At 46.1% G+C, this 226,888-nt stretch overlaps 4 protein-coding genes, 1 non-coding gene and 1 pseudogene across 25 annotated transcripts; 5 read left to right on the forward strand and 1 right to left on the reverse strand.

The window, feature by feature from the left end:
• The first annotated feature begins 6,169 nt into the window (after positions 1-6,169).
• On the forward strand, positions 6,170-6,241 carry TRNAR-CCU (transfer RNA arginine (anticodon CCU)). Its single transcript has one exon. It is a non-coding gene; the product is annotated as a tRNA-Arg (tRNA).
• A 5,845-nt stretch (positions 6,242-12,086) lies between these two features.
• Positions 12,087-12,795, reverse strand: LOC131752712 (large ribosomal subunit protein uL23-like; annotated as a pseudogene).
• A 6,555-nt stretch (positions 12,796-19,350) lies between these two features.
• ZNF592 (zinc finger protein 592) lies at positions 19,351-74,663 on the forward strand. 17 transcript variants are annotated; one of them, XM_067029973.1, is made up of 13 exons: positions 19,361-19,444; positions 37,112-37,195; positions 37,655-37,776; positions 43,634-43,744; positions 46,232-46,350; positions 46,423-48,497; positions 63,965-64,143; positions 69,897-70,073; positions 70,354-70,513; positions 70,627-70,914; positions 71,143-71,255; positions 71,927-72,062; positions 73,283-74,663. In XM_067029973.1, exons 5-13 carry the CDS (start codon positions 46,251-46,253, stop codon positions 73,781-73,783), a joined length of 3,729 nt encoding a protein of 1,242 aa, XP_066886074.1. In that variant the 5' UTR covers positions 19,361-19,444; positions 37,112-37,195; positions 37,655-37,776; positions 43,634-43,744; positions 46,232-46,250; the 3' UTR covers positions 73,784-74,663. The 17 variants fall into 17 exon arrangements, with proteins under 17 accessions (XP_066886068.1, XP_058913257.1, XP_058913253.1 ...); XM_067029968.1 differs by adding an exon at positions 45,289-45,322 and having other exon boundaries at positions 19,378-19,444; positions 37,655-37,818; positions 46,232-48,497; XM_067029974.1 differs by lacking the exon at positions 46,232-46,350 and having other exon boundaries at positions 19,365-19,444; positions 37,655-37,818.
• Positions 74,664-86,913: 12,250 nt separating this feature from the next.
• On the forward strand, positions 86,914-136,990 carry ALPK3 (alpha kinase 3). Of its 5 annotated transcripts, XM_059057252.2 has the most exons (14): positions 86,950-87,141; positions 92,269-92,307; positions 95,850-95,971; positions 106,352-106,469; positions 107,054-108,287; positions 124,663-126,754; positions 127,405-127,552; positions 127,931-128,058; positions 128,209-128,244; positions 130,471-130,751; positions 131,310-131,398; positions 132,202-132,425; positions 134,763-134,811; positions 135,419-136,990. In XM_059057252.2, exons 1-14 carry the CDS (start codon positions 86,999-87,001, stop codon positions 135,687-135,689), a joined length of 4,974 nt encoding a protein of 1,657 aa, XP_058913235.1. In that variant the 5' UTR covers positions 86,950-86,998; the 3' UTR covers positions 135,690-136,990. The 5 variants fall into 5 exon arrangements, with proteins under 5 accessions (XP_058913236.1, XP_066886078.1, XP_066886076.1 ...); XM_059057253.2 differs by lacking the exon at positions 92,269-92,307 and having other exon boundaries at positions 86,914-87,141; XM_067029977.1 differs by lacking the exons at positions 92,269-92,307; positions 106,352-106,469 and having other exon boundaries at positions 86,914-87,141.
• An 8,856-nt stretch (positions 136,991-145,846) lies between these two features.
• Positions 145,847-202,153, forward strand: LOC131752718 (sodium/nucleoside cotransporter 1-like). The gene is given in 17 exon segments (XM_067029981.1): positions 145,847-146,278; positions 146,852-147,018; positions 149,623-149,738; positions 150,632-150,722; positions 152,892-152,983; positions 157,023-157,198; positions 157,722-157,727; positions 172,125-172,268; positions 172,936-173,049; positions 174,812-174,880; positions 184,969-185,049; positions 186,931-187,011; positions 189,622-189,747; positions 196,524-196,645; positions 197,709-197,882; positions 198,002-198,153; positions 202,073-202,153. Coding segments are annotated over 15 exon segments (1,605 nt in total). The 5' UTR covers positions 145,847-146,278; positions 146,852-146,923; the 3' UTR covers positions 198,120-198,153; positions 202,073-202,153.
• Positions 202,154-202,348: 195 nt separating this feature from the next.
• Positions 202,349-220,413, forward strand: LOC131752072 (sodium/nucleoside cotransporter 1-like). Its single transcript, XM_067029980.1, has 5 exons — positions 202,349-202,422; positions 202,585-202,696; positions 218,595-218,645; positions 218,814-218,970; positions 219,729-220,413. Exons 1-4 carry the CDS (start codon positions 202,365-202,367, stop codon positions 218,824-218,826), a joined length of 234 nt encoding a protein of 77 aa, XP_066886081.1. The 5' UTR covers positions 202,349-202,364; the 3' UTR covers positions 218,827-218,970; positions 219,729-220,413.
• Positions 220,414-226,888: the final 6,475 nt, after the last annotated feature.

A 226,888-nucleotide genomic window follows, 5' to 3' on the forward strand; every position in this document is an offset into this window, starting at 1 on the left:
TAATGACAGAGGTTGGCTCTTCTTGATAGCTTAGGGATCCTGTGGGAATCTGTTGAGGCAATGAATCACCACTCGAAATGTGGTTTGTGTAAATCTGGATTTGAATATAATGTTCTCTTAATGTAACTACATTCAAAGATATCATAATTAGCAATCATTTATACATGCACTGAAGTAATAAAAAACATTAACCTAAAGGCTACTCTGAGCCTGTCTTCAAGGTGCTTGTGCTGAAACTCTGCATGGTTTGGCCACTGCCTCTCTCATCAGTCTGATCTCTGATTCTTTGTCAATGCTTCGCCACGCAATCCAGGCATATGCAAACACCTGCAGCTCCAGGATGTGACAGAGGGGTTAATGAAGAGTTCTGGACCAAACTGCTTTACCCTCTACAAACTGTGTGACTCTAGACAAGTTATTTTACTTCTTTGTACCTCAGTTTCTTTATCTGTAAGCAGGGATTGTGGTATCTAAAGTTTTTATGAAGATAAAGTGAGCTAAGAATGTAAACCACTAGAACGCTACCTGATACATAGTAAATAATGGCTATTATCATTATCAGAATGTCCTTCCACACGGAGGCCTGAGAAACTTCTGCTTCTTCCAAACCTTGTTCAAGTGTCATCTGCTGTGTGAGACCTGCTCAGACACCCCCTGGGCAGGATTAACACTGCTTCATTAGTTCCACTCCTGAATTTTATATGTACTTTTATTTGTCCTTTGGTACATGGAACTTCAATCATGTTCAATTTTCTGAATCAGAAATACAGTATCAAGGCCTGACATAATCTGAAAAGAGAATAATCACTGTAGGAGAAATTCTTGCTTTTATAAAGAAGAGCTAGTTAACCCACTTGAGTCTGTACCTAGTAAAGTTGAACTAAACTGGTGAAGGAATACTTTTGGGGTGGAGTACTTCCTGTGCTGGGCCTGCCTATTCCAGATTTGTCAACATCCTGCCTTCCAGCTCCCACTGTTAAATAGGCTGACCAGAGAAAAATGCATGATACCAGCCTTACCTCTCACCCTGGGGGCCCCAATAGCACCAAGCTTCTTTCAGTTCCACAAAAAGCTTCTGGGCCTTCCCTACCTCTGCTCTTTCTGCCTTGAGCATTTTCTAGCCCTCCCTTCTCCCTTTTCTTAGCTCCTCTTTAGGCAATCTTCATTCCCTCCTCCACTCCAAAGGCCTTCTCTTATCTCTCCAAGATGGGTTAAATTATTCTCCTAAGTAGCCACTCAGCCCCTCATATCTCCTCTATCCCAACACTTACTACATTTTATTTTACTTATTTGCCTGGCTTTTCTGCTAAATTGTAGTTTTCACAAGCCAGGGAATATGCCTGTAAAACTAGCCCTAGGTGCAACTGACCCATGGCTGGTGTTTAGTAACTGTTGTTAAGAGGAAAAAAATAAACGAACAAGTGAACAGAAGGAATGAACATTTGGTAGCAGGCACCTGCATCACATTCCCTGCCTTTTTAGCTTCCCAAGTGATTCTGTGCACCATGGAGCTAAAAACAAACAAACAAACAAAAAGCCATTTCTCAGGGATAGAAAGAAAATCGACTGGGAGAGCTGTACCTGAAACAGTTAAAATTTCAAACTGGAGACTCTTAGAATATGAGTTTTCATCCACTTCTTCATAATTCAGTCCTACCCAATTCAACATGTTTTGAAAGAAAGAAAGAAAAAAAGAAAGAAGAGAAAAATATTTAGACAAAATAATTCAATTTATTTTGAGAGTCCACCTGCCGATACAGGGGACACGGGTTCATGCCCTGGTCCGGGAAGATCCCACATGTGGCAGAGCAGCTGGGCCCGTGAGCCATGGCCGCTGAGCCTGCATGTCCGGAGCCTGTGCTCTGCAATGGGAGAGGCCACAACAGTGGGAGGCCCGCATACCAAAAAAAAAAAAAAAAATCCTAGATCTGGAAGATGTAGGATGAAAAAAGAAATGTAAACTATTGGCAATATTGGTTAGAAGTTGTAATGATAATACTTTTGATATATTGAGTTAAATAAAATACATTAAATTTAATTTCACCTATTTCTTTTCACTCTTTTTAATATGGCTATTAGATAATTTAAAATTGCATTTGTGGGCATGTAGAGGTTACTTTGCAAGCTGGGTCAGGTGGCTACCTCTTTTCTGTTCAGATCTGCTTTTTCAGTCCTTTCCTGGTCTACTAAATGCCCATGAACCCTGGCATTTTCTCCCTTGCCTTTGTTGTGACCTCTGGGGCTAGGACTTTGGTGTGGCAACAGGGTCTGCCCTCTGTGTCCTGACCTTAGGTCCTAGTTGCCCAGTTTGCTCATCAAAGCTCTGTTTCTATCCCTGGCCAGAGCCTATGACCTGACCATAACACTACACAGTTCCCTTTGGACTATGGTTTGGTTTTGGTTTACTCTGTGTTCATTGCACATGGAAGTTTAGCAAAAAGAAATGAGATCTGTTCTTTAGGCAGATATTTTGAAGCCACCTATCAGAAAACATTCATAGATGAGAATATACCACAAAAGGTCTCAGGTTGATAATTGTAATAAACAATTTGTCAATATGTGCAAACTGTTTTCACCTCCATTCCCTTGAACTAGGAGATTGATGCTCCCATGAAGCAACCATTTGGGTAGAGGGTTGGGTGAATCAATTGACCCCGCAATTGTCCTGAGTCTTCAGCTGTAACTTTTTGGACCATGCCAACAAATCCTCTTACTACAGCAAGGTCACCTCAGTTCTCTGGCTTGAATTTTCTCCTATGTAAAGCAAGCCTTTCTCAATAATGCCAACTTCAATAGTCCATACATTTACATATGTGAGTGGGAAGGAGAGTAATTCTAAATAAACACAAATCATTAGTACACACGTCTCTCCCAACTCTTTCCTCCTTCCCTCAGTCCCTCCTGAGAAGTGCCAGCTTTTCTGCTTATCTGTGGTATGAATAGACAAGCATTGGTGTGTTAGAGCCATAAGACCTGGGTTCACATCCTGACTCTGCCCCATACTAGCAGTGTGATTTGGGACAAGTGACTTCACTTTCTAAGCCTCAGTTTCTTCCTCTATAAATTCGTGATAACGTCATCTTATGGAAAACATCTGGCTCAGAGGAGCTGTTTATTACCATGTTATGCTTGTGTCATACCCCTGCTGACTTTGGGAAGCCCTATTCCTGCCAGCATGTGCAATTGCTGCCTTTGTCTTATTAAAAAATAATAATAATTAGGGAATTCCCCTGCGGTCCAGTGGCTAGGATTCCACGCTTCTACTGCAGGGGGCCCGGGTTCAGTCCCTGGTTGGGGAACTAAGATTCCTGCAAGCTGGGCGGCATGGCGAATACATACATACATAAGTAAATAAATAAAATAATTATGTATACAAAGCTTTCCCGACCTTTAGAAAGAAAAATACACATCACTGACTTAGTTACTTTCTTTGGTTAATGTCTTACTTTGCCCTTTCATTTCACAGTCAGTATTCTTGGAGTGCATGTGCTTTACTGCCCTGCCGTTCTTTCTCTCCCTTCTTCTCTGCTATGAGTCATCTGCTTTGACACTACAGTGACCCCCCCAGACCCTACTTCAGTAATGATCAGTCAGCTGGCAAATCCAGCGGTCCCCTATCCGTCCCCATTCTCCCCAACTTCACCACCGTGACATTTGACACTCACCACCCCTTCTTTGGATGCTTCCCTCGTCCTGGAGTTTCCAGGACCACCGGAACTTACCCAACCAGGCAGATCAGTACACTTACAAATTTACCAGCTCCTGGCAGTCTAGTCTGCTTCCTCGAGCTTCTGACCATCCCATTTTTAAATGGTATGGCACAAATTTTTCTCCTCTCACCTCAGACCTCCCACCAGCCGCCGCTCCTCGCCCCTCCCCCACTGGTGACATTCCTTCTCGCTTGCCTGTGGTTACTTCGGAGCCGGCACCTGCAGCCAGGCAACGCTCGGCGCCGCTCCTCCAGCTCGCAAGCGGAAGTGGCTTCCTAGCTAAAGCCGGGCCTTTCACCTTTGCCAGAAAGCCCTCCCCTCCTGCCATGTGGGTACCCTTAGCGGGAAGGAACAGATCATCAGTGATGTGTCTTTAGCCTCTCCCATTCTACTACATCCTCCCTGTGAGCATTTAGGATATCTCTCATCTTAAAAAACAACACAAACAAACAAAAAAATCTTCCTTGCCCTCACTTCCCCTTCTAGTCTTCTCTCTCTATTTTAACAAAAGTTCTTGAAATCAAGCCCATGCCCTCTGCTTCCTCCTCTTGCTCTCCACTCTGGTTTCTGCTTTACAGCTCTGCGGAGGGCTCCCTGCATGTTGTGAATTCTAAGTGCTTTATACAGATGTTAAGATCCCCTTAATCACGAGGGTGGTGATAGTACTGTCTCTGTAAAACACCTGTGGGGTGTAGATGACTTCAGTAAATTAGCCAAGATCCCAAACCTCTGGTGGGGGTTTGAAATCAGACCGTTGGGCTCAGAGTCTATGCTCTTGGCCACAATGCCATACCATGCCCCACGCCTCAAGCTCTTCTCAGCACTCAGCCAGTGCCTTGCGTGTAGCAGGAGATGGATAAACATGTCTGAATGAATGAACACATCCTGGCCCCATAGTTCAGGTTCTTATTCTCTCACTCTTAGAATAACCAACCCAAGAGCAAAGGGTTCTTAAAAAGTGCATCGGCTTGGGTTTATGCCTATTTTTTCTGACAGAAACATAGTTCTTATGTTTTTCATGGGTGCCTATGTCCCCCCAGAAGTTAATAACTTCTTGATTCATTCATTTTTCTGTCTTCAGTTTCATTTTCCCCAACCTCCTCCGCTTTACATCCTGTACATTGCCATTAGATGACTGGATTGTCAATGTTTTGTTCTAATTCTGTTGCTGGTAAAAACATAAGAACAAATAACCTCCCTCCACCTGAAAAGTCTTGAATGCCTCCCTGGCTGACTGCCTCCAAGATAAAAATCATACACTTTGGCCTAACGGCCAAGACTTTTGGTAATCAAGCCCTAACACATTTTACCAGTGCTATCTCCCACTTTTACTTGAATCCTCTGTTCCAAACTGAAGTCTTCCTGTAACTTCAAACTTTCTGTTCTAACCCAGCTTTCAGCAATTCATTCAACAATAATGTATTGCGTTCCAGGTCTAAACCAGGCACTATGCCTGGGCCTGAGGATACAAAGATGAATACAACACAGTCCTTACCCTTGGGAAATTATCAGTCTAATCTGGGAGAGAGATGTGACAACAAAATCCTCAAAATATGGGATGGCAAACAATTCATGGGAATTATTCCTGCTTGGAGGTGGGCTGGAGCTGACAGCAAGGAAACTTTCTAAGTTAAACATGTCTGTACTCTTTACATGTTTCTTTTACAACAAGCATGCATTAATTTTGTAACCAAGAAAAAGGTAATATTCAGTGAAGATTATGGTTAATTTGATTTTGAGCTTCTGAGTTTCAAAGGAGAATAACCATAACTGTAAGAGAATTCAAAAATTAATGAGGAAAAGACAGTCAAGCAATGGAAAAATGGGCAAAAGCTTTGAAGAGACATTTCCCAAAAGATGAAACATTTATGGTCAATAAATATATGAATACATGTTCAACCTCATTAATCATCAAGAAGTACAAATTGAGACCACAATGAGATTCTATTCAATATCTATTTGAGAGGTGAAAATTAAGAAATCTGACAAAACCAAGTGTTGAAGAGGATTTGGATCAATAAGATCTTGCATACAATGTTGTTGAAACTGTAAATTGGTAAAAACCACTTTGGTTAGCAGTTTGGAATTATCTTGTAAAGCTGAAAGTTCATTTAGTCTTTGACCCAACAAGTCTACTCCTGTATAAATATGCAAGAGAAATTCTTGCACTTGTGCATCAGTGGGTTTTATACGAATATTCTCAGTAGCACTTTTGCAATAGTAAAAACCTGCAACAATCCAAATGCTCATTATCAGGAAACTGGTTGTATTAGTTTGAAGTCCCCAAAAGCAGAGACTGGGACAAGGACTTGGGTGCAAGTTGTTCATTTGGGAAGTGATCTCAGGCAGCAGGGGTGAATAGGAGGTTGAGATTGAGGCAAAGTAGCAGGAAACACCAACATAAGGAGTGTGGTTCCATGGAGACCTCTGAGAAATATACAAAATGCCTCCCAGGGACGTCCCTGGTGGTCCAGTGGCTAAGACTCTGTGCTCCTAATGCAGGGGGCCTGGTTCGATCCCTGGTCAGGGAACTAGATCCCACATGCTGCAACTAAGAATTCACATGCCACAACTAAAGGTCCTGTGTGCCATAACTGAAGATCCTGCATGCCACAACTAAAAGCCTTCATGCAACAACTAAGAGCCCGCATGCAGCAACTAAGATCCCACACACAGCAACAAAGATCCTGCATGCTGCAACTAAGACCTAGCACAGTCAAATAAATAAATATTTTTTAAAATCCCGTATTAAAAAAAAAGTGCCTCCCAGAATTGTCCATCTGAAGAAAGGGAACTTGGGGCATTTATCCCTTGGCTCACACTCCCCACTGGTTGAGGGTTAATGTTCTTTACTTTCAGTCTGTGTTTGGGAGAGGGCTGAGAAGGCTCTTGTGGCTTTTGAGAAGGCCTTAAAGCAGAAATTGGAAAGGCCCATGCCCTAGCACTTGTGGTGGGCATTGTCAGTAAATGGGAGGCCCCACAAAACTGGCTACTACATATTTGGCTAAAACCAGTTGTGGGCCAAAGGGAAGAACACAGGGCACCAAGAGCCTTTGCTGCCAGCAACAAAGTAATATTAGCATATTTACACATTGAAATAGTTGACAGCAGCAACCATAAATAAACTCAGCTCCAGGCAACAAACCTGAGATGGATCTTAGCAATAAAACATAAAAAGTGAAAAAGAAGTCCCAAGACACATCTATGTATAAAATATCAATACATAAAGAACAAGGATTTACTGTATAGCACAGGGAACTATATTCAATATCTTGTAATAACCTATAATGGAAAAGAATCTGAAGCTATACACCTGAAACTAACACAATATTGTAAATCAACTGTAGTTAAATTTAAAAAAAAGGTCCCAGGTTATTATGTAGGGAATGATACTACTTTAATACACAAAACTAAAATTAATAATATATGTTTTGGAAATATTTATGCATGTTCACACACACAAATATATACTTATGTATGTATGTAAATACATAGACATATACAAAATTTTAAAAAATTTATCTTTGGCTGCGTTGGATCTTCATTGCTGCATGTGGGCTTTCTCTAGTTGCGGTGAGCAGGGGCTACTCTTTGTTGTGGTGCCCAGACTTCTCATTGTGGTGGCTTCTCTTGTTGCAGAGCACGGGCTCTAGGCGCACGGGCTTCGGCAGTTGCGGAAAGTGAGCTCAGTAGTTGTGGCTCACGGGCTCTAGAGCGCAGGCTCAGTAGTTGTGGTGCATGGGCTTAGTTGCTCCGCAGCATGTGGGATCTTCCCTGACCAGGGATCGATCCTGTGTCCCCTGTATTGGCAGGTGGATTCTTAACCACTGTGCCGCCAGGGAAGTCCCTCCATTCTTTTTTAGATTCTATTCCCATGTAGGTCATTATAGAGTATTGAGTTCCCTGTGCTATACAGTAGGTTCTTATTAGTTATATATTTTATATATAGTGTTATATATATGTCAATCCCAATCTCCCATTTTATCCCTCCCACCTCCCCCCCTTTACCCCTTGGTAACCATAAGTTTGTTTTCTACATCTATGACTCTATTTCTCTTTTGTAAATAGGTTCATTTGTGCCATTTTTTTAGAATCCACACACAAGTGATATCATATGATATTTGTCTTTCTCTGTCTGACTTACGTCACTCAGTATGACCATCTCTAGGTCCATCCACGTCGCTGCAAATGGCATTATTTCATTCTTTTTAATGACTGAGTAATATTCCATTGTTTATATGTACCACATCTTCCTTATCCATTCCTCTGTCGATAGACATTTAGGTTGCTTCCATGTCCTGGCTATTGTAAATAACACTGCAGTGAGTATTAGGGTACACGTATCTTTTCGAATTATGGTTTTCTCCAGATATATGCCCAGGAGTGGGACTGCTGGATCATACGGTAGCTCTATTTTTAGTTTTTTAAGGAACCTCAATACTGTTCTCCAAAGTGGCTGTACCAGTTTATATTCCCACCAACAGTGTAGGAGGGTTCCCTAAAGAAGCAAGACTTTTTAACTTTAAATTTTATAAAGCTAGGACAATTTTTAAAAATAATTTTTTTGGAATTCCCTGGTGGTCCAGTGGTCAAGACTCTGCAGCTATCACTGCTGAGGGCATGGCTCCAATCCCTGGTTGGGGAACTAAGGTCCTGCAAGCAGCATGGTGCAGCAAAAAAAAATATTATTTTTAATAAAATGTTTTTTGTTTAAAAAAATTTTTTAAATTTATTTTATTTTTATTTTATTTTATTTTTGGCTGCGTTGGGTCTTCATTGCTGTGTGCGGGCTTTCTCTGGTTGTGGCAAGTGGGGGCTACTCTTCGTTGCGGTGTGCAGGCTTCTCATTGTGGCTTCTCTTGTTGCGGAGCACGGGCTCTAGGTGCATGGGCTTCAGTAGTTGTGGCACGCGGGCTCAGTAGTTTTGGCTCGCGGGCTCTACAGTGCAGGCTCGGTAGTTGTGGGCTTAGTTGCTCCATGGCATGTGGGATCTTCCTGGACCAGGGCTCGAACCCTTGTCCCCTGCATTGGCAGGTGGATTCGTAACCACTGTGCCACCAGGGAAGCCCTAAAATGTTTATTTTTTACCTAAAAATATTTTTAAGAGCAAGAAAATGATAAACACAAGATTAAGCAATGGGGTGGTGATCATTCTGTAATGTATAAAAATATCAAATCACTGTGTTGAACACCAGGAACTAACATAGTGCTGTAGGTCAGTTATACTTCAAAAAAACCCCAAAGAAACAAGCAAACAAAGTCTAAGAAAATGAGATCAGATTTATGATTGCCAGAGGCAAGGGTATGGGGTGGGGGATGGGGAGGGGAAGGGGAATTGGACGAAGGTGGTCAAAAGTTACAAACTTCCAGTTACAAGTACTAGGGATGTAATGTACAACATAAGTAATATAATGAACACTGCTGTATGTTATATATGAAAGTTGTTAAGAGAGTAATCCGAAGAATTTTCATCACAAGGAAAACAATTGTTTTCTTTTTCTTTTATTATATATCTATAAGAGATGACAGATGTTCACTAATCTTATTGTGGTAATCACTTCATAATGTATGAAATTCAAATCATTATGCTATATGCCTAAACTTACACAGTGCTCTATATCAGTTATATCTCAATAACACTGAATGAAAAAAAGAGTAAGCACTGGATGGGGGGATATATGTCAGTTGTCAATTCTAGTTTTTAGGTTGAATAAGTAACAAAAGATGGTCACACATGAACAAAAGAATATAGGGTCCCTGACCCATGGAACATATTTAACCCCATCATGTACACCTGAGCTCCAAGAAATAGAATTATATGGTATGATAAGTACATTTAGAGGTACCTATACATTAAGATGTACTGATAACACAAAGGTGGGAACTGGAAGATACTCCCTAACACCAGGGAAGGTCAGGGAAGCTTGACCAAAAAGGTGGCAGTTAATGGGCTTAAAAGAATAAGATTGCCAACTTTGGGAGGAGGTGGGGAGGTTCTGGAGAATGTTCCAAATGGAAAGAGCAGTATGGACAATGGTACAGAAATGAGAAACTGCAGTATTCAATAGACTACAGACAATTAGGGTTGATAAAAAAGAAGAATGAAAGAGGTACATGCAAGTGATGGATCCATAAGATAAGGTCCATGATAAGGAGGTTAGGCCTTATTCCACATGGTAAGCAAATAAGAGCATTGGAGAGTACTTTTTATTTATTATTTAAACAATCTTTTTAAAAATAAATTTATTTATTTATTTTTGGCTACATTGGGTCTTTGTTGCTGCATGCTGGCTTTCTCTAGTTGTGGCGAGCAGGGGCTACTCTTGGTTGCGGTGCATGGGCTTCTCATTGTGGTGGCTTCTCTTGTTGCGGAGCACAGGCTCTAGGCGCGCGGACTTCAGTAGTTGTGGCACGCAGGCTCAGTAGTTGTGGCTAGCAGGATCTAGAGTGCAGGCTCAGTATAAACAATTTTTTAACATTAACATTATTTTAATTTAATTTAATTAATTTATTTTATTTTTGGCTGTGTCTAGTCTTAGTTGCAGAGTGCAGGCTTCTCTCTCCAGTTGTGGAGCTCAGGCTTCTCTCTAGTTGTGGTGCACAGGCTCCAGAGTGGGCTCTAAAGCTGAGGTGCGTGGGCTTGGGCTAGTTGCCCCGCAGCATGTGGGATCTTTGTTCCCCGACCAAGGATCGAACCTGTGTCCCCTGCCTTGGAAGGCAATTCTTAACCACTGGACCACTAGGGAGGTTCCTGGAGGGTACTTTTTAAAGCAGGGTACTGACAGGATTTGTTTCAGAAAGATCCTCACAGCAGAGTGGAGGACTGGTTGGAGTGTGCTGCAGGCAGGAAGATCAGTTAGGATAGTCTGATCTTAGGCCAGGTGAGAGATATCAAAGATTTACTCAGGAGCTCTGCTGTGTGTAGGCATGTATGGGCTTTTTTTTAAGAGGTAGAATGGGCAGAATTTTATTTCCATTCTCTCCTGTGCTTTTCTTTATAGCACCTATCACCCTTGACTTATATTTACTTATCTATTGTCTCTTTCCCCCCACCTGGATGTAAACTCCAGGAGAGTGAGGATGTTAAGTTAATTTTGTTCCTTCCTCAATCCCCAGGGCCTAACAGTTCCTGGCACATAATAGGTACTAAACAATTACTTGTTGAATGCATGAAGTTTAGCTGGGAAGGAGACATACAGGGTAATAGCCAATAGGGGAAGAATGTCTAACGCTACATTCTGATTTAGCTCTGTATCTCCTATTAATCTCTTCCAGAGCTCAGACTCTAGCTCAGTATTTTACCAAACAATAAATCATTCCCATGTCTGGCTCTCATCCTTGTCTCAGCCCGAGTTAAATCTTTCCTGCCCCCTCTACCCATCCTACCCGTTCTCTAACTACATCCACTTTTTATCCCTACAAACCCTGATTTTCCAGGTTCCCTTAAGGTCCTCAGCCATATGTTTAGATTGTCCTCACATTGCTATATGATCACATACCTGCTAGATAATCTGCTTCCAGATCCACTCCTCTCCATCCTTCTCTAGAGGCTGACCTTGAAGGGCAGTGTCATCTGGGGTCACTTGCCCTTAGGCTTCCTCTTGGGTTCAGCCAGTGGGAGGTACCACAGGAAGAGAGAGAGAGCGAGAGCGCTGTATTCCTCAAAGTTCCTATTGGCCCTCAGTCTCCTTCAGCTGTTGCTCTAACTGAGCACTGGTTCCATCTCTTTGCCCCTTCAGGCCTATGGTTGATAATGGCTTCTCAGCATTAGCCCTGGGGTATTTCATTATCCCTTGTTGGTTTCCCTCAACCCTGCTAGCATCTTTATACACTGTGCCTTCATTAACTTTCTTCAGTTACACACATTGAGCAGGCCATCTGTTGTCTGCTGATCTTGGCTGACACAAAAGTAAAAATGGAGAATTTTATTTTTTTAAAAGAAATTGATATGATTCACAAAGTTCACCTTTTTATTTTTTAATATCTTTTTGGCCACACGGGGATCCGACCAGGGATTGAACTCAGACCCTGGCAGTGAAAGCACAGAGTCCTAACCACTGGACCACCAGGGAATTCCCAAAAGTTCACCCTTTAAAAGTATATAATTCAGTGGTTCTCAGTATAGTTGAGCAAATTATATCTTTTTTCATTTAATATGTAATCAAATGTTTTCTGTTACATACTCAGTGGTAAGTTATACAATGTTGCATGCCATAAGTTACTTATTCATATGTTTCAAACTTTCACTATCACAAATAAGGTTGTAGTAAATATTAGGCATGTGGCCATTCTCTTTTGGGTAGAACTAACTTTCTTTCTTTCTCTCTTCTTTTTTTTTTTTTTTTTTTTTTTTAGTGAAAAATTTTATAATTAGAATTAGCCAGCTGGACTCAGTTTAGGTGATCCCAATTTTGTTGGCAACATCCAAAGCATCATAGTCAGGAGCTTGGCGAACATATGCCTTCATTTTTCCATCAGGCCTGGTCAAGTTGTTGACCTTGGTAACGTCAATGTCATAGAGCTTCTTCAAAGCCTGTTTAATTTTTTTTTTTTTTTTGCAGTACGCGGGCCTCTCACTGTTGCGGCCTCTCCCGTTGCGGAGCACAGGCTCCGGATGCGCAGGCTCAGCGGCCATGGCTCACGGGCCCAGCCGCTCCGCAGCATGTGGGATTGTCCCGGACCGGGCACGAACCTGTGTCCCCTGAATCGGCAGGCGGACTCTCAACCACTGCGCCACCAGGGAAGCCCTAGCCTGTTTAATATGATGCTTATTGGCCTTGCCATCCACAAGGAACACAAGTATGTTGTCTTCTGTCTTCTTCATGGCTGACTTGGTGGTGAGAGGGAACTTGATGATGGCATAGAGGTCAAGCTTATTTATACTAGGGGTGCTCTTTGCAGGGTATTTGGGCTGCCTCCTGAGCCTCAGTGCTTTCGGCTATGGCAAGGTGGGTGACAGCCGAATCTTTTTTTTTTCTTTCTGGCCGTGGACACATTTCAACTCTGCTTTCTTGGTCTTCAAAGCCTTTGCTTTGGCTTCGGCTTTGGGAAGGGCAGGGGCTTCCTTCTTTGCCTTCGGTGTCATCTTTGTGAAAAGGAGGGAGGACTTTTTCTTAAGGAAAAGTTTCTAGGAGTGGTACTGATGAGTCAAAAGAGAGTCACATCTCTATTAAGGTTCTTTGGAAGTACTGTCAAATTGCTTTTTAAGAGAATTATACCAATTCCTATTGCCACAGCTTTCTCTGAATGGACCAATTGAATCATCTCATTAGCACTGGAAAGTACATAAGGTGTGTGTGTATATATGTATATACTGTTAAGGTTGTAGGTGGTATTACCATGGGGATTTCTGTGATAGCCATGCCAATCCTAAGATATTTAAAGCCATTTTTTAGGTAAGTGGGAATGGAGGGACAGTGATTTTGAGGGGATGGAGTAGAGAAAGGTAAAGGGATTTGCTCCTTAACATTCCTCCTTCTCCATCCTGCCTCTTCATCCTGTTTACATACCAGTTTCTTCCTTTTCAGTGAGCTGTGCTTCTTCAGGGCCTAGAATAGTGCCTGGCACTGTCCTGAATATCAATAAACATTTATAAAGTGGATACATAATGGAAGAAGAATGTTAAGATATATGCACCCAGAGTTGGTAATACTAGTATATGAGCATTAACCAGTTTTGTTTTAATGAACTCTCTGGAATCAATACTTTACATTCCCTCCAAATAAACATATTGACTAATGCCCATGCCTGCTAAATGCTTTGGATTAGTGAGTCCACCTCTGAAATATCTACATACTTCTTCCTACCAGTTTTATTAGATGCCTAATAAGAATCTGTTGTGTTTGATCCCAAAATTGCTTATGACAGCTGTTTGCCAGAATATAATTAATTTAATTAAAATTACATAAACTCATGACACATAAGCATGAAAAAGAAAGAGTTGTTTCTATGAAATGTCAGTTGAATGCTTTGGAAATATTAGATAGAGACCAGTTGAAAATTACTGTCAAACCAGATGTGAGTGAGAGAATTAAGAAGGATTTTTTTTTTTTTAAGAGGGAGCCTCTAGTTATATTGCTTTGCAAGAAGCTCTAAGTCCTCAGTCAACTTTATTTTTTTTATTTTTTATTTTTGGCCATGCTGTGGGGCATGCGGGATCTTAGTTCCTGGACCAGGGATCAAACCTGTGGCCCCTGCAGTGGAAGTGCAGAGTCTTAACCATTGGACCACCAGGGAAGTCCCCCTCAGTCAACTTTAAAAAAAATGAATTGGAAAGCATAGAAAATATATCATGGATATGAATTATGTAAGAAAAACAACTCAAGAATTCTAATCACCACTGTTGCTCACATAAAAGGTTTGACCTCACATCAAAAGATTCGCAAGTGGGTATTCGTTATAGGTTTGAAATGAAAATGAAATATTAAGGTTTGTATTTGTCACTTTTTATAATTCACTGCTTTAATATACTTTTCCAACTAACTGACCAACTACTGGGCTAGGTCCAATTTGTTTGGGCAGGGGTAAATCCTTATTCCCCATTCTTTTTTTTTTTTTTCCCCATAGGAGGTCAGGTAGGAGAATTTGTCCTTGTTCTTCCAGGTGACCTACCTAATTCGTGAATTTGGATCTGCCTGCCCTTATAGAGAGGGCAATCTTCTCTAATTATACATAGTTAAAGTTGCTAGACCTCTGCAAGTTGTAGGTTGGAGTTTTGGGGGAGAATATTTTAATTCAAAGAATAGTAAAACGCCTATTGGTCATCAACCAGAACATTCTTCAGCTCAGCTTTATTGGTAATAAAGTTGATGGTTTCAGCTTTTCACTGGTTCCAAACTTTTAAGTAAGGGATAAAATTTACTGTCCCTATAGTACTCCAACAGCGTTGGATCAGATGGCTTCTATGTATTTTCACAATCCAGACATATTATTTCCCTTTTATTTTAGTCCATGATTCTGTTCATTCAAATAAATAGTTGTCTCTGGTAGTCTGCAGGCAGCAGTCTAATCTTGTTTGAAGTTCAGTCTGTATCTCAAGCTAGACAAAGGAGAAAACATTTATGCCTCCTGAGAAATATTGATATCAGGAAACATTTACTGAGAAGGGAAGAGAAACTCAAACATGGCTCCTGCCAGTCCTTCTATTCTCTCCCCCACCACATCCTGAGAGAGTCTTGCCTGTCCTGAGGCTTTCTGGGACATGTAAACATGGCAAACTTAAGGTCACTGCCTGTATGGATATTTAAATGAGAACTGCAAACATAAGGAATAATAGTCTAGCCTTTTTTCAATGTCCTTTAAGGCATTTTGGAGCCCTATAATGGGTCATAAGATCAATGACAAGTATTTAAAAAGAAATAAAAATAATAAAGTTGAAAATATCAGAATGCATTGCATAAAATGGTAATATTTCATGAAATGTTTTGTTTCAGAGGTGTGTGTGTCTGTGTGCACATGTGTATATATTCTGGGTTGAAATGTGGAATATATTTCTTATGGAGGTTCACAGTCAGAAAAGAGTGCAAAGAATATTATTCATCCATAAAAAAGAAGGAAATCATGCCATTTTTTGAAAACATGGATGGATCTTGAGAACATTATGCTAAGTGAAATAAATCAGAGAAAGACAAATACTGTGTGATTTCACTTATATATGGAATCTAAGAAAAAGCTGACCTCATAGAAAGTTGTAAAAAAACAAAAAAGTTTTTGCAAAGCATTGGTTTAAAATGCACATTTCTTCTTCCTTTCATTTTCACTCTTTGCTAATTTGCTCTCTGAAACTTCTGCCTTGTGAATAAAAATTGTAGTAATGAATAATCAGAGAAGCAAGGGCCAGTTCTCACTCTGTGAACAGGGAATGCAAAAACTGTTGCCCCTACCGCTTCACTCTGAGTTAATCAGATGCCCAGATATAATTAGGGTAGAAGGGCTAAGATCTAGAATCTCATTAAGCAAGAGGATACAGGAACATTTATTTTTAAATTTATCACCTGGGGCTTCCCTGGTGGCACAGTTGTTGAGAGTCCGCCTGCCGATGCAGGGGACACGGGTTCGTTCCCCGGTCCGGGAAGATCCCACATGCCACGGAGTGGTTAGGCCCATGAGCCATGGCCACTGAGCGTGCGCGTCCGGAGCCTGTGCTTCGCAATGGGAGAGGCCACAACAGTGAGAGGCCGCGTACCGAAAAAAAAAAAAAAATCTATGTGTGATATTATTTTATATTATGTAGCTCAAAAGTACTATGGCCTCCATTTTACTGAAGAGGAAAGGGATGATCAGAGAGATGAGGTGACCAGTCCAGGGCAGCACAGAGGGTTGGTAATAGAGGCTGGACTTGAAGCCAAATCTCCTGATTCCCTCTGTGATGCTCTTTGATGGACACCATGCAGCCTCTGGGCACGGGAGGTGACTTTGGAAATAGCTAGGTCTGGGACTTCCCTGGTGGTGCAGTGGTTAAGAATCCACCTGCCAATGCAGGGGACACGGGTTCAAGCCCTGGTCTGGGAAGATCCCACATGCCTGGTCCGGGAAGATCCCACACACCACGACTACTGAGCCTGTGCTCTAGAGCTCGTGAGCCACAACTACTGAGCCTGCATGCCACAACTACTGAAACCCGCGTGCTCTAGGGCCTGTGCTCCACGGCAAAGAGAAGCCACTGCAAAGAGAAGCCTGTGCACCGCAACAAAGAGTAGCCCCTGCTCGTCACAACTAGAGAAAGCCCGCATGCAGCAACAAAGACCCAACGCAGCCCAAAATAAATAATTTTTAAAATTAAAATTAAAAAAAAGAAGAAATAGCTAGGTCTGCTGTCCAGAGCCCTGTTTTATTTTCCTGTTTATACCTGGTGATCCAGAACACTACTAAAAAAATTAAATTGCATTTATTTGTTATTTATTGGTAAAGCACATGGTATAAAATTCAAAGGGCACAAAAGGGCATACGGTGATAAAACGTCTCCCTCATGCTCCTCTCCCCCAGCCATCTAGTTTCCCTCCCCAATCTCATTTGTGTCCATCAGATATGTGCTATGCCTGGATAAGCAAATATATATGTGTGTAAATATTAATTATATATATAATTTTTATAAAAAATGGAATTATATTCTACTCTGCTCTCCACCTTGCATTTTAAAAAATTTGAAGGGGAGGGGCAATATGGGGGTAGGGAGTAATAGGTACAAACTATTAGGTATAAAATAAGTGACAAGGATATATTGTACAGTATGGGGAATATAGCCAATATTTTATAATAACTATAAATGGATTATAACCTTTAAAAATTGTGAATCACTATATTGTACACCTGTAACTTGTATAATATTGTACAGCAACTAAATTTCAATTTAAAAAAGAATAAGTAGATTCTGGGATTAAAGATATTCAATACAGTATTATCCAATAAACCCAATGCAAATAAATGTAAAAAACTACGTGTGATACACATTTATGTATATTTATTTATTACAAGCTGGTATCATATCTTTAAAAAAAATATTTATTATTTATTTATTTTTGGCTGCGGCATGTGGACTCTTGGTTGTGGCATGCATGTGGGATCTAGTTCCCCGACCAGGGATTGAACCCGTACCTCCTGCATTGGGAGCACAGTCTTACCCACTGGGCCATCAGGGAAGTCCCAGTATCACATCATCTTATGATGTGCTTTTTAATTACAAGTATATACCATGTCATTAATCTTTTTCTTCAACATGATTTAAAAATTTTTTAAATTTTATATCGGAGTATAGTTGATTTACAATGTTGTGTTCAACATGATTTTTAATGGTTACAAATGAACTATAATTTAAAAATCATATAACACTGGGCATTTTGCTTGTTTTCACAAACATGGTACTGTGTTTTGGGGGAATATACATGGACTGGTATCCAGGGAATAGTGACAAATTTCCTAAAAGAGCACAATCGAGTATATTTTCATAAATAAGAAATTGGGGCCAGTGATAATTTGAAGAAATGTAAGTTCTCCCGTGAATCTTTGGAAATGTTGGCAGGTATGCTGGGTTTCCCACTCTAAGTGGAATAGGGGTTTGAGCCAATTGCACTTAAATTGTAAAGGGCAGTGACCCCCCCAGCAGAATTATGGTTGACTTTGGGGGTCATCCAGGCAGCTGACCCATGGAAACATGCAGGGCTGAGTATGCATGCCTCCCCACCTCAAAATATTTCTATCTTTGTGCATCCTTTAAATCTAGCAGGAAGAGGTGTGCCTCTTCTCTGAATTCTTCCTCCCCCTTCCCCAGCCCTATTTCCTTTTTCTTTTCTGAGATCATGCATCACTAATTATCCTATCTCTTATCTTTTATTCTCTCCTCTCAGCTCCTTTGAGAGCTCTTCTTCAAATAGGAAAAAATAAAAATAAAAAATCACCTCTCTCCTTTACTCTTACTACCCCTGGAGCTATAGGTTTACTCTTTCCCCCCTCTTCCTGCCAAACTTCTGGAATCATCAGCCTTTACTGCCTTCATTGCTTCACTACCACACACCCCCTACCCAAGTGGTCAACTCAGCTTAGAGCCTGGCCCACAGCAGGCCCCGGCTGTAAATCAGTTGCACCCCTCGAGCAAATTGGCGTCTCTTTCCCGGTTCTTCAGAGGGCATTTCTCCGTGGTTAGCAGTGGGTGCTCACTGCCAGACACCAGGGCCTCATCTCCGTGCTCTCACACCCTCAACCTAGTTGCCACCTTAACGCCGCCAGTTTCCAGGTACTCTGGGTTCTTGGAAGGTCCTGCCCTGGCCATCTGCCCGCCTCTCCGAGTTCTCACCTCGCACAGTCATAGCTTCCCCTGTAACTCAGAGATGTTGCAGTCTACCCCTGGGAGGCACCCGTTGCCAGGCCTCCAACACTGTTCGCCGCGGGTCTCACGGTCACCCCAGAGACAACATGTCAGAGCGCCCCGCACCTCCAGGCCTGCTTGCAAGTCCCTAGATCCAGCGATGACCGAACATTTAGGGCGCACCTACTAAGTGCCAGGCCCACGCCACCTCTGCTACCTTTCACTTAACAGCCTACTAGGCCCCACTAGGTGCCAGATCTGAGGGAAGAGGACGCCGTGCCGGCTCCAGAGGCGCTCGCTGTCCGCTGGGGCGAGACAGCCGCGTAGGCAGATCGTGGCCCTCTAGTGGGGGACCTCGGCCCTGACCGAAGGCCCCTGCCCGGGAGGCCGGTCAGAGAACGAGAGGCCCAGGTTGCAGGGAGCGGCCGCCGGGCCGGAATCGCGCCGGGTGCTCGGCGGGGCAACCGGGTCAGGCGAGGGCGGGGGCCGGGCCTGGGTCTGCGAGGTCTAGGGTCCAGCTCTGCCCGGCACCGCCTCCGCCCCGCCCCGCCCAGCACAGCCCAGCCCAGCCCAGCCCAGCCCAGCCCGCCGCTGTCGCCACCGCCGGGTCGGTGCCGCGCAGCTTGCCTGGGGCGGGAGGCGGTAGGCGAGAGGCGAGAGGCGAGAGGCGAGAAGCCGGGCCCAGACCGGGGCAGCCCCTCAGCCGCACCGCCCTGGGCGGGTGCCCAGGTCCAAGCCGCCTTCCGCCTGCCCCCCCCTCCAACCCCCGCTCGCGGCCCCAGCCAGGTCCCGCCGCCAGGCCGGCTCCCGCCCCCGCTCCGCCCCCGGAGCCGCAGCCCCGCCCGCCACCGCCGTCGCCATGTTGTGGCTCCCGCAGCCGGCGCTGCGGACGCGCGCGGCCGAGCCCGGGGCCTGCAGCCGCCGCCGCCGCCAGGTAAGCGCCCCCCGCGGGCCGGGCCGGGCGGGGCTTGTGGGCCGGGGCCGCCGCCGAGGCCGCTCCAGCCCGAGCTGGGGCTGAGCGGAGCCAGGGCCGAGGCCGAGCCCGCGCCCGCACCGCGGCCCGGCCCTGCAGCCAGGCGGACCCTGCTCGCCGCCTGAGGCGGCAGCCACTTCCCCTGACCGCCGCCTGGCGGGCCCCGGCCGCCACCCCACCCCGCCCCCGGCGGACGGGCAGCCTGCCCCTTCCGCCACCCCGACCCGCCGCTATCCCGCCGGGCGGGCGCGCTGCTGTCCTCCCGGCACGGGACGGGCGGCCGCCCTCGGCGTCGGCCTGCGGCCCCCCGCCCAGGCACGGATAACGGTGCCAGTTTCCCCCGTTGGGGCGCCCTGTCAGCCGGACCGTCCCGGTCGCCCGAAGAGCTGGCGTCGTCACGGGACAGACACTTGGGGGATCGACCTTTTTTGGCGCCCCTCAGTCCTTCTCCCCACCTCCGCCCAAGTTCTGACCCTGGGGGAGGTTTCTTCGGGAGTAGACGGGTATTCCTGCTCCAGAGTTGGGGGCCCAGGGGGTGACCAGGCCTGTTGATCAGGGTGGAGATTGTCTTTCTGCAGGGGCTCTTCCTGCCAACCCGGGGGGGAAAGGCTCAATGTGACCCGAGGGAGGACGGGGAGTGTCTGCTGGACAGATGGCCTCCTGGCCTTGGATCAGCGCATGTGAGGGGGAGGGGTCCGTACGACCTTAGGTATGTCTGCTTCTGAGAACCCCAGGATTATTCGAGCTGCTCAGGGATTTTTAACTTTTTTTTTTCTTTTTTGAGTAGGCCAGAGGTGGCATTAAAAATCCTGGATTGGAATAAATCCATGGGCCCACCCAGGACAGCATGTCTGGCACCCAGGGCTAGCCTAGAATAGGACTGGCAGTCAGAGGATGGGACTTGGGGGTAAGATGGTATTTGGCTTAGGGTTGGCCCACTTGCCTTCAGCTCTGTGTTCTGGAGGGCCTGTACAGTGCATCTGTTGGTGTGTACAGTGTGGCTGAGGATACAGGATGTGGACAGATAGATGTCTGGCAGGTGCTTGGTGGGATTTCAGGGGTCTGTTTCCTCAAACTCACAGGTACATTATACAGTGAAAGAGAAGAGGAAGCAAGGTGCTAACACATATTTTGACCATTTTCCAATTTTTCCACTGGTCATGGCTTTGATTCATTTAGTAAAATTTTACTGAGCACTTATTATGTGCTAGGGACTGGACTAGGTGTTGGGAGTACAGTGGGAAACCAGAAAGACGTGTTTTAGCTTGAGCTCATAGACCAGTGAGAAGGCCGGATAATAAATAATCTTGAAATTTCATTCAGCCACAGATATTTGTCAACCAGTATGTGCCAGCCATTGTTAGATGTTGTGAAGAAAGCAAGCAAAAATAACTGCCCTTGTGGAGCTTTCATTCTAAGGGGCCAGACAATAAAATATATAATAAAAATATAGTCTGTTAATAAGTGCTAATGAGGAAAAGAAGATAGGGAAGGAGGATATGAATTATTGGGTAGGGACTGAATTTATATTTGAGTGGTCTGGAAAGGCCTCCTGAGAAGGTGTCTTTTGAATAAAACTTTGAAGGAAGTGGTAAACTAATCATTTCAAACTGTGATGAGTACAAGGAAAGAAAGGTGAAGAGAGTGGTAAGAGATATGGGCCTTGATTTGGGTTGGGGGCTCAGGGAAGGCTTCCCTTGAGGAAGTGACATTTAGGCTGAGACCTGAAGGAGGGTGAAGCATTAACCATGTGTGGAGCAGCAGAGAGCTTGGCAAGTTGGAGGAAGTGAAAGAGGCCTGTATGGCTGGAGGGGGGAAAGGAGAGGGGAGATCAGTTTATAGAGAGGTGTGTCAGATCACTGGGGGCCTTAGGGACTGAATGCCTTCCCTCCTTAGTTTGGATTGTATCCCTGTTGTAATTAGGAACCTTTGAAAGGTTTTAAGTGAGTGACATGATGATATTTACATTTTAAAAGGACTCTGGTATGGACAGAGATGAATAGGTGAGGCAAGGCTTTCTGTGTTGTGAGGCCACACTACTTGATCTGCTTCTAAAAGCCTCACGGAGTCTGGGGGAGGATCCTTTTCCTCAGAGACTATTTTGCCCAGCTTTTATGAAGGGAAAGGAAAATAAATGAACATTTATGGAGTGCCTGTTAGGTGGGAGAATCCATTTTAGAGACTTTTGCAAACATTATCATATTTAACTTAATCCTCCCTGCACTCTAAGAGAAAGGGATTGTCCTGCCACCTTTACATATACAAGCTCGGAGGAGTTAGATGACTTATCCAAAGCCATATTTGTAACATAATCTGTATTAAAACCTGGATCTTCCTGATTCCAGAGCGCACTGGCTCTGGAGCCAGACTACCGAGTTTGTGTCTTGGTTTTGCCACTTACTAACTGAATGATTTTGAGTTATTTAACCCCTCTCGTGCCTCAGTTTCCTGTTTGGAAAAGCCTCAAGCTTTTCTCAGCTTAAATGCAGAAAAATGTACCTACCTGCTAGGGTTGTTGTGCTGATCAAATTAACTTAGTACAAATATTAGCTGCTATTATTACTTAAAATTTTAAAAACACCCATGCTGCCTCCGTGCCCTGTTGTCATTTTGGATGAGATTAAGTATATAGATAATTTAATTCTTGAATATTGTGAGACTCTTTTCCTCTAAATAACTTAATGCCAATGTTCCATGTGATCAGTCCTTCAACGTTGATCTCTTATTTCAGTCTTGACACTGTGCTAGGGCTTATGGATACAATGTGAGTTCCTTGCCTCAAGAAGCTCAGGGTATCCAAGGGAGGTCAGATAATTAAAAGAATGAGCTACAATGTATTTAACAATTTCTCTAAAGCCTTTGTAGTTAGAGGGCTACAGTTGGGGGCAGTAAGAACTAAATGCCTGGGGAAGTAGGGAAGGCTTTAGGGTGAGGTGACTTCTGAACTGGGCTTTAGAGGAAGAACAGAAGTTTTGCAGGCAAGCAAGACTGGGCAAAGGGCAGTCTATGAAGAGAGAGTCCGGTGTGAAGGCATGGAGTCATGAGAGACTTGGTTTGTCCAGGGATGAGGCTGGGAAGCTGAGTTGGGCTTGTGAAAGGCAGGTCAAGTTTGGATTTAATTTTGTAAGTCACAGGGATATATCAGAGACTATTGGATACATCATATACATATCACGTGATGGGTGTTGCTGTTAGAGAGTGGAGACAGATGTCATCCTGGGAGGTGACTTTAGTTTGGTGGGATCTCTGTGCTTCAGGATCTTGTTCTCAGTTTCATAAACCTGAAATTCAGTTTGTAGGGCACACAGAGCTGATTGGATCCAGGGAGACTGATTAACCAAACTTGGAAGAGACTGATGCATAAACTTAGGGTATTAACTAGCCTTGAGAAATGGAACTGCAGAATGACAGATGTTTCTCTCCTCTGGCCATGGCCCTCCCCACCCCCACTCCCTGACTTCTGGCCAGGGCTGGGACAGACTAACAAACTTTTGCTCCTCAATTCCTGTTTGTTTTTCTCAGGCTCCATGAAGACTAACCCATTTTATTAACATAATCTTTCCTCAAGCTCTATACAGTGTAGTTAACAATGATTATTTAATTGTTAGAATGAATGATTCTGTACCGTTTGGGTGGGATCCTGTGTTTGTGAAACTTAAGGAAAAGGAGGAATAACTTTTTTAGAGATAAAGTATTGGAAAAGGGGATTACTGGAGAAGGTATGCAGATACCAAGTGGTGTGGGTAATTTTGTGGCCAAGGGTTGGTTGTGGACAGATGCACTGGAAATTGTTCGGGGAGCAGAGGTCGGTGAACTCTTGGAAGAGGTGGGGCAGGGGTGGTTTCTTTTGGTTGCACTTGAAGGAGAGATTGGTTTAGGATTTTCATCTTCCCTACACATTGGAGACAGAAAAGAAGGTAATAATTCTTGCCCTCTACTCAGCCTGGTCATGGTGAGCTTTCCTGTTGGATTGCAGTCTTCATGTGGTTTGAGCTTCATCTTAACACTTCCTTCTGCCTCCACAAAACTGGGAGGAGTGGTGGACCCTCTAGAGTTTTGAACCTGTATTTTTCTACAGCAAAAAATAAAATCCAAATAGACCAACCTAGATTATGGATTATTTTTCTTTTAAAACTCTAAAGAGCATTCATGTAGAAAATTTAGGCAATTCAGATAGGTATACAAATGAAATAAAACTGATAAATCCTATAACCTAGAGCTACTGTTTTAATATTTCGTATTTTTATTAGACGTTTATCTCCAGCGCTATCTTTATATGTGTTTGTTTTAACTTTTTCTTTTCCTACAAAAATAGGAGCATCCTGAATAGGAGAGAGTTCCTAGTGTTGATGCCTGTGAGGTGGAGCAGTTGCATGTACCCACAGTCTATGTATGTTTCCATTTGTGGGCATCTGGTCCATTGTTCTCCCCCTTCATGCTTTAGGAGTGTAGGATGGGATATCCATTAGCTTATTAATTTTGGGAAATGTTTTTAGGGATAAAAGTGCTACTTCAACCAACCATTCATTTTTATTTGACAGTGGGAAGTGTTTATGTATGTGTTGAAATGGCACATTGGATCCTTTTTATGACTGAAAGAAAAGTTAATGAACACCTTTTGAGTTTGGTGGCACCACAAAGTCATTCCTCAAATCCATCAGCAGAGAATAGGTGTCCTCTGTTCGCTGTGTGACTTTGGGTAAAGTCACATTTACCCAAACACTCCATTTCAGATTCTAAAGGTATTGTATCAAGAGGTAATGGTGTCCCCCTTCCTCTTATTTACATGCTCCAGGAGATGAAAAGGATGATGATGTCTATTTATGTGATTGATTATAGAAAGACTTCTGCTATGTTGAGTGAAAAAAAGGGGTATGTCTGCTGAACAGATGAACTCCTGGCCTCAAGTCAGTATGTGTGTGGGGCAGGGAGTCTGTATGACTTGATTAATGTCCATTTGTGAGCTCCAGAAATATTGGAGACCCCTGAAATTTTTTAGAGTAGTTCAGGGGTGGCATTAAGGGTCTTCTGAAAACTAAATCCACAGACTTATCCAGAAAAGCAAGAGCAACACCCTAGGTTTAACTCAGAATAGGTTCACTTCTTCTGCAGAACAGAGTTGACTGTCAGATCTTACCTCTGAGTGGTGGGATTAGAGTGGTTTTTACTTTTTTCTTTATATTTTTGCCTGTCATTTGAATTTTTTATAAGCTTCTATGTCATCATTACAGAAACAATGGGTAAATCTGTTTTTAATTTTAGAGACAAACGTTGAATACCCTAAACCAAAAACTCAAACTGCCCAGAAATATGTCCCTCTAGAAGAGGTATGATGTTGGAACTGGCTGTCCCTCCTTGGTAGGCAAGGAGGCTTGCCTTTGGTAGATGTGCAGTAAAGACAGCTCTCCCCAGCAGGTGAATTAGGCTAGAAACTCTGATGGGGATAGTTCCTGAATTCAGGAACCCATCTGGGAGGAGCTGATGAGCAAAATGAATTGGCTTCTAGCTTCATTTGTTGGGTGTTTTTGGGGGGCATGCTTCTAAAGAAGTCACTTCCTTTGGGCATGGCCCTGGGCCCTCTCCCATGGACCACAGGGCTCTTAGTCTCCTACACATTGACATGGGGGATGCTAAAGAGAGGGGTTCCTATATATAAACCTCACATACATTCCTGGAATTTCCCTCCTACTGGAGGTTCAGCCCATCCTGGGAGTGAGGCAGGGAGCTAGCTACTTCATCCTTATATCCATCCAGTCATTGGGCATAGGCACGTTTACCCACACTGCCCTTGGCAAGCTGGAGCTGAATGTGAACCAGTGGAGTGGGTTCTGGCTCCACTTTTATTCCCCTGGTTTGCTGCAGTTCACAACATTCTACTCCTATCTGCCAGTTCAGTTCTGAAGTTAAAGTTGTTCTTTAGCAAGCCAAGGGCAGAGTGAGACCAGAAAGAGAGGTCTTGAAGGTAGGTGACCTTCAAGGTGACCATTATAATTGTAAGCCTCTCAAGGCTATTCCAGGGCCCGAAAACACCTCTGAGGCAGAGCTTTGGCATTTTTGGAGGAGAAGGGAGTCCAGGGGTGGGCAGCAAGCAGCTGTTCAGATTCTTCTGGGGCGTGGCCCAGCTGAGGCTCGGGTGTGTGTGGACAAGGGCTGCTCTCTGCCTTTGCCTTGTTAGACAGACTCTCCAGACCTGAACTGAACTGGCTGAGGTTGTAAAAACTGCTTCACTGTCTGAGACTTCATTAAGGCTATAAATCTTCAGGCTCTTAAAAATATTAGGTATATGATTAATACTACTGTTGTTCTTAGTTAGAATGCTTATGTGTGTTTAAAATCCTTTGAAAAAAAATCCTTTGGAGCCTTTTTACAACTGGGCCATCAATGATCAATTATCTACAGTTGTTTATGAAAGGCCCACCTTGGGCCCAACACAGAGCTGGATGCTCTGTGGAGCATAAAAGAATCATGTGAGATGAACTTTGCCCTCAAGGAGTTCCCTCACTGAAAGCACTTGGAGAACAATTTGCTTCCAGACCAGAAGTGTCTTAAGGGGGCTTGTCTTTCTGAGGGTGGTGGTTACTTTCACACAAGTCACCCCTCTGAGATGGCTGGGGTTACCTCTGGGGAACATTCTCTGGTACCCAAAATGGATTGAATGGCCATTTGGGAGGAGAGAGGTGGTAGCAATGATGTAATCTCATCTTTCATTACTTCACTTGTCTCCCTTTGACCTTGCTTTTCTAAGCACCTGTACCCTTTAGGAGAAGGTAGCCACCTACTCACAAACTAGGCACCCCAGTGCCTATCGTTCCAACATTGTAGCTGCATTCCTCGGAGTCTTAAGACGTTTGCGTTTCCACTTAGTGTCCCCTTTTAAAATATTTACACCCGGGACTTCCTTGGTGGCGCAGTGGTTAAGAATCCGCCTGCCAATGCGGGGGACATGGGTTAGAGCCCTGGCCCAGGAAGATCCCACATCCTGCGGAGCAACTAAATCTGTGCACCACAACTACTGACCCTGTGCTCTAGAGCCCGTGAGCCACAAATACTGATCCCGAATGCCACAACTACTGAAGCCCGTGTGCCTAGAGCCTGTGCTCTGCAACAAGAGAAGCCACCGCAACGAGAAGCCTGTGCACCGCAACGGAGAGCAGGCCCCCGCTTGCCGCAACTAGAGAGAGCCTGCGCACGGCAACGAAGACCCAGTGCAGCAATAAATAAATAAAATTTATTTTCAAAAACTGTATAAAGAATTTAAAAAACTGTATAAAGAATAAAAAAATATTTACACCTCTTGAGAGGTCAGTCTTTTAGCAGTTCATCACTAAACTGTAACTTTAATTACCAGGAATTAATTAAGTTAATGGAGAGAAAGACTGGGACCCAGGCAGGCACTTGGGGCAGGAGTGTCCGAAGGGACATGTTCCTGCATGACAGGAGAGAAGTAAGGGCAGCAGAAGAAACTTTCATGAACATTAGTTGCTGTAGGCAGGTACTGCTAACACTGGGGCCACCCCAGTGGTCCTGATGGCCAGGGTCTAGGGTACAGCATGGTCTAGCACTGGTACAGGGGGCTTTGAGTGGAGGTGGAATTTCGGCTCAGTCTTAAAGGATTAGGAAGATTGTTCTTCCTTCATTTAAAAATATGGTATGGCTACCAGGAGGTGAGGGGGTGGGGGGGAGGGATAAACTGGGAGACTGAGATTGACATATACACACTGTTATATATAAAATAGATGACTAATAAGGACCTACTATAGCACAGGGAACTCTACTCAGTACTCTGTAATGGCCTATATGGGAAAATAATGTAAAAAAGAATGGCTATACGTATATGTATAACTCATTCACTTTGCTGTACACCTGAAACTAATGCAACATTGTAAATCAGCTATATTCCAATAAAAATTTTTTTAAAAATTGGGGAATTCCCTTGTGGTCCAGTGGTTAGGACTCCAAGCTTCCACTGCCGGGGGCGCAGGTTCGATCCCTGGTTGGGGACCTAAGATCCCACAAGCCGTGTGGTGTGGCCTTAAAAAAAAAAAAAAAGAAAAGAAAAATATATTCAGTTTAGAAAATTTTGGAACATTCAAGAAGAAAATAAGTCCCTCATAATTTTACTACCTGATGATAGACGGCAGAGAGGAGTGATCCTTTTACAATGAAAGTCAGAGCATGTCGCTCCTTTACCCCAGGTCCTCCTATAGCCTTCAATCTAAGAGTGAAAGTCAGTCCTCACAGTGACTCTCCATTATTTGCTTCCCACCCCCATCTCCTGTGACTGCCTCTGCTCTGGTTTGGGTTCCTTGAATGCATCAAGCATTTCCCTGCTTCAGGGCTTTTCTACTTGCTCTTCTGCCTAAAACCTCTTCTCTCCTGTATTCACATGGCTGGTACTCTCACTTGCTTCAGAATTGAGAATGTAGTTGTTCCATTTTATGATTTCCTACTGAACTCCTATTGAGACAATAGGACAGTTGAACTCCTATTGAGAAAGGCTATATGACTACCTGACATATCATGAATTTGCTTGTTTGTGTCCATTTTTCTCCTAGTGGAATGTCAGCACTGCATGGGGAGGGACTTAGTCTGTTCTGTTCACTGTGGTATCCACAGTGACTAGGATAAGGCCTGGCACCTAGGAGGTGCTCAACTAATATTATCAGTTGAATGAATGAGCGTGCATGTATGTGTGTAGTGTGTGTGTGTGTGTGTGTGTGTGTTGTGGAAGTCGAGTGGGAAAGGACATTGTGGCTAGAAGCTGTTGTGGTGGGATGGGTATGGATGGTGTGGAGAGTGAGGATGCTTTGGGCAGGAATGGAGGTTGGAGATGTGGTCCAGTCTGTTCCAGGCTCTACAGTCTCATCTCTTACTGATGCTGTTGAAGGTAAAGGCAGTGATTTGGTGCTTTGAGGTGGGTGAAGAAGCAAATGCTGAAATTTAAAGTCTAGGCCTAGACGACATAGGTTCTCCAAAGTCTGGCCTGAGGGTTGGCGCTGATGTGATTGGCTATAGGAAATTATTGTAAGTTTTTGAGCAGAGTGAACGACCCATGAAAATGGTGAAGGGGAAGATTGGTCTTAGACATATAGGATGACTGTGGGGAGAGACCAGAGGTGGTGAGGAAAGTGGTGACAAGGACAAGGATGGAGACATGGAGCAGAACAGATGACATCTGTGAGACTTAGTAATGGCAGAATTCTCCCCAGCTGCTGTGTGGCCTTGACAAAAGCTTCTAGTGCTCCCGACTTGGTAGAGCTTAAAGTACTGTCCATGGTTTCAAATGAGTTTTGGAAGCGGGTGGGAATAAGCGGGCACAAGGGAAAGAGGAAGGGTCCTCTCCAGGTTCATTAGGTTGATGGATCTTGTGGAAAGCGGGCCGTCGTATCCTGCACTGGGCCTGCATCCCACCGACTGTAACCCTGGATGGGAGCCTGTCCTTTCTGGTCCACTGGAAACTTTCCTGTCCAAGATTAGCTGTAAGTGCTCTAAGGTTTTCTTCTGAACCTACACATATACCAGGACAGTATCTGAAATCCATTTGTTCGATTACCTTCTTTCAACTCCATTTTCTGTCTCCATAGTTTTATCTATTCCTCAGAACAAATTGTCTTTGACTCGCAAACCCATTTGGATTGGATTAATTGATGGGAAATACTTATTTCTAAATGGTTTCTGTTTCATTAGGCCTCTAGCCTGTTTTTTAAAAAAGCTTCTGCCAAGATGAGATCAGTGGAGAAGTGATTTTGGTATAATCAGCTTCTTTATGATCTTTTGGTACAAGTTATGTTTTGAGATTGGTGTTCCTGGTGTATTAATTCCTAGAATAAATATTTCAGTGCCTGCTCTGTGCCAGGCACTATGGGCACTGGGACTATAACAGGGAACAAAATAAACAAAAATCTTACTTTCATGGAGCTTGTAATCCAGTGTGTGAGGTCTTATAGATAATAAACAAGTAAAACATAAAGTATGAGAGATGGTGAAAAGTATTACAGAGATAAACAACAAAGCTGGGATAGAAGATAGACAGGTTTGGTGGGGAGGCAGATTTTCTGCTTTAAATAAGGAAGTCTCACAGATAATGGACATTTGAACAGAGTTCTGAAGGACTAAGAGAGGGAGCCATGCATTTATCTGAGGGAAGAGCAGTCAGGGTAGAGAGAAAAACTGGAGTGAGGAGGAGGAAGGTATGGGAGAAGAGGCCAGGATGGTCCCACTGGGCTTGTAAATCCTAGTGGGGGCCTGAGCCGAAGCTCTGAGATGGGAAGCCCCAGGTGGCTGTGTAGAACCACGATGGACTCTAGCTCTCTATTTGAAAGGTTTGCCACAGCTGCTGGTGATTAAAGCAGTGGGGCTTCTGCAGGGGCTCTTAGCTTAGAGTGGGCACCAGAGTCTGAATCATCTGGGAACCTTTCCCAGGCCAGCTGCTGGGGTCATCCAGGACTCCAGGGTCAGCTGGAGCACAGGTATGACTTCTAAGACTCAGTCAGTGCCAGTGCTGTTTGTTGTTCTCTAACCACTGGGTGACTGTCACAACTTCAGATTCCTGAGACCCACTTTCTTTCTTTCTTTTTTTTTTTTAAATTTATTAAATTTATTTATTTTTGCTGCATTGGGTCTTCGTTGCTGCACATGAGCTTTCTCTAGTTGCGGCAAGTGGGGGCTACTCTTTGTTGCAGCACGTGTGCTTCTCATTGCCGTGGCTTCTCTTGTTGCAGAGCACGGGCTCTAGGCACGCAGGCTTCAGTAGTTGTGGCACGAGGGCTCAGTAGTTGTGGCTTGTGGGCTTAGTTGCTCCGTGGCATGCGGGATCTTCCCGGACCCAGGGCTCAATTCCCTGTCCCCTGCATTGGCAGGCAGATTCTTAACCACTGCGCCACCAGGGAAGTCCCGAGATCCACTTTATTTCTGTTGAGTCAGTCTGCAGGTGGACTTAGAAGTCTGCATCATTAACAAGATTTTAGGGTGATTTTTGAGTCCAGTGGTCCCTGGACTATACTTTGGTCTAAAGACCATGGTTCCCAGCCCCAGACAACATTAATCCTCTGGGTTGTTTTCTAAAAAATGCTCGGCCCCACCCCTAAAGATTCTGATTTAATTGGCCTGAGGTGGGGTTAGGTATTAGCACTGCTCCCCAGGTGTTTCTAATGTGACTCCAGGGCTAGAATCACTAGTCTGAGGGTTAATAAGCCTTATGCTGGGTGTTTGATGGAGAGATTTGAATGGGTAACTGTGAGTAGGAGACTTCAGGCCCTCTGGGAAGCTAAGGCAGGGCCAGTCTGCCAGGAATAACAGGAATCTTTCACAGTAATAAAAACTCTTCAGTTTATGTACTTTATCTCATTTGATTACCTCACCTCTCTGGGCCTTCATTTCCTTGCTTGTAGAGTTAGCAGCTTAAATTTAATTGTTTCCTAGAATCTCTTGGGCTCTTGATCTTTCTGGTGTTGGAAGAACCTCTAATCTACAACAGTGTTCTAGTACGTTGTTTTCTAATCTCTGTCTTACAACACCCTAAGGTGTGTCATAATTGTGGCAAGGGCTGTAGTGAATGTCTCAATACCAGTTGAAGGAAAATGTGTGCCATACATAGTAGCACCTTGGGAAGGTGAGGATGTTGGGAGACTGAAATGTGAAGTCAGACCTCCTGGTTCAGAGTTCCTGAGTGGAAGGGCAGTCTGGTTGTTGGAGGCAAGCAGGAGCCTCAGCATTAGTCTTGGTTCTGGCGAGTTCCCTGTGAAGTGGCAATAGTGTTATATAAACTGTAAAGCTCCTATAAATCTACGTGTGTGTATGTGGTAGGGTGGCCTGAGAGAAGCAGTCAGCCTGGGTCAATGGAGCCTGATTCTCAGGTTTGGCAGCCCCTCTCTGCAACCAAACTGTGTTATTGGGCACCAGAGATGGTTTGAATAACCCTAAAGAATCCAGTGTCTGCAGGAACTGAGGTTACCCTGGAGTAAATAATCAGGCACACTCATTGGAGCACCTCAGAACTAACTTATTTTGGACATCAGATCTAAGACACTCCCTACCCCATCCCCTGGTTTCTGACTTTATCCTCATCTGGACAGCACAGTGTCTGCTTGTTAGTTTATGTTTTGAAATGTGAAGATCCAAAGAAGAAAAGGAAAAAAAGTTTTCTGTATTTCCCTTCTATAGAATTGGAATAATGAGTTTCCTTCCATTCCCTTGTAAGTTTTTCCATTAATATTGTCTATATCTCTATTTAGAATCCAAACTAAATGCTGGTCTGTCAAAGTTAAGACAAATGAAGTCAAGCGAGGGAATACAGAATTAGAGTGAGAGTGAGTGGAATTAGAAAAGAGACTTTTTATTCTGTCATTTGTGGGTACATGCACCTGATGGACTGTTAACTAGTTTCTCCACATGGGCCTATAAAATTGGAATCTTGGGAGATTGTGGCCAAGCATTAGTAGTTTCCGAAGTTCCCAAGGTGATTCTGATGTACAGTTACAATTGAGGACCACTTAGATTAAAAAAAAAAAAAAAAAGGGTCTGCCAGCTTTCCCCATGTCTTCTCTTATCCTCATCCCCTGCTTGGTGCTTGTCCCTTCCCTGCCTCTCCCCAACCTGTGACTTTCCCCCAGCCTACCTGCCCCCTGGTCCCCTTGCTCACTCCTTGATCCTCTGCTTCCTCAGCCCTCCTGAGCACTGGAGGATGAGCTGCGAGGAAGGGTAACCAACCTTCACTTGCCCTGTCTCTGTCCCCTGTGCATGCATCCAATCAGCCTGACGTTTAGGGATTCAGTGGTCTGCAGGGGCACTCTGAAAAATTATGAGGTAAAGCTTGCTGGCCACTGAGGTTGGTGGCAGAATACTTAACAAACACGTGTATTCGCTATGTTTAAGGCAGTGTTGTAAGAGCTTTACAAATATTATCTCATTTAACCCCTATAACCCCCGTTTTACTTACGGGGAAACTGAGACACAGAGGTGAAGAAACCTGGCCAAGGTCACATGGCTAGTAAGTAGTAGAACTGGGATTTGAACCCACGTAGAGTCTGGGCTCTGAACCAGCACACTATGCTAGGTGAAAGGGAGAAGATCTGGGACTGGGGATAGTTCTATCTTTGACTGCATTTGAGGCCCACTTTGAATTAGGTTTGGAGATTCTTCTCAGGGTCTGACCTACACTTTATTATTATTAAGTTACTTTAACATTTGCCTTCAGACCTATTAAAAAACATTTTATTTTTCTTCTTTCCTTAGGTGGTGTTTGGAAACTAGACCATGTGCCTATAGGTAGAAGTTATTCCTTTCTCCACAGCTCTACACTCCCAGCAATACTCACCACACCCTTGTTTTGAGAACCTCACTGAGGTATGATGTCTAGGTTGACCTGAGCTGGCCTTGAAGAGCTGAGAGTTTGGACACAAGTGATTTTTTTTTTTTTCAATGTTCCTTGGTAGTTATCATTATTTTTAAAAATTGTGGTAAAACATACATAAGAAAATTGACCATTTTAACCATATTTTAAGGGGATCCAATAATTTTTTATTAGTGTTTTTGTTATTATTTTTATTCAAGTATAGTTGATTTACACCATTTTAACTATTTTCAAGTGTACTGTTCAGTGGCATTAAGGACATTCACATAACCATCACCACCGTCCATCTCTAGAACCTTTTCATCATCCCAAACTGAAACTCTGTACCCATTATATAACAACCCCTTTTCCTTTCTCCCCTGGTAACCACTGTTCAACTTTTTGTCTCTATGAATTTGACTGCTCTAGGTACCTCATATAAGTGGAATCACACGACATTTGTCCTTTTGTATATGGCTTATTTCATTTAGCATAATGCCTTTAAGGTTCATCTATGTTTTAGCATGTATCAGAACTTCATTCCTTTTTAAAGGCTGAATAATATTCCCTTTTATATTTATGTCACATTTTGTTTATCCATTCATCCATTGATGAATACTTGGGTTGTTTTCACCTTTTGGATATTGTGAATAATGTTGCTATGAACATAGATGTACAAATACCTTTTTGAGACCACTTTCAATTCTTTTGGGTATATACCTAGAAGTGGAAGTATTATATCCACTATGTGTAATTTTTCTTAGGAAGTGCCATGCTATTTTCCATAGTGGCTACAGTACATTCCCACCAGCGATTCACAAGGATTCCAGTTTCTCCACCACATTCTCACCAACACTTGCTATTTTCTGTTTTGTTTGGTAATAGCTATCCTAATGGGTGTGATCTTGGTGGTTAGCTAGTTGCACCCATAGAGTCCACTATCCAAGAGTCTGGTTCCTAGTGTGCTGGAATGTGCATATGTAGAGAAAATAATATGATAAACTCCCATGTACTCCTCATGCAGATCCAACAGTTATCATTTCATGGCCAATCTTGTCTCATTTATACATGCCCTTCCTGCTCTCTTCCTCCTGCCCTGTGTTATTTTGAGGCAGATCCCAGATATCACATCATTTTATTTGTGAACATTTCACAGATAATATCTTAAAAAGATAAGGACTTTTAATATTCCATTTTTTCTGATGGTGGAAGGGCACATAGGGATGTCCTTTGAACACATTATTTTCTATCATTCCCTTGGATCACCAGGGACATATACAGTGGGCACACATGCAGACACCTGGATGTTGGGTCCATTGCCATGCTGGGTTGTTGGTGAAAAGCTGCTTTGGCTGGTGCCCTGCTTTCCTGCAGGAGGCTGGCTGCATTTGAGTCTGAGCGGCCATGGTGAAAGAGCCCACCCAGATCTCTTTTGAGAGGGGAAGGAGAGAAGAGGGAGGAAGAAGGGGATAAAGAAGAACATCAGTGAGGGAGAGAAGATGGGGGAAGAGAGAAAGGGACAGAGGGATGGAGAGGGGCATGGAGGAAGGAGTAGGGGGAGAGAGAGGAACGGGAAGGAGAAGAGAGTGTGTGTGTGTGTGTGTGTGTGTGTGTGTGTGTGTGTGTGTGTGTGTGTGTGTAGGTGTGAGAAAAAGAAAAGGGGACTGAGAGTAGAGTACTTGGGAGAGGCATCCTTTACCAGGCCCTTGACTCACCAGCTCCTAAACTTCTTAGTGACCTAAGGGAACTGAAGAGAACACCCCAATACTAATAGTACATTTGTCCCGCACCCCAACCTTTTAATTTCGGGATCTTTGGGACTGTGGTTTGCCTGTGGTAGATGAGGTTGGTGGCACACCCAGAGCCACCAAACACAGGGGTACCAGAGCTGGGGAAGGAGTGATCTGCCGAATGGCCACTTTTTCTTTTCTGGGGCCCTTTTATTTAGGGAGTGGAGGCTTGGTTCCCAGCAGGTCTGAGGCTACTGGCTTCTTACCTAAATCTGGGGATCCCTACTACCAAGAGATGATGCTTTTACAAAGTTCAGTGGGGGGGATCTCCTCAAGGATGGCGTGTGAACAAGAGGAGTCCTGTCTCTCTTTTTTCTGTCTCTGGGTCTTGTTCCCTTTTAACAAAGTGCAGTGTCCCTTAGTGCTGAGATCTGTTTCAAGTAATGAAAGGAAAAGGGGATACTGGTTACAAAGTATCAGTTTTTATCTCAGTTCTTAGCTCTGCTTAAACTTTGTTGCCTATACCTAGTTTCCACTTGTATCATCCCAGTCAGTTGAACAGTCTTTTATAATCCCAATTCCTTTCAGTTCTATCTTCTTTTCTTCCTTTTTACCTTTTCTAAAAATCTAACAGCTTTATTGAGATATAATTCATGTGCCATACAGTTTACCCATTTAAAGTGCGTAATTCAATGTTTTTTGGTGTATTCACAGAGTTGTATCCTCTTGTCTTAAGACTCAAGACCACCTTGTGTTCTCCTCTTCCCTGTGGTTCTCAGAGCTAGCCTTCCCCCTCTACTGGCGTCACACTGATCCAGTCCTCAAGACAGATTACCTTATTGTGGGGACAATGGCCAGTAGGCACTTTCCACCAATAAAATATAATATTTAACTTAGCTCTGCAGGGGCCCAGGCTTCATAGACAAGTGTGACTTCAGATAGACCCTTTCCCACTGACAAGGCCCCATCACCACTCAAGGTATCTCTATTTATAAAAAGTTTTAAAAAGCTAAATACAAACAATGTAGCAAATTTGCCAGCTGCTTGACTGGTAATACACTTGCTTAGGAATCTGTGACTATCCTTGAACAATCTTCATTCTGGACAGATGAGCCTGTCACATCATTCCCCCTTTCTAATGGTGGATTACCGTCTAGTAAACATAGTGGAGCTTACACAGACAATAAATAAATGAGCAATTATATAATGTGTCAGATGCTATAAGGGCTGTGAAGAAAAACAAAGCAGACTAAAGGGACAGAGATTGATGGTGAGGGTGGGGATTGGTATCTTATGCACAATGGTCATAGAAGGCTCCCGACAAAGTGGTGTTTGAATAAAGACCTGAAGGAAGTGAGAAGTGGGCCCACAGAGATCTGAGGGGAAGAACATTCCAAGCAGAGGGGATGGTAAATGCAGAGGCTCTGAGCAGGAGTATGCCCTGCTTGGTTGAGGAGCAGTAAGGAATCTGGAGCAGACTGGCAACAGAGAGAGGTGTGGGAAACAGAGGGCAGTTAGATCATCCTGGCCATGTAGGCTGGGGTGAAGACTGGATTTTACTCTGCACGAGATGGGATGGTGTTGAAGGGTTTTAAGGAGAGGAGGAACATGATCTGGTGGATGTTTTAAAAGCAGCACTCTGGCTGCTGTCTTGAAAGTGAGTAGTAGAGGCAAGGAGACCAGTCATCAGGCTTTTGTGGGAATCCAGGAGAGAAAAAAAGATGGTTGGAGGTGGTGAGAAATGGTTGGATTTGGATACATTTTGAAGGTAAAGTTGATGGGATTTGCTTATGGATTGGATGAAGGGTATGAGGGAAAGAGAGGACTCAAAGATGCCAAGGTTTGGCCCAAGCAACTGGAAGGACTGAGTTGTCATTTACTGAAATGAGAAAGAATGTAGGAGGAAATCCAAGAGTTAGATTTTGGACATATTAGATTTGAGATGCCTATCCAAGTAGAAATCCAAGTCTAGAATTAAGGGATACCAATTAATTAATGATTCAGTGAGTGCCTGTTGAGGGACTTATGAAATAGCAGAAGAGGGAACATTTTACTGGTAAACTACATTAAAGGTAGTTTAAAGGTACTACATTAAAGGTAGAAAATTATGAGGAGAAATAACTGAAACAAAAGGGAGCACAAGGGAGGATGAGATGACTTCTGACAAGGGCAGTTAGAGAAAGTCCCTCTCCCTTCCTTGCCTATAGGAAGCCTGTGTCCCCTTGATGAGCCTTTGGTGGCACTCACAGGTATGTGGTTGCAAGGTGTTTTCAGTGGGTTGTGGAGGGGAGGGCACTCAAAAACAGGGTCTGGGCCTTGCCTTTGTGTCCTCAGTGCCTGGCATAAGTCTTGGCATTTGGTAATTATTTGATGGATGAACTTCCCATTTCTGAGCCTCAGTTCTTCAAGTATAAAATGAAGAGGTTGGACTAGACCAGTGCCCTGGAATCAACTGGGAAGCTTTTTTAAAAAATGCAGGGATCCACCCAGGCCTACTGAATCAGAATTTCCACAATGGAGCCTGGGCTTCTGTGTTTTAAAGTCACTCCCCATGTTATTCTTTTGCAGCCAGTCCAGCAGCAGTCTGCAGACGGGCATTTGGAAGCCACTGGACCAGGTCATTTCTGAGGTCCACTTCAGCTCTAACATCCTGTGAGTCTTGTTAGAATGCTTGCAATGCAATTCTGTTCTTGGGAAATGGAATTTTTGGTTGGGGTGGAACGGCTTAGACCGGGAGAAGAGAAGCTGCCTCTGGGTGACGGACATCTTGGGCAGGGCAGGCAGGGACAGGTGTTATCAGCTAGGGTTTGGAGAGCCTTCAAGGAAAGGTTCTGGGAGGGGTGGGAGCAGTGACAGCCCCCATACCATTGGGAACCAGGTGTGTTAGGCCCTGGACATAGAGGTAAAGGATATGACCCCAATTCTGGGGAGACTCACAGACTGATGAGAAAACTCAGGATCCCAGCCTACTGTGGGAAGTGCCGCCATAGAGGAAGGGAGGAAGGGAAGGGCAGAGGACTCAAGAGAAGGCATCCAGGAGGAGGGGCCCTGGAACAGGAGCTTGGGGATGAGGAGGAGTTCTCGGGCAGATTTATGTTTGGGGCCACTCAGGAGGATCAGCTCAAGCTCTGACACCAGTGACTGAAATGTACCCTGGGAAGTGGCTGGAGAGGTGGACACAGACCAGATGGGAATGGCTTCTGCACACTGGAAGAAGAGTTTATTTACTGAAGGTGATGGGGATTTTGAACTGGGACGTCTCTGTGATCAGATAAGTGTTTTACAGCAACCATTCTGGCAAAATATGCATTGGCAGGACTAAGACCAGATAGAGGAAAAGACAAGTGAAACGCTTTGTTGTTTTGCCTGGGTCTGTTGGGGCACCTGTTTTCTTGTATACTGCTGAGAATCTCTTTGGGCTGTTCTTTGCTAATGATTAGAATGCCAGGTGCCTCATGAAATGAAGCATTGGCCACTGATTGACTCAGAGTGTCTGTGACTTGGAATCACTTAGACCTATAAGAAGGCCTCAGATGTGTATTCAGGAGGGCAGTAGTATATATGTGGTAGAGAGTTTGCTTGTCTACTTTAGGACTTAAGTTTTATGTAGAAATCTAATAGTTCTAGATTAATTTGCCCAGCTGTTGTAGCCTAGCCTGTTCAAGGTCTCAGAGACCCTTCAAGTTAGTTTAAATTTACATATTAAACGAAGGCCTGCCTAAGATCCTTACATAGGTAATTAGTGACAACATAGGGGTGAAAGCTAGCTCTCTGTGGTTCACAATTTCTTATTCTTTTAGCTCTCCTATTCCAAGTCTGGGACTTCATTCTGGGTCCAGGAACATGGAAACTGTTTACTTATGTTTCCTTTGATCCAGCTAAAGTTTCACTGAGCTCCCTTCTCTACCACCCATAGAAGCAGTGTCTCTTCCTGATCAATGTTCCAGCCAGAGTCCAGATTGAAGTTCCTACAAGTCATGGGAGTAGCAGCTTGCTCTTGTGCTTGCTTTCTCATTCTCTCTTTTGCCTTGCCAAGTTTCCATTCCTGGTACAGAAGTTCTCCTACCTGGGAACCAACTCAAGTACTTTCTTAGGGTCTGCTAAATAATCTCTCGCTCTCGCTCTCTCTCTCTCTCTCTCTCTCTCTCTCTCTCTCTCTCTCTCTCTCTCTGTGTTTCATACAGTTTGAGTTATTTTTTGCTTTATTATCTCCTGGGATGTTCCTTCTGAAGTAGAAAGCTGGGGGAAATTTTATTTATCCATTTAAAAAATCAATTAATTAATTAATTAAGATTTATTTTATTTTTGGCTGCATTGGGTCTTTGTTGCTGCACGCAGGCTTTTCTCTGGTTGTGGCGAGTGGCGGCTACTCTTCGTTGTGGTGCACGGGCTTCTCATGGCGGTGGCTTCTCTTGTTGTGGAGCACAGGCCCTAGGTTTGCGGGCTTCAGTAGTTGTGGTATGCAGGCTCAGTAGTTGTGGCTCGCGGGCTCTAGAGCGCGGGCTCAGTAGTTGTGGTGCATGGGCTTAGTTGCTCCGCGGCATGTGGGATCTTCCCGGACCAGGGCTCGAACCCGCATCCCCTGCATTGGCAGGCAGATTCTTAACCACTGTGCCACCAGGGAAGCCCCTATTTATCCATTTTTAAACCCTTAACTGTTATAACAATAATTGAACACAGTTTATGTCAATATCTATGCCATATTCAGTCATGTGGGGCAGTAGGGTAAAGAGTTCACCTACCGGTTGTAAAACATACATACTCATCCTTCCTTCTAGTCCTCATCCAACAAGGTGGCAAATAAAAGGAAACAATTTTGTTGTCTCACAGTCCAGTGTTCCCTAAATCATGTGGTCTTTCATTTTCATTGTATAAATCTGTGATGTTATTTGTTTCCTTGTTTCATTAGACAGAATATACTGAATAGAGATCAGACTTTTCTTAAATTTGGAGTGTCGCTGCCCCCTTGATGTCCTGTTATTGCTGAACTTAATATTGTTAAGAAAACCAGGTGACCAAGTTTAACGTTATTTGAAAGTCAAAGGCTTCAGCGCTGAGGGAAAGAAAGCTCATGGATTTACTGACAATTCCTTGTTCTTAGTTTCTCAGAGCCTTTTTAAAAAAAAATTCTAGATTTGAATAAGTGTGGATGTTACTACATTTATATATTTTACCTTTAACAATATCAGTATATTTTCTGACTAATGGATTAAGTTGTTGTTGTTGGTTTTGGTCTATATCTTTTATTTACTTCAAACTTCAAAAATGCTGCCCTCTGCTGTCTAGTGTTTGAGGTTTGATGAACAAACCTATCCTTGGATTATGTTCCCCCTTTCCCCTAAATCTTCATCTCTCTAGAATAAAATAGAGTTCTAATTTTTAGGCTCTCATTAGAGAGCTCTTCCATCTACTCAGTCTCATTTCTCAGGACCTTTTTCAACTCTGGTACATCTTTATTAAAGTGTGGGGAGCTAAAACTGCTCAGCACATCTCTCTGTGGACACTGAGTGGTTGTGAATAAGGACAGGATCACAAGTTTTATTTTGTTTTCAGTGTCCTTTCTGATAATGCCCAGTGTTTTCTGGGCCTTTTGTGATGAAACATGCAACATGGTGTCTTAAGGGAACAGTCTAAGCTGATGCTTCTTTATTGAACAGTTTAGCTTAGAACCCATTATTCTAACCATAACCATATACATTCTAGTATGATTGGAATTGCTTTTCCCTAAACGTTCCTTCACATTTGCTTTCACTAATGCTCCTTTGCCATAATTTCGCCTATTCATACAGCCTCCTGAGAACTTGTCTTTTAATTTCACATTTTCATTTCTGGAACAGCTTTTAGGCCATGTGCAGTCTTGAAGGTTTCATTTTACTGCTTCAACAAATATTTATTGACTGCCTAATGGAGAATGCAGTGGTGAACAAGACAGATAAGTCTCTTCCCTCATGAATCTTACAGCCTAATGTTTTTCTGCTAGATTATTGGTTCCCAAAGCATTGAGACCTCCTTTTCAAATTAATTTTTTCAGGGACTCTCATTCAGTAGTGGTGTTTTTAATGGCTGGTCATTGGGAACACATTTGTGGATATGAAGTTGGGTCCCCAGTGGGTTGGGAACTATCATTCTAGGCAATTCATGAAAGCATCGAGCTCCAGTCCAGAACTGGTCAATGGGTTAAAAAACACCATCGTTCATGGTTTCCCATAAATGACAGTCACATAAAGACAAACACACATGCAACATGGAATTCAGTTTGTTGTTTTTTGGTGGGATTTTGGCATTAGAAATTCTGCCTACTAGTTCTGCCATAATCATATTGTTTTTATCCCCTTAAAGAATTCGAATAGGTTAATTAGGCCTGACGAGGCCCTTTTAAAATTAAGGTGTTCTTCCCTCCCTCTCACCTAGATGATATGTTTACTTAACTGTTTGGCAAAGTTTCCTGGGCAGCTAGTAGACCCTGTAATAAAAACTGGGTATTTATATTCACTTTAACTTTTTTTTTTAGTTTCCAGATCTTCCCTGAATAGAAACTTACCCTGAGAGGATACAGCATCATTCTGCCAGTTCACCCCCAAGGGGGTTGTATGTATTTTAGCATGGTTCCACCTTCCCACCTTTGAGTGAAATTTGCTCTCAGCCTAGGGCTCAGAGAACCGGGGAGCCTGCCTTGTCTGTTGACTAGGCCATTCTAGATCACTGGGTGAGCTCACCATGCGTGGATCTAGCTTGTTCAGATGCTTCAGGGTGAACCCTGCTGAGTGTTCTGCAGGGTGAGCCACGGTTCCTAGGCTGGTATTTGTGGACATGGGGCAGGGGCCATCACCTCTGGGTCCTGAGGACTGTCCCCAGGCAAGGTAGGCAGGCAGCTGTCTGTGGTTTGCTCTTTCCAACTTTGGCTTCTTGCAACAAGTTGCAGACACTGGTATATGCTGAAGCTTTTTATTTTGACTACACCTTTAATTTTAATTAAGTTACTTCACTGATTTTCTAGCTGGCAGTCCCTTGCTGAGTCATGCCAGATGTGCTTAAAGAGTTTTATAGTGATGATTTTTAGAGTCCTCTGTAAGAAGTTCCTCAATTTAAAAAATATATATAAATTTATTTATTTTATCTATTTATCTTTGGCTGCGTTGGGTCTTCGTTGCTCCATGCAAGCTTTCTCTAGTTGTGCGAGTGGGGGCTACTCTTCATTGCCCTGCATGGGCTTCTCATTGCAGTGGCTTCTCTTGTTGCGGAGCTCAGGCTCTAGGCACACGGGCTCTAGAGCACAGGCTCGGTAGTTGTGGCGCATGGGCTTAGGTGCTCTGCGGCATGTGGAATCTTCCCGGACCAGGGCTTGAATCTGTGTCCCCTGCATTGGCAGGTGGATTCTTAACCACTGCGCCACCAGGGAAGCCCCAAGCGCCTCAAATTTTTTTGGCCTGCCTAATTTCTTCTTTTCATAGGTTAAAAATATAATTTAATAGAATTACTTAAGCAATAAAATTTGAAATAAATCGTTTGAATAAAGAATTTGAAAATGTAGATAAAAAAGAAAAAATAATTTCATTATCTGTTGAGATATTTTTGACATTTTAGAGTATTCCTCTAGCCTTTCTCATAAGAACTATGTATAGTAAAAAAATTTTTTTTGTTTTAAATAGAGATTGTACTGTGTGTACACTTCAGTATCTTTTTTCCTCATTTTAGGAGCATTTCTCATCTTAAATATTGTTCCATAATGATGCCTAGTATTTAATTGTGTAAATAGACCATAATTTATTGAACCAACTTCCTATTGTTTGGACTTTAGGTTGTATCTCATTTTTTGTTATAAAATAATTTTGTTATAATTCTGTAATGATTATTTTTGTCACATGCATCTCTATTTCCTTAGGATAAATATCTGGAAGTGGAATTATTGAGCCTTATGTATGTATTGCTAAATTGCTCTTTAGACAGGTTGTATCAATTTCTATTACTTTCAAAATGCTTATTTTGCCACATCTCTGCCAACACTGGGGATTATTAGTTTTTGAAAACTTTGGTCAATTTAATAAACCAAAAATGTTTCTCATTATTTTAATTTGTATTTCTCTAATTTTTTGTGAGGTTGCAACTTTTGTTGTGTATGAATTATCCATTTGTGGTTGTTCTTTTTTTAAGTGCCTGCTCATCACTTTTGCTTATTTTTCTAATATGTTGATTATCTTTTACTAGCTACTTTTTAAGGGCCTTTTACATATTAATGAAGATATTAATGATAGTAATTATTATATGTTGCAAATATTCCTTTTGGTTGTTTGCTTTTTAACTATGTGTTGGCAGGTTTTCGATGAATAGAACTTTTTATTGGTAGTCTTTTTCTTTTCGGTTTCTCCTTTGCTTTTTTTTCTGGCTGCGTTGGGTTGTATATTCACCTTGTTGCTGCGTGCTGGCTTTCTCTAGTTGGGGTGAGCAGGGGCTACTCTTCGGTGCATGGGCTTCTCATTGCAGTGGCTTCTATTATTGCTGAGCATGAGCTCTAGGTGCACGGGCTTCAGTAGTTGTGGCGCACGGGCTTAGTTGCTCTGTGGCATGTGGGATCTTCCCGGACCAGGGATTGAACCTCCGCATTGGCAGGCGGATTCTTTATTTTTATTTTTTTTAAACATCTTTATTGGAGTATAATTACTTTACATTGTTGTTAGTTTCTGCTGTATAACAAAATGAATCAGCTATACGTATACATATATCCCCATATCCCCTCTTTCTTGCATCTCCCTCCCACCCTTCCTGTCCCACCCCTCTAGGTGGTCACAAAGCACTGAGCTGGTCTCCCTGTGCTATGTGGTTGCTTCCCGCTAGCTATCTTTTTGACATTTGGTAGTGTATATATGTCAATGCCACTCTCTCACTTCGTTGGCAGGCGGATTCTTAATCACTGCGCCACCAAGGAAGTCCCTCTCCTTTGCTTTTATAACAGGGTACATTTTGATTAATTTCTACTTTCTACTTATAAACAATGCGATACTTACTTTAGAGCAGAGTTTAAAGAAATACAGACACTTGGGCACACTGTGAGTCTTTATTTATTTAATTTATTTATCCATTTGGCTGCACCAGGTCTTAGTTGCAGCGTGCAGGATCTGGTTCCCTGACCAGGGATCGAACCCGGGCCCCCTGCATTGGGAGCGCGGAGTCTTAACCACTGAACAACCAGGAAAGTCCCCCACTGTAAGTCTTTTAACAGTTATCAATTGCTGCTGATTTTGGTTGTCCTTACTAGGGCTAAATAGAAAACAGGATTTGATCTTTGGCTTTTAAAAGTATCAGCCTTGGTATTTAAAATTCAAAGGTTATAAAAGTTTTTCCTGCTGCTGATGTTGAGCTGCCACACCATTTATTAGCTCTGATTTTTCTAGCAAAAGATACCTTTTGCTCTGACCTCTGACCATTCTCGGCCAATCCCTGAGATTTCTCTGTGTGGAGAACATCATTACTTTCATGTTCTATCTCTCTGCTTCAAGCCTCTGTGACTTGGAGTTAAACAATAGTAGGCTTCTCGATAATCCTTGCACACACTGCTAAGTACTACCCCTTCTCCCCCACAGGCTTTTCCCAGTACCTTAAAAAGACCAATCTATTCCACCCTTCTCCCTCAACCTTTTTTTCCTAGACTGAAGCGGGGTGGGGGGGAGTTGGAGATAAGCTTATAAAGCAAATACCACATAGGTGTTTCCTTATAGTTGGGATCAGCCTGCATAGTAGTTCACTTGGTATTGGGATGCTCATTTCTTCCACTGATATTCAGTATATTCCCCTCGCTTATGGGCTCCAACAGTTCTATTCTACCAGACAATCATTTGTTGTCCAGAAACTTTACATCTCGTTTCAGTGAGATATTCTGCGAACTCATATTTAGTTAACTGGTATTTCACTTTATTAGTATCTACCATAATTAGATATCTTCCCAATGGGGCAGTCTGTTTCATTTTCCGTGAGAACTCTTAAGAAGGCAGATGTGTTTTGTTGGGGCTTGGTGGGGTGGGACAAGAAACCACACCTGCAAGCCTGTTGATCCCATGGGATGGCAATAGGTATATCTCTGCCAGCTGTTCCCCTGTGGTTCTAATTTTTGTTTTTTTTCTTTATTTTCCCTTTTTAAAATTATAAAGGCAATCTGCCAGCATACACACACAAAAATTGTGAAAAAATAACACACCAGTAATCCCACCACCCTGCATAAATTACTTTTCTCTTTTAATCTTGGCTCAAATGCATACTTAGTTTTACATTGTCATAGTTTGACAACATTTCTGTATTTGTTTTTTATTTTAATCTTAACACTGTGAGTAATTTTTCATGTTGCTACATAGATTTCATAATTGGGATTTTTAATAACTACACAATAGTCTATCAGTTACTTAACCATTCCCTGTCCTTGGACATTTAGATTCTTTGTATGTGGGTGTCTCCTTTTTGTGTTGTTTTAATAATGCTGTACACTTTTGCATATAGCTTTAGGGAATTTTTTTTCTTAGGATAAATTTCTGGCAGTGGGGTTCCCGGACCCAAGGATTTGCCCCTTATCTGGTTCTGTGCAGCTATTGTACTGCTTTCTAAAAGAGTTGTGTCAATCTGCATTCACAAAGGCTTTCAGTACAAACATAGTGTAGGAAATACTTAAGCAAATAAGGCTCTGGGATGCTGAAGCAGATGCAAGGATTTATGGGCTGAACAAGGGAGACAGTGGGGTTTTTTCTTCCTCTTTCCAGCAGGTTTGAGCCAGGCAGCTTCATGTCTTATCTAAGTGTGAGTATTTTAGTAACTTCCTAAGGGAAGGCCTCTTTCGTAGGGCCTTGGGTTTCCTCCTTTGCAGTAGTTTTGTAGCTTTGCTTCTCCAGATCATGAAGGAAACAGGTGGGTTTTCTTTCCTTTGTGTACTAAGTTAAAATAAAATTTAGGGCTTCTTTAAAACTATTCCCTGGCCAGTTTGATAACTGTGTGCTTCTTTGAGAGTCACCCTGTCCCTCAGGTTTAGTGATCCGTTCACCAACAAATAACAGATTTGGGGTGGAAATTAAGGAATCAAGCAGACACTGACTAGAGAAAAAAACACCTAGGGGATGATATAATCTGCTAGAGTTTGTTTAATACTGGCAGTGGTAAATCATTTTGGATTTGCTTGAATTCATGCAGCAAGAAACCAAGTTATACAAAGTTAATGATTAATTACTAAGAGTAAATTAGCAGGAGTTATAGCCAAGTCTCATGTATGAATCAGAAGTTTTCTAAAGCACGGAGGTGCTGAGCCATGCTTTTTTTTTTTTTTTTAAAGGGCTGAGTGATTGGTTTTTTGCTAATGCTTATGATCATGGAGTAATGATATTCCCTGAGAAATTGAGGGAGCATGGTGTGAGTGTACCCCCTTTTTGGCTCTGCAACCAACCAGGAATTTCCAGGTATTAATGTTTTGAGCCTGCCAGGCAGGCTTGTCACTACATACTAACTTTTCTTTCCACTCCTCCCCCAATGTCCCCAGCATTTTGGAAACCTGTTGGGGTAAAACTCAGCTGTGTGACTTCCCATAGCGTGGGGATTTGTGCATGTGTGTGCTGGCTGCATGTGTGTTAGCGAGATGGGTTTGTGATGAAGATGGTGCTGGACAGAGCCCAGTGGGATCCTGGTGATCACTGATTCTGTTCTCTGTTTCTGTTACAGCCCTTGCCAGCCTCCAGCCATGGGGGATATGAAAACTCCAGATTTTGATGACCTTCTGGCTGCCTTTGATATCCCAGACCCCACCAGCCTTGATGCCAAGGAGGCCATCCAGACCCCCAGTGAGGATAATGAGAGTCCCCTCAAACCTCCAGGCATGTGTATGGATGAGAATGTGTCCTTGTCTCACTCAGGATCAGCCTCAGATGTGCCAGCCGTGAGTGTCATCGTCAAGAACACCAGCCGCCAGGAGTCATTTGAAGCGGAGAAAGACCACGTTGCTCCCAGCCTCCTACACAATGGATTCCGGGGCTCGGACCTGCCTCCAGATCCCCACAACCTAGGCCACAACTGTGGGAAGTTTGATTCCACTTTCATGAATGGAGATAGTACCAGGAGTTTCCCCGGCAAGCTGGAACCTTCCAAGTCAGAGCCCTTACCAACTTTTAACCAGTTCAGTCCAATCTCCAGCCCCGAACCCGAGGATGCCATCAAAGATAATGGGTTTGGGATAAAGCCCAAGCACTCTGACAGTTATTTCCCACCCCCTCCTGGGTGTGAGTCTGTTGGGGGCCCGGTCCTGGAGGCTCTGACTAAGTTTCCAGTCCCAGAGCTGCATATGTTTGATCACTTTTGTAAGAAAGAACCCAAGCCAGAACCCCTGCCCCTGGGGAGTCAGCAGGAGCACGAGCAAGGTGGGCAGAAGGCAGTGGAACCTCACAGGGAGCTGGATACCAGTCGATTCTTTGGGGAAGCTTTGGAGTTCAACAGCCACCCCGGCCACAGTGTCGGCTCTGAGCCTAAGGGGCTTGCCTCGGAGCCAGGTACCTGCTCGTCAGTGCCCCCTAGGCAGCGTCTTAAGCCAGCTCATTCCAAGCTGTCCTCTTGTGTTGCAGCCTTGGTGGCCCTGCAGGCTAAACGAGTGGCCAGTGTCACCAAGGAGGATCAGCCTACCCACACAAAGGATCCCTCAGGGCCCACAAAAGAGGGCTCCAAAGGCAGCCCCAAAATGCCCAAGTCACCAAAGAGTCCCCGGAGCCCTCTGGAGGCCACTAGAAAAAGTATCAAGCCATCAGACAGCCCTCGGAGCATCTGCAGTGACAGCAGCAGCAAAGGCTCCCCTTCTGTGGCTGCCAGCTCCCCACCAGCAATTCCCAAAGTCAGAATCAAAACCATTAAGACATCATCAGGGGAAATCAAACGGACTGTCACAAGGATCCTGCCAGACCCTGATGATCCCAGTAAGTCCCCTGCTGGGTCACCTCTAGGAAGCGCCATTGCTGAGGCCCCGAGCGAGGTGCCAGAGGATGAGGTCACGGCCCTGTCTGGGGCGGAGCACTTTCTTGAGGTTGGCACAAATTCAGGGAGCCCCCAGGGTGACAGGAAGGGGGATGAGAGCATGACAAAAGCCAGTGAATCTTCAACTACCTGCTGCAGCTCTGGGTCCCGGGGCCCAAAGGGGGCTGCCTCGGGCTCACAGATGGGCAAGAAGCAGCAGCAGAGCACAGCACTGCAGGCATCCACCCTGGCCCCTGCCAACCTCCTGCCCAAAGCCGTGCACCTGGCCAACCTGAATCTGGTCCCCCACAGTGTGGCCGCGTCTGTGACGGCCAAGTCCTCAGCACAGAGGCGGAGCCAGCCACAGCTCACGCAGATGTCGGTGCCCCTGGTCCACCAGGTGAAAAAGGCCGCCCCACTGGTTGTGGAGGTCTTCAACAAGGTCCTCCACAGCTCCAACCCTGTGCCCCTCTACGCGCCAAATCTCAGCCCACCTGCGGACAGCAGGATCCACGTGCCGGCCAGTGGGTACTGCTGCCTGGAGTGTGGGGATGCGTTTGCCTTAGAGAAGAGCCTGAGCCAGCACTACGGCCGGCGGAGCGTCCACATCGAGGTGCTGTGCACACTGTGCTCCCAGACGCTGCTCTTCTTCAACAAGTGCAGCCTGCTCCGGCACGCCCGTGACCACAAGAGCAAGGGGCTAGTCATGCAGTGCTCTCAGCTGCTTGTGAAGCCCATCTCTGCGGACCAAATGTTCGTGTCGGCCCCCGTGAACTCCATGGCACCAGCAACCCCGGCTCTCCCCTCCTCCCCCAAACACGGCCTCACTTCAAGCAGTGCCAGCCCCCCCCTTCCAGCTTTGCCGCTCTACCCAGACCCTGTGAGGCTCATCCGGCACAGTATCAAGTGTCTCGAATGTCACAAGCAGATGCGAGACTACATGGCTATGGCTGCACATTTCCAGAGGATGACGGAGGAAACCGAGGGGCTGGTAAGCAGACCCTCTCTGTGATAGTTGTCAGGCCCCTGGTTCGCATGGTTCCATGACTGGGCATGGATAGAGAAGCTCATTGATGTGGGGCAGTGTGGTATCTTAAGAGTCCTAGAAGAGGAATCTGGCTTGCTGGTTAGCGACCCACCTGGATATTTAGTGCTTGGTGTCTATTGGGAAAAGCATCCTGCCCACAACTGAGGGGAGACCCTGAAGATTTAACAAGTGTATTTATGGACACTCCGCTCCCACTCCAGTGGGCTCTCAGGGTCCATTGTTGGGCTGGGGCTAGGGCTCTGCTGGATGGTCCCTTGGTCTCTGGCAGCTGTCAGCACAATCCTTGCACGTGCCCAAAGAACTTGGGGGCAGAGGTAGGTGCATCACTGCCCTGCGCCTCAGTCTGTACTTCTGAGAACCTTGTCTTTACCAAGTTGTTGTGCCCCACGGTGGACATAGCTGTTTTTGCAGAATCCATTTGGGGAAGTTGTCTGTCGTAGGGTCAATAGCAGGGTTGATATGAAAGGAGAGTAGACTGACATGTGGGCCCCGAGTCAAAGGCTTTGGGGCTTCTTGTCCTCATCTCTGTTCTCACCACTAAGCAGCTGCCCTTACCTCTTGTTCCAATTCTTGGTTATGCTTGATGAGAACTTGATGAGAGTGTGTGTGTGTGTGTGTGTGTGTGTGTGTGTGTGTGTGTGTGTGTGTGTGTGTTTATGTGACTTAAGGCATTCCATGCTGAAAACACCCTTTGGCACCTTGTGTGTCGGTGATTGTCTGTATTAGCAAGGTACTCTGAAGAAACAGGCCTCCAGAAGGCTCTTCTCTTCCCTCTCCAGGTGGCTCCCTTAACAACTTAGCCAAGCCCAGCCCCTCACCAAGCCTCCCTGAGCCAGGGCCACAGAGGCCTGGAAGGAAAGCAGACCAGCTCTTTTTACTTCAGTTCACAGTGGCCCACGCACCTGTTGGTGTCTTGATGAGCTCTTCCCTTGTTTATCGAGTGTCCCCCGTGTGCACAGAGGCTCTGTGTCAAGAGCAGGGTTGCCCATAGGAGGAAGTCACACCATTCTTCCAGGAGCTCACGATGGCTCAGCAAGGGCAGGGCTCCCCACCCGAACTGCTAGAGTGTGCGGCAGGCTAAGACTGGGCTGGAAACAGGCTTGTAACATAGATGCATAGAGTTCCTCAGAGGGACTAATTCCTCGTGGTTCCAGGCATAGGGAGGGTGCCACGTGGACATGACATTTGAGCTGGACCTGCAAGGATAAGTTTGGAGGAGGGGGAGGGGCAAGGGGTGTTCCAGGTATAGGGCAAAGGTATGGGAAAGTGCAAAGTGGTTTGAGGAACAGGGAGTTGTTGGGAGTGAGACCAGCCTTGGAAGTGTTGGGCTAGAGACAGGAGGTGGAATTCAGTAGGCAGCCCCTGAAAGGGGCCAGCAAGGTGCCGTAAGTCCCTGTTGCCTCTCATCTTCACCTTCTCTGTTTCAGTTTGCATTTTCTTTCTAAAGAGTCAGGTGGAGTGTGCCTCCCCCAGGCCCTTTCCTCTGGGGCTTCAGGTAGTCCTGCTGTACCAGCATGGTTGACTTAGACAAGATCACTTCTTCTGGATCATCTGATTAGAACCTTTGCCAGTGAAGGTCCGATGCCTGTGTCTGTGGTTTTTCCCCCACACTTTTTTTCACTTGCCTTTTAAAATCTGAGCAGGCTAAGGTCTGGGTGTAGGATCCCAGGCTGGTACCCTTCTCATCCTGCATCTTCTCTCATCCTGCATCTTCTCTGTGTCATTCTCCTTCAGTGGGAGCTGGACAAGAGGGCCCCCCAGAGGGAAAGGGAGGGACTGCTGTCAGACTTTTCTCAGTCCAGCTCTGTTCTCTCACAAAATCTCCTGCCAATAAATGTGGCCTCAGAGTCCCAGGGAAAGGGGAAGGCTTGAGTTCTGGGATCAAAATCTAACCTTGATGGCTGTTGGTTTTGGGTTTCCCAAGATGGTACCCAAGCTTTAGACCATATGAGGGGCAGGCAGTGGACCAGTGGGGTGGGGTTGGGCTCCACTCTGCTGGAGGGACTGTAGGACAGCATGTTTGGGCCTTTGACTTCTTCCTGGGAGTCTGAACCACTTATGCCTCCCTCTGCAGTGGCTGGAGGGGTCCTTCCCCTTACATTCCAAGCCACCTTGTTGGGCAGATGTCAGCACAGAGAGATTATTTCTTCTTGTTCTTAAGCTTTTGTTTAACTATGTCATTATCACACCTAACAGAATTAATAACAATTCCTTAACATTGTCTAATACAATTCATATTCAAATTTTCCCTTCATGTCAAAATTGTCTTTTTACAGTTGAGCTTGTTTTGAATCAGAATCCAAATGTGGACCAAGTGTTGTGTGTGTTTGTTATATCTTTGAAATTTCTCCATCTAGAGCAGTACCTCTTCCTACTCCACCCAACAAGGGCCCCCCACCCCCACCCCCTTATTTTTCACATCATTGCTTTGTTGAAGAAACTGGTTCATGTGTCCTGAGAATTTTCCAGGACAATTCTGGGTTTCACTGATTGCTTCCTGAGAATTTTTCAGGATAATTTTGAGTTTGATTGCTTCCTCATACTGTTAATTTGTTCTATACCCCATATTTTATCTGTAGACTAGAAGTTAGCAATGAAGACTTGATTAGATTCGTCTTGAGGAGTGGGAATACTGTGTTCTTCATAATTCATTACTTCAGGGAGGCACAATGTGCTTGATTGTCTCCGTTTTAATGATGCTAAACTTGATCAGTGAGTTTAGGTTGGTGATGTTCAGATCCCTTCCTTATAAAGTTTCCTGTCTTTTTACCTAATGATTTTAGCAGCCACTAATAATTGCTGCTTGAGTCAGTAATTTTATTAGGAGTTGCAGGAGGTTGTTTTAAATTTTATCATTTCTTTCGCATTTATTAGCTGGAATTCTGTATAAAATCCTTTCCTCTTCCTTGAGGGCTATTAGGTTACCCTGAAATACAGTTTATGTTGGAAAACTGGATAAATTTGTTTCCTTCAGTTAACAGTTTTCACAGTAGTGAATTGATGCCCCAACAGTCTTAAATGGTGTTTTGAGAGTCCCTCTATTATTTTTAAAAATTGTGGTAAAATACACGTAACATAAAGTTTACCATCTTAACCATTTTTTAAGTGTACAGTTTAGTAGCGTTAAGTACATTCACATTGTTGTGCAATCAGTTTCCAGAACTCTTTTCATCTTGCAGAACTGAAACTCTAAACCTATTAAATAACAACTCCCTATTCTCCCCTCCCCTTTCCCCCGGCAACCACCATTCTACTTTCTGTTTCTATGCATTTGACTATTCTAGGTACCTCACATAAATGGAATCATACAGTGTTTGTCTCTTTTTGACTGGCTCATTTCACTTAGTATAATATCTTCAAGTTTCATACATGTTTTAGCATTTGACAGAATTTCCTTCCTTTCTTTTTTTTTTTTTTTTTTTTTGTGGTACGCGAGCCTCCCACTGTTGTGATCTTTCCCGTTGCGGAGCGCAGGCTCAGCGGCCATGGCTCACGGGCCCAGCCGCTCCGCGGCATGTGGGATCTTCCCAGACCGGGGCACGAACCCGTGTCCCCTGCATCGGCAGGCGGACTCCCAACCACTGTGCCACCAGGGAAGCCCTCCTTCCTTTCTTTTTAAGGCTGAATAATATTCTGTTGTTGTATATACCACATTTTGTTTATCCATTCATTCATTGATGGACACTTGCATTGCCTCCAGTTGTATTATGAATAAAGCTACTATCAACATGGTGTACAAATATCTTTTCAGGACCTTACTTTCAATTCTTTTTTTGTGTGATCAAATATTTTATTTTATTATAGTTGCTGTACAATATTATGTTAGTTAGAGGTGTACAATATAGTGATTCATAATTTTTAAATGTTATACTCCAAAATTTATAGTTATTGTAAAATATTGGCTATATTCCTTGTGTTGTACAATATCAGTTCTTTCGGGTGTATATCCAGAAGTGGAATTGATGGATCATATGGTAATTCTATTTTTAATTTTTCAGGGAGCCCCCATACTGTTTTTTACAATGGCTGTACTATTTTACATTCCCACCAATAGTGCACATGGGTTCCAATTTCTCCACATCCTCACCAACATTTGTTATTTTCTGTTTTTTTCATAGTAGCCACCCTAATCTGTATGAGGTGACTTCCTCTATTATTTTTAGTGGTAGTGTTATAATGAACTTATTGGTTTCTATATATTCAGTATGTTTATGTGTTCAATCATTCTTTTTTTTTTTTTCATTATGGTTTATTACAGGATATTGAATATAGTTCCATGTGCTATACAGTAGGACCTTGTTGTTTATCCATTTTATATGTAATAGTTTGCATCTGCTAATCCCAAACTCTCAATCCATCCCTCCTTAATCCCCTCACCCCCTTGGCAACCACAAGTCTGTTCTCTATGTCTGTGAGTCTGTTTCTGTTTCATAATAAGTTCATCTGTGTCATATTTTGGATTCCATATATAAGTGATATCATATGGTAGTTGTCTTTCTCTTTCTGACTTACTTCACTTAGTATGATAATCTCCAGGCCCATCCATGTTGCTGCAAATGGCATTATTTCATTCTTTTTTGTGGTTGAGTAGTATTCCATTGTGTGTGTGTGTGTACGTGTACGTGTGTGCATACATACATACCACGTCTTCTTTAGCCATTCATCTGTCCAGAGACATTTAGGTTGCTTCCATGTCTTGGCCATTGTAAATAGTGCTGCTATGAACATAGGGGTGCATGTGTCTTTTCGAATTATAGTTTAGTCTGGGTATGTGCCCAGGAGTGGGAATTGCTGGATGATATGGCAACTCTATTTTTAGTTTTTTGAAGAACCTCCATACCATTTTTCATAGGGGCTGCACCAATTTACATTTCCACCAACAGTATAGGAGGGTTCCCTTTTCTCCACACCCTCTCTACCATTTGCTATTTGTAGACTTTTTAATGATGGCCATTCTGACTGGTGTGAGGTTGTACCTCTTTGTAGTTTTGATTTGCATTTTTCTAATAATTAGTGATGTTGAGCATCTTTTCATGTGCCTACTGGCTGTCTGTATGTCTTCTTTGGAGAAATGTCTGTTTAGGTCTTCTGCCCTTTTTTTTTTTTTTTTTTGTGGTATGCGGGCCTCTCACTGCTGTGGCCTCTCCCATTGCAGAGCACAGGCCCTGGACGTGCAGGCCCAGCGGCTCCACGGCATGTGGGATCCTCCCGGACCGGGGCACGAACCCATGTCCCCTGCATCGGCAGGCAGACTCTCAACCACTGCGCCACCAGGGAAGCCCCTGCCCATTTTTTGATTGGGATGTTTGTTTTTTTGTTATTGAGTTGTATGAGCTATTTGTATATTTTGGAAATTGAGCCCTTATTGGTTGCATTGTTTGCAAATATTTTCTCCCAGTCTGTAGGTTGTCTTTTTGTTTTGTTTATGGTTTCCTTTGTTGTGCAAAAGCTTTTAAGTTGGACTAGGTTCCATTTGTTTATTTTTGCTTTTTTTTTTTTTTTTTTTTGTGGTATGAGGGCCTCTCACTGTTGTGGCCTCTCCCGTTGCGGGGCACAGGCTCCGGATGCGCAGGCCCAGCGGCCATGGCTCACGGGCCCAGCCGCTCCGCGGCATGTGGGATCTTCCCGGACCGGGGCGCGAACCCGTATCCCCTGCATCGGCAGGCGGATTCTCAACCACTGCGCCACCAGGGAAGCCCTATTTTTGCTTTTATTTCTATTGCCTTGGGAGACCGACCTAAGAAAACATGGGTACAATTTATGTCACAGAATGTTTTGCCTACATTCTCTTCTAGGAGTTTTAAGGTGTCATTTCTTATATTTAAGTCTTGAAGCCATTTTGAATTTATTTGTGTGTATGGTGTGAGGGTGTGTTCTAATTTCATTGATTTACATGTGGCTCTCCAGCTTTCACAACACCACTTGCTTGAAGGGACTGTCTTTTCTCCATTGTATAGTCTTGCCTCTTTTGTCAAAGATTAATTGACTGTAGGTTTGTGGGTTTATTTCTGGGCTCTCCATTCTGTTCCATTGATTCATATGTCTGTTTTTGTGTCAGTACCATGGTGTTTTGATTACTGTAGCTTTGTAATATTGTCTGAAGTCTGTGAGGGTTATGCCTTCTGCTTTGTTCTTTTTCCTCAGGATTGTTTTGGCAATTCTGAGGCCTTTATGGTTCCATATAAATTTTAGAATTATTTGCTATTTCTGTGGAAAATGTCCTGGGTAATTTGATAGGGATCGCATTAAATCTGTAGATTGCTTTGGGTAGTATGATCATTTTAACAATATTAATTCTTCCAATCCAAGAGCGTGGGATAACTTTCCATTTCTTTGAAACATCTTCACTTTCCTTTATCAGTGTTTCATAGTTCTCATCATATAAGTCTTTCAGCTCCTTGGTCAGGTTTATTCTTAAGTTTTGTTTTTTTTTAAATGTGATTTTTTTTTAACATCTTTATTGGAGTATAACTGCTTTACAATGGTGTGTTAGTTTCTGCTTTATAACAAAGTGAATCAGTTGTACATATACATATGTTCCCATATCTCTTCCCTCTTGCATCTCCCTCCCTTTCACCCTCCCTATCCCACACCTCTAGGTGGTCACAAAGCCCGAGCTGATCTCCCTGTGCTATGCGGCTGCTTCTCACTAGCTATCTGATTTACGTTTGGTAGTGTATATATGTCCATGCCACTCTCTCATTTTGTCCCAGCTTACCCTTCCCCCACCCCGTATCCTCAAGTCCATTTTCTAGTAGGTCTGCATCTGTATTCCCATCGTGCCCCTGGGTTCTTCTGACCATTTTTTTTTTTTTAGATTCCATATATATGTGTTAGCATATGGTATTTGTTTTTCTCTTTCTGACTTACTTCACTCTGTATGACAGTCTCTAGGTCCATCCACCTCACTGCAAATAACTCAGTTTTGTTCCTTTTTATGGCTGAGTAATATTCCATTTGTATATATGTGCTACATCTTCTTTATCCATTCATCTGTTGATGGACACTTAGGTTGCTTCCATATCCTGGCTATTGTAAATAGAGCTGCAATGAACATTGTGGTACTTGACTCTTTTTGAACTATGGTTTTCTTGGGGTATATGCCCAGTAGTGGGATGGCTGGGTTGTATAGTAGTTCTATTTTTAGTTTTTTAAGGAACCCCCATACTGTTCTCCATAGTGGCTGTATCAGTTTACATTCCCACCAACAGTGCAACAGGGTTCCCTTTTCTCCACACCCTCCAACATTTATTGTTTGTAGATTTTTTGATGATGGCCATTCTGACTGATGTGAGATGATATCTTGTTGTAGTTTTGGTTTGCATTTCTCTAATGATTAATGATGTTGAGCATTCTTTCATGTGTTTGTTGGCAATCTGTATATCTTCTTTGGAGAAATGTCTATTTAGGTCTTCTGCCCATTTATGGATAGGGTTGTTTGGTTTTTTGATATTGAGCTTCATGAGTTGCTTGTATGTTTTGGAGATTAATCCTTTGTCAGTTGCTTCATTTGCAAATATTTTCTCCCATTCTGAGGGTTGTCTTTTTGTCGTGTTTATGGTTTCCTATGCTGTGCAAAAGCTTTTAAGTTTCATTAGGTCTCATTTGTTTATTTTTGTTTTTATTTCCATTTCTCTAGGAGGTGGGTCAAAAAGGATCTTGCTGTGATTTATGTCATAGAGTGTTCTGCCTATGTTTTCCTCTAAGAGTTTGATGGTGTCTGGCCTTACATTTAGGTCTTTAATGCATTTTGAGTTTATATTTGTGTATGGTGTTAGGGAGTGTTCTAATTTCATTCTTTTACATGTAGCTGTCCAGTTTTCCCAGCACCACTTATTGAAGAGGCTGTCTTTTCTCCACTGTATATTCTTGCCTCCTTTATCAAAGATAAGGTGACCATATGTGTGTGGGCTTATCTCTGGGCTTTCTATCCTGTTCCATTGATTTATATTTCTGTTTTTGTGCCAGTACCATACTGTCTTGATTACTGTAGCTTTGTAGTATAGTCTGAAGTCAGGGAGCCTGATTCCTCCAGCTCTGTTTTTCTTTCTCGATTGCTTTGGCTATTTGGGGTCTTTTGTGTTTCCATACAAATTGTGAAATTTTTTGTTCTAGTTCTGTGAAAAATGCCAGTGGTAGTTTGATAGGGATTGCATTGAATCTGTAGATTGCTTTGGGTAGTAGAGTCATTTTCACAATGTTGATTCTTCCAATCCAAGAACATGGTATATCTCTCCATCTATTTGTATCATTTTTAATTTCTTTCAGCAGTGTCTTATAATTTTCTGCATACAGGTCTTCTGTCTCCTTAGGTAGGTTTATTTCTAGATATTTTATTCTTTTTGTTGCAGTGGTAAATGGGAGTGTTTTCTTAATTTCACTTTCAGATTTTTCATCATTAGTGTAATAGGAATGCAAGAAATTTCTGTGCATTAATTTTGTATCCTACTTTACCAAATTCATTGATTAGCTGTAGTAGTTTTCTGGTAGCATCTTTAGGATTCTCTATGTATAGTATCATGTCATCTGCAAACAGTGACAGCTTTACTTCTTCTTTTCCTATTTGGATTCCTTTTATTTCTTTTTCTTCTCTGATTGCTGTGGCTAGAACTTCCAAAACTATGTTGAATAAGAGTGGTGAGAGTGGGCAACCTTGTATTGTTCCTGATCTTAGTGGAAATGGTTTCAGTTTTTCACCATTAAGGATGATGTTGGCTGTGGGTTTGTCACATATGGCCTTTATTATGTTGAGGAAAGTTCCCTCTATGTGTACTTTCTGCAAGGTTTTTATTATAAATGGGTGTTGAATTTTGTCGAAAGCTTTCTTTGCATCTATTGAGATGATCATATGGTTTTTCTCCTTAATTTGTTAATGTGGTGTATCACGTTGATTGATTTGCGTATATTGAAGAATCCTTGCATTCCTGGGATAAACCCCACTTGATCATAGTGTATGATCCTTTTAATGTGCTGTTGGATTCTGTTTGCTAGTATTTTGTTGAGGATTTTTGCATCTATGTTCATCAGTGATATTGGCCTGTAGTTTTCCTTCTTTGTGACATCTTTGGTTTTGGTATCAGAGTGATGGTGGCCTCGTAGAATGAGTTTGGGAGTGTTCCTCCCTCTGCTATATTTTGGAAGAGTTTGAGAAGGATAAGTGTTAGCTCTTCTCTAAATGTTTGATAGAATTTGCCTGTGAAGCCATCTGGTCCTGTGCTTTTGTTTGTTGGAAGATTTTTAATCACAGTTTCAATTTCAGTGCTTGTTATTGGTCTGTTCATATTTTCTATTCCTTCCTGGTTCAGTCTCAGAAGGTTGTGCATTTCTAAGAATTTGTCCATTTCTTCCAGATTGTCTATTTTATTGTCATATAGTTGCTTGTAGTAATCTCTCATGATCCTTTGTATTTCTGCAGTGTCAGTCGTTTCCTTTTCATTTTTCATTTTCTAATTCTCCTTTTTCATTTCTAATTCTATTGATTTGAGTCTTCTCCCTTTTTTTCTTGATAAGTCTGGCTAATAGTTTATCAATTTTGTTTATCTTCTCAAAGAACCAGCTTTTAGTTTTATTGATCTTTGCTATCGTTTCCTTCATTTTTTTTTTCATTTATTTCTGATCTGATCTTTATGATTTCTTTCCTTCTGCTAACTTTGGGGTTTTTCTGTTCTTCTTTCTCTAATTGCTTTAGTTGTAAGGTTAGGTTGTTTATTTCAGATGTTTCTTGTTTCTTAAGGTAGGATTGTATTGCTATAAACTTTCCTCTTAGAACTGCTTTTGCTGCATCGTTTTTTTTTTTTTTTGATGTGATTTTGAAAGGGATTTTTTTTTTTACTTTCCCTTTCTGATATTTCATTGTTACTGTAAAGAAATGGAATAGATTTCTATATGTTAATCTTATATCCTGCTACCTTGCTGAATTTGTTTATCAGTTCTAGTACTTTTTGTGTGGAGTGTTTAGGGTTTTCTCTATATAGTATCATGTCATCTGCATATAATGATAATTTAACCTTTTCTTTTTTTTTTTTTTTTTTTTTTTGTGGTACGCGGGCCTCTCACTATTGTGGCCTCTCCCGTTGCGGAGCACAGGCTCTGGATGCGCAGGCTCGGCGGCCATGGCTCACGGGCCCAGCTGCTTTGCGGCATGTGGGATCTTCCCGGACCAGGGCACTAACCCGAGTCCCTTGCATCAGCAGGCGGATTCTCAACCACTGCACCACCAGGGAAGCCCCAAGTTTACCTTTTTTAAAAAAAATAAATTTATTTATTTTATTTATTTATTTTTGGCTGTGTTGGGTCTTTGTTGCTGCGCATGGGCTTTCCTCTAGTTGGGGTGAGCGGGGGCTACTCTTCATTGCAGTGTGCAGGCTTCTCATTGCAGTGGCTTCTCTTGTTGAGGAGCATGGGCTCTTAGCTTGTGGGCTTCAGTATTTGTGTTGCACAGGCTCAGTAGTTGTGGCTCGTGGGCTCTAGAGTGCAGGCTCATTAGTTGTGGCGCACAGGCTTAGTTGCTCCGTGGCATGTGGGATTTTCCTGGACCAGGGAACAAACCTGTGTTCCCTGCATTGGCCCGTGGATTCCTAACCAGTGTGCCACCAGGGAAGTCCCAATTTTACCTTTTTTAAAAACATTTTTGTTTAGGTTTTGGCTGTGCCCCATGGCTTGTGGGATCTTAGTTCCCCAACCAGGGATCAAACCCATGCCCCCTGCAGTGGAAACACGGAGTCTTAACCACTGGACCACTGGGGAAGTCCCTATCTATTTCTTCTTGATTCAGTTTTGGTGAGCTGTATGTTTTTAGAAACTTGTTCATTTCTTCTGTGTTGTCCAGTTTGTTGTCATATAGTTGTTCATAGTATTCTCTTATGTTTTTTTGTATTTCTGCAGTGTCAGTTGTTATTTCTCCTCTTTCACTTTTTACTTTGTTTATTTGGGTCCTCTCTCTTTTCTTCTTGGTGACCCAGGCCAGAGATTTGTCAATTTTGTTTACCCTTTCAAAGAACCAACTTTCGGTTTTTGGGGGTTTTTCCTATATTTAAAAAAATCTCTATTTTATTTATTTACTCTCTGATCTTATTATTTCTTCCCTCTGCTGACTAGGTTTTTTTGTTCTTCTTTTTCAAATTCTTTTAGGTGGTAAGTTAGGTTGTTTATTTGAGCTTATTCTTGTTTTTTGAGGAAGGCCTGTATGACTATGAACTTCCCTCTAAGAACTGCTTTTGCTGCATCCCATAGATTTTGTATGGTTGTGTTTTCATTGTCATTTGTCTCAGGGTATTTTAAAATTTCCTCTTTTATTTCATCATTGACCCATTGGGTTTTTGGTAGCATGTTGTTTAGTCTCCATGTAATCATTTTTTTCTCATTTCTCTTTCTGTGGTTGATTTCTCGTTTCATGCCCTTATGATCAGAAAAGATGCTTGAAATAATTTCTATCCTCTTAAATTTGTTGAGGCTTGTTTTGCATCCTAGTATGTGGTCAGTCCTCGAGGATGTTCCATGGGTACTTGAAAAGAATGTGTATTGTGTGTTTTTTGAATGTAATGTCCTGAAAATATCAATTGGTCTACCTGTTCTATTGTATGTCGTTTAGGACCTCTGTTGCTTTATTGATTTTCTGTCTGGAAGATCTGTCCACTGATGTGAGTGGGATGTTAAAGTTTCCTACTATTATTGTATTCCCATCAGTTTCTCTCTTTATGTCTGTTAGTATTTGTTTTATGCATTTGGGTGCTCCTGTATTGGCTGCATATATGTTAACGAGTGTAATATCCTCTTCTTGTATTGATCCTTTTATCATTACATAGTGTCCTTCTTTATCTTTCATTTTGGCCTTTGTTTTAAAGTCTATTTTGTCTGATATGAGTATTGCTACCCCTGCTTTCTTATCATTTCCTTTTAAATGAAATATCTTTTTCCATCCCCTTACTTTCAATCGTTGTATGTCCTTCACCCTAAAGTGGGTCTCTTGTAGGCAGCATATTATAGGCTCTTGTTTTTGTGTTTTTTTTTTTTTTTAAATCAACAGTCTGCCACTTTGTGTCTTTTGATTGGAGCATTTAGTCCATTGACATTTAAGGTAATTACTGACAGATATGTATTTATTGCCATTTTAAACCTGTTTTCCAGTTGATTTTGTATTTCTTCTTTGTTCCTTTCATTTCTTTTTGTTTTTCCTATTGTGGTTTGATGTTTTTCTTTTGTGTTATGCTTGTGTCCTCTTCTTTTTTTGTGTGAATCTGTTGTATGTTTTTGATTTGTGAGTCATTCTTTTTTAAAAAAATATCATGAGTATTTATTTTATTTATTTTTTTAGAAATTTATTTATTTTTGGCTGCATTGGGTATTCGTTGCTGCACACGGGCTTTCTCCAGTTGTGGCATGTGGGGGCTACTCTTCGTTGCGGCGCACGTGCTTTGCAGTGTGGTGGCTTCTCTTGTTGTGGCACGTGGGATCTAGGAGACGGGCTTCAGTAGTTGTGGCGTGTGGGCTCAGTAGTTGTGGCGTGTGGGCTCTAGAGCACAGGCTCAGTAGTTGTGGCGCACGGGCTTAGTTGCTCCATGGCATGTGGGAACTTCCTGGACCAGAGATCAAACCCGTGTCCCCTGGAATTGGCAGTCAGATTCTTTTTTTTTAATTGTTGTACACAACATTTATTGTTTTTGCATTTGCTGCCAGAAATGTTTGCCACGAGTTCACGGCCAAGTTGTATATAGTGATCTGTGACTCTTAAAGCATGATGGTGTCCAGTCTTCCTGAGTCCATACCTGGACTCAGTCTCCACTTGGCTTGTTTGGGTTGGTTTAAGCTGTTAGCTGATTCAAACCTTTTAACACAAGCTGTGTATACATTCCAGACACAGACCATCTATCACCCTGGTGGTAAAATCTGAGAGGAACAACATAAAGTGGTTTATAGCACATATTGATTTTAACTTGGCTAATGTCCCAAACTAGTTAGGAGATAAGGCAGTACTCAGCAGGCAGGCAGATTCTTAACCACTGTGTGACCAGGGAAGTCCTGTGAGTCATTCTTTTTGATGCTCAATTATCCCATCTTTGATCTTTGGGAGCCCCTTCAAGCTGGATCCTGTGTCCTTTTGATATGAACTCATTAAACGTTGAGAAGCTTTCTTACTTTGAGCCCCAACAAGATGTCCTGGGCACATTTCTTGTGCTAAACCTAGAGTCAGTTGTTTTTCCAAGAAGCCAGGGTTTTCTTTGTGTGTATGTGTGTGAGAAATTATATTTAGAGGCCACATTCTGGGCACCAGAGATGCTTATTCTGCTGGATATATCTGTTCCTAGGCCTTTTCAGTGGTCAGAGCTAAAAAATATATTTTTAAAAAGAGGAAAGGAAGATCATGAGTTTATGCTGGTATTAAGATGTTAGATTATCCTTTTTATGTAACTGATTTTATACTGAAAATCTTGGTTCCTAAGATTTTCTTACTACACACACACACACACACACACACACACCAATTTTAAAATATCAAAATCAATATTATTTCTAATGTTAGGACTACTGCATAAAGTTGAGGGTATATTTGCAGTTCTTTTTGTCCTTAGAATATATCATATTAAGAATGTATAAGTCAAAATACTGTGTTTTAAAAGTCACTGGGGATAATTTTTTTCTCTACATGGTTATGTCACCTACTTGATACATAGTTAGGTTGTTTCTGTTTTTCAATTTTTAGGGAATGCTTTTGTTTATTTAGTTTAATTTTGTATATGTATTTGAAATTATGTAAAACATTTATGTGATTCCAAAATTATATAACAAGGTATATTCAGAAAAGTCTTGCTTCCATTCCTGTCCGTTTCATCCTGTTCTCTCCTTCCCCATAGGTAACCATTTTTATTGACTTTTGGTTTATTTCTCCTTTTTTGCAGATATGAACAAATGTGTGTGTATATGTGTATGTGTGAGAGTGATTATTTCCTCCTTTTTTACACAAAAAATAGCATACTTGTTTACTGTTCTGCACGTAGAGCAATAGTGAAAAAACAACTACAACAAAACCTTTTATTATAGAATGTCCCAAACATATATAAAAGTGGAAAGAATGGTATAATGAACCTTCTTTTAACAGTTACCAACTCAGTGGCCCATCTTGTTTCATCTATGTTCTTACTCACCTCTCCCCCAGTGGATTGTTTTTAAACAAATCCCAGCATTATAGTATCTATTTTAGTATATATGTCTAAAAGATAAAGCTCTATCCTCAAAAAATACCAAAACATAGACATAATATCATCACATCTCAAAATTAATAATAATTCCTTATTATCAAATCTTAATATCAAGTGGCAGATGTCTCAGTATTGTCATCATTAAGTTAGGGTTAAAATTTCTGATTGTCTCATTTCTTTTTACACTTGGCTTGCTTGAATCAGGATCCAAATAAGGGCTATACATTGCAGTTGTATACACTGAAAATGTCTTTTAAGTCTCTTTTAATCTGTAAATTCCTCTTCCCTTAATCTTTTTTTCCACTGAAGTTTTTTTTGTTGAAAACGCTAGATTGTTTGTCCTGTAGAGGCCCTATATTCTGGATATTGCTGCTTAAACAGAGATCTTTTCCTGGCCTCCCTAACAACTTATCCCTCTGAGCACTCCTCTGACCCCAGGTCAGTGGCCCCCTCAGTGAGTAGTACAGTTGTCCCTTTTTTACTAAGAAGGGCCTCTTCAGATGCAGGCACCAGCTTAGTCTCTTGCTTTCCCCCTCTGGGCTGTCTGGGCTCTTCCCATTAGAGAGCTTCAGTGAGTCTGCCTGTAGGACTTGTTAGCCTCTGGTTCTCTCCTGGGGCTGAGAACAAAGGAGCTGCTACCTATCCTGTGCTTTCCTGTGGGTGTATGTGGTCAGTTGTGGCTCAGGGCACCCCCCAGAGTGGGCTGAGGTTATGGAAGCTCAGTTAGTCTGCACTGGGGCTTCTGAGCATTAACCAGGGTAGGCTCATGTCTACTTTGGAAGTCCCTGAGCCAACTGACTAAAGCTGTTGAGTAGGAACCTGCTGCTCACCAGGGTAGAGGCCCTGGTGAGTCTGGCAGTGTAATGAGGTCTGAGAATTCAAGAAGTGCCTTGGGCCTCTGAAAAGGAAAACGTGGTCCTCTGCTAAGCCAGAGGAGAGAAGTACTCACAGTCCTACATGTAGGACTAATCTTTGGGAAAATATAGTCAGGTCTGTTTTTGATTAATAAGGTGAGAGGCAAAGGTAGCTTGGGTGTCAGTGTCAACACTTCATAAGGCCTGGGGATTTCACTAGTGTCCTAGGAGAGCTGGAAGAGAGAATGGTTTGGGGAGGAGGTCATTCTGACCCATGTCCTAGGAAAGCCAGACAGCTCTGATTGGAGAGCTACAGGCCTGTGGCTCCTGCGTGAACTGCTTTCTTGCTGTTCTTTCCTAGACTTGCCAGGTGTGCCAGATGCTGCTGCCCAACCAGTGCAGTTTCTGTGCCCACCAGCGGATCCACGCCCACAAGTCCCCCTACTGTTGTCCGGAGTGTGGAGCCCTCTGTCGCTCTGCCTACTTCCAGACCCATGTAAAGGAGAATTGCCTGCACTATGCCCGCAAGGTGGGCTACAGGTGGGTGCTACCTGACTCACTGTCCTGGGCTTGCCCAGTGGCTGGTTCTTTTTCTGGACCAGAACTCATTTAAGACTTGAGTTTTGGGAGTTCCCTGGTGGTCTAGTGGTTAGGATTTGGTGCTTTCACTGCTGTGGCCTGGGTTCAATCCCTGGTTGGGAAACTGAGATCCTGCAAGCCACGAGGCATGGCCAAAAAAAAATGAGTTTTGGTCTTAAGAGGCCTGGGCTCCAGCCTAATAAGAGAAGAATGTTGATTGGTATGTGGACAGACATTTTTATCTTATAGGGAACCAGAAGAGCAAGGGGAAGAAGAATAAGGAGTTAAAAAGTTAAACATTAAAAAAAAAAAAAAGCTTTGGGACTTCCCTGGCTGTTCAGTGGTTAAGACTCTGTGTTTCCACTGTAGGGGACGCGGGTTCGATCCGTGGTCGGAGAACTAAGATCCCACATGCCGTGTGCGGCACAGCCAAAAGATAAAAAATAAATAAATTAAAAAAAATGCTTTAAATGGGAAGATTTGGGGGAGATTAGAATATATATAAACATTCACTTTGTCAGTTTGTTTTTTAAAAGTATATAAATTTGTTCACAAAGTTATCATGTTTGGCATATTAATTTTAAAGTACTATTTCAGTAATAAATTTACAACTGTCAGTACTTTAAAATGTTCTCAATTTTTGTTAACAAATGGCAAGATGCCAAACTCAAAGGACTCTAGTATCTTTGTGTTGATTATTTTTTGTCAGCTTGTGAGAAGCAAAACCTGAGAATGGAAGAAATCATCAGCTTCATGATAAAACCGAGAAAACTCTATTTTAATTAAACTGAATCTTCTCCATTGTGTCAAACAAATATAAGCAAGAAGTCATTTTCAGGAAAAAGATCAAAATGAGGGAGAATACTCCCTCCAAAACTCATTGATCCATCATTTTACATTGACGCAATCAGGTCTCCTTTACTGGTTTACTGGTTGCTTGGGAGTTTCTACATCTTCTCATGCTTTACTTGATTATTTTTACTTCAGAAATATAATTTTGCCCCAATTTATTAAGGTTTTCTTCTCTTTGGTATTAAATTTTTTAATTGATTTAGTTCATTTAATAAACATTTTTTGAGTACTTACTGTTGTCTTTAGCATTGTGCCAGACACTCAAGATACAAAGATGATTAAGACCCAGCTCCTGCCATATAGGGTTTCAGTCTGATAGGTTACAGACATGCACACAAGTAATTACGATTCAAAGTGGTAAGTCCCATAGTTGAGGAATGGTCAGGAAAGCTTCGTAGAGGAGATATTAGGAGGTTTTAGGTAGAAGAAAGGGGGAGAGCATATCTGGCAAGAGCATAGGCAAGGGATACCAGCACACATAAAAGGGCTTACAGGATTGATGAGCATTTCAATAGATGTAGGTCAGGATGAACCGGAGGAAGGGTGAGAAATGAGACTAAGGAGTTGGTAGAGGCCAGGCCATGCAAGACCTTGTATTTCTTGGCAGACATTTGGACTTTATCCAGTGGACAGTGATGAGCTACAGAAGGATTTTCAGCAAGGGAGTGATCCAGCTGGATCTGTGTTTTAGAAAGATCATTCTGGAAAGCTGACATGTATACTAGAGAGGAGAGATTAGAGACTGGTTGTGTGACAATCCAGATGAGAGACTGAGGGATTCAGCTAAGGCATGGCTGTGGGGATGGAGAGAAGGTAAATTTGAGAGAGATTAGGAAGTAGAAACATTAGGGCTTGATGATAGTTTGTATACTGGGGTGAGGGATGGGGAGTGGTTAGTGATCACTTCCAGGTTTCTCTCTTGGTATAAGCATTTCCAAATGTAGACAGATTTCTTTTGCATGTTATGGAGAATGGAGAAGCTAAAGTGTATGGGAAGAAAATAATCCAGAGATGGGGTTGTACAAAGCCCTTGCCACCATGTTGCAGAAGAGCATTGCTGGGCAGCACCCCAGGCTACATTTTAAAACCAAACACCTGAACCTGTGTTTTTTGCAGTATTCATAAAGTTTGAAAATACCTTTCTAACCTTGACTTAAGTGTATGCTGCTTGTTTCAAGATCAAATCGAATCCAATAGCAATGCAATCAACTTTAATTTTTGTATTTGAATCTTGAATCCAAGAAATTTTCAGTAACACAGATGGATTAATAGCATTTTTTGTCTTTTAATTAAATATTTTACTTTCTTCTGTAAGAGTAGAAAGAAACCTAATGTCTCAAAAGGAATTTAGTTTATCAAGCCTTTGTAACAAATGTCAGACAAAAAAGTATTATGATTCAGCTAGAGGGATTACTGAAGATATTGACATTAAAATTTTCAATGATCTACAATTGAACTCAAGATATACACACTAATACAGTATTCATTATACTTAAGATCTTCAACTATTAATGTTTTTCTGGTAACACTTTATTCAGATGTAATTCATGTACCATCCTATTCACCCATTTAAAGTGTCCTATTTGGTGGTTTTTACTATAGTCACAGAGTTGTACAATCAACCACCACAATCAATTTTAGAATATTTTCATCACCCAAAAAGAAACCCTATATTTGCAATCCTCCCATCCCCCCAACCCTAAGCAACTACTTTCTGTCTCATAGATGTGTCTCCTTCGGACGTTTCATATAAATGGAGTCATATAATATGTGGTCTTAGCATAATGTTTTCAAGATTCATCCATGTTGTAACATATATTAGTATTTTATTCCTTTTTTGTTTCTACCTGTTGGCTATTATGAATAATGCTGCTAATGAACATTCATGTACAAGTTATTATGTAACACATGTTTTCAGTTCTTTTGGATATATACCTAGCAGTAAAATAAGGAACTACCAGATTGTTTTCCAAAGTGGCTATACCACATTTATATTCCTACCAGCAGTGTATGAGAGTTTTGATTTCTTCACATATTTGTTATTGTCTGACATTTGCATATAGCCATTGTTGTGGGTATAAAGTTGTATCTCATTATGATTTTGATTTGTATTTCTCTGATGGATAATGATGTTGAGCATATCTTCATAAATTTATTGGCCATTTGTATATTTTCTTTGGAGAAATATCTATTCAGATCCTTTGCCCATTTAAAAATTGTGTTATTTGTCTTTTTGTTGTTGAGTTGTAAGAGTTATTTATATATTCTGGTTATAAGTCCCTTGTCAGATGTATGATTTGCTAATATTTTTTCCCATTCTCTGGTTATTAATATTTTTTAGGAAATTCTCAGAAGGTACCTATGTTCCATTTCACTGAGCTCTACTACAGAGTTTTACAATATTATATTTTTAGAATTCTATAAATTATTCTGCTCTTTGTTGAAAATTTGGACAGTGACCAGTGTCATAAGGGAGCAAGTTTACACTATTTAATAATGTGTTATTTTCTTATTATTTGTGGTTATTGGCAAAGCTAAATATTTTACTGCTCTTTATCTTTTCTAAAACTTTATATGTTTGACAGCATATGGTTCTATAATTGTCTGTTTTCTCTTTTTCTTTTAAACAGTTGGTAAAGAGCTGTGTCATAGGGTTGGATTTCTCTTCTGCAGAGTTTTTCATCAGTTTGTAAAAACCCTGCTTGATTCAGTCCTTCGCTGAGGCTACTTGGCACATGTTCTTTTACCCCTTTATATTCTTACTTTCCGTGAGGTTTCTTCCAAGAATGTCTGCTGGGTAAATAGAATGGATTTTTAGTCGCATTTACATTGCTCCTGTAGGAGTTTGGTCAAATTGCACAAATAAAACCACTTAAGAGATTCTTTACACGTCAGGTGTATTTGCCACTTTGGCTGAATTTGGAAATATGTGGATTTTTTTTCTCCTCATAATTATTTGTGGTATGGATGTACTTCTGTGTGCTAGGAGTTGGTCACTATTTTGTTTAGCAGGAGAGAAAAGAAAATATAATTTAAATGTAAGTAGTTTGTATAGTTGCTGTAACACATGTACACATTTAGTAACGAATGCTCATAGGCCTCAGTTGCGAACAGGCTTTGGGTTCTGTGCACTTCTCTTCATTGCTAATTAAGTTTGCAAAAGGTGATTCTGCCCCCCACCCCCACTCCCCAACACACACAAAAGGAAGAAAAACAAAAAGGACTGGTCAGGATTCTGTGATGAGTTATGTGGATTGCAAAAATGGGCTAATGTATTGAAATGCAGGCTAATATTTGGGAGTCAAAGAATTCTGAAGTGAAGGGATGTCCTTTCAGTAAAGCAACAGCCTCTCTTCTAGCCTCTATCTAGCCTACTGGGATGTTAAGTTTATAGGAGCAAGCAATATTGCAACAATTGGAAAATAATAGTTATCTCAAGAGGAATAGCTGGGAGCAGGGAAGGTTTTTTTCTCATGTAGGGGAGACCTGTGTGTGTTTATAGGCAAGAAGAAAGACTGAACACATGAGAGGGTCTAGGAACCTGAATAGATACAGATTAGCCTGGAGGGAAGGTCACATCATTTTCTGATACTGAAGGAAGGAAACACAGTATTTATAGAGAGATATTTTGAAGTTGAAAGAAGAGTCCAACAGACCTCAATTTCAGAAAAACGGTTTAAGACAGTTGATACTTTACAAAAATGATATATGCACTAAACAAAACTCAGAAAATACGAATTGGTAGGGAAAAAAATGTTATCCATAGTCCCACCAAGGAGACACTAGAACACTTATGAGCTGCGCGGTCCAAAATGGTATCAGGGGGACTTCCCTGGTGGTGCAGTGGTTAAGAATCCGCCCCCCAATGCAGGGGACACGGGTTTGATCCTTGGTCTGGGAAGATCCCACATGCCGCAGAGCAACTAAGCCTGTGCGCCACAACTACTGAGCCCGTGCACTTAGAGCCCGTGCTCCGCAACAGGAGAAGCCGCTGCAGCAAGAAGCCTGCGCACTGCAATGAAGAGTAGCTCCCGCTCGCCTCAACTAGAGAAAGCCTGCGTGCAGCAACAAAGACCCAATGCAGCCAAAAATAAATAAACAAAAAAATAAATAAATTTATAAAAAAAAAAAAAGAAAACCCAAAATAGTATCAGGCATGTGACTACTGAGCACTTGAAGTGTAGCCAGTGCAACTGGCCATTTTATTTTATTAATTAAATTTAAATAGTCACATGGACAGTGCAATATAGAATGTCCATCATCACAGCAAGTTCCGTCAGACAGTGCTGCTCTAGAGCATTTCTTCTTGGGCTTTGAGGGCTGTTTATTTTAATGTGGTTGTTATGGCGAGTGTAGCATTCCGTAATTGTACATTTTATTCAGTGAACATCCCTGCCTGTTCGGCTCCAGCTTGCGGGAAGACACAGGCTTTCTGCAGTCTCCTTCTAAAATTCCTCTTGAACTCCTGCAGTTGTTATCACACTTAAATGGATACTGTTGATGTCATTTTTGAACCATTCTCCACCCTCTCCACTCCCACCAGATTCTCTTGGCTGGGTTCAGGTTTTTGGTTTGCAGAAGAATATTCTCTGGCCAGTGAGGGGAGGGGAGGCTCTCTTCCCCCTTCTCTACCAGGTTGGGTGTTGGGCTTGGGGGACCCTGGCTGACTGCATTTTGCCAGGTGGCATCAAGCAGACTCTTGAGGTGTACATGTGGAGGATAGAAGACTGAGTGCATGAGGGAGGGGGAGAGGGAGGGTCCCTGAGATGGCCCTGTTCCTGTCTTCCATTCCTCCTTTTCCACCACTACTTCTCGGTCTGACATGCCTACTCCCCCCGCACCCCCCAACATCTGTTATCCAGGTGCATCCACTGTGGGGTAGTCCACTTGACCTTGGCCTTGCTGAAAAGCCACATCCAGGAGCGACACTGCCAGGTTTTCCACAAATGTGCATTCTGTCCCATGGCCTTCAAGACTGCCAGTAGCACCGCGGACCACAGCGCCACCCAGCATCCCACCCAGCCCCACAGACCCTCCCAGTGAGTGCAGCTCCAGGGCCAGCAGGCCTGTGGGAGCAGAGCTGATAGCTTGGGTGCTCTGTGGGGAGGTGTTGGGATGGACTGGGAAGCCTGGGCTAGTGGCAGAGATGCCTGGAGTCCTCTGAAGACATCCTGAGTCTGCGGAGTATCAACGTTGGCTCAGAGTATTGCTTTCCCAAACCTTACTCTGGTTCAGAGAGATCAGAGATGGGGTGGAGGGGCCTTGTGGTTCTGGCAGTGCAGCCTTGGTTACCTCACACGCTGGGGCTTGTCTCGTCAGGCTCATTTATAAGTGCTCCTGTGAAATGGTCTTCAACAAGAAGAGGCACATTCAGCAGCATTTTTACCAGAATGCCAGTAAGGCGCAGGTGGGCGTCTTCAAGTGCCCTGAGTGCCCGCTCTTGTTCCTGCAGAAGCCAGAGTTGATGCAACATGTCAAGGTGGGACGCCCTGGGGAAGGAGGCTGGGGAGAAGGGCACATGCCTCAGGCCGGGGGTCTGACTCTGTGCATCTTTCCCCTTGCCCAGTCAGTAATCGCTCTCCCCATCCCCAGAGCACCCACGGTGTTCCCCGAAACGTGGACGAGCTGTCAAGCCTCCAGTCTTCAGCAGACACATCTTCAAGCCGCCCTGGCTCTCGAGTTCCCACTGAACCCCCAGCCACTAATGTGGCTGCTCGGGGCAGCTCCCTGCCCTCTAGCCGCTGGGGCAGGCCTGAAGCCCATCGCAGGGGTGAGGCCAGGCCCCGGCTGAGGAACACTGGCTGGACCTGCCAGGAGTGCCAGGAGTGGGTTCCTGATCGGGAGAGCTATGTGTCCCACATGAAAAAGAGCCATGGTCGGGTAAGTGTAGCCACACGGGCACAGTGCAGCCCCAGATTCTCAGGACTTCTGTCCTGTGGGGTCATATACCCCTTATGTGGACGACTTCCTGGTGCTTTGGGCATAGTGGGTACTACAGATCTTGAGGTCTTGGGGCATCCTCCTTTCTGCCTTCATCATCTGAGAAGACAGATGCTCCCAGAACTGTCTTAACGGTTCTGATGCTTTGCATCCTGTCATCTCCCATAGACGTTGAAGCGGTACCCATGTCGGCAGTGTGAACAGTCCTTCCACACCCCCAACAGCCTGCGCAAACACATCCGCAACAACCATGACACAGTAAAGAAAGTCTACACTTGTGGGTGAGTCCCTGGGGGCGGGACCCAGGAGGCCTGAATTTATCAAGACTGTCCATAGTACCACTGGGGTTTTCTTCTGCTGTGAGATAAGGGCTCAAAGGCAAGAGATAAGCGGGTTTCTAACAGGAATATGCTGTGGCTAGGTCAGAAATGAGGGCATTCCAGAAATAAGCTTCTAGAGCTTGGTGGCTCTGGATCCCTCCCCCTTCCCAACTCCCTATCCCCAGGCTGTCCTGCCAGTCAGCAGCGGAGGGCCCTGAGGTTTGAGAGGAGTGGTGGCAATGTGAGCATGTGCCCCATTCGGCTGTGAGGCTTCAACACCATCTGTCCGAGCTTTAGGACAGGACAGGCCACTCTTTCAGGCTGACCACTAGCCCAGCACTTGGGTCTCTGGACCCAGATATCAGAGAGTGGAGAGTGCAGTCATAGCTCGGGGCCAGTACAGATACTCTGACTTGCTGTTGTCTGCCACCTTGGCTGGCTTGCTGGCTAGATTTCTCTGGGGAGTACCCAGCACCACCCAGCCAGCCTGAGGGCCACTCTGCCTGCTCCGAACTCTCTCCCTGCTGGAGCCAGAAGCAGTTTTGCCTCTGCCTGCCTGCCAGACCTTCCTGGCCCCACTGGGCCCCGGAGCCTGTCATCTTACATGACCTTTTTCGGCTGTATTTTTGCAGGTATTGCACAGAGGACAGCCCCAGCTTTCCTCGGCCCTCCCTCCTGGAGAGCCACATCAGCCTTATGCATGGTATCAGAAACCCAGATTTGAGCCAGACGTCCAAAGTCAGACCTTCGGGCGGACATTCCCCTCAGGTGAGTGTGGGACCCCTGCCCACTGGAGCAGCTTGCCCAGTGTGGCTGGAGCTGGAGGGGCACTAGGAAGGCTACAGGGAGCCCATTTGTCCTTGTGGCCATGGAGCAGCCAGCAGTGACAGCGTCCCTCAATGCTAGTCACTCTCTAGTCTTGTGTGACATGCATGGGGACTGCACACAAAGAAAGGACAGGAACAAACATCCACGAGGCAGCCCATTGACCGTTTTTTCTTTTTGTTTTCCTGTCACTGCGACCCCCTTCCTTGGGCGTATGCTGCATTCTGTGGCCATCGGAGTACTTTCACACATACCTTCCTGCTTCTGCTCCTCTGCAGTCCTAGGAGGCAGGGGTAGGCAGGGCTCACTGTTAGGTGAGGGTGGCCATGCTTGACTGAGTCACCTCCCCACCCCACCCCCAGTTACAGAGGAGCCAGACCTAGACTCCTGCTATCCTGGACCTTCATCCTATGGCCTCATCCCTATTTCACGCCCTAGTCCATTTCTGGTCAACTTCTGGAGCAGCCTCCTCACAGTAGGCTCTTCCCACTCCACGGCGAGGGGGCTGCTCTTCAGAGGGGCAGGCATGTCTGGGAAACTGCCTGGATTTTCAGGAGTTTCTTTAATGGCTATTCAGAGAAGGGCCCTGGTCTGCAAAGACCCTTTCACACACAGCAGGAAGGGTGTCAGTTGACATTTTGGCAACATCTGTCTATGATTAAAATGCATACCCTCCCTTCTCTGCCAAATGCATACATCCTCTGATCTAGCAATTCTGCTTCTATGATTTATCTGTCAGATATCTTTGGCCTTGGGCATAAAGAAATGTGTCAATATATGTTTTTAAGTGAAAAAAGCAGGGTGAAGAAAAGTGTGCGTGTAATGCTATCATTTCGTAAAAGGCAGTAGTTTTATTTCTGTGTACAGATAGAATATCTTTTGGAGGAGCCACAGAACCCAGGTAATACGGTGTTCTCTGGAGAGCAGGGCTGGGGAGCTGGGTAGGAGGGGCTTAATCTTTTCTATACCCTTCCCATATCTTTGGAATGTTGTGCCACATGTATGTGTTACATTAAACAAACAAACATAAGAAACAAACCAAACCTAAACTAGAATTAGGGCTGCCATGAGCCTGGCCTGGGTGGTGATTCTGTGAGTCCTTGGGCTGCGTTTATCATGTTTGGGGGGCTCATGTCTCAGGCTCACATCGTTTCCCCTTTCAGGTGAACCATCTGAAAAGACCAGTCAGCGGAGCAGGGGATGCTCCAGACACCAGCAATGGCGCGACTGTCTCTTCCACCAAAAGGCACAAGTCCCTTTTCCAGTGTGCAAAATGTAGCTTTGCCACAGACTCAGGGCTCGAGTTTCAGAGCCACATACCTCAGCACCAGAAGGACAGCTCCACAGCCCAGTGTCTCCTCTGTGGCTTGTGCTACACCTCTGCCAGCTCCCTCAGCCGCCACCTCTTCATCGTCCACAAGGTGAGAGACCAGGAGGAGGAAGAGGCAGAGGCGGCAGAGCCAGAGGAGGGCTCTGGGGAGGAGGTGTCCATGGAGACCAGGGAGAACGGACTGGAAGAATGTGCCGAGGAGCCTCTGTTGGGTGACTCAGAGGCCAGGAGGTCACTGGGCCTGGCCCCCGATGAGGATGGTGCCCAAGATGCTCAGAGTCAACCACAGGCCTCTCAGGACCGGGACAGCCACACACCGTCCCCGCAGGTGTGACTGGAAGCTTTGCAGTGTGCAGTCGGGTGGTGCCGTGGTGTCCTCCGCCTGCCATGCGGACAGTGGGAAAGAGAAGGCTCCGCCCCGGTGTGAGTGTGGCTGGCTGGGCCCTGGAGCAGAGTCTGCCCTGAGCTGCTGGGGGCTGGGTGTCCCCCAGCCCCAGGAGATGGCGGGTTCGCCCAGGACCCTCACAGCTCTGAATTTGCTTCTGTTATTTATGGCTTTGTGCTGCTTCTTGGTACCCCAACTTTTGTCTGCGTCCTTCCAGCCCCAGGCTGCTTAAGTGGCCCAACCCCGATGCTGTCACCTCAGCTCAAAACCCCTCGGCGGCTGTGCTCTTCTGGGAGGCTCCCCGCTCGCTGCCTTCAGCCAGGGGCGTCCTGACAGCAGCTCTCTTTCTTGCCACTGGAGCCTGAGAAGGGGGATGAGGGTGCTGGCGCGGTCCCTCTCAGAGAGCTCGCCCAGCCTGGCTTGCAGAGGGCCCTTGGTCACCATGCCCTTCCTTTCTGTCTTCTCTGATTCGTTCCCCCAAAAAGAGTCCTGGAGAATTAATTGTCACACTGGCCCATCCTGTCTGTGTGGGGGGGAGAAACTTCTGCAGCACACCTCTGTCTGGAACCCAGGAGAGCAGGAAATGCAGCCACAGCAGGCAGGCACCGAGAGGCAGACCCCCTTCAGAAGGAGCTGGGCGTCCTGTTCTGCTGCTGTTCTGCCTTTCCTGACGCGCGGGGTGTGGGGCACAGAGACACTGGGATAACTGTACTCTTGCTCCTGTGCCATTAGAGAGGCTGCTGCCCCAGGCAGGCCAGCCCCTCCTCCTCTCGGCTGCACCCGTGTTGCTCAGACTATATTTCAAATAAAAAAGTCTTCTTACCATGCAGGTAGGCTCTTGTATTCCTCTTCCAGTGAGCCTGGCCCTACCCTACTCCACCTAAGACTTCCCTCATTGTCCCATCTCTGAGGGAGAACAGTGTTTCCTGCTGCCCAAGGACGGTCCTCTGTAGATTTTGGAGCTGTGGCGTGGAAACCAGGAGCTCCGTACTTCTGAAGGGGTGAGGGGAGGGTCTTATGCTGGTCAAGAGTCACCTCCAAGTTCTCCCCTGAGCTAGCAGCCTTGGTTTTTAGGGCCAGTTGAAATTTTCCTGGGCACCTCCATTCCTACAAACGGTTTTTCAAACTAAGAGAACCCTTTACTGGTGGGAGGAGGAGGAGGGATAGAAGGGAGGAATTCTGTACTTTTCTTGCACTGTTCAAGAGGCCTTGATATCACCCCTGCCACAGGGAACTCAGGTGTGGCAGAATTGGGATTAGACATGGGAGGCTGGGCTGTCTTCTCTGATGGCAGAGTTAGGACCTGACCTAGCACAAGGAGCCAGCTGTGTGGAGGTGTCCTCTGACCTCTGCTCCGAGTAGCTGCTGCAGCCCTGCATGGGTGGGATGTGGGACTGGGCCCGGCAGGATCTAGTGCAGCAAAGGGAAGTGGGTACTGGCTGCATTCTTAGAGGCGATCCTTCAAGGAAGACATTAAATATCAATGATAAATTATTAAGTCAGGTAAATATGCCTAACCTTTTCACAACTGAAAAAAAAATTTCTTCCTCTATCAAATGCCAGATTTTTAGTGGAAATGCTAATGGCATTGGGAAAGGTTAGTGCTTGTTTCAGTTTCAGAGAAACAGTGCTTTTTAATGATTGCCATACCTGGCAAGGCCACCATGTCCCTGCTTCCCAAGCAGGCAGCGAGGGCAAAGCGGGCCTGATTCTGGCTGCATGCAGAGCCAGAGCTGGCCCCAACTCAGCTGTCATCCCTTCTTAATTCCAGTTGCAGGGTGCCCACCCTGCACCTGGGGCCATTCACAGGAACAGATTATAGAGGAGGCTGATAGAGACGTTTGAAATGGATGGCCAAACCACTTCCTGCTCAGAGACAATATAGCTGGAGCCAGGGGAGAGGAGGTGGTGAAATCACAGGTTTGACCTGTCCTGACCTCAGATCTATCTCCTTCCTGGGAATGGCATGGAGTGGAAAGAATGTCGAGCCACTCACCAAGAAACCTGGGTCACAGCCTGGGTTCTGCCCTCAACCAGCTCTTAACAAACCCTCTTAACTTCACCAGCCCCTCCCCTTCAAGATAGACCTAGTATTTCCCATCCAACTAGATTCACAGGATTTTGTGAGGTGATAAGTATGGACGCATTTTCTAGTTTATGAAACACTATCAATGTCAGGGATTATTGACTTGACTATGAAGCACTCAGTGTCAGGGTGGAGTGTACCTTGCCGGCTATTCAGACTTGGATGCTGATGGTCAGTTATGATTGGTCTGGGACATCTCTCCACTGTTTAGTAAGAGTGATGATTAACAGCACTTTAAGTCCTGCTCGTGGGCCCAGCATCTTTCTAAAAACACTGCAGTGATTCTCACTTTGTCCTCACAGTGATCTCACAGTTATCCTCCATTTTACAGAGAAGAAAACCGAGGCTCAGAAAGGTTAAATAAGTTGCTGGGTGACCTTGTAAGTCAAGCCCTTCTGGTTCTAAAGTCCATGATGTCAACTGCTGTGTTGCCTTAGTGACCCGGCTACTTTGGCTGGCTGCCAGCTTATCAACAGTTTGCAGCCATCCAGACATCTGCTTTCCTACCTCCCCTGCGGGTGGGGTGCCCCAATGAGCACCAGGTTCTCTTTGGAGTCAGTCTGTGCCTTTTCACCCCAAGGAGGGCCCTGTGCATTACATTTGCCTGTGGTGTTCCGAAGCACATGCAGTGTCTCTATGACCTTTCATTCTCATTGGGATTTATCTTGCCATTTGAAGATCATCATTTTGGTGAGGCTATTCCAGAAAAAGTGGCCCAACCCTCGCAGGGAACATGGTTCCCTCAGGGTCCAATATATTCTGATCTTTTTTTTTTTAAAGATGTTTTAAAATAGTTGTGCTATCATTTGTTATCAGAAAATGCTTGCTGTAACTAGCACTTATCTGCTGGAGTGAATGCTCTACTGATCAAGTTAAACAGATAAGATCCCCACCCTTGTAGAAACTACAATTTAATACACTCTAAGGCTTGACAAATGACTAGTATTTATTTTCCAACTCCTTTATCTCTGTAAAATGATATGCTGAATTACTATAAGCTAATTGGTGTAGAAAGAGCTCTTCCCTTAACTTATGTAAACAGTCTGGCTTTTGAAAACAGCTGTGGTTCAGCAAGTTCAACACACTTTGCCTTCCCTGAGACTGCAGAAAAACCACTTTGCCTGCCCTGGTCATCACTGTGTATTCAGCTCTGGGCACACTTTCTTTTGCTTGTTTTTAAATTTTTTTTTCATTTTTTGAAAAAATTAATACACATACATGGTGAGACATCAAACAATGCAAAAAGAGAATACAATAAAAAGTAAGCTTCCCAATGGAGGTCAGCCTTCAGTTCCACATCCCCCTCTCCAGAATTAATCACTGTTTCTATATCTTATGTATCCTTCCTGAGCAATTCTATGCATTTACAAGTTTTTAAATATGTATATTTATATATCTATTTTTAATACAAATGGTAGCATTCTATACACACAGTGTTCTGAAGCTTGCTTTTTTTTTTCACTTACATAATGGAGATTGTTCTAAACATCCAGTGGGTCAGTCTAATTCATTAAAAGCTCCTAGTACAGTTCCTTGTGTACACTAGTGGTTCAAAGAATGTTTGAATGACTGAATTCATGCATGCATGTGTGACTGAAAGAATCTGATTCAACCGGTAGCTACAAAGTTCTCTCAGGGTCTGATCTGAGTCAGAATCTTCTGGATTCTGGAACATTTCTCCCTGTCTTTTCCAGGGGATTCAGGCTGTTGTCCAAAGCCTGACCTTTTCTACCAACAATTGCCACAGCGGTCTTAGAAACTGGGAGCCTTCGGTCCCTCTGGGGGAAAGAGCAGACTAAGACTCAAGTCCCAGTATGGGTTTGACTTTTTGTTTTAGGTCTCTATTTAAAATGCTTTTTCCTTGGGGAATTCCCTGGTAGTCCAGTGGTTAGGGCTCCACGCTTCCATTACAGGGGTCTTGGGTTTGATCCCTGGTTGGGGAACTAAGATCCTGCAAGCCGCGCGGTACGGCTGAAAAAAACAACAACACCTTTTTCTTATTGGAAAATGATATAGCATTATTAGAGAAATAAAAAACATGCATATTTATAATCCCATCTTTGCAGTTGTTTTCATTTTTGCATATCATTTTCCAGTCCTTGTTCACAGCTGAGTTTATGGTATAATTATGATAACAGTGGTTAATATCAAACATTTCTCTATGACAGACATTATTCTCACATTCCTTCTCCTGTTTAGTCTCATAACAATCCTATGAGATAAATATCAATACTACTATTATTCTTTTGGAGGTTGAGTGGTTGACCCTAAGGTCATGGAACTAGTAAGGGGCAGATCTGAGATTACTCAGGTGTGACTAGCACTGCACTGCCTCTGATTTTGTACCCTACTTTTTTCTACTTAACATTATGTCTGGACATTTTCCCTGTTTCTACATAGCCTTGAGAATAAACTCACTGGCAGTGTAATAGAATGAAGAAATTCAGTGACTAGAAATCAAGAGCCCTAGGTTCCAGTCTGGATTCTGTAACTAAGTCATTTGATCTCTCTTGGCCTCAGTTCTTACATCTGTCAAATTGGGGGGGCGGGGGTGGTTAAATTCCTGGGGATCTAGAATTGAGCCTGGCTAGATTTTATCTTCTTGATCCTGTATATATTTATGTAAAAATAGAGGGGACTTTCCTAAAGGCAAGATCTCTTATTGAATTTCTTCCTTTGTTTAATTGTTGTATTTATTTACTGACTTTTGGCCTAGATATATACAAAAATGGAAGACCCCCCCCCCCGCCTCCTCCCCTAAGGCAATATCACTTTTATTTGCATTTATTTATATTTCAATTTGCATCAGATTTCTGCTTTTTCAATTAGAATTCTAGTTCTTTTATGAGTAACTATTTCTTTTGGCTTTTGTCAAGCCTTTCCAAGTTTGAACTGTTTACTTTGTAATTCCAAAGCATCTTCAGATTCTTCTATTTCCCATGTATCTATTCATTAGAGACCTAGGTCCAGATGAATTCTTGAACTAGTTCATTGTGTCATGTATTGGCCTTTTAACATGCTCTTATTTTTTATAATATTTACTATTATTTGCAAATTGAAATTGAGTTTTTAGTGCATGAATACTGAAAACTCAACAAATGTGTAATTGATTGTATGAAAAATGTGTCAAAAGGATATGATACAGCCATTTAAGTCAATTCTAACTGGGAAAAGCCTCCACCGTAGTGAGTGCTCATGTGACAGTGGGTCGGTAGCACCATCTCGTTTCATGGGTGGGCATGGTATTATTTATAGATAGATAGATATAGATAGACTAAAGTCTACTAGATATTACTTCTAAAACTTAATCCCATAGTCTTTGTCTCTATTTTCTGTGAAAATGGAGAAAGTTGATTATATCTTTGATGCTTGAAGTAAGTAGTTTAGCTGCTCTTTGATATTTTAAACTAGGATGCTCCACTGTTTCCAGGCCTCCCTTTTCAGTTATAGCCCAGGGCACACTGTATACAATTCCTATTTTCCTCTGGGGTTTTCTAGTCCTTAGACCAAGTTGCTTGAAATTTTGCCCTAAGACCCATTGTGCATATAGACAAGGTTGCATATTTTTGGTATCTGAGGAGGAAGGTGAGTTCTGCTTTCTAAGAAGCTCTTTGCCTGAGAAAGAGGTGTCGCATTTCTACACTAGGCTGGATCTGAGGAGGGTTTTGAATATGATTTTTAAATGGGGAAAAGGAGAACATGAGGTGAGGGGAGTGGGGAGGTGATGGTAAGGAAAGGCACAGAAAGTTGTGAAGGAGCAGGCAGGAGAGTTAGAACAGGTAGAGAGTTTAGAACCTGGAAAATACACTTGACTTTTAGGATGGGTGATGGTGGTGGTGGGGTTAGACAGTATGAGTAGCTGATTAGGAGGAAGTGTGGCAGGTGCTAGCAAAAATGGAGGTAGTGGCTTGGTTTGTCAATGGCATCCCTTGGGTTGAGCAGTAATTGCAGCAACTATTACCAGGAGGTATTGGCATGTTTTAAAGAATGAGAAGATATAGCTGTTGTGGAAAAGGAGGGCCAGCTGAGATACAGAAGGACCCTTAAAAAAAGACTTGAAGGAAAAGGACCAGTTCACTCTGCAAGAAGACCTGGAGAGACCTGGCTGGGATGGTGTCTTTCTAAGAATGTGGAGTTTGTGTCCTGGGCCTGACCACCTACTTGCTGCCCCCTGACCACAGAGTCACCCTCTCATGTAATGGTAACTTTATTCTGGAAAGGACCTACATTTGAGGCAGAAATTCCTGGCCCCTCTAATCAGATGTTGAATCAGAATAGGTGGACTGGGGAGGGCACCTGGCTAGGGCATCTCTACCCTTGAGTCCCAAATTCCCTGTCCAATCAAATCAGAATCAGGAGTGGCTTCTTGTTGCCAGTAATCCTTTAATTGGTGTCCACTTACCCCAGCACAGCTGTGGACACAGCTCCAATCCCTGGAGTGCCAGAGTGGCCAGCTCATCCCAGAGCAGCAGCACCTAGAGTCTCCACCCTCCAGGATTATGGACTCAGCTGCCTTGAGCTGGGAGCTGTGGGAGCTCTCGGAGGGAGGTCAGACAAGCAGTCTAGAGCACTGCAGATTGGCTGGCAGGAAGGGCAGCTTGCAGCGGAAGGGCAGCTTGCAGCAGAAGGGCAGAAGTTTCCTACTGGAGGGCAGGGCCAGCAGAAACCTAGGGCTTGTTGAGCTCAGGACTGAGAACTTTAAAATGAGTAGAATCAAGAGAAAGAAAAATAGAGCAAACTGGGGGGATGGATATGTGTTTGATTAACTTACTATGCTACTAATGACTTGCACTGAGATGGGCCATAGGTCTGGGGAGCTTTGATAACTGGTGTGGAAACTGGTGATGCTTCATAAGGAAGGTGTCACTGACCTCTGACCTCAATTCCTGTGCCATAGCTTGTGGAAAAGGCTTCAGCCTGAGTCCACGCAGGTGCCAGAAAAGCAAAATAAGATCTTGAAAGTCTACTGACCAGAGTGAGGTTGATGATAGTTGTATTTTCCCTTGAAGAGCTCACCTGTGAAGTGTGATATTCATGGCACAGTAGCTTAAGGTGGACTTTGGCAAAGTGGACATGTTCAGAGGGGACCATCCAGCTTGGTGCGGGACCCTCAGTGCCATTTCACTCAAGGCGCTCTTGAAGGAATTTGAGGTTTCATCAAGAAAAGAGATGTTTCATGATCACTTTTTTCATACCTTTGCAGGGCTATTATATCAAAAAGGAGTCTAGATTTCCTCTGTGTGGCCTCAGAAGGCAGAACAGAATTAGACTCCATAAAAGGAAGATCCTCCTAAAAATAAAATGGGCCACCTGGAGGAGTAGCATATTTCTAATCCCTGGAGATGTCCATACACAGGCTGGGGGGACCCCCAACAGAGGTGTCCTAGAGAGTGCTGAGGCTTCACAGTGGCAGGACAAGGCTAGAGGTGGAGGCCAAGTTCTCTTCCTGCCAACCCTGAGTGGTCCCTGCCCCCGTCTCCTCCCTTCCTCACAGCTGGGGCCACATGTGCTTCCACTCAGACTTCTTCCTACCCCCGGCCAAGGACCTCTTCTGACCCCTAGGAGCTCCATGGTGACACTCAGGCACTGGCATCTGGCCACTCTTGTTGGGCATGCCTGGCTCCGATGTCTGCTTCAGCTCTGGTCGTGGGGACGCTTCTGCTTTGTTCAGGAGGCCAAAGTTTGCACTTTATCACCCAATTCTGGTAACCCATTACTGCTTGAGAACGTGACTGGTTTCCTTTGATGTATTTTAAGAAGTAAAGGTAGTAAAAGGAAGTGAAAGATAAGGTAAATATTTCAGGGAAAACAAACATGTGATCATCCTCACAGGTTGTGAGGAAGGAGGCCAGGCAGGGGAGGACAGGAAGAGCTGATAGAGCAGAAGTTTGAGGGCCTTGGAAGGAACAGTATACATTTTGAAGCAGAGGTTAGTGCAACTCAGGAATGATATAGTTAGCCTGTCCTCCTTCAAAGTGGAAGTTCTCACCAATGGTCTCACTTTTCCCTGTATTTTGAAGGAACAGTTGACCACTGCAAGCGAGGAAGGCGAGGGGAGGTTGGAATCTTGTTTGGAACAGTTGCTATAGGGAAAGGAAAAGTTCAGATTGGGGAAACGTAAAAGGATTGCCAAGCTGCCTGAGATCGGACTCTGGTTGGAAACCAGAAATGTTGGCCAGCCTCAGAGCAAGAAGCCCACAGCCAGACTCAAGGTTAGGAACCAGCAAGGCAAACTTAGTAGAAGGTCAAGGGGCAAGTGAAATGAGATCCCTGAGGAAAGTATAGTTGTAGTTGAAGTTACTGTCCACTCTACACTGTGCCTGTGTGTAGATGGGGATGGGATGGGCATCATAAAGAAGTCAGGAAGGAATTCATAAGTGGAGAAGTTATGGGGGAGTTGGAGTCTGGAGTTGCCCTAAAGCTGAAGGCAGGCTTGGTACATGGAAGGATAACAGGATGCCATTTTACAGGTGGAGAAAGTCCTCTGACGAGGTTCAAGTGGTGGACATTTGATTGAGTTGCTAAAGGGAGGGGGGGTGAAAGTCTCTAAGAGGTTGAAGTCAATGGACCTGCTGCCAGGTTGTTGGCTGAGTTATTAGAGAGGCAGGGGACCAGAGCCTGCTGCACGGTGGCACTCAATGTGAAGTGGCCTGAATTCAATAACTTCAGGTAGAAGATGATGAGAAATGTGGAATGGTGTCCTGATAGCTAATAAATATGAGGTAACGTATGCCCTTGGCCAATGCTTCAAAGGAGGGTGGATTGTTTCCTTGGAATTTTGTTAGTATTAGAAGAGAGAGAGCTGAGTAGGAAGGGCAGGGATGGGACTAATTCAAAATAAAAGTCATGTTCAAACTCATTCAGACCTTGAGAGGAGCTAATGTAGTTGAGTCGGAATGTCCTGGGAGAACCTGTCATAGTCTGAGAGTAGCTTCCCTTGTTACACTGCTCTAAGGATGTTAATTAACAGTAGCCCGAGATTTTCTTACCACGGGCACCCAGTTTACTCTGGGGCCCCAGGAAGTTCAAAACAATCGGGAGAGGGGATGCTGGCACCAGTAGCAAGTTCCTACAACGCTTCATCAGTACTCCTATTTAATAGCAAACACTGACTGCCTTGTATTATGGTTATTTCCAAACACAGAACCACAGCACGCGCTCCTCTGTGCTCTCATGTGCAAACCTCTATTAGGATTGATGGTGATTCTGTTTTAGTTTTCTCTTTCAGGCTTGAGAGGTTCTCAAGGGTAGAGACTATAACATTCATTTCTGCACCCTCAGTACCGCCATAATGCCTGGTGTGTAGTAGTCAGCAGTGAGACTTAATAAATACTTGCTGAATCAACAGCTATGACCTTCAGGATCATAAAGGATCATGACCTCACTCCTATTAACAAAGGAGAAAGATAAAGCTCAGGGATGGTGAGCCACTTGCCCAAGGTCACACAGCCACTCAGTGGAAGAGCAGGATTACAACCTGAGTCTCTGGATTTCTAGCCTAGTTCTTGTTAAACAACACTTTACATATCCTCTCTCTCCTGCTAGGCAGTAAATCCAGGAAAGAGACTGTGCCTTTTCCATCTCTCCATCCTTGAATGCCTTGACACTCCTTACTCAGCTGTGCCCATATCATCATGAAAGTCTGCTTGTTAAATTGGCATATAGCAAGAATCTGGGAAGGACAGATTATACAATGGATGACAGGAGCAGAATTCAAAAAGAGATAAGAAGGAAAGGGAACGTGAGATGAAGAACATGAGATCTAACTTTAAAAAAAAAAGGTGAAAGTTTGCACTTAGGATAAAAAAAGACTTTACAAGCAGGAGTGGGAAAGACTTAGAGGAACAGTGGTTCATGTTGAAAATTTACAGGCTCGGGATCAGTGAAATAATTTGGCTGCCAAAAAAGCTGTTGCTGGGACTTCCCTGGTGGCACAGTGGATTAGAAGCCGCCTGCCAATGCAGGGGACACAGGATAGATCCCTGGTCCGGGAAGATCCCACATGCTGTGGAGCAACTAAGCCCGTGCACCACAACTACTGAGCCCGCGCCCTAGAGCCCGTGTGCTGCAACTACTGAGCCCACGTGCCACAACTACTGAAGCCCGCGCACCTAGAGACCGTGATCCACAACAAGAGAAGCCACCATAATGAGAAGGCGGTGCACTGCAACGAAGAGTAGCCCCTGCTCGCTGCAACTAGAGAAAGCCCGCACGCAGCAACGAAGACCCAAGGCAGCCAAAGGAGAAAAAGAAAAGTTGTTGCTAATTGTGTGGAGCCCAGACCCAGAGAGGTGCTAATTCAATCGTGGGCTTCTCTGGTTTGACCTCTGCGGGGGTATGTGTGTAACATTTTCAAAAGGAAATTGATAAATTGGAGAGTCACTGGGGTAACTAGCAGCACCATATCCACTGTCATGAGAAATGGCCTAAAAGGGAATTTTAGGTTCTTCATTGTACTAGGCAAGGCCTTCAGGATCTGCCCTCTGCCTAATTCACTTCTCTCTCTGTTTGCTCAAATCCTTTACACTTGAGTGACATGAATGCCAAGCTGCTTCACACCTCCATATCTTTGTGCATACTATTCCCTCATCTGGAATATTCTGTCCACCTGCCCCCATCCACAAGAGTCTATTTGTGAGCACCTACGCAATTATCAAAACCCTTCTTCAGCTTTAGCTTCTTTCTTGTAAACTGTCCTAACCAAATCCCTAGACAGAACTAACCACTCTTTCTTCTATACTTTATGCTCCCCTATGCATGGCTTTATAATTGTACATTTCACCTTGCATTGTATTTTGCTTATATTCCTGTCTCCCCTATGAGACCATAAGATTCTTGAAGGCACAGATCCTGTGACCCTTGCCTCTAGCACATGTGCTCTAGCCTGATACATGGGTAATCACTTAAACAAATGAACCAAAACTCCAAGCAGACTTTCAGATATGTGCAGGACTGTCTTGTAGACAACTGAAGAGATTTTAATATGCCCACCTCCAGAGAGCCAAGAACAAGGATGAATGGGGGCATGTGGTCAAATTTGGCAAATTCGGGCTCATTATTAGAAGACAAGGCTTTAGTATTGGTTAGGACTCTTAGATTCCACTAATAGAAGCCTAACTTGAATCAGCATGAGCAAAGGGAGAACTTTTTGGGTATGGATTCCAGGAAATGGTTGAACTGCCAAACTGCAGGAAGGCCATGGACAAAGGTAGATCACAGGAACACTTGCAACAAGGCACCTGAAAGCCATCAGGACGCTGTACCCCTTGCCTTTGCTTCTCTCTGTGTCAGCTTCCTTCTTCCGCACTGCAGACTGGCCTCCTCCACACAGCAAGAAACACGGCTCGTAAAAGCTGGGACCTTGCAGCTCACAGCTTTCCACCACGGAGGGACAGTTTTCTTTCCCAATTCCAGGTGAAAACATTTTGGTGAAGAACCTTGATTGACACAGCTTGGGTCTGATGCTTGCTTCTGTAGTCAGGGAGATGGGTACCATGAATAGACTAGCTTGAGTCAGAAGGGAGGGTGCGGGGAGTGGGGGTAGGGAACATGTAGGATCAAGGCAGTTGCCATTGGAACCACACAGTGAAAGTGAAGGAAGAGCCATTTCCAAAAGGAGTGGGGATGTGAGTGTAGCTTCTAGAACAGAGGGGTTGTACTCCTTTGCTTCAACTTTCTTTCTTTCTGGCTGCGTTGGGTCTTTGTTGCTGCGGGTGGGCTTTCTCTAGCTGCGGCAAGCAGGCGCTACTCTTTGTTGTAGTACGCAGGCTTCTCTTGTGGAGCAAGGGCTCTAGGTGCGTGGGCTTCAGAAGTTGTGGCACTCGGGATCAGTATTTGTGGCTCATAGGCTCTAGGGCGCAGGCTCAGTAGTTGTGGCGCATGGGCTTAGTTGCTCTGCGGCATGTGGGATCTTCCTGGACCAGCTTGAACCCGTGTCCCCTGCATTGGCAGGCGGATTCTTAACCACTGCGCCACCAGGGAAGCCCTCCAACTTTCTAATAATTATAACCATCCAGCTCCAGGTACTTTCTGGATGCTCTCAAGGATGTAGGAGACGAAAGAATGGGTAAACAGACTGTGGTCATTCCCAATATTTACAACCAGGTTTACACAGTGCTTAGAATTTTGCTCTCAGAAATTGTTGAATGATTATTTTTCTGGGCATTAGGACTCAGCCCATTTCCTCCTCGGGTGCTGGGAAATCGAGACTGAACAGGGTGGAGAAGGAGGTTCAGTTATTCTAGAGGTGTTTACTGAACCCCCAAGCTACTAGATAATGGAGAGGAGCATTCTGAGGAGTACTGGCCTCCTCCGGAACTGAGGTCACTTATGCAGGTATGTGGGTTTGGGTTTGTCTAAGTGCTGGATCAACAGCCACTGGCAAGGCCAGGGTCAGTCAGGGCTGCTGCCAGCAAGAGGGGCGGGTCCCTGGCTCCCTGATCTCCCACTGGATCCAGACCCCCAGGTTCCGAGCAGCTTTTCCGCCCCCTCGCGCCCCCCGCCCCCCGCTTCTTTGGCCTTCCAGGACTTTGGGTCGCACACCCCACGCAGCTCCTTGGGTACTTCTGCACCCTCCCGTTGGCAAAGGCCGAAGAGCCTGAGCTTCCACACCTGCGAAACGGGGCGCGAGCAGGGAAGGAAGGTTGGCAGGAAGCCTGGGTCCTAGGGACCTGGTGAGGGGCATATGCTTGGTCTCCTTTCAAGAACCGCACCCTCTTTCCCCTCTAGCTCCGGGAGGCCTCCCCGGACGGCTGGCCCCGACGTCAGGGCGGCTGCGGGCGTGGAGGGGGGCGCTCCACACACGTCGGGCGGTTGGCTGAGGGAAGGAATCGACGGACCCTCGGGCAGGGCCTGGCGGGGCTGGCGAGGCCCCCGCGGCCCGGCGCCCCCCGGCGCCTCGGAGGCCGCGCTGGCCGGGCTGGGGGAGGGACAGCAGCAGGTGACGACGGCCGGGCCCGCAGCTATAAATAGGGGCGCGCGTCTGCCGCGGGCGGGAGAAGCGGCCGGCGGCGCGGGCCTGGCGGGCGGGGGCCTGTTGAAAGGGCAGGGGCCGGCGGCGGGCGCGGGCCGGCATTAGCATGGGGTCGCGAAGGGCCCCCGGCCGCGGCTGGGGCTCGGGCGGACGGTCCGGGGCGGGGGGCGACGGCGAGGACGACGGGCCCATGTGGATCCCCAGCCCCGCGAGCCGCAGCTACCTGCTCAGCGTGCGGCCCGAGACCAGGTGAGTCGCGCCCTGGGGTCCTGGCCGGGTCGGGGCGGCGCGTCGGGAGGGCGGAGGCCTTCGGATGGGCCCCTGGAGCGCCGGCCCGAGGCCTGGGGACATGGTCAGGCCGGACCGGCCCTCACGGCCCCTCACGGCTCTCCTGACCTCTCATGGCCCGTGGGCCTCTAGCCCCCGGCAATGCGAGGCTCTGGGGACGAGGAAGGCCCTACTTTGGGGTGATTTCACAGGGGCCTGAAGGCTCTCCTTGTCTCCCCTACCTCACTCTTGCCCCTCGCTCAGCTACTCCCGGGCCTCAGATTCCACAGCTCTCGATAAGGAAAGCCAGAGAGGCTGACATTCCTGCCGGCTGGAAGGGAGGGGGAGAACATTCTCGGGGGTGGGCAGAGGAGAGGGGGAGGTGGGGGGCGCTAGGGGCACTACCCTGAAGGGGGCTGCTTAGCTCCGGATTCAGCGGAAAAAAATAAACTCTTCAGAGAAGGGTCTTCCTCTGGGCCCAGGACTTTGGTCTTCCCCGGGATCTCGGTGGGGGCTGGTGAGGTGAAGGGGTTGCTCAAGGTGCTGGTCGGCCCGGCCTGAGCATTCAGAGCTTGTGGCTCTGAGGAAGCCAGTTGCCCTGCCCATTCTGGGGGACTGGGATGCCAAGGGAAGGGGACGAAATGATGAGCCCTTTACTTCTCTTTCAAGAATTAAAGAGGCGTGGATGCTTTGTTTTAGGAGCTAGGCTACCCACCCGTGTAAAGACTTGCAGACAATAGAGGGGCATTTTGGCACTCAAAGGCACCCAGACACACAGGGACACGTGCATTATCATGGAGACAGACACTTCCTGTCCCCTCTGGACAGCTTCGTTTCCCTCCAACTCTGGAGTCTATTCCAAACGGAATTGTGATGGTTGGCTATTGGGTTAGTGGTTGTGTCACAGCCCCAGAACTTGTCTTGCCGTAGGTTACACAGAAAACAGCCAGTCCTCTGAGAAGCTGTCTGGAGACTTCTTGTCCTCCATTCTTAAAGCAACACAAAAACAGACATCAAGGACATTCAGGAAAAGTCCCAGGCACTTCCTCATGGATTGGCTGAGTTCTGTTGACCTTGGAGTTGGAAAAGTTCAAATGTAACCGGAACCGGTTTCTGCATAAAACTCGGCAAAGGGTGTCACATGTCTGGGGCAGGGCTGAGGGCTGGTGTTAATGACTGAGTCAGACTCGACAACGTCCCTGGCTGCCAGAAAGAATGCCCCTTCCTCCTAGCCACTGCCTCTGTGGAAAAACTGGAATGACATTTGTATATTTACTCCAGTCCATGGTGAAGCTGACTCCCTTCCAGGAGCCTCACACTTGTCTCATACTTGTCACAGTGATTTGTCTGGGCCTTGCCTCCTGTGTCTGGCCTTTGTCAATACCAGTGGAACAAAGAGAAGCAGGAAGCAGGGCCCTTCTCAGAGACAGCATTGGGGTGGCTTGAAAACCAGGCAGAATTGGGAGGGCAGGGGATCTGGGCTGTTAGGAAAAAGGCTGGAGAGTGGACACATGTCCGCTCTCCAGCTGCCGCCTGAGAAGTATGGTAGATACAATTGCACATGTGATGAGCGCAAAGCAGTGTGTCAGCCTGAGAACTGCAAGTGGGTTAGAAATGTCTGGCTTAAGTCCCTTTGGACCTAAGTGAGAATGTTCTTAAATGGAGACTCTTTTCATCAAGTGTTTGGAGGGGCGGGGCTGGGGCAGTAGGAGAGAGGGTTTTCTAGCCCAGGACTGTGGGCTGTGGTTTTGCCTCTGCCAGCTGGCCACAGACCCCTGCCCCGCCCCCGGTCCTGAGGGACAAAGAAGGCTAGGTTTCTCTTACCTCTGGAAAAACCTCTGGCCAAAGAGGGGAGACTGTGAAAGTGAATGGGGCTGTGTTGGGTACTTGGGGTGGAGGCAGTTCACAGCTGTCTGTCAAGGCCTGATTCCTGTGTTAGAGCAGGCAACCATATAGTCTTCTGTCTCTCAGAGCAACCTGACTGCCTGTGGGGGTGGGAAGAGGGCCCAAGAGATGGAGGAGAAAGAGGGTCCCTTGAGGACTTTGCCAGCTAACCCTGGCTCCAGTCTAGATGAGCCCTGACTATCCCAAGAATTCTGATGGAGAAGCAGGTTCTGTCCCACTCACTCTTGACTTCAGTGTTTTCTGGTCTACCTTGATACACACCTATCACAGAGCTTGTGAGTCATCATTCTCATGGGACCTTGGGAGGGTAGGCTGCTCCTGGGAGCTGATGGAAAGCTGGGCTGTGAACCAGGCCAGAAGCCTTGGCCCAGGTCTAGAACCTGTCTTCCTGTGCATACCTTTCCTTCCTCCAACCCTGGAGGGATTTCCAGACCATAGTCAGCTCAAGGATATTTCCAGTACCCCTGGGGTCAGAAGTCCAACACGCAAGTCATCCCCTCAAACTGTAGGCCCTCTCTCCTAGGGCATCCAGCCTCTAGGACCTCACCCCTATAGGAAAGTGGGGCATGGGTAAGATAGAGTAGGTTAAGGAACCACAGTCGGGTGGGTGCAGTTATTATTAACTTGCTTCCAAGGACACTTAGAAGTTCCAGAAATCTCTGACCCCTCATTTCTTGGACGCTCTGGTCCAAGTGGGCTCAGAGGAGCAGCAGAGCCCATGATACTTGCTGCAGCTTTGTGACACCTCTTCTGTTCTGCTTGGGTCAGGCAGGTTGTCCAGGGCTTTCAGGGAAACTGAGGCATCCGGCCAGGACTTTCTGAGGGCCTTTTATGTCCCAGAATATATGAAAGCCAGGAAGAGTGGGAGGCCCCAGCGTTCAGGGCCAGTCCTGGTCCCCTGCGCTGCCGCCCCCTCTCCCCACAGGCCTACTTTTCTCCTTTATGAAGAGACCTTTCCTTCCTGGGCCCTGAATTTCCATTCTATAAAGTGAAGGTATCATGAAGAACTCTTTTAGCCTTTCTACCCCAACATTTGATGCCTCTAATTCTGACCCACTCAGTCAGTAAATGGGGAGTTCCCTTGCTGGGTGAGAGCCCTGAACCTACCTCTGGCCCAGTCAGCAGTGCACAGGCACCTTCTGAAGACAAGGTGCCTCCATGACCCAGGACTCCTCCTGACATGGCTAAGTATGTAAGGGTGAGGCCTAGAGAAAGCAGGATGATGGGGCCAGGGAGCAGAGCATCACAGCCAGCCCTAGAGAGAGCCAGGGAGGGGTCACTATCACAGTTCAGACCCTTGCCCACTTGCAGGTGGAACCTGTCATTTTCTGTCTGAATTAGAGAGCTGATTCTCTCCCTCTACTTCCTAGGGAAGAAATTCAGACCCAACAAAGGAGAAATCTCTCCATTCTGAGGAGAAAGGCAAAGGAAATTCATGGTCAGGAAAGGATGGAGTTGGCCAGTGCCTTGAAACCATGGGAAGTGTGCCCTCTTGGCCTCCAGAGGATTTTTTAAGCTGTGAGCAAAGGCAGCTGCATTCTGGAGCAGCAGCTCCCTCTGGGGGGCAGGACCCTTCCAGGTTGAAAGAAATACTTCCCTTCTCTCCCTCCCCCCTCTTCCCTCTTTCTCGCTCTTTCTTCCATAAAACAGAGGTTGAAGACCCACTGTATGCCTAGCACTGTGCCAAGAGCTACAGAAGCTACAAGAGCTAGGTTTGAAGGCTGGATAGGCAGGATTTAGATGAGCAGAAGGAAAGGGGGAGAGCTTTCCAAGCAGAGAGGACAGAAGTGAAGTCTCAGAGGCCAGGAATGGACCTGTCCGTGCCAGTTAGGCGACAGGTCTGGTTACAGTGGAACCTGAGTATTGGGAAGTAGAGAACCGTGTGTGATGGGGTGTGAGTAGGTGAGGGAGGGCCTTAAGTGCCCAGTCAAGGAGTTGAGAGTCAATATAATACACAGTGGGGGGATTGTAGCTTTTTTTTTTTTTCAGAGAGGTGGTGTGATGAGGGGTGAAGGAGAAGGGGTGTGATCATCCAATATGGAGCCACGAGGGTCTAGATCAGAACACAGCAGCAGGAATAGAAAAGGAGAAAGAAGGGCCTAGAATTACTGACTAACTGGACTTGGGAGGGAGAAGGAGGAGTCCAAAATGGCAGATTTACAGCTTCAGGAGAGTGCTGGTAGTATCCACAAACCCAGGAGCACTGGAGTGGAAGCCATGTTTTGGGGTAGAGGATGAGTTTGGTTTTTTTGGTTATAAAGATACAGGCTGTCAGTGGTCAGAGATGCAGATAGAGTTCCATTGAGCAGACTGGACTGCTGATAACGAAGGGAGAGCTATTCTCATGGTGGGGACAGACTGAAGGGAGTGAGTGTGGTTGGGTGGCCCCTGAGACCTCCCAGAGAGCAGTGGGAGATCGTGGCCCTAGACTCCACTGGAGATATTTTTGTTAGGAAAAGTGGAGGCAGAGGCAAAAGTTGACTCATATCAAGTGGGCTGGATCTCCACTAAGGGGCAGCTCTGTGTGAGTCCTCACCCCCCAGTGGCCTACACAGACCCTGGCTGGTGTCCGCTTTCAGCTGCCCCGGGGCAGGAGGGATGATCAGGGCCTCTAAGTGTAAAGGGCCTTTTGCTGGTCTGACCGAACTGGGTGCCTCCTGGCTCCTGCTGAATTAACTGCTTTGTTCTTCTCCTGTTCTTCACCCTCCCAGCTGGTTTGCCTTGCCTTGTTCTCTTTAACCATACTTTAACATATTAATGGTTGTTCTCCAAGCCACCTGTCTCCTTCCCAGCCTGTGAGGGGATTTCCAGGAACGGGGGCTCTTCTCCCCAAAAAGGCCGAGGGTTGAAGCAGGAGCTGCCCCCAAGCTGGCGTGCTGCGGAGTGGGGAACCGTGCCAGGAAGCTATAAGTGATTCAAGGACCTGGGACACACCTTTCTCAAAGCTTAGCCCCTGGAGGCCTCCTTCCTGCCTAACCATTTTCCTGGACTCTGTTGCATTTAACGAGCTCTTGGTTTCAGATATATTGTGTCCGGTGGTGAGGCCACTTGCTAACTGGAGCAGGCCAACTAAGACAGCTGGTCCCTTTTAATAGAAAAGCCCTTGGGTCCCAGATTAATACTTTGCCGACTGTGGTTGATTTCTCCTCCTCCTCCTCTCCTTGCTGTTTTGGCCTAATGATTCCATTTGCTGTTTTTGCTTAGCTTATCAAGCAACTGGTTGTCTCACCCCAGCTCTGGAAGGTAAACGCACCATTGCATTACATTTCTCTGACTGCTTTTTTTCTTGGGTTTGGGCATTGAGGGGCCTCTGGGTGACTGCTTTTGCACTAACCAGGCTGCATGGGGTGAGGGGAAGGTGGAGGGTGGTTGGGGAGGGCGTGAGAGGGCACTCACGTGAGCATGGGTCTCACAGGGGCCAGAGTTGATGCCTGCATGCGCCATCTGAAAGGGGTGCCAGGACCCAGAAATAGGCAAGGGTCCCTGAGATGTCTGCAACTGTATCTCTGAGCCCCTGGAAGAGGCACCATGGGACCAGAACAGAAAACCACCAGTCATGTGCCCCATTTCTCCCCCGTCCTAGGCTTTCATGGTTTTTGTAACCACATATCTAGGTTTGACACCTTATTGTTTATCTTCTAACCATGGCTACTTCCTTAAAAAAAATTTTTTTTTCTCAGTCCTGTAATTTCTCCTTCTGTCATCTCTTTCTCCCAATTTCCCTCTCCTTTGGCTTCTCTCCACCTCTGCAGACTATGAACCCTTTAAGGTCAGGGAATACCATGTTAGTGTATTCCTGCATTAACTTGTTCCCTGAATCTGCTTCAGAGACAGATCGGGGCCTGAGCAGGCCCACGGTCCGGGTTTGCCTGTTGAATGACTGTCCTCTTGCCTCCTTAGCTGGGGACAGCTCTCCACCCCTGGCTGAACTGACAATTATGATCAAAATGGGAATGTTTCCTGGCTATTTCCAACCACTTGGGCCTCATCCCCGACTCTGGTAGATTTGGGGAGAGTTGGCTACAGTTTCTTTACACAGAGAAAGATTTCTGCATAGCTAACTGGTTTCTGAAGAGCTAATTAGTGCCTACCATGTACGTTTCCTGTGATAGGCAAGAATACTGAGAGACCTTTGTTCTGGGTGGCTCACTGTCTGAAGGGGTAGAAGAGAGGGTATCACAACTAATTCAAAGCAGAGTGTGGTAAGTGCTAAAAGAGAGAGGGTTTTGGAAGTCTATTTAAAGCAATTTAAATAACCAAACCTAAGGGCAGGGTTAGGTTCCTTTGAACATGTTGAAAACCAGTGGTGATTCTGGTGTTCTATAGAGACACATGATTAGGCTGTGATATCCTTATGAAGTCACAGAATTGGAAGGACCTGGAGGTGTCAGGGTGGGACCAGACCATTTTCAGATGCATGGACTTCCTGGCTTTCCAGGGGACAGGAAGCAGCAGACTCAGAGTCCATCCCATGTCTGAGTGGTTTGGAAAATGGGAACAGAAAGTAGGTGACATTCAGTAGAACATGATAGTATATGCATTGACTCTCCCTGTCTCCCCAAATGTACCCCAGATCCACTCTCCTAGAGGGCATTCTTCTAGCTATACTTTTCAGCAGTTAATATAGTTAATAATATAGTTAGGACCTAGTCTGGAAAGTTTGAGAAAGATAAGCATTCTTTCTTATTCAAAAAAAGTAATGAAATTACATAACTACCTGTTGTTGAATATCTAGTGTGAGCACTTGTCTCTGCAAATTTTCTTAAAGCATAATTTTCCTGTTTTCTCACTTACCCAGTAGCTTATTTCCTTAGATTTGCCCAAGCAGCTTCATCCCTAAGAACCTAAGCTGAATATGAGATCCAGGCTCATGTTCATGAGTAGGGTAGGATTCAAATTATGTAGGGAGGACATCATTAGGTATGTTTTGAATTAGTTGCAAAATCATGGAAGTCTGATTACTTTTGGCATGGCACTTTCCTTTAGAAACTGTTGGTTGGGATTTGGTATTCCCCAAAGTTAGAAATTGCTGCTAGTATAAGAGCAGCAAGAAACGTTTTCAGATGTAATTACCGAGTGTCAGGGATGTAGTCTAGGTCCTGAAGGACCCTGTATTTTGAATGGATTAAAAGGGAAAGCAAAGGACAGTAAATTCTTATGACAGTAAATTGTAAGAAGACAGTTCTTACAACCATCTAGTAAGTTACTTAGGTTCCAGGTGAGAGTGTGGCAGAGGGAGTGTTACGGCAGCCTTAACTGCAGTCCCAACTCAAGCGTTCAGGCACGTGAGAAGTTGGGATCCCCTTTCTGGGTAGTCTTCGTTGGGGGAGGACTCCTGTCAACTGCTCAAATGCCCAGGCATCTGCATTCCTGTACAGAAACCATGGCTGGATCCCCTCAGTCCAGAAGTCTTACGATTCCATATACTCTTCCTGGGATGTGACCTTTCTCCTCAAGCTCAAGTCCAGAATGATAACCACAGAAATGATAAATTGAATGTGGAGCCCTCCCCACAAAGTAGGGTTTAGCTCCTATTTGCTTGTGTTCCCACAGACTCTTACCTGCCCCGGTGGAGAGATTACAGTCAGACACACACTGCACGTGGGTGACTACCCCCTCCTCTGAGGCTCAGAGAAAGGCAGCTCTGAATGATTTGTCTTCACCCCAACACGGTTCCTCCTGCTCCTCTTCACATTACCCCTTACAGTCCTCCCTGCTGTTCACAAGAGGGTGTGTGAGTTGGGAGGGGGACGAGGGCTGGGCACGGCTTGTGCACCACACAACCTGGCTATGTGGTTACACGTCACGCCTAGGGATGCATTGTGTCTCTGCTGGCCCATGAAAGGGTTTGGCCTGGCGGTTTGCTCGTGTGTGCAGGCAGGAGAGGACTGTAACTGCTGAGCAGTGCTGGTGAGTCTGTGCTGGACTCAGTGAGCCCACAAATGCCCCTGAGTTCTGGAAGATGGGGGAACTAAAAGCCCTGGCTTTTGCAGTGGTGGATCTGTTTGTGATTTGGTGGTCTTGCTGGTTGATCCTGGAGCTGCCAGCCATGTATTCACTTGAGCATGTGGATCTAAGGGGGGAGCAAGGGAGCCATGACTGGCTTTCCACTGGAAGTCCATAGCCCTCTTTAGGGTGAGAATTCATTTGAGTCTTTCTTTTCTGATACTCCTAGGAGCTAGAGGCCACCATTGGGTCTAGACCCCTGGCATTGGCCAGCTTATTCTTTGTCTACTATGGGTCTATGCTCACAAATGCAGGGGCTTTTCTTCTGAGCCTAAGCTTTAGGAGAGACCCCTGAGCTCCTAGGACCTATGTATACATGGGGTTGGCTGGCTTTTCCCTCTGTGGCATGAATGGAGGCTCTGCTGTGCTGGGGTCTCCATCTCTGAGGCTGGGCCTATCCATGTGTGTGTCTCCCCTCTGCACGAGCTTCCCTGGAGATGAAAGGTGGAGTGTGAAGCAAGACTCCACAATAAGGATGGAATGGGGATGTCAGGACTGGTGGTCTGGCATGCTCAGGAGTCTGGCCCACGGTCAGATGCTGCCTACTGTAATGGGTCTGGGTCAGCATCCCATTCAGCCCCTTGGTAACTTCCCTGCTCCCAACCTGGCCAAGAGGCCTAGGCTCTCTTGAGGAAAGACTTGCCCAGGTGCTGGAGCCATGGCCACGAGACGACAGATGGACATGGTAAGATTTAAGCTGCCTTGGACACACCAGGGTGTGGCATAATGTGGTGGAGGTGGGAGAAAGGCTGCTCTGAATAGTTCTTTGCCTTTCCTAGGAGCACCTTCTGCTCCATCATTGCTCAGCTAACAGAGGAGACCCAGCCGCTATTTGAGACCACGCTCAAGTCCCGGGCTGTGTCCGAGGACAGCGACGTTAGATTCACCTGCATCGTCACAGGTAATGAGGCCATCTGTGTGATCCATGCTAGGGCTGCTGCACAGGTCAGGGTCTAAGGGGGCTGTGGGGACAGGCATGGAGAGGGGTTGGCTGTGTGCACAAAACTGTGCAAGTTGACATTTGTCTTCTTAGCTTTCTCTCCAGTTTCATCTCCCTGTGTGGGCTGGGGTCCCTTTCTCCTCCCATTCTGGAGCCACATATACACCCTGCTCTTCTTCAAAACCTGTCTTCTGTAAAGGTTCCTTACCCTCAGGCATACATACACGACTGATGAATCTTATTCCAAGGAAAGAAGCTCTCCAGTCAAAAAAGGTTTTCAAGGCTACTCCTCAAATATCCCCATTTTACAGTTGAGTAGTTTGAAACTTGGGAGTCTCAAGCCTGAGAGACAATAATATATAGTGATTCTGACTGCAGACCCTGGAGACAGACTGCCTGGCTTGGAATGCTGGCTTGTCCCTTTTCCAATTATGTGATGCCGAGCACCTCACCTGCAAATTGGGGACGATAATAGTATGAATACATGCAAAGCATTTGGAATAATACCTGGCATACAGTAAGTACCATATAAGTGTTAGAAGTGAAGACTATCATGTGTGCATTTCACTGAACTCCGTGGTGGAATTTGAAGCAACAGTTTGGCAGAATAGGAAGCAGAGAGATACTCCTTGGAAGGGGAGGATAAAGGGGTGAGGGTACTGGGAAGCTGGCCCTGGGCATTGTATCCCTCCCCCATACCTCCCAGCAGTGGCTCCATTGCACTAATCCAACCTGCTTCAGGGCCTGAAGGACTCAACCAATGGGTGCCTACCTCTCCCAGGTCTGCAGCCACCCGGTCAAGATACCCTCCAGGAGCCCATTTTTTTCAGTAAATCAAGGGCATTAGTGGTTTCCAGCTATGACATGCCCTGATTCTGGGGAACCTGTCTGCCCCAGCCAGCTAAACATCTTCTCTGGGACTGGGTTCCCCTGGGCAGTTTTCACCTTGACCAGAACCCTCTGTGCTAAAAGCTGAGAACACTTCGGAGGGACGCAGAGATGCGCCTTCATCCCTTAACTTTGTACAGCATAGCACCTTTTGCAAAGTTTATTTGTTTCCATCGTTGTCAAATTCTTACGAAACCCTGTGAAGTCAGTGCTATTATTAGTCAAATTTTACAAAGGAGGAAACTAGAATAGGTTAGGTGACTTGCCAAAGCCCACAAACCTGGTGAAGAGGAGAAGCTGCTTTTGTTGTCTGCAGCATCTGTTGCTGCTTGCTTGTGCCTGCATCTGCTATGTTACTGTGCTTCTCTACTTCCCCTCACTTATCTCCTTTATTTATTTATTTATTTATTGGGTCTTTATTGCTGCACACGGGCTTTTTCTAGTTGCGGTGAGCCGGGGATACTCTTGGTTGAGGTATGCGGGCTTCTCATTGTGGCGGCTTCTCTTGTTGTGGAGCATAGGCTCTAGGCACACGGGCTTCAGTAGTTGTGGCACACGGGCTCAGTAGTTGTGGCTCGCGGGCTCTAGAGCGCAGGCTCAGTAGTTGTGGCGCACGGGTTTAGTTGCTCCGTGGCATACGGGATCTTCCCAGACCAGGGCTTGAACCTGTTCCCCTGCATTGGCAGGTGGATTCTTAACCACTGTGCCACCAGGGAAGTCCCTCTAATAGCCTTTTAAAATAACTTTCCACAAGATCAATGCCATCAGAACCCTGTCAGTTACTTTCCTTAGAGACATCCCTATTCTTCTATGTGAACTGGTGGCCTTTTAGGCGTAATACACAGCTGTTCTACTGTGTCTTCCCTTTGCCTTTCTTCTGGGTTTGATTCAGTTTCCTGGATCTCATGTCTTCCTTTTTCTTGGCTTTATTGAGCTACATCCTCCAGTGGCTTCATCAGGTCCCAAAGATGGTACAATAGCAGGAGGCATTATGATGACAAGCTCTCAACCTATCTCTCCTTTGAGTCATTCTGCTCCAGTATGACTTAGTTGTTCTCTGCGTCTGGTACACAGTCGTCATCCTAGGATCTCCCTTCATCATCATCCTGTGGATTTCCTTTACCCCTCCTGTAATGGATTTCTTGTTTATTTGTATTCCACATTTGTCTCTTTCTTGATTTACACCCTTGTTTTGGTAGCTTCCTAGGAGGAGTACATGGTAAGTAAATGTTAGACAACTTGTGTCTGAAAATGTCTTTTTTTCCTGCTTTACTCTTGATGGAGAGTTTGGCTAGGTATATAATTCTAAGTTGAAAATAATTTTCCTTCAGAAATTTGAAAACATTACTATACTGCCTGCTTCCAATGTTTCTGTTCAGAGCAGGAAGACAGTTTGATTCCTGATTCTGTGCATGAGACCAGTTTTCTCTCTAGAAGCTTTTAAGAGTGTTTTGATATTTCATAATGATGTATCTTGTTACGGGTGTCTTCATCGAGGGGCATGCTTGGATGCTTTCAGGCCATCAGTTCTGAGATGGCCTTTAGTTCTGAGAAATTTGAGATTATTTTGATGTTGATTTCTTCCCCCTGTTTTATCTGTTCTTTCTTTCTGGAACTCCTGTTATGTGCATATCTGCTCCCCTGGACTCATTCTCTTATTTTCTTATCTTTTCTTCCCTTTCATCTATTTGTCTTTTTGTTCTCTCTGAGATTTCCTCAGTGTTATATTTCAACTTTTCTATTGGGTTTTTAATTTATAAGAGCTCTTTTTAAATCCTTTTCTAAAACATCCTGTTCTTTTCATGAATGTACTATTTTCTTTTAGCTCTCTGAGACTAGTAATGATAGTTTTCTAAACGTTTCCTGCATGGTTTGTGTTTCTTCCAGTTTGCTTTTTTTCTTTTTAATTGTTTTGGTCCTTAATCTCCTGTTTATAGGCTTTCCTCAGATATCTAGGAATCTTTGGTTGTCAGATAATGAGTAAGAGTAGGAGACTAAAAAGCTGATTGGAAGTTCTGAGCAAGTAGGAGGGGCCTGAAACCTTGGGTCTTCACTCTAGGGTGATCTGGCCACCACTAGAGTTGGGAACTGACAAAGTGAGTTTCTTTAGTTCCTTCCTTTTGGACTAGCCAGATTCCCTAGTGGGTATTCTTCTAGTGTCTTGCCTGAGTTTTCTGGAAGCTATGCAGATGAGAGGATTAGGTGGGCTCTCAGCATAAAGCATTTATTTTTTTTTTATTTTTTATTTTTAAAATAAATTTATTATTTATTTTTGGCTGCATTGGGTCTTTGTTGCTGCGCACGGCTTTCTCTAGTTGCGTCGAGCAGGGGCTACTCTTTGTTGCGGAGCTCGGGCTCTAGGCGTGTGGTCTTCAGCACTTGTGGCTTGTGGGCTCTAGAGTGCAGGCTCAGTAGTTGTGGCACATGGGCTTAGTTGCTCCGTGGCATGTGGGATCTTTCCGGACCAGGGCTTGAACCCGCATCCCCTGCATTGGCAGGTGGATTCTTAACCACTGCGCCACCAGGGAAGCCCAAACATTTATTTTATAGATTCGTTTTTCCATAGAATATTCATGCCCTCCACCGAGCTGGCTTACCCTCAGGGCAAGTTTTACCTTTCCAGTTACTAAACTGCATCTTTGGACATGGGGGGAAGGAGCAGTTAATTACACAGTGGTATGGAGTGGGTGAGGGGATCCAGAGATCCGACTGTTTTCCACACCTCTTTTTACCTTTCCTTCTTTCCCTTTACCCCCAGTTCCAGAGATATCTAGATGCCAGTTCCTATGCCCTTTGAGGATTTTCTGGTGTTCAAAGGGTAGTTCTCAGTTTCTCATTGGGTTAAGCTGTCTTGGGTCTGCTAAGTCAGTTTCTACTTGTCCATCTGCTTTCCAGCTTTCAAAATGTTGTTCCTGTTGCTCTCCTTGCCCTTATTCTCCCCCTTTTTAGTGACTATATATATACTACATATATATATATATACACACACATACACACACATTTTTTTTTAAATAAAAAAAATCTCATTAGTGTAGCTTAGTGGGTTTGGGTGAGAGAGTGAAAATAGATGGTATGCTCATGCTGCCTTTTTACCTAGAAGCCTGGCAAGTTCCTTATCATCTTTCAAGGCCCAGCTCAAACAGCTCATCCTCTAGGAGGTCATCTCCAGCATTTCCACAGAGAGCTCTTGCTCTGTCTTTCACAGTACAGCTTCTTGGTCCATACATCTCTCTCCCCAGTGAGACTGTGAGATCTGGGGAATAGAGCGCACACCTGACACATCATGCCTCTGGAGCAGGCATGAAGAAGGAGCTCAGTACATATTTGCCAGTATGACCACAGTGACCCTGACTGTGTGGACAACAAAATCAGTGTCTTTTCCACTTCCCGCATTGCCTGTTCATTGCAGCTGCAGCTTCGGTGCCTTGACAACAGCAGCTGCTGTGGGGGCCTCCCTCCTTTCCTCCTTCCTTTCTGTCCTTTGTAGCCATGGACTCTGAGAGCAACATGCTGAAGCCGACATGATTCTGACTTACAGAGTCTTGGGGTATTTTACTGGATGCCCCCAAGGTCATCATGGGAGTAAGCTTTTCCCTGTCTCAAGCCCAACTCAAAGGAACAAACTTTTATCCCCTCAGTTGCCATAATACCCATGTCTCATGATGACCAGCCAGGCCCGTGGTCTTCTGCTCAGGAGCACCTGCCATGATGAGATCTACGACTCTGCCGAGTAAGGCTGTAAGATTTCTAGGGCTCTAGCTATCTCTGACATCCACACCTTAGTCCACTGTCGTACCTAGTTCCCTCCTCCCCCCTCCTCCTCCCCACGTATATAAAAAAAATCTCAGGTTACCTGAGTTTTTTGTAGCAGATTAAGAAAGAAGTTTCTGTGATCACCATAGTACACTGTAAATAAACCTTTCCCAGTTAACAAGGAGAAAAAGTAGACTGTAAGAGAGGGGCCAGAGGGAGGGGAAAGCATTATGCAGAAAGATCAGAGAACAAAGGAAACAGGGCTAGAAACTGGGTCTCCCCTCCGCCCCCATCTGGAATGGAGGATGGTGGATGGGTGTATGGCTCAGACTGGCCTTTGTATGAGACTGGTGTGGTGATCCTGGCTCGTCCCATGGAGATAGAGTGACCACACTCACCTCACTTCCTCCCACCCTGCTGCTAGCACTCCTTGAATGAGGTTGTGATGAGTCAGTCTAAGCAGGGCCCTGCCAGGAGTAGGTGATGCTTTCGTGGTGGTTCAGGACCTAGTCCAGGTGAGGAAGTAGAGTCTGTGCCAGTGCCCCTGCTGGCTGAGCTCTGAGGGAAGCCCTTCGGGACTTGGAGAAGTGGTATATGACCCTGGGGTTCTCCCCTCTCAGAGTGGGCATATGGGGGATAGCAGGCCTTGACTGGAACTTCTGGCTTCTGTCTCCCCCAGGGGCCCCTCTGGCCAGAGTGCAGCTGTCCTCCTTGAGGCTGCCCATCTCTATCCAGCATGGTGACCCCTTTCCCCCACTCTCCTCAACTCTTGTAGATTCTGTGTTAGCCTGGTGTGTGTGTGTGTGTGTGTGTGTGTGTGTGTGTGTGTGTGTGTGTGTGTGGCCAACTGGACAGAGGGACTTAGCCTTTAGACAGAACCAAGTTCTTGAAGAAGCTCTTTTTAGAGAAATAAGTCTAAGATAATGACTGCTGGGGGCAGAAACTTACATATTAGTCCCAGAGTCCCCAGTAGAAAGAGCAGTGGAATAAGGAAAAGGACACCAAGGGCTTTGTCATGTGCCAGCTGTGTGACCCTGAGTAAGTTACTTGATTTCTCTGAGTCTCATCTTCCTTTTGTGTAAAAAGAAGGGATTGTGTAAAAGGGATTCAAACACCTGCCTTACCTGTTTTATAGAAGAGAGGGATTTGAATTTTGGCTCTTCTGTGTACCAGCTGGATGACTTTGGGCAGGAGCTTTAATTTCCTCTTCCTTAAGTTGAGGATTAATAATAATACATTCCTCATAGGATTTATGAGAGGATGAGATGAGATAATACATGAAAAATTACAGATCAGTATCTGGCATATAGTAAGTCTTCAGTAAATGTTCACAATTGTTTTCACAGGTTTGTTATGAAGGCCAAATGAAATTTTATATTTGAAAGCTCTTTGAAACCTCTAAATTTACATTCATCATTATTTTTCTCCTGAATCTGAGCTTCTCCAAAATGGGAATGGTTAGGATGAGGCTGTAAGTCTCCAAGCTGAGTTCTGGACTCAGGCATGCTGGCTGCGGAGCAGAGGTGTCAGTGTAGGAATGGGAAGAGGGAAGGCCTCAGGCTTCAATACTGCTGTGGGCTCTCCTGGTCCGGGCCAAGTGTGTGTGTGTGTGTGTGTGTGTGTGTGTGTGTGTGTGTGTGTGCGCACGCGTGCATGCCAGCCCATGGGCACACGTGTGGGCACACTTGTGTGTGCAGCTGGGAGTGAAGGACCTTCCTTGCTTTTGTGTGTTTCAGAATACAGTTCATATTACCCAGGGGACAAAGAAATGTTTTCTCCCCAAATAAAGTTGTTTCCAGAATCCATTGTTGCCGTGGAACCCTAAGCTGTCAGGTTGGCCCCCACCTAGTGAAGAGGCACCAAAAGGTGGCATGGGGGCTGAAGCCCCAGCCTTGTGGCTGTGGGGTCCATTCAGTGTTCCCTTCTTGCCCCATCCCTGCCCTCTCGCTACAGCCTGACTGGACTCAGATGCCCTGGAGACTGAGAGCTGACTGGCCAGATCAGGGGGCAGGGAGGCTCTGAGCCGGGCCCTTGTAGGGATGAGATCACCCCATGGGATGGTGAGGACACGCACGGTGATGTAACCAGGGGCTTTACCTCACTGTGGAAACATGGGGCTCGCTTTACAGTCAGGGCTGCCCAAAGTTTGTTCCTGGCTGACCCAGCTGCAGCCTCACCTCCCTTGCTCCCTATTCCTGTACACAGTTCCCCAGTGTGCACTCTGCTTTCCACCCCACACTCTACTGTTGTGGTTCCTTTGTCAGGCATGCCCTTCCCACTCACCTCTTGTTTGCTCACTTATTTCCTTCCTCATTTACTCACTCATCCAGCAGATTTTTATTTTTATTAACTAACTACTCTGTGCCAGGTGCCATCTTAGGTGGTAGGGATACAGAAGTGAAGGAGAGATGGTGCTAACTCACATGGGACATAAGTCTAGGAGGGGAGACAGACAAGGGGATAGTCAGTTACAGTATTGTGATTAGTGCTATGAAGGAGAAGTACAGGCACTGAAACCACATTTTCTGAAATTCTACCCACCCTCATAACCATTTCAAATGCTGCTCATGCCATAAAGCCTTTCCTGATTCCCCAGCCAGAGGTGCTTGTTCCCTTCTCTGTACCCTGAGCCCTTAGTGCATTGCTTCATTCATTCACCTATAAATATTTAACGAGTGTTGATTCCATACCAGGCACTATTCTAGGAACTGGGAACATAGCACGAATAACACGGACGAGTCATGGAGCTGTTCTTTCCCCAGGGAGTTGGAGAAGATGGATGTAAACCAACAACTTCATCAGGGTATAATATGTCAGGCAGCAATGCATTCTATGGAGAAAAAAAACATAGTAAGAGGGCTAAGAATTTCCAGGGAGACAGAGTCGCTGTTTCACACGGGGTGGTAGGGAAGGCCTCTCCAAGGAGGTAATGTGTGAACAGAGGCGGCAGGAATCCAGATGTGATTCTCACCTGCTGTTAGAGGCCAGCCAGCAGGGCTGTGTGGCAGGGGTACCGCAAGCAAGGCAGAGAGCAGGAGGAGCTGAGGCTGGTGTGCTAAAGCGGCCCACGTCATGAGGGCCTTAATGACATGGGAGCTACTAGGGTGTTTTGAGCAGAGGAGTGCTATCACTTGACTTTATTTACTTCATTTTAAAAGGCTCACTCTGGCTGTGCTGAGAATGGGCTGAAGAGAGGTCAGGATGGAAGTAGTGAGATCAACAAGGAGGTTGTTGCAGAAACTGAGGTGTCAGAATATGGTGATGGACCAGGTTGGCGGCGGGGAATGGCAAGAAGTGATCAGATTCTGGATACAGTCTGGAGGAAGGGCCCATAGAATCGTCTGATGGAGTGGACATGAGGAAAAGAAAAGAATAAGGGATTGTCTCCAGGTTTTTGGCCTGAGCCAAATTAGAAGGATGAATTTGCCATTTACTGATATATGTGGGACTTGGCTTGGAGAGGGGAATAAGGAGCTTGGTTTGGGACTTGTTAAGTTTGATACCTATTAGACCTCTAAGTGGAGATGTCAGGTATGCAATCAGAAATACGAACCAGGAGTTCAGGGGAGATCTGGGCTAGAGATGCAAATTTGGGAGTCAGGAATATATAGCTATTTAAAGGCTGCAGGACAGGATTAGATCCCCTAGGTTTTATGGCTAGAGAATGGAAAATGGTTCTGAGGCCTGAGCCCTGGCCTATCTAACACTTATAGTCTTAGGTGGTGATGGTGGGGGAGCGGTGGAAGAAAGAGATTAGGAAAAGTGGCCAGTGGAGTAGGAAAGGCACTCAGAAGGAGTGGCATCCAGGAGCAAGCGAGGAAAAGGTTTCAAGAAGGGAAGGTCAATGCTGATAGATTGGGTAGATGAAGCTTAAGAAATGCTAGTGGATTTGGCGATGTGTGACTCATGGGTGACCTTGCCAAGAGCAATTCTGGTGAGGCGGTGGGTACAAAAGCCTGATTGGATGAGACGGAGTGGAGACAGTGAATACAGACAACTCTTTCAAATAATTTCTCTATAAAGGAGAGAATAGAGAGATGGGGTCAGAAGCTAGTGGGGGACGTGGGGTCAAAGAAAGTTCTTTTAAAAGAAGGGAGACAGTACAGAGGCTTGTATGCTGATGGGAATGATATAAGAGAGGAAAAGCTTGATGATTCAGGAGAGGAGGAATGATTGTTGGAGAGATGTCCTTGATGAGGCAAGAGGAGATGGGATGCAGTGAGGGTGTCTTTAGATAGGCATGGGGGTAGTTTATCCATAGACAGTAGGGAAGACAGAGAATGTGTACCCAGATACAGGTGCATCCCTCCCTTGTGTGGAGACCTGTCTTATCTTTTCTATAGTACAGTCGGTTCCCTGAGAGCAGAGAGCTGTCTGTCAAGCTCCTATATCTTCATAACCCTTCCTTGGCAGTCAGCACACACCTAATATATATGTATTTAAGGGAATATATGTTAGGAGTCTTTAATTTCTAATAAACATTGCAAATTAATTGGAGTCAGCTTAAGAAATGAAGCAGAATATTTTGGTAAGGCTTAGATGGGCTTCTTATGGAATTGACAAGTAGGAATGTAGCTGTGCCCAGGCAAGGAATAGAGCCAGTATTTGGAAGGATACTGGGACTCTATCTGTCTTCTTTTTTAAATTTTGGCTTCACTGGGTTTTCGTTGCGGCGTGCAGGCTTCTCTCTAGTTGTGGTGTGTAGGCTCAGTTGCCCCGCAGCATGTGGGACCTTAGTTCCCTGAACAGGGATAGAACCCACATACCCTGCATTGGAAGGTGGATTTTTAACCACTGGACCACCAGAGAAGTCTCTCTCTCCCTTTTCTTATTCTATCCTGAACATCAACTTCATTTTCCATCTCACTGTTGACCAGCTTTGTCTGCTTCTTAGTCCGCGTGGCAGAATATGGCTGTACCCCTTCCAGGTTATTTCCAGACACTAGGGTAGACTGTCTCTAGGTTCCAATTCCCAATTACTAGGTCAAAGAATTGGATTAGATTAACTGATTATGTGTCCGTTACTGGACAAATCAGCTAAGCGGCCAGGGAGGAAGGGACATGTGACTTTTATAGTTGCAAGCTCTTTGTGAGTAGGGCTGGAAGTCCAGAGAGGAGGGGCTGGAAAAATACCTCAGTCAGTTTCACAGTAGTGAATGGATGGGAAGGTAGGTGTGGATGGGTGGATGGATGGATGGATGGATGGATGGATGGATGGATGGATGGATAGATGGATGGATGTTTTAGCTGTGTCACCAAATAATACTAACAGCTCAGGAAACTGGAATGAAAGAAGGAGGGCTCTTGGCAGTGGTGTTGATATTGGGTATTGGTGAGAGACCTCCGAGGATAGAGCTGTTACTACTGCTGAGGATGTAGAACAGGCCACTGAAGAAAGGAAGCTTATTACTACCAGCCAAAGCTATCTGGAAACTCCTTGCTTCCCTTCTTACCAGAAGCTAGGAAGTTTCTCCTCTATATTTGCCTTCCAGCTGCTGAAGGGGAACAGTTTTAGGCTTTGACGGGGCCTAGGTTCTAAAAATAAGCTGAGCCATATGATAGCCCTCTTCTTCCTACAAGCCCCGGGGCAGGTGGGCCAGTCCAGTCTCTTCAGGTGGTCTGGGGAATGGCATCCTGTTCTCTCCTCCCACTACTTTGGAACTGGTCTCCCTGCAACCCAATCTCCTGCTTCCCTCTTAGGATACCCAGAGCCAGAGGTGACCTGGTACAAGGATGACACAGAGCTGGACCGCTACTGTGGCTTGCCAAAATACGAGATCACTCATCAGGGCAACCGCCACACGCTGCAGCTCTACAGGTGAGGGAGAGGGGCCTGTTGTGCTCTCTCTGCCCTCCTGAAGGTCCTGTGGCCCAAGTCTGCCCTTAGAAATGGAGTCAGCTGGATGAAGACACCCAGGCAGGATCTGGGGGTGGAGGCGGGGTTCTGCGGCTAAGCTGAGCCACCTGCTGAAGCGTGTCTGCCTGCCAGTGTCTGGGATCTCCTAAGGCCAGGGCGGGAGTATTTCTGACAGCCAGAGAGCTGAGCGTAACTGGGGGGTCCTGACCCATAGCAACATTTTCCATGAGGTCAGCTTCCCAAAAAAGCTCCTGTGTCATCCTTACTTCACAAGGGGCTGTGTGGGTCACCTGCTTCTGAAGGGAGCTCTCCTGGGCCCCAGGTCTAATCTGTTCTGGAACAGCATGACCTTGGCCAGCTCCCACCCTCTTGCCAGCCTCAGTTTCCTCAGCTGTAGTGGGGAATTTTGGGGGTGGTGCTGTTGGAGGTGGGGCATGGCACTCGGGGCAGGGCTGGCAGGGGGTGGGGCAGGGCACTCAACTCTGTGAGGCCCTGGCTGCGGGGATTGGGGGCTCTCACCTCCCATCTCATGCTCCTGCCTCTAGGTGTCGAGAAGAAGATGCAGCCATCTACCAGGCCTCTGCCCAGAATGCCAAGGGAATTGTGTCCTGCTCGGGGGTCTTGGAGGTGGGCACCATGACCGAGTACAAGATCCACCAGCGCTGGTTCGCCAAGCTGAAGCGCAAGGCTGCGGCAAAGATGCGTGAGATCGAGAAGAGCTGGAAGCACGGGAAGGAGGCCGTGGAAGAGGCCGACACCCTGCGCAAGCTCAGCCCCGACCGCTTCCAGCGGAAGCGGCGGCTGAGTGGGGCCGAGGTGCCAGTCCCCTCGGCCCCCACCCGGGAGGTCGACAACGGGACACCGGTGGCTTGGCAGGAGGGAGAGACGGAGCCTGGTCAGCACCCAGGTTTGGGCCTGATCAACAGTTTTGCTTCTGGAGAGGTGACCACCAACGGGGAGGCTGCCTCTGAGAACGGGGAGGCTGGGGAGCATGGCCTGTTGACATACATCTGTAAGGCCATGGAGCTGGGGCCTCAGAGAGCCCCCAGAAAGGAGTCTGGGGCCAAGAAGAAAAAGAAAGATGAGGAACCTAAGCAAAGTGTACGAAAGCCAGAGGTAGAGGGGGCAGCTCGAAGCCACTGTTCCTCTGAAAACTGTGTCCCCAGTTCAGACAAGTCTGATTCCTGTGGGACACAGGGGCCCATGGACATGGAGCAGGTTCAGACCCGGCCCAGGGGCAGGGCCACGGCCACACAGGGGCCTAGATCCTCTGGAGCAGATGGCACCAGGAAGCCAGCCTCTGCTGTGGGTACTCAAGACCAGGCCCAGAATGCCCCTGTCCCAGGCCCAGACCAGGAAGTGTATTTCTCCCTGAAGGACGCGTATCTGGAGAGCACCCAGGCAGACAAGCCTCAGGGGGAGGAGGGGACCCAGACCCCCAGTGGCAGGACACCTGGAGAGATGCCCTCAGGGAAGGTATCCAGCAAAGCCAGAGGTGAGAGGGAGCCTGCTGTCCCTGGCCAGCCCACGCCCTCAGCCCCACAGCAGACTAGGGCCTTCAACAGGAAGAGATTTGCTCCTCCGAAGCCCAAAGGGGAGCCCACCACCAGCTGCAAGCCTGATTCTTCCCCAAGTCAAGATCCAGAACCTGGGGCTCAGAGCTCAGGAAAGGCCCCACCTCAGGCCTCTGCCCAAGTGCCCACACCCCCCACCCGGCAGAGACACAGCACCCAGGATAGCCCCCTGCGGGGGCAGGCAAGCCACAGGACTCCAGGAAAGGTAAGTGTGGGTGTTGGGTGCCTGGAGGCCGCTCGGGAAAGATGACCTCATGGAAACTGTTGCTGCAACAGCTCAGCAGCCAGTGAGCAGTGGGATATTTATAGCAGCGGGTGGGGTGAGGTGGAGTGCTGGCCAAGAGCAGGGGACCACAGGCCTGGGCCTCGCCCCAGGCAGTCCCCAGATGCCAGGCGTGTGGGCAGCACAGGCTGACTGTGACCATCTTCTCTGACAACATGGAAGTTCACTGCCGAGGGGACTGTGTCACAGAGGGGGGTGGAGGAAGAGGATGTTCTTTGGGGAGGAAAGAGAATGGGGAGACTGGGGAGTGGTCTGTAGTGTGCAGTGGGTCTTGACCTGTATGCTTATTAGAAGATTTTAAAAATATCCACTGTCCAGAAAATTCTGACTTGATCTGGGGTTTTATCTAAGATTTTGGAGTCAGGTATACCTATGTGCAAATCTGACTATCCTTAACATTGTGTGATCTTGGGCAAGTCATAAAACCTTAATAAAAACAGTTCCTACTTCATAGGGCTGCTGTGAGAATCAGAGTGCTTGGCCCACGGCTTGGTGCATGCTAAGAACGAAATAAACGGCAGTAGGTCTGAGACATTACTGTGGTGGGAAGTAGAGGCAAACTGTTTTCTCTGAGAACAGGAGAGCTGGCCTTCTTCTGGGGATCAGGTAGCCAACAGAGGACAGAGGTTTTGTGTGGAGACAGGGGAGGGTAGGGCATCCAGGTGGCAGCATTAAGGAGTTTGATGGGGGAGGGGGCAGGGGAAGAGGGAAGAGGGGAGCGGGATTGAGAGGATTAACAGAAGGGAAAGAGTTTATCCCGTTCGGTCAGTGTTTCATGTTTCAGGGGCAGAGGGCAGGCAGTATTTCACAGGAGTGTAGAGAGGAGTGTTTTGTAGTGGGGCAGAAGGAAAAAGTGTATCAAGACTGGGGGTGGGATAGGGAGGGTGGGAGAGAGGGTGATGCAAGAGGGAAGAGATATGGGAACATATGTATATGTATAACTGATTCACTTTGTTGTAAAGGAAAAACTAACACACTATTGTAAAACAGTTATACTCCAATAAAGATGTTTTAAAAAAAAAGACTGGGGGTGGGTTGGAGAAAATAGATGGGATATACTTATACTAAGAAATGATTGGTTGTTTGTCTGAAATTCAAATTTAACTGGTGTCCTGTATTTCTCTTTGCTAAGTCTGGCAACCCCAAGTAGAGACAGCATTTTGGCAGGAACTAAGATGAAATTGTTTCTTGGGGCAGAGGAAGCAGGAGCACGGGTCCCAGGAGACAGGAGGAGCAGCTGAAAGCAGTGTTTCACGGGGGTCAAGGCAGAAGACAGACGGCTTCTTGGAACAGGGAAGGAAAACATGAGGGACAAGCTGCTGCAATACCTCCTGGAGGGCAGCGGGAAAAGGATGCTTCGTGGAGAACAGGGAGGGGCTGCCTTTCCCACAGAGAGAGCTTTCATGGGGGCAGGAGGGAGAGATCAGTTTCAAGGGTGGCCAGGGGAGATGGTTTTATTTCAGTGTGTGCTGAGGGTACTGAGGTTAGTCTGTGGGGACGGTAGTTCAGAGGTCTTTGGAGTGGGGAGAACCTCAAACCAGACTCTCTGAATCTGTTCATGACTCTCAGCCCCTCATGCCTGGTCTCAGGAGATTTCAGCAGCTGCAGTGGTGAGTTCCTAGGAGCCCAGATGGGGCCGCTCCACATGCCTGACAGCCCACAGCCTGGACAGCAGGTCATATGGTAGGGATGGCCCTCATGGGCCCCTAGGGAGCACATTTGGGAAGAGATCAGGCTGGCGGCCAAGTCTGTGAGTGAATCTGGTTTCTCTGCCCACAGCGGCGGGGAATACCACAGCCAGAATGGCTGTATCCTCCTAGCAAGGCCCTCCTTGCCTCTCGCAGGTGGGATGAATGGGCTGGGGCACTGCAGGCACAGGAGAGGCTGTCTGTAGAGGTTCTGCTGTTCCTGCAAAGAGCTTGTGTGGCTTTTTTTTCAAGTACTTAAAAAAATTGTGAAGTGTATCATACATGTGAAAAATGCATTTAACAGCTGTATGTATTTTTGAAGCTGTTGCTTTTTAGTAGCTGAATTTGATTGGTTTTTCATATTCTCATTCTACCAAATCTTTTAAAAAAAATCTTATTTTTTGATTATGAAAGAAACACATGGCCATAGTAAAAAATATGTGGGAAAATTCTAAAAACTGAAATGAAAAAGTAAAAATTCACCTAGAATTCTACCATCCAAACACATCTTGATATATCTACCAATCTTTCTGTATATGTATTTTATTATTTTAAAATTTGATTTACATTGTTATTCTGATTCAGTTTTATATTCTGCTTTCGTTACTTCTCATTATTTCATGGTTCCTAAAAATTACCTGAAAAACTTCACTTTTAGTGGTTATGTAAGGTGCCGCAATATGCATATTTTAACCATTTCTTCAATAGTGTTTATGCTTTTCTTCCTTATTCCAAGGTTAGTTAAATATATATCTGTATTTTTATAATTTTTGTTGTTTGAATTCCTTCATTTGACTTTTAAATTAATCTGGAATTGATTTAGGTGTATAGCATAGTATCAGTCTCTAGCTCAATTTTTGGTTAATAAGTAATTTCCCCCAAATTCAACCTTTTCCTATTAGTTTGTGATTCTTTCTTTATACACTAATTTTATACCCACTAAAGCCTATTTTAGTTCCCATATATACATCTATCATAATCCATGTATCTGTTTGTTGATTCTTACAACAGGATGATCTCATTTTAATTGTTGTAGCTTTCATTTCTGGCAGAGCAACCCTCTTATACTTCTTTTAAACATGTTTCAGCAATTCTCTCTTGTTTATTCCTCTAGGAAAACTTTATTTATTTTTATTTATTTATTTATATTATTTATTTATTTATTATTTTTTAATTTTTTTAACATCTTTATTTGAGTATAACTGTTATACAATAGTGTGTTAGTTTCTCCTTTACAACAAAGTGAATCAGTTATACATATACATATGTTCCCGTATCTCTTCCCTCTTACATCACCCTCCCTCCCACCCTCCCTATCCCACCCCTCTAGGTAGTCACAAAGCACAGAGGTGAACTCCCTGTGCTATGTGGCAGCTTCCCACTAGCTATCTAATTTACATTTGGTAGTGTGTATATGTCCCTGCCACTAGGAAAACTTTAGAATCATTGTTTGAATTTTTCCAAGCTCCCAGATAACATTGTTTTTTACCTTGTATCCTTATATTCACCATTTAAAAAAACTACATTTTCAAAAAAGTGATGAATTATTTTTAACAAGATCAAAAGCATATTGCATCCTTTCATGGAAGACTAGTCAGATTTGAATTTTGAATGGTCTTTTAGTAAAATGTGTTAGGTTTATATTTTTAAACAGCTTGATCAAGGTATAATTTATACACCAATAATAGTCATCTATTTAAAATATACAGTCCAGGGCTTCCCTGGTGGCGCAGCGGTTGAGAGTCCGCCTGCCGATGCAGGAGGCACGGGTTCGTGCCCCGGTCCGGGAGGATCCCGCGTGCCGCGGAGCGGCTGGGCCCGTGAGCCGTGGCCGCTGGGCCTGCGCGTTCGGAGCCTGTGCTCCGCGGCGGGAGGGGCCACAGCAGTGAGAGGCCCGCGTATCGCAAAAAAAAAAAAATAAAAAAAAAAAAAATAAAATAAAATATACAGTCCAATGTACACAATTCACAGTTGTATAGCCATTACCACAATCCGGTTGTAAAACATTTCCATCGGGCTTCCCTGGTGGCACAGTGGTTGGGAGTCCGCCTGCCGATGCAGGGGACACGGGTTCGTGCCTCGGTCTGGGAAGATCCCTCATGCCGCAGAGCGGCTGGGCCCGTGAGCCATGGCCGCTGAGCCTGCACGTCCGGAGCCTGTGCTCCGCAATGGGAGAGGCCAACAGCAGTGAGAGGCCCGCGTACCGCAAAAAAAAAAAAAAAAAAAAAAAAAAAAATTTCCATCACCCTAAAAAGATCCTTGTTCCTTTTTTGCAGTTAATCCTTGTTCCCAACCCCACAACCAGGCAACCACTAATCTGCTTTCTGTCTCTATAGCATTGGTATTTTGATTGACTGCATTAAGTATCTGTACATATAAGAATTAATTTGGAAATATCAATATCTTAATATTTAGCTTTCTTATCCAGGAGCATGGTATTTTTCTTTCTATCATTCAAGCCTTCTCTCTTCTTTCTTTTTTTATTTTTAAATTTAAAAAAAGTTTTGGCTGCACCGCGCAGCTTGCAGGATCTTAGTTCCCTGACCAGGGATTGAACCCAGGCGTCGGCAATGAAAGCGCAGAGTCCTAACCATTGGACATTCCCTCTTATTTCTTTCTTTCTTTTTTTTTTTTTTTTTTGGTGGTACACGGGCCTCTCACTGTTGTGGCCTCTCCCGTTGTGGAGCACAGGCTCTAGACGTGCAGGCCCAGCGGCCATGGCTCACGGGCCCAGCCGCTCCGCAGCATGCGGGATCCTCCCGGACCGGGGCACGAACCCGTGTCCCCTGCATCGGCAGGCGGACTCTCAACCACTGCGCCACCAGGGAAGCCCCCTTCTTATTTCTTTTTAAGCTCTGTTATTTTCTCCATATGGGTCCAGCATGCCTCTTGTTAGCGTTTGATATTTTAAAGGCCTCTGCTTCTGGGATATGCTGCTGCTGCTTCCCTACGCTGTTTTGATTTCCTTTCCTGGAAATAAGGGGTATCTCTGACATCTCAAGTTAGGCTTTCATCTTGGATATGGATGAGGAGCAGATGCTAAAACTGAGGCCTCTTGGATTGTTAAGAATGTCCAGAGACCCTCTCTTTGAGCCCAGCCATGCTATTCAGGGAGCTCTTTCCCTGGGCAGAAGCAATCTTGCCTAAGGTACTTGGTGAATGGGAACTGGCCTTCAGTGTCCTCAAAGGCTGCTTTTTAGTGCCCTAACCTGAGATCTTCTCTGAGACTGGCTCAGATCTCTGGAGCTGAGGTACAGGAGCGTGGGGATATGGTGGAATGCCCCATCTGCCCAAATCCTCAGAGTGGGTGGTATAGACATGAGAGGGCTCTGCTGAACGCCTTGAGACCTCACAGTACTTTACATCCTGTACGTCCTGAGGATGATCATCTCAATATGCGGAAACTCCCCTTGCATAATTAGGGTGCTTTAGTTTTCAGAGACTATGTGAATATAAGTATTTTCTGAGAGCTATCAAAGGGAGGGGGGCTTGAGGAGAGACATGATCGTTGCCTTAAGAAATGATCTAATGAGTCCAGGGGATTAGACTTGCACCAAACCATAAGCACAAAGAGGCTGTGGTGAATGTTATTGCAGTAGGTTTCTAGGGATGGTGAGTGGGGTGGTCTGCAGTCACGAGAGAAGGCATCTGGGAAGAGGCTGGTTGGCAGCATGTATAGGGCTTATTACTGGAAATACCATAGTAGAAAGACATCAGATATAATTTTTTTAATATAAAAGAATGCCCATAATATCCCCAGATAAAAAGAAATTAGATAGGTTAAAGAGGAAGGAAGACATTCTGGGAAGGACAGATAGCATGAAGCAAGGGTAAGGTGGTAGGTAGGAATGCACACCTGCCTGTCCTAATCTTTTTTAAATTTTTAAAAAAATTTTCTTTAAATTTTTTTTTTTTTTTTTTTTTTTTTTAACATACCACAGAGCACATGGGATCTTAGTTCCTTGACCAGGGATCAAACCCATGCTCCCTGAATTGGAAGCACAGTCTCAACCACTGGACCGCCAGGGAAGTCCCCTGCCTATCCTAACCTTAATGCCTAGATGCATTTAAAGCCTCTCAACACTTTTTCTTCTCTTCTGTGTCTTGTGTTCTGCTTTAGTTTGTTTAGCACTAACTGTAACATCATCCAGTCTTGGGAGTGAGACAGAAAGGGGAGAGAACTAACATTTTTTGAATATCAGCTTCCAGTAATGCTGGGTTAGATAATTACAACCAATTTTCCTACTGAGGGCAACTAATAAAGCTGAGCAAAATATTAAAATGTATGCTTGAAGGCACTGGAGAGCTAACAAAGTGAAGAATCACTTGCCCCGGATCTGGGAGGAGATGGAAATCTGGAATGGTGAGCTCAGCATTTGGCATAGCTTTTGTCCTGGGGTTGTTTGCCACTCCAGAAGGGGAGAATGAGAGACTCAGCAGTGTTGTAGACAGCCTCAAGGGACTTGGGAGACCAGAGTTGGAGCCCATGGTCTCAAGAGTGGTAACCCTGGTAAACCTCCTTGTCTTTGGGTTGGGAACCCTGAAGGTTTGTACCAGAGGTTTAAGGGAACCAGAAGCAAATTACCCTCATGGGGATTGAGGCTTAACTCTGAGTTACCTGGGTGACCAAGAAATATCTCAATCCTTGAAATCAGATTAAGGTGGTTCAAGATACCTTGCTCCCAAGCATCTGGAGAATGATAACATCATCTTAAGCCACAAATTATTTTTGAAAAATATTTCAAATATAATACTCAGCACCTAAATGAAGATAAGCAGGCACACAAAGAGAGGAAAAAAACGTGAAAAAGGGGACTTCCCCAGCAGTCCAGTGGTTAGGACTCAGCACTTTCACTGCTGTGGCCCTGGGTTCAATCCCTGGTTGGAGAACTAAGATCCTGCAAGCTGCACATTATGGCAAAAAAAAAAAAAAAAAAAGAAAGAAAGAAAGAAACATGAAAAAGAACTAGCAAAAACAGCAGACAATATATTCCAACTTTTGGAATTCTCAGACATGAACTATAAAGCTATACATTCTATATTCAAGAAGATAAAAAGGCAGAATTGAAGATTTCAGCAGAGAACTAGAAGGTACAAAAAGTGGCAAAGACTTTAAAATGAACCAACTAGAAATCCAGAACTAGAAAATACAGTAACAAATGTTAAATTAGTTATCATGGTTATGGTAGTTCCAGTTCTGGATAAGATGGAGTAAACACCATCCGCTCTGTATCTCCCACTGAATGCAACTAAAAACTTGGGCCAAATGCATGGTGCAGCTACTTGATGACTTTTTAAAAATATATATATTTATTTTATGTATTTATTTTTGGCTGCGTTGGGTCTTTGTTGCTGTGCGGGTCTCATTGTGGTGAGCGGGGGCTACTCTTTGTTGTGGTGGATGGGCTTCTCATTGCGGTGGCTTCTCTTGTTGCAGAACACGGGCTCTAGGTGCACGGGCTTCAGTAGTTGTGGCGTGCTGGCTCCAGAGCGCAGCCTCAGTAGTTGTGGCCCGGGGGATTCATTGCTCCGCCACATGTGGAATCTTCCCTGACCAGGGCTCGAACCCAAGTCCCCTGCATTGGCAGGCAGATTCTTAACCACTGCACCACCAGGGATGCCCTACTTGATGACTTTGATAAGCAAATAGTAGCAGACAGACTGAGGAATAAGACCAGAATTAAGTACCACTGATTCAGCAGTATTTACCCTTAAAAAAATCTAGTATTCCCTGGCTTGGTCTTAATGCAATCAGAAAATCAGAAATAAGCATCAGGATGAACAGAGAGAGCTTTAGGAGAAGCCCTTTTGAACAGGCTTGAGGAATAGGAGAGGAATCTCCTGGTAGTGACAGTAGCAGAGGCCACAGGGGTCTAAAACTTTGAGGGACGACTGGAAAAGGGAACCCTAGGGACCCAGAAAGTAAAGGGTAGATCATGCACAGGAAGAAGTTTGGGAAAGTGACTTAATAAGCTGTTTATAAATTCCTGGGCTTATTCTCAAGCTGTTCATGCATGGATCTGGTTCTGAACATTGTATCAAAAAGAACTGAGACCATAATCCAAGTCCCAGACTGGCCACTGGGTGGCACACACACAGGACAGATCTGAATAGCAGACTTTGAAAATGGAACTGACATTGAAACTACAACCTCAGAATGTTGAATGGAACTTGCAGCCTGAACACAACCAAGTAGATTGTCTGCTAAGACAAAAATATTAACATTCTCTATAGGATTTATGTAAGAAACCAGAATCTCATAATATTCAAAATGTGCTGGATATAATAAGTATTATTTGGCATATGAGAAAATCAGGAAAATCTCAACTTGCATGGGAAAAGGCAGTTAAAGAATTCCAATGTCAAGATAGCACATATGTTGGAATTATCTGACTTTAAAGCAGTGACAAAAAGTAAGGTTGAACACTGGAAGTAAGTGGAAAGATAGAAAGTCTTGGCAAAGAAATACAAGATATAAAGAACAAATTGTTCATTTTAGAACTGAAAAATAAAATAATTGAAATAAAAAAGACTTGCTTGTTGGGTACAACAGCAGAATGAGGACAACAGGGAAAAGGTCAGTGCACTTTGAAGATAGGTCAATCAAAGTATTCAATCTGAATAACAGAGAGAAAAAGACATGAACAGAGCTTCAAGGATCTGTGGTGCAGTATCAAAATGTCTAACATTCATGTCATTGGATGCCCAGAAGGAGAGAAGAGAGTATGGTGCAGAGAAAATATATGAAAAAATAATGGCTGAAAACTTCCCAAATTTGGCAAAGAAAACCCCACAAACTTACAGATCAAGAAGTTCAGCAAACCCCAAATAAGAAACACCCACAGAGTTCCATGCCAGGGAACAGCATAGTCAAATTGCTGAGAACTGAAGACAACAACAGCAATAAAATCTTGAAAGTAGTCAGAGAGAAAACGACACACTATTTATAGGGGAACAGTAACTCGAATGACTGCAGATTTCTCATCAGAAACAATGGAGGTTAAAAAGGAAGTGAAATACGTGCTTCCCTGGTGGCGCAGTGGTTGAGAATCCGCCTGCCGATGCAGGAGACACGGGTTCGTGCCCTGGTCCGGGAAGATCCCACATGCCGCGGAGCAACTAAGCCCATGAGCCATGGCCGCTGGGCCTGCGCGTCCGGAGCCTGTGCTCCGCAATGGGAGAGGCCACAACAGTGAGAGGCCCACATACAGCAAAAAAAAAAAAAAAGGAAGTGAAATAATATTTTTTAACTGCTGAAAGAAAATGCTTTTCAATCTATAATTCTGCATTCAGCAAACATATCTTTTAGTATTGAAGGTGAAATAAAGACGTTCCAAGATAAAGGGAAACTAAGAGAATACATTGCTAGCAGACCTGTTCTAAAAGAATTGCTAAAGTAAATTATTCAGACAAAGGGAAACAATACAAGGAATCTCGTAAATACCTGGGTAAATATAATTGATTATTCTTGTCTTCTTGAATTCTTTAAAAAAAATTTTTTTTTAATTAATTAATTTATTTATTTGGCTGCATTGGGTCTTCATTGCTGTGCGCAGGCTTTCTCTAGTTGCAGTGAGCAGGGGCTACTCTTCATTGCGGTGTGCGTTCTTCTTGAATTCTTTAAAAAATGTTTGAAGGTAAAAAGTACAGATTATAACATTGCCTGCTAAAGTTTTTAATGTATGTAAATGTAACATATAAAGAGGGAGAGGATAAAGGGACCTATGTTGTGGTAAGATTACTACATTTCACTTGCAGTGGTAAGATGTTGACTCTAAGTAGACTGTGGGAAATTAAGTGTAGGTATTGTAAGCCCTAGAACAATAATTAAAATACCAAGAAATATAGTAAACATCACAATATGTAAATTAAAGTGGAATACTAAAAATTTTCAAATAATCTACAAGAAAACTGGAAAGGGGAAACAGGAAGAAATAACAGAGGGAACAAATAGAAAACAAATAATAAAATAATTGATGTAAGTTCAAATGTATAAATAATTATATTAAATATAAGTGCTCTAAACACATGAAGTAAAAGAGATTGTGAGACTGGATTAAAAAAAAAATTCCCAACTCTATGCTTTTTAAAAGAAATTGACTTCAATTCCAATGGTATAGGTAGGTTAAAAGTAAAATAATAGAAAATATATATAATGAAAACACTAATCAACTGAAAACTGGACTGGCCATATTAATATCAGACAAAACAGACTTCAGAGCAAAGACAATTACCAGGGAAAAATAGTGAAGTACATAATGATAAAAGAATCAATTCAAGCAGATGAAAATGAGTTTGCCCCTAACACCAGAGCTTCAAAATACATGAAGAAAAACTGGCAGAACTGAAAGGAAAAATAAACAAATCAACAATTATAGTTGGAGACTTTAACATGCCTCTCAATAACCAATTGAACTAGTAAACAGAAAATCAGTAAGAACAGAAAAGAACTGAATAACTTTATCAACTGGATCTAATAGACACATAGCATACTCCACATAACAACAACAGAATACTTATTCGTTTCAAGTGCATATAAAACATTCACTAGAATAGATCATATCCTGGGTCATAAACAAACCTTAACAAATATAAAATATTTGAAATAATACAAAGTATGTTCTCTGACAAAAATGAAATTAAACTAGAAATCAGTGACGGAGGATAATAGGAAAGTCTCCAAACACTTTAAAATTAAATATCACACTTTTATGAGTCAGAGAGGAAGGTCTTAAGGTCAATTGGGAAATATTTTGAACTGAATGAAAGTGAAAGTACAACATATCAAAATTTTAGATGCTGCTAAATCAGTGTTTTGAGGAAAATTTATAGCATTAAATATTTATATTAGAAAAGAAGGTCTGAAATGAATACTCTAAGCTCTCATATTGAGAAACTAGAAAAGGAAGAACAAAACTAACCCAAAACAAGAAGAAGGAAGGGAAAAATAATACAGAAAAGAGCAAAAAATGAAATTGAAAACAGAAAAACTATGGAAAAAAATTAAACCAAAATCTTGTTATTTGAAAAGATCAATAATATTGATAAACCTCTAGCAAGACTCACAAAGAAAAAAAAAAGAGAGAGGACACAAATTATCTGTATTCAGAATGAGAGAGGAGCTTGATTGTGGTAATCATTTCACAGTATATAGATATATCAAAACACAAGTTGTACACTTTAAATGTATACTGTCTTGTCAATTATACCTCAATAAAGCTCTTTAAAAAAATGAATGAAATGAGATATCACTAGTGACCCTGCAAGCATTAAAAGGATAATAAAGGACTATTATGGAAAAAATGCACTCACAAGTTCAACAACTTAGATGAAATAGAATAATTCTTTAAAAAAAAAACTACCAAAACTTATATAGGGCTTCCCTGGTGGCGCAGTGGTTGAGAATCTGCCTGCCGATGCAGGGGACACGGGTTCGTGCCCCGGTCCGGGAAGATCCCACGTGCCGCGGAGCGGCTGGGCCCGTGAGCCGTGGCCGCTGAGCCTGCATGTCCGGAGCCTGTGCTCTGCAACGGAAGAGGCCACAACAGTGAGAGGCCCGCGTACCACACACACACACACAAAAAAAAAAAACTTATGTAAAAAATGAAACAAGATAATGTGAATAACGCTATGACTGTTAAGAAAATTGAATTTGTAATTTTAAATCTCTTCCTCGAAATCTTTAGGGCCACATGGTTTCACTGGAAAATTATACCAAACATTTAAAGATGATGAAGCCTCATTATGAGCCCTGGGCCTGGGTTTCATCAAGGAAGTAGTTTTCAGGTCCTTGACAATTCCTTGCTCCATCCCTGTTAAGCCCCTGGCTTTGTATCCTGCTTTCCCAAACCAGCACCCTCCTCTTAGAGGGTTACAAGCCATAGTACTTGCCATTCAGTGGCTCATTCCTGTGAACCTCCTATGTGCCTCGGTCTGTGAAGGATGCAAAGGTGATTCAGACTGGTTCACTAATCTCAAAAATTTTACAGAGAAGACAGAAAGACAGGATGGCAAATTAAAACTGCTAATGTTCTTTGTAATGAAAAAGCCCACAGAGAACCAGATAGGTTCACCCCAGCTCACACAGTTTTTTAAGAAATACATGACATTCCTCCTCACTTCTCCATACAGTTCCAGATGCAGACATCCCCCCCACCCCCCATAGTGTTTAGAGAGGTCAGTCTTTATAGTTATTGCACACCAAGTCTAACCTTGGGCCTGTGCTGGGCCCTCTTTGAAAGGGAAGAGTTCACAGATTAGCAGGTGACACGTGCATAACTGCCACAGAGAATGAGGGTATAATAATAGAATTAGGTACATTTGCCATGGATACATAGGATAAGAAGCCACTTATGTTTTTTGGGGTGGAGAAGGGAACTCAGAAGTCTTCTAAAACGAGAAGAAACTTGAGTGAGGTCTTCAGGGAAAAGAAGGAGTTCTCCAGGTGAGCAATGAGAAGGCTGAGAATGTCCAGCAGAGAAAAAACAGCAATGAGAAGACTGAGAATGTTCAGCAGAGAAAAACAAAGTGGTTATAAAATAGCACAGTAATCAGCATGGTACGTTAGTGTTGTTGGATGGAGGGACAGACCAAGCTTCCCTGCTGAAGGACAGGCCTCACTGATCACACAAGGGTCTATTTACTTATTCACTTTCATTCTTAATTGGATTTTGTTAAATATGTGTCATAGGCACATGGTATAAAATCCAAAAACTATAAAAGGTATTTAGAGAATATTAAATCTTCATCCTTTCCCTACCACCACCACCCCATCCCTCTTCCTGAAATAAGTTGCCATAACTGGTATCTTGGGCATCCTTCCAGAGCTATCTTCTGTACATTTACAAATATGTGTTTCTGTATTTTCCACATAAAGGTGGCATATGATACTTTCTGTCCTATACCTTGCTTTTTTATTTGGGTATGTATTTTATTTATTTGGGGTGTGGATGTACCATAATTCATTGGATCAATCCTGTATTGATGTAATTTAGATAATTTCTGGTCTTTTGCTGTTATAAACTATGCTGCAACGAGTATCCTTGTATATATGTCAATTTGCACATGAAAGTATATCTATAGGGTAAACTCCTAGGAGTGGAACTGTTGGGTCAAAGAGTATAAGTATTTTTAGTTTTACTGGATAATGCCAAATTACTATCCATAGAGGCTGTGCTGATGCCTGTTTCCCCATACCCTGCTGGGCAGGGAGTATTCTTAAACGTTTTGCTCTTTTAGGCTAGGGCTTTTAGGCTTTAGCCTGTAAGTGATGATAAGCTACTGAGAGTCTTTTAAGGAGGGGAGTGTCACAATCAGATTTATTATTTATTTTTTTATTTTGTATTATTATTTTTAATTTATTTATTTTTGGCTGTGTTGGGTCTTTGTTGCTGCACGCAGGCTTTCTTTAGTTGCAGTGAGCGGTCATTACTCTTTGTTGCGGTGCATGGGCTTCTCATTGTGGTGGCTTCTCTTGTGGAGCTGGGGCTCTAGGCACGCAGGCTTCAGTAGTTGTGGCACGCAGGCTCAGTAGTTGTGGCGCACGGGCTTAGAGGCTCTGCGGCATGTGGGATCTTCCTGGACCAGGGCTTGAACCCGTGTCCCCTGCATTGGCAGGCAGATTCTTAACCACTGCACCACCAGGGAAGTCCCCAGATTTATATTTTAGAAAGATCACTTGGGCTGCATATTTGGCAGAGGCAAAGAATAGAGTCAAGGATACCAATTAGGAGGCTTTACTATAATCCAGGCAAGATAGAATTGTTGGCAGCTTAGATTAGGGTGTTGGCAGTGGAGACAGAGAGAAGGCAATGGATATTGAGATACTGAAGAAGCAGGTTCAGTAGGACTCAGGGACTGATCAGTCTGTGGGTGAGGGGGAGTGAAGACAGCTTTAATCCAAAGTTCTGTTCACATGAGCCTTGTGTGTAAAGTCAGCATTTTCTTTGTAAATGTACAGATCTCATGTCCATATTAATATTTTCTAATCCTGGGACTGCCCTGGTGGTCCAGTGGTTAAGACTTTGCGCTCCCAATGCAGGGGGCCCAGGTTCAATCCCTGGTCAGGGAACTAGATCCCACGTGCTGCAACGAAGATCCCGCATGCCGCAACTAAGACCCAGTGCAGCCAAATAAATAAATAAGTAAATATTTTAAAAATTTTCTTAATCCTAGAATATCAGAAGTTAAAAGAAGGTTCTAATATATTCTTAAGTGCTGTTAGTTGGCTCCAGAGGTTTTTTTAAAAAATTATTTTAAAAATTTTATTTTTGGCTGCATTGGATCTTTGTTGCTGTGCACGGGCTTTTCTCTATTTGCGGTGAGCACAGGCTTCTCATTGCGGTGGCTTCGCTTGTTGCAGAGCAGGGGCTCTAGGTGCATGGGCATCAGTAGTTGTAGCACACGGGCTCAGTAGTTGTGGCTCACAGGCTCTAGAGCGCAGGCTCAGTAGTTGTGGTGCACGGGCTTAGTTGCTCCGTGGCATGTGGGATCTTCCTGGACCAGGGCTCGAACCCATGTCCCCTGCATTGGCAGGTGGATTCTTAACCACTGCACCACCAGGGAGGCCCAGCTCCAAGGTGCTTTTGTCTGTTCGTGTCTTACTGGTTCTCAGAGAAGTTGGAGGAGTCTTTTTACTAACATTCTTCAGTCAGTCAGACTTATATTTGATGGCTCCTGTTATTCACCAGACTCTTCTATCTTTTTCGTACTCATACTATTCATTCAGAATTCCATATGCAGTAAAGTAACTTTAAATTTTATACTTAATTTAAATATAATTTAATTAAATACATATTAAGGTCTCATATGTTCTGTTTGCTTTGGTTTTGTGTGTGGTTCTTCTGATACTTAGAAACATTTGTACATAGTAATTTATAATTTAAATTTTATGTAATATCATCCATAATTTTATGTTTAGTCAGTGTGTTTTACTTTTTTATGATGAGCAGTGATTGTGCTTCCACTTCCTCCCTACCTTTTTTCCCTTTCATTTTCTATCTCCTATTATCCCAAAGTTTTATTTCTAATTGACTATCTTTGTATAGTTGAATATGCTGTATTTCAGTTACCTGGGTTTTTAGCTTTGAGTCACACCTTTGATTCCTGGCTTGTATAAGTGATACAATTAAGGCACTTAGCTCCACTTGTCATCTTCTTCCCCCTTCCCCTTCTGTGCTAGTTGTATCGTTTCTGCATTGTCAGGGCATAAACACTGACATTCTAATCTGCCACTCTAAACTTTTTTGGTTTTAGTCTTGGTTCTATGGTTAAATATATGTTCAGCATTCACCATCAATTCTTTTGCTGTGGTTTCCCCAGTCATCTTTTGGTTGACCAAAGTTTGTTCTCCAGTAGTTTCCTCCAGGGCCACAGAACACTATTCCTTAAGTTCTTGTATGTTCAAAATCTGTTTTTTTTTTTTTTTTTTTAGCAATTTTCGTGTATTTTTGCTCATGTTTTTTGAGATCTGCCTCTGGTAGGCTGCTCCACTGTTCTCTTCCTGACTGTTGGACGTCTCCCTTGTATGTCTTCTGCTTGATTTCCACCCAGTCCTCCATGATCCTACAGCTCTTGCAACCTCCAAGAGTTTCATCTATCTGCTTTTGGCAATCCTTACCCTTTTATTTATTTATTTACTTTTGAGACTGTAGGTTTTATTAGCCTCCATTTCCACTAACAATGGAATTTGCTTTGATTTTTCTTGTTTAATTAGTTGGTTTTGATTATATCCAAAAGGAAAAGAGGCAGTTTACTGTTGTATGCCAGGATGTTTAGATAGAAGTTCCTTTAATTATATTTAAATGTGTGACCATATAGTGTAACAACAAAGAACATGAGATTTGAAGCTAGACACACCTGGCTTCTAAACTAAACTCTACCGCTTACTATCTGATAATGGACAAACCATATTCCTTCTTTGACCATCAGTGTTCTTATCTCTAAAATAGAGATGATTCTTGCAACTATTTGGTATTGTTGTGAGGAGTGAGGTAATACATATGTGATAAATAGGGGCCTAGCGTAGTGTTTTGCAAATAGCGGGTGTTCAGAAGGGTAATGTTATAATGTTTCATGGATCTCCTGGCATAGGTGTCATTCATAATGACTTTAACCCTCTCTGGATGGCATTGTGTAATTAGCACTCACTCAGCATTAATGATGATGCTGTCCCTGATGCTGTCAAGGAGACCCTTTGGCACTCTCCCACTTCATCCATAATTCTATCCAGGGCAGTTAGTGCCACAAGAGAGGGACAGATTGACTGCTCAGAGGCCCTGGGGAGAGGACACTCTCCTCCGAATGGCAGGGTTGAGGGGTGGGGTAGCACGTGATCAGGGGCTGTCAGGAGAGGCAAAATTTCTTCAGGGAGAGGTGGGGAGGGCCAGAGCTAGACCTGGATTCTGGATATTACCTGGTCTAGATTCTGGGATTGGGGATTGGGTGGGTGGGCTTGGGATTCTGTCACCCCTAGCAGGCCTGCAAAACCAGGTGGCAGGATTCTCATCATGGCAGTTCTGGATGAGGTCAGGGGAGGCTGGGATGTTGGATTGGAAAGAGATCCTAAGGCACGTGTAGTTAGGTTCTTGCTTCTGTCTGTGTGTTCTCAGGTCCAGGAGTCCCAGGCAGCCATGGCTCCTACCACATTGGCCAGCAGCAGCTCTGATACGGTCTCTGCTGGTTGCAGCACCTCCAGAAGTCAAGACATCATTGAGCCCATGGACACAGAAACCCAGGAGGATAGGAGAGCATCTGCTGATCAGAACACTGGAGGCAAGAAGAATACAGAGGTGGATAGGAAGATGCAGGTGGGTGGGAGGATGCAGGGAGATGGAACACAGACCAACCAGAGCACAAAGGCAGATAGGAAGACACAGGGGGATGTTGTGACACAAGAAAGTGAGAGGTCAGAGTCAGGCAGGAATTCCCAGGAGGACGTAATGGCGCAAGGAAAGGTGGGGACCCAGGCAGAGGAGAGGACACAGGCAGACAGAAGGGTGCAGGAAGACAAGGGGACATGGTCAGAGGGGAGCATTCCCACAGCCATGAAATGTTGGTCAGAGAAGGCGTCCATGACCGGTATCAGCCCACAGTCCAGGGCCCCCAAACACCCACCTTTAGAGGATCCTAGGTCCCCTCAGATTGTTGAATGCTTTGAGCAGACCCCAGAAGAGTTCTCTGTCCCAGACAAACCTGATTTTATGTTCAGATCTGACGAGGCAGCAGGAACAGCCTCCGGGAACCATGAGGAAACTGTGCCGGGTCCCCTGGCGGGGGGCCTCATACGCAGGGCACAGCTGCCTCCTGAGGGTAGTTTGGAGCAGGTAGGAGGAGAGAGATGTCAAGGGCCGGAGCAGTCGGGTCCAGTTAAGGACAAGCCCGAGGAGGGCCTGTCCCAGGGCCTCAAGCAGGAACAGCCAGGAGAAGTGCCGCCTGTGGATCTGGGTGGCTGTCCTCCAGCGGGCCTGAGCCCCCAGGCGCCCACTCTGCCCTCTCTTCCTGGGGCTGGCCTGACTGATAACTCACAGCAGCAGCTGCCCAGCACCCCAGCTTCTCAGCACATGAGCACAGCTGCCTTCCTACCCTCTGGGGACCAGGCCTCGCTGAGTTCTGCCCCCCCACTACACCTGGGGCCGGGCACCCCCAGCCGGAGTCACCCGCCAGGAACCAGGGCAGCAGAGGCTGAGGGGGCCTGCGCCAAGGTGCCCGGTGTGGAAGGGAGGACTTCAGGCCCCCAGACCTGTGACCCTGGCCTCATAGACTCCCTGAAGAGCTACTTGCTCCTGCTGCTGAAGCTATCCAGCTCAGAGATGAGTGGCGGGGGCCCAGGGACCCAGGGGGATGCTGCCCCTGGGGATCAGGCACCCTCACCCTCTCTGGCCCCCACCATGGAAGTGGCCGGTCTGAGTCCCCGGACGTCACGGCGCATCCTGGAGCGTGTGGAGAACAACCGTCTGGTGCAGAGCGCGCAGACCCTGCTGCTGAGCCCCTGTACCTCCCGCCGCCTCACCAGCCTCCTGGACCGTGAGGTGCAGGTTGGCCGTCAGGCCCTCGCTTCTGCCCGGTGCCCTGGCCCCAGCCCCCTCTCTGTCCCTGCCATCGTGGTAGGTGAGGAGGAAAGCCCCGGGCTGGCCTCAGGAGGATCCAGTGAGGGTGAGGGAGAGGTTTCCCTTGAGGGGCCTGGCCTCCTGCTGACCTCCCAGGAGAGCGGCATGGGTGGGCCGCTGGGGGGCGTGGGTGGGCAGGCAGCCCCTGGGCAGGGACTGCTGTCAGCAGAGAGCAGAGCCCAGGAGCCCTTTGGAGAGGAGGAGATCCCAGGGGAAGCTCTGACAGATATCCCTGCAGCTACGCCTGAGGAACTGGCTCTGGGGGCCCGGAGGAAAAGGTTTCTCCCTAAGGTCAGAGTGGCAGGAGACGGGGAGCCAACCAAGCCCGAAGAAAGGGAGAGCCCCTCGGGTTCCCCCCGGGGGCCCCGGAAGGGCCTTGCACCTGGGTCCCCGGGGAGTCCAGGGCGGGAGAAACGCTCCCCTACTCAGGGCAGAAAGGCAGGCATGCTGGAGGTGCCGCGGGCAGAGGAGGAGCCGGCAGCAGGGGCCCTGGGCTCCAGCCCCAGAGCCAGAGACCTGGAAGCAGAGCTGGCCCTGGAGGAAGGCAAGCAGGGCACTCCGGCCAAGCCAAGGAGAGCCAAAGACCTGCTAAAAGGTAAGCAACAGGTACGGCTTCACAGGAGTGGGCTGCCCGGAGCAGGGCCCTGCTGGGGTAACCCTGCCTGCTAGAGGTTTAGCGTACCTCTCTGTAAAGGGTATTCTTATGTAATAATCCCGCAGGCTTTGGAATTGGAAAGGCTGCTTGGAATTGGAAATAGTACCAACTTTGTAACATTGTGAGGGTTACATGGGCTAGAATAAATCAAGTACTCAGCACAGGGCCTGGCTTCAATAGTATCCTAGCTCTATCATCATCACCACCGTAATCGCCTCTTTGCAGACTTGTCCTGCGAGTACAGAGTGGTATGGACAGGATTCAAACGCAGGGTCCTAGATTTAGGAGTCTAGGCTGCAAACTGAAGTTCCTCTCTTGACTGCTGTCTGTGGCCTCAGCTGTGAGGCTCTCCCTGGCCTGGAGTGGAGGTGCCATACTATGTTCTTTCTAGCCAATATGTGTGCTTTGAAGTCAGGGCAGAAGCCTCAGAGATACAGGTGGGACCCAAGTGGGGGCTTTGTGGAGGCTTGAATCCCATTTTCTCTCAGCCTGTGCCACCAAGGACACCCAGGGAAGCAGGGGTAGGGCCAGAGAGGACACACGATGGAGGGGAAGTGGCTTGTTCCTCTCAACTGTGCCCCTGCTTCCAGCCCCACAGGTGATCCGGAAGATTAGGGTGGAGCAGCTTCCTGATGCCTCGGGCAGCCTGAAGCTCTGGTGCCAGTTTTTCAACATTCTTAGTGACTCAGTCTTGACGTGGGCCAAGGATCAGCGCCCAGTGGGCGAGGTGGGCAGGAGGTAAGCCACCTGGGTACCACCTCCACCTGACCTGGCTCCCTAATAAATTACAGCAACAATACTGTGGGGGGCATTGTCCCAGCACTTTGGATCTAGCTCCTCATTTAATACTCACAAGAACCCTATGAGGGAGATTCTAGTATTCCCATAGTGAAGAGGAGAACATTGAGGCTCAGAGAATATATTAAGTCACTTGCCCAAAGTCACACAGCTAGTGCAGTTCTGACCTGTGTGATGCAGGACCAGCTCTTCCCAGAGCTCTCAGAGACAGGACTCACAGCATTCTCTGAGAGTGGGGTCTGCGAAGCCTCAGGACCACAGGGTGGCCCTGGGCTGTGCCATGGTGATGGCCTCACGGAGAGGGTCTCCTCTCTGCAGTGCAGGGGATGAGGGGCCAGCGGCCCTGGCCATTGTGCAGGCGTCCCCCGTAGACTGTGGCGTGTATCGATGCACCATCCACAATGAGCATGGCTCGGCCTCCACTGACTTCTGCCTCAGCCCCGAGGGTGAGTGTGAGCTCTGCCCACCCTGCCCAGGGTCTCTGCCTGGCCCCCACTGGGGGGTGGGGTGGGGAACAGTCCTCTTTGCAGAGGTGGAGCTCTCTCTGGGCAGACCTGCCCGAGGATAGCGGCTTTCTCTTCCCTTTCTCCACACAGTGCTGTCAGGATTCATCTCCAGAGAAGAAGGTCAAGGTAGGTGCCCTTGAGGGGGAGGAATGGGTGGCCTGTGTCCCTACCCTGCTATCTACAGGGGCTTCTTTAAAGACTTGGTATCTGTTCTAAATGCCATGTTTATCTCCACATACAGCTACCCTTTGCCTCCTAGTTTAGGATATGGTTTGTGGAGGAGGATGGGGGAGGATAGCTGTTTCAGAAGATGAGTGGGGAGGAAGTGGCTAAGGGGATGTCCTACAAGGAGTTCATTCAGCCTGTGCCCTTTGCCCATGTCAGAGCCCTTGATCAAGAGCAGGACTGGCCACCAAGGTACCAGCTCCCTCCCCGGAGTTTCTCACAGTGGTCTGTGGACTCCTGCATTAGATTCACACAGGGAGCTTGCTGAAAATGCAGTTACTTGAGCCCTACTGCAGATACTCTTAATCACAATCTCTGGGGTAGGACCTAACACAATTGCATGTCAGTAGATGCCCTGGTGATTGTGATACACCCCAAAGTTTGATAAGCATTTTAAAGGCTCAGATATTAGGGGAAGAGATGTATTGCTCCTGCAAAAGACACACTAAGGATTAAGACCGAGAAGGCGGCTGGTGATGGAAAGGTTTCTAGAGCTTCATTTGCCAACTAATACATTAATTCCTTCCCTCATTCACTTATTTACTCATTCATTCAACTAGTGCCTTTTGTTCAGTTATCAAGTCAAATTTAATCAATATCAAATATAACCTCACCTAAAAACTAAAAAAGCCTAAAAACTTAGTAATAATACTTTATTATCATCAAATATCCAATCAGACTTTCCCAACTTTCTCATAAGTGTTGGTTTATTTGAATTAGGAACCACTCAGTGCTTTTGGCTAACATAATCTCTTAAATCTATCAAATGTATAATACTTCCTCCTCCCTCATTTGTTTTCCCTCCTTGCCATTTATTTGTTGAAGAATTTCTTAAATTTTGGATTTTATTGATTATATCACCATTTAGCATGTTGCTTCATTGATGTGCTTCCTCTAAATTGGTAATTAGCTTGAGATGCTTGCTCCAATTCAGGTGCAAATTTTAGGGTGTGTGAACATTTCACAGGTGTGCTGTGTATTTCCTTTTGCATCCTATCTGGAGGCATGTGATGTCTGATTGTTTTAGTAATGTTAAGAATGATCACTGGGTTCATTCAGGTGTTTTCCGCCTGATCTATCCCTTTTAAACTTCTTTAAAAAACTGTATCTGATACAACCCCTGTCATCATCTAGGGGTTTTAGCAGTCACTCATTATCACCCAAGTCCTCTGTTTCATTAAGGTTTGCAACATGGAGTATTTTAATTCTGTCATTTCTTCTTTATTCATTAGCTGAAATTTTTTGGAAAAGAAGAAATGGTTATTTGGTAATCCTGATACATATAGGTCCAACAGAAAATGAAGGAAAAAATACTTTATTTTCCTCCTTGCTCTTATTAGATTTCAGAATAATGAGTTGGTGCCCTAACATCCTCCAAAGGTCACGAATGAGGGTTTTTTTTTTTCCAGAGGGAAGGGTTTTATTTTACTTATAATTATGAAAGTATGGATTTTTAACACATTTGAATGTTCAATACTTTGCAGTTATTTTGCTGTTGTTGTTGTTGGTAAGATTGTCTCATTTTTTGTCAGTAGAAGCCTCTTCAGGTTGGCTCTTGTGTCCTTTTGACAAGTTGCCAATTGTTTATGATACCTTACTTGATTTCTGGTCCAGAGATGTTTCAGGTCAGTCTAGGACACTTCCTGCCCTAGACCTGGAATCAACCATTTCTTTAGGGAGTTCTGGTTCCTTTTAGTGGAAAATGGTATTTAGTGATCCCAATTTGAGCGCTAGGAGTGCTCACTGCTACTGGATTTGTCTTACAAACTTTTTGTTTCAGTCAAACATGTTGGTTGAGATGGAGTCATTTATTCATTTGATCAAAACACTGAATCCTATAAGTAATTCTGATATTCTGTATTGATTGCTGTTTCCTCAGAAAACCCAGGCCTTCCACAGTTGCTGGCTGAGCCCTTACTCTGTGCACACATGAACACTGTTGAATGACGGCGGTTTTACCAGATACAGTGTCTCCCTTCAGGAGGTCATAGTCCATAGGGCCGCCCCCACCCCCCACCCAGTTCACACCCAAAGAGCAGTCATGGACAGAGTGGTGGGGTGCTACGGGTCCCACAGCAGTCGGCGGGGAGCTTCTAGTTTTCCACATTTCTCCTTGTTCCCCTTCAGTTGGAGAAGAGATTGAGATGACCCCCATGGTGTTTGCTAAGGGTCTGGCTGACTCTGGCTGCTGGGGGGACAAGCTCTTTGGGCGCCTGGTGAGCGAGGAGCTACAAGGGGGTGGACACGGGTGTGGCCTTCGGAAGGCCTCCCAGGCCAAGGTCATCTACGGGCTGGAACCCATCTTCGAGTCAGGCCTCACGTGCATCATCAAGGTGTCCAGCCTGCTTGTGTTTGGGCCCAGCAGTGAGACTTCTCTCCTGGGCAGAAACTATGACGTCACCATCCAGGTACTGTCCCATCCCCCTGCCCCATCCTTCCACTCTCTCACCCCTCCCCTTCCCAGCCTGGGTCCTATTGGGAAGCCCAGTATGGAGGAGGAAGCCACCTTAGTCTCCACTTTACCTCGACGAGAGCCTGAGATGTCGTCCAGGCTACATCTTTGGGGCCATAGTTTTCAAACTGTATTTTTCAGCAGAAAACTTTTTTCACTGCCCTCAAAGATATCTTTCACAGAAGCCTTATTTGGGAGTTAAAAGGGGAGAGACTGTGGGCGAGGTTGGTACCTTGCTCTCCTGCAGTGTGGCCCCTGGGGATTGCCATCCATCACTAGGGCTCCAGGAAACACACTTTGGAAACCACTTTGAAAACAAGTCCAAAGCCTCTTGTTTTACAAATGAGAAAAATGAGGTGCAGACTAAGGAGGCAGGTAAGAATGAACCCCACCTCCCCCAGGGCTGGAATCCTCCCTGCAGCCTCTAGCAGATGGCCTTCCCACTAAGAGCCAGGCACGATGGAGAACTGAGATGCTTCCTTGCTGATCAGAGTTGGTTCTCTTCAATCCACAGGGGTGCAAGATCCAGAACATGAGTCGAGAGTACTGCAAAATCTTTGCGGCTGAAGCCCGGGCTGCACCTGGCTTTGGGGACGTGCCTGAGTAAGTGCACAGGGAGGGGGCCGTGCAGTGTGCAGACCTGTTGACTTGAGCTTCTGCAGAGAACCATGATTTCACGGCCTCCTGGGGGCCTCCTGAGTAATGGTCATGTGCAAGTGGACCCCCAGCTAACCCCATGCTCAGCTCAATGGTTCCACAAAATCTAGAAATAATGACCTCAAAATTCACTGCCCACTTTAGAAAAGCTTCTGCTCTGGTCTTCATTCTCCTCCCACCCACCCTAATTCCCCACTCCTTTGCCCAATTTTTGCTGATTGCAGAGTTTGGGCACAGCAGGTTCTGGGCCTCTCTGAAGGCGATGGGGTAGGCTAAAGCTTCCAGGCAAACTGGTCAGGATTCTAATGTGGTAGGTGGGCAGGGTCAGTGTGGATTTTTGTAGGAGTCAGCTACACATGGAAATTGTTTTCATTTTGAGACTTGGAACTTCAACTCTTGAGTATTAGGGTCTAGCTGGCGTCGAGCACAGTCTGGCTGAATCCTCTCAGAGGTATTCCTTTCTGTTTGGCACATACAGGTCTTAGTCCCTCACTCAAGCACAGAGGCCCCGTGGGGCTATAGCAGGGTTCAGTTCTAATCCCACCGACCTCAGAGAATGGAGGAGGCCTCCATTTCCTTTCCTGAACTCAGGGTGGAGCCCCCCTTCCTTGCTGTCCTTCAGGCTCAGAGCTGAGAGTTCTGTTCTTGGAAGGGCCTTCCTTTTGGATCCAAGAGTGTAGAATTGAGGTGGAGGGAGGAGCTCTCTGGGGCCATACTTCCTGCTCACTGCAGGGTGACACTATGTTTAGGATCATCCCACTGTATCTGATCTACCGGCCTGCAAACAGTATCCCGTATGCTACCCTGGAGGAGGACTTGGGCAAGCCCATGGAGTCTTACTGTTCCCGGGAATGGGGCTTTGCTGCGGCTCCAGCAGCATCCAGCAGCTCTGAGGCCATGCAGAAATGCCAGACCTTCCAGCACTGGCTGTATCTGTGGACAAATGGCAGCTTCCTTGTCACAGATTTGGCAGGTATGAGGGTGTGAGGTGTGCATGTACATGTGCAGGAGAGCATGCGGAGGGGCAGGGTCACAGTTCTCGTTTACTAGTGTGCAGCACACTTTTGCACGTATTCTCCTTTGCTTTCACAGTAACCTTGTAAAGTGCATTGGACAGGAACCACTTTGTATGCAACGCTAATACATATCAGGGCCTCATGGAGCCTAGTCTATAACTGCAGTTGTATTTAAAGGAGTACACTCCAGGCTTCACTTAAAATTAAAAAGGAATTTACTTCAAAGACCATTGCATGGGATCTAATTCAAACCCCAAAAACGCGTTTTCAATATCTCCCTTTCCTTATTCCCTGCAGCTCCACTCTGAACTTTCTTACTCTCCAACTTCCTAAACTCTCTCTTCCATCCCCGAACACATAGCTTTGCAATCTCCTCCTTCCCCGCTCCCCCCTGTCTTTGGTAGCTTTTTATTATGTAAACAAACTTAGTCTCTCTTGCTTCTTTATAGTTTATTTCTATTTCTCCCATTACTCAGATTCTCCCCAACAAAGGAAGGCCAGCAAGCATGAATTCTCCTTCCTTCTTTGACCACTCGTCTCCAGGCCTACTCTCTATAACCAGACAGGGCAGGGGAGAGGAAAAGATAAAATTCTCTTTACAGTGAGAGGACTGGAATGCTGGGAATATCACACACTATTACATTTTATCCCTGATGTAAATAAGTGAGAAAACCAAGGGCCAGAGATGGAAAACTGGATTAAATGTGCTTTGCATTGGAGTTAAAAGATAAATATTAATACAATAAATATTGTATATACAACTCTATATATTGAAGGGAGGGGGGCTAGTAACACATTAAACTATTATCATTCACTCTATTTGTTAACTCATAAATTTTTCTTTCCTTCCTTCCTTCCTTCCTACATTACTAAATATTGGGAAGATAAAAAGGTGACTTAGGAATAGCCATTGTCCTCAAGAAGCTATGATAAGTATACCAATTTCTACAATGAGATGATAACATAATATAGTAGAAAGACTTGAGAGTCAAAGAAATTCAAGCCTAGGTCTCATCATTTTCTAGCTGGGTCTCTGCTTTACAGAGAAGAAAACAAGCTCAGACAGGTTAGGTCATTTGATCTCTCTGAGCTTCTGTTTCCTTTCCCTCTCTAGGAATAATCATATCTTCCCTGCCCATCTCTCAGACTTGCTAAGAATATTAAATGAGACTGTATTTGTGAAAGCCCTCTGCAAACCAAAATTCTGTGCAAGTGTAAGGGATCATCATTATTATAATGCAAAATGGAATGTAATAAATGCTGAAAGAGAAATGACAAAGAAATTAATATTTATTGCATAACTACTGTGTTTCAGACACTAAGTTATAGTCCTACACGTACTGTGATCTTCTCAATTCCCCCCGCAAGATGGGCAGCATTATCCCTATTTTTACTGTCGAGGATTAGAGATAGTAAGTGACTGGCCGAGCACACACAGCTCTAAAGTGCTAGAGCTGAAATGTAAATCCAGGTGTGCCTGGTTCTCAAGCCCACGTTTGTGCCACTCTATCATCCACGGGTACTCAGGCCGGTTAGTGAGAGGTAGGTTCCTGGAGGAAGGCAACCGGACAGTGTACAAACAGGGAAGGAGAGTCACAGGCCTGATGCATGAATGCTAAGATGCTGGGGTGGCCTGGCCGGGGTGGGAAATGTCTCCTTTGTCACCACTTGCCTGGATCTGTTCTTTAAGGCTGTCTTAACCTAGGAGCCCATCTGGGCTTCTTGGAGTGCTTGCTTGCTGCCTTTATGAGTAGGTGGAAGCCAGTCTTATCCAGTGTTAACGTTTCTGCTGGCCCAGCCCTGAAATACCTTCACATTTCCACCTTCTCCCTCTTGCCCAGATGGGCTAATCTGTTATGAGGAAGGAGAAAGTTTTAGCTCAAAGCCAGAGGCCAGCTCAGTTTGTGACCTAATCTCATCCAGTAGAGGCAGGATTGCACAGCTGGAAGACTTTTGGATCTAGGAGTAAGAAAGACTGAACTTTGATTCACAGTGGTCATTGCACACAGACAGTGTTCAGTTATTAAATGAATGAATAAATGTGACTTTGCTGCAGTCACTTTACTTTGAGCCTATCTCCTCACTTGTGAAAATGGGAATATTATTACTACTAATAATACAGAGATACCCACACTGCCCATGAGACAGGCCAGCGTGATGCCCAATGAGAGGGTACCTGAAGATGTGCCCTGCAATCTGGCAAGTTCCCATCTCAAGTGATATCCATCTTGGAGACATGGGGGCCCTAGAACCAGTCCAGGATGCCATCAACTCCCCACTCTTTCTCTTTTCAGGGGTTAACTGGAAAATGACTGATGTGCAGATTGCTACCAAACTGCGAGGGTGAGTGCTTCTTGGGGACAGAATTCCCTCTGAGAGTCTGCTCCGGGTGTAAAATGTCAAAGTTCTTCTGGTTCTCCATCCCTGAGGTGCTAGACCTGTGACCAAAGAGTCCCACTTGCACCCATGGCCATGTAGTAATGTCTCAGGGGCCACTGATCCCCACCTGCTGTGCCCCTGACCCCAGATCTGGACTAGTAGCTCTTGACGCCCATGCACAGGACCACCTACATCCTGGGCTCTCAGTGTACCTGCTCCTCTTCCTTCTCACTTGTGAAAGCTCATCAGGGTGCAGATAAGCAGGGCCCTGTGAGTAGAGTGGTGAGCTGGAGTCTGCTCTAATTTATGTTAATAAGGCAGATCATCCTCACACCGAGTGATGTCCCACCTGATGAATTCCATGGGCCAGGGTGTAATGAGACCTCAGTTTAGAATTGAGGTTTTGGATGCTGCCATCTGAGGTGGCCCCAGGTGGACTCCCCAGCACCCCGAGGTAAGGTAGGATATACCTTGGGCACGACACCCTGGTTGTGGCCACCCCACGGTCTGCCCCGCAAGGACTCTCTCTCTGGGTGGGACCTCCTACTCAGCTCTTACTATTTGGCTGCAGATACCAAGGCCTCAAGGAGAGCTGTTTCCCTGCCCTGCTGGACCAGTTTGCCTCTTCCCACCAGTGCAACACCTTCTGTGAGATGCTGGGGCTAAAACCTCTCAAGGGCCCTGAGGCTGCCCACCCCCAAGCCAAGGCCAAAGGCTCCAAGAGTCCATCTGCCGGCAGGAGGGGCCCCCAGCTGAGTCCTCAGCCCCAGAGGAAAGGCCCCCCCAGTCCCCAGGGCACCCAGAAGAATGCCCCAAGCTCCAAGGCCCAGAGCATGCGGTAGCCCCCATAGGAGGCTGGGGGCCTCCACCCAGCAGCAGACCAACAAGGAAGCAGCTCGAACCGATGGAGACGTTCCCAGTACAGGACTAACCGGAGCAGGTGCACTGAGGAGGCACCACTCGGGGCCTCTGCCCGCAGCCTCTCCTCACTCAGCTCCTCATCAGTTGCTTGGTGCATGACACCCAGCCCGGTGGCCTCTCCTGGTGCCATCGTCACCACGGCTCCCAGGCCCTACCTCCCAGGGCCTGCAGCCTAGTCCTCCTTGAAGTTTACACTGGCCACTGCTGGAGGCTCCCTGAGTCCTCTGCATGAGTTCTGCAACCAATCCCTTGCCCCAGGCCCTGCCATGAATGTTTCAGTCTGGGGGCACACAGGCCAGCACCTACCCTTTTCCTTTCACTTGGCCCTGATCCCTCCCTGTCCTCAGGGCTCCAGACTTCCTCTGCGATGTCTGGCCTGGTGACTCTCAGGGTGTCTTTTCCTTCGAGTCATTTTGCCTCATTCATCCCAGCTTATCTTGCAACTAACCTGTCCCTGAGCCTGAATGGGGCTCAGAGCCCTTCCAGAGACTGTCATATCCTTGTGCAGTGGTCTTTGGTGATGTGTGTTTATGCTCTTCCTTCCCCCATCACTCAGGCACTCAGTCACCTGCTTCCCATGCTCCTTTGCACCCTGTCCCCCGTCCCTGGCTTTGAGCCCAATTGCAGCCTGTTGCCTGCCTTTCACTGAGTTCTGTTTGTTCCCCTGCCCGAGGGCTTCCCTAGCCTGACCCCCACCCTACCCACCATACCTAGGTAAGGAGCAGACCCTCTGGCCTCTCAGCCCACCCCAGGACACTCCTCCCCTACTTCTCCCAGGCCCTCTGCCCGTGAGGTGAGAGCTGGCATGAGGGTTGCATCAGCAGCTGTGGCCAGAGGGAAGGTGTTGACTTTGTGGGACCTTGTGCTCCATACTGAAAGGAGGTGGGGTCACAGTGAATTTCACATCTCCTCTTGACCAGGGATAGAGGGCTGGGACTCTTCTCCAGAGGGCGTGCACCTGGGAGTTGTAGGAAGAATGCAATCCACCCATGTGCAGGGTGGAGGAGTGGCTCTGTGCCTGGGAATTAGGACCCCTGCCCCTAATCATTAGCTCTTGAACCTGGGACTCCAGCTCTGGGCCTCAGTATAGGCTCCCAAGGAATTGCTGTGCTCGGCCCAGCACCCTGGGCCCTTCCTGAGAATCCTTCCTTGAGGCCTGGGATGGGGTGGGTCTGGAGCTAGCCTGCTCCCCTTAGAATGCAATAAAGGCAGCAACTGTGTATCTTGCTCGCCCTTATCTGGTGTGGTTGTAGGTATATGGGGTCAGGGTCCCGTCTCCCCAGGCGGTTCTCTGAAGGTGTCCTACAGTCCCTGGACCCACTGGAAAAATGAATCCATGTTTTGGATCCTAGATTGGCATTCAGGCTCAGCCTTGCATGGCCACAGCTAGACAGTCTGTGCTTCTTGTACTAATGGACTGATGGCTTGTGCCCCTTACGAGGGCGCTTAGGCCTTTGGAATTGCTCATTCATTTGGAAGAGGAATGCAAAGGAAGGAACCCAGGAAGGAAGAGCAGAGCTGGGGCTCTGGGGAAACGCCCAGTGTTTTTGGCTGCCTCCACTGGGGCAAGACCAACCCAGAGGATGACCAGCTCCTGCCTCTCAGCTACTCACTGACTGTTTCCTGCCTCCCAAGCTGCAGAGGCTTCTCATTCCCAGCCCCACCCCATCACCCAGGCCTTTCCTTGCCTGATCTTTACCCCCCTCCATTTGACATTTCTGACTTCTCTACCTCCTCTTGTGCTCAAGTGACTCTGCCCACTTTTTCCTCTTGCTCCCAACTCTCCCAACCTGCATATCCAGATTGCCTTGGTGAACTGAGAGCTGGAATATTGTTGATTTATTTATTCATCCATCCATTCATTCGGCAGACATACTGAGCAGACTTACTTTATGCCAGACCCTGAGCTGACCATGGTTGGGAGGCAAAGATGCATGAGATGGTCTCAAAAGAGGCACTTTCCATTAGGTTTCTTGGGTTTTGAGCAACAGAAATGGACTTGGACCTTCATGGGAAGGGTGTTGGGGGTAGTTCACAGAACCAAAGGAATAGCTGAACAGTTGGCCTTTAGGAGAGGAGCCAGCTTAGCTCCAGAGCTTGCCTCCCAGGAGCTGCTGCCTTTGGCTCCAGTGGGTCTCCCTCCACTCAAGGTTCAAATTCCTGTCCTGGAGCTCAGGGCATCGTGGACTGGGAAAGAGGTAGTTTTCCAAAGGATGGAGATTCTTACCAGAAGAATGGTGGAGGGTGGAAGGGTAGAAAGGGCTTGGCAGGCAACCACAGAAGATACCCTCACACACACACACACAGACACAAACACACACACACCTTTCTTCCCATCTGATGCACTACAACTCTCTCACATACAACCAAAAGCAAATTGCTCTCTGCGTGGGGAGACCATTCAAGGTCATAGTCAATGACTAAGTCCAGGGGTAATGACCAGGGCTACCATTCTCCAAAGTCTAGTGTCACTAATGATACTCTTCCCTCTTTTATCACAATCTCCTTTTGAAATTCTGTAACCTCTGGAAATTATATAACCCAACAAGAAGGGAAGTATGAGTAAAGGCTATAGTCCACTTCTGTAACTGGTCATGAGAACTAATATTTATGACTAGGGATTTTTTTGCCCTTTGGAGTGACCCAAATCTTCAGTTCCAAAGTCCAGTTCCTAAGCGGTCCTTCCTGTGTGGCAGGCATTAGCCACTGGACATGGCAGTACCAGGAAGCACTTTAGGAAACCCCCACGTCCATCTGTACCCTGCCCCCTTTTAAGTAGCCACAATCATATTTTCCCTTGATAGAGTTAATCATCCTAGCTACTCCTACGTGTCCCTATATTTACTCGTATCCTAGATATACTCCTATCCTAGCTATGTGTGGCTCAGATACAAGCAACCTGAGACGGCCAGGTGCCTAGGCTTCTAATTCACTTGAATCATTACTATGAATTTTTGAAGATATGCTTTCTTGGGAACTAAAACCTCTACACCAGTCTGGTCCTAAACCTCAGATATGAGAAACGCATTGAGATGTAGTGATAACATGCCCCTCTTCACCCTGCTTCCTAGTCTGTAGGAGAAATAGCACCATGAATTGGTTGCCGGTTTGGAGCTTATGCTGCATCATGCAGGCCTTACCCAACCTTGCAAGGTATTGTTTTCAGCTGGTGCCATAGCTAAGTTTTCAACAAACCATTTCACCATAATATCAAACTAACTGCTTCTAGACTGTGGGGATCCTGACGAGATGAGCAAACGCCACAGGCATCAACCCATTACTTTGCTATAAAGTGTATTCCCTAGTTGAATGCAATATGTGGGGATACCAAAGTGCTGTTTACAACAGTTGATAATTCCATGGATTTTTTTTTTTTTTTTTTTTTTTGCGGTATGTGGGCCTCTCACTGTTGTGGCCTCTCCCGCTGTGGAGCACAGGCTCCAAACGCGCAGGCCCAGCGGCCATGGCTCACGGGCCCAGCCGCTCCACGGCATGTGGGATCCTCCCGGACCGGGGCACGAACCCGTGTCCTCTGCATCGGCAGGCGGACTCTTAAGCACTGCAGCACCAGGGAAGCCCAATTCCATGGATTTTGACGGGAGAGGCATGATGGGTAAGGAAAGCAAATCCAAATCCAGAAGAGGGGCCTCTAATGGTCAAGATAATTTCCTGCCCTGTTAAAGCCATAGCATAAGTGTAGATTGAGGCGAGCTCAGCCATAGGGCAGGAGGAGGCGTTATGGGAGAGTGAGTGACACCCACACACAGCTTGCCTGTGCCTCCAGAGCCCTATCCTGGAGCATTCACCTAATGATGGTGGCCATGCCTGATTTTGGCTGGGTGGATCCGACAACCCTTGTTCTTAAGGGCCAGCATAGCCACCTGGTAGGCTGTAACCAAGCAGTTAGACTCCCCAGAGCCCAGTGACAAGTCAGAGGGCTGTGTCAAAAGGATAATAGTTACTTGTTGGCCAGTGTATCACTTGATTCCAAACTCTGGGTTCTCCTGCCATATTTTTTAAATCAAGACTTGTCACAATCTCCATGTGGCTCCCCAATATGCCACAGACAGATCCCTCAAGCACCACTGGCTCTGCCAGGTCATGTGGCCTGGTGGCAGAATCATATGTGCTAAAGGTTTTTCCTGCTGGAGAGCCTTCACTTGCTCTATGCCCTGCCCAAAGCTGGCAGTCTTCTGGGTCAGTCAGTAAATGGGTTGGAGCAAGATGCCCCAAACTGACAGTTTTGCGTGGAATTGGGCCTTAGTGGTAAGGAATTCAAAATGTAGGAATTTGTCCTACGTTAATGGAGGAACTATTCTGACCTCAACAGACCCCTTGATCCCCAGGAACTTTATCAAAGAAACAGACATTTGCATTTTCACATGCTTTATCTCCCACCTCTGACTCATATATATATGTCTTACCAAAGCATCTAGGGAAACTGTTGATCTCCAGACCCTATCAGCATGATGCCATCAGCATGCTGGAACATTGCGTTGCTGAGGTCAAGGTCCCTGTGAGGCAGTCTGTGGCACAGAGCTGGACAGCTAAGATAATATATATCATTCAGCAGGACAGCAGTGGAGTACTGCTGCCCTGCCAGCTGAAGACGAATTGCTTCTGATGTTCTTTGCTCATCAAAATCGAGGAAAAAAATGAATTCACTAGATCAAAGGGTTCATACCAAATGCCAAGAGCTGGATGAATTTGCTTTAGCAAGAAGACCATTTCTGGAACAGCACCTGCAATTGGAGTTATCACGTTTTAAAGTTTACAACAATCCAAAGACCTCCTGGTGTTTTACACTGGCCAGGCTGAGCTGTGGTAGGAATCGCTATGACTTCACTCTTAAATCTGAGAGTAACACTAATTTCTACAATTCCCTCACAAATATGGAATCACTTTTGAGTTACCATTTCGGTCGGGAGGGGGAATTCTGATGGCTTGTGCTTCTCCTATCCTATTATAGTCATTCTTACCCCACTAATCAGAGCCATTGTGGGGGTTATGTGTGTTTCAGAATATATCCATTTCAACTGTACACTCAAAATAACCTTTCACTGGCTTTGAGATTCCACTGGGTCTACTATGGCACAAAATTTAGTCTATTAAACATCTCTATGGATTGGCAGACCACATGCTCTTCTATTGTACCCAGAAATGGGACTTGGCTTGGAGCCAGTGTCCTACAAAACCCCTCTCCCCAAGTCTGAGTATATTCTTTTTTTTCCATTCCCAGATAAGTGAACACAGATCCCTTTGGGGAAGGCTGCAAGGAAGGTTAACAATATGCATCTAAGTGTTAAAATAAGGTTTCTCTTCAAAGATATTTGACTTCCTCTCCCTTGAAAGTCTGGAAATTAAGTGGGAGATTTTGACTCTACCTTGGCAGCTGAAACAGACCTCTTTGCCCAACCAGAAACCTTTGGTTACAGTAGTAACTAGCTGATATCTTAGGCACTGTCTGGTCTTTTTAATTCCTGGGGCCCAATGATTAATTAACCACAGCTAGAGGTCTGGCTTCCATGCCCATGTCCATTATGATGACTCCTCTACTGTGTTCCTTCTATCTCTGCTGCTGAGATCAGGAAGTTCATTTCATAGGAGCTCTTCCAACCAGAATTCCAGGCCTAGAGAGGAAAGCCAGCAGAGCCACGCCAATTTCTCATGGCAGGGAGTGCGACCATCTTCTGGGTCATGTCAGAGGACAGAGGGCGGATCGGCTGGATGCATGTCAGGGACCCAATAAAGCATTCTTGTTTCCTGAAATCTGTGAGTTACTGCCTTTGTTGGAATTTTGGTCTTTTGTTATAATTTAGCATGGGTCAGTGTTTAGTCCAGATTTGTATTATCCACCCCCATCTATAGCCCCCCTCCCCCTGCCCAAATGGTAAGAACTGTATCTGGCTGTATGAGCTTCTATAGAATCTCTGGTGAGTGAGAACATATCAATAAACAAAACCTGAATCAAAATTCTGTTCCGCTATTTTGGTGAAGCAGCCTTAAAACGTTCCCATAAATTTCCCCTATATTTTCTGGCAATGAATATTAGCTAGTTCATACAGTTTCTTCTGGGAGTAACTGTTCTTTTTCCTGACTTGATTCTGCCTCCTATCCCCTGGGTTATGTTGACTGTGGATTCTGGTTACTGGCAGACCAACAGTGTTGTGTGGGACAGGGTCTGGGTCTCACTTTTGTACCTTGATGTTGTCAGTACCCCTGAGCTGATCACGCTCAGGGAGCCTGTTTCATTCATTAAACTTACAAGGAAATGGAATTTTCACACTAAAAACCCACCTTGCTAATTTTTTATAAGACATGTAACCATCCAGAAGACTGGACACTTTACCTGACAAGGGAATTCTTCCCTTCTTCTGAAAGGAGAACTTCAAGGGAAACCAAATTATCAGAAGGTTGTTTGAGCTGAGAACAGTCAGACAGACCTCAGTTCAAATCCACCTCTACTAGCCATGTGAGCTTGGGCTTGTTGCTTAAGCCCTTGGAACTGAGATGCATGTGAGTGATTGGAGCTAGCTCTAGGTAGGAGTGTTAAGAAAATTCAGCTGAGTAAATTTAAAGATCTAATTGGCCTTATTCATGAATTGGGCAGCATCCCATCTGGCAAGTATCAATAGAAAGGAGCTCTGAGGAGGTGTACAAAGTGGAATGTTTTTAAAGGCAGAAAGAAGGTGGGACCATAAAGTCATAAAGGAAAGAAAGGATTATTTCAGGCAAGGTCACCTTCCCTTGGGGGAAAAGGGGAAATCTATCATGCAGATGAGATGACCTCACTGTGCTCATCAGGTAATTCCAGATTGATTGGTTAAAGTTTGCATTCCTGGGAGTGGCTGAAACTGTAGTAGAGTCTTGGTTTGCTGTCCTAGGGACAAGTGACTCCATTTTGTGCCTGTTGTTCCTTTTTCTAATAGAGGCATCCTCTACTGACACCCAGAGGTCCTGGAATCCATGAGGCACTGTCCTCAGACCTCAGAACTGATGTGGTTCAGAGATGGCTCTTTCCTATTATTTCCAAAGGGCAGCGAGAGATAGCAGCTACCGTCTACTCAGCCTCTGGGGATACATCACACATGAAGATGAAGGACGTTCATGCGTGATGTACGGAGTAAATCACTCGAATGAGAATCCCCATCTCAGGCCAAGGAATCTGCTTAAGATGCATCAGGTGTCCTACTGTGTAGACTGTGTCACTGGCAGAGAAATTTCATTAGGGCTCTTGTTTTCTAACAGGGCAAAATGTATATTCTTGGAGCAGTTGGAGTCAAATTATTCAGATTATGTGGCTGAGTGCCCATTAAATCAACCCCTGTGGAATTTGTGCTGGGTCTTACTCAGAAAGTTGCTCAGAGACACAGTATCCCTGGTTTCATGGAGTCTGACTAGAGAATACAATTCACAGCCATTAGGTCTAAGTGTGGGCCCAGAATCCATCTTGCCTGCCAAGCTGGGAGACCCTGGTGTTTCTCCCTTCCTTCAAGGTGGGGTGGCTAACAACATCTCCACCCCACCCCTGAAAACCGTCTTTCCAGCTCTCATCCCATGGGAAATAGTCAGTACTGCCTCCTGACCCACAAGCTGGTCAGTGATTAGCCCCTGGGCTGGGTCAGGCTCTCCACAAACCCCAACAGGCATGGAAGTGAAGGGACTGGGACACAGCCTTTGGAAGAGGGAACCTTGATCCTAAGGCACAGTGGCATGGAAAGCAGTGTCTCACAGCGAGGCATGATATAGGCTTGGCAGGCCCATGCAGGAAGGAGAGTTGGTGCGTCCTGTGGCACGATGTTACTGGTGGAAGCCCACCTGGGTAGAGGGAAGCAAGCTGCACCTGGAAAGTTTCAGTGTCTAGATGTGACACTCAGAGGCGTTCATTTTTGTTCTTCCTGACCATTGTATTTAACTTGTGATGCCCATTTGTCAGCACCTCCCCTATGACACTACTGGTCTGTGGTAGATTCATTTGACCGGTTTATCCCAGGAGGCCTACAACCCTCCTCACAAAAACTTTTATAGAAATAGCTGGCTTTGCTCTAAATGGGTGCCACATCAGACCACTGCCCTGACAGAGGGAAAAAAATGGAACAATCAAGGAACTATCTTTGCCTATATAATTAACCAGCTTATCAGCTGTAACTCCGCATCAGGCTCTGGGCCAACAAGGCAATGGAGCTCCAAATTAACAGCTCCCACAGCCCCTGCCAAAGGATGGCAGGAAATACTGTGCCTCCCAGAGGAGGATATAGCCTTTGATATAAAACCCACAAAAGCCACGGATATCATCCTTGAATCATGTCATTCACAGGATGACATGAATTAAGACCTACCTTTGTGGAACATCTTAACCTGCTTCAAACTGAAAAAGGAAGCATCTCAATCTTTCATTATATAAAAAGCTAATATGAGATGGAAAGGGAGGAAGGATAGAAGGTAAAATGAAAACAGAGACAGAGGAAATACACTTCACATTGTAGCAGCCAGTTAAATATTTGGAAAGAGTGATCTCTTAGCTGTTTGGGGAAAATCCCCCTGCCTGGTGGCCATGGGCCCTCATGGGCATGAGACCAGGCATCTTACTTTACCAGCCCTTCACAGTTGCAGAGATAGATGAACCCCCAGACCCATTCTTTCATCTTGTACTGGATAATGGCCGTCTGTGCCCATCTATTCCCAATAAATAGAAAGGGTCAAGGGGTGGACTCTAGCGGGAGATGCTGGGATAGTCACGGCAAGTAAGCTGGGGCAGGGGAGTTTGGTCTTTTGGGTGTTTGGAGTATTTCCTTCCTCTGTGAACACCTGGACTCTCTGTATAGGTGCTAGAAGAGCACTCACTGTGCTCTCAGTCTTGTGAGGGTCCCTTCTTACAGAAAGTGTGTAAGAGTTACAAGCAGAGGGCATACACGTCTAAGATATTTCTTCAGTTTTTTTTTTAAATAAATAAATTTATTTATTTATTTTTGGCTGCGTTGGGTCTTCGTTGCTGTGCGTGGGCTTTCTCTAGTTGCGGCGAGCTGGGGCTACTCTTTGTTGCAGTGCGTGGGCTTCTCATTGCAGTGGCTTCTCTTGTTGCGGAGCATGGGCTCTAGGAACGCAGGCTCGGTAGTTGTGGCTCGCGGGCTCCAGAGCGCAGGCTCAGTAGTTGTGGTGCGCGAGCTTAGCTGCTCTGTGGCATGTGTGATCTTCCCGGACCAGGGCTCGAACCCGTGTTCCCTGCATTGGCAGGTGGATTCTTTAACCACTGCGCCACCAGAGAAGTCCCCTTTCTTCAGTTTTTGTATTTTGCTCTGTGTCATCAGAATTTGTACACTCTTTCTAGTTTAGCATATTTCTTTTAGGCCTATAGGAATCCCATCTTTCAATGCCCCAAATGAGAAAGGAACCATTGTATTGAATGTCCTTTCTGCTAACCACCCAGGTGTAAGAGAGAGAGAAGCAGGTTTAGGAAAGAGGAATGACAAGCTCATGCTCACGGAACTTGACCAGGGAGGAGCCTCTCTTTTTAGTCACTGCTTGGACACGTGGATAGATGTGATGAAAAAGACCTTATCTGTGAAGAGCCAAGAGGTGAGAGCAGACAAAACTGTGAGAAAAAAATAAGGGGACTGTTGAACGTCCCTTCTGATGAGGTCTGCCTCTTACAGTTCTGAATGTTTCACTCACCCCTTGTAAAAATATCCTCTTCATTATATCAAAGTCTGGCAAGGAGAAGGGACTCTACCACTCAGACCAAGAATTCCCCTGAAATAGGAGTGGCCCCAGAGAACTAAAGCCAGAAAAAATATATATATATATCTCAACGTGCAGGCCTTTTTGTTTGTTTGTTTGCAGTTTCACATATTTATTTATTTATTTATTTTTATAAATTTATTTATTTATTTAATTTTTGGCTGCATTGGGTCTTCGCTGCTGCACGCGGGCTTTCTCTAGTTGCAGTGAGCGGGGGCTACTCTTAGTTGCGGGGCGCAGGCGTTTCATTGTGGTGGCTTCTCTTGTTGTAGAGCACAGGCTCTAGGCACGCAGGCTTCAGTAGTTGTGGCACACAGGCTTCAGTAGTTGTGGCTCGCGGGCTCTAGAGCGCAGGCTCAGTAGTTGTGGCGCATGGACTTAGTTGCTCCGCGGCATGTGGGATCTTCCCGGACCAGGGCTCGAACCCGTGTCCCCTGCATTGGCAGGCGGATTCTTAACCACTGTGCCACCAGGGAAGCCCTCACATATTTATTTTTGGCAGGAAGGAAATCATTGCAAACCTCTTGACTGACAATGTTGGCCCCCTGGAAACGTGCACATTCCACATATAGTATTTCCCCAGTGATGCTGGATTCTTTATCACATTCAAATGTCCAACAGAAAACCATGACTACCCAGCCACCTGCATCTCCACCACTTGGTGGGTGGTGGTATTAGTCTACAGAGAAGCTCCCTGGAGAATGGAACAGGAACAGACACTATCAAATTTACAGTAAAATAGGAACAGAGGCAGCCACTTGATTTTGCACAGGTAAAGGCAAGCACTTCAAACCATCCACTCTTCTCGAACCCTGGCATGCCAGCTGTCCATCACAGCACCTTTAAAAGCAGAGGCACAAATGTCACAAGTGTTTGACCATAGGGCTGTGTGGTTCTGGATTTCTTGAGAAAGCCATCTTTAATATACAGCATTGTAAAATGTTGCCAAGTTATAGATTTACAGATTTCCTTTTTATACAACAAGTTCAAATGCTGCAACTGTGACAAGTCTGTGTCATTAGATATATATATATTCCTTGCCTCGCCCTGCTCTGGACCTAGCACCCCAGCCCTGGCTCAGTTCCAGGCCTCACTGTACCACCCCAATGAGATCATCTCCTCAGGAAACAGGCCACAGGGAGTCAAGTGACACGCTGAGATCACACAGCTGGATGGGGCACAGCCAGGACCCACGAAGTCCTCCAGCTCTTGTTCTTTCCCTGCCGGCTCATCCCAACCCAACCAGCCTCCCAACCGCCCAGCCTGTGGCTCTCAGCCAAATTCCACCTGAAAAGAGCACTTGGTTTCTGGGGGCCAGGATCACTGTCGACTGCCCCTCCTTCAGGGCAGGAGCAGGGGAGCAACACAGGGTCTCCTGGCCTGGAGGAGGAGAGCAGTGTGTCCAGACAGCCCTGAGATGGGACCTGTGACAGCGATGACACCAGCCAGCCTCTCTGCCAAATACCTCACCTGCATTCGCTCATTTAATCCCCATCAATATTTATTTATGAGGTAGGTACTATTACCCACCATTTTACAGATGAGGAAACCAGTTAACTTTCAGAGCCAGGACTGAATCTAGACCTTTGGGCTCTAAGCTCCGGGTTCATTTCAAGACACACAGCCTATTAAATCCTTGTTTGAGACAACAGGGCACACGAAGATGTCAAGGCTCTAAGGAGCAGTGTAGGGAATATTTTGGAACAAGTTTGGCTGCTTCTGGATGTGTTGTGCCTCCTGACTTCTCTCTGGGCACCAAGAGAGGAGGGGGAGGAGAGAGGAGAGGATGGAGGAAGGGGGAAGGGGACGGGAGAGGGAGCAGGAAAGGGGGGAAGGAAGGGAGGAAGAGGTTAGAAGTGGGTAGAGGCAGAGAAGCAGGTACAGTCCCATTTGCCCTTCACTGGGGCTTGATGAGGCCCCCTGCCAGGGCAGCTGCAAGCCCATCCCTGTGGAGGCTGCCCATGGTGGCAGGTATTCTGCTCAGGATAAACCAGATGATGCCACAAACGTTTAGTTTATAATCAAGGCAGCACACAAGCCTCCAACAGAGTGAGTGGGGCACAGTGTGGATCTCCACCCAAAAGAGCAAATTGCAAAAAAGCTGGTATAGTATAAGCCTCTTTTGTAAAATGAATAGCCTAAAAGAGTATTCACTACTGAAAAATGTCTGGAGAAAAATTCCACAAGCTCAGTGGTGGTCATATCTGGAAGGCTCAGATTAGAGGGATTTTTAACTTCCTGTGTTTTGTATATTTCTATAATGTTTAAATGTTTGCTGATGCATGTGTAATACTTTGGTAATCAGAATGACAAAGACAATGTTTTTAAAGAGAAGGGGTACCCCCCACCCTTCATCCATCATGGTTCCCAAACTTCCAAAATAACCAGCATGTGCTGGTAACTCCGCCTCTGTGTTGCCAAGAAGTGTTTATGCATCATAAAGGATTTTGTACTGAGTGTGTATGATTAATTATTAAGGAGATGTTGTCAATCCTGTCAGATAAGTTTAATGTTTAGTTTGAGGATTGAACTGCTAAAGGCTTTGTCCATTGACTTTGCACACTGTTGCTTAGGTGTCAGTTAAAAAGCAATGGAACCAAAGGGCAAGCTGTGATTTTGTTTTGTTTCCAACACCACTTAGACCTGAAAAACTTTTACTATTTATGGCACTACACTGCTTTTCTTATCTTCAAGCTCAGGAAAATAGGTTGCTGTTATAATTACTGATCCAGTGAGAAAAGGGAGACTGTGTAAGATGCAAAATGAACGATAAAACACATGATCCAAAAAACTGAGTAGCACTGATGGCAGGTGGTAAAGGAGGCCCCAGGAGGGGATATGGGGAGAGTGAGAGTAATAAAGCTGAGCTTCCTGGAAGAAGTGGGCCTGTTTGGGAGCAGGAAAGAGTGGAGAGGAGGGCGTCATTGAGGAGGAAGGCAGATTCAGTTACGAGGCAGGAGCTCCGCAGGCCAGGCCTAGAGTGGTGCCCACTTGCCCCGTTTCCTCTTTTCCCTGAGAGAGGCTGGGGTCCCTGCCCTGGCTGTGGCCCTGGGCTCTGGAGACCGTGCTGGACAGAGCCAGGTGGGAGGCCCAGCCAACTCCAACTCTGGACTCTGACCAGGAATTTCCACTGAGATGAGAAGACAGGTCAAAGTGCAACCAGGCTGGATCCAGCGCGTCCCCGTGGAAATGCACGCTTCCGTCTCCCTGAGAGGGACTTGTTGACCACAAATATGTGAGTAGGAAGAGGAGCCTGCCCCTCTCCATGCAGCTGCGTGTCTGTGTTTGTGTGTGTGCATGGGAGGCTGGGCTTTCCCAGGCTCTACCTGTGTGTGTACTTCCCTACGTGGGCCTGCTCACGTGTGCCCTTGCATGTGTGCTCCGGGGTATGTGAGCTTAGCCAGTCTGGCGCTTGGACAGGGTAGGGTGCTACTCAAGGGGAAGAAAAAGAGAGGGGACAGGAGTGAAGAGAGATGGAGTCTTCGTTAGGGCTCTTATTTACAGATGACTTTAGGCCTATGAACTGAGCTTCAGCAAAGAAAAAAAAAGAAAGAAAGAAAGAAAAAGAAAAAAAAAGGACTGTATTGGCTCCTGTAATTGAAAAGTCCAGGGGTAGCACTGGTTTCAGGTATAGTTGGATCCAGGGACTGGAATGTTGTCTTCAGGATATTGTCTCTCCATCTTTCAGAGATGGGAGAGTGTAATACAATGAAAATATCACTTAATGGCAATGGTTTTAACCTGTTGCGGTGAGCGATGAAAGCTAAGACCTGTCTTCAGAAAAATGCCTTTCAGATACATGCACATGCTATACATAATTCTTTCCTTTCCTTCCTTATGAAGTGGGCAGACCTTGCCCTGTTTCTGCCTGACCTCCCAGATTTACAAGGACTTGCCTCTCACAGGTTCAGGAGTGCAGGAAGGTGGGGGGACCTTCCTCTGTCACTGGGGCCCCTGGCACAATGAGGGTTGATCTCTGGGACGGGAGAGGCTATGCCAGGCCACTGGTCCCCGCTCCCAGCCTCCTCCCTTCCATCCTCTGCCCTTCACCCAGCCCCTTATCTGGGTCCTGCCTGGCCTCCCCTTTCAGCTTTGGGCCCTGACTTTATCTTTCAGCTGCAAGGTCTGGGGCATGGAGGACGACACACCGATACTAAGAGAGGCCAGCTCTCTCACATCAGCGGCCGGTGGTTTGGAGAACATGGAGGCTGAGCTGTTGGAAAGCCTGGCCTGTCCCCTCCCCCATGCTGGTTTGGCCCCTCCTGGTGAGAGGGGCCTTTGTTCATCATCTTCCTCCGCCCGCACCTCCTCCTCACCTCTTTGCTTGAACACTTAGGACCCCCGCAGTGTGTTGACCTCCTCCACACAGAGCAGCCCCCTTAATCACTCATTAAACATCTGTGCATACCTATCATGTGCCAGTATAGCCTGTGCTCCTCAGAAAGGTCAGGGAAGGGCTCACCCAGGAAGTGACATTTCAGCTGTGATCTAAATGATAAGGAGGAAGGGACTTCCCTGGCCATCCAGTGGTTAAGACTCTGCTTCCACTGCTGCGGTGGGGGGGGGGGGGGGGGGGAGGTGGGGGGGAGGCGGCGGTGGGGGGGGCGCAGGTTCGATCACTGGTTGAGGAGCTAGGATCCCACATGCCTCATTGCACAGACAAAAAAAAAAAAAAAAAGAAATTAAAGGATAAGTAGGAGAACCCTCATGATGGGGGAGGATGGGGACTCTCTGGGGAGCTGTCAGCCTCTGAGGAGCTGGCAAGCTCGTCCCTGCTCTGCAATGGCCAGGTTGAGGCCCTCCACCCAGAACTTTGGAGCCCAGAACTAGGGACCCACTTCCCTCCCAACCTCCCCTGAAGCACAAGTATCCTTCCTTCATGCAGGCCATTAGTTCCCTGAGGGCAGGATGTGTCTAGCACAGAGTCTAGCACACAGTAGGTGCTCAAATTTTGGAATTTAAGTTCCCTCTGGTTACCTCCTGTGCCCAGTCCCCACCCCAGCCCACTCCTGAGGTGACTGTGGGCACACTGGGGGCAGCCTGGGTCTCTCCGCACTCCAGGCCCCCAGCTGTAGTTCTCGCATGAGGCGGGAGGCACACTCCGGTCCATCTCTGGTGGCTTTAGGAGGAAGGCCGAGATCCTGGCACAGTGACTCAAGCCCTGCAGAAGTCAGGGACAGCGGGAGCAAGGCTGGCCCGGAGCCTTCCTCAGGGTGGTGGGTCATCTCCAGGAAGGATGTGGGCTGGCCTGGGGAGGAGGCCCCTGTGGGGAGCCTGGCCTCCTGACAGGGAAGGGGCTCGCTGGACCTTTGCTGAAGAAAGGAATAAATGTGTTTTAGCCAACAAATGAGTCCTGCTGACCTCTGCCTCAGAGATGAGCCGGGCCAGAGGTTCCCAATCTGTTTTGAAGCGTCCAGAATGAAAATCCCATGGGGGACCCCAATTTATACTGAGGGGCTGCTCTGGTTGAAGTTGGATGGGGGCCCTGAACCAGCCTGGTCCCCTCTTTACTCCCCATCTGCCTTCTACCTCATTCGGTCTCTGGGGCACCTCAGGGAACCTTGAAGCTTAGTTTGAAAACCCCTAGACTGGGCCAGGCCCCTCCTTTCACATGGGGAGGCTGAAGCCCAGAGAGGGAGAGAGATGGACCCATGTCATACAGGCAGCAAATTGAGCTTAGAGCTTGGCCTCCTGACACCCAGGCCTACTGGGGTTGGGGGGGGGGGGTGTCCTGACTGGCCAGATTCTGAGCTGATGAGAGCGTGTTGCCAAAAACTTGGCTTCTGTGTACCAGTGCCAAATCGAATCTCAGAGACAGAGTTTTGGGTGAAGTAGAAAAGCATAGCTTTATTGCTTTGCCAGGCAAAAGGAGACACAGCCGGCTCCCGCCCTCGAAAACTGTGTGTTCCCACCCAGGAGGATTTTGGTGAGGAGTTTTGTTTTTTGTTTTTTTTTTTTTGCTATACGCGGGCCTCTCACTGTTGTGGCCTCTCCCGTTGCGGAGTACAGACTCCAGATGCGCAGGCCCAGCGGCCATGGCTCACAGGCCCAGCCGCTCCGCGGCATGTGGGATCCTCCCAGACCGGGGCACGAACCGCGTCCCCTGCATCAGCAGGCGGATTCTCAACCACTGTGCCACCAGGGAAGCCCTGGTGAGGAGTTTTATAGCAATGGTTCAAGGGTGGGGTTGCTGACAAGACTAGGTTGTGTGCAGGGCCTGCATCCCTTTAATTTTGTTTCAGGTAATCTTCTTGATGAGCTTCTCTGGTCCCTTTAATCTGGCCTCAGTTGGTCTTTTCTGGAATGAAGAATGCTGACATTTCCCATCTGTTGGATTTTAGTTCTGTAAAGAGCTCAAAGACATTGTTATGTGTTTCCCTTGAAGGGGACCGGTGACCCTGCCCCAAGGTTGCACTATTGTTTGTTGGCTGCTCCTCCCTTGTCTCTGCATCCCTTCCCTTCCCTGATTAACAACTGTTTGAATCTGCCCTTTGGGTCTCAGGGAAGGTCATGGAGGCTGGAGTCTGTTCCCTACAAACAAGAAATGGGGAACATAGGCTTCTGTGCCCAGAAGGCCCATAGGGTCCTGCTCGGTCTCAAGCATTCAGCCGGGTGGGGTTGCAGATTCCATCTGTCTGCCTTGGGATGAGATTGAGGAAAAATGCCTCACTTAGGGGGTGGGGGGTGGGGACAGAGAGAGGGGAGAGAGTTTCCTTTAAAAAGTGACTGGTGGCTGAATGAGGGTGAGTGAGCATCTCCTACGTGCTCAGCCAGGGGGACTTCAGAGGTATTCAGGTACCAGCCTTTCCTCCAGGGACAGACAAGTGACCAGACAAGAACTGGAATTTGCACCGGGTCCGGAAGGCAGTGGGGCTGTGTGACGGCGGCCAGTGGACTGTTCACACTTCCTCTCTCTGGGAGGTGCTGTTGACTCAGAGGATAATGTCCCACAGGAGTAAATGCAGAGCTGGGCGCCTCCCCACTTTTCTCTTCAGACAGTTGGAAATGGGACAGGGGAGGGGAGGCAGCCATCGTGGTTGTGCATTTCTGTATGTTGGTAAGGTTCTTCCTTATTGTCTCAGTTTATTCCTTCCCAAACCCTGGAGGCAGGATTATCACTGGGGTCGTGGTGCTGCTGCAGGCTGAGACACAGCTGGTACAGACAGAGGCCGGAAGGAGTGGACGGCCTGAGCCATTCCTTAGTTTGCTCTGGGCTAGGGTTGCCCTGTAACCCTGTGGGATGTCAAGGCCAGTGCCTGGCTGGCCCCATGTTGCCATTTTACTGGGGACATACCTGAGTGGCTTCTACCTGGAGGTGTTGAGAATCCCCACAGGGGTGGGAGTCTGGGGGCGCCACTCATAGACCCTGCTGGTCTTCTCCCCAGGAGGAACCTGCAGCCAGCCCTGAGGGTGAGACGCTTCTGCAGGGAGCATGCACAGCTGTTTCGATGGATCTGCACAGGCCTGCTATGTACTGGTGAGCTTGGGGCCCAGCCCCACCAGGGAGACAGTCACTGCTGCTTAGCCCCATGGGTCCCACCACCCAGGTTTCAGCCACCTCCACCCCAGCGATCCATGTCTCAGGGCAGGGTCATTCACTTACCCAATAACTCAACAAAAGTTTGTTGAGCACCAACTCAGGGCCAGCTCTTGTTCCAGAAGCTGGGGAATGAGAATTGAACCAGACCAGATCTTGTTCCCAAGGTACTCTCTGATCAGTAAGGGAGAGGGGAACAAATATTTCCACATAATGCCAAGAGCCATCTGAGAGCACCAAGGAAGGATGTGGGGGTGATCAGGGAGGACTTCCAGGAGGAGGTAACATTCCAGTCTCACAGGTTGAACAGGAGTTAACTGGGTAAAAGGGGAAGAACAATAGGAGTGAGAAGGCAGAGGAACACATGAGCAAAGGTGAAAACCTGCAGTATGTGGGCAGGCAGCTGATAAACATTCAAGTGTGGCTAGAGGGTAAAGTTCTAGACCGGTAATGCCAGAGGATGAGGCTGGAGGGATGAGAAGGGGCCAGGTATTGGGAGGGAGTTGGAGAAACTTGGATTTTACCTCCAAGGCCAGAGAGAGCCATTGAAGGATTTAACCCGGGAAGTGTCAAGTTCGGATTCACATTGTGGAAACCCAGAAGAGGCAGGCAGGAAAGACAGGAGAAGGAGATGTTGAGGACCACATTCCATATGGGAGAAGATGACATGCTGGAGGACGGAAGTGGGTGGATGTGAGAAATCTTTGAGAAGCCACACCAACCAGACTTGGGAGCTGATCACCTGTGCAGGATGAAGGAGGTCCTGGAATCCAGGATGCCTCAAGGTTCTGCTTGGACCACGGGGGTGGGTGATGCTGCCCGCCAGAGCCAGGGAACAGGGGTGGAGGAGGGGATCTCAGCAGGGAGGGGGATGGCTAGTTGTTTCGGACAGTGTGTTGGAGGTAACCGCTGCCAGGCCCTCCAGGAGGAGAAGAGGTTTCCCAGGGGGGCTTGGAGAATGAATCGAGAGGTGGTTCGCGGATGGAAACCTGGGGACCAGCCACACGGAAAGAGTTAGAGAGGAAGAGGAGTCTTGAGACAGCCTGAGAAGGCGTGTAGGTGGGGACAGCAGCAGGACACCAGGAGCAGAGTCAGTGCAGAAGCCCAGGGAGCAAAGGGTTTCAAGAAGGAGGGGAAGATCACCAGCATCTCTGCAGTAAGAGGATCAGCGCGCCAAGGATGGAGCAGTGTCTGTGGGAATTAGTGACAAGGAAGTCATGGTGACATAGGGTGGACTTGCAAAAGCTGGATGGAGAACAGGAGGAGAGGCAGTATAGACAGTAAGTCTAGACAGCTCTTGCGAGAAATTTTTTAATGAGAACTGGGCAGGAATATTAAAGGAAGGGTGTGGCAGTGTCAAGGAAGGGGGTGTGTTTGTGAAGGGAGACACTTTGACTGTGTTTATGAGCTGCGGCAGGGAGTCTGTAGAAAGAAGGGGAAGAGCGAGGAGGTGGAGATGACCGGTGGAGCAAGGTCCCCTGGGCACGGGGAAGGAGGGGTCCAGGGCCCAGGCGGAGATGCAGGTCCTTACAGCTGGAGGCTCGATTTGGCTTGGCAGATGGGAGATCGACAGGGGAGGTGGGTGTGGATGCAGAGGCCTTCGTGGGGACTACACAGGGGAGAGGACATGGAGGCATGGCAACAGGGGCCCCAGTCTTCATGATGAAATCAAAAGCAGGATGCCCTGCTGCGATGGGGCTGGTTCATGGCCCTGGCAGCTTCCTCCTCGAGATGTCAGACACCGTGAAGTCTTCCTTTGGCAGGAGCTGAGCAGGGCCGTCTTGGTTCCCCTTGTATCCACCTTCACTCAGACTCAGATTTGTTTCTCTTGAAGAAATGATTGAATTCCTTCTAGCAGATAATAGAAATGACCTACCACATCCTATTCCCACTTTTGTCTTGGCTGTCAGGAACTCAGTCTCAATCATTAAATCCTCCCTTACTTTCTCCATGTTCAGGATTTTGATTTCCTCCACCTCTTTGATATCTTTATTGTATCACGTCTTCTATGGCAAGGCTCTTCACGTACTTCCTGAAGTAGGTGTGGTAGAGAAATGAAGCTCATGTTCTCAGCACTTAGTCTGAGCCGTAGCAATGGCTTCCTTGCCTTAGGTGGGCTTTCTCCATGGATGCAAAGATAACACTGGAGGCTGACTGACATGGAGGGCCTCAGCGTCCCCAATCTCAGAAGAGTGTACCTCTTGCCCATATTTCCAGCCAAGTCCCTGGAGGCCTTTGATGGACCTAGCTCGGGTCATGTGCCCATCCCTGGGCCCAGGGGATGCTGTGGTCTCCCACCCCTAAAGTGGGTCAGACACCACGGGACCACATGAGCTAAGAGTAGGGAGGGGTGCTCAAAAGGAACAGAAAATCCTATCACTGGAGAGGTGAATGGATCCTAGAAGGATGAAAATACTTCCTAATACATGTTTCTCCCGTGTCCTGCCTGGAGGACTTGTCCACATAGCTCCCTCTCCTGCACGATGTGCCAGTTCCTGCAGGCCACAGACAGACCCAGGTTGGAATTCCAGTCCAATTTCCTCCCTGTGTGAGTCATTTCACGTCTAATCTCTAAATGGGGATCACCACAGTACTGACCCGTGCAATGGGTGTGAGGAGTAACTCTGGCAGTGCTATGAATAGTGATGACCTTGGTACCTATCTCCCACCAGCGCCCCCTCCTTTGACTTCCCACAGCCCTATGCCTGCATCCCTGGCGCTGCCCTGCAGAGCCTCACCTGTGTGCTTCTAACTAACCCTCATACAGGTGTCCCAGCCCACAAACTTCTGTGTGAGAGAAAAGTAACTTTATTTTCCATAACTCGACTTATGGAAAATAAAGTTTCTATGTCAATTTCATTGTTCCAAGTGAGGGATAGGAACTGAACGTCTGTCAGTTTGGAATATCCCTTCACCTCTTTCCTCAGGAGTCCCTGGGGGGTGATCATCCACGATCAGTTCTCAAGTGTCTGTTAACCTGTCTACTTCCCCGACTGGTCCTGGGTTCTCTGCCACTGCAAGTAGCCATGGAGAAACCCCCATCTCCATCGTGGGCCTGTTCTGGTCTCCTTTCTCTCTGAGCCACTCATAGAGATCATTTCCTCTGCTTCGGTGCCTGCTGAGGTGTGCGGAACCTCAGAAGCCTCCTGTGACTCTGCCTGCCCATGCATTCCATGCGTATTCCTCTCCAAGACATTTTGCTGCCTCCCTGGGGCAGGACGCCTTTGCTTGCAATGTCACAAATATGCCTGGGCTTTTGCCACCTCCCCTGGCTCAGAGTCCTTTTCTCTGGGACCCATGGGTATCCTCTAACTAGTTTGGCAGCAGAGGGGAAGGGGGAGGGATTACACTTACTCAAAATGTTCTATCCCACATTTTTTATCCAATGGAAAGGCTATAAGTCCCTTCTGTTCTTCAAGGGGTCTGGCCTTGAAGAGGGAGAGATAGTTCCGCTCTGCTATCTGCTATCATATTCCTCTCTTGAGGTATAGCACAGACTGGCCTAGCTGCTCAAATGGGGAGAAGGGCAAAGGGGGAAAAGGAAATTCCAGGAAGAAAAATGGTCACTGATGAATATTCAGAACGTGATCCTGACACACACAAGTGAATGCCTTCCTGGAGCAACTGACTTATCCATCTCCGTCCTCCTCGGAACCTGGTGTGGCTCTGGAACATAGCAGGCGCTCCGTTGATGCTCAGAGATTCATGCTGTCTTGCCTCCTCCTTAAACATCTCCCTCAGCACTTTGGTCAGCACTTCATAGTTTGTAAAGCCCTTTTACACACATTCTGTCAATTAACTTCATAATGACCCTCTGACAAAATAGAGACAATGGTGCTCATTTCCAGCGGAAGAAGCTAAGGCTCAGAGAGCTCTGGCTGGAGTAAGGTGGAGCTGGAGGATAGGGCTGCGGGGTCCTGCATAAGCCAGTGTCATTACGGATGACCCCGTCTCTGTTTCATCCTCCACCTACTCCCAGCATTTGCTGCCTTCCTGCTGATGGCCTGCCTCCTGGATTTCCAGAGGGCCCTGGCATTGTTTGTCCTCACCTGTGTGGACCTCGTCTTCCTGGCCCACAGCCTGCTGAAGAGGCTGCTGGGGCCAAAGCTGCTGAGGTGTGTCAAGCCTCTGGGGCATCCCGGCCTGAACCTCTGGGTTCCAGAGGTAAGTGAGGCCCCAGGGGAGTATGGGGGTGGGCAGGCACATTGGCAGAGGGCCTCTGAGTCAGCTGCGGGGTCACAGCCAGGGCTGGGTGGGGAGGTCCTTTGTCCTTGTCACACCAGAGGGCTCCTGGGTCATGGGGAGCACATGTTACTTGCCTGCCTCCTGGGAGCCCCGGAGCAGGTGTTGCTGGGTGGCTTCAGAGGCATCTTTGTGCCATCTTTGTGGCATTTTGCCAGTTCCCACCTGATTCTCTGCTCCAGTTAAAACAGGTGACTATGATACCTGAGGACAGGAATCAACAGTTTCCTAAGTTCAGATATCCCAGCCCATTCAAGCAGGGAGGGCCCATATCAGTGCCTCCTATCAGATCACCTGGAGCATGTGTGAGACATACAGCTGCAGGGGACCACCCCTGGAGTCTGATTCAGCAGTCTGAATTGAGGTCCAGGAATCAGTATTTTTTTTAACTTTTTATATTATATTGGAGTATAGTTCGTTAACAATGCTATGATAGTTTCAGGTGTACAGCAAAGTGATTCAGTTAAACATATACATGTATCTATTCTTATTGAAATTCTTTTCCCTTTAGTTAATATTTTTAGTTAGCCACCAGGGGATTCTGATGTAGCCAGCCATGTTCCTGAACAACAGTTTGGGATCCCCTGGTTTTTAAACTGGGTTCTTTAGAGCTGTGGAAACCTTGGAGGTACCATAGGGCAGGTGAGGGAGATTGGAGAGGGGAACATCAGACACCCTGCCTCCCAATCTCCATTTCAACCAGACAGATCTATTTTATCTGTTTTATAAACAGGTTTGCAAAAAAAAAAAAAAAAAATTTAGTTGGAAAAACATGTTTCTATGGCTTAAAAAAGGTACTCTTTTTTTGTTGATGAAGAAACTGGTGCCCAAAGATAATCAATGACTAAGCCAGGCAGGTGCAGGGCATAATTGTGTTTCCCAAAGTAAGACCCCCAAACCACAGCAAAATGCTTTGAGCCAGCCTATAAACAAATTTTTAGTTTTATTTATAAAAAGATTTGTTTTTACATTTGCCTTCTCTTTATTAAACAGATTTATAAAAGGATTTTTTTTTACAGTCATCTTCTGTTTATGACAAATCACTGATACTGGTTTTCCATTTGAGGTATTGTTATAAAGTTTCCTTTAAAAAAATACATGCAGGTAGGGAGTTCCCTGGTGGACTAGTGGTTAGGATTTGGCTCTTTCACCGCCATGGGCCCAGGTTCAGTCCCCAGTTGGGGAACTGAGATCCCGCAAGCCACATGGCATGGCCAAGGAAAAAAAGAAAAATACATGCAGATAAACTAGACTGTATAAAAACTAAAATTTTTTTATTCAGAGGACACTATCAACAAAGTGAAAAGACAACCCACAGAATGGGAGAAAATATTTGCAAATTATATACCAAAAAAAAAAAAATCACAGCAAGATACCACTTCCCATCTACTAGGATGACTATAACAAAAAAGATAAATGATAGCAAGAGTTGGCAAGGATGCGAAAAAATTTGAAACCCTCATACACTCCTGAAAGAAATGTAAGATGATGCAGCTGCAATAGAAAACAATGTCAGTTCCTCAAAACATTATACGTGGAGTTACCATACCCAGTATTTCCACTCCTAGGTATATATATACCTAAGAGAAGTGAAAACATATATCCAAAAACTTATATGCAAATGTTCACAGCATCATTATTCATAATAGCCAAAGTGGAAACAACCCAAATGCCCATCAACCATTAAATGGCTGAATAAATTGTGTCTATACATATAATGGAATATTATTTGGCCATAAAAAGAAGTTAGTACTGATAAATGCTACAATAATGACAAATCTTGAAAACATTATGCTAAGTAAAAGACGCCAGTCACAAAGAACCATATACTGAGATGGCAGGAAAGATGGCGGAAGAGTAAGACGCGGAGATCTCCTTCCTCCTCACAGAGACATCAGAAATACATCTACACGTGGAGCTTCTCCTGTAGAGCACCCACCGAACGCTGGCAGAGGACCTCGGACCTCCAAAAAGGCAAGAAACTCCCCACATATCTGGGTAGGGCAAAAGAAAAAAGAATAAACAGGGACAAAAGAATAGGGACGGGACCTACGCCAGTGGGAGGGAGCCGAGAAGGAGGAAAGCCTCCCACACACTAGAGGCCCCTTCGCGGGCGGAGACTGCGGGCGCCGGAGGGGGAAGCTCCGGAGCCGCGGAGGACAGCTCAGCCACAGGGGTGCGGAGGGCAAAGCGGAGAGATTCCCGCAGAGGATCGGTGCCAACCGGCGCTCACCAGCCCGAGAGGCTTGTCTGCTCGCCCGCCGGGGCGGGCGGGGCCGGGAGCTGAGGCTCGGGCTTCAGTCGGATCCCGGGGAAAGGGCTGGAGTTGGCAGAGTGAAGACAGCTTGAAGGGGTTAGTGCGCCACGGCTGGCCGGGAGGGAGTTCGGGAGAAGTCTGGAGCTGCCGAAGAGGCAAGAGACCTTTTCCTCCCTCTTTGCTGCCTGGGCGCAAGGAGAGGGGATTAAGTGCGCCGCTTAAAGGAGCCCTAGAACCGGGCGCGGAGCTGCCGAAGAGACAAGAGACTTTTTCTTGCCTCTTTGCTTCCTCGGGTGTGAGGTGAGGGGATTAAGAGCACCGCGTAGAGGAGCTCCAGAAACGGGCGCGAGCCGCGGCTGTTGGCACGGACAGTAGAGACGGGTGTCGGACGCTAAGGTTGCTGCTGCCACCACCAAGAGGCCTGTGTGTGAGCACAGGTCACTCTCCACACCGGCCCTCCCGGGAGCCCGTGCAGTCCGCCACTGCCGGGGTCCCGGGATCCAGGGACAGCTTCCCCGGGAGAACGCACGGCGCGCCTTGGGCCTGTGCAGCGTCACGTCGGCCTCTGACGTCGCGGACTCGCCCCGCCCCCGTGCCACTCCCTCCCCCCCAGCCTGAGTGAGCTGGAGCCCCCGAATCAACTGCTCCTTTAACATCGTCCTGTCTGAGCGAAGGGCAGTCGCCCTCGGACAACCTACACGCAGAGGCGGGACCAAGTCCAAAGCTGAACCCCAGGAGCTGTGCGAACAGAGAGGAGAGGGGGAGATCTCTCCCAACAGCCTCAGAAGCGGCGGATTAAAGCTCCACAATCAACTTGAAGTGCCCTGCAGCTGTTGAAAACCTGAATAGACAACGAATCATCCCAAGTTGAGGAGGTGGACTTTGGGAGCAAGATATACTATTATTTTCCCCTTTTTTTTCTTTTTGTGGGTGTGTATGTGTGTGCTGCTGTGTGAGATTTTGTCTGTATAGCTTTGCTTGCACCATTTGTCCTAGGGTTAGACCGACCCATTTTTCTGTTTTTTGTTTGTTTGTTTTTTTGTTTGTTTTGTTTTGTTTTGTTTTTTAAAAGGAAATTTTTCTTCTTAATAATTATTTTTTATTTTAATAACTATACTTTATACTACTCTGTCTTCTCCCTTTCTTTCTTCCTTTCTTCCCTCCTTCCCTCCTTTCTTCCTTCCTTCCCCCTTCTTTCCTCCCTTCCTCTCTTCCTTCCTCCCTTTCTTCCTCTGCACCTTCCGTCCTTGCTTTCTTGCTTCCTTCCTTCATTTCTTCCTTCCTTTCTTCCTTCCTTCCCTCCCTCCCTCCTTCCTTCCTTTTCTTTCCTCTCTATTTATTCTACCTTTTATTTTGAGCCGTGTGGATTAAAGGTTCTTGGCGCCCCAGCCAGGCACCAGGGCGGTGTCCCTGAGGTGGGAGAACCAACCTCAAGACACTAGTCCACAAGAGACCTCCGAGCTCCACGTAATATCAGACGGCGAAAATCTCCCAGAGACCTCCATCTCAACACCAAGACCCAGCTTCACTCAAGGACCAGCAAAGAACAGTGCTGGACACCCTATCCCCAACAAAGAGCAAGACAGGTCTACAGCCCCATCCATTAGCAGAGAGACTGCCTAAAATCATAATAAGGTTACCAACATCCCCAAACACACCACCAGACGAGGACCTGCCCACCAGAAGGACAAGATCCAGCCTCATCCACCAGAACAGAGGCACTAGTCCCCCCAACCAGGGAATCTACTCAACCCACTGAACCAACCTTAGCCACTGGGGACAGCCACCAAAAACAACAGGAACTACAAACCTGCAGCGTGCAAAAAGGAGACCTCAAACACAGTAAGATAAGCGAAATGAGAAGACAGAAAAACACACAACAGATGAAGGAGCAAGATAAAAACACACCAGACCTAACAGATGAAGAGGTAATAGCCAATCTACCTGAAAGAGAATTTAGAATAATGATGGTGAAGATGATGCAAAATCTTGGAAATAGAATAGACAATTTGCAAGAAACAGTTAACAGGGACCTAGAAGAAATAAAGAGGAAGCAAGCAACGATGAGCAACACAATAAATGAAATTAAAAATACTCTAGATGGGATCAATAGCAGAATAACTGAGGCAGAAGGACGGATAAGTGACTGGAAGATAAAATAGTGGAAATAACTACTGCAGAGCAGAAGAAAGAAAAAAGAATGAAAAGAACTGAGGACAGTCTCAGAGACCTCTGGGACAACATTAAACGCACCAACATTCGAATTATAGGGGTCCCAGAAGAAGAAGAGAAAAAGAAAGGGACTGAGAAAATATTTGAAGAGATTATAGTTGAAAACTTCCCTAATATAGGAAAGGAAATAGTCAATCAAGTCCAGGAAGCACAGAGAGTTCCATACAGGATAAACCCAAAGAGAAACACGCCACGACACATAATAATCAAACTGTCAAAAATTAAATACAAAGAAAACATATTAAAAGCAGCAAGGGAAAAACAACAAATAACACACAAGGGAATCCCCATAAGATTAACATCTGATCTTTCAGCAGAAACTCTACAAGCCAGAAGGGAGTGGCAGGACATATTTAAAGTGATGAAGGAAAAAAACCTACAACCAAGATTACTCTACCCAGCAAGGATCTCATTCAGATTTGATGGAGAAATTAAAACCTTTACAGACAAGCAAAAACTGAGAGAGTTCAGCACCACCAAACCAGCTCTACAACAAATCCTAAAGGAACTTCTCTAGGCAAGAAACACAAGAGAAGGAAAAGACCTACAAGAACAACCTGAAACAAGTAAATGGTAATAGGAACATACATATCGATAATTACCTTAAATGTAAATGGATTAAATGCTCCCACCAAAAGACACAGACTGGCTGAATGGATACAAAAACAAGACCCATATATATGCTGTCTACAAGAGACCCACTTCAGACCTAGGGACACATACAGACTGAAAGTAAGGGGATGGAAAAAGATATTCCATGCAAATGGAAATCAGAAGAAAGCTGGAGTAGCAATTCTCATATCAGACAAAATAGACTTTAAAATAAAGACTATTACAAGAGACAAAGAAGGACACTACATAATGATCAAGGGATCGATCCATGAAGAAGATATAACAATTGTAAATATTTATGCACCCAACATAGGAGCACCTCAATACATAAGGCAAATACTAACAGCCTTAAAAGGGGAAATCGACAGCAACACAATTATAATGGGGGACTTTAACACCCCACTTTCACCAATGGACAGATCATCCAAAATGAAAATAAATAAGGAAACACAAGCTTTAAATGATACATTACACAAGATGGACTTAATTGATATTTATAGGACATTCCATCCCAAAACAACAGAATACACATTTTTCTCAAGTGCTCATGGAACATTCTCCAGGATTGATCATATATTGGGTCACAAATCTAGCCTGGGCAAGTTCAAGAAAATTGAAATCGTATCAAGTATCTTTTCCGACCACAACGCTATGAGACTAAATATCAATTATAGGAAAAGATCTGTAAAAAATACAAACACATGGAGGCTAAACAATACACTACTTAATAACGAAGTGATCACTGAAGAAATCAAAGAGGAAATCAAAAAATACTTAGAAACAAATGACAATGGAGACACAACGACCCAAAACCTATGGGATACAGCAAAAGCAGTTCTAAGAGGCAAGTTTATAGCAATACAATCATACCTTAAGAAACAGGAAACATCTCGAATAAACAACCTAACTTTGCACTTAAAGCAATTAGAGAAAGAAGAACAAAAAACCCCCAAATTTAGCAGAAGGAAAGAAATCATAAAGATCAGATCAGAAATAAATGAAAAAGAAGTGAAGGAAACAATAGCAAAGATCAATAAAACTAAAAGCTGGTTCTTTGAGAAGATAAATAAAATTGATAAACCATTAGCCAGACTCATCAAGAATAAAAGGGAGAAGACTCAAATCAATAGAATTAGAAATGAAAAAGGAGATATAACAACTGACACTGCAGAAATACAAAAGATTATTAGAGATTACTACAAGCAACTGTATGCCAATAAAATGGACAACCTGGAAGAAATGGACAAATTCTTAGAAATGCACAACCTGCTGAGACTGAACCAGGAAGAAATAGAAAATATGAACAGACCAATCACAAGCACTGAAATTGAAACTGTGATTAAAAATCTACCAGCAAACAAAAGTCCAGGACCAGATGGCTTCACAGGCGAATTCTATCAAACATTTAGAGAAGAGCTAACACCTATCCTTCTCAAACTCTTCCAACAGATAGCAGAGGGAGGAACACTCCCAAACTCATTCTATGAGGCCAACATCACCCTGATACCAAAATCAGACAAAGACGTCACAAAGAAAGAAAACTACAGGCCAATATCACTGATGAACATAGATGCAAAAATCCTCAACAAAATATTAGCAAACAGAATCCAACAGCACATTAAAAGGATCATACACCATGATCAAGTGGGGTTTATCCCAGGAATGCAAGGATTCTTCAATATACGCAAATCAATCAATGTGATACACCATATCAACAAACTGAAGGAGAAAAACCATATGATCATCTCAATAGATGCAGAGAAAGCTTTTGACAAAATTCAACACTCATTTATGATAAAAACCTTGCAGAAAGTGGGCATAGAGGGAACTTTCCTCAACATAATAAAGGCCATATATGACAAACCCACAGCTAGCATCGTTCTCAATGGTGAAAAACTGAAACCATTTCCACTAAGATCAGGAACAAGACAAGGTTGCCCACTCTCACCACTCTTATTCAACATAGTTTTGGAAGTTCTAGCCACAGCAATCAGAGAAGAAAAAGAAATAAAAGGAATCCAAATAGGAAAAGAAGAAGTAAAGCTGTCACTGTTTGCAGATGACATGATACTATACATAGAGAATCCTAAGGATGCTACCAGAAAACTACTAGAGCTAATCAATGAATTTGGTAAAGTTGCAGGATACAAAATTAATGCACAGAAATCTCTGGCATTCTTATACACTAATGATGAAAAATCTGAGAGTGAAATTAAGAAAACGCTCCCATTTACCATTGCAACAAAAAGAATAAAATATCTAGGAATAAACCTACCTAAGGAGACAAAAGACTTGTATGCAGAAAACTATAAGACACTGATGAAAGAAATTAAAGATGATACAAATAGGTGGAGAAATATACCATGTTCTTGGATTGGAAGAATCAACATTGTGAAAATGACTATACTACCCAAAGCAATCTACAGATTCAATGCAATCCCTATCAAATTACCACTGGCATTTTTTACAGAACTAGAACAAAAAATTTCACAATTTGTATGGAAACACAAAAGACCCCGAATAGCCAAAGCAATCTTGAGAACGAGAAATGGAGCTGGAGGAATTAGGCTCCCTGACTTCAGACTCTACTACAAGGCTACAGTAATCAAGACAATATGGTACTGGCACAAAAACAGAAATATAGATCAATGGAACAGGATAGAGAGCCCAGAGATAAACCCACACACATATGGTCACCTTATCTTTGATAAAGGAGGGAAGGATATACAGTGGAGAAAAGACAGCCTCTTCAATAAGTGGTGCTGGGAAAACTGGACAGCTACATGTAAAAGTATGAAATTAGAACAATCCCTAACACCACACACAAAAATAAACTCAAAATGGGTTAAAGACCTAAATGTAAGGCCAGACACTATCAAACTCTTAGAGGAAAACATAGGCAGAACACTATACGACATAAATCACAGCAAGATCCTTTTTGACCCATCTCCTAGAGAAATGGAAATAAAAACACAAATAAACAAATGGGACCTAATGAAACTTAAAAGCTTTTGCACAGCAAAGGATACCATAAACAAGACCAAAAGACAACCCTCAGAATGGGAGAAAATATTTGCAAATGAAGCAACGGACAAAGGATTAATTTCCAAAATTTATAAGCAACTCATGCAGCTCAATAACAAAAAAACAAACAACCCAATCCAAAAATGGGCAGAAGAACTAAATAGACATTTCTCCAAAGAAGATATACAGATTGCTAACAAACACATGAAAGAATGCTCAACCTCATTAATCATTAGAGAAATGCAAATCAAAACTACAATGAGATATCATCTCACACCAGTCAGATTGGCCATCATCAAAAACTCTAGAAACAATAAATGCTGGAGAGGGTGTGGAGAAAAGGGAACCCTCTTGCACTGCTGGTGGGAATGTAAATTGATACAGCCGCTATGGAGAACAGTATGGAGGTTCCTTAAAAAACTACAAATAGAACTACCATACGACCCAGCAATCCCACTACTGGGAATATACCCTGAGAAAACTATAATTCAGAAAGACTCATGTACCAAAATGTTCATTGCAGCTCTATTTACAATAGCCAGGACATGGAAGCAACCTAAGTGTCCATCAACAGATGAATGGATAAAGAAGATGTGGCACATATATACAATGGAATATTACTCAGCCATAAAAAGAAACGAAACTGAGTTATTTATAATGAGGTGGATGGACCTGGAGTCTGTCATACAGAGTGAAGTAAGTCAGAAGGAGAAAAACAAATACCGTATGCTAACACATATATATGGACTCTAAGGGAAAAAAATGTCATGAAGAGGTTAGTGGTAGGACGGGAATAAAACACAGACTTACTCGAGCATGGACTTGAGGATATGGGGAGGGGGAGGGGTGGGCTGTGACGAAGTGGGGGAGTGGCAGGGACATATATACACTATCAAATGTAAATTAGATAGCTGGTGGGAAGCTGCTGCATAGCACAGGGAGATCACCTCTGTGCTGTGTGACCGCCTGGGGGGGTGGGATAGGGAGGGTGGGAGAGAGGGTGATGCAAGAGGGAGGAGATGTGGGAGCATGTGTGTATGTATAACTGATTTAGTTTGTTGTAGAGGGAAAACTAACACACTATTGTAAAACAATTATACTCCAATAAAGATGTTAAAAAAAAAAAAAAAAAAAAAAAAAAGAACCATATACTGTATGATTCCATTTATATGAAGTGTCCAGAATAGGAAAATATATAGAGACAGAGAGTAAAGTAGTGATCTTTTAAAAATATTTATTTATTTATTTGATTGTGCCGGGTCTTAGTTGCGGCTCATGGGCTCCTTAGTTGCGGCTCATGGGCTCCTTAGTTGTGGCATACGAACTCTTAGTTGCTCATGCATGTGGGATCTAGTGCCCTGACCAGGGATTGAACCCAGGCCACCTGCATTGGGAGCTCGGAGTCTTAACCACTGTACCACCAGGGAAGTGCCGATTAGTGACTGACTAGGGGTGGAGGGGGATGGGAAGATGGGGGTGGTGGGTAGAGGTGTGGGGTTTCTCTTTGGGCTGATGAAAATGTTCTAAAGTTGATTGCAATGACGGTTGTACAACCCTGTAAATATACTAAAAACCATTGAACCATACTCTTTTTTTAAAAAAAATTAATTAATTAGGGCTTCCCTGGTGGTGCAGTGGTTGAGAGTCTGCCTGCCGATGCAGGGGACACGGGTTCGTGCCCCGGTCTGGGAGGATCCCACATACTGTGGAGTGGCTGGGCCCGTGAGCCATGGCTGCTGAGCCTGCACATCTGGAGCCTGTGCTCCACAACGGGAGAGGCCACAACAGTGAGAGGCCCACGTATTGCAAACAAAACAAAACAAACAAACAAACAAACAAAAATAATTAATTAATCAATTTTCATTTTTGGCTGCATTGGGTCTTTGTTGCTGCACCCAGGCTTTCTCTAGTTGCAGTGAGCAGGGGCTACCCTTCGTTGCGGTGTTCAGGCTTCTCACTGCGGTGGCTTCTCTTGTGGAGCACAGGCTCTAGGTGCATGGGCTTCAGTAGTTGTGGCATGAGGGCTTCAGTAGTTGTGGCTCGTGGGCTCTAGAGCGCAGGCTCAGTAGCTGTGGTGCACAGGCTTAGTTGCTCTGCGGCCTGTGGAATTTTCCTGAACCAGGGCTCAAACCTGTGTCCCCTGCATTGGCTGGCGGATTCTTAACCACTGCACCACCAGGGAAGCCCTGAAGCATACTCTTTAAATGGGAAAATTGTATAGTATGTGAATTTTGTCTCAATAAACTGTTTTAAAAATACATGCATTTGATTTCGGCTTCCCAAATCAGGTCAAGACGGAGTAACAGAGACCAGGTTTGTCCTCTCACTTGAAGCAAGTAAAAAACCAGAACAAATAGTATATGGCTCTTAAGAAATTGGGCATCAGGCAACAAAGGACAGTAACCCTTGAGAAATAGGAAACAAATGAGATGAGCTCTATGATTGACCCAAATTACTCACTGAGGGGGTTTCCAGGCCACAGTGCAGGAAAGGGGCATTAAGGTGGGGCCAGTAGATTTCCTGAGTTGAAAAGACAGAGCTTGGACTTCAGGAAAGCCAAGGTGGCTAGTGTTCACAATGCAGAGTACCAGAGGGGAGAGATCTGCTCCCGGGATCTGCAGAGGGTTCTCCTCCAGTATTCAACTGAGTTCTGATCAGTGAATGCATATGAGGAAACTATGCAAGGCCTAGAAAAGAACCACTGAAAAGGATTAGAGAACAGTGCTCAGAGATCACACAGGATCAGGAATAGTGTTTGCTCTCAATAGTCAGAGTGGAAAACCTCATGATTCACCGGATATTGTTTAGAGTACTAAGAAAGATCTTGGGTCAGTAATAGGGAAAAATTAACCACAGAATAAACCCTGCTTAGGCTCTACCTAACAAATTTTTTAAAAACTTGAAAGAGTCAAACAGAGCATCAGTTAACCATGGTACATTAAGTAGGCAAACAGACAAGTAATTTAAATCTCCAAAGGAGAAGGAGGGAAGAAAGAATGCTTGAAGAAATTATATCCAAGAAATTCCAAATCTGATGAAAATTATAACCCAAACATCCAAGAAACTCTACAAACCTACAGCACAAGAAACATGAAGAAACCCACACCAAAGCACATCATAATCAGAGAAAGCATTTGACAAAATTCCACTCCCATTTCTGATAAAAATTCTGAGCAAACTAGGAATAGAAGGAAACGTCCCCAATCTGATAAAGACCAGCTACCAAAAATCTACAGCTAACCTCATACTTAATTGGGAAAGACTGAGTGCTTACCCACTGAAATCAAGAACAAGGTAGGAGTGTCCATTCTCACCACTTTTATTCAGCATTGTACTGGAGGTTCTAGCTTGTGCAGTCGGGTAGGAAAAAGAAACAAAAGGCATGTAGATTAGAAAGGAAGAAGTAAAGCTGTCTTTATTCACAGACAACAGGATTGTCTACATAGAAAATCCTATGGAATCTACAAAAAAACCAGTATAACTAATAAGTGAGTTTAGCAAGTTTGAAGGATATAAGCTCAACATACAAAAAACAAAAGTATTTCTATATACTATCAACAAACAATCATAAATTAAAATTATAAATGTTATTTAGAATAGCATAAAACATATGAAATACTTAAGGATAAATCGGACAAAAGACCTGCAAACCTGTGCATGGAAAACTACAAAACATTGCTGAGAGAAATTAAAGAAGACAAGTAAATGGAGCAAAATACCAAGTTCATGGATTGAAAGAGTCAATATTTTTAATATATCAATTCTCCTCAAATTAATCTATAGATTCTAAGAGTATTCAATCAAAATTCTAGCAGAATTTTGGGATAGGAATCAAAAGATGATTCTAGAATTCATATGGAAATGCAAAGAACCTAGAATAACCAAGATGACTTTGAAAAAGATGAACAAAGTTGATGAATTTACACTACCTGTCTTTAAGACTTATAAAACTACAGTAATAAAGACAATGTGGTATTGGCATCAAGACAGACAAATAGATCAATGGGATAGAATAGAGAGTACAGAAATAGACCTACATATATATAACCAATTGATTTTTGACAGGGGTGCTAAGACAATTCAGTGAAGCAATAATAGTCATCTCAAGAAATTCTTCTAGAACAATAGGATATCCATATGTAGAATAAGAAGGAGGAGAAGGAGCAGGAGAGAGAAACAAAGGAACTTTGATCCATGCCTCACATTATATTAAAAAATTAACTGAAAATAGATCATAAACCTAAATGTAAAGCCTGAGACTATAAAACTACTATAAGAAAATGTAGAAGAAAATCTTTGTGACCTTGAGTTAAGTAAATTTTTTAGATACAGAACCAAAATCACAATCCATTTTTTTAAATGATAAATTAAACTTCATCAGAATTAAGGACTTTTGCGCTCCAAAAAGACTTGGTTAAGAGAATGAAAACATAAGCTGTGATTAGGAGAAGAGCTTTGAAAATCATATACCTGACAAAGGACTTGCATCCAGAATGTATTAAGAACTCTCAAAACTCAATAATAAGAAAGCCCAGTTTAAGGGTGGGCTCAATATTTTAACAGATGTTTAGTTAAAGAAGATATATAAGTGGCAAATAAACATAGAAAGATGCTCAACATCATTAGTCATTAGGGAAATGCAAATTCAAACCCTAAAGAGATACTGCTATATGTCTGCTAGAATGACTAGAATTCAAATGATTAACCATACCAACCATATTGGCAAAGATGTGGAGGAACTGGAACGTTTACATACTGCTGGTGGGAATGGAAAAATGTACAATCACTTTGGAAAACAGTTTGGCAGTCTCCTAAAAAGTTAGATCTACCATATGAGTCACCCATTCCACTTATAGTATTTACCCAAGAGCAAAGAAAGCGTACGTCCACATAAAGACTTGCACATGAATGTTTGAATGTTCATAGCAGCTTTATCCGTAATAGCCCCAAACTGGAAACAACCTAAATGTTCGTCAACAGGTGAATGTATAAGCCAACTGTGGTATATCCACACAATGGACTACTACTCAGCAATAAAAAGAAATGAATGCATGCAAAAACATGGATGAATCTCAAAATAAAATAATTACACTAAGTGAAAGAAGCCAGACAAAAAAATATGTACTGTATGATTCCATTCCTATAAAATCCTAGAAATTGCAAACTCATCTAGTGACAGAAAACAGATCATTTGCTGCCTGGGGATGACGGAAGGAATTACAAAGGAGTATGAAGAAGCTTTTGAGGGTGATGGATATAATATGCTCGCTGTGATACTGGTGATGGTTTCATAGTGTATACATATGTTGAAACTATCAAATTATACACTTTCAACATGTTCTATTTATTATGTCAATCATACCTCTAATACCAGGCAGGGAAGGGTGGAGGGAAGGGATAGTTAGGGAGTTTGGGATTGACATGTACACACTGCTATATTTAAAAAGAATAACCAACAAGGACCTACTGCATAGCACAGGGAACTCTGCTCAATGTTATGTGGCAGCCTGGATGGAAGGGGAGTCTGGAGGAGAATGGATACATGTATATATATGGCTGAGTCGCTCTGCTGTGCACCTGAAACTATCACAACATTGTTAATCGGCTATACGCCAATATAAAATAAAAAGTTTTAAAAATCATATCTCTAATAAAGCTATTAAAAACAACCCCCTTCCAAAAAAAATAAAACCCCAAACATGCATTTCAGTTTTTATAAAATGAGTTAACTTCAAGGAAAATAGTACAGGTGGCACAGAGACAGGGCAGAAATCGTGTCAATGGAACTGGGATGATAGGAGTTTGGGAAACACACCAAAAATAAACAGTCAACTCCGGGGTTAGCCTGATGGATTTCAGGTCCTGGGTCCTCCTCTTACCGGCTGGTGACCGTGTACAGAACTAGTTAAGGGAATAGATTTGCTGCCAGAGTGCCTGGGCTAAGATCTCAGCTTTGCTACTTTCTAGATGGGCAGCTGTGGGCAAGTCATTTAACTTCCTGGGCCTTCGTTTCTTCATCTCTAAGATGAGGACAGTTACTGGAAGTCTCTCAGAACCCAGCATAGTTCCTGGCACATAATAGGTGCTCAGTGAACCTTATCTGTGGTTATAGTACCCAGTGGGTTGAAGACTGGGTCAGGGCTAGACCTTGAACACCCAGTACCCAGACCTGGGCTCTTGAACATTTCAGACTGCCTCCTGGACAAGCAAATCCCAGCCCCAGGGAGGGAGGTGTTGTTGTAAAAGTTGCATCCAGCCCTAGGTCTCAGGTGCTCAACTCTGCATTCCAGACTGACACTACTGCTTATGGGCTTTGGGGGAGCAGAGCCCATGGTCCATGGTGCTGAGTTCTAGCCCACACAGGCCCCACATCACCCTGGCAAGGTCAGAGGCTGGGTTGAGCTGAGCATCACTGCAGCTTTGAGAATTCCTGTCTCTTGATGGAGACATGTGCTTGGCACCATGCTAAGCTGAGTACACACATCCTCTGATTTAGTCCTCTCGGCAACCTTGAGAAATGGGGTGTTTTTGGCTTTGTTTACCCAATGAGGAAACTAGACTCAGAGAGGCTATGTGGTCTGTCTGAGGTTACACAGCGTTCTCTCTCCCCCCCCCACCAGCCCTGAGTACCCTTTCTCTGGGGCCCTGGGTGCTATTGTGTGGGGATGAGGAGATGCTGACGGTGATGACTTTATGCCCCTCTCCTGCAGGGAGCCCTTTCTAGCCCTTGCTGCTTTCCTGGGCCTGATCCTATGGCTGGTTCTGGACACCTCTCAGAGGCCTGAGCAGCTGGTGTCCTTTGGAGGAATCTGCATGTTCATCAGCCTCCTCTTTGCCTTCTCAAAGCATCACCGCGCAGTGAGTGCTTAGCTCTCAGGTCCAGAGTGGGCTGCAGCTCCTTCTCTCTCTGATATCAGGTCGCCCCCCCCCCATTTCACAGTGTGGTTAACACCTTCCCCCAGACTCCAGCCAAGCCTCCCAGAGATCCTGATGCACCCCGGGTATAGGAATTACTGCTAAGGAGTCACTAAATGCTGAGAGGTGGCAGCAGCCCTTAGGAGTCCAGCTCCCTTCTCCTGGGGGTGGGGAGAGTGCATTGAGGGAGAGAGAGTGGGGTCAGGGTGGCTGGGAGCCCTGACTATGTAGGAGGGATAGGGGAGGATCCAGACAGACAAAAGTTACATGGAAACCAGACACTGATGCCACAACTCCAGCTCCACCTACCCCGTGATGACCCAGGACCAAGTGCCATGGCACACTCCAGGCTGGTCCATGGTTAGATCTTGCCCTACCCCTGCCCACTGCCCAGGCCCATTGCTGCCAGGTGTGGCCTATTCTGAACTCCATGGGGAATGTAACCATTGGCAACTGGCCCAGAGCTCTGGCTGGGTCCAGCCCTCATCCTACAGACTGGCCAAATCTCCCATAGCCCCTTAGCAGTGCTGTGCCGTCTGCCCTCACCCAACTGTTCCCTGTGGATCTCCCGAGGAGCTGAGCTCACCAGGACCTTTCTATCGGGTGGCAGGTATCCTGGCGGGCTGTGTCCTGTGGTCTTGGACTACAGTTTGCACTTGGACTCTTCGTCATCAGAACAGAACCAGGATTTATTGCATTTCAGTGGCTGGGCGACGAGATCCAGGTGTGTACATGGGGTGCAGTTGCCCAGGGTGTCTTGGGTTGCCAGGGAATGGAGGAGAAGCCTCTCTGCTGGAGGGAGGTGGGCTGTGAGGACATAGAGAGGGACTGTGACCAGGATGGTGGGTATGTATGGGGCCCCAGACCAGCTGGGCAGCTGGGGGCTGAGCATTGCAGCTGCTACTTCTCTCAGGCCTGGTACCACCTGCCCAGACAGAGCAGTCCTTTCAGAGGCTGGGTCTGATGTGGAAGAGAATCTCAAAACAGGTAGGTTCCTTGTGGGAAGGCCCACAAGGCATGTGGCCCTCAGTGGTCATAACAAAAGGAACTTAGAACAGTCAAAAGTGCTTTAAAAATTGCAAATGATTTACTTTGTATGTGTATATGTGTGTTTAAAAATAATATTCATTTTGTTGAAGTTATACTTTTTTAATTCCATTTTAAAAAATTTTGATAAGTACACATAAAACAAAATTTACCATTTTAACCTTTTTTTTTTCATTTTAACCGTTTTTGAGTGTCATTAAGTTCCTTCACATCATTGGGCAATTATGATTTACTTTTTTCTTTATAAGTATGTTTCATATTTATTTATCTTTTATTTATTTAGGCTGTGCAGGGTCTTAGTTGCAGCATGCAGCATCTTTAGTTATGGCATGCAGACTTCTTAGTTGCAGCATGCAGACTCTTAGTTGCGGCAAGCGAACTCTTAGTGCGCCATGCGGGATCTAGTTTCCCAACCAGGGATCGAACCCGGGTCCCCTGCATTGGGAGGGTGGAATCTTACCCACTGGACCACCAGGGAAGTCCCATGATTTACTTTTAAAAGATAAATTATCAAGGACACAAGGTTGATCCTATACTCACCCCTCTCTCGCCATCTCGAATTTCCATGTGCTCTCTACAGGGAGAAGGAGGGGTGGGGCAGGGAGATCCCACCTATCTGGGCTCTGCGCACACCTGCTGGCCATGCCAAGGATATCTGCATGGGTGTCGTGCAGGAAAAGACAGTTGCTGCTCTGGGCACACCCCTCATTTTACAGATGAGAGCACTGAGGCCTGGACAACTGAAGTGACTTGGTCCTGCAGTCACAGTGCTTGTTCTGGTCCTAAATACAGGTCTCTTGTAGAAGCATAGCCAGATTGCAGCACCAAGGCCAGGAGCCCGGGATGGCGACAGGACGGGGCTTTGCCATCGGTGGGGAGGGGAGTGAGCAGACATTTTTTTTTTTCCCGGTACGCGGGCCTCTCACTGTTGTGGTCTCTCCCGCTGTGGAGCACAGGCTCCAGATGCGCAGGTTCAGCGGCCATGGCTCACGGGCCCAGCCGCTCGTGGCATGTGGGATCCTCCCGGACCAGGGCACGAACCCGTGTCCCCTGCCTCGGCAGGCGGACTCTCAACCACTGCGCCACCAGGGCAGCCCTTCTGTCTCTTCTTTATCGTTCTTGTCCTTACAACTCTCATCTCTGAGTATTTCTTTACAATTTATTGAAAAGGTGTCTCTTCTGGAAGACGTGCTTGGAAGGAGCAGGCACCCATGAGCAGGCTTTAATGACACACGTGGTGCCCCGGCCCCTGTAAAGCCCACGACCTGGGCGGACTAGTCCTGCAGCCTCCATGTCCCTCTCTCCCTCTGGGCTGCAGGGAAGGCCCGCGGAACAGGCAAGGCTCCTCCAGTTCACTACCACCTGGTTCCCTGAGTCCTGTTTCCTCCTTCCTCCCTTTTGGCCTCACTCTGGGTTTTTGGTTTGTTTTCTCCTTTCAGATCTTCCTGAGCTACAGGTCCAGCTTCTTGTCTGGGGAGGCTCTGGTCAAGGATGTCTTTGCATTTCAGGTCAGCTTGACTCTTGACCCGTAAAGTCTTTAACAGTCTCTGCCCTCCCCCTCCAGCCCAGGCGGAGGGTGAGGGCTCCTGCAGGCAGAGCCCTGCTACTGGAAGCTAATGAGGCTTAAGCCTCGGGTCCTGAGAGGGGCCCTGGCAATGCACTCACCTCGGGGTATGTTTTCAGTATATTTTGTAAAACTTGCAAAAATAAGATATATCTGTATTCTTTTCCAAAAAAATAAAATGAATCCCCAAATCATAGAATTGCTGGGAGGCTGAGGACAAGAAGAGAGGATGAGGACATGGGGATAGCACCTGCTATAACCTTAGCCCCTGATATGCTGCAGGGACCTAGAACTGTAAAGGACAGTTTCCAGGAACCCTTACGCTCCAAAGATCCTCTCAGGGTACTCCTCCTTCAAGGCCCCTCACAGGTTACCTCTGCCAGGAAGCCTGCCCTTATTAGTCCAGCTGCAAGCTCTAAGTCGCTCCTCTGGACTCTCCTAGACCTACAGTCCCTCCCTCCTTCTTTCCCTCTTTCCTTCCCTCCTTCCAACAAAGATGTATTGGGTGCCTTCTGCAGTGCAAAATATTATAGGGGAAATTGAGGTAAAGACTGAAAGACTTTATTGTGTACTGGTAGAGCCCTAACTGTAATTTAAAACAAGACAGGCTGTGCTGAGTATGCGATGGTGTGACTGCTTCACTGTTCCGGGGTGGAAAGGTGGTTATATTTCTTCTTTCCCCAACTGACCGCCCAAGGACCCAAGTGCCTCCTTTAGTAAGATCTCGAGTGTAGCTCCTCTGCCTGCCTCACACCCAAATTGTCTCAGGACCCTGAGGCTGCTCCGGGAGAGAGAGGGAGACGTGGGCCCCACTTACCCATTAGCTCGCCCCAGTTTCTGCCCTGTTACCATAGCAGCACAGATGGGATTTTGTGCTGCCCACTCCAGCACGTCCTGGACCACAGTAACCATGGGGCTGCCGTGCAGGATCCCATGCGTAGGTTCCAGAGATTTCTGCTTTTCGCCATTACTCATCCATTGCTCCCAGAACCTCCCCACCCTGCTTGGGGGTGTTGGGGCCCAGAGGCTTCCAGCTCAAGCCATGGGTTTGGCATGGACTTCTGAGTGTCAAGCCAGTTCATGAGTCCAGACACCTCCAGCCCACCCCCAACCCTGAATCATGGCGAGGTCCTCTGGGAGCTTTGGTCTCTGTTTGTGCCAGCAACTCTCTGGGAAACATCCACTCCAATCCAAGGGGTTCCAATAATGTCAGCCCTAGGAGGAAAGGGGGAGGGGCCAGCTTCCTGTCCTCTCAGGACAAATTTGTCCATCATGTTTTTCTGAGATCATTTCAGTGTAGGGAGAGGATCACTTCTGTGTAGGCCTCTGTCAGCCCCTCCAAAGGTTCCCTAACACCATTCTTGTAGGGCAGAGGCGGGGAGGGGCTGCTCCCTTTACATTTGCATTTCCAAGTAGGGGCCACCAAGGTTTCAGGGAAAAGCAGTGAAGTCCTGCTCCAGGGTGACTTCTTATGTCCACCAGACAGAGAAATAGCGGCGGTGGCTTCTCACACTTCACAAGGCAAACATACAACACTCTGTGATTCGACCTCCCCAGGCAGCCAGGTTCAAGTGTAACTGGCACAAAGGAAAGTGTCTGGGGAGTCCATTTAGGGAGACATTAAAAAAAATAAGGACAGTGAGGATGCCCCCTTAAGGAAGTGGCATTTGAATTGGAGCCTTAGGACAGGAAAAAATTGGAGGCACAGAGATAGTCAGGAAGAAGAAATGCATGGGCAAAGGTGTGGAGGTGAGAAAGTGCTGGGCTGGCTAAGGTACAGGGTGTAGTTCAGTTCGACGGGCATGGAAGCTATTTGAAGGAAAGGATGGGTTGGAGGATAAACAGCAAGTGTGGTGGGGCTGTCTCTTGAAGAGTCTTAAATGCCAGGCTGAGGCACCTGGATTTGGTCCCCAGGAAATGAGGAGCTGTTGAAGATTTTTGAGCAGGGAGGGACTTGATTGGAGCTTTGGGACAGTTGTGATTTCAATAGTAGGTAGGAAGGGTTGTAGCCAGTATGCTTGGAATAAGGGACCAGTGAAGAGGCTGCCTCACACCCAAGTGATGACGCAGGGACCACCAGACTGCCACAGTCCACAAGAGAGGTCACCATGGGGAACGAAGGGGGGGTGTGCAGCTGAGAGACCAGCTCTATGAAGCTCATCACTTAGCTCCACACATTGCAGCTGTTACTTTTAGCTGTTTGAGGACAAAGCCTGGGTCTTACTCATCCTGGTGTCGGTTAACTCACCCTGAGCCCTGCAAAGCCCTGCCCAGTGCCTGGTACACTGCTTTTTGCTGAATGAATGAGATGGATAAATGATGGTTCTTCTGTGCAAGTGGGAAGTTTCTCTGCCTGCTGGGAACGTCTGGCTCTTTGAGCCCCTGGCTGTGGGTTGGGCTCCCACACAGCCAACCTCCCCCTGGCTGGGCCACCATTCCCATGACTGTGTGGTCCTGAGCAGCTTGTCCTTTGGCCCAAAACCAGGGCTGAGCTCTTCTTTCTCCAAACCTCCCCAGCAGAGGCCAGAGCTTCCTAAACCTCTAGAGCCAAAAGCTACACACAGGCTTTGCAGCAAGATCCAGGGCCCCTAGAAACAATTTTGTCCCCCTCTGACCTGAGATTCTGGTGGAACAGAGAAGAAAAGCTTAGGGAGAAGGAAGTCATAGTAACAGCTACTAGTTATGGAGCAAGAACTATGTGCCAGGCACTCACTTCACCTTTACAACCTTATGGGGGAAAATAATATCATTATCCCCTTTTTGCAGGTGAGGATACTGAGGCTCAGAGTGGTTGTTGCTTGTGCAAGCTCATAAAGCTAGAGAGGATTGGAATCAAAATTGGAATAAGCCCGATGCTCTTGCTTATTCACTTCTGAGCCTTGATATCAGAGCCCTTTCCTTGGTAGACAGTGGTAACGAAGGGGCCTCAGACCTTGGATCTTTGTTTTTCCCTTGGTTTAGAAGAAAACAGTATTTCTTAGGTTCATTTGGTTGAAAGGGACAGAAACCCATTTGAAACTTGCTTTAAAGAGAGGAGAGAGGAAGGACTGTTTCTTGGCTCACAAACTGGAAGGCAAGGTAGAGCTGGTGCCAGCTGGAACCAGGGCCCCAGAGCTGCCAGGCTCATGGCCCTGAGCCTTGAATCTCTGCTCATCCCAGGGTGTTAGCTTCATTCTTTCATACCAGATCTTCTCCTGGCCCCCAGCAACACCAGATACTCATTCTTACATGCATGTCACCTAGCACGGGGGAAATTCTTCTCTGCCTGCTCAAGTTAAAAAATCCCAGGGTGGGTTTTGGATTGGTCTGCCTTGGGTCATGTGACCATTCTTGGCCCAATCACTAAGGCCAGGCCAGGGGATACTGAAATTGGAGTGACTGGAGTCTCATGTTCCCACCCAAAGCCAGGGAGTCAGTTACTCTGAATGAGTGGAAGCCACCCTCTGAAACTCATCATTTGAAGGATTATTGCCTAGGACAGGCAGGTACTATTAACCCCCCATTACAGAAAACAAGGCAGACAGCTCCCTGTAGGACCTGGATTAGCTCTGTTTTCAGGGTGCCCTTCTATCCTAAGTGAGCATCTGTGGTCTAGTATAAGAGCAGAGCACACGTGACAGATAGCATACCTGCCTGGGAGAAACAGCAATGGCATGGACCCTTTGATCTGGAGTCCCTCCCAGCTGTAACGTGGGGCCACATTTGGGAGTCTAGGCTATACTTCCTGATCGGGGTGCTTAGCTCCTGAGTTCATCGGTTGTAAACGACAGAAACACAACTCAAATTGATTTAAACCAAAAGATTAAACAGAAAACAAACAAACAAAAAGATTAATTCTGATAACTGAGAAATCCAGAGGCTTCAGGTCCTGCTGGATCCAGGTATGCAACATCACCTGGGATTTGCCTTGCTTATATCCTGGTTCTATGTTCTTAGTCTTGGCTTTACTCTTAGTCTTGGATAGGCTCTCTTGAGGTTGTGACAAAGAGGTACCAGGCTTACATCCAACCAACCTGGCAACCCTAGCAGAGAGAGAGAGAGCCTGTTTTCCACTAGTTCCAGCAGGAAATCCAAGAGTAGTTCTTTTTAGCCTGGCTTGGGGTATATGCCATCCTTGAACTGTAGCCAGGAAAGATACCTCACTCTGATGGGCCAAACCTGGAGCCTCTGGGCTGAGAGTAGAGGAGGGGTGGTTTCCTAAAGGAAAGTCAAACTTTTTTACCAAAAGAAGTGAGGGAAGGGGCATCCAAGCAGCTGCTGTCCACCAGAGCCACCACTCAACTTCTCTCCCAGTTCAGCAAAGAAAGTATCACCTGGCTTGCTGCTCTGTCCATCCCCTCACCAGTGTCAGTTGTGTGTCTCTCCTCCCTTTCTAGAAGAATATGTACAAACCTGCTACTTGCATCTCTCCCCGAATCACCCTTCAGAACCATGGATTCATAGACCACTGGGCTAGGAGGGAGCTCATTGATCTTTGGGCCTCCTGTTTATATTACAGGTGGTCAAACCATGCCCCAGAGAGGAGCAGTGACCTGGGCATAACTGCGCAGTGAGTTAAGGTAGAGGCAGGGCTAGAACCAGGTTGTTGGACTTCAGTTAAGTGATGTTTTCTTCCTCATACTCTAAGTAGAAGTCAATGACATCAGGTGTCCCTTCCAAATACAAAAAGCATCCCTACTAACAACAATGATAAATTTAAAACCGATTAATAGTTGCTAAAGACTTTGAGATTGGATGTTCAGTCAAGAGAATAAAAACAAGAGAGGTGAGTTTATCATTAACCAGGCTTAGCATTTCCTAGCCAAACACCAACTATTCCCTGGCCGCGGCGAGGCCCTGTCCTCTGCACAAATTCCTGGCCAGTGTATTATTAGCCAGTGGTCTCCTTAGCAAAGGCATGCCGGAATGAGGGAGGACTTATGACAAATGCTCCATGGCCACAGAACTCCCTTTCTCAACAAGATTTACTAATCACAAAGTTTCATTCACACCCTGCCCCCCTGCCTATCCCTCTCTCTCTCTCTCTCTCTCTCTCTCTCTCTCTCTCTCTCTCACACACACACACACACACACACACACACACACCCACACACTTGTCGAGCTTGGGGCTTATCCTCAAGCTGGGGGTAGCTTTGTTAGTGCTGAGTCGAATGGAAGACTCGAGAGTTTTCTTTCCGGCCTTTCCATGAATAATGTGGCCCTAGTCCAAGGCCTTTGGCCCATGTCAGCCTGGGGAAATCTCTGAGCTCACTCAGATTTTCAGAATCCAAGCTGCTTCCTGCTGGGCCACGGTCCAGCTCATTGCTCCTCCAGGAAGCCAAATCTGCCTGGGACTCCTTCAGCCTTCCATCTCCTCTGGCACGGTCGACGTGGCAGCCACCTCCTGGCTGTATGGTCTCGATTAGTCATTCCACCTTGGCTCCATCTCCCTTCTAGTAACTTTCCACCCACATGATCGCCCCCCCTCCCCACCTCCCGCACCTTCCTGAGTCTGGCCGACCTGGGAGCACATGCTCACTCGCTCACTCGTTCCTTCACTATCACTCCAGCCGCTGGAACACGCACCCACTCACGAAGCTCAGCAGTGCTGATGAAATGTTCTCCCCGAGGAACCCCTAGGGAGAAAGTGTTTTCATCTCCCAAGGGTTTCGGGGTATCTGCCTGATGCAGCCTCTGCAGTCGCCGGTGGTCATCAGCGCCAAATTTGGCCAGAAAAAACACATCAAGTAAGATAAGAACTGACAGGGGCCATTGGATTTAGTCATTAAGGGGTCACTGGTAACCGTAGTGAGCACGATTTCCAGAGGAGGGAATGGAAAGGAAGTGGAGACGGGGTGGGTGCTGAAAGGAGGGGCATGGGACGATGGAACTGGAGAGATCTTATGAGAATGTGGCATCTGCAGAGGCCTCTGAAGGAGACTTTGACAGGCAGAGATAGATAGGCGTGGGGGCAGACTGGTGAGGTCATTCTGGGTGAAGGGAATGTCATGAGCAGGAAATCAGGAGGCATGCGCAGCTTATCTGGCCTTGGAGTAAGTCCCCTCCGCCCTTCTGCAATGTGGGTGGTGGGGTGGACGTTGCAGCGGTATCCTCCAAGGAATTTTCCAGCTTTGGGTTTTTTTGGTTTACCATGGCCTGGGACTGGTGACAGGGTTAGGCCTTGGGGGCTGGGGGTTTGGGAGCTGTTGGGGCAGCTTCAGGAGGGCGTCAGCAGCCCTGGCTAAACTCCTTCTATAGAGAGGAAGGGGCAGGGCCAGGCCCTGAGTGGGTTTAGCCCTGCCTTCAGAGCCTGTTTCCTGGGAAGAATATGCCGTCTGCTTGGAGAGTGTGGTCTAGACTCTACAGCAGTGGTTCTTAGAGTATGCTGTCCACACCAGCAGCACCCGCAGCATCTGGAAAGGCCAGACTCTCAGGTGTGCCCCAGATCTGCTGAATCTGAAACTGGGGGTGGGGCTCAGAATGTGCATTTCTGACAAATACTCAGGTGCTGCTGCTGGTCAGGGAGCAGCCTTTGGGAAGCACTGGCTTAGAGGCGCTGTACTTTCCTTTTGCCATGAGTAAGGGTGAACTCTGGCACTAGCAGGACCGGCCTGCTCTGAGTTCCCAGAGTGGTGGTCAGGGCTTACTCGAGGCTGCTACACCCTGGCTGAGGCTCTCCCTGGGAGGGGGTGCCTCTCCTGAAGACAAAGAAGTGAGGTTCCAGGACTGGCACTAGGGCAAACCTCCTCAGGGTCATGGCAGGTCCTTGGCAACCTGCTTAGTGGCCAAGGAGGTACTCTGTCTCTTTGCAGGTGTGTAACCTTGGGCAGGTAACCAACATCTCACGGCCTCAGTGTCCCCACCGTGAAGTGGATTTACATGGACCTCAGTTGCTTTGAGGATCTGTGAGTCACCACACGTTGTGTACCTGGCTCCTAGCAGGACCTCATAGTGCACGAGTGGTAGGACTTAATGGCACTTTCCTCACCCCTCCCACAGCGGTGCTGTCCAGCTGCCTGCCCTGTCTTCCGCCATCTCACATGCTACAGGGCCCAAGGGTATTTCCTGGACTGGCAGATCATATTGGCCTCAGGGCCCTTATTTAGTATTAAATGTCCCAGCTTCTCTTCTACCAAAGATCCACATCTCCCAGCTAGAAAATGTCTCTTGGTTGCTGCCAGGAGAAAGTCCCAATTCTGCAGTCGGGTTCTGCTGCCCCGGGCCCTCTCCTTCCTGGCCTGAGCCATCTGTGCTAAGCTGCCAGGCTGCCGAGTGGTCCCTCGCGTGATAAATTGAACAGGCAGTCTAGACAGTACGTGATCCTCTCTGCATTTTTCTCCCAGGGAGAGCAGGATGCTTGTCACCACCCTTGTGTTGGGGGGTGTGTCCAGCACCAGGCGGCCATGGGGAGGCACAGGGCAGGAAAAGGGTTGCTCCACCCGGTGCCTGCATTCCCTGTCAGGTGACACTCCCATGCAGTGGTGGTGACAGGGATGTCAAGTGGAGCAGATCCAGATAGAGCCTGCGGCATTCATCTGGGAAGGGAAAGGGAAAACAACCTCAGCAGGGCTTGTTTCTCTTCTCCAGGGGAGCTGCCTAGGGCAGAGTCTCTGTTCTCATCAGGGATCACTCTAGTCCCGATTCATTTTGAGCCAGAGCTTGAACTTGATTGCTCTACACTCTCCTTCTGAACAATGAAAGTAACTCTTCCTCCACCCCTCACCCCTCTCGGCAGCCCCTCTTTCTTCCAGTACAGCTAAGCTTCTCCTGCTGTCTCTGCTTCCTCATGTCCCGCTCCCTCCTTGGTTTGCTGATACCCAGCCTCTGTGCTCACCCCTCCTGACACTGCTCTCACCTAGGTCACCAGGGAGCCCTGAATCGCTAGGTGCCAAGCATCCATCTCAGTCCTTACTGAGTTCTCTGATGCATCTGGGACAGCTGATGGACCATCCCTTCTAGAAAAGCTGCCCTCAATTTCCATCGCACCCCTTCCTGGAAGTCCTTCAACCACTCTGTTTCTTCTTTGTCTCCACCACGCACTCCTCCTCCTTCTCTCACCCTTCAGGGATGCTGACCCCAGGGCCCTGTCCTCAGCCACTGCTCTTCTCTTCCAGGGTAGTTTCCTCAGTGAACTGCATCTGCCCCGTGGCTTCAACCTGCACTCAACCGAGCCCTGGCCCAGACCTCTCCTCAGAGCTGCTGGCCTTTCTTTACATCGGCCCAGTCCACAGTCCACTTGGATGTTCCACAGGCATCTCAAACCCAGCAAGTTTGAGATCACCTGCGCTGATGAGGTTCCCGCAAAGCTCTCCTGTGCCCGTGCTCCCCTCCCTTGAGAAGTGTCCACCTCTTATAGAAAATTATAGGAGAAGGTGAGAAATTAGAAATGGAGAAAGAAGAAAACAAAGTTTCCACAGTCCCAGCACACAGAAGCAACTACCTTGACTATTGGGGTGTATGCCTCCCAGCCTTCCTTCTATGCTTTTAATATTCCATTTTCCCCACTTAACATTCTAGCATAAGAATGTTCCCATGTTATTACGAATTCTGCATAACTTATTATTTTAAAGCTATTTGGAACAGATAGCACATTCCAACTGTACAAAAGGGGATTTGGTAAAAAGTAAATCTCCCTCCCACCCCTGACCCCCGAGTCATCCAGTTCCTTTCCCTAAGCAGCTGCCATTCCTGGTCATTTGCATATCTGTCTAAGGATATCTGTGCCCACACAAGAGCACCTGCAATGCCACCCACACCTTTTTTACTCATAAATTAGCACACCATGCACCCTGTTCTACACCTTCTCTTTTTTCATTTATTTAAAAAATTTTTAAATAAATTTATCTATCATCTATCTATTTATTTATTTGGCTGAGTTGGGTCTTTGTTGCTGCGCGTGGGCTTTCTCTAGTTGTGGCGAGCGGGGGCTCCTCTTCATTGCGGTGCGCGGGCTTCTCATTGCGGTGGCTTCTCTTGTTGCAGAGCACAGGCTGTAGGTGTGCGGGTTTCAGTAGTTGTGGCACGTGGGCTCAGTAGTTGTGGCTTGCGGACTCTAGAGTGCAGGCTCAGTAGTTGTGGCGCATGGGCTTAATTGCTCCGCAGCATGTGGGATTTTCCTGGACCAGGGCTCAAACCCATGTCCCCTGCATTGGCAGGCGGATTGTTAACCACTGCGCCACCAGGGAAGCCCTCTTTTTTCATTTAACAATGTATCTTGAAAATCATCCCCAAACTGCTCATAGTGAGCTTCCTCACTCTTGTTCCCTGACTTTGAGTGCACCACTGCACAGCCACACCACGGGTTATCAAACTAGTCCTCCACTGAGCGACATTTAAGTTGTTATTGTTATTATAAGTCAGACTGTAACAAGGAAGTGCAGGGCAGGGAGCGGGAGGCCCTGGGGAGAAGGAAATGGACATGAGGAAGCTTTGAAGGAGAAATTGAAGAGGCTTGGAGTAAGTGAAAAGCAGTCATAAGCCTGATAATAGGAAACAGGGTGACAGGAGGAAGTGCAGGTGGCAGGTCCACAATGAGTGTCATTTGGAGCTCACTGGCACGGAGTGGAAGTAGAACACTAGAAAGATGAGGGCCTCTGATTCAGGCCCGAAGCACAGGAGGGAGGTTAAGGCCAGCATCATGGGCCAAGGATTGAGCTCAGGGTGGAGGACAGACCCTGTGCTAGGAAGGTGCTGGGCCCTGAGCCACCTCCCAAAACCCTCACAACAACCTGAGAGGTAGTCACGTTCTCCCCATTTTACAGACAAAGAAGCAGGTGATAAAAAGTGGTGGACTCAAGTCCTGCTTCTCTACCACAGCCCAAGGGATGCCTGGGTGGATGGTTAATGTTTAGAGGGGAAAAGAGAGGACAGCTGCCTCCAGAGAGGCCCCATATGCTATTTCATGCACTGAATCCAGAGTTTCTTCCCTGACCCCATCGGGTCTCTGAGTGGAAAGCGCTTGGATGAAGTGGCTGTTTGGGGTCTCCGAGGCCCTGCGTGGTACCCTGCCACCTATCTGCCTCTAACCCCAGGGTCTGTGCTCTTTGCCGGCAGGTTTTGCCCATCATTGTTTTCTTCAGCTGCGCCATGTCAGTTCTCTACTACGTGAGCTTCATGCAGTGGGTGATCCTGAAGGTGAGTTCTCAAGGTCCCAGCCTGGGCCCTCCCAGAATCACAGGCTGACAGGAACCACACTCTCCCAGAATGCCTTGATCCCAAGCCCACACCCTCCCCAAATCCCCTGCTCTGAGGGCCTGGACCTTCTAGCATCCCCTGCTCCCCAGCCTCCTCTCAGAGTCTACTACCCACCAAACAACTTTTCACAGAGTCTCTTGTCATGCTACTAAGGAGAAATGGTACCAAAATCCAGTGGGGTCTTTGGGGGAGGGAAGTTAACAGAACTGGGGCTGCATTGAGGAGAAGTGTTAGGGGAAAAAATAATTTATACCAAAAAGATCTTGAGAGCAGTGGGTCACGTGGGCCAGACTTAGCTGATATAAATGTCAAATCCTGTGCTTATGTTCATAAAATCTGCTGCACAGAACCAGGGTGCAGGAGACAGCATTGGACAGCATTGGACAAGAGATTCTGAGGTTTTTAGCTGATTGAGCTCAGAATAAACCAGTATCATCAGGCAGCTGCCAGAAGTGCAGCCTGTGGTTATGTTAAGAGTACACAGTGCATGGCATAAGGGAGACAATTATCCCCAAATCTGGAGAATGTGTTCAACCGAGGGGCTATGACAAACTGAACTATCAGTGGGTTCAGTTTTAAAGGGCCTGAGAGCATACCTTCCATAGAATGGCTGAAGGAAGTAGGGATAAAGGGCCAAAAAAGAGAAGGCCAGGGTGAAGAAGGTTACGGGTAGGATTCTAAACACTTATAGAAGGTTAGGGAAAAGGCAGCCTGAGAGGTACCTGCAGTGGAGAGAAATTCCAGGGAAGCAAATTTCATGCTGATTAAAAGAAAGAACTTTTTTTTTTTTTTTTTTTTTTTTCCGGTACGCGGGCCTCTCACTGCTGTGGCCCCTCCCGTTGCGGAGCACAGGCTCCGGACGTGCAGGCCCAGCGGCCATGGCTCACGGGCCCAGCCGCTCCGTGGCACGTGGGATCTTCCCGGACCGGGACACGAACCCGCGTCCCCTGCATCGTCAGGCGGATTCTCAACCACTGCGCCACCAGGGAAGCCCCAAGAAAGAACTTTTTAATACAGCGTTTCCCAAAGTCTTTTTACAAAACTCTAGTTTCACAGCAAGTTAATAAATGCTACTAGGTAAAGGGATCCCATGGTCAAATTATTTATTCTATTTTATTTTTGGCCATGTCATATGATCCAACCAGGTATCAAACCCGTGCCCCCTGCAGTGGAAGTGCAAAGTCTTAACCACCGCACTGCTAGGGAAGTCCCTTGGTCAAATAATTTTATGAAGCTAAGCTAGACACCAGGCTAAACAAATTTAAACAAGTTTTGTGCAGGACTTCTCAGAGCCTTTAATAAACTGGTAAGTATTGGTCATCTCCAAGGTGTGTGTGTACAGCAATTCTCAAATATATATATATATTTTTTCTCTCTCTCTTTTTTTTTTTTTTTTTTTTTTTTGCGGTACGCAGGCCTCTTACTGTCTTGGCCTCTCCCATTGCGGAGCACAGGCTCGGACGCGCAGGCTCAGCGGCCACGGCTCACGGGCCCAGCCGCTCCACGGCATGTGGGATCCTCCCAGACCGGGGCATGAACCCGTGTCCCCTGCATCGGCAGGTGGACTCTCAAACACTGCGCCACCAGGGAAGCCCTCTCAAATATATTTGACCAGGAAATCCTCTTTTCATGGATGGTAAGCCCCCATCAATGGAGGTGTGGAAGGAGAAGATGAATGGACCTTTGGGGAAATGTAGGTGAGGGAGTTCTACCTGGGTTGGGAGTTGGAAGGAAGACTTTTAAGGTACTTCCACCCCTGACTCTCTCTGTCCCTGGGGCTTGCTGATACCAATCCACAAAAAGCACCTTGCTTCCTTTTAGATCTCCTGGCTGATGCAGGCCACCATGGGTCCCATGGCCACGGAGACCCTGAGTGTGGCTTGAAACATTTTTGTGAGCCGGGTCAGTAGTGCAGCCTCCTGCCTTCAAGGAGGGTGGGTGCCCTGGGTCCCTAGAGCTCTGATTCAGTCAGCAGAAGAGCCAATCAAACCTTCTCCCAGTGTCACTAAAGGCTGCTGCCCTAGGGATGCTCCATTTGGGGATATACTCCTTGCTTGGGTCGTGCCAAGGAGGATAGTATCTCCCTGGCACCTCCTACCACCCTAGGCCTAGGCTGTCTTCATCAGCTTAGAGAGTCACAAGTCCTACAGATGGGGTCCAGTGTTCTCCTTTTATACATGCAGAAACTGAGGCTCGGGGCTGGGAATGCCTTGCCAAGATCCTACAACATAAGCCAGGACTTAGAATCCAAGTCTTCTTCCTGGCCAGGCTTCCTTCCACGACTTCAGTTTGTCTTTTTTTCCCTCCCTCTTCCTGAAAATGTATTTTCCAATATAAGTGTGACTCTGAAGGGACTATCGGTCCTGAGTCCCTTTCAGAAGGCCGGACCCTCCTAGAGGTAAGACTCTGGTGACTGTTCCAGAATCCTGGCCCATCCGCCCAACATGTAAGTCACCAAAAAAACATACTTGCCAAAGTATGCCATATTTCACTGGGCAGTTTAGGAAACTTTGGAGAATATTTGCATTGCTTTTGCTATGATGCAAGTGTGTTGATTTCAAAGGTTTGTTCTTTTTTTTATTTTTATTTTTATTTTATTATTTTTTTTTGTTTGTTTTGTTTGGTTTTTTTTTTGTTTTTTTTTTTTTGTTCTTTTTTTTAAAAGCCAGTTAAGACAGATGTTCTCTCAGATAAATAGTCCAAAATCCCTTAGTTGTTCAAAATGAGGCAAAAGAGAAAAAGATATTTCAGTATCAGCATTTATTTTATATAAAATGCTATAAATGTAATCAATGGTTTCTGTTGAGAAAATACAAATCTTTGGTGAATGTGACAACGATAACCGGAAGAGCTCCAAAGGCGAATTAACTTTTGGGGGGACGGGGAGCCTTCAAGGATTAGTGGCATCATTTCAAGCTCAGTGTTGGCAGGCCTGGGCCCTATTCTCTTCTCTGGCCACAGTCTGTCCCCAGGGGATTGCCCCAGCCCCATGGCTTAAATACTTCCTCTCCCCTAAGTACCAGTCTGATATATATATAACTGCCCCCTTGACCCTCCACTTGAATATCCTTAGATAATTTACTAGGCAAGTCCAAACAAGCAGAACCCTCGATTCCCTCCCTGAACACACCTGCACATCTCCAAGACTTTCCCTTCTCAGTAAATGGCAACGTCTTCGATGAGGTTGTTAGACAAAAATCGAGGAGTCATCCTTCTTTCCTTTGCTTCCCTTGCTCCCAGCTGCATCCAGTCCATCAGCAAGTCCTGCCAGCTCTGTCCCACATCACATCCCAGATCTGCCCTGCTGCCCTTTTTCTTTTTTTTGCTGTGAGCCACACCTGTCTCTCACCTGGACACCACAGTCACCTCCTCTCTGTTCTCCCTGCCACCATGCTGCCCCTACCCATCCTTCACACACAGGCTGGAGTAGCCCTTTATTTATTTACTTTTAAAAATCATTTAATTATTTATTGATTTTTTTTGGCTGTGTGGCATGTGGGATCTTTTTTTAAAAAAATTTATTTACTTTTGGCTGCTTTGGGTCTTCATTGCTGTGCACGGCTTTCTCTAGTTGTGGTGAGCAGGGGCTACTCTTTGGTGCGGTGCATGAGCTTCTCATTGTGGTGGCTTCTCTTGTTGCAGAGCATGGGCTCTAGGCATGTGGGCTTCAGCAGTCGTGGCTCGCGGGCTCAGTAGTTGTGGCTCATGGGCTCTAGAGCACAGGCTCAGTAGTTGTGGCACACGGGCTTAGTTCCTCCGCGGCATGTGGGATCTTCCTGGACCAGGGCTTGAACCCATGTCCCCTGCATTGGCAGGTGGATGCTTAACCACTGCGCCACCAGAGAAACCCGGCATGTGAGATCTTAATTTCCCAGCTAGGGATCGAACCTGCACTCCTGCATTGGAACTGCAGAGTCTTAACCACTGGACAGACAGAGAAGTCCCCTGGAGTGGCGCTTTAAAAACCCAAGTCAGATCATGCCTCTGCCTGCTGAGGTCCACTGCTTACCCTGCCTTGTCCATCTGCCTTCCACCTCCCCGATCTCTGTCCCTATTCCATAGCACAGTCTGGAACATAGTATGTACTATAATTATTTATTGAATGAATAAACGAATGGCTCCAGGCTTCCCCATGTGCCCTGAACTAAACACGCCATCAAATGCCCCAGTTCCTTTCTTTCTGGCAACTCCCATGGCTTCATTAAACATTCAGGCTTGGAGTAGTGTGAGGGGCTTAGCTGGGTGCCTGGACATGGGAGGCATTTGACACAGAAAAGCATTATCAGGCCCAAAGGAAGGGCTGGGGGTCCTTCCACAGAGCTGGGCTGATGCTGAGGTTCAGAGAGGCTCAGCCGAGTACAGACTCTGGTCCTCACCCCACCCTGCTGTCTCTTCCCCTGGGGTTCCCCAGCCTTCACTGTGACCTGCTCACTCCCAGGTGGAGGGGGTACGCCCCAAGTGCCTGTGCTAGCCTGACCAGCTCTGCCTATTGGACATCTTTCCCGTTTGCAGACTGAGTCTCCTCTACTGATCTGGCCCTACTTGGCAGACATGACACTCTCTGAAATCCACGTTGTCATGACCAGAGGCTGTGCCACCATTGCCGGCAGCCTGCTGGATGCCTACATCTCCTTTGGGGTATGTAGAGCCCTCCTGCTTGCTGAAAACCAAGAACCCGAAACCCACCTTTGTGGGAGCCCCACACAGCTCCTGGCCAGAGCGACCTGAGGTCTTCTCTCGTGGGCTACGTCCTAAACCAGGGCCGCTGTGATGGTGGGAGGAGAAGCTTCACCTGAGTGAGGCAGGCCAGGTGGGCTGGACCATTTGGGCTTCCCACGTGGCCAGTGGGAGCAAAGGTTTCCAGTGTTCTGCTTACTGAGGCAAAGTGCTATAAGTGTTTTAATATCCCCATTTCAAGGATGAGGAAATTGAGAGTAAGTGAGAGACCCAAAGCCAGGATTTGAGCCCAGATCTGTCTGACTCCAAAACTCAGACACACAGTCCCCCACCTAGGCCATCCCTGGAGATTTGTCCTACAATTCCCACACCCCATCTTCCCACCGCCTCTCCTTTACACCCTCTCTGGGCACAAGCCCCTCCTCTACTCATAAATTATTACTTGGGCAGCTTTCTGAGCACAGTACATTTCTAAATCAAATTCCAGTGGTATGAATCAGGCCCTTAAACCAATCACAACACTAGTGCATGGCAAGCAGAGATTAATCTTCAAAGTGTCCCCTCCCAAGTGCCTGGTAATAATGCATTACATTTGTGTAAAACACTGGACTTGTTTGTGTTTTCACATGCAAGTCTTTCAAGGTCTTATTTTTTTTCCCTTAAATATCAAAGAAATTCTTGCTTCTTACAGAAGTGAATAAAGTAAAAAACAAAACAAAACACTTCACTCCCACTTCTCATGGATAACTGCTCTTACTAGATGAGAACGGCAGTGCTCAAAGTGTCCCCAGTGGGCCAGCAGAGACAGCTTCACCTGGGAACTTATTAGAAATACAAATTCTTGGGCCCCTCTGTAGATCTGCTGAATCAGGAATGCTGGGGATGGGGCCCAGTGTCCTGTATTGTAACAAGCCTTCCAGGTGATTCAGATACTCGCTCAATTTGGGAACCACTGACAAAATATGTCATTCCAGATATTTCTGTGTAAAAAGTCATTTAAGTACATATAACTGAATATACATATACTTGCTTTTTTTTTCTTTTTCTTTTTTTTACTAAAGATGAGGTAATTCTATTCACACTTTTCTGCAACTTGCCTTTTTCTTATAAAATTCTGAGCATGACATGAAATCCGAAAGTGTAAAGGAAAAAGTTGACAGGGCTTCCCTGGTGGCGCAGTGGTTGAGAGTCCCCCTGCCGATGCAGGGGACACGGGTTTGTGCCCCAGTCTGGGAAGATCCCACATGCCGCGGAGCAGCTGAGCCCGTGAGCCATGGCCGCTGAGCCTATGTGTCCGGAGCCTGTGCTCTGCGACGAGAGGGGCCACAACAGTGAGAGGCCCGCGTACCGAAAAAAAAAAAAAAAAAGTTGACAGAGCTAACTAATAAAAATGAAAAACCTCTGAAAGGTAAAAAGTCACAATTTTTTAAAAGTTTAATGATTGATCAAGAAAGAAAAGTTCATAAATGATAAACAGATATTCAAGCTCACTGATAAATTAAAACAATAATAACTTATGTTTCTTTTCAAGGATATGCAAAATTTTACATGCCTCTAAACGGCAAGGCTGCGGGACATTCATATACTCCTTTTTTTTTTTTTTTTTTTTTTGGCTGCGTTGGGTCTTTGTAACTGTGTGCAGGCTTTTCTCTGGTTGCGGCGAGCGGGGGCTACTCTTCATTGCAGTGTGCGGGCTTCTCATTGCAGTGGCTTCTCTTGTTGCAGAGCACAGGCTCTAGGCACGCGGGCATCAGTAGTTGTGGCACTCGGGATCAGTAGTTGTGGCTCGTGGGCTCTAGAGTGCAGGCTCAGTAGCTGTGGCGCACGGGCTTAGTTGTTCCACGGCATGTGGGATCTTCCCAGACCAGGGCTCGAACCCGTGCCCCCTGCATTGGCAGGCAGATTCTTAACCACTGCGCCACCAGGGAAGCCCCATATACTCTTTATGGGAGTGTAATTTGCTCTAACCTTTTTGGAAAATACGTATCAGTCAATTTAAAAATACTCCTCTTTGGGCTTCCCTGGTGGCACAGTCGTTGAGAGTTCGCCTGCTGATGCAGGGGACATGGGTTCGTGCCCTGGTCCAGGAAGATCCCACATCCCTAGCCACAGAACGGCTAGGCCTGTGAGCCATGGCCACTGAGGCTGCATGTCCAGAGCCTGTGCTCTGCAATGGAAGAGGCCACAACAGTGAAAGGCCCGCATACTGAAAAAAAAAAAAATAGTCCTCTTTGATCCAGTTAGGAATATTATGATACAGAAATATTTTCACAAGTGGTCAAAAGATGCAAAATTCCAACATTATTTGTAACAGCAAACAACCCAAGAAACATAAATGTAGATCAGTAAGGGAATGAGCTGGGTAAGTTCATCCGTGCAATGCACGGTCACTCAGCCCCTAGGGTGAGGTGGGCCTCCGTGCGCTGGTTTGGAGAAGGGCAGCCTGCCTCTCCCAGGGCCCAGGCTCTCCTGTTGCTGTGTGTGAATGGGTCGGGGGATGAAAGAATGACCAGCACTGGTCTCAGATTCCACCTTTCTTTCTCATCTTTGTCCTTGAGAATATATCCAAGGGGATGAGGTAACCTGCCCCTCAGTCATTCCTTCCCTCAGCACACCTGGGCCACACCAGGAGGCTCAGCTCCGAATACCCACAGAGCTGTCTGGGCAGGATGGCTGCTGCCTCGTGACTTTTCAAGAAGGCCCCTTGCACTCTGAGGCTTTGTCTTCTCCGCCCGGCACCCTCCACCTAGAATTTTAGAGGTCATCCGGGTTGCACCTTTTCTCACCAAGGCCTAGGAAGGGCCCATCAGAGATGATGCATGCCACCCCCCTCCCCCATACCTCACCACCAGTTGATTTAGGAAGGAATTTGATATTTCAAAAATGAAAACTTGAAACTTTGTTCCTGAAACTTTTTTCATGGTGGTGTATTGGGGGAGGGGTTGCCCTGCTATCTTTGGGACTTAGAGCCTTTAAACGTCTTAACTTTGCTTTGGGTCCCACAAGCCAGTTAAAAGAATGGTATTCTTTCTATCACATAAGCGTTGTTGCCATTACTTAAGACTAAAGTACTGGAAGAACTCTCTCCCTTTTCCACAATCCCCTTACAGCTCAGCCTCCTTTCTTTCCCTGTCTCAGGGCAGAGTCCAGGCCCAGCCCCAGGCAGGCGGGCCTTCCCACTGAAGAGACCTGGTACCCACTTCCTTTGAGCTCTACAGAATGTGCAGAGGCCACCAGGATCAGCCAAGTGGCCGCGGGTCTCCATCCACAGTCTCTGGTACGGAAGCCCCAGGCTAGTCCACCTTACTTCCCTCCTCCCCTCCGGCCTCTGGATCTGCCCCCAGGCTGGTCTCAGAGAAGCTCTCTTCTGCCACCGCCTGGCTCTTAGCTGCCACTACAGCAGCCCCCAGGCTTCCTCCCACAGCCCTGCCTTCCCAACCTCTCCCCTCTCTCCTTTCACACCCTCTTCCAGGCAGTTCTTCACTGTATCTTGGGCTCTGCCCTTAGCCCCTGAATTCCAAAGAGAATCCCCCCTTTCTCTCTCCTCCTTTCTCTTTGATGCTCAGCTTCTGGCTGCCTCTTCCCTGCACCCCTCCTATTGCTAAAATCTGGATATTTCTAGACCTGTGCTATCCAACACAGCAGCCACTAGCCACACATGGCTATTAAGCCTTTGAAATGTGGTCGGTCTGAAATGAGATCTGCCGTGAGACTTAGCATGGAAAAATCAATTAATATATTTTATTGATAAGTTTTACATTGATTACAGGGGTAGAAAGATAATATGTTAGGTATATTGGGTTAAATTAAATACATTAATGAAATTAATTTCATCTGTTTCTTTTTACTTTTTTAATTGGCTTCCAGAAAACTTAAATCACAGTTGTGCTATATTTGTATCAGATGACACTGGTCTAGACCTTCTCCCTGGTCTGAGGTCCCAAGTGTCACTTGACTGAATCCTTTCACTGTGACCTCCACATACATGTCCCTTTTCAGTGTGTTTCCCAAAAACTCTAAGGTAGGCACGAGCTCTCTCTGCTAAAACCCCAGAACCTGGTCTCCCTACCCACCCCTTTGGTTCAGGATCATTGTGAGAAGAGATCCAGATGTGTGCCTTGGGCTGTGAACACAGGATGGGTTGAGGGGATGGCCACTGATGTTTCTCAATCAACTGTGCAGGAGTGGGAGCCCCTGGGACAGGCTCTGGGAGGCCCAAGCAGGGCCAAGTAAGAGTCAACCACATGCTTAGTTTTTACATCTGTAAAATGGGTGGAATTACTGCCCACCTCACAGCAGTCTAAGAATTAAATGCCATAATAAACAGAAAACAAGGGACTTCCCTGGTGGTCCACTTGTTACAACTTTGCCTTCCAATGCAGGGGGTGTGAGTTCGATCCCTGGTCCGGGAGCTAGGATCCCACATGCCTCAGGGCCAAAAAACCAAAACATAAAACAGAAGCAATATTGTAACAAATTCAATAAAGACTTTAAAAATGGTCCACATCAAAAAAAAATCTTAAAAACAAAAAACAAAAAACCACCTGACATGGTGTTGAAAAAGTGGTCATTCTTTCTCTGACATATTAGGGTCAGAAGTCCAGCCTTCTAAAACTGGCCCATTTTATGCTTTGGAGTGTCTGGATTTCCTTCCTTTCTCATTAAAGACCTTTTTGAAAGTTCAAATGGATGGCTCCTACCCTCTATCCCTCTTCACATGGGACACCTTTGGGTAGAGGAAGGAGGGCCTTGGGCAGGAGTGGGCCCTGTCATGCTGGGACAGAAGGCATTCCTGACCTGGTGTCTGGAGGCAGCTCTGGGGAATGTCATGGCCCTGAGGCATACTGGCAGCAGGGAGACCATGTGTGGGCTGACCCAGTGCCCCCGGGAGCCCTGCCAGTGCAGGACTCAGCCCTTTCCAAGATGAGCAGGAAATGACTGCCTGGGGCATTTGCGGCAGTGGCCACGACTGGCCCATTCAAAGGGCAGTGTCCAAGAATGTGCAGGCTGTGCTCCCCACTGAGACTTGAGCTGACAAACCAGATGTAGCCTCCAAGCTGGAGGAAGGGGGAGTGTCCTGGCTGGTGGCGGAAAAATCCCAAGATTCCAGATGTGGTATTGTGCCCACTGGAGCTGGGCAGCTGAGGAGGAGGCCAGCAAAGTCCCAAAGCTTGGCCTGGAAAGTCCAGAGAGGACACCTGCCTGAGGCTGACTATTTCCATGAGGAGCAAGGACTGCACACCCAGTGGCTGTGATAGGGGCACGTGGGAGGTGGGTGCTGGAGCTGGTACACATCTTAAGGGGTTTCTGCTTACCGCTGAAAGGAAACAAAGGGGCTTTAAGAGAAGAAGGAGGAGGAGGATATTACAAGGGTTTCAGAGCCTCAGAGGGTCTCTGAGGCCTGGTTCCTCATCAGTAGTTCCTGGTACTTCCATGGGCTTCTTTGGCCCTCTGCTTTATTCGCCTGAACATGTAGCTTAAACTTACCTCCCCTCCTTTTGTTCCTTTTTATTTAAATTTTTAAAACTGCAGTTGATTTATCACAAACTTTAAGAAGAAGTCTATTTTACTTTTCTGCTTATTAAAAACAGCATATATCATGTGGACATTTAGAAATATACAGAAAAGCTGAAAGAAAAGAAAATTACTCTGGCCCCACTAGCCAGGGACAGACAATTGGTTGACATTTCGGTGTATTTCTTTCTGATCTTCTTTTTATGCATAGTTGTGGAGTTTGTTTTTTTCCCTATCATTGTGGTTATGCACTATATGCAAGTATGCGGGCATTTCTCCACATTATTGTGAAATCTTGGTAACCATTGTTTTTGATGGCAGCTTGACAATGCATAGCCATCCCCCCATTGTCAGATGTTTGGGTTGGTTCTAATTCTCCCATTTGGTAAATAACACAGTGGTGAAAAAGTGTTCCATCTCTGCGAAGAGAACAGGGAAGCAAAGGGTTTGGGACCACAGTGAAGATGAAAATTCAGGAAGGGAGAATTCCAGGGGTCTGGTAGCTCCATCATCTTGCTGTGAGGGCTTCTATAGCCTGGCTCCAGGAGACCGACCCAGGGTCAAAGGGTGGGTGTTGTATGTTGTAGGGGCAGATTTCCTTAGAAACAGCTCTCTGACCACAGGAGTAGATGTGATGGGCTGCCTTGAGGTGGTGAGTTCCCTGCCACAGTAAGTGACAGTAAGGATCCTCTAGAGGGAAGACTTTCCTTTACTACAAGGTCAAATTAGGTCACATCCTGGATCCATTTCAACTCTCAAGTTCTGTGAGCTTTGTCTGAAACCATCACAAACCCCTCAGCCAATGATGAACCAGCCCTCAGATCAGTGGTCAAAGAGAGATAGCCGAGAAGGGGAGGAAAAACCTTGAACTTGGAGCCAAAAGACACAACGGGTCTAATTCCTTCCTTTCCTTTATTTTGGGCAAGTCATATTTAACCCTTTGGGGCCTCAGTTTCCTTGTCTGTCAAGTGGGATAACAGTACTTGCCCTGCCTAACTTCCTGAAGTCCTGGGGGAGGTGTGGGAATAGAAGTTTCTGTGCATACAGCCTGTGACCCTCTACACACAAAATGTATTACTATTATCAGTGACAGTGACAGCAGTACCGATGATGGTGATATACCAGCGGGGTAGAGTACCATGTCCCCCTGCTGCCCTGGGCCACACTTCTTGGCCTTCACATTTCCTGACATCTCTCTATAACCCTCATTCTCACTCTTGCAGATCGATGCTGCCTCCTTAATAATTGCTGCCTCTGTGATGGCTGCCCCTTGTGCCTTAGCCCTCTACCCGGAGGTGGAGGAGTACAAGTTCAGGGGTGAGGAAGGAGTGAAACTGACCTACAGGTAAGCACAGCAGGAGGGTCTGCAGAGAGGGGAGTGGGGTGGGAGGGGCGGAGACAGGAGCAGAGGTAGAGGCAGCAGCAGGTCCTATTTTCTCTGCCCATCTCTGTCTTTCACCAAGCCCAGGCCACCTCCCCTCTCTCAGTGCCCTGGTCACAGCTTCACCTATGAAGATATAGACTCCAGTTCTCGCATCTTATTTTCCAGTCTCTGACCAGCAGGAAACATGGACTAGTCAAGGCATGGGCAAGTGACCTGGTTCTTGGGGATGTGCCTGGTGTGTGGTGTGTGTGTGTGTGTGTGTGTGTGTGTGTGTGTGTGTTGAGGAGGGTCGTGAAAAGGTTCCACACCACTTTCTCTACATGCCTTGAGGTCTGATCCTCAGTGTCAATCGCATTGACACGTTGAGCACTGTCCTTGATTTCACTCACCTCCTAACATCTCTTTATCATAGTCTTAGCAACGTTTGTGTAACATTTAATTCTTAAAAAGTGTTGAAAGACATGACTTTTGACAAATGTGCTTGTGGATACAACAGGCATCCCCAACTGCACAACTTCCTGAAGGTCTAGAACAGCACTGCCCTAGGGAAATATGAGTCACATCTATAATTAAAATTTTCTAGTAGTCATCTTTTAAAAAGTAAAAAGAAGGTGATTTTAATAAAATGTTTGATTTAACTAAAGATATCCAAAGTATTGTCATTTTAACATGTAATCAATATAAAAAATTATTAATAAGGTATTTCATATTCTTTGTTTTGGACTCAATCTCTGAAATCTGGTGTGTATATTTGCAACACATTTCAATTCAGATCAGCCTCCTTTCAGGTGCACAAAAGTCTCACGTGGCTAGTGGTTTCTGTCTTGGACAGCATCTGTGCTAGGAGCCTGGGTCTTATCCTAGTGCTTGGGTCAGCCTCTTTCTCTCTCTGGTCTCAGAGGGAAAACAAGGACCGCTGGCTCTGAAATGCTCTGTCCAAGGTTCCTCTTTGAGCCTGTAGGCTGGGGAGCCCTGCTGTTTGTGGAGATAGGCAAATAATAATGGCTCCTTATCCCATCAACAGAGATGCTCAAAACCTCTTAGAAGTAGCTAGCAGTGGGACCGCCATGTCTGTGAGGGTCGTGACCAACATCGCAGCCAACCTGATTGCTTTCCTGGCTGTGCTGGCCTTCATCAATGCTGCCCTTTCCTGGCTGGGAGACATGATGGACGTCCAGGGGCTCAGCTTCCAGATACAGTTCCGGCCACCCATGCAGCCTGTGGAGGGGGTGGTCCTGGTTGGTGGGTGATGGGGGGTGGACACCCACAAGCCCAGGCCAACCCCAGTCCCGGCCACTCCTTTTGCCTCATGCCTAGGCTCATCCGCTCCTACATCCTGCAGTCAGTGGCCTCCCTGATGGGCGTGGCCTGGGAGGGCTGCCCGGTGGTGGCTGAGCTGCTGGGAATGAAGCTGTTTCTGAACGATGGGCGCTGAGGAGTGGGCCAGTTCCAGGAAGCAGTGGATCTCTGTGAGTGTCCCTGTCCCCTCCCTGGGACAGGGTGTGATGCAGCGGCTCCCCTGTGGGCCCGGCTGAGACAAACTGAGGGGCTGCTCAACCTCCCACATCCCGTTGCCCTGGGCAACAAGACAGCTTCAGAGGCCATCTTTCTCAAGGCCTCTTAGGAGGCTGAGGTTGAGAAAGAGCCCCGTTGGAGGTATCTGAGCTCCAGCTGTAGACAGGCCACCATCTTGTGCGGCCCTGGGCCAGCCGCTGCACCTTGCCTCTTCTGTTGGAAAACAAGTGTAGAACCTGCCACGCCTACCCGGAAGGAATGGATGGGAGCATCTAATGAGCTAAGAGAGTAAAACAGGGAGACCTCACCACCACATTCATCTTCAATATATTGGATTCAGGGCTTCCCTGGTGGCGCAGTGGTTGAGAATCCGCCTGCCGATGCAGGAGACACGGGTTCGTGCCCCGGTCCGGGAAGATCCCACATGCCGCGGAGCGACTAAGCCCGTGAGCCATGGCCGCTAGGCCTGCGCGTCCGGAGCCTGTGCTCCGCAACGGGAGAGGCCACAACAGTGAGAGGCCCGCATACCACAAAAAAAAAAAAAATATATTGGATTCAGTTCAGGGGTTGGTTTCTTCTGTTAAGACTTATCTATCTATCTATCTATCTATTTAGTTAGTTAGTTAGTTGCAGCACGCGGGATCTTCGTTGCCCTGTGTGGGATCTTCATTGCAGCATGCGGGATCTTTTTCTTTAGTTGCGGCATGTGGGATCTTTTAGTTGCGGCATGCAAATTAGCATGCAAAGTCTTAGTTGAGGCATGTGGGATCTAGTTCCCCGACCAGGGATCAAACCAGGCCCCCTGCATTGAGAGTGCAGAGTCTTAGCCACTGGACCACCAGGGAAGTCCCTGTTAAGACATTAAAAAAAAAGAAAAAAACTATAAAAGCTTTCTAAAATGAAACTTTCTAAAAGAATAACAGCTGTATGTAACATGATTGAGAATGACAAAATTATCCATCACCTTATCATCCCAAAATTACAGCTATTATAATATATAATATAATTACAATTAATTATATTATAATAAATATAATATATAATTCCATTATTTGGCTATTATATACAATGCTGAAATGAATAGTTTTTTGCACAGAACTTCTCCCTCCTCTCCGAGCATTTCCTCAGGAGCTTTCCCAGATGTGGGATGACTGAATCACATGGCACGGATCCTCTTGTGGTTGCTGCCAGTATCTTTCCCAAGGGGTTGTAACAACTGAAACCGCCCCAGCTGTGCCTGTGAGCATTGATTTCACCACACACTGAACAGGGCTGAGTAGCCTCTTAAAAAATAAAAGTTTTGATACGTTAAGGGGCAAATAATAGTTCATTGTTTTCATTTGTTACTGGGTTACTAGGAACTTTTAACATAAAATTTTTTTCTTGCTTTTTAAATTATTTTTTTAATTGTAAAGGAATGTACTCTTTATTAAAAAAAAAAAAGTTTGTATGGAGTAAAAAGCCCAGGTTTCCCCTCACTCCTCATTTTCAGCTCCAGTATTACTCCCTTCTCTAGAGATAGTGGGTGGTATGTGCCTTCAGGATCTTTTTAAATGAACTTCATTCCTTCAGCAAGTATTTGTTGAGACCTCTGAAGTGCCAGGCCCTCTGCTGGGTACCAGGGATAAAAAGGGGAATTCGACAGACATGGTCCCTGGTGACATGGAACTTACACCTAGTGAAAGACACGAGCAAAACGCAAGAAAGCAAAGGAATACAAAATTTTAAAACCACAATTAGTGGTAGGTTCTATGGTGGAAACAATAAGAGGAAACGGGGAGGGGGGTCTTCCTTGACTGGGCTGGTCAGAAAAGGCCACCCTGAGATGTGGTTATTAGGCCAAGACTTGCAGGGAGGAGGAGGGGCCAGGAGAAATTGGGAAGAGCATTCCAGGCAAAGAAAGAGGCACATGCAAAGGCCTTGTGGTTGAAAAGCACTTGTTCGGAGAACTGAGAGGAGAGCAGTGAGGTTAGAACAGGTGGTAATTGTAAACGAGAGTGACACAGGCCCAGGAGCAGTAGGAAGTTACTGAAGATTTGACTTTTGACATTTTAAGATTACTTGGGTGGCTTGGGAGGGTGATTGTAGGTGAGTAAGCAGAATGCAGGTACCTTAATATTTTTTCATCAATTTGTATAAACTCTGTATGTTATAAAGATATTAACCCTTTTCTGTTACATTTTCTACATATATTTTTCCTAGTCTTTTTTTCTCCCCTTCATTCTGTATTCAGGGATTTTTTTAAACACAAAATTTACACCAAATCTTTGCATTTCTTCTATAATATCTAAATTTTAAAAGTTATCTCCATTCCAAAAATCTGGCAAGGGTTAAATTCCTGAAACAATAAGGCGAAGTAGTTAAAATCATGTGCTTTGGAGTCAGACAAAACTGAGTTCAAATTCTGACACAGCTGCATTTTTGCTGTGTGAACTTCTTCAGTCACTTCTGTGAGCCTCAGTTTGCTCCTCTCCAAAATGAGAGTAATAATATTATTTTGTAACAATAATAATTATTCTATATTTCTTATTATTTGATGTTTAAAATATTAATATTTATCTGCTTCAGTGATTTAGAATTAATTTTTTATATGGTGTGAGGTATGGGTCTAAGCCCATCTTTTTTTCCAAATTGTTCCATTTTGGTTCTTAACACTTCTAAGAAATTACACAACCGTTCAGAGCAAAAGGGAAGGAGAATTACCTTGCTTAAATACCTCCCCTGTGCCTGGTACTTCCTGTATATTAGATGATCTTTATGACAGTTCTTTCCAGGCAGCTACTATTATTCCCACATTCCTGATGGAGAAACTAAAACTTAGGAGGCTATCGACTTGCTCAACCTGAGATAAGCCGTGACAAGCCTGGAACCCAAGCCGACTGGGCTCCAAATCCCTCCCTCTCTTCACTGGGCCACCATCCTGTTCTTTGGGCATGACAGCACCTCAGAGGACCTCAGCCTGTGCGCATTCTCCACAAACAAAGGTGCAGGGCTGCAGCATGTCGGGAAGGGCCGTTCGCCCACTGCTCCTGGGTACAGAGCTTAGTAGGGCCAAAGTGAGAGGACTGGGCCAGCCTGAATCATACCCAGAAAGGCTGGTAATTAAGGAGATTCAAGGGCAGATGAGGAGGGGGCTCTGTTTGTGAGGTAGGCGTGCATGGCTGGGAAGGGGCAGCACCGAGCGCTTCAAAGGTCAAAGGCACATAGGCAGTGGGTGAAGTTAAGCCCAGGGTACAGGGTGGTTTGAGCAAACTCCCATCCCATCTGAGGGAAGACCCTCCCCGCTCATCTTCTGTCTTCTCAAGTCAGAGCAGAAATACGACATTTGCCCTCTGTGGATTTGCCAACTTCAGCTCCATTGGGATCATGCTGGGAGGCCTGAGTGAGTCCTATAGGGGCCTCTCGGCATCCTGGAGAGTCGGGGACAGACACTAGTCCTGGCTCTGAGACACTTCTTGGGGATCTGTAGGTCTCAGTTCTCCCATTAGTCTAAGGCAGAGCCTGAACAAGGCGGCCGTGGAGCTTCCTCCCAGCCCTGGCATTTCATGATTTCTCTGCTGCTGGGGTAGCCCAGGAGGTTAGCACCTTGGCCTTGTAGGCCAAGCCTGGCTCAGGGCTTTGGGGAGGGTCGGGAGGTGTGGTGGTGACCTGCCCCCTGAGGCTTTAGTTCCCGTACCCACAAGGGACAGGCAGGCCTGGTGGGGCCTAGGGAAGAAGGCTCTGCACAGCTCTCAGCTCTTTACAAAAAACATATCCACCCCCTGCAGTTCCCTGCCTGGTGGTATAACCATCCCGTTTTGCTAAGTCTTGCAAAAGTGAATGATGGCCCAAGTCACTCAGCTAATAAGTGGCTGAACCTGTGTTTAATTCCAGGTCTGCCTGACTCCAAACTCACATTCTTTTCCTACACTTGCCACTGATGGCATGTGGGGAGGTGTGGAGTGCTACCTAGGGCCCCGAGTCAGGCCAAGGAGGACTCCCAAACTCAAAAGCATCAGGAGGACAACGTCTGTCCCTCTGGCCACCCAGAAGAGAAAGGGGTGTCAGCAGATGCAGCCGGAGGCACAGATACAGGCAGAGAGGCATGCTGAGTCCTGGCCCTGAGCACTCCTGTCCTCTTGCAGCCTTCACGGCCCCCTAGCAGAAGAGCAGCTTCTCCCAGATCATGCTCCGGGTGCTCTGCACGGGGGCCTGTGTGTCTCTGGTGAATACCTGCATGGCAAGTGAGTGCAGGCCTGGTGGGCTCAGGACTCAGAGCCCTGATTCTCCAGATGGCCCTGGTCCAGGGCCAGGCACTGGGGCTCTGGCCTCTCTGGAAGTCCTTGGGTGGGGTTGGAGGGTAGTGAGGGGCTGGGCCCTGCCCACCAGCTGTTTTCCCTGCACAGGGATCCTCTACATGCCCCGGGGGGCTGAGGTCGACTGTGTGTCCCTCCTGAACATGACCCTCAGCAGCAGCAGTTTTGAGGTGTACCAGTGCTGCCGCCAGGCCTTCCAAAGGTAAGAACCTGGGCCGTGGGGCGTAGGGACCCTGACAGTGATGGGGTGCAGGAAGCCCGATTTCCCAGCAGAGGCCTTTGGCACCGGGGCAAGGGATAGAAGTGTCATGGCTGTGGCTGATGTGACCAAGGGAGGAGGAAGTGGGTCTTGGGGACCAAACTTAGAGATGACGTTTGGACCAGAGACATGGAGCAACTTCCCCAAAGTTGCACAGCCTTTAGTGGCCAGCAGAGCCAGGCCTAGAGCTCAGACTGCAGCCTTTGCTTCTTTTCAGCACAGACCTGGAGTTCACCCTAGAGGCCCTGGACAACTGCTGTTGATTTTATAATCACACGATCTGTGCATAGTGGGGACAGAATATCTCTGTGCCTTCTGGAGGCTCTTCTTCCCCAGGAAGCAGCTGTCCCCATCTCTCTCTCTCCAGGCCCACCCCCTTGGGGAAGCTGCAGGGCTTAGACCCACCTCAGTCATAAATTGGGAAGGGTGACAGGGTGAGTGGGCAGAGTGAGTACATAAGTAAATGAGGGGTGCCCCACTCGTCACCACCTTTCTGCTCTCCCATTTCCTACCTCCCCAAATGTGAATTCTCAGGGTCACCTCTGCCTCTTCTCTCCTCTCTGTATCCAAACAGCTGCCTGCTCTTCCCTATCCCCCCTGCCCTGGGTCTCCCCCATTCACCCTTCCCTTCTGCTCCAGGGCCCTCAGCCCTGGCATTTCAGCTGATTCCTTCCCCCTCCTCTCTGGGCGCTAGAATCTTGCTGTGGTTTAGCCCCTGCCAGGCAGCTTCTCCTGGAGACCCCTTCTTCTATGTCAGAGACCCCCCCACTGCCTTCCTCCATAGCACTTCCCACACTGGTGTCCTGTGGAACACTGTCCCACAAGGTATGCAGAAGTTTCCATGATCCACTGCGTTTGGGAAACACTAAGCTAAATAAAGTTAGGGGTTTTTTGTTTGTTTGTTGTTTGTTTACTGTGGACTCATCAGTTTGATGTAGGTATAATAGGAGACATTTTCCAAATTTGGCTATAAGAATCTTTTTGATAGAAGCATCTCTTAGTTGAGGATTCCATGGAAAACAATTTGGGAAATATTGGTTAATGTTCAGACTGCTTTACTCTACATAGCTGTAACACTTGCAAACGTAACACTGTTAGTGCACTGTTCTCAGTGCTTCATACTTTGTAAATCAGTCCCTACAACAACCCTGTGAGTCAGATACTATTAGTATCCCTAGTTGAGGAATCAGAGTCCCAGAGAGGTCAAGTAACTTGCCTAAAGTGGCACAGCTGGGAAGAGGAAGAGGCAGGACTTGAATCCCCGCCATCCAGTTGCACAAGCTGTGGTGTTTCATCTCTCTGCTAGGCTGCTAACGTTCAAGGAGCTTGGTTGTGTGACTTGCTCTTAGCCCCTCTGCTTGCCTTTTCTGCCCAGCCCAGTCCCTGTGCTCCAGTAGGTCAGGCATCTGATGTGTTTTCCCTGCCTGTAAGCCTTTGTTTCTGGAGTTCCTGTCACCCAGCACATCCTGCCCTATGCTCCTCCCACCTCTATCCTCCTTTCCCCAGCAGCTTTGGCTGCGGTGAACTGCAGGCATCTGTCCCTGAGGCCACAGGGCCCCTGTTTGCTCGCCCACCTCTGCTGGATCAGGCTTCTCAGCTGGGGCCTGAAGCAGAGGGAATATGGAGCCTGGTCAGCAGTTACCCTGCTCGGTCAAGGATCTGGGCTCTACTGGGCACTGGTCTTGCTCCTTGTGACCCCCACAGGCTAGCCCTGGGTCCCTTCCTCAGGGCCCGAGTCCTTGCCCTTAGCTCTGCACAGCAGAGTCTTGGCCTGACTCCTGTACCCCATGGCTAGGCTCTTGCCTTGCTTCCTGCAGCCCCCAACTCAGCTCCTATCCCTGCCCCAACTCACCTTGAGCTGTCCCAGGACACCCTCCTGATGTGGACTGCACAACTGTCTCCTAGTATCGGGTGCCAGCCCCTGCCCTGCCTGTCTGTTAGGGCATGGAGCCACCTAAAGACTCACCTTGCCCTCCTTCCCTGGACCACCTGCACACTTATCACCTGGCCAGTCTCATTCCCTGGAAGACTGTAAGCCCCTTGGAGAGAGGACTCAGAATGCCTCTGTTTTCTCTCATGGTACTCAGCATGATGTTGGGCCTGTGAAAGGTGTTAAATAAATGTTTATGGAATTGAACTGCAACTTCTCTCAGAGGCACCAGCCTGCATGCCATGCTATACATGTACAGATTGCTTTCAGTTCAAGAGCTGTTCTGATCCAGGGGACAGGCACAGAATTAAGGTCTCCTTGGTCTCGAGCAGCAGACTCATCCTCTCCTCCACCCACCATGCTCCTTCTTCCTCTTCTTGCACCTGCAGAAGCTGGGAGCCCCTTGAGGGTGGGACTGCAAAAATACACTGCTTAGAGAAGGCACTGATGCTAGTACCAGGTGCCTGTGCTTAAATGCATCCTAAGCAGCAGCTTCTGAATCAGGATTGGTCCAGGTGCCTCCACTCAGCCCACCCACAGCCATGACAGGCATTGCTAATCAATCACAGGACTCCTTGCACTGAATCCAGAAGGGGCTTCAGAATCCATATCAGCTCAGTGCTGGATGAGCCCACCTCCAAGTAATTCTAGGTGCCTTTTCTAGGTGGCACACTATTTGCCACTCCTGTGCTAAGAAACAGACCCTAAGAACCCAAACTGCCACTGATTTTGTCTTGCTGGCCTGTGAAGGTCTAAGGTTTTTGTCAAAGACTAGAAATCAAAGGGGATTGAAGCAAAGAGGGATCCTTGCAAAGAATGAATCCTGTGTAAGTGGTTTGTCCACTCCGGGTTTATGTATTGTTTATTCAATCAAGGGATATATATTGAGTACCTACTTTATTACTTGGCTTGGGCCACAATAACAAAGTACCACAGGCTGGGCAGCTTAAACAACAGAAATTTATTTTGTCACAGTTTTGGAGGCTGGAGGTCCAAGATTAGGGTGCCAGCATAGTTGGTTTCTGGTGAGGTCTCTCTTCCTGGCTTACAGACGGCCACACTCTCACTGTGTCCTCTTATATGGCAAAGAGAGACAGCAGCTCTCTGGTGTTTCTTTTTATAAAGGCAATAATCCCACCCATCACGGGAGCACACCCCTCCTGACTTCTTCTAATCCTACTTACATCCCAAAGGCCCCATCTCCAAATACTGTCACATTGGGGATTAGGACTTTAACACATGAATTTAGGGGGCACACAATTTAGTCTGTAACACCTACTATGTGCTGGACTCTGAGCTAGGCAGGGGGACAAGCAGTGAATCAGACTCTGTAATGAGCTAAAGAACTGGAAACTTCCTTCAAGAAGAGGGTCAACTGGGGAGAGAAGCCCCAACAGAGACTGGATGGAGGTGGCTCCTGGCAAGGATTGCCTGAGAGGGAGGGAAGGGGAAAGTGACTCCAGCAGGGCTTGTGGGGCACCCATATGTGGCCTGGCCAATGGATTTTTTTGAGGCTCTTAGTAGATTAGAAAGTGAAAATAATGCCAGAATAGGATTATACAAATTGCCATTTAAATTGTCGTATATATTAACACAGAATACACTGTAGTATCAGGTTATCCACTAGACAATGAAAAGATGTTTTTTTTTCAACTAAAGCCCAGTTCAATAATTTAAAAAGCCACTTTTATTCATATTTTAATATTTTTATTTCATATTTGAAAGTGCCAAATCCTAGTCACTAGACCACCAGGGATATATCAAATATTTGAATGTGACTGCGTGTTTTTACATAAATTAGTTTTCTTGAAATACGTAGATTCTGTGTTCTTCTATATTTAGTGTACTAACAATCAACATAAAAGATATATTCATCATTTTTAAAAAATTTATTTTATTGAAGTATAGTTGATTTACAATGTTGTGTTAGTTTCTGGTGTACAGCATAGTGATTTAGCTCTACATATATATATAATAGTTTGCATTTTCTAATCCCCAACTCCCAATCCATCCCTCTCCTACTCCCCCTCTCCCTTGTTCTCTATGTCTGTGAGTCCGTTTCTGTTTCATAGATAAGTTCATTTGTGTCATATTTTAGATTCCACATATAGGTGATATCATGGTATTTGTGACATACTTTTTTTTTTTTACTCTTTCTGACTTCACTCACTATGATAATCTCTAGGTCCATCCATGTTGCTGCAAATGGCATTATTTCTTTATATTTTATGGCTGAATAGTATTCCATTGTATATATATGCCACCTCTTCTTTATCCATTCATCTGTTGATGGACATTTAGGTTGTTTCCATGTGTGGCTATTGTGAATAGTGCTGCAGTGAACATAGGGGTACATGTATCTTTTCGAATTATAGTTTTGTCTGTGTTTATGCCCAGGAGTAGAATTGCAGGATCATATGGTAGCTCTATTTTTAGTTTTTTTGAGGAACCTCCATACTGTTCTCCATAGTGGTTCCACCAATTTACATTCCCACCAATAGTGTAAAAAGGTTCCCTTTTCTCCACACCCTCTCCAGAATTTGCTGTTTGTAGACTTTTTTTAAAAAATAAATTTATTTATTTTAATTTTTGGCTGTGTTGGGTCTTCGCTGCTGCACGTGGGCTTTCTCTAGTTGCAGCGAGTGGGGGCTACTCTTCATTGTGGTGCATGGGCTTCTCATTGCGGTGGCTTCTCTTGTTGTGGAGCACAGGCTCTAGGTGTACGGGCTTCAGTAGTTGTGGCACACGGGCTCAGTAGTTGTGGCTCGCAAGCTCTAGAGCACAGTCTCAGTAGTTGTGGCGCATGGGCTTAGTTGCTCCGTGGCATGTGGGATCTTCCCAGACCAGGGCTCAAACCCATGTCCCCTGCATTGGCAGGCGGATTCTTAACCACTGCGCCACCAGGGAAGCCTGTTTGTAGACTTTTTAATGATGGCCATTCTGACCGGTGTGTAGTGGTACTTCATTGTAGTTTTGATTTGCATTTCTCTAATAATTAGTGATGTTGAGCATCATTTCATGTGCCTATTTGCCATCGGTATTTATCATTTTAAATTAAGCCCTGGCGGGATGGCCTGGTCATGGACTCCTTTCAGTCACATGGCTATATGAATGACCTCATTTGGAGAAATTAGTAAAAGTCTACATTGGAAGCCCTTTCTGAATTGGAGACTCCTGTCCCCCTCCTGCTGCCCTCTGCTGCCCCCTGCATGTGCCTGACCATGAGCAAAAGGAATTGAAAGAGCTTCACTCATGGAAAGGGCTGGATGCCCAGAGCATGGTGAGAGCAGGGCTGGCTCTTTCCAGGGCAGGGCTGGCTGTGGCTGCCCATAGAGCTGACCACAGACAGGCTCAGAGCAGCCAGAGATGCTGCCCCTGGGGGCACCACAGAGGGGCTGTCCTGCCGGGGGGATGGGGGGAGGTAAGAACAGTATGCCCTGTAGGGAAGGTCACTGTCATGAGCTCAGTGGGATGAGGCCCAGACAGGAGCCCATTGGTGGGTCCGGGCTTCACTCTGATGTCTGGGAGTGAGGGGTACATGCAGAGTGGGTGTGGAGAAGGGAGCAGCCCGGAACACCAGAGCCTGTGTTAGGCCACACCCAGTGGGGTCCACTCTGTGCTGAAGACCATTTCCCCCCAATTCGTCCTAGACCGTTACTTGTATAAAGGATAATACAAGTGAATTACTGGGAAAATAATAATAATAATAAAGGCATCTTTATTGTTACATTCAACACACATAAGATTACTCTGTCAAATTGCTATGCAGTTTCTGAATGTCACTTTCAATATCGATATTTACATTATTATAGATCTAGAAGCAGATGTGGACCACACCAGTCCATGCTGTGAATAGCTCTGTCCTATAGCATTTTCTGTTAATGAAAACTCTTCAGAGAATTGTTTCCTCAGATGATTTGTCCTGCATTTCAGATTCTCTAAGGGGAATCGGGAAAAGGCCATGGAACTCTGGTTGGAGTCCATGAAACCTGCCTTTCATATGAGAGAATGCATGCAAAATTGCAAGGACAATAGCAGAATTCCAAATAATTTATGCAAATGCTCCCCACTCAAGGAGTGAAGCATAACTCCCCATCTCTTTTTTTTTTTTTTACTTTTTTAAACATCTTTATTTGAGTATAACTGTTTTACAATAGTGTGTTAGTTTCTCCTTTACAACAAAGTGAATCAGTTATACATATACATATGTTCCCATATCTCTTTCCTCTTGCGTCGCCCTCCCTCCCACCCTCCCTATCCCACCCCTCTAGGTGGTCACAAAGCACAGAGGTGAACTCCCTGTGCTATGCGGCAGCTTCCCACTAGCTATCTAACTTACTTTTGGTAGTGTGTATATGTCCCTGCCACTCTCTTACATTGTCACAGCTTACCCTTCCCCTTCCCCATATCCTCAAGTCCATGCTCTAGTAGGTCTGTGTTTTATTCCAGTCCTACCACTAATCTCTTCATGACATTTTTTTTTCTTAGATTCCATATATATGTGTTAGCATACAGTATTTGTTTTTCTCCTTCTGACTTACTTCACTCTGTATGACAGACTCCAGGTCTATCCACCTCATTACAAATAACTCAGTTTCATTTCTTTTTATGGCTGAGTAATATCCCATTGTATATATGTGCCACATCTTCTTTATCCATTCATCTGTTGATGGACACTTAGGTTGCTTCCATGTCCTGGCTATTGTAAATAGAGCTGCAATGGACATTTTGGTACATGACTCTTTTTGAATTATGGTTTTCTCAGGGTATATGCCTAGTAGTGGGATTGCGGGGTCATATGGTAGTTCTATTTGTAGTTTTTTAAGGAACCTCCATACTGTTCTCCATAGTGGCTGTATCAATTTACATTCCCACCAGCAGTGCAAGAGGGTTCCCTTTTCTCCACACCCTCTCCAGCATTTATTGTTTCTAGAGTTTTTGATGATGGCCAATCTGACCGGTGTGAGATGATATCTCATTGTAGTTTTGATTTGCATTTCTCTAATGATTAATGATGTTGAGCATTCTTTCATGTGTTTGTTGGCAATCTGTATATCTTCTTTGGAGAAATGTCTATTTAGTTCTTCTGCCCATTTTTGGATTGGGTTGTTTGTTTTTTTGTTATTGAGCTGCATGAGTTGCTTATAAATTTTGGAGATTAATCCTTTGTCAGTTGCTTCATTTGCAAATATTTTCTCCCATTCTGAGGGTTGTCTTTTGGTCTTGTTTATGGTATCCTTTGCTGTGCAAAACTTTTAAGTTTCATTAGGTCCTATTTGTTTATTTTTGTTTTTATTTCCATTTCTCTAGGAGATGGGTCAAAAAGGATCTTGCTGTGATTTATGTCATAGAGTGTTCTGCCTATTCCCCATCTCTTAAGTGTGTGCTATGCTTAGTAACTTTCTTCCAAAGAGTACAGTATGGAAATGGGGGAACAAGAGAGGAACTTTGCTGTAGAGAAGTCTGGTAAACACTTCCTTAGCCAGGTGGTCATGGTTAACCTCGTCCGTGGTAAGTCCAGTTGATAACACATACCCTTGATATGTTGTATTGAGAAGGGCACTTCACCTCTGTGGTCCTCCTCCCTGAAGCCCATAACCCCAGTCTAACCATGAGAAAAACATCAGGCAAACAAATTGAGACACAGTCTACAAAATATTGATCCTCAGTAATCCTCAAAACTGGCAGGGTCATTAGAAGCAAGGAAGGTTTGAGAAACTGTCACAACCCCGAGAAGCCTAAGGAGACATGATTAAATGTGTATTGTAGGGCTTCCCTGGTGGCGCAGTGGTTAAGAATCCGCCTGCTGATGCAGGGAACACGGGTTCGAGCCCTGGTCCAGGAAGATCCCACATGCCGCGAAGCAACTAAGCCCATGCGCCACAACTACTGAGCCTGCACTCTAGAGCCCATGCTCTGCAACAAAAGAAGCCACTGCAATGAGAAGCCCGTGCACCCCAACAAAGAGTAGCCCCCGCTCGCCACAACTAGGGAAAGCCCGCATGCAGCAACGAAGACCCAATGCAGCCAAAAATAAATAAAATACATTTTTTAAAATGTGTATTGTAGTGGGTTGAATTTTGTCCCTCCAAAAGCTATGTCCATAGAGAATGGACTTGAGGACATGGGGAGGGGGAAGGGTAAGCTGGGACGAGGTGAGAGAGTGGCATGTACTTATATATACTACCAAATGTAAAATAGATAGCTAGTGGGAAGCAGCCGCATAGCACAGGGAGATCAGCTCAGTGCTTTGTGACCACCTAGAGACATGGGATAGGGAGGGTGGGAGAGAGAAGCAAGAGGGAGGAGATATGGTGATATATATATATGTATAGCTGATTCACTTTGTTATAAAGCAGAAACTAACACACCATTGTAAAGCAATTATACTCCAATAAAGATGTTAAAAAAAAAAAAAAGCTATATCCAAGTGTCAGCCCCCAGTACCTGTGAATGTAACCTTAGTTGGCAATAGGATTTTACAGATGTAATTAGGTTAAGGATCTCAAAATGAGATTATCCTGGATTTAGTGTGAGCCCTAAATTCAATGACTGGGTGTCTTTATAAGAGAAAGGAGAGGGAAATTTGAGGCACACAGGCACAGAGATGCCCAAAGAAGGCCATATAAAGATGGAGGCAGAGATCAGCATTATCAGCTCCAAGATATAGCCCACCCCATGGTGACAAGCCAAGGAGCACCTGGGGCCACCAGAAGCTGGAAGAGACAGGAAGGCTTCTCCCTTGGAGCCCTTAGAGGGAGTGTGGCCTACACACTTAGGACTTCTGGCCTCCAGAACTCCAGAGAGAATACATTTCTGTTGTTTTAAGCTACCAAATTTGTGGTAATTTGTTCCAGAAGCCCTAAGAAACGAATACAGGTATCTTGGATGTGATCCTGGAATGGAAAAATGACATTAGGGAAAAACTAATGAAATCTGAATATAGTATGGAGTGTAGTTAAAAACGTATTAATAGTGGTCCATTAGTTGTGACAATATACCACAGTAGCTGGGTGAGGGATCTATAGGAACTCTGTATTATTTATGCAGCCCTTCTGTAAATCTAAAACTATTCTAAAATTTACAAATATATTTTAAAAACTGCATGGGGAAAAAACCCTGCCTTGACACAGGTGCTGTGTAACTTGTAAGTCAGCCTGTGGGTAGCTCTGTCCTAGACAATGCACGTCCCGGTAGGCAACCCACCAAGTCTGTGAGTTGATCACTGAGCCACATTTACTCCCTTTCCACCGATTCTTCCCACGGCGCTGATCTCATCTCTCCCGACCCCTCACTTTATTTCAGTCATGTGCCTTCAGCTGATTATGAATTAGTCCTGGCCTCTTTACAACTCCATGAAGAACATCATCTGCTTGAAATTACTTTTGACTCAGAATTAGTGAGCCCTGAGTTTGGACAGCACCCTATATATCATTTTGAGGGTATCTGCCCCTCCCAACTTTTCTGAGAATTTTTATACCCACTGCATGGATGATCTCTGTCATCATGCTTTTATGTTTGAATCACAAGACTCCACCCCCATGACCATGGTTGATTGGAACAAGTACTGAATACCTGACTCAGGAGAGGCAAAGCTACAGTCTTGCCAATGGTCTTTCAGATTCTTGGGAAAGAGTTCAAACTGGAAAAAAAAAGAAAAGAAAAGAAAAAGAAACAGCTGAAAGCTGAGTCACCACAGTGGGCCTGACTTGGAGCTGATCTCATTCCCACCCTTCCTACAGCCTAGTTGCTCAACTTTTCCTCTGATTCAATGAGAGCTGAATTCTTTCCAGGATCCCCTCTAACCTGAGCTAATGTGAGAAGGTCCCTTTTACTCTGAAATCAAGAGGATGCTGCTTAGGAGAACCACATTGTCAAACTCCCCATTTTGCTTGGAATCAAGTGGTCATCATCATTTACTTGAATACCATCCAAACAAGAATCTCATTACCTCTCTGTGCAACCCATTTCATATTGGACAGCTCCACTTCTTAGAAGGTTCTTTTTGATCTTGCATCAAAAAGGGTTCACTTTTGATCCCAGTTTTGCCATTCTGGGATACTCAGAACAAGTCCAATCTCCTGTGTGTGTCTTTTTTTTTTTTACCAAAGTAATACTTGCTCATTGGTTTTATTTATGTATTTATTTATATAAATTTATTTATTTGTTTTTATTTTTGGCTGTGTTGGGTCCTCGTTGCTGTGTGCAGGCTTTCTCCAGTTGCGGCGAGCAGGGGTTACTCTTCGTTGTGGTGGGTGGACCTCTCATTGTCGTGGCTTCTCTTGTTGCAGAGGACTGGCTCTAGGCACACGGGCTTCAGTAGTTGTGGCATGTGGGCTCAGTAGTTGTGGCTTGTGGGCTCTAGAGCGCAGGCGCAGTAGTTGTGGCTCATGGGCTTAGTTGCTCCGCGGCATGTGGGATCTTCCCGGACCAGGGCTCGAACCCGTGTCCCCTGCATTGGCAGGCAGATTCTTAACCACTGTGCCACCAGGGAAGCCCACTCATTGGTTTTAAAAAGTCAAACTTTGGGACTTCCCCTTCGGTCCAGTGGTTAAGACTCTGTGCTTCCACTGCAGAGGTCATGGGTTCAATCCTTGGCCAGGAAATTAAGATCCCAAATGCCATGTGGCATGGCCAAAGACCAAACAAACAGAAACAAAACAATAATAAAATAAAATAGCATTAAAAAATAGTCAAATTTTATAGAAACCTTGTGGAAATGTTCTACTCCCTCTTTCCACAAGACAGCCCCCTCAACTGTTAGAAGATGGCAACAATCCAGTCTTCCTTTCTGTGAGCTGGGAACCCTGAGTTCTTTTAGATGTTACTCACATAGCATATAATAGTTTCAAAAATTGCCCCAGATCTGATCCATAGTTGTTCTGTACTCATGTACAGACAGTTCATGAGTCATGAGCAAATCCAAGGTTGAAGCCAGAACACAGGGTGGTAAATATGATCTCATGGATGTAACCAAGGTGGTGTGCTGGAACTAAAGACTGGATATAGCCTTGGGGAGGTATTTAAAAGAGGCAGACCTATTAGGAAGGAAGAGTGTTAAGAAACTACATGCCTGCTTCAGAAATCCTCAAGGCTGAGGGCTTGCGTGTTGAGAGTGAAACACCAGGAGGAGTTGTCATGGATGGAGAGAATGGAAGAAAGTCCTGGCCTAGATCACAAAGGGGACCAGAGATAGGACAAGAATGGTGTGGATGGGACCTCATCTATTGGGACATCTATTAGGACTACTACTTACCCACCATCAACGGTACAAGAAGTTCCTAACTTTCCTGGGAAGTGATTTCCATTCCAGATGTGGAGGGGAATTGCTGCTTTGGACCAAGTTCTGATGAAGATGTGGAATGGTGAAGTGGGAGTAACCATGCCAACAGGGACTTTGTGAGTGGAAGTGAAGGAGAGGCTGACATAGCCAGGCATTTATTCCACACTTGAAAGTACAGGCATTCAAGAAGATGACTCTGAGTGGGAAGTCAGAATGGAACTCTACTTCTGCTGTAGTAAAATATCCCAATGAGGAAGGGAAGGCAGAGATGACAGAAGAAATCAGCACGGTTATAAGTGAATATCAGGAACCTGGCTTACAAGAATTTCAAAATAACAGGCACCAAAATCTGACCGAAGGACACATGACCCAGCATAGGAAAGATAGTTGGTTGTCCTCCAATAGTCATTCTCCCCCTTTTCCCGTTAGTAATAACTACGTATCTAACTGAGCCAATGGCCTACCTTAAAGACTACATTTCTCAGTCTTCCTTGCAGCTAGGTGTGGGCCATGTGACTAAGGTCTATCAATGGAGTGTGAGAAGTCAAGCAGGCAGCTTCCAGATCATGCCCTTAGAGAAGGGGCCAGCAAAATTTTTCTTAAAGGGCCAGATAGTAAATATTTTGGCCCATATTATATCTTTTGCAACTACTCAACTCTGCCCTTGTAGTTTGAAAGCAGTCATTAGACAATATTAAACAAATGAGAGTGGCTATGTTCCAATAATACTGGGTTTTCTGAAACATGGCCTACGTGCAGTCTGTAGTTTGCTGACCACTGCCTTAGATGAAGGGACTCATCCTCCATGTCCCTGGTACATTTCATAATTTTGCTCCATGCCAGTTGGAGCACAGATGGAAAGGTGAGCCCACTTAGACAATGGAGACAAAGGCAACACTCTAGGGACAGGGCACTCACAAGTTAGAAGGAGCTTGAGCCCCGAGGTCTTTGTAGAGTAAGGCTGCCATGACAAAGCAGACTTTACGTGAGTGAAGAAGAATGTCTATCTATCTTGTACATATTATTTGGGATCTCTGTCACACACACCCTGCCAATGGACAAGAAGAGCAAGACACGCAGGTAGAAAGAGCAGGTTTGCTGCTCTGTGGGATTCTTGATGAACAAATGGGAAACAATGAATGAGAACCAGCCATCAACCCTGGATGGTTCTCTGGCAGTGTGAGGTGGGTGCAGTCCACTGGAGCCTGAAAAATGACCATTCCCTCCAATAAAGTCCAAGTCTGAAATATAACACTCATTGGCCACCAAGACTTAAAAGAAGAAAGAGAGAAAAGAAGAAAGAGAGAGTCCTGATACACATGTGAGAGGAAATGGAGAGAGTCACGTGGCCAAACTGTAAAGTTTTCCAATTCAGCTTCATGACAGGAGAGCACCAGAGAGAGAGAGAGAGAGAGAGAGAGAGAGAGAGAGAGAGAGAGAGAGAGAGAAAGAGGGAGAAAGGAAGGAAGAAAGAAAGAAAGGAAGGAAGAAAGAAAGAAAGGAAGGAAGGAAGGAAGGAAGAAAGAGAGAAAGAAAGGAAGGAAGGAAGAAAGGAAGGAAGGAAGAAAGAAAGAAAGAAAGAAAGAAAGAAAGAAAGAAAGAAAGAAAGAAAGAAAGAAAGAAAGAAAGAGAAAGAGAGAAAGAGAAAAAGGGAAAGAAAAAGAAAGAAAGAAAAGAAAGGAAGGGAGGAAGGAAGAAGGGAGGGAAGGAAGGAGGAAGGAAGAAAGGAAAGAAAGAAAGAAAAAGAAAGAGAGAAGAAAGAAAGAAAAAGAAAGAAAGGAAGGAAGGAAGAAGAGAGGGAGGGAAGGAGGAAGGAAGGAGGAAAGAAAGAAAGAAAGAAAGAAAGGAAGGAAGGAAGGAAGGAAGAAGGGAAGGAGGAAGGAAGGAAGAAAGAAAGAAGAAAGAAAGAGAGAGAAAGAAAGGAAGGAAGGAAGAAAGAAAGGAAGAAGGAAGGAAGGAAGAAGGGAGGGAGGGAAGGAGGAAGGAAGAAAGAAAGAAAGAAAGAAAGAGAAAGAAAGGGTCATGTTAGGGTCATATCAACACTTTGCCTCAGGCTTTGGGAAGCAGGCCGTGGAAAAGAGGCCAATCAGCTGTACAGAACCTGTGAATGTGCAGTGACCTAGCCCACTAGTAAACGTGGCCTGATCCATAAGGTAGACTCAAACCAAATAGACCTGCGTTCCCTCCTCTTGGAGAGCAGCAGGATGGAGCTAGAAGAAGGTCATTCCTCCCCACTCCTCAACCAGCTCCCCTCCTGCCCACCAAGCGTTGTAAATTGTGTATAGAGCTTAAAAGAACAAGGAAGAGGTAAATTCACAAGGACTGGAGGAGATTTCAAATTCTCATACAAGTTTATGCTGCCATCTGACTTTTCTCCAAACTGTCACCTTCCATGTCTTTTCAAGATGGGGCTTATTTTTCTTTTTCCTTTTTTTTTTTCTTGGCTACACCTCGTGGCTTGCGGGCATCTTAGTTCCCCAACGAGGGGTTAAACCCGGCCCGGCAGTGAAAGCACTGAATCCTAACCACTGGACCAGCAGGGAATTCCCAAACTGGGACTCATTTTTCATCTGTAAGTAAGAGAGGTAATAACTGACAGATCCCGACTGGCACCCAGAATGCTACAGCTCTCCCAGAGGTCAGTACACACTTTGCATCCAGTGACTGCATGTGCTTAAACCAATGTGAGTGAGTCTGATGAGGCTTGGGAAGCTACCACATGGGCTGCTTCTGTCATTCAGCTCCAACTGACAAAGGACATGTGTTTTCCCAAGCAAAAATTTTGTTTTTCTTTCCAAGAAAAAAAGATAAGTCATTTAGAGTTGGGATGGGAAACTCACTTTGTAAACTAAAGATTGCTTTTATCTCCTGAAAGTTAGCTTCTCAATAAGATTCTTTTCTACTTTTAGAGGCATCACTTATTTATATTCTAACCGGAACTGTTTTTTTCCAAAGCCAACTCCTCAATTAGAGGAGAAATAAACTGTATCAAAGCACACAGCTCTCAAGGGATCTTTTTTTCCCAGTTCCCTGAGGGCAAATATCTCTAATCTCCTCTGTTGGGGCCTGGGGCAAGCTGGGTTTTGCAATGTCAGCTGCTCTGAGCCTGGCCAAATGCCGGAGGCAGGGACCAGGGTCATACTGGTGAGAACAGAACCCACAGGTGAGAAAATCTGGTGGCTGGTATGGGAAAGGAGGTGGTGCTCCAACTGAAAACTTTCATCATTCAGTGAATCAATTTCATCTATCTAAGCTGGAATGAATTGCAGGAAACTCAAGTCAGCAGCTCTCAACACACTGGTGGGTTTTATCACTTGGGAGGTGTGTCACAGTCATTTATTTGTTTCCCTATAGCAGCGAAAGTACTGGAGTTTATGAACAATTTAACTTTTTAATAAAAAATATATAAATCAGGGTGGTATTTTATGCAGAATTCTTTTGGTTGTAAATGACAGAAAACAAATCAAATAGTTTAGGAGAAAAGGAAATGATGGGCTGTCTTACCAGGAAGCTGCAGGGGGACAGCTCCAGGCAACGGGACTCAGGGGTGGGTCCAGGACTCTCTCTGTACCTCTCAGTCCCTGCTTTTCTTTGTATTTGTTTCTTCCTGTGTCCACGGTGACCTCCTGCTGTTGAACTGGCTTTCTCCATAAGGCTGGGATCCTGGCCATCAGAAAATCACAGATACACATGGGAGCTCACTTCCCTGACAGCTAGTTGGGAAAAAGAGGGCAAATATTCAAGAGTGTGATTGATCCTCCAGGGTCATATGCCCTCCTCCAGAGCAATCACTAAGGCCTGGAAGGTGGGGAGTGTGATGATTGGTCCAGTCTGGCTCTTTTGTCCACTCCCCGATCTATCACTGTGACCCAGGAGGCAGAAGATGGCAGCTCCTGTTGGACAGCATGGTTGGAGACAAGGGGTTGGACAATTCCCTCAAAGAATGGGAGTGTTGTCCCCTGAGGAAAGGCAGCTATTTTTTCCATATATCTGTAAAGACTTGCAATGGTAATCTTTAAAAAGTTTTGAGATAATAGAAATAATGGAAATTTAGCTTTTGAAATAACCTAGAGAAAAGGGACTAACATTTTCTGAATGCTTATTGTGGCATAAGTTATTTGCATGTGCCATCCTGCATAATCCTCGAAAACAAAAACAAAAATGAACACAGCCTATGAAGGAGATATTACTCTACTCATTTGGCCAGCGAGGGAACTGAGGTGTAGAGGAGTGAGGTGGTGTCCTGCAGCTCAATGGCTGAGCCAGTTTTTGAACTCAGTTCTGTTTGACTTTAATCCCAGACTCTTAACTGTCATAATGCTTTGGCTTCCTCGTTAATCTACCCAATGAACAGATATATGCGTAAAATACTTTAAATTATTCTTGCTCTGATTAATAGTATTGGACTTCTGTGGTGGCTTACAAAGATGGCTGCAAATTCCCTTTCAGAGGCCACTCTATGTCCCCTCTCCTTTCATCTGGACAGGCTTGAGACCACTTTGACCAATAGAGTCTGGGGAAAACAATGCTGTGGGACTTCGGAGGCTGGGTGTCTCAGTCAGCTTGCGCCACTATAACAAAATACCGCAGACTGGATGGCTTAAGCAACAAACATTTATTTCTCACAGTTCTGGAGGCTGGGAAGTTCAAGATCAAGATGCTGGCAGATTTGGCGTATGGTGAGAGCCCTCTTCCTTGTTTACAGATGGCCACATTCTGGCAGTGTCCTACCTTGGCTGAGGCGGGGGGGCATGCTCTGGTCACCTATTTGTCTTCTTATAAGGTCCCTAAACCCATCATGGGATTCTACGCTCATGACCTCATCTAAACCTAATTACCTCCCAAAGGCCCCACATCTAAATACCATCACACTGGGGATAAGGATTTCAACAAACGAACTTCGAAGGGACACAAACGTTCAGTCCATAGCACTGGGTCATAAAAGGACAGGCAGCTTTGGCCTTGTTCACTGGGATATTCACTCCTAGCACCCTGATCTACCAGGTAAGATGTTTCACTACTCTGAGACTACCATGCTTTGAGGAAGCCCAAGCCACAAAGAGGGGTCACATGGGGGCACTAAGCCAGCCATCCCAGCTGAGCCCAGCCTTCAAGTCATCCAGCCGAAACGCTAGATATGAGTGAAGGAGCCTCCAGGTGGTTCCAGCCCCCAGCCATTTGCATCTTCCCAGCTGAGGCCTCAGACATCATGGAATAGAGAGACAAGCCAACCCTGTGGAACCCCATCCAAATTCCTGACTCACTGAATCCTAGAGCATAACAGACAGTGGTTGTTTGGTGTGACTAGGTTTGGGAGGCTTTATTATACAGCAGTGGATAGCTGGAGCAGCTCCAGAGTAGGAATCAAAGATGTTTGGTCACAGAGTGTTTGTTTGTTTTTGTGTATGCGGGCCTCACTGTTGTGGCCTCTCCCGTTGCGGAGCACAGGCTCCGGACGCGCAGGCTCAGCGGCCATGGCTCACGGGCCCAGCCGCTCCGCGGCATGTGGGATCCTCCCAGACCGGGGCACGAACCGGTGTCCCCTGCATCGGCAGGCGGATTCTCAACCACTGCGCCACCAGGGAAGCCCCCAGGAAGCCCCCAGGAAGCCCCCAGGAAGCCCCCAGAGTGTTTGAATTAAAAGGAAGATGATATTGAGGACTAGTTTGTAACAACCAAGTAGCAAAGTAGTGGTTCTTCCCAATGGGGAAACTGTTGCAAAAATCCTGGGCTCCGGGCTGCAATCTCCCTTCCTCCACCAGGTGGAGTGGATGCATCCGCTGCTCCCTCCCAGCCGGTGCCCAAGGCACGTTGAGAGAACAGATCGGTGCTGCCAGACTGTGATGACCCCACCCCAGCCTGTATCCCTGGCTCCAAGGCTGCAGAGAGCAGAGCCCCAGGAGGGCCTGGGTGAAGCCGCTTTTGGGAGCCACCTCCTTCTTTTGAGAAGTCAGCGCCTCTAAAGGAGCACAGGACTTGAAAACAAAATTCTCCTGGCAGGATCTACCATCCCACTACAGGAGGGTTCAATCTCCCCCTAATGGGAGCCACTTCAAATTGCTCAGTTTCCCCTCCCATCAATCGGATTTCATAAAGGTGCATTGTCCCCAGCCGTCCTGATTCAAGGCTGGGATCCATGGAGAATTCCCAAATTACTCCCTCCTTCCCTCACTTCCTTTTTTTTTCATTCCATCCAAACCAGAGTACTCCATATACATGATTTAAAATGCCAAACAGTACCATAAGGTTTATAACAACAACAACAGAAAAAAAATTCCAGCAATTCCCTACCCCACTTTCCCCATCCCTGAATCCCTCCTTCAGAATCTCAGTTGCTTCTTCTGGTATTTACCTACATATTTCTAAATAATGTACTCATATTGCTTTTTTTTTTAAGTATTGATTTTAGATGCTATATTTTTACTCCCCGTTATGGAAGATGAATCATTGACTATTTTATACCACTCATGCCCTACTTTTCCTTCTTTCATCCTCCCAATATGGTAATATCACAATTTTTGTAAAGACTATATTCCAATAATGCTTATTTACCTCATTATGGCTATATGTCGTGTTCATTCATGAACCACTATAATTACATTTCTTTCCTTGCACATCTTTTTATCCTTCTGGAGATATCACTATAGTTCTCCTAATCTAATACTGTAAGATGCACCATTATTTATGTATCACCAAGAAACTAAACTATGACACTCCATTGTTTGCAGGATGCATCTCAGGATCAGAAATGTTATAATGTGTACATTTTCAAGTTCATATAATACAATGTTTGCCTCCTCTTTGTTGCTGAGTTTTCTTTGCAGTTATCATTAATTCTTCCTAAATTTTTAAAGAATACTTTTTATTTTAAGCCAAAGACCTTAAAAAACACATAGGGTCAAACACATCAGACACTATCTCTGATTCACTTTTTAATTAATTAATTAATTAATTAATTAATTTTATTTTTGGCTGCATTGGGTCTTTGTTGCTATGGGCGGGCTTTCTCTGGTTGCTGCAAGCGGGAGCTTCTCTTTGTTGTGGTGCGCGGGCTTCTCATCGTGGTGGCTTCTCTTGTTGCGGAGCATGGGCTCTAGGCCCACCGGCTTCAGTAGTTGCAGCATGCAGGCTCAGTAGTTGTGGCTCTTGGGCTCTAGAGCACAGGCTCAGTATTTGCGGCGCACAGGCTTAGTTGCTCCACGGCATGTGGGATCTTCCCGGATCAGGGCTCGAGCCCATGTCCCCTGCGTTTGCAGGCGGATTCTTTTTTTAAAAAAATATATATATATATTTCTAATTAATTTATTTATTTTTGGCTGTGTTGGGTCTTTGTTTCTGTGCAAGGGCTTTCTCCAGCTGCGGGAAGCGGAGGCCACTCTTCATTGCGGTGCACGGGCCTCTCGCTATTGTGGCCTCTCGTTGCGGAGCACAGGCTCCAGACACACAAGCTCACGGGCCCAGTTGCTCCGCAGCATGTGGGATCCTCCCAGACCAGGGCTCGAACCCACGTCTCCTGCATTGGCAAGCAGACTCTCAACCACTGCGCCACCAGGGAAGCCCTGGCAGGCGGATTCTTAACCACTGTGCCACCAGGGAAGTTCTCTAGGGTCATCTTTATCCGACCCCATACTCCCCTTCAACTCAGAGAAGTTGTGAGTGACACAATGAAGTATTTCATATAAACAAGAACTGATGTCCATCACTGTGTGAAGGGCTCACGCAAGGGGTGAAGGGGTATGGTGGGGGTGGGAGAGAATGCAGCAGCTTGGGGTCCTGGCTCCACCACACGCATGGTGTGGCCTTGGACAAGTCCCCTCTTGCCAAGCCTGCTTCCTTCTTTGAAAAGAGAAGAGCTTATCACAAAATGTTAGATCTAAAAAGGACAGGGAAGTTCATCTGGTGGCCTCGTATGTCAGGTAGAAGGAGGCTTTGGTCTGCAGATAACAGAAGGCCCAACTAAAAATAGCTTACACAACAAAACTGTTTTACACCACCTAACAAGGAGTTCAGATGTTGGGCGGTTATGGGATTACACTCAGGACAGCGAGGACACAGGTTCTGTCCATCTTTCCCCTCTGTCACCCTCAGGTGTTGGCAGCTCTCCCTCACGGTGGTCAGGTTGCTGAAAGAGCGCCAGGCATCCCTTTCTTGCCCAGCCATTCTGTAGGCAGAAAGCAGTCAGATGTCTCTGTTGTGTCTCTATTTTCAGAGTGAGGAAAACCTTCCCATCCCCCAGAGACCCCCTACATCCCATTGACCGGGGTGTGTCGCGTGCTCATGACTAAACCAATCCCTGACACGGGGAAAGGAGTGACTGCGATTGGCTGGAACCAATCAAGCGTCACCCCATGGGCTGGGAAGGGCCTGGGAAGCAGGTGAGAGGAAAACGGCTTCCCAGGCCCTTCACGGTGTGTTGGGGAGGAAACACACCGTGTCTGCCATGGCTCAGCTCCTCCTTTCATAGGTGGGGACTGGAGGGGGAGGGGGACTTTCTCAAGTCAAGTCACACAGGAGTTGGCGGCAGTCACGGGTGAAGGTAGAACTAAAAATCTGCTTCTCTGTGAAAACGTTTCTCTCTAGAGTCACCTTAAGTCCATGGCCAGCCTGGGACATAATGCTCCAGAGTTAACCCAAGCCCTTGAAGCTTGGCTCAGTAGGAGGTAGACAGGCTTCCCTGCCTGGATGAGAAGTTGCTATGGCACGGTAGTTAAAAGCTCTGAAGGCAGGCAGAGCAAGATCAGACCCCATCCCTGCCATCCCTGCCTTATCCACTGTTTGTTGAGCCCAGCGGACTACCCCGGCAGCAGCTGGCAGTGACACCTTCTGTCACTGAGACTGTTCGTCACAGTCACCCCATCAACGATTACATCAATCCTTGGCCAGCCAGGAAAATACAAACCACTCGAGATCACTCAGGCAAAGCAGTGTTGATGAGAGGAATTGGCTAAAAGGTGTTGGAAGAGCTGGAGACACGGAAGCATGACAAGGGTGTTTCCAAAGGGATCAGGAAGCTGCCAGACCCCAAGAGGACACACACCTTGCTGCTGAGCTGCTAGAGGTGCCGCCCCTGTGCTCACCGCCAACTACTGTTGCCACCAACCCAGCTGCAGCCACTGCCATGATGCTGCCAGAGCCAGACTGGCTTTTCCCTTCCTCCTGCATTCTAACCTCTTCCGTGCCTCCACGGGCTGAACCCAACTAGAAACCAGCTGGTCAGAGGAGTGCAATGGAAAAGAAGGGACGGAGGTCCCGTTAGATCACATGTGGGACAGAAACACGTAAGATGAAGGTCAACAGCATAGATCTCAGAGTCAGAGAGGCCTGGGTTGGTGTCCTTATTCTGTGACCTGGAGCAGGTTACCTCCCCTGTGTGAGTTTTAGTTTCCTCATCTATAAAATAGGAATGCTAATACTCGTCTCAGAGTTCTTGTGAAGGCTCAAAAGGAAATGATCATAAGGAGCTTCAGACCAGTGGCCAACAGCTTAGAAGGGGCTAGTTCCTGAACCTACCCTGCTCCTTCCTCTCACTTCAGGGCCTTTGTACTCTGTGCTTTCTCTTACCTCTGCCTGGAATGCTCCTTCCTATATACTTCTTAATGTTATTACTTTGTAGCCCAGATAGGACATCTTTAGTTACAAGAGACCAAAATGTAGACCCAAAGAGGCTTAATCAAAAGCAGAAGTTGTTAAAGCCGAAAAGTTCCAGCATAGTTCTGACTTCAGGTATGGCTTGATCAGGGGTTCAACCAATAACATCAACACTCATTAACTCTGGATTGGATCACGTGCCTATCTCGAAATCAATTTCTGTGGCTGGGGATGTGGTACATACTAAACATTGCACCCCAATAATTTGAGTTGATACTAGGGGTGACTGTGGTTTCCCAGAGGAAAATTAGGTAGCTATAAGGATGAATGGGTGCTGGGCAGGAGAAACAGCTATCCATTCATACTGCAGCTCAGGGAAAACATCCTGGTGCCCACTCTCCTCTGTTCAAGGTTAAGTCATTTCCTACTGGGATACACAATCAGAGCTCCTTGTATGTCACCGCATTCATCAGCTTATAATTATACTCTGATGAAGTTGAATGATGCCTGCCTTCCACCCCAGATTATAGGCAGGGGCTATTTGGCCATCACTGTCACCTCGTTATCCAGCCCAGTGCCTACACATGCTAGACGCTCAACAGAGTCTGTACACGAAGGGATGAATCCGGGACCCCGGTTATTATGAGGCCCAGCCTGTTACCGTGACTTTTTCCAGCTGCACTGCTTCTTAGGCTGGAGTCTTCCCCCTCCAAAGTCTTCTCTCCCCTGCAAGCAGGCCTGGGCACACTTGTACAGGACACCCCTCCCTAGAGAAGAGAATGACAATTTTCCCATGGGACGTGGGAGGCCTGAGACCCAGAACTCAGGGCGGGTGATTCAGGCCATCAGAAGCAACCTGATGAATCAGGAGAGAGGCCAGAGGAAAAAGGAGGGTTACTTTGGATTAAGAGCTTTAAGAGGAGTGATTCATGATCATTGCGGCTGACATTTAAAAAGCCCCCAATGCTTTCGGTAAACAGTGTGCTGCTTTGCATTTTGCCTCCCATTTATCCTGGGAATGAAGCAGCCCTCAGTTGCTCTGGGGTGTATCATATTTCACTTTCTGCTTCTCAAGCATCAGTGACGTTTGGCTCCTCAGTTTCCCGTATGTAACTTACTATCGTCAAAACTTATTTTCATGGAAGTGCTTGCACAGTAGAGACAGGCTGGGCTTTGGCATTAGTTCGGGCACAGTGTGCAGCCTGGTTCTGCCGTCTGCTCTCTGTGTGACCTAGGACAAGTTACTTAACCTCCCCGAGCCTCCGTGTTCTCTCCAATAAGGTAAAGATGACAACATCAACCTCACAGGGCTTTGGGGATATTTAGACGGGGATGCTTCTTTGTAGTGCAAATTCCAGGTTTAACCAAAGCTGTGGCAGGTGGATGGAAGGGGTGGGAAGGAGCATGTGCGTCAGGCGAGGGAGGAGAACGGGGAAGCCGCAGGGCTCTGGGGTCTCCCTGCTCTACCCAGGGGTGGGCGTGAGCCTGAGTCCCCAGTAATCTGTGAACTGACGCTGGAAGGGCTCTTTGCCCAGATGTAAACTCTGCAAGACACAGGGCACAAACAGCATGCCTTCAGGGCTTAGGAGACAAAGTGAGACACTGTGTGTGCGTGTGAGTGTGTGTGCACACACGCGTGTGTATGAGGTGTAGGGTGACCAATCGGCCTGGATTGCCTGGGACTGAGGGTTTCCCAGAGTGCAGGACTTTCAGTGTTCAAACCGGGAGAGGAGAGTCTGGGGCAAACTGAGACACGGTTGGTGACCCTGTAAGTGTCCTTTCCCCGACTTGTGCCTGGAGCCCAGAGGAGCTTCAGCACCCTGCGGACTCCAGGGCCTCAGCTTTCACGGCATCAGGAGTCAGTGCCAGGGCCCAGCTGTTAACATGGTGTGGGGTGCCAGCAAAAGAGAGAATGGGGGGTGATCTCACTACCTCACCTCAGACACTCCCAGGAGTAACTGGCTGAAACGTTGCAGGAGGCTGGAGGCCTGCATTAGTAGAGGGGGAAAGAGCCAGCCAAATGTGGGTTATTATCACCATGGTGACCAAGGTGAGGTCTGGGGAAACATGGGTTCCATATAAGGGCCAACCCAGAACCTGGCACGTAGTGTGATTTTTGTCATTATATTTTCTAATGGGCCATTGTTAGTCTAGAGTACTACTTTTTTACTTTTAATCTGGTCACTTTGGAGAAATCTTTCATGTTAATAACTCTTGAATTGATTTCTGAGTATCCTGGCTATAAAGCTATACTACCTGCCATTAATGATCAATTTTATCTCCAGTTCCAATATCTGTGCTCTAATTTCTAACCCAGGTCTCATTGCACTTCTCAGACCATCTAGACAACATTGGATAATAGCAGCGATGGTTGTTGCCTTTCGTTTCATTTCTGAATCCATTAATTATGCTCTAGTCAAGTGCTTCTTGGTCTTGGGGCACTCTTTAGAGTAGACCCGCTGAGTCCCAGCCCTGGGGAGTGTTCTAGTGCTTCACTATTAAATACCTTGAAAGCTCTTAGCTGGAAATAAATATGCTTCATTGTATTAAAGAAGCATCTTCTGTTTTTAAGAGCCTTTGTAAAGGGTGGGTATTGGGTTATTAAAGACCTGCATCAGCCCTCGTTCTAAAAAACCTCAGTGTCGGGCTTCCCTGGTGGCGCAGTGGTTGAGAATCCGCCTGCCGATGCAGGAGACACGGGTTCGTGCCCCGGTCCGGGAAGATCCCACATGCCGTGGAGCGGCTGGGCCCGTGAGCCATGGCCGCTGAGCCTGCAAGTCTGGAGCCTGTGCTCTGCGACGGGAGAGGCCAGAACTGTGAGAGGCCCGCGTACCACAGAAACAAACAAACGAAAAAAACACCTCAGTGTCTTCGTCTGTAAAATGGGGGCAGGGGTAGGGGAGTGGGAGGAAAAATAGTAACCACTTCATGGGGCTGTTATGAGGAATACGTGAGCTCACACACGTGAAGTGCTTGTTAGAGAGCCTAACACAGGCTGGCCGGTGTCATCGCTGTCACAGGTCCCATCTCAGGGCTGTCTGGACACACTGCTCTCCTCCTCCAGGCCAGGAGACCCTGTGTTGCTCCCCTGCTCCTGCCCTGAAAGAGGGGCAGTCAACAGTGATCCTGACCCCCAGAAACCAAGTGCTCTTTTCAGGAGGAATTTGGCTGAGAGCCACAGGCTGGGCGGTTGGGAGGCTGGGTGGGTTGGGATGAGCCCGCAGGGAAAGAACAAGAGCTGGAGGACTTCATGGGTCCTGGCTGTGCCCCATCCAGCTGTGTGATCTTGGCATGTCACTTGACCCCCTGTGACCTGCTTCTTGAGAAGGCCATT

The sequence above is a fragment of the Kogia breviceps genome, chromosome 3 (genome assembly GCF_026419965.1).
Source record: "Kogia breviceps isolate mKogBre1 chromosome 3, mKogBre1 haplotype 1, whole genome shotgun sequence".
Lineage (NCBI taxonomy): Eukaryota > Metazoa > Chordata > Mammalia > Artiodactyla > Physeteridae > Kogia > Kogia breviceps.

Coding starts and splice junctions, on each gene's coding strand:
- ZNF592 (XM_059057259.2), top strand. CDS start 37,095: ATGTTATTCTTTTGCAGCCAGTCCAGCAGCAGTCTGCAGACGGGCATT. Junction 48,498..63,964: donor CGGAGGAAACCGAGGGGCTG/GTAAGCAGACCC, acceptor GTTCTTTCCTAG/ACTTGCCAGGTGTGCCAGAT. Junction 64,144..69,896: donor GCCCGCAAGGTGGGCTACAG/GTGGGTGCTACC, acceptor TCTGTTATCCAG/GTGCATCCACTGTGGGGTAG.
- ALPK3 (XM_059057252.2), top strand. CDS start 86,999: ATGGGGTCGCGAAGGGCCCCCGGCCGCGGCTGGGGCTCGGGCGGACGG. Junction 106,470..107,053: donor CACACGCTGCAGCTCTACAG/GTGAGGGAGAGG, acceptor TCCTGCCTCTAG/GTGTCGAGAAGAAGATGCAG. Junction 126,755..127,404: donor AGCCAAAGACCTGCTAAAAG/GTAAGCAACAGG, acceptor CCCTGCTTCCAG/CCCCACAGGTGATCCGGAAG.
- LOC131752072 (XM_067029980.1), top strand. CDS start 202,365: ATGCTCCGGGTGCTCTGCACGGGGGCCTGTGTGTCTCTGGTGAATACC. Junction 202,423..202,584: donor GGTGAATACCTGCATGGCAA/GTGAGTGCAGGC, acceptor TTCCCTGCACAG/GGATCCTCTACATGCCCCGG. Junction 202,697..218,594: donor TGCCGCCAGGCCTTCCAAAG/GTAAGAACCTGG, acceptor TATTTCTCACAG/TTCTGGAGGCTGGGAAGTTC.